General features: G+C 35.8%; 4 protein-coding genes across 23 annotated transcripts; 2 read left to right on the forward strand and 2 right to left on the reverse strand.

Moving 5' to 3' along the window:
• Positions 1-240: 240 nt before the first annotated feature.
• Positions 241-27,402, reverse strand: LOC145675010 (uncharacterized). The gene is made up of 2 exons (XM_081745375.1): positions 26,879-27,402; positions 241-3,451 (listed from the first exon to the last, which is right to left on the reverse strand). The coding sequence occupies exons 1-2, from the start codon at positions 27,211-27,213 to the stop codon at positions 1,948-1,950; spliced, it is 1,839 nt and encodes a 612-aa protein (XP_081601501.1). The 5' UTR covers positions 27,214-27,402; the 3' UTR covers positions 241-1,947.
• A 39,479-nt stretch (positions 27,403-66,881) lies between these two features.
• LOC145675006 (uncharacterized) lies at positions 66,882-103,508 on the reverse strand. 14 transcript variants are annotated; one of them, XR_014129099.1, is made up of 5 exons: positions 102,849-103,024; positions 98,185-98,730; positions 89,588-89,837; positions 75,458-75,675; positions 66,882-67,887 (listed from the first exon to the last, which is right to left on the reverse strand). XR_014129099.1 is itself a non-coding variant. In XM_081745370.1 (4 exons), the coding sequence occupies exons 2-4, from the start codon at positions 98,580-98,582 to the stop codon at positions 75,622-75,624; spliced, it is 702 nt and encodes a 233-aa protein (XP_081601496.1). In that variant the 5' UTR covers positions 98,583-98,730; positions 102,849-103,024; the 3' UTR covers positions 75,366-75,621. The 14 variants fall into 14 exon arrangements, 13 of the variants coding, with proteins under 13 accessions (XP_081601496.1, XP_081601491.1, XP_081601486.1 ...); XM_081745370.1 differs by lacking the exon at positions 66,882-67,887 and having other exon boundaries at positions 75,366-75,675; XM_081745365.1 differs by lacking the exons at positions 66,882-67,887; positions 75,458-75,675; positions 102,849-103,024 and adding an exon at positions 103,405-103,508 and having other exon boundaries at positions 87,425-89,837.
• Positions 103,090-208,883, forward strand: LOC145675004 (uncharacterized). Of its 7 annotated transcripts, none has more exons than XM_081745353.1 (3): positions 103,090-103,226; positions 146,188-146,735; positions 161,916-170,771. In XM_081745353.1, the coding sequence occupies exons 2-3, from the start codon at positions 146,344-146,346 to the stop codon at positions 162,979-162,981; spliced, it is 1,458 nt and encodes a 485-aa protein (XP_081601479.1). In that variant the 5' UTR covers positions 103,090-103,226; positions 146,188-146,343; the 3' UTR covers positions 162,982-170,771. The 7 variants fall into 7 exon arrangements, with proteins under 7 accessions (XP_081601479.1, XP_081601482.1, XP_081601477.1 ...); XM_081745356.1 differs by lacking the exons at positions 103,090-103,226; positions 161,916-170,771 and adding exons at positions 103,250-103,485; positions 208,137-208,883; XM_081745351.1 differs by lacking the exon at positions 103,090-103,226 and adding an exon at positions 103,250-103,490.
• Positions 208,884-209,065: 182 nt separating this feature from the next.
• On the forward strand, positions 209,066-209,752 carry LOC145675229 (52 kDa repressor of the inhibitor of the protein kinase-like). The gene has a single exon (XM_081745611.1). It carries the CDS (start codon positions 209,066-209,068, stop codon positions 209,750-209,752), a length of 687 nt encoding a protein of 228 aa, XP_081601737.1.
• The last annotated feature ends 30,718 nt before the right edge of the window (positions 209,753-240,470 follow it).

The following is a 240,470-nucleotide window of genomic DNA, read 5'->3' on the forward strand; positions in this document are numbered from 1 at the left end:
GGATTACATATAAACTACAGAAATGCAACTGCACATGTCTCCTGAAAATATGTTCCCTGTCCATAGTTTCTGTTGATTTCTTTTGGGTAAACGCCATGAAAAACTAAAAAATAGAAGGCATTATTCCAACGAGATATTTAATTTCAGGTTTGATATATGTCGTCCATGCGGCTGAAGTACTATTATTTCCCTAGAAGTGAGCTACATAAGAATGTATAACCACGGGATGTCGGAGCGACGACTTGGCATCTTCTTGAAAAGTTCCAATCCGAGTTATGAGCATATGAGCATTCATGATATTCCCCTCCAACACTAGCATTCTATATTTACCACTGCCATATTCGACCTAAAATGGCACAAATTGTGCATTCAAGGACAAACGTCAAAGGTGGCATCTGAAATAGAGTGCTCACGGAAATGAGGTTAAATAAAAGTCACTGTCCCAGCATATGTAAAAATGTTATTTAAAAATAATTTTCGAAGATTTTTCTTCATTTAAGAAACATATAAAACACCATCCTCTGAGCATTGCGTCGTTATGCCTGTTATTTTTACACAAGCAAAGGAAACAGTAGTCCTAATTAAAACTACGTATTTCTGAACATTTGATCGTTTCTTTTATTTATTATTGTTGCGTTTGCAATAGAAAACTTTTTGAAGTTTTGTGTTTGCTTTTCTCTTTGTCCTTTATGAAGTTACACAACTCGTAATACAGGGTGGCCCATAAGTAGGTATACACCCCTGTATGGATCTAGTACAATAGTCTAGTTTATGGGTTTACTAGCGTCGGATGTTCCGAGCTTAAGGCATAAGTAACAGGACATTAAGAACAAATAATAAAGAAACTAAGTCTACCTGATGGATTTGAATAAGAAATGATGTAAAATGCAATGAGGTGATTAGTACGGTATTGTATAACTACTTTTGGACTACCCTGTATAATAACTTGCTAAAGCCTAAGTTTTAGTTTACAATAAAAGTTGAAAGTTTCTGAGAAATAATGGCTGATAGCTGGAAAACAGTTAATGCTAGTCAGGTAGTGAATATGCAAGTTGAAATCTCGTAGAAAATAATGTCGTATATTCTGCAGCATCCAGCAGATTCTTTAAAGATATAATCAAATGATAGGAGAACCATAGGGAAAGCACTATTTTGAACAAGAAGTCTTAGCACTATCTCTTATTTTTAAAAGGCATCCCATGTATCTAGTATTTGCAGTTTTGCGTGGGAATATTAGGTCTCGCAAATTTAGAAAAAAATGTTCCCATTGACTTGCAAGAGCCAACACGATTTTTGGTATTAATTTCCGAGAGGTCTTCCCTTATTCAACGAAGATTGTTTCCCGTAGGAGTACATTAATATCTGCAATAGGGATTGTGAGTTTAACTTACTACTAGAGTTTGTTTCATAATAAAACGTGTGTCGCACGCGTAAAACAATGTAACCACTGATGTTTCATAATGAAATCTATTGAAATTAAGGTTTCAAATAGAAGAAATTGCAAACATTTTCTTATATTGGGTTTTTATTCTATACGAAGAACAATTACCAATGAAAAACCATTGTCGAATAATAGCGAGACTAATGTACTTAATGCGTTTCTTATCATGAATATCTCGTAGTTTCATGCAAAAGCACTTGCAGTACGGAGGACTTCTTGTGGTTTTTTCAGTGAATGAGTGAGTATGTGCTTTCTCAAAATACTTTTCAGAGAAAAACATTTATTGCATTCGTTGCATGTATAAGGTTTTTCTAAGGTATGTGTATACATATGACTCTTTAAAGCCGAATGCTGAGTGCAGGCCTTGCCACATTGGTTACAGACGTATGGTTTCTCCAATATATGAGTTGAAATATGGGTGCGCAAAGTAGACTTAAGGGAGAAGGCCCTCGAACAAATTTCGCAAACGAATTCCTTCTCCGGTGTATGGGTAAACATATGGTTTCTCAAACTTCCCTTTTGAGAAAAAAACTTACCACACTCCTGGCATGTATGTGGTTTTTGATATGGGTTAACGAATGAGTTTTCAAGTAAGACTTAGTAGAAAAGCTCCTCTCACATTCCTCGCAATTATATTGCTTCAACTGTTTGTGGGTAAGAACATGTGACTTTAACCCAGAATTACGAGCGAAAGCCTTGCCACACTGAGGGCAAATATGTGGTCTGTAATATGTGTGAATATCCTTAATATGAGAATTCAAACTTGAATTTTGAGAGAAAGCTTTGCCACATTTCGGACAAATATATGGATAATCCAATGTGTGGGATGACATGTGCAATCTCAACGTTGTCTTACCTAAAAAACATCTTCCACATTCATCGCAAGTATACCGTTTACGATTTGAATGAGTCAATATATGTGTTCTCAATGTCTGTTTTAGAGAAAAACTTTTACCGCAGTGGCAACTGTAAGCAACTTTTTTCTCGTGGATTAGAAGATGTCTCTTCAAATATGATGATTGTGGGAAAGCTTTAGAGCACATATCACACGTATAAGATTTCTTCGAAGTATGGATCAGTATGTGCTTTGCCACATCACCTTTGCGCGAGAACGATTTGCCACAATCGTTGCAAATGTGTGACTTTGCATATACATGTGTTAACATATGTTCCCACAAATTAGATTTACGGAAAAATGGCCTTTGACACTCAGAGCAAACACATGTGTATTCTTTGTTTGTTTTGTGTGTCTGCATATGATACATCAGAATTGATTTCGCAGCAAAACCTCTATTGCATTGCTGGCAAATATATGGCTTCTCTAAGGTATGAGTTTTCATGTGCCTTGTTAAGTTAGATTTCACCGAGAACGCTCTACAACATTCTTTACAAATATGTGGTTTCTCCAAAGTATGAGTTAACATGTGTTCCTTCAATTTTGTCCTAAATGAGAAGCATTTGCCACATTGATTGCATTTGTGCGGTTTTGCCTTAGTGTGCGTAAATTGATGAGCATTCAATCCAGTTCTGCAGGAAAATCGTCTGCTACATACTTGACAACTATATGGCTTCTCCTTGGTATGGGTCAACATGTGTCTTCGTAAATATTGTTTATGAGAGAAAGATCTATTACATTCCCCACAAGTATGCGGTTTCACCAATAGATGGGTAAGCATGTGAGTTCTCAACACTTTCTTATGAGAGAACGACTTTCCACATTCTTCACAAGTGTGTGGTCTCTCTCCCGAATGGATTACCATGTGCTTATTCATATCTGCCTTTCGAGAGAAAACCCTGCTACATTCATGGCAAGTATATGACTTGTCCACTTTATGGCTTAAGTCGTGCTTCTTCACCATTTGGGAATTCAAATAATAGTTCTGGGGAACAATGCTTCCATCTGGCTGAAAAGCGTGTCGTTTTTCATTGCTAATAATTTCAGTGTGTCTACTGATATCAAAAATTTCGCGAGTCGTTTCCCCATTTTTCTCGTAAGAGATGCTAGAAGTACTGAAATCAATAACAAGATTAAAAATATTTAAGTCAAAAAGAAAGTTCATCAAAATCCTTATTTCAAGTGAGCAAATTTTATGAAACTATATGCATAAAATGTGAACAACGAGGTGGTAAAAAGACATATAGACTAAAAGCTTTTAATATTATTAAGAGTTCTATAAAATTAAAGGAAACCTGTTAATACGCTCTATTTGGTATAGTGGATGAGACCTTCAGTGTTTCTTTAAACTGAATTCTACTTCAATTATACACAGTAGATTTTACTCTTTCTCTGAGCACAATAATCAAACTAACTTCCAGAAAATAGGAAACAGTGTCTCCTGCTCTTCATGTATGTTTCTGTGTATATATTATTAGAAGTGCGACACTGCATTTCTCAATACATGCTGTAGAATGGAACTCAAGCAGTTTTTATTTATGTGAATTTCATACGAATTTGTGTAACAAAAGATGCTGTCCCTACAATATCCAGATTGTTCGAACTGGAATAATTAACCATTCCGTTTTTTTTTTTAGTTTTCTCCTTGCCGAATAACAGCTTCTAAAGATAATAATAAAATTGTTTTTCGTGATCTGCTGTAAAACTGAAACCAAGAATAAAATGATAGAAAAAAATTATCTTTATACACGGAATCACTCTTTGGAAATCTTTGGAAATGCTTCGGTTCGGAGGTAGTGTGTGCCAATAATTTCTCCGATTACCATAAAACTGACCGTAACTGGAAAAACAATTGTCGGTAAAAATACATATTTAATTATTGACCTGAAGATTCCACTAATGTGGAAATGGATGGAAAGTAGAAAGGAAGTAGGGCACCTCAAAAGGAAATTTGCAATTGCGCGTGCCTTATACAGAATCAAGAGGAAAAAATGTAGATTGTGATAACCAATTCTTCAATAATAATAATAATAACAATATTATTATTAATAATAATAATAATAATAATAATAATGATGTTGCGTTGGATTTTGAGTTTACCTTCCTTTTAGTGGCGATGCTGTATGAGACGTAGACCTATAGCTCACCGCAGGATTCGAACTACATGAGCTCGCACTGGGAATCGAAGTCACATCTTTCATGCTAAAGGCGCATATGCTAACCGCTTAATCACGAGGATTTAAAAATGAGCTGGAAAAAGAGCGTATGATGAAAACAACTTGAGTTTAGAGACATCTTCCAGGAATGATGGAGAATGACAAAATAGATATTTTGAGATATAGAACTAGTGTCCAAAAATGGCTGTGCTGCAACAGAGCTCCGGTAATTTGCCGATTGATATAGAAATGGCCAATCGTCTAGAGACAATTGTCGAAGATCCTGTCTAAGGAAATATTTCGTTATTAAAGATATGTTTTTAAAAAAATAGGTTAGAGGAATGTGGCGTTGCAAGCATAGCTCTAAAGAAACAGAAGTATATCGTTGATTTCATCAACAAATTACAATAAAGCATAAATCGTAATTAACTGTGACGCATTGAAGAAATTTATACAATATCGCGGGCAAAGACATTAAGGCTGAAAGAAATATGGAAACGATTAAAGCAGTACAGTCCGGATATTCGGTACAGGTTAAACTAATCCTATTATTTTTACAATATCCCCATTTCCCTTTTACGTTACGTAGCAAATACATTTACGGGATACACTACTACGTCCCCAAATAGCATTTCATTACAGCAACTACGTAAAATTAGTGAACATAATTTGCAAGTCTAGAAATAGTTCAACTTTTGTGGCAATACCCTTGCACCACTCATGTCCCTAGAGTTCTTCCAGGCATTCTTTGAGGGAAGCGAAACCACTCGCAGCTTTCAACCATCTTCAATAACTAAGATAAATATATTAAATTGCGAATTAATGTTGTACTTGTTAAGATTGAGTCAATATCCATTTTCTGTAGGGATACCCTTGCGCTAGTCACGTCCCTAAGATTTTTCCAGGCATTCTTTGCGGGGTCAGAAACCACTGATGAGTTTCCATCGTATTCTAAAATGAATGTAAATTAAATTGCTATTTAGTGTTATCCTCTGCCGATCGAATCATTTAGAAAATACACTCCAAAGTGGCCTCTCACATTTTTATTCTCCTTGAAAAAATTTCTACAAGTACGTCTGTGAAAATTTCATTTATTTTATGTTAATTGACTCTAAAGGCCAAACAACGAAATACTACCGTAGTCCAGATTTTGATCCAGTACTTCGTTCTACTGTTATAGTTACTTTTATGCTATCCGACGAATTTTCGAGGCTATACCTTGAAACCAACGCATTTTCGCATAGTTGCTTCGACTATCAAAATGTTCATTTTTGACCAGTACATCGTACCAAAAGTCGTACTCAAAGTCTTGGTGTCTTCAATGTATGCATTTTTTCCAGTGTATTGCCTCCAATGTATTGCTTTCCAGTGTAATATTTCATTTATTTTTGGCGGGATCCTCTGTATGTTTCTGCTTCAAGCAACTATTATAATTATAGTGTTTATTTTTGTTGTATTTTGTTGTAAGACAGCATGAGTTGCAATTTTTTTCAGAATATCCTTGAGCCACTACAACTTTGCATTCATTGTCTCTCTAATGAATTCCACGCCTCCAACAAGGAACGGTAACTTTCGACCGATCCTCGAGTTAACTATTCTTTGTCCGGTTATTTTTGTACGATTTTAAAAAAAAAGTTCGGCGCGCTGTAGGTGAGAACAGAAGCATTTCCAAACAATTCTTCCATATCTTAACAATTAGCACGGAAATTATGTCTGAGATACGTGCATTAAATATTTTCTGCTAGCTGCATTAATTCAAATGAAACATTTATTTCTGCAAAATATTTCATTATTTAAATATTATTTATAAGTGAATGGTTCACTGCTGGCTGTACGTGAGAGTACTTATATACATTTACCAAAAATCTACAGTATCTGTTAGATACGCTTTTCTGAAAGCGACATTTATTTTGAAAGCAATTTTGTCAGCAGCATACATATTTGAAACCCATTACTGTATTATTTACACATAAATTTAGATGGGTAACTCATACAAGTGTCTAATACTTATAAATTTTTGGGATTGATAATAGATTCAAACTTAGCCTGGGTTGAACACATCAATAGTTTATAGATTAAACTAGGGACGAAAGTATACTTCTTTCGGCAACTCAGTACGATCATAAGACTGGAAGCATTAAAATTAAATACTTTGGTTTGATCGAATCACTAATTCCTTATGGAATTATTTTCTGGGGAAATACCATCCATTCGAAAAGAGGTTTACAGTGTAAGAGAAGACACTAAGAATAATGTTATCAGTATCCTTTCATTGGCCCAAAAGACCTCTCTTGCAATGGCTACAAATATTTAAATATTACCATTACTGTGTTTATACAATCTGAAGCCAACATCATATATACATACGAGTAAGCAAAATTTCAATTAAATTGCGACTTGTATCAATGCAATATGGGAATCATTAATCGTATTCATATACGATGATTAACTTAACAAAAATCCAAACTCGATTCCTCACATAAGAATATATATATATATATATATATATATATATATATATATATAATCTTAATTTCTTCAGCAAGTTCGCCATCAGAAATGCAGGTGAAATTATTGTTACATAATCACATATATCTATAACATAGACGACTGCAATCAAACAAACATTTCTGTATAAATAGGAGATTAACATTTAATTTGTAACTGGCAAAGCAAGATATGTATGATCTGTCAGGAAAGTAAATGTACACCTATTTTTCGAGTCTGGCATTCCTGCGCTTCATCCGTGGAGAGTATGAGAATTAAATCAATCAAATGTTTACTGAGGGGCAAAAAGAAAAGCTTAATCTGAATAAGACATTGCAGAGGAGCACAAGCTGTGAATACGAATAGTGCATTGTGTAAATAAAGGACGACACCGAAAGAGAAAGTCAGAAACAGCTGTTAAACTTAGAAAAAAAGAGTAAAAATTGTCGAAGTGGGAGCATAAAACACAAATACAAAAATACGCCGACAACTAAACGTTCACTATGCCGTGATCTTAGTGTAGTAGTTAAGGTGCTGGCTTATAAATGCAAAGGTCGCCGGTTCGAATCTTAAGTGAGGACATTTTTAAAAATTTTTGTTAATAATCTATGCAGCTCATGAGAGATGGTAAAAGAGGTCGTATTTAGTTTTTCGTAGCAATTATTATTGGTAATGTTTAGTACTGATAATACTTTTTGTCTTTGCGTATTGCTTCTATTCTTTTCTTCATTTCGAAAGAGAAGAATATCCGAACAAATGCCACCAAAATTCCTCATATTTTGAATGTAAACGCCATTTGCAATTAGTGAAGAATAAAAATTGAACGTTCCGATGTAGCTGCAAAAAGTAAAAAGAAAAAGATGGAAGTCGACCATACTCATGGATATTAAAAATACAATTTCTACATGCCTTACACCTCCCAACCACGTTTCTACGTTAGCAAGTAAGAGGTTTGTGTTTAGGTTAGGCTCGTCAATACGTTTTGCAAAGGGGCCCGGTTTAGCTCTGACGCACCACAGGTGCGAGAAGGGAGAAAAACACTTTTTCTCTCTCCCTCTGTGTGTCTATTTATCTATCTATTTGTATATATATATAACGCTATTTGTGAATGCCATAACCACCCTAATTTTCAGCGGATTGAGACGAAACTTGGCACAAACATTAATTGTTGAAATATCTTGATGAGTTCGTTAACCAGAATAATCAGATGAAAATGTTCAAAATGGCGGCCCTTCAAACTCTTAAAAAGTTCCAAGGGAACCAAATTTCGCCAATAAATAGGTATTCAGAAAGTTTGAATAAATTTTCCTCTTTTACTGAAATATTTGTGTGCAGGGACTTATTGAAATATTGGACCCGATTAATCGCCTAAAGAAGATTCACGCCCTTTCGCTACGGTCAGGCATTTTTTTTTTTTTTTGCAGGAGGGGGTTATTTTCCTATCGGAACAAGATGATTGTTAGTGATGATATGAAATTACACATTGAAAGTGAAGTAACTTGTGGAACGTGTTATTTGAAAGAATAATATAATAAATGTGCTTTCCTCTAACACAGAGAACTGTAAATCATGTATTTTAAGTTCGGAAGCCTGAATGGCGAGGAGTGTTATTTGATTTGCTTTTTAGTAACACATTGCATTGCAAATAAAGGTAGGCAACATTAGTGGTAAGTAAAATAATAATAATAATAATAATAATAATAATAATAATAATAATAATAATAGGTGTTGTTTGTGGCAAGGTAATATCTTAATCAATTCTTCTTCAAACGTAATGATTGTAACGCCATATCTCCCTTACAAACAAAATATTAGCAATTTATATCGAGAGAACGAGAAACTGTAGAGCGATGGGAGCAACGTTGGACAGTATGCACTCATAGTACTCAGAAAAGTAAGCGATTTCAATGCAAAAGGAACGAAGAGTCATTGTCATGGGTAATCATGGGGCCACGGCAGAGCCCTCTTTAGACAAAATGTCGATAGCTTATATCGAGAAAACAGGAGGTGATAGTGGGATGGGACCAACTTTGGACACCGTGGACCCATAAAGCGCATCGAAAAAAAATAAGGGGGGGGGGCGCCAGCCAGCCTTACTTATTTCCACATAATAATATAAAATTATATTGTCGAAACACACACACGAGTTAGCTACTAATATTTCATATTATTATTATTATTGTTATCGACAGCGTCTTTTCATTACGTGTGCGTGTTTGACATGAAGCCAAAGAGAAGATCTTCATTCGTAGAAAGAATAATAGTCAGTTACTTTAACTGTGAACGACAGCGAAAAATACGAAGAGTGGACTACCTGTAGCGTAAAGAAGAAATATTTTCTCTCAAATGGATAAAAAACCAAGCCGAGATTGATTCGAACTCGCATGGACGGCGCGAAAAGCCAGTGCTTTGTCGACTTTTTTTTTTTAACTGACTCACCGAACGTGTTTCAGTAACTTACTTATTGCTAATTTTACTTGCTTCACTCGTTTAACTTGCTTTTTCTAATAACTTATAACGACAGGGACACGAACACAGAAACATGGAGAACAGTTAAAAATGAAAGATGCTCTCCCGCCGGGAATCGAACCCGGGACTCCATACACCAAAGGCGCACGTGCTAGCGACTAGACCAGCGGGAAGGGCACCGCTCTCTCCCTGTGTCGTTAGGGATTACGACCACTGTATTGCCAGCTATCACTTCTGTGGGTTGTATACTATGATCACATGTTTCTTCTTTGCTGGAAGAGTAAAACTTACATTATATGTAAGACATGAGGTATTTAGACTTACATGCTCTTCATATAATGTAATAAAAGGGTCATGCTGTGAATAAGAAAAAGAACATTCCTTGGACAAAACGGAAACTATTGGCATCAGAAATATTTATCTACGAGGCATGCGCAGTAGTATATTTCAGAATAGTTTCTGTTTTGTTCAGTAAACGAAGAAAGGGGTATTAAAAAGCAAATATGTCGCGTCAACGAGATCGACCAGATTTGACAGGGGCGAAAGCAGATGTATAGTAATACAACAACTTCGCTCAGTTGATACGAGCCGAGCCGGTTGATATCACTACCCGAGTTGGTATTCTGCTTGGGCTCAAGAATTCGACCGTGCAGGTCTCAGCCTTGATTTTAAGAACTACAGTATATACTTATATTGGTGATTACGACATTTGAGGCTGTCTCGTAATAATAATAAAAAAAACTCTTGTCTTCTCGTTATCTAGACGAGACTAGATACACGAAAATTGTCCCACGAGATGCACTAAAATTACGAGAGGAGACGCACCCTTGCCGTGAGCAACACTAAAAGTATTCCACATTACTGCCTACATTTCTCATGGCTTTCGGTTTCCAGTCTAATCAGGCCATTATTTCAAAACGAGTTAAAACGAGCTGAACGAGCGAGAGAGCCATTATAAAACTCGACTCAACTCGAAACTCGACCTCGAAAACAGCGCCTTGGCTTGGAACTCAACTCAAGAAAGATACTTTTGACTCGACTCGGATTGAACTCGAGTCGAGTCGAATTTTGGCTCGACTCCTGCTCATCCCTATTCGTATTTGTATTTTGTTTTCACTTCAACAATTTCTACTCTTTTTTTTCTTCGTTTACCTATTGTTTCTGGATTTCTCTGTCGGTGTCATCCTTTATTAACACCATACACTATTCTTATTCCCAGCTTGTGACCCGCTTCAATGTCTTATTCAGTTTAGGCTTTTCTCTTTACATCGACTTCACATGTGATTGATTTAATTCTCACTTTCCGCGCACGACCGATGAAAATGTTTTATTATTATTATTATTATTATTATTATTATACTATTGAACTTGCACGGCGAAATTACTGTATAATACGATATCATTTCAGTAATTTTATTCCATTGTATGTTATTTAATTTATTAATGGGCACTAAATTGTCTCCAGATCAACGAATAAATTAACTACGGCATGCACTTTGGTGGAAATATCATTACATGAACATGTTTGGAACGAACCAATAATCTTATTGTAATGATATTTCCACCAAAGTGCATGCCGTAGTTAATTTATTCGTTGATCTGGAGACAATTTAGTGCCCATTAATAAACTAAATAACATACAATGGAGTAAAATTACAGAAATGATATCGTATTATACAGTAATTTCAACGTGCAAGTTCAATAGTATAATAATAATAATAATAATAATAATAATAAAAATAATAATAATAATAATAATAATAATGATAATAATAAAAATAAAAAATTTTCATCGGTCCTGCGCGGAAAGTGAGAATTAAATCAATCACATGTGTAGTCAAGGTAAGGAGAAAAGCCTAAACTGAATAAGACATTGAAGCGGGTCACAAGCTGGGAATAAGAATAGTGCACGGTGTAAATAAAGGACGACACCGAAAGAGAAATCCAGAAACAGCAGGTAAAAGGAGAAAAAAGAGTAGACATTGTTGAAGTGGAAACATAAAATACAAACACGAATAGGGATGAGCACAAGTCGAGCCAAAATTCAATTCGACTCGAGTACAATTTGAGTCGAGTCAAAGGTAATTTGCTTGAATTGAGTTCCGAGCCAAGTCGCTGTTTTCGAGGTCGAGTTTCGAGTTGAGTTGAGTTTGATAATGGCTCGCTCACTCGTTCAGCTCTTTTTAACTCGTTTTGAAATATTGGCCTGATCAGTCTGGAAAGCAAAAGCCATGAGAAATGTGAGCAGTAATGTGGAATACTTTTAGTGTTGCTCACGACAGAGGTGCGTCTCATCTCGTAATTTTAGTGCATCTCGTGGGGCAATTTTAGTATATCTCGTCTCGTCTAGATAACGAGAAGACAAGAGTTTTTTTTATTATTATTACGAGACAGCCTCAAATGTCGTAATCACCAATATAAGTATATACTGTAGTTCTTAAAATCAAGGCTGAGATCTGCACGGTCGAATTCTTGAGCCCAAGCAGAATACCAACTCGGGTAGTGATATCAACCGGCTCGGCTCGTATCAACTGAGCGAACAGCTCGAGTCGGCTCGGTTGGGATGAGCCGATGACCCGAGCCGGCTTAGTTGGAACAAGCCATCGACTCAGCTCAATTGAGCCGATGGCTCGAGCTTTCTCGGTTGGGATGGGTGACCTACTCGGCTCATGTGAACCGGTTCGAGCCAGCTAAGTTGAAACTAGTTCATCAGCACGTTTCGACTCAGCTCAACTAAGCCGATGGCTCAAATCGGCTCGGTTGGGTGAGCTGTTGGCTCGGCTCACTTCGCGATTCGGTTCGATATTGAATGAGCTGTAAGCCGAGCCGCTCGAGCCGTTGAGAAGCCCAAACCCGGTCCCAGCTGTTTTGAATATTTTTGGCTGAAGCCTATAACTTTTAACAATTTTTTGCTCGAGCCCGAATACTTGCCCCTTCGGAACTCAAATCCAGAACGTGACCGATGTCCTTGCCTCCTGAAGACTTCCAGACGACCGAGATCGACAGTCAATTAGCTTTTACTACTATTCAGATACAAACCGTATATCTTTTAAAGATTATACATGGTGTTGATATAATAATAATAATAATAATAATAATAATAATAATAAAAGTTTTAAACTAGCCCTGAAATTTGGCAAAACTTACTTAAAAGTAGAGATTTCGGGGAAAGGGTTCCGTACCTTCAAGACACACCTCTGCAACTACCAACATTTTAAACTAGAACATTTCATTGAAGTTTCATGTAGAAAGTATGTTTTGAGGAAAATAACTGTAATAAATATAACTGAATATCACGCAACAGTTGGGCATATAATAAACTAATTTTTAGAATATGCAGAGGTAAATATAAAAGCTTTGCTACAAAAATACCTACACAGAGCATAATTCAATGAGCTCTGAAATACAATGTAACGAAATAGCCTATGAGATTCAGTCTACAGAGCAATTGTTACTTAAAGAATGGACATACACCATTTCGAGAATCGAGACAAGACGGGAAATGTTTACGATATTTTTCGTCTCGTCTCGATTCTCATCTCCAAAGAGAGACGAAAATTTTGATTTAGCCCTGACCCGTCTCGAATGCAAAATGTTAATTCTCATGTTATTTTATTTGTTTTAGAAACGAGACGAAAAAATGAAATGAAATCTTTAAGTTTTACGTCCCACGGTTATGCCGGTTAGGCTAAAGGAGACGGTGATGATGAGTAATGAATGAAACGGTGGAATGAAGAAAGTGGGAGGAAACGGGAGAACCCCGAGAAAACCCACGCACACGGTGTTTGTCCACCACAAAGTTCACTTTAGAAACGAGATGAGAAACTCCTCTTCTCGTGAGCAACATTAAACCAAACCGAAATATTCTTTCCAAATGTCACGTTTCTGCTTGTAATGGTATGACCTGAGCGATAATTTAGCTTCTAGCTTTTAATCTTCTACGAGATAATAATAATTATTATTATTACTATTATTATTCCTGAAGATTTGATAGTTCAAGTATTGAAACATCCGAGTATTCAAATATCTGAATATAATAAAACGTATGTTATCGCTGATCAATCGCCATCAAAAGTTCTAAAGTAAAAAAAAAAAAAATTGCAACAGGTATTCGCAGAAGCACCTTGACCACTGAACCGCGATCGCTACGCGGTAAACGATTCGTCTTTAGTCTGGTTACGTTAGGTTTCTTTGCCTCCGCTTGCAAACTTGTATGTTATATTTTTCGATTCAAAATGTCTTTCGTATTTCTTTTATGAAGTCGGCAAAGTTTACATTAATAACTTGAGTTTTTCTTAAACCACTGGTTCACAAGTTCGTTCTTTCTCCACACGAAACTACAAATATGACAGATTGAATTCTCATACTCCCCATTTCTTTCAAAGCAGTCGCCATTACCTGGTCAAAGACTTATTTCCGCCACGATTCATATTAACCAAAATAAATTCATTTTTCGGAAGCGGAACTTTCACTTTCCGGATTTCGCAAAATTATGGAATTCAGTTAAATTCCGGAATTCAGAAGAATTTCGGAATTCGGAAAGAATCCGGAATTTAGAAAATTCCGGAATTGAGAAAAACTCCGACTTTCGAAAAAATCCGGATTTTCCGAATTCCGGAATTTGTCCGGCTTTACTTTCGAGAGTCCGAAAACTAATAATTCCGGAACGGGCTATCCCTAGTTTATACACAACCTTTCAGAACACTAAGCTAGTAGCTGTCTACAAACAAACAAGTAATGCAAAGCATGTTGTATCCTGCAATACGTCATGTATTAAAATCCGACAGCAGTTTCCGTATTAAAATCCGACAGCATGACCCTTTTATTACATTATATGAAGAGCATGTAGGTCTAAATACCTCAGGTATTACATATAATGTAGGTTCTTCCAGCAAAGAAGAAACATGTGATCATAGTACACAACCCACAGAAGTGATAGCTGGCAATACAGTGGTCGTAATCCCTAACGACACAGGGAGTGAGCTTTGCCAACCCCGCTGGTCTAGAGGCTAGCACGTGAGCCTTGGGTGTATGGAGTCCCGGGTTCGATTCTCGGCGGGAGAGCATCTATCATTTTTAACTGTTCTCAATGTTTCTGTGTTCGTGTCCCTGTCGTTATAAGTTATTAGAAAAAGCAAGTTAAACGAGTGAAGCAAGTAAAATTAGCAATCAGTAAGTTACTGAAATGCGTTCGGTGAGTCAGTTATAAAAATAGTGGACAAAGTACTGGCTTTTCGCGCCGTCCATGCGAGTTCGAATCAATCTCGGCTTGATTTTTTATCCATTTGAGAGAAAGTATTGTTTCTTTTGGCTACAGGATGGATTTTCTCTTTGGTTTCATGTCAAACATGCTCACGTAATGAAAAGACGCTGTAGATAATAATAATAATAACATAATAATAATTATTATTATTTTAATAATAATAATAATAATATGAAATATTAGTAGCTAACTCGTGTGTGTATTTCGACAATACAATTTTATATTATTATGTGGAAATAAGTAAGGCTGGCTGGCGCCCGCCTCCCTAATTTTTCCGATGCGCCTTATGGGTCCACGGTGTCCAAAGTTGGTCCCATCCCACTATCACCTCCTGTTTTCTCGATATAAGCTATCGACATTTTGTCTAAAGAGGGCTCTGCCGTGGCTCCATGACTACCCATGACAATGACTCTTCGTTCCTTTTGCATTGAAATCGCTTACTTTTCTGAGTACTATGAGTGCATACTGTCCAACGTTGGTCCCATCGCTCTACAGTTTCCCGTTCTCTCGATATAAGTTGCTAATATTTTGTTTGTAAGGGAGATATGGCGTTACAATCATTACGTTTGAAGAAGAACTGAGAAAGATATTGCCTTGCCACAAACAACACCTATTATTATTATTATTATTATTATTATTATTATTATTAATATTATTATTGTTGTTGTTGTTGTTTTACTTACCACTAATGTTGCCTACCTTTATTTGCAATGCAATGTGTTACTAAAAAGCAAATCAAATAACACTCCTCGCCATTCAGGCTCCCGAACTCGAAATACATGATTTACAGTTCTCTGTGTTAGAGGAAAGCACATTTATTATATTATTCTTTCAAATAACACGTTCCACAAGTTACTTCACTTTCAATGTGTAATTTCATATCATCACTAACAATCATCTTGTTCCGATAGGAAAATAACCCCCTCCTGCAAAAAAAAAAAAAAAAAAAAAAATGCCTGACCGTAGCGAAAGGGCGTGAATCTTCTTTAGGCGATTAATCGGGTCCAATATTTCAATAAGTCCCTGCACACAAATATTTCAGTAAAAGAGGAAAATTTATTCAAACTTTCTGAATACCTATTTATTGGCGAAATTTGGTTCCCTTGGAACTTTTTAAGAGTTTGAAGGGCCGCCATTTTGAACATTTTCATCTGATTATTCTGGTTAACGAACTCATCAAGATATTTCAACAATTAATGTTTGTGCCAAGTTTCGTCTCAATCCGCTGAAAATTAGGGTGGTTATGGCATTCACAAATAGCGTTATATATATATACAAATAGATAGATAAATAGACACACAGAGGGAGAGAGAAAAAGTGATTTTCTCCCTTCTCGCACCTGTGGTGCGTCAGAGCTAAACCGGGCCCCTTTGCAAAACGTATTGACGAGCCTAACCTAAACACAAGCCTCTTACTTGCTAACATAGAAACGTGGTCGGGAGGTGTAAGGCATGTAGAAATTGTATTTTTAGTAACCATGAGTATGGTCGACTTCCATCTTTTTCTTTTTACTTTTTGCAGCTACATCGGAACGTTCAATTTTTATTCTTCACTAATTGCAAATGGCGTTTACATTCAAAATATGAGGAATTTCGGTGGCATTTGTTCGGATATTCTTCTCTTTCGAAATGAAGGCAAGAACAAAAGCAATACCCAAAGACAAAAAGTATTATCAGTACTAAACATTACCAATAATAATTGCTACGAAAAACTAAATACGATTTGTTTTACCATCTCTCATGAGTTGTATGTATTATTAACAAAAATTTTTAAAAATGTCCTTACCGAGGATTCGAACTTGCGTCCTTTGCATTTGTAAGCCAGCACCTTAACCACTACACCAAGTTTATGGCATGGTGATCGTTTAGTTGTCGGCGTATTTGTTGTATTTGTGTTTTATGTTACCACTTCGACAATTTTTACTCCTTTTTGTAAGTTTAACAGCTGTTTCTGGCTTTCTCTTTCGGTGTCGTCCTTTATTTACACTATGCACTATTCGTATTCACAGCTTGTGCTCCTCTGCAAATATCTTATTCAGATTAAACTTTTCTTTTTGCCCCTCAGTAAATATTTGATTAATTTAATTCTCATACTCTCCACGGATGGAGCGCAGGAATGCCAGACTCGAAAAATAGGTGTACATTTACTTTCCTGACAGATCATACAATGATTAATGTTTAAAAATATACAATCTTTTATTATAATAAATTGCTGTAACGTTGGTTTTCTTTTCACTGTATGGTATCATTTAAAGTATTTATTATTACTATTCTATTTCCTGAGAAAGACATAAACTGATGATTCCTAATGCGAAAAAGTAAATAGATAACTAAAATAAAAAGAAATACAATTTCGTCTGTTGGAGTGGTGTTGAGCGATCTTCAAAAGTAAACAGGTTAAGTGATGAACTTCGGGTGTTAATGAAGTTTTCAGTTACACTAATAATGAACTGGCTACATAAGAATCCTTCAGTTACATAAGAATGAAAACTGGCTTTGAAACTCTGATGCTTCATTTTGGACATAGCATTGACATATCAAATTTGAAGTTGAGAATCCAAGAAATTTGTCAGGGAGAAAAGAGTATTCATAACCTACGTCATGCGGTAGTTAAAAATTTAAAAATCATTTCCGTTCCTAACATTTTAGCAGAATTGGAAGTAGGGTTCTGCAGGGAATTTCCACAGGGCCAGATACTGAAATCGTCACTGCCAGGAACTAATCACCATTGTGTCTTTAAAATTAAAAGGGAGTTTTTACTTCGGTCATTTCCTTCATTTTATGCGTTTCTTTGATTCAATGATTTGTTCCATTAGGTTCATTGCTGGTATTGTGTCACGTAGACCATTGTGTAATACCGCTTATGCTTTTCTGTTTGAGCGGGGAAGTAGGGATATTATATGACGTCTTGTTTTGTCGTAGAGTTCTCCAGTTTTTCATGTGGTTTGTTCACGGTTTCCTGGTCTCGTGTTGGTTTCTCCTGTGTTACAGTAGCATATGTCTAATGGAGGGATGCTTTTTTTAATGAACAGATCATAAATTTATATGCCTTATCAACATTGGTGTGTGAGAATGATCTTTGCAATACTTCCATATATTCCTCCGAATCCATCTTAGGCGATATGTCTACCTATTTTCCAACTTCTGTTGCCGATATGCAACCTCAAAAAGTAACACTACTTCTTTTACTTCTTGCCCGTTTCACAATATAGAATAGTGAATAACGAGTGTAATTGGGACGCTACAGAGACATACTTCCATCTTGAGCGGAAGAAAACACTTTCTTGTCTGTCCAAATAATGATAACCCCGGACCCTTTCGTAGCTAGCAGATACCGTAACGAAAACGATATTCTTGAGGCATGATGTTCTACAGTGAATTCTTCTTTCATGGTAGGAATTCTGCGATGGATTTCCGCTTCATGTATTTCTCCCCTTACCGTAACTGCCAATATAGACAAATACAGGTCGTGTCCAGTAGTTGAAGCAAGCTGAAAGGGACTTTTCCGTCTAGCAGAAACAAATGCCTGATTTTCCTCCGTAATAGTTTTCCATGTCTTCTTTATTTTGGGTGGCTGTGTAGCCCTTCTTCGCCCTCTTCTTGATAGCGTCGGGTCCAGATTGAACTCACGCTTTGGTTCTAGTAACCGTAATAGTAATATAGGAAGCACGACTACTATATTCCCGCATGCCAACTACACGGCCTCTTGTTACTTCTGAAGTATAAAGCATGGTATCCTATTAAGCTGTAGTTCACGTTCAATATATTAACGTAAAAATAATTTCAATACACAGACTAACAATGCCTTTACGGTAATGTCTGCATACTGAAGCAATTCATGTAATGTTACATTACTCCACGTTTTCTTATTGAATGTTTCACGATGAATAGGATGAGGTTTGCTAGCGTAATAAAAGCTCTTTTGGACAACTCATCAACAAATCTCCAACAATACGTCTCCGGTGGTCGAATTGTACCGTTTTAATTGCATACATAGAACTGTTCTCTTTTCGGGAACATCACTAGCAAAAACCAAAGTCTGTGACTACGGGGAATTCTCTCATAACTATATAGTTAGCGTACGGCACGGTAAAATCAGGACCGATTCCCGGTGGGAGCATATGTGGTTCGGACTCCACAGTAAGATGTAGGTCCACGTCTGAAATTGCCTCTGCGCTGAACAAGAGACTAAGCTCCAACCAACAAACCAATTCACGTCTGAATCAGGGGAGTCTCTCCCTGTTATAATTGGAGTATTTTGGCACAATGAGTGAGCGCTGAACTCTGCTTTCAAGCCCATAGTTTCAATTACAGGCTATGCCCTGTGAATTTGTTTTGAACAGTATCGTGTCTATTGGTTTCTAAGAATTCCATATTTCCTATTACTTCGTTCGTGGTTATATATAATGAACTGTTCCGAAGAATTAGTTCTTTACGAATCGATTCATTGAATGTAATTAATGACTAGTTGGGTATGGACTTTTGGTTTTCGGGTAGAACCATGAATTTCGAAGAAGTACTTATTAAAGCTTAACAAACAACTTAAAATATACTATGAAAGAATTGGTGGGGACCCCAGTGAAGTTTGGGATCCTAATTTCTGCAATTTTTAAATATTTTTATATATATGACTCTAAAATGATTTCAAGGACGACAGAGATATATCACAACCGAAAACCTAAATTCGGTGGGCCTCATGGTTACCGAAATATGGGGAAATAAAGAGCAAAGCCCTAGGCGTGTGGGATTTGCGTACTCGATGGCAAATTTCGAAAAATTTATAACTAAGGCTTAACAATACCTTTAAGAACACTTATAATACAAAACAAGCGGACATCTTTATGGGGTTCGTGAAACTCTTAGTTTTAAATACAACATCCCAAATCCTATTTACTAAATATGATTTAAAGTTCTGAAGACCGTTACGGATATCTGTTCACCGGAAACTGCAAGTCGGAATACGTAACGGAGAAATCATTAAATAGAACTGACAACATAAGGCTATGGGGTATGCGTACTAGACTGTACATTTTCGAAAAATTCATTACTTAATTATAATAATAACTCCCAGAACAGTTTCAGTCTAAAATAAACATTCACCTGTATAAGGTTTGAACGAATTATAGCATTCATACAACTCCTAATTTATACATATTTCCCAAATATGTCTTAACAGTTTTGAAGAATGTTAACGTGTGTCCAAAAAAAAGAAGAACTCGATATGTCTAACGGTTATCAAGATACTATTAAACAAAGACAGGCGCCATAGTTATCAAGTATGCGTTAGATGGTAAAATATCCGAAAGTGATCACTGGAGGTTAATAAGTACTCTATAAGCAATTTCTCCTAAAGTAATTACCTACTTCCATGGGGTTGCAGAATAAGATGAGATCTGCAAGAATAACATTTTAAGACCTTTCCAAAACATATATTTAACATTTTCAAGTGCTTTACAAGTACGTGTTTACTCAAAATTTCCAGTCGGTATGCCTAATAGCTAAAGAGGCACTGTGAAATGAAAACACAATAAATGTTAGAATTTCGGGAATAACTTTTTATGCCCAATAAAGAGTAAATATGATAGTACCCCTTCAGGTTATATGAGTATTTGAGTACAATTTCCAACGAAAGACTAATACACTTTTACGTTTGATTCTGGAAGTTTAAAGAATACATCAAAACGTTCAAAGTAGTGGTAATTCCATGTCATTACCCAACACAGCAAGTGAGATATCAAGAATTTTATTTTTGATTACGTCATAAAAAAGACACTTACGGATAAGAACTCCTGGATCTATGCTATAAGCAGGAGAAATTTCAGAAAACTAATTCATCTACCTTAATCGAAAGTATGGTGTAATTCTGCACTTATTATGATCGTACTTGGTGAGATCTCAGCATAGTTTATACAAAAAGACTAGTTCAGTATTGAGTATTCTTCATGACAATTCGAAGAGTACATGGACTAGGTAATACAATGAAAATTATATGACAATATCTAACAGAGTATGCAAATTATTATACTTTGGTGACGTTCCACTAGGATGTCGTCCCACTCGAAATACAGGAAAATAACACTGCTAAACTCCTGCTGCACATGATAGGATACGAAGGGGAGTATAAAACTATTGGTGGTATACACCATTACTGCTGAGAAAATATTTGAAATGAAAAAGAAAAGGAGCCGATAAATCAGGTATAAATAAGTGTTAAAATTTCCATTATTGTCACACAACTGATGCGTTGCAGTACGAAAAAGAAAAGTAAAACAATGGGCAGAAGTCATCAAACTCCCAGATAAAGTTAAATAGAGGGTTACAATGACTGGTAAGGAGTGCGATTTAAGTTAAGGTTACTGGCAAAAAACATGCATAAAACAAAAACAACTCATTCGATCTCAATGAAAGTTTCACCCTTTGCTCGTCAGAGCATCTCACGAGTGTTCGCGAAGTACATGCGCGTAAACATGAACGGGAAGCAAATGTCAGCCGAACAGGCCAAGGCTGTCCGCGAGCGGCTTATCCAATTCTACGAGAACCACTCCTCTCGTGAGTTTACGGTTGCTTTAAACCATTTACGTGTGAATATCCTTATAGTACAGTGTATAGAATATTGAAAATTATGTGGAGACTGGTGGAGCATCAAGAAAGAAGAAATCTGGTAGCCTAATTTCAAAATGTACACAAAAAGTAAAAATTGCGATTGGACGAGAACTCTTGAAGAACCCTAACTTGTCAAACCATCTTTTAGGACAGAAATATAAAATTTCTGAATTCAGTGTAAGGAAAATAAAAAAAAAAAAAAAAAAAAAAAAAACACGGATTCAAGGTTGAAACATGTAAAAGTGCATTTTATACAGACGAACAGAAGAAGCGTGCTAAGATCTACTGCCGCAAACCTTCTGATAAGGTCATGAACAAGATTGTGATCATGGATGATGAAATTTACTGTTACCAAAACTTAGCGTTCGCAAATGTTTCCAAGTATGTACACATTGATAAATGTCAGGTTAATCCTAGTAAGTTCGTAAAACATGAAGACAGGTATGAGAAAAAGTTTTTGAACTGGCTAACGGCAAAGTTTCGCGTGTTGTTGTTCGAAGTGGGACAAGCAATGGTGGCCGCTATTTAGAGTACACTGAAAGCGTTCTGAGTCCATGGACACATAAATAATTCACCGGACATACCATTGTGTTTTGGCCAGATAAGCCATCCTTGCATTATGCGAAGAAAGTGCGCGACGCGATTACTGACGCTGTTATAGAGTTTGGCGGCAAAAACGAGAACGCGCTAAAAGTTCCTCTGGCTAGACCCATTGAACATTTTTTTCGGCTCTAGTTAAACGCAAAATGGCTAAAAAGCATATTTCCATCAAGAATGTGAAAGATATGCAAATAGAAGTGGTCGGAAATATTAAAAGAAATGCCAAAAAGTAGTGGACAAGCGCTTTTTCGGAAGTTTCGGTTCTAGCTTCAAGAAATCGGCCGTAAGTGTGTCTACAGCATCAAATAGTAAACTACTTTCTTCAGATATCATTTGTTTATTATATTAATATGTGTTGTGATTTCTCAAGAAATAAAAAAGTTATTACAAAAATTCAAAGTTATCTTAACTTAAATCGCATTGCTTATATTCAGGGACGTTGTTAAAACGCCGAACATTGGCGGATAATCTGTTAGGATTGACATGGAATTGTCACTGTCTTACCCACTCCATGTATTCTTCAAAATACCATAAACAAAATTCGATACTGAAGTAGTCTTTGGCAGAAGCTATTATGAAGTACTCACTTAAACCACAGGGAACGATAATACTAAGTTCAGAATTACCACCATATTCTATATTAGTATATATATATATATATATATATATATATATATATATATATATTAGATTTCTGTAATTTATCCTCCTTATAGCATACATCCAAGTATGCAAATGCGCAAGGGTCTCTTTCTATGACGTTATCGAAAATATAATTCCTGGTATCTCACTTGCTGTATTAGAAAGGACAAGGAATTCCAACTACTATACATTGCTTGATGTATTTTTTAAACTACCGCAAGAACACGTAAAAGTGTATTAGTCTTTCTATAGAAATTGTACTGATGTAGTCATTTCATTCAAAGGGGTACTATCACATTTAATTTTTATTGGGTCAGTAATTATTACCAAAATTCTAACACTTATGGTGTTTTCATTTGAGTTTCTCTCTAGCCGTTAGGCATAGTGATGGGCAGTGGGAATATTCCCGGTGGGAAGGAAAATAAGAAATGGTAATATTCCCGGTTTTTTCCTTTGGCATATAAATGCCCGGGAAGGAATTTACTACCATTTGTTTACTTTATCTTCCAAATAATAAAAACAATATGACTAATAACTTTATTTTCATTTATTATGATTTATTTCTAGGTTTTAAATAATTTGGTGTTTAAAAAAAAAAACTTAAAATTCGTTGCTTGTAACTTTTTGTAGCTAAGAATATGATTTTTTAAGTTCCATTTCCAGTGCACTAAAAAGTAGCATAGGACTAATTCAGAAATGATGAAGAGGAGTTCCATTTCGATTGCATTAAAAAGAGCATAGTACTAATTCAGAAATGATGAAGAGGATCCAGTTTGTAAAGTAATGTAGAAATTCTGTAGAAATAAAGTACTTTTAATATACCCCGAACCACCGTTAGTAATAGACTTCGAACTGTCTCCTGTCTCTGACTCGAATTTCTGAAGAGGTAAACAGACTTCTCTTACATGTGACTTAACGCACGAAATTTCGAGAAATAGCTAGGAAGAAAGGTCGTGTGTGACAATGTTACGTGGATAAATATAAAGAGAAGTCAGTTATCTTGCAAATATTGTGAACATAAATATGTATACGCAAATGTTGATAAAATGGTGCGACATATGTTTTCTGGCAGTTAGCCAACCTAATTTGTTGAGAATATTTAACAATTTAATGTTTATAATATCAATAGCAGAGTCAAGCTTAGAAAATCCACTTACATATAAATTTAAACTGTTTAGAGGTGTAAAAGTATGTGGAATTACTATACAATTTTTGCCACATATTTACTTAGAAAGAACATATTGTAAGTAAATATACATTTATGCGTGCGCTCCAAATGTAATATAATAAGATAATGCCGCTCAGAATATACTTTTATGAGATCCTCTGTAGACAATAGTAATAATATACTACGATAAAAAAACGAATTTTACTTTGAAATCATAATATAGTATATAGAATGCATTTTTTGTGATTGTACATAAATTCACGGAAAATTCCTATTTTAGGAATCTTCCCGAATAATATCTTCTCGGGAATTTGCCCATCACTAGTTAGGCATATCAACTAGAAATTCCGATTACACACATTTGTAACACAATTTGAAATTGTAAAGATATAAATTCAAAATCTTCTAAAATAGGATCTTTGCAGACTTCACTGTATTCTATAATCCCACGGAGGTACCAATTACTTTAGGAGAAATTCCTCCTAAAGTTCTTATTAAACTTCAATGATCATTTTCCGATAGTTTATCATGTACCATGAAAACCCCATAACTCTATGTTCCCGCTCCTTATAATATTGATGGTGTTAAGGTAAAATGTCATAAGCCTCATTTCTAACTTTTTTCAGGAGAAAAAAAATGTTCATTTGCCTTAATAGCTCATACAAGCTTGCAATATTTTTCTCACCTATGCCTGACCTATGGTAAGCTGCATAAGATAAAAATCAACATTTTCAATATTTCGAGGGTCAGGATCTTTTGCCATAACACCGTCGATATGTTGAAAACCGTTATGCATATCGAGTTCTACTTTTGTTTGACACACGTTATCAACGTGCTTCAAAACATTAAGACACATTTGTGTAATATGTATAAATTAGGAGTTGTACGAACCCTTTGGTACGCCCAAATTCCATAAGGTGAAGGTCTGCTTTGAACTAAAACTCTTCTGAGTTATTATTGTAATTAAGTAATTAATTTTTCGAAATATCATCGCCTAGTACGCATACTTCATACCTTTATGCTGAAGCTTTTTTAAAATAATTTCTCTGTAACCATGAAGTATTCCGATTTGCAGCTCTCGGTAAACAGATATCCGTAACGTTGTTCAGACTATTAAATCATATTTTGTAAAAATTTAAAATGAGAGTTTCATGAACCCCATAGAACTCCTAAATATCATAGAGATGTTCGCTTATTCCAGATTATGTGTTCTTGGAGGTGTTAATTAATTTTTCGAAATTGTACCATCTGATACGTAAACCTAGTGATGGGCAGTGGGAATATTCCCAGTGGGAAGGAATTTAAAAATGGGAATATTCCCGGGTTTTTTCCCTAGCCTATAAATTCCCGGGAAGGAATTTATTTGTATTTCTTTACTTTATCTTCCAAATTATAAGAACAATATGACTAATTACTTTATTTTAATATATTATGATTTAATTCTATGTTTTAAAGAATTTGGAGGTTAAAAAATTTAAAATACTTTGACTGTATTTTATATAACTAATAATATAATTTTTTGTTCCATTTTCATTTGCACTAAAAAGTAAGGTAATTGTTTAGAATTGGGGGCCAAAACTAGCAAAAAGTAGGATGATTTGCGGAAGAAATGAGTTGATAGTGATGTTCAAGTAGTCAAGAAAGTATCGAACACATATTTTTAGGGCAGTAGGGGATTTATACAAAACGGAAAGGTAAGTGGAAGTGATTTATAAGAGAAAAGAAAGTGAATTGTGGGTAACGAAAATAGAAAACAACGTGCCATGCTGGGCTCTAACCCACCTTCACTCGCCAACGCTCGCTCTGCAACGCTGTCTGAATTTAATGTTGGTAATGTAATTTAAGGTATGAAACCATAAAACAAACGCATCGGAATAGAATATCGCAAAAAAAAGTAGGTGCAAAAGCTGGCCCTCAATGCTAAAGAACAGCCAAAATTAACAAAGTACTAATTTACAAATGATGAAAAGGAACCATTTTGTAAAGTAATTTAGAATTATGTAGAAATAGAGATGAAGGCTATTAATAAACCCTGAACCATCATTAGTAATAGACGTCGGTCTGTCTCCTCTCTCTGACTCGAATTTCTGAAGAAGAAGGCCTACTCGGACTTCTTTAAATGTGAATTAACGTATGGAATTTCGAGAAATAGGTAGAATGAAAGGTCGTGTATGGTAATTTTACGTGCTAAAATATAAAGATAAGTAAGTATCATGCAAAATTTGTGAACATAAATATGTATGCGCAAATGTTGATAAGTTGGTGAGACATGTATCTTCTAGCATTTACCCAGTCTAATTAGTTTATAACATTTATAAATTTAATGTGTTTATAATATCAGTAATAGAGTCAAGTTGAGTAAATACACTTACATATAAATTTAAACTGTCACTATATAATTTATTATATAATTTTTCACACATATTTAATTGATAGAACATATTGTAAATAAATATACATTTATGCGTACTTTCTAAATATAATAGTGTTAATAAAGTAACTTGGTACCGTTTAGAATATACATTTTAAAGGATCCTCTGTGGACAACAGTAATAATATGCTGTGATATAAAAATTAATTAATTCAAATTTGAAATCATAATATAGTAATAGAATGCAATTTTCTTTCTGATTGAACATAAATTCCCGGATAAATTCCTATTTTGGGAATCTTCCCGAAAAATATATTCCCGGGAATTTACCCATCACTAAACCCCGTACCTGTATGGTGCCGCTGTTTATTTTCGCATATTTCGGTAACCGTATGCGAACCAAGACATATCTGTATAGTTCTGTACTATATTTTAGACATATATTTAAAAAAAATTAAAAACATAGAAATTAGCTTCCCTGAACCGTATTGGAACCAATATATATACTTTTCCATATTAATATATTTTGTTTTGCTTCAATTTGGATATTGTTGGATTTGGCTTTTGCTTCAATTTGGATTTGGCTTTTGCATATTGTTGTTTAGCTTCAATACGTACTTTTTTGAAGTTCAGGTTTCTTCTACCTGGAACCCAAAAGTCTATACCTGCGCAATAAAAACTTGAAAAACTATGCATAGAAAATATGGAAGTACCTTGTAACATTCATACTAAACCACACCAACTACGGAAGTTCACATAATAATAATGAAACTGTAAAAGTTACCTTTGCACTTCAGTTGAATTTATATTAACTGTAGTTTGTTTCATATTAATTGAGTGGGACGCGCATGACTCATAATCCATTTCATATCTCGATATTACTAAATTAGCATTATTGGCAGGCTCTACTTCTTTTGCAGGCTCTGACTTCACGGAGTGAATGTTTGGTTTTGGACTTAAGGAAGAATGTATACATTCGTCTTCTGCCATATCGTCTTCCTTTGGCGAAAGTAAGACTTCTTTAATATCCGCATTTATGGAATATATATATCCCTTTCCCTCTAATGGGTCATCCTTAACTAGGATACTGTTGCTCTTTATGTCTGCTACACCAGCCATTGTGGTTTCACATCCAATACGGAAATAAATAAATCGGGTTCTACGCGTATTTAGAACTTCCCAAGCATGAAACTTGCGTATATCCTACGCTCATTCAACTTCACATGTAATAGTCGAGTGGTGTTTTTAAATGACATATACACGAGAAAATGATTGAGCACAGACCTAACGATCTAAACTAACTTTAAATGGAATCAGTGCTGCCAGGCCTAATGATTAAAAAGTAGTGACGGCGTGTTTGAAAAATAGCGTTTTGGGGCAAATTGTTGCCTAACTATAAAACTTAATTACTCTGAAACTATAAAATTTACCTCTAATAGGCACAGGTTTACTTTTGGCGCATTCTCTCTCTCTCTCTATGGCCTATGGAACCCAGAAGTTCAATGCCGCGTTCACAAAAGCTCTCCACTGACTTCTATCCTTAGCTAACTGCATCCAGTTTCTACTTTGTATTCCAATCTCTGCGAGATCCATCTTAATATTGTCCTCCCATCTGCGCCTAGGTCTTCCTAATGGTCGTTTTCCGATTGGTCTTCCAGTCAAGACTTTGAGAGCGTTTCTACTTTCTTCCATTCTAGCTACATGACCCGCCCACATAAGCCTCCTAGACTTGACGACCCTAAATATGTTGGGTAGACCATATAAATTATGTAGTTCCTCGTTGTGAAGTTTTCGCCATTCCCCATTCCCGTTCCTCTTGGGTCCGAATATTCGTCTCATTACTTTTGGCGCATTATTCGAAATAATTATTGAAAATAAAAATTCTTTCCCTTATTTCCTTCTCATAGTTTCCAAAATGATTTACACATGGTAACATTGAAACGTCTCAAATGTCTTAGATAAAATTCAAGTGAGCATTAATAAGCAATTGTTGAAAATTACACTTCTTTTACGATTTGCATATAAATAGGGCGTTTGGATGTACATAAATGCTACAGTAAAAAACACTAAACAACCTGTGCTAGGTGACCACTAAAATGCATGAATGTTATGTCAACTTCTATATGACAAGTAAATCAGTGCCTTTACTTCCTTTTAAAATTATATATTTGTGGGAGGATTTCTACGTACACTGCAAATAATACTTACTATAATTTCATTGTTAATAATGATAACGTGTAAACTGTAAGACATAATTATTAATCTAGTGTATATAACATACACTTCTATTGGTTATTACCAGTAGCGTGGCTAGAATATTTTTCAGGGGGGCCAACGAAGGGTCCAAGAAAATTTTGAGGGGGCCATCTCCAATGAATGAAAAACTTGATTCACATAAATTTTATATATATATATATATGTGTGTGTGTGTGTGTGTGTGTAACCATACGGTTCAGCTCAGTCAATTTTAAGAAGAAATTTTTAACTTTTTGAATGAACCTCGCATAAAAGCACTCTCAAGAATTTTTCTCTCAGCCAACAAACGAATGTGCATATATATGTGTGGGTTTTGACTGCGACGGAAATCGCAAAGTTCCCCTCTCCTTCCCATATTAGGAGCTAAAATCCAGCACAATGGACAAACGTCGTCTCTAAAAATTCCAATGCATGGATTGTCATAGCTATTTTTAGCTTCTGACATCACCTAACTGCGAAGCAAAGCGCACTTTTGCCTAGCAACAAGACGAGACGAAAAGAAAGAGAAGTTAGTGTTACTGAGACACCCGAAGAAGCAACCACGAATGGAGTAGCTGGTACGCATATACAGCAATAATGAAGTATTTGACACATACGTTCAGTAAACTCTTACTTAAAAACCAAAACGAACAATTAAAGTGCATGAGCAACGTTAGATAATATTTTAACATGCGTGAATAAAGTGGTTTTGGCAGTATGGAGCTGGAGAACGGCATACAATTCAATTCACCGCAAGGAAGATGAGATGAGAGCACCCGCAACCTGCAGGACATCACCCCTGAACATCCAATACAGTTCCCCTTCCAGTGTCAAAGTAAGTGAACAGTGCTAGTGAAGGTGTATAATCAGCAATGTAACGAAACATAACCAATAATTCGTGGCGACCGCGTCAACCGCGTCTTCGATAATCAACGGGCCCAAATTAAAATTAAATCAATATATATATATATATATCACAGTGATCAGTTATTCATTTGAAGTGTCATAAAGTGATGTATTATATGTTCGTAAAGTTTTAGTGTTGTGAATTAAAAGCAAAAATCCAAAAGTTGAGTATCCTTTCAAAATAACAATCATAATTTAAATTCATATATGTTAATTTTAAGGAGCAACTTAATTCATTTTTCTTTACAGCACAAGTGATTAGCGCCTATGCAACTTAATAATTCATACATTAATAAATTACATCAGCGCTAAAGAATACAATTGGAGTTAACTTTGTGCCGGTTTCCCGTAATGTTCTGACCGAACTCTGAACCTGTTGTCCAGCGGCTATATGGTCAGTTGCAATGGTCGATCAAACCCACTAGTTAATGCTAAAGAAGACATTCGAGCGGTGGAGAATCGAACCCCAGACCGTAGTAAAAGAGTAAGCCCACTTTGGGATCGTAGGACACGAACCACATACAGTAATAAAAGGGTTTATCCCGAAAGGGAGTGAGTAGAATTGAATTCAATACTCTAGTATATGGTTAATCCCTATGTGAGACGTACCAGGATCGAACCCAGTACTGTTATATATGGAAAACAGACAGGGACAGACGAGAATCGAACCCAGGACTGTAATATATGGTTTTCTCTGGCGGGAATGTACCAGGACTCGAACCCTAATACTGTAATAAATGGCTAAGCCCTCCACAGGGACCAAATTACTGTAATAAATGGCGCCCGATAGCACAGGAACGTTCGGCAAAACCGCATAAAAGCGACGTTAATTGTATTTTTTCGATTAAGGTAAATTGTAGTGCCTCATTAGTACTATTTAATTTTGTTGTTCTGGCATTAGTAAATTAATCATCATGTCCGTAAATAGAGAAATAATTCCTGTCTTGCATGAAATGCGAAAAATATGGAAAGAAACAGAGTATTTAATAGTAGAAAGTCAGTTCAGATATAGAAAAGATTCTTTTACATTGTTAGAAGTCGAAAATGCCTTAAAGGTAGAACAGGAAATTTGTAAAATTCGTAAAAGAGCTAAACAAGAAATTGCAAAATCTCTTTTGAAAAGGAACACAGAATATAGGGCCGAAATTGAAGATAAAATTGTTGCTAAAATGTGTGAATTACGTAAATCTGATTTTTACCGAAAGGTCAAAGATGAATGTGTTCTTGAGTCAGAATTTATTTCCTTGTCAGACATTGAACATAAATTGAAAGTTCACTATGAAAATTCAGACATTGTACGTACTGCAAAAGAAAGGTTAGCTGAAAGAATATATAAAAGATATTCAAAGCAACACAATGTTAGTCGTAACAAGGATTCCAGTGATAATCAGAAAATAAATTGTCAAGTTGTACCACCGAAACGGGTTAGGTTTGCTGATCCTCTTGAAACTGTAACTTTTGCGCATAATTTTGTAAAAGTTAATGAGCTAGAAAATATTCAAAATTACGAAAATTGTCAAGGAAAAACAGTACCATTAAAAACAAAAGTTGCTGAAAGTAATTTAGAATTTGTTAAACGTGAGTTTGGAAGTATTTTGTGGGACATTGCCCCCGTAGCTCAGAAAGCGTACGCACGAACAGTGAAAAATGAATGTGTTGAAAGTTGTACTGTTTTGCCATGTGTTAGGTTTCAGTCACCACCTATCGTTGTAAATCAAGCCACTGTTGAATTTCTTGACAATGAATTTGAACAGGTTAAAGAAATATCTGAGTGTGAATTAAAGGTAGAAAAACAAATCATTCCTGTTGTCAGTCACGTTAACGTTGAACTAGGCCAAGCCAAAGAGTTTGTTTTGTCTCTGTCGAATAGTATTATAGAAGGAAAAAAGAATAATAAGCTCAACCCAGCTGCTTCTTTGCAAACCCTACCAACCATCAAGTTGATCACGTCTAGCGTAGCTCCGTGTGTGAGCGAGCGGTCAGCTGTTCCAGCTGTCATTTGTTTGCTTTGTAAGGGGCAGGGTTGCCAACCATACGATAATTTATCGTGATATACGATAATTTAAGCCTTAATACGATATACGATAATGCCCTTGCGATAATAGGTGAATATACGATAATTTTAGAACGTACACTTTTTAACAGTTTTTGAATGTGCAAATAAATTTAGGTGTGCAATAAAGAATTATAAAACACATTTTTTAACAGTCATTCTCGCCAAAATAAATCAATAACGATTTGAGAATTGATAACCCTGCATCCATCACATTTACGTGGAGGTGGCAATATTATTTGTTCATGATGGCTCTATTATTCGCTCATGTGAGTGTTAGCGCCTTTGTTTGGATGTGAAAAACAAAGAAGTTAGAATCGTTCTGTGGCAAGTGAAATTACGTATCGCGTAATTACTTGGCGTAATTAGGTATGATAAGGATAGTGACGCTGATTTGGAGTTCGAAACTGAAGATTACTAGATAAGTTTATTATATATTATTGCTATTATTAGTAGTATTGTACTTGTTTATACAATTATCACGCCTATAACGAATATACGATAATCTTTTGTAATATACGATAATATTAAGGACGAAAATCGATAATTTTGTTCTCCGAGGTTGGCAACGCTGGTAAGGGGACAAAAGGCATTCAGGAATGCAATGCGTGCGTCACTACAGAAAGGTTTACTAGAGTGGTAATAAATTGCGTTGAAAAGGGGAATGAGAGTAGCCCATATACGCAGCCTTGTAGTGTATCAAGTTTGTTAGAGGAAAATTGCCTCTATGGCACCTTGCTAACCAGTAAATTAGAATGCGTTCCGTTTCACAAAACTTGTTTATTTTTTGTGTCTGTTAGGGTTGTAGAGATTTGTCAAGAGAAGAGTAGTTCTTTAAGCTGTGAGTTGAAAGTTACAAATATACAGATAGAACAAATGAATTATGTCATCTTTTGCATAGTCACTTGCACTCAAATTGTGTATTTAGAATATAGTACAAACGGCTTTATGCCAGGTAGGCCTAATGGTAATGAACGTAACTCAGTAACGTGGGAAAAGAAATTAAAAACCTGTCAAGAATATTTTAGTAAGTTACGAAATGTTGTTTGTCAAAGGGCAAGAAAATATAGTTCACAGGTTCAATGTGGCAAAAAGCACCGGCAAAATAAAAAGAAAGTACGTAAAGTCAGACGGAAACTAAAAAGAGTTAAACGTATGCTGTATTGTTTTTCAAAACTTTCCAAGTATGTTCGTAAATGTTCTTTGAGGAATAAATGTAACAGTCGCATCAATGCTCAGACAAGTGACCGAAGTTTAAAATTGAATCACACTAGTAACTTAGCGATCCATGGCGTAGTAAATAGGTCAGGTGCTAACCACTCATCACCTACAGATAAAAATCACGAACCTTTTCAGGAAGAATGTGGTAATCAGGTGAATGTATTTTTTACGTCTAAGCGATTTGAAAGGAAACGTAATAGCAAAATTAAATGTCAATCGCCAATTGTTGTCAGTGATGTGCTATCAGCTGATTATGACGTAATGACAAAGGTTAAGCATACAGGTAAATGGAAAAACCTAGTGAAAAGAAAAAAAGCAATCTAGTGTTCATTCTAAATACCGTAAAATTGGTGCACAACGAAAATTATCACGAAAGAAAAGTAATTGCAATTCAAGCAGTGCTAAGTTAGTAAATTTCTTGTGCTATGCAGCAGTCATACATGTTGAGAAATCATTCACGCTATTTGTTTATTGGCAAATGAAACCTTTGAAAATTGTTTTTGTGTTGAAAAAGCCTAGGGTAGGTGTAGGATAAACAAAAACTTCGTTAATCCGGACTGCTTGTACTGCATGAAACCGACACTTGCAATGGCTTTGATATTTTAACAAAAAAAAAAAAAAAGGGTTGGATTAGAGATACCACTTCCAAAATCTTGATATTTTTTCATCATACGTAATACGAAATTACTTGTAATAGTATATTTTTTCGTTAACGCATTCAAAACGAATTTTTTATTTTTCGAATTATGGAAAATATAGTGTTTCTTTTCGAAGTGCAAGAGTGAATTTGCGCAATGAAAATTATCAAATATAGTGAAAAGAAATAAATTTGCGTAGTGAAGATGTGGAAAATCTCTAGTGAGTATTCCATCACAGTGTTGCAATTTTTCAAAATTAAAATGTTTTGAATCACAAATTTAAATATTTTGGTTTAACCATTCGGTAATAAATCTGAGAGATCATATTTGAAACTAATTAGTGAAATTTCTCAATTTCTAAATAATAACTGTGCGTCAATTAATAGTAATCTATACTTACGATGTGTTATGTCAATTTATTTGTTTTAATCAAGCAGTATGCCTCTGAGATTAGTAATCAGCTGAGGATACTTGAATTTTGGTGTGGTAAGTTATTGTAGTAGTATTTTACACTTGTACCCACCTTTATGACGCGTTGTTAAGTTAAAAAGAATATACAATGAGATATCTTGCTATAAATAAGTACCAAGTAAGTTGTGTACATCCTAATTATCAGCAACTATTGTTGCATTCACTTTGTATTAATCTTTTCGTTGAATACGAAAACATTTCAAGTCTTAACTTGAAAACATGGAAGCAAAGGTTCCTCCAATATTTTGGGTTATTCATATTATGTAATGCCCGGAGTAGGCAATTTTCTTATTAGTCCCCTCTATATTATTTTTAAATTTTACCCAAATATCCTATCTTTTCACTTTGCTTCGGGGATGGAAATAAATGACATTTTAATGTGGGTAGGTATCTTCAAAATTTCGGAGGGCAGACACTTTGAAAAGTGTAATGGTTTGACAAACCATCCACTGCTCAGTCCATTCTTGGTTAATTTTCAACCAGAATGTAATAAATGTAAAATATTATGATAAATTAGTATTGTTGTAGATTTAAGTCATAATTTTCATACCGTAACCAATATTTTGAAAATATTTGTGTGTGCTCGTACTTGAATTTAATTTGTGTGCTATATATTTAGTTTATAGTAGCAATAATAAAAGAAATAATACTACTACTAATAATAATAACAATAAATGAAAGAGATATACAGTTATTGTGTTAGTTTTCAAGAATATTAGAAGTGGTTTTCAATGAAAGTAAATATTGAAAATGAATGTTTTCGATAACAGTAAGAAAATTAATTCATGTTACAATTAAAAGTACAAGGCACTACATTAATAAATATTTTAGGTTACAATGATTACTTAATACACTTGTAATATTTTTGTGTTCAATGGTAAACAATGCCAGTAATTATTTGTTTAATTATTAAATGTGATATTTTGAAAGAAAATAATAACAACTTTGTTTATGTTTTGTTGTGTTTAAAATTATGGCACTTAAGTGTTTTAAAACGACAAATATTGAAATAATAAAAGACACTGATAAACTTTATTTGAATTATGGCCCAACCGTAATCCGAAATTCGTTTCGTATGGCCCACGTGTTCGTTACCGTATTACCGAAAGGACTTTAAAATTTTTTCGTTACATCATCACAAGAAGACTTAAGTGATGTTAACCTTTTGAAGACCAGTGGAAGAAATTTGGTGACACTAGTGAAGTGATCAGTGTTGCAGGGTTCTATTTGTTTTTCTCTCTCCCTCAAAACAAATGTCCTGCCGGGCGCCAATGTAACCATACGGTTCAGCTCAGTCAATTTTAAGAAGAAATTTTTAACTTTTTGAATGAACCTCGCATAAAAGCACTCTCAAGAAATTTTCTCTCAGCCAACAAACGAATGTGCATATATATGTGTGGGTTTTGACTGCGACGGAAATCGCAAAGTTCCCCTCTCCTTCCCATATTAGGAGCTAAAATCCAGCACAATGGACAAACGTCGTCTCTAAAAATTCCAATGCATGGATTGTCATAGCTATTTTTAGCTTCTGACATCACCTAACTGCGAAGCAAAGCGCACTTTTGCCTAGCAACAAGACGAGACGAAAAGAAAGAGAAGTTAGTGTTACTGAGACACCCGAAGAAGCAACCACGAATGGAGTAGCTGGTACGCATATACAGCAATAATGAAGTATTTGACACATACGTTCAGTAAACTCTTACTTAAAAACCAAAACGAACAATTAAAGTGCATGAGCAACGTTAGATAATATTTTAACATGCGTGAATAAAGTGGTTTTGGCAGTATGGAGCTGGAGAACGGCATACAATTCAATTCACCGCAAGGAAGATGAGATGAGAGCACCCGCAACCTGCAGGACATCACCCCTGAATATCCAATACAGTTCCCCTTCCAGTGTCAAAGTAAGTGAACAGTGCTAGTGAAGGTGTATAATCAGCAATGTAACGAAACATAACCAATAATTCGTGGCGACCGCGTCAACCGCGTCTTCGATAATCAACGGGCCCAAATTAAAATTAAATCAATATATATATATATATATCACAGTGATCAGTTATTCATTTGAAGTGTCATAAAGTGATGTATTATATGTTCGTAAAGTTTTAGTGTTATGAATTAAAAGCAAAAATCCAAAAGTTGAGTATCCTTTCAAAATAACAATCATAATTTAAATTCATATATGTTAATTTTAAGGAGCAACTTAATTCATTTTTCTTTACAGCACAAGTGATTAGCGCCTATGCAACTTAATAATTCATACATTAATAAATTGCATCAGCGCTAAAGAATACAATTGGAGTTAACTTTGTGCCGGTTTCCCGTAATGTTCTGACCGAACTCTGAACCTGTTGTCCAGCGGCTATATGGTCAGTTGCAATGGTCGATCAAACCCACTAGTTAATGCTAAAGAAGACATTCGAGCGGTGGAGAATCGAACCCCAGACCGTAGTAAAAGAGTAAGCCCACTTTGGGATCGTAGGACACGAACCACATACAGTAATAAAAGGGTTTATCCCGAAAGGGAGTGAGTAGAATTGAATTCAATACTCTAGTATATGGTTAATCCCTATGTGAGACGTACCTGGATCGAACCCAGTACTGTTATATATGGAAAACAGACAGGGACAGACGAGAATCGAACCCAGGACTGTAATATATGGTTTTCTCTCGCGGGAATGTACCAGGACTCGAACCCTAATACTGTAATAAATGGCTAAGCCCTTCACAGGGACCAAATTACTGTAATATGTGTGTGTGTGTTTCCATCTTTGTTGTTAATAATTTTACTGTTTTCAAAACAGCGAAAATATAAGAATTTACTACCTCAAACAACTAGGGCACATTTATACAATTGATTTCCATTCTAATATAACTAGTTACTTAATCACGGCGTTTAAAATGTGTGGCTGATTGATTTAGGTGGAACGTAGAAGCAGAGAAATATATATATATATATATATATATATATATATATATATATATATATATATATATATATATATATATATATATATATATATATATACTCAAAATCAAAAAGGAACAAAGTGCCTCGTTGAAATTTGCACTTGTATCATGATGCTAGTTATTTTAGGAATTTGCTTAATATATACGAAGGCAGAGCTACCAGAACTTTAGTTGTACTTTCGAATCAAGCTGATATGTATACTGCTGTGTTAGGTTTTCACAAACAGACTAGTGGAAACCTTTAAAAGTAAACTGAACTTATTCTTCTTATTGTCATGATTTTTCTCAATCTCACAACAAAGAAAAATATTAAATATAACACTTCAAACTCTTGTATAAACTATACACTTTCGTTACCTTTTTAAAACTTTTAATAAACAAGTATTATTACGTGACAAAGCAAATTAATTTATGTTGTGTTAAACGGTAGAACGGACAGTATTATTTCAGAAAAGGTGGAAGATTATAAATTTCAAAAACAGCGCTTCGTCTATATTGTCTTGTTAAAATAGCTAATTTCACTTGTGTGCTTGACAGCTTTAACATATAGAAGCATTGATCAATACCAGTTTGTAACAGTTTACATTACAAAAAAAGTATGTAGTTTATTTAGGTAGTTAATAAAATTGCATACGAATACAAAAACAAAAGTATGATCAATCATGTGCATTTCAGCTTAGCGGTATTACAATGACTTCAGATTCGGAAGATATGTGATCGATTCCTCGTGGGCAAATATTTCGACTGAGGAGTTTACCAAGATTCTTTCTTAGTTCACAAGCGAAATGTTTATGAGTCAATTGACTCATTTCCCTCATTTCTATTCTCTGAGCCTCAGATGTTTCAAATGTAGTTAAAGTAACTTAACGCTACTATCCTGTAGTCGATGCTAAATTAATATTGTTAGTTTTGAGATTGGACACGAAGGCACAGCACTAACTACTAGGTTTAATATCCTACTAGGTTTTTTTTTAAATAGTAGGTTTATATCCTGTTCAAAATTCACATCACCACTGATTTACTGTTCTGCATAATTCCTACAATGTAATTTTCTCGGAAATGGTTAAGCATATTTTGACGAAGAATAAATAGCTATAACTCTGCGATAAAATTTGGTATTCAGTGACTGAACTCATTGATTAGACCAGTTCCATAAACTCCTGATATCTCTCTGATTACTAAATATCAGATAAGGTAAGAGGATGACACAACCAGACCACGGGAGTAACTAAAACTTTTACACATAAGAACATTACTGCCGCGACCAACTTGTATCATCTCGGTATTTTACCTGATGATTAGTAATCAGGAGATTGTAACACTGTGATAAACTTTGGAATTTCTCTATGAAGTAGCATTTTAGGGATTAAACTACAGTTGAAATTTTTAAAGAAAAATACTTCTGAACGATTTATTTACAAAGAATTACTGAATTTGATTACATTTCCCGAAATTTTAGTTAGTAGTATTGGTCCATCAAGCGCTGACTCAGTTTTCCTAGAGGCCGCTAGTATCGCTTGTTAACTTTGTACCAGAAGGATTCTACAGAATTTCTAATGGCCAAGAGCGTTAGGAAACTAGACGTACTAAAGACAAGATCAGAAGGTAATCGAGCGGGATAAAAAGTATCGGTAGCAATAGTTCTTGCTCGTAGTATTCAGCATCTAATTTTTCTCAAACGATCGGAATGCGAACAACAGGGGAAATAATTATTACACAAGTAATAAAAACTTCTGCTCTCTTCTTTTATTGTTAATTTAACAAGTCGGCTCGATATTAAGATGCTTTGAAAACAATAATAATGCCAAATTATTTAATGGGTGCTATGCATTTGTTTTATGTCGCCATAATCAATGGGAATTAACTACTTTGTGTACAAATTATAATAAGTAATGTACGAAAACTTCTTTCGTTCAAGTCAAGTGTAATGTTTTTCCTTAGTGTGTTATTTGTAAGTAAGCATCTCATATTTTAGTATGACTTTCAACATTGAAGTGAATGAGAATGCCGACTGATTTGATTTTTCTTTCTGGTTCTTTGCCCAAAACAAAGGAGATAACTAAATAAGGTAGAGAGGTTAAAAGGAATGTTCAGGTGGTGAGGTCAATACATATGCACCCCACAGATTTCAGTGAATTAGATCTTGCTGAACTACAAGCAAAAACGAGGAAAGATTTTTTATTCGGAACGCAGACTATTGCAACATACCGTATTCTGCAGTTGGTAATTCTATTGTCGAGAGACGTTTTGGTAGTAGCTTCACTTTTAGCAACGACCCACTCACCGTTTGTCGACCTATAACAATATCACTGTGTAGGGGGCCACTAGGGGGAAAAGAATTTGAGCAAGGGGGCCTGGCCCCCCTTGGCCCTCCCTTAGCTTCGCCACTGGTTATTACTTTTGTTTGTTTTCGTTTTGTATTGATATATACCGGTAAATGACATGTCCACTTCAGATCCATTGAAATACGGTGCGAAATGTTCGAAAAAGTACGGAAATTAATACAATACAATACAAAAGCTGAGGATGAGTCCGTAGGAAGCAGGCTCGTCAGCAAAGGTAGGTATACGCATGAGGATCTTGACAATGAGACAAGTTTCAATAGCACTTTGCATTGTTCCATACTAGTATCGCTCCACTTGTAAATATACAATACAACGTCTGTACACTTGTGTGCAAAAATAAGCTGCCGATGCAAAATAGTTTTTAATACAGGGGTCGTTTTCACAGTCATTTTTCATATGCACTCATTAATTTTATCTATCGTAAGGCACTTGTAATAAATTTACATTAGTAACTCTGCACTTGTAAACATAACATAAAAGTGTATCACTTTGTATATCGGGGAAACCGGGGTATTCGAGAACCCTGGGATAATGCCGAACACCCATGTTTACGCCCAAGGAAGCTTGTCAGAAAACAGACGAGTTTCCTGCATACTAGCGGAAAAACCTGGAAAGGTGTGGCATAAATTTGGTGAGTTAGTTGTGTGGATTGCCAGGAAGAAAACTTTTTTTTTTTTTTTTTTTGCCAATTTACTTATAACGTGGATTCAACAATCTGGGAAAAATAAGTGTGCTCTTATGTTATCAATATTGATACAGATAGTGTTATACATTCCCCTATATCTGAGCATTATTTCTTTGTAATCTTACTAGCCTGTATGCAATCAGCTACTAGTTTCAACTTGAATAATAAAATGGTGTCTAGTGATGTGAGGTGGAAAATTTTCCGCTATATTTTCCGGAATTTTTTTCTGTTCTAAAAAAATATCTTTAATCACGTAACAATTCCTGAGCAATCATAAAATTGGTTGAATTCATGTACAGAAATATAAAAAAGTGAAAGATCCTTTAAAGAATCTGAAAATTTTCATGGCTCAGACAATTTTCAGTAGTATGTAGGAACAAGTTAAACAATTTTTCATGAATCGAATTATTTTCTGTCTTATATGGAAAAATTGAAGAACTTTTTTTGAGTCGGAAAATTTTCATCATTTTGAAGCAAAAAGTAAAACAACTTTTTGTGAATCGGAAAGCTTTATTGCTCTGTAGAAACAAGTGAAAGCAATTTTCATAGATCGGAAAATTTTTATCACGATGTAAAAACAAGTGGAAAAAACTTTTCATAAGCCGGCCAATTTTGGATATTATGTATAGTGTTGTCAGGTGGAAAATTTTCCGCTATATTTAACTGCACATTCAGCTACAAAATTGAATTTCTGTAGAGGAAAGTTAGTCAGCAACAAATTATAATTTTCCAATTAGCTTTTGGGAACCGGAAAATTTTCTAATATATCAAGTTGGGAAGTAAACTTTTACACAGTGTTTCTCTCTCTCTCTTCATCTGCGAGCTCCTTCGTTGCTAAGCAGTTAGCATACGCGCCGTTGGCATGTAAGACCTAGCTTCGATTCCCAGCGAGAGCTCATGTAGTTCGGATTTCACGTTAATCAGTTGGTCCCGTCTTATATAGTCTCGCTGCTGAAAGAGACGTTAAACTCAAAATAAACTCAATTCAACTCCTCTCTCTCTCTCTGCGTGTGTGTGTGTGTGTGTATGCAAAGTGCAGAGAACACGAGTTCTAGAGTACAAGTATCCTATTCTATTATTTAAAATTTCAATTTATTAAAAGTCATGAATGTTTTCTGATTCATAAAAACATACTCCATTTATTCCTACATCGTTATTTAGCCGCAGAATTTATTGGTGATAAATATTGTTTTAAAAAGTTTCATGAAGTAAAAATCTAACGATTCTTCATTTCAAGAATGTTTCACTTTGTAAATTTTTACTTCCCAACTTGAAATATTAGAAAATTTTCTGGTTCCCGAAATCTAATTGGAAAATTATAATTTTTAGCTGTCTAATTTTCCTCTACAGGAATTGTATATCTCAATGTGCAGTTAAATATAATGGAAAATTTTCAACCTAACATAGTGAATATTGAAAACTGTCCGGATATGAAAAGCGTTTTCACTTGTTTCAACGTCGTGATGAAAATTTTCCGATTCACAAAAAGTTGTTTTACTCTTTGTTTCAAAATGATGAAAATTTTCCGACTCAAATAATTCTTCAATTTTTCCATAGAAAACACAAAATATTTCGATTTTTGAAACATTGTTTCACTTGTTCCTACATAGTACTGAAAATTGTCTGAGCCATGAAGATTTTACAGATTCTTTAAAGGATCTTTCACTTTTTAACATTTTTATACATGATTTCAATCAATTTTATGAATAGTGAGGAACTGTTACTTGATCACTGATATTTGTTAAGAACGGAAAATTTTCCGGAAAATATAGAAGAAAATTTTGCACATCACATCACGGCCATGCAACGATATAGGAATACGTGGAGTATGTTTTTATGAATCGGAAAATTTTCATCGCTGTATAGGATATACAATTCTTCTCTTCATGAAAATTTGTTTCACTTGTTCCTACATAGTACTAAAAATTGTCTGAGCGATAAAATTTTTCAGATTCTTTAAACGGTCTTTCACTTTTTAAAATTTCTGTACATGATTTCAATCAATTTTATGAATACTGAGGAACTCGTGCTTGATCACTGATATTTGTTAAGAACGGAAAATTTTCCGGAAAAATATAGAAAAAAATTTTTTTCACCTCGCATTACGGCTAAGCAATGATGTAGGAATAAGTGGAGTATGTTTTTATGGATCAGAAAATTTACCGTTTCAAAATTTTCCGGAAAATTTTCATCAATGTACAGGACAGACAATTCTTCGATTCATGAAAAGTTTTCACCTGTTCCTACATAGTACTGAAAATTGTCTGAGCCATGAAAATTTTCAGATTCTTTAAACGATCTTTCACTTTTTAACTTTTCTATACATGATTTCAGTCAATTTTATGAATACTGAGAAAGTGTTACTTGATCACTGATATTTGTTAAGAACGGAAATTTTTCCGGAAAAATATAGAAGAAAATTCCCCCCCCCCACATCACGGCTATACACCGATGAAGAAATAAGTGGAGTATGTTTTTATGAATCGGAAAATTTTCATCACTGCACAGGACAAACAATTCTCCGATTCATGAAGAATTGTTTCACTTTTTCCTACATAGTACTGAAAATTGTCTGAGCTATGAAAATTTTCAGATTCTTTAAACTATCTTTCAATTTTTAACATTTACATGACTTCAATCAATTTATGAATACTGAGGAATTGTTACTTGATCACTGATATTTGTTAAGAATGGAAAATTTTCCGGAAAGGTATAGAAGAAAATTTTCCACCTCACATCACGGCTATACAACGATGTAGGAGTAAGTGGAGTATGTTTTTATGAATCGGAAAATTTTCATCACTGATGGTGTCTCATGAGGAAATGCCGGAAAGAATGTTTTCCTTTACCCCAGAGTATTCGGGAGTGCCCCATGGTGTGAAATAAATTTTCCAAAAATCTTATTTTTTTATTGAAAAGTAAGTAACAAGTTAATGAAATTATTTGGGAAATAGATAATACCTTCGTAATAAGCGTTATTAATTAGAATTAATATATTTACTATTTTAGGCCATTAGTAGCATACTTAATTATTCTATTAGCAGTAACCGTATTTTAGGTACCTAATCCTTCATCATGGGTTGTATTTTTTTCTGAGTATGATTCACAGAGTGGTTTACACATTTGATTAGCGTACCAGCGTCTATTAGTAGTTAGCCAATTTTGTTTGCCTATTAACTGCATTTGATCATTCAACTAATAAAAAACACTGTCTTTGGAAGCAAAACACTAATGGATATATCTGTGATTTCCACAATTCGAAATAATGTTTTCCTTTTAATGAATATTTTACTTAAAGCACCGATATTTCTGAGTCTGTTTCATAAAAATACACTTTCTTTGGTTTATTACATATTAGCTTCCATTTGTAAAGCCCGTCTACCACGGAACTGAACTGAGGCCTCGATCCAGGTTACAACTTGATAGCTCAACTACCATGCAGTTTCTTTTATCCTGAGGTAATGTAGAGGTCTCAGACGATCCTTAAAACTTAGTAGGTCTTACCAGCAGAGTCTCTCATGGCCGCTGTATTAAACAGACGAGAAACACCACGGCGGATTCGATGTGTTCTTTTCCCTTGCTCTTAGCGGTCTTGACAATCGCAGTAGTAAGCTGAAATCGGACTGCTTCCAACTTTTACCGCATGGCGCTGTATGCCAAGGAACGACAGCTGCAATCCTGATGCTGTCTCCGTTCGCTCCGAGAGAACACCTCAATAAACATATGTAGGCCTACTTCGCTTCATTCATATCAGCTTGAAAATATTTTCTACAGTACAATGAGTACACTCAATTTCGACAACATGCATAAAAAATAACACCCTGTAATTTAATAATATATCGAAATTAGAGAAGAAGAAATAAAGATGTTACTGCATTTCACTAGCAAAACACATGCCAATATAAAATTAAAATAGTAGTACTTATTTTGCACTAATCTTGTAATTTCAAGTTCATATTCCAGCTAAAATCCACGTTTTTTAAAAAAAATTATAGTTCCAAGATTTTTCGGCTTAATGGTTTGGAGAAGAGATGTTTACCCGGAACTAGTCTTTCACTTTGGGTTGTCGCTATGTTATCCAGTAGTGGTCTAACAAATTTTTCTGCGAATAAACGGGCAAGTTTATTACGTCCTGCTTCATCACAAATCTCGCAATGCAGGAGAAGGTACTTGGAAAGCACTTCTCCTGCTCCTCTGGGTTCTCCCGTGTAACAAGATGGATTGGCCTGAATTTTTAAATCAACCCTCGTATTTCTCCAACGTCAGTTCTTAGAAATATAACGTAATCAGCTAACAGTTGGAGGAGAATAATGCTTAAGAATTTGTCACCCAAAAGGTGCCTCACTTTTCTAGACAGTCTTGCTTCCTCCCGTCAGCCCATATTTCGAGGAAAAATTTAGCTACTCTCGTTGTAAACGCCCACGCACAAGCCCTCATGACGATGACAGATTTTTACGTGACAATGTAAAAATTATTAATAATCGTCAATTCTACAACTTATTGGAACAATCAGTGTTTTAATGTGATTTCTATTAACCTATGGACCATTCATTATATATTATTAACAATATAATAAAGTCAAAGCTTAATGTTCTCTACGAACTATATTTTAGTTTGTCAGTGTATTCTTGCGCTGTGAACTGGCAACGATGTGACGCGCGAAGAAGCTGAGAGAGCGTCAACACCTACTAAGCAACATAAACGCAAAAAATATCAGCTCTCTAATATGGAAATCGTATTAACAAACATATAAAGTGAAACATTCAGTATATTTTATAAATTTTGTGATTTTAAGTTCCCTTATAAGTTTCACGGAATATTTACAATGGTACAACTACCAAAATTAGTGATTTGTAACTTTGTTGTGTAATGGATACATTTTCATCTCATATTTATAGTCGACTTTTTGAATGAACAAACACAGAGAAGAATGTCACTATGAGCCGTATCATGAAGACATCAAATAAACTTATCTTCATACAGTGATGAAGTGAAGTGCCGGTAGTAAACTGCGTAGCCATTAACCGATTCATCATCTTCGTTCGGTCAAAAATTTCGCGTATTATTTCGCTTATGTATCGGTTCGCATATCGCAGTGATTGGGCCATCTTTTTCGTCTAAGTGAAATATTGTGTCTTGTGTTGCCATACGCTTGTAAATGTTCTATATTCATTGAAGATAAAAATTAAATATAAGTGTTTCGCTAATATTTTCTTTTTTAATATGCAGTGAAAATAATATTAATAATTTCAAAGTGTGTGATCCATATTGTCTCTTTCTCAGCAAATGGAGAATATTACCTTTTAATAGTGTACATGGCTTAGAGTAGAACCAAACAGGTAAGGTACACCTAAGCAGTGGAGGGCAAAAATTACTTTCGTCTCTCACTATCCATCTGGCGTGAATCATGCATTGCTGTCCCACTTGTATTCTTTTACAGGTACCGACCAGTGTATCTTGGAGCTGACGTAACAGCGACGGTGGGTATATGGCTTATGCCTCTGATATGTATAACCCCCGAATCTTAGGACTGTGGAGGAGTGAAGATACTTATTTATTGCCAGTCTCTTACGTCAATTTACTAATTTATGCATTTGAATGATGTTGTAAAGGAGATTTTTGAGAGATCCAAGGTTCGGATCCCAATATTATTATTAGTTGGTCTTCTCGAACTGGAACAAACGAGTATCGAACCCCATTCCCCTTATATCTGGCGCTCCGAACAGGAACAGCCCTTATATCTGGCGACCGAACAGGGACAGATGTTTTAGTGTGGAGAAAGCGTATGTTTGAACTTCACTGTTTTGTATTCAATGCCATCGCAGTGATTTTTGTGTTGTGTTTTGTAGTATAATATTTTACAATGTCAACTTATAGCGAAATGGAAACACTGCTTGAAGCAGTAAAAAAGCTGTCCGCAGATTTAGCTAATACTAACCAAGTGATAAAAGATAATCATAATGAGTTAGTCAAACAAGGTAATAGTGTAAAATTATAGAGTTACGGGAAAAACATGAATTTTCAACTCAGGAACTTACGAATGGTATACAGAGAGTAGAAGCTGAGTGCAATGCCTTTAAATTAGAAATTAAAGTTGAAATTGAAAATTTGAAACATGAAGTTAGGGATTTTAAGGCAGAAGTAAATGATCGTTTCAATGAAATGAAAATTCAAACGAACAATCAGCTGATCGAGACACGGAATGAGTTGTCATTAGTTATCCAGCAGGTTGAAGCCCAAAGTTGTTGTTCACTAACTCAAATGAAGCATGATTTTCAACAGATTTCTAACACGTATGAGTGTAAAATCGTAGACCTTGAGGAGAAAATACGTAGCAATCGAAATTCATTTGTAGACATTGAAAGTAAAATTCAAGCTCACCAAGCACAGGTTGTCCAGTGCATGCGAAAGATAACTCTAAATGAAAGTAGTGTAAATATTTGCGGCATGGAAGATGATCGGGTTAATCAATCGTTACTTTTTCTCAAAAATACAGTAGATCGTTGTAACAACATTGTAGTAGAATTAACAAATGATAGGGAAAAAGAATCAAAACAGTATGTTCAAATCCAGAGTACTGTTTTGGAGGTTAAAAATGAAATTGGTAACCTCAAACAAGAATTGCAAATGTTACAAGCTCAACTAACCTTAACGCAAAAACAAATTTTGAACTTGCACGTGGAATCGAGACCTAGTAGCATTGCTAATACTCGTAGTGTAACTAATTCACTATACAGTAGTGTAGCTAACATCTCACCAACTCGAAGTTCAACTAGTCGTAATAGCAGTATCGGCACTAACACAAGTTATGAATCTAATAGTAAACCAAAATCTAAAAGCAAAAACCGTAGTCGCATTCATCACAGAAAACCAGTTCAAATTACGAATGCTAGGCCAATTAAGCGCAGTGATATTGAATCGTTTGAAAAGTTCTTAGGACACGAAAGCGAAATCACAGCTTCAAACTTTTTGGAATTGTTTGAGAAAAATGTTAAATTAATGCAAATTCCTGAAGAGCAGTATTTAGATATTTTAGATTTTTTGATGCAAGGATCTTCTAAATCTTGGTTCCTTACTCGTAAACCTGACTTTAAATCATATAGTGATTTTGTTTGTGCTTTCAAGCAACAGTTCGAATATCCGCAAGTCGTAGCTGGTAAAATGTCAGTATTGCAATCCAAAAGGTACGATCCTAAAGTCGACGGTACAGTTTACCAATTCGTAGCAGATCGCTACCATAGAATTCGAAAATTGAACGAAAACGTTAGTGAAGCTTTTATTTTGAATACAATTAAATTGTTATTGCCTAATTATTTTCAGAAACAATTGGTTTTGTTACCATCCTTGGATTTGCAAACCATGTTAAATGTTGTTCAAAATCTTGAAACATTGTCAAAAAAACAATGACAACTTTAGAACAAATAGTGGATTTCACAAGAAACAAATTCGTGTAAATCAGGTTAACGTCCAGGAAAATGAAGGTGACGAACATAATTTTAAAGAACCACAGTCTCACATTAAAAACAAAGGTAAAAAGCAATCTCATAGCAAAGGTAAAAATCAACATTTTAAGAATAAGAACAAACCTAGGAACGTTCATTCCCAGCGTAACCCTGAAAACGATAATCAGTATGGTAGCCAAGAAGCTATACATTACACTGATACTAGGCGCGCTGATAATGGTGGGCACACGCCTCAACCATTTCCAACTTTTCATCCTGGTAACCAACCACCTTTTATTTCAAATTTTAATCAACCTCGTACCTTCCCTCGTCCTACATCATCAGGTAATCAGAGTAGACAAACACCGTTAAACTAGAAACGCTCTGCCGAGAGAGTGCTTCTGGTAGAGCTTGTGAAAACTTTAGTAATAGTCATGATTTTAGTAATGAAGATGCACTCACCCCAATTTTTCCTGTGGAATATGTAACGTTGAGTAAAAACATTAATAATGTTGTTAATTGGGACTTGGATATTTCTGAAGATGAAATAGAAATTGATGAAAATGTAAGTAAGGGTAATAACACTCGCACTGCAGAAATTTTTTGTAAAGTATTAGATACTCAGTTGAAAGGATTGTGCGATACAGGTGCTTCAGCATCCCTTAACAGTTTTGAGGCATGGAAACGTGTTTCTTCCGTAATTTCACATCCGCAATTAAAACCTGCACCACATATTCTCTTGGTAGATTATTCTGGTAAACAGAAAAAGCAGGTTAAGGGTGAAGTAAATATTTGTGTGGAAATAGAACACTTGATGTTCGACATAAGAGTTCTGGTAGTAGATGAATTAAACACAGAATGCTTGTTAGGTAGCAATTTCCTCACAATCGCCCATGAGATGATAGATTTTTAGAAAAACGTAATTAGTTTTTCTGACGGAAAAGAAATTGTTGTTGTTCCTATGCTCATTGAAAAATCTCATAGCAAAGAAAACAGTTGTTGTCAACCTAAGAAGATTTTGACTTATGCTGATCGAATAAATAAACCTGTTGACACTGAGTTAGGTATTTCTGTAGAAAATAATAACTTGTCAGATGAAAGTTCAGAGTTCGAGCCCAAGCATGACTATACATCTTCAGCATGTCCTGTAATTAATAGTTTGGTTTCACAAAAAGATAAATTAGAACAAGAGTGGATCCGTGTTTTATATGAACGAGATCAGGCGTATTCACAGTTGAGAAAAGAGTCGAAAGATTTTCCAATAAAAGATCTTAACATAAATCAAGCAGTAGAAGAAAAATTTTTACTCGAATACTATGGTTTACAAATGTCAGAAATTGATAATGAGATTCAAAATGCTCATGGTAATAGCCAAAGTAAACAGGAAAGTTGTGGGGATAAGGTATCAAATGATAATGTTATTTTTGAAAATGTGTATGTTGTAGCAACAATAAACGAAATTAGGGAAAAGGTACATGAATGTGATCATTTAAGTAATGAGGAAAAACAGCAATTATTTGATTTGTTGGTAAAACATCGTGATGTATTCACAGATTATCCAGGTAGATGTAATTTATATGAATGTTCCATAGACGTTGACACTACTAACCCCATAGTAAAAGGACAATATAGTTTACCCTACCATTTTAAAGAAAGCATTGACAAGCAAATCGATGAATGGTTAAAAGTAGGTGTCATTGAACCAGCAGTGTCGATACATAGCCACCCAATTTTCTGTGTACCTAAGAAAAACCACTAAACCTAGAGTCGTAGTTGATCTGACTGAGCTCAATAAGCATATTAAATTAAAACAATTGAAAGTAAACCGAATTGTTGATTTATTGTTGAAATTTCAGGGTGCTAAATTTGTAAGTTCAATTGACCTTGTGTCATCGTATTCACAAATTCCTGTGTCTGAGGAATCTCGTGATTTCATTGCCTTCTCTTGGAACGGTCATATGTACAGATTTACTGTTATCCCATTTGGATACATCAATGGTTCTGTTGCTCTCATAGATGCATTACAAAAGGTGCTAAGTTATGCATTGTATAATAAACTTGTTTCATATATTGACGATTTAAGTATTCCAACCTTTTCTTTTGAAGAACAATTAAATTTATTAGATCAGTTATTTACTAAGCTGAGTGAAGCTAACATGACTGTTAACCTTTCAAAATCTTCATTTTGTAAAACTAGTTTTAATTTTTTGGGTTTTGTCGTAACACCTGAAGGTATTTGTAAAGATCCTTCTTACGTAGAAGTTATTCGCCAACTACCTCGTCCAACCAATATAAAACAATTGCAACGAGTTTTAGGCCTTTTCGAATGGTGTTCTAAATTTGTACACAAGTTTGCTGAATTAGCTGTTCCTTTATTTGAACTTATCCAGAAAGGGAAAAAATGGATTTGGACTCCAGAATGTGAACATACTTTTCAGTCCCTTAAAAACAGTTTGGTTCAAGATGTACTACTCACTCACCCAAAACTTGATTCCGATTTTTCATTGATCACCGACAGTTCACAGGTGGCCGTGGCTGGCATACTTTTTCAAGAAATTGATGGTAAACGTAATATTATTGGATTCTGTAGTAAAACTTTAAACAAAGCGCAGCGTGCGTATACTACAACTGAACAAGAGGCGTTAGCAATAGTGATTTCTATTCGCAAATGGGGACATTTACTGTATGGTAAACATGTTAAAGTGTATACTGACCATAACTCTTTAGTGTACTTACATAAGATTAGAAATTGGAATTCTCGTTTAGCTCGTTGGAGTCTCGAATTACAAAGTTTTGATTTGGAAATCATTCATATTCGTGGAATTGACAATAAAGCCAGTGACGCCTTGTCACGTATAGTTTTAGCTCCTAAAACTGAAACTCATACGGTGAATAACTTCGAAGTGTTACCGTCATTTTTCGGAAATATGACCATACAGGAACTAGTCGAAAAACAACATGAACATGCAGAATATGATTCAATTATAAAATTTCTTCAAAATCCTAATGACCCATACTCTAAGGTGAAAAACAGAAATCTTGAAAAATTTTATAAACTTGAAAATGGTGTACTTTTGAACAGAAATTTCCATTTCCCAAATTCTTGGAGTATTTGTATTCCACCTTCATTAGTTCGTTTTGTCGTAGAACATATGCATTGTAAACGAGGTCACTTTGGAATTGAAAAAACATTTGGTTTTGTAAATGAAATTTGTTACTGGAAATCCATGAGAAAAGATATCAGTAATTTTATCAATGACTGTATTGTATGTAAAGAAACGAAAGTAGAAACATCACCTCCGGCTAGACCAATGGAAAGTATTACTGTTAACGGTCCTCGTGTACTCATTTCAATTGATATTTTAGGACCATACGTTTCTTCTTCCTCAGGTTATAAATATGCATTGTCAATTTTAGATGTTTTCACTAGATATTACACTTTATATCCGATGCGAAATGCTACCACCAAATGTGTTTTACGTTGTTTAGAATCATTGTATTTCTTGCATTTAGGCATTCCTAGTGCTATCTTGGTTGATAATGGTAGCTGTTTCATTTCTCGAAAATTTAAAGAAAAAATGTCAGAATATGGAATCAAAATACATTACGTAACACCATATCACGCTTCTTCTAACCCGGTTGAACGAATCCATCGTGAGACTAATCGACTGTTTAAATTGTTCTGTAGTGAAGATCACACTGCTTGGGAAAAATTCATCCCTCAAATTGTAATTTTGTTAAATTATTCAATTTCAAGTAGTTTAGGTGTAAGCCCTGCCAGCTTGCATTTGAATGTAAAGCCTTCTGAATCAGTATTTAAGCATTTTGGTATTGTGGTTACTGAAAAGGATACAGATGAATATGTTTTGTGGGATAACAAATTAGTTATGGCAGATCTGAAAAGAACTGAAATACTTCGTAAAAGAAATGTTAAGCATAACATAAAACAAGAAAGTAAATATAAGGTAAAGGAAAATGATTTAGTTTTCTTGAAGCAAACAAATTTGAGTTCAGCCATAGACAAAAGAATCTCAAAATTTCTTTATCTGTACAAAGGTCCCCTGTTGTGTTCTAAAAAAGGTCTCAGAAAAGGTTTTTGAGTTAATGGATCCACTCACTGGTAAATGTTTAGGATTACATTCAGTTGACAGATTAAAAGTTTGGAAACCTACTAAAGAAACAAAGAGCATTTGGCTTAATTTAGCTACTAAACATTGTGGAACTAAAAGTGATGAAATCCTAAAAGAACAGAGTAAAAGCTCAGAGTTGAATAGTTGTATTGAAGAAGTGACTTATGATTCCATCAATGCTGTAATGGTAAATCTTTCAAACCAATGTGATTCCAAAATTAACTTGAATAGAATTGGCAAAATCCTTGATGAAATTTTAGAATTAGATTCATATTTAAAATATCTCACTGAATCATCATGGTGTAACGTACATAATTTAGAGTTTGCATTGATAAATTTTATTAACCCTCTCGTTTTGTTTAATTAGCATTCTGGTAAGATCACAGTGATCAACTTAGGATGACTGGCTCCTACTGATGTGGTGGGCTACCGCAGCCTTGTTTTCCAACTAAACACGCCAACGTGGTGAACCACTGAGTCACAAAGGGGAGAATAATAAAAAAAAATCACAGAATCAATGTTCAAATGCAAATGTGAGATTAGTAAAATGAATACTTACATGATAATTGTTATCAACTATCGTTGCATTCACTTTGTATTAATCTTTTCGTTGAATACGAAAATATTTCAAGTAGTACTTGAAGACATTGAAGCAAAGGTCCCTCCAATATTATGGGTTATTCATATTATGTAATGCCCGGAGTAGGCAATTTTCTTATTAGTCCCCTCTGTATTATTTTTGAATTTTAACCAAACGTTCTATTTTTTCACTTTGCTTCGGGGATGGAAACATATTAATTAATAAATAGGGTAGGGTCTTGCTAACTTAATGCAGGCAGTATATTTTTATATACTTTGAGCGTGACGACCTCACATGTGCCCAGTCTTTCATTCCATAGTAAATGAAATATTTTTAGTGTTATATTAAACGTGTGTTTTTAATATGTAATCTTAACAAAATGTGAACCAATCGTGTGCACTATATCATATATTTTAGTTGTGTTGAATTATTTTGAATATTTTTAGTGAATAGTTTGTGTTAATATGTCAATGAAAGTACATTTTTCAATTTTATGAGTAATATTGATGTTTCAAATATAATAAATTTTTATGCATTTAGCAGTAAGGAATATTTTATCTTCATGAAAAATAATATCATGATAAGTTGAATTATTTAGTGATATATGCTATTCTTGAGTGATATTGTGTGTTTTATTTTAGAATTAAGAAGTATTATTGCAAAATATTAAGTTAATTTTACCATTTTAAATTTATTGGTATACATTTAGTTTGTATTGTTGTATATTCTTAAATATGGCATTGAATACAATACCTCATTGAATACAATACCTTACCAAATGTTATGTTTTATTAAATATATTATTGTATTGAATATATTAATATGTTTGTGTAATTTAGTTTGAATTTTGAAAAACATTATGAAGTATAATGTTGAATAGTATTTTGAATTACAAATAACTATTGATTTATATTCAAATATTGAAATTATTTTGTGTTTACATTTCAAGGAATAATTGAAATAAATGAAAAATATAAACAAATAATAAAAATGAAAGGACTCAAAAGACATTTACGAAATGGCCCTCGCGTTATCGTAAATGGCCCTCGCGTTCGTTATTCTTCGAATTTCGCGATCATGTGCGTTCGAGTGAAGCTACAAACTGTTATTCTTCAGTGTGAACGAACTTGAAATGACATTAACCCTCTATGGACTAATGGAGTGCTGTGATTGCTGTTGTGTTGCAATGTGGTTAGGAAGATTTGGATTCCAGGGTTCTTGCCCACTTCTGTGATACCTTCAGTGGACAGTCCGTTGGCCGCCATTTGTAACAAGATGGATTGGCCTGAATTTTTAAATCAACCCTCGTATTTCTCCAACATCAGTTCTTAGAAATATAACGTAATCAGCTAACAGTTGGAGGAGAACAATGCTTAAGAATTTGTCACCGAAAAGGTGCCTGACTTTTCTAGACAGTCTTGCTGCCTCCCGTCAGCCCATATTTCGAGGAAAAATTTAGCTACTCTCGTTGTAAACGCCCACGCACAAGCCCTCATGACGATGACAGATTTTTACGTGACAATGTAAAAATTATTAATAATCGTCAATTCTACAACTTATTGGAACAATCAGTGTTTTAATGTGATTTCTATTGACCTATGGACCATTCATTATATATTATTAACAATATAATAGTCAAAGCTTAATGTTCTCTACGAACTATATTTTAGTTTGTCAGTGTATTCTTGCGCTGTGAACTGGCAACGATGTGACGCGCGAAGAAGCTGAGAGAGCGTCAACACCTACTAAGCAACATAAACGCAAAAAATATCAGCTCTCTAATATGGAAATCGTATTAACAAACATATAAAGTGAAACATTCAGTATATTTTATAAATTTTGTGATTTTAAGTTCCCTTATAAGTTTCACGGAATATTTACAATGGTACAACTACCAAAATTAGTGATTTGTAACTTTGTTGTGTAATGGATACATTTTCATCTCATATTTATAGTCGACTTTTTGAATGAACAAACACAGAGAAGAATGTCACTATGAGCCGTATCATGAAGACATCAAATAAACTTATCTTCATACAGTGATGAAGTGAAGTGCCGGTAGTAAACTGCGTAGCCATTAACCGATTCATCATCTTCGTTCGGTCGAAAATTTCGCGTATTATTTCGCTTATGTATCGGTTCGCATATCGCAGTGATTGGGCCATCTTTTTCGTCTAAGTGAAATATTGTGTCTTGTGTTGCCATACGCTTGTAAATGTTCTATATTCATTGAAGATAAAAATTAAATATAAGTGTTTCGCTAATATTTTCTTTTTTAATATGCAGTGAAAATAATATTAATAATTTCAAAGTGTGTGATCCATATTGTCTCTTTCTCAGCAAATGGAGAATATTACCTTTTAATAGGGTACATGGCTTAGAGTAGAACCAAACAGGTAAGGTACTCCTAAGCAGTGGAGGGCAAACATTACTTTCGACTCTCACTATCCATCTGGCGTGAATCATGCATTGCTGTCCCACTTGTATTCTTTTACAGGTACCGACCAGTGTATCTTGGAGCTGACGTAACAGCGACGGTGGGTATATGGCTTATTTATTTATTTCATTTTCCGCCGTAAGAACTTAGCGTTCATGGCTTCGTCAAGAGATACAGTTACTATTACAAGTTATAATAATAATAATTGCAAGAGATACGCTACAATTAGTATTACAATTATTAAAAAAAATAATATATAATAATACAATATATAAAGTAATAATATAAAATATATACGTAACAATAAAACAAACTAAGTGTACTTTTAGAGAAAATATAAATTTACCTTGTTTTATATATTTTAAAATTCAAATAAATTTTGATATTTACATTATAAAGAAAGATCACAGTGAAGATATTCATCTAAACCATAGAAAAGATGTTTGAGTAACAGTAACTTGAGGTGTCTTTTAAACTGCAAGTTTGGCATTCGTTTGACACGATCTGGTAATTTATTATAAAGTTTTATTCCTATGTGGTGTAACGAATTTTGAGTTCTTGTTAGGCGGAAATTTTGTATATGAATATGATTGGTTGTTCTTGTGTTGTATTCGTGTAGGTCCGAGTTGAGTTGAAAGTTTCTTTTATTCATATTTATAAATGATGTTGTTTCTAGAATGCCTCTGATATGTATAACGCCCGAATCTTAGGACCGTGGAGGAGTGAAGATACTTGTTTATTGCCAGTCTCTTACGTCAATTTACTAATTTATGCATTTGAATGATGTTGTAAAGGAGATTTTTGAGAGATCCAAGGTTCGGATCCCAATATTATTATTAGTTAGTCTTCTCGAACTGGAACAAACGAGTATCGAACCCCATTCCCCTTATATCAGGCGCTCCGAACAGGAACAGCCCTTATACCCGTTTCCTCCCACTTTCTTCATTCCACCTTCTCATTCATTTCTCATCATTAGCGTCTCCTTCAACCTAACCGGATAACCGTGGGACATAAAACTTAAAGATTTCATTTCATTTTTACAAGGATCAAATTATAATTCCACATTGTGTAGCACTATTGTCTTGGTCTTGCAAAAGAAAATGTGATCTTGAACTTGCATGCAGCACTAAAACCAAGACCAATAATGCTAATCACTATTCGTCCAAGAAAATTTCAGAAATTTTGTCCGTGATCAAAAAAATATTTGACCAAGTGATTCCTCTCTCTCTCTCTCTCTCTCTCTCACACACACACACACAATGTTTCTTTCAGACATATTTTTGGAGAGCACTGTCCTCCTTAGCTTTGAGTGTCCTCCGCAGGAGACCAAAATAATACGTCTGTAATATAATAACAATAAGAATAGAATAGTACAAGCAGTGCCTCCCCGAATACTAAGTGAGCCCCCCGGAATTTTTTTCTGAAGGAAACATTGCATGCACACACCTACCCGCACACACACTTATAAATAATATTTTGCAGTGTACAATGTAGATAAAGTGTATATGACAAAAATATTTTTTAATGAATGAATCTATCTATCTATTACAAAGACATTTATGCGTTCTACGATTCACTTAGCTTACCTGCTTCCTGTGACAATAATTCTTGCAAGATGTTCAAAGCTTAATCAGGGATAGAGTATTGTGTGACTATGTAATCCGATGTTTTCAGTTGTTGAACGGGACAATGTCTGATGCTGGAAGGACAATTCTCAACATTGTTGAACTTTGAGATGGATAAAATCCCCGTTTCGGTAACTTCTGTATGCTTAAATTCACTGTCCTCGCATCCAACATATCATTTGAACCTGACATATGGCGCAAAGCACTAAATAACGATCACTAGCATAACGATCACGATTCAACAGGATCACTAGCAAATGATCGCGTAAGAACATATTGATATCCATTTTCCAGCAGATACTTTATACAGAGAACAGTTGATCTAGATTGCTTCATACGCCTCGCTGGTTAGGAATTGCTTTCCAAGCACCATGCTTGCAGATTTTATAGTCTCTAAGTAAGGAAGAAAATAATTTTCCAACCAATCAAGGTGACTATCATCAAGAGAAAAACTCTTGTTTATCATGATTTCTGCTTTCTACATGGTGATGTGTGTTGCTTACGTCATGCATAGAGAACCATTTGTTGATATTGGTAATGAAAATCAATGTTGCTTCAGAATCTTTGAATTTGTATGCCTCGGGATGTGTGGTTGTGTTGTCTTTTTGTCCTCGGATAACACCAATTACTGATGGTGAGAATATTTCCTTGGCTCTTCTGACGTTCATTTTCTCGAACGAATTAGGTTCGATCTGTTTTTTCGTCAGACACCTAACAGGTTTAGTAACCTCTTCTTTTTGCAGTTTGTATAAGAGTTGTAAATACTCTCCTGAAATTACTCCAGTACCATCAGTCATTTGTCGTTCAAGAAATTGAGTCCTGACATTTTTCAAAATATGGCACTGATCGTAGCTTAGAAACAATTTCCTGTTTTCATTTAATGGATGTATAATCTCTGGTTGTAGTGAACCCCCACCGAAATGCCTCATCATTGTTGTGTTGGTTTTATGGTTGTCAGAAACAATTCTAATTATAACAAAACCGCATTCCTGTACTTCCTGAATTACATGCAATGCTAGTTGGTACAATTCACGGCCAGACAGTTGCTTCGTGAAGAAAAATGAGCATGGGATTTGTTAACTGACTGAAAGCCCTCTTGTAACAAAACAAAGAACACGATTGGCCACCACTTGCTTTTTAGGAGCTTCAATACGTTCCTGCACGTTTATTTATGGGGTATCTGTAACATTTGCTGGTGAATGGGACGTTTCTTTATAGCCGAAGAAAGCGTCAAGTTTTCGATCATAAATAAGCTTAGGGATGATTGCAGCTTCACCTACAATCAATGAACAAAAGCGTTCTATTGCCGTTATATTTTTTTGCCTCTAAAGTTAAACGTTCTCTAATCAATGGTGTTACACCGCTGGAGGAATCACTAGCAGTACGTATCTATTAAGTGTTCTCTTATACGGGAGTCTTACAATCCTCTTGAGCGTACATGAAAATAACCATTCGGAGAAATGTATTGAAAAATTACACATTCCCGGATTATGTTACTGCTCCACTTACCCTTTCCCTTATTATAGTTAAAGAGTTGCTCTATGCACACTACCCCGATCAGCGTCTTCCTTTACACGTTGAAGTTCTTTATGAAATAGAGATGCAAAAAAGCCGGCTTTTTTGAATCGATGGTTTTTTTCACATAAAAAGCCGGCTTTTTTGAAAAAAAAACGAGAATTTTGGAAATTTTGGCTTTTTTCAACTTCATGATTATTCTATCTAAATAGCTTTCTTATAGTATATTCTATAGTTAGATAAGAATTCCATGACCTGAATGTGATATTTCGCTCTGAAATTCACCATCAAGATGGATGGAGCACGTGTTTTACGAATTAAAGCTAACATGAAGAATGTAGTATTTGAGGGTAATTTTAGAGGCTATTTAACTTTATTTTAACTTTTGAGTTATCGACATCTCTTTCCTTCTCTAGTTTGTCATCCGTGTTTCATTTCTAAGAGCTTTTAGTACTCTAGCTTCTAGCGCAAAAGTTAAACTTGCCCGTTTTTCTATTTATCCGTCAGAGCGTACGTTTTTCAATATATCCGTCAAGCCGTACTTCCATATTTCTGTTATACTGTAGCTGTGAAGTGATTTAGCAATAATTTTCCGGACACAACCTTGAATACCAATTTATACAAATAATCAGTAGCGGATTTAGAAAAGTACTTTAGGAGGGTTTTTTCTGATTGTTTCGTTTCCTAAAAAGTCCTAATTTTATTTGGGAAGTGCTTGAAGTTTATGAGTACAGGCATAATATTTCGTTTCGTTTATATGTTTAGCAATAATCTTCCGGATACAACTTTAAAAATCATTTTATACTGAGAATCAGTGGCGGATTTAGAAAAGTATTTTGGGAGGGGTTTCTTACTAATGTTTAGATTTTTTTAAACATTCGTAATTTTTATTTGACGGGAGCTTAAAGTTTATGAGTAAAGGCATAAATAATAGATATTTCGTTTGTTGCAGACATTCCGTAACTTTGGGGAACGGGCTTCAGTCCGAAAGACCGCCCCCCTAACCTTCGCAAAACCGTCACTGCTGGTAATTAGTAATAATAACGATTTAGAAACAATAAAAAAGGAAGTCGCCCAACTCACAGTACACGCACTATTTCTACATTCACAGATGGAATGAAGAAAAGCTTTGTCAGAATGGTCGAATGCTGGTTGAATCCCGGACTTCCCGATAGAAGCGCAAAAGCTAATCACTCAGTCATTTTTGTTGTGGACTTGTATTTAGCTTAACTTAAATATATTCCGTAGTTTTTTTTTGGGGGGGGGGAGTTCCGTAATGATATGTTGAATCCCTCTTGTTAAAAATTCAGAAAACTTGAGGATTGGGTAAACTGTGATGGTGGTTCTATAAAACTTAACTGTAGAATTTCAAGAATATACAGAACCAAAAGCTCTAGATGTGCAGCCTTTAAGTGTATCATATAAATTTAAGTATTTCTCTTATGTTTTATTTTAATTTTATTTTGTTTCAAAAAGAGGGTATGGAATATTTTGAAGTAAAAATACTACATACTATTTTGCTAGTTATTTGTGTATTCTTTAAAAAGAAGTGTTTACTTTTAGGGTTGGCTGGTTTACACCAACATTTTTTTTAAATAACTGGTTTAAACCACAAAAATAAAAAGAATGAAAAATGCGAATCGTGTGAACTTCATGGTAACGTTTCCAGATATCAAACCACCTGCAATAGTTTTATTTCCCTTTCACCTTTTAATCAAGGTGTCCCATGTTCAATTCTCGGTCGAACCACAAACCTTCTTTCATGCGTAACCCAAGTAGCGGTTCGGATGTCAGTTTAAGCGAAAGTCTTCTCCTTGATAATCTCGGTATTTCGTAAGGATGTTAAGCCTAAATATACGAAACAAACCAAATTTTATATTTCCGCATGCCTAAATGCGTGTTGTTTTATAAAGAAGCCAATATTGCTTAAATATATTGATAGAAATTTGCAAAATTTATCGATTGCCTACGTAGCTTCCAACATTAGCTTGGATTGGACTTTCAATGATATCTACGTACCGGTACTAAATTTGTAATTTAATACCTCAGTTTTAGCGTACTGATTATGGTACGTTGACCTTTAAATTTTACATGCAAAACAATAACAGGATTTTCCCGTTATTGTCTTACATTTCAAGTAATGACGGGATTTTCCCAATGGCTGGGGCGGGAGATTCTCAATTTAAGAAATTTACTGACCGGACTTCTTTAAGCTTATGGGAGTTCTTCCGGCATAACCCAACTGTTGCATAATAACATCAAGGCGAAACAAACTTAGGCTATTTCTGTGAATATGTAATATAAATACATAAAGCAAAAAATCTAAATCAAAAAAGCCTGGTTTAAACCGAAAAAGCCTGGTTTAAACATCCCCCAAAAATCGGGTTTTTGGCATTTTCAAAAACAACCACGGTTCTTGCCAACTCTGCTTACTTTTGTATATAGGAGGTTAAAAAATTCTTATTATATAACATTGGTTAATCCTGTGGAATTCATAATGTAAATATGTTGAAGAAAAATTGTTTGAAATATTTTTTCGAAATTCATAGTTTATTTTCGATGTTTTATATTATTATCAGCATCAACCACTAATTAAATGATTTTTTGTGTTATAGAGAAGCGATACAAAGTCTGTTTTATCAATTTAAAGCAGTATTTTGAAAAAAGCCCAAAATTTCCCAAGCAAAAAAGCAAAGCAGAAAAAACCGAGTTTTTTTTCAAAAAAGCCGGTTTTTTCCGAGCCCTTGCATCTCTATTATGAAACACATCTTCTGCGATAAGCTGAAGCTTCTCTTTGGCTGTATTTAATTCTTCTTGCTTCTTCTGGAGTAAAGAGTTCAGTCGAGTAACTTTTACACGTAATCTATTAATGTCTCTTCTCAATTCGTCAGCGTTCAGTGTGTCCGTTTGAGTTGCTTCATTAATAGTTTCGTTTGGCGAAACAGAAGAACTTGGGTCTTCATGTTTAAGGGACGAACGAAGAACAGTTTCTTCCTTTTTAAGTATTTTTGAGAGAGGACGATTTGTTCTTGTTGGGATTCGTCTTGGTTCCTTAACATTCTTCACTTTATAGGAGGGATAGTTGGGAAATATTGTTGGCACTGAGTTCAATTTCAGTCGTCTTTAGGGCCTACGTGCCACTTGGTACGTAATCATCTTGTTTGAAGTGTAGCGAACAAAGAACTGAAGATGGAGAGTTACTATTTGGTACAAAATTTTCTCGCTAAATCGCCATAAGCCACTTTTCAAATCTTTCCTTGTCTGCTGGAAATTCGTGGAAAGACAAATTTCCGTTTTTCTTCTTATTTGAAGTATTAAATGGCACACAACAGTACACCATTATCAACAAACATGTAACACGGAAGAAGAGACCAAAAAACACACTAACTTGCACTCTCATTACCGCCAAAATTCAATACTATGAACACAACAATTAACCGTAACTATTACTTTATAATAGAAATTATCCTTGGAAGCCAGCGCCTCTCGCGTCACTTGCTGACACTTGTGCTATTACAGACATAACATGCAGCGAACGAAGGATTGTCAAGGCTGCTAAGAACAGCAAGGTAAGGGAACATCCAGTCGGCCTTGGAAACACTTGAAGAATGTTTTACGTACATGCTAAACAGCTATCGTAATTATAAATATTAGTTCTTGAGTTTCGAAATATGAGTTCATCTGAAGTAGATGGTATAGCGATAGTAGTGATATCTGCTCTGTTGTTAGCACAAAAATAAAGAAAAGGAGAAAAAACAGGAGTTGTTGGGCCTGGGAGTGGATTCTTCGCCGCAATAACGGACATGAAAGAACTGTATTTTCAACGGTGATTAGTGAAGTACTTTCAGAAGATCCTCGTTCATACAAAAAATTTTACAGAGTGAACTTTTCGGAATTTTATAGCTACTGGAATTAGTAACTCCGAAAATTTAGAAAAAAGATACAAACATGAGGGAGTCCGTATCACCTGAAAAAAGGTTTGTAGATCCTTGCATCAACCAGGTTAAAGAAATGTGGTCCACTTGAGGGTACAAGGATGAATCAATTTCATGCAGAATTAGTTTGCCTTAAAAAAGGCTTGGTACCGTTAAAATGTAAAGCTTCTTGGAATGTTCTAGATCAGTAGTCCGCAGATGAGTATAAGGGGTAAATCATGTTCTGATAGTTTCTATGTAAAAAAAAAAAAAAAAAAAAAAAAAAAAAACAACTTATTTTCAAATTAGAACATAACTCAAGTATTTTAGGTTAAGCTTCGGGCACAATGTTTAGCAAAAGGGGTCCAGCTGTTTTTTTCTAGGAAATCTTACAATTTCGGTAGTTTCTAGTCACAAATAGGTTAGTTTTGGTTAATATTATGTTAAGAGTAGGGTCCGGCATAATTATGGGATTAACTGCTGTATCTCCGTACCAATTTTAGAAAATTTACCAGATGAATTGGAGAATATATTTTGGTTTGTGAGAAAGCGTGAGTGAAAGTCAGGTGAAGGGAATAGTTGAAATTAAGAAAATACTTGTAGTTGGTTGTTCTTTTTGATGTAAACCACACGATATGTAAAGGCGGAAGGAATTATTTGGCGGAGAGGTACACTTATTATGATTTACAAGAAAGGCAGTGTGGAAATGGTCAACACTTTATCGTAAGTGTGGAAACGAAACTACACACACACACACACACACACAAAAAAAGAGAAACATCAAACCAAACCCAATTGAATCTAACCTAATTTAGTACATTTTGGTACTTTTTTGGATGGTATTTACTATTACCGCTAAAGCTGTTCAACACGTGTGCTATGCATTTTATGATATATAAAATGATTTCCCACTATCTTCGTTTATGTGTATACCCACCTTTGCCCATCGCTCGGGCTCCCCTGCTGCACTCCTACTCCGATTTAGTTAGATAGCATTTATGCTTTTTAGTGGTCACCTAGCACAAGTTGCTTCGCGTTTTAAGCACTGGTCTTTATGCCATACGTCCACACTGGATTTCGAACAATAATCACTACCAAGTGAGCCAGTGTAACAACTTAGTATTTTGGGAGAGAAGTTAAAACATTTCTTTTTTCTCGATTTTCATGTGATTGAGCGATACAGTAGTAATGCCTAATTTAAAAAAAAAATATGGACTGTCGCTTATTTCTCTTATTATTAGGTTATGCTAGCTCCAAATGCTTGCATCTTCCATTTCTCCTGTAAATTTTGCATTTTTTACGTACTTCTGGACCTTTTCTGCTAATTATTTATCAGCTTCGGCTCTTAGTCTAGCCTAGGAATGAGAGTAATGGGACAAAACATGCAAGATCCATAGCCCTTGGGTCGACGATGAAAATCTCTCATCTTCTTAATTAAAGAGGCGTCGGGGATAGGGGGCAAACTCCATAAAATTTGCCACCATATTTTTTCATAGAATGTAATTAGGTTATTAATCTAACCTAAAACAACGTACTATAACCTAACCACATACCTTAGGTTAGTTTATACGGTAATAAAAATAGTTTTTCTTTTAATGCAGATTTTATGAAGAAACATAATAGATTTTAGGTAGTTAGTTCTTCCCCCACCGTATATTTAAATAAAATATGTAATCATATTTTTAGTCTTTAACACAGCTGCTCCTTAAGAGGCTTTCTTGCCCCTGTACTCTTAGTCTGGGAGAAATATGCGGTGTTCGGTGACAGCTTTAATGAAGGAGCATTTATCAATCGTCCCTGTGTCTTGTACCTTTCCAAGGACTTGGAGAGTTTAATAGAAAGGCAACTAATTGAAGATGAGTGAAAGAGTACTCCGGCTCTCGAAATCACTTCCGGAAACTTGCACTTCCTTCTACGGAACTCTCGCAGTTCTTGCACAAAAATAAACACACTGCTAAGGAAGACTGAATTACACTGCTGACGATACAAATATATTAGTAACTGGAAAAACTTACGTTGAGTTATGTAATGCAGTAGATTCCACCATGTCTGCCATCAGTGACTGGATGGATAGAAATAAACTAATACTAAACACAACAAAGTCTTCGTGCATGTGCTTTCACGTAGCAAAAAACGAGATAAGAAAACGCAGTTGTGTAACAATTAACGGCAAAACATTGAATTACGTCTCGGATATCAAATTTCTTGGTCTTTGGGTGTCATATACATTAGATTGGAAAATTCACATTCAAAAATTATCTAGTAAATTGGCTCAAACCTGTTACATGTTAAAGCTTTTACGGAATAGTGTCAGTCAACATGTTCTGCTCACAACTTATTTTGGACTTTTTCATTCTAAATTGAAATATGGTATTATATTCTGGGGATCTACTGCACTGCTAAATTCCATATTCGTTTTACAAAAGAGCTTTAAGGTTTATGACCGGAAGTAAACCTCGAACTTCTTGTAAACATCTATTTAAATTTCTTGAAATCTTACCTCTTCCATGTTTATATATATATGAAATTCTAAAATTTGTAATAAAAGATATACAGATAGATACAAGCACGTTCCGGTTGAACTCAGATATTCATATGTATAATACAAGACAAGCGTCTGACCTTCATGTAGAGTCCTCACGTTTAAAATTACATAAGAATAGTACATTTCCTATGGCAGTGAATATTTATAACAAGCTTCCTTCCACTTTAAAAAACAAAACATCTGGTTTCAATAAAGCAGTCAAGTCCTACCTACTCGAGCACTGTTTCTATTCTGTAGAAGAATATCTCGCCTGTAGTAAATAATGTTTAAAATATATATATTTTGTATATTTATAATGTAAGGTTTTATTAACTGTTATGTTGTTTTATATCGATGTATGCAAATTAGAATAATGAAAAATTGTACCTTTTTTGTTTTATATAAATTCATACTATTTTAATATTGCATGTAGATTTAAATCTATACATATGTACACATTCAGTGTTCTTATGACGTGTCCAACTCATACGTTCACGTTGTGAACAATTTGTATGAAAAAGGATGAAAATAAATACAATACACATACAATACAATACAATACTATGCGTACGTCTGATGTGGGCAGTGGCGTAGCACAGTTTTGTGGGCCCCCTGCAAAGTATAGAGAAGGGGCCCTAGTTGTAAAGCCGATAGAAGTAAGGTTGAAGTTCTACTTCTTTAAATCTTTATTCATCGCAAGATTTCGGGGCCCCCTATACCTCGGGCCCCCCGCAATGCGGGGGTTGCGGGGGCAGCTGCTACGCCACTAGATGTGGGTCTTGGCTAGAAGATCGAAACGTCACGTATAAATTTGTTTTTATATTAAAAAAGTGCAGTCTTGTTCAGCAGTGTGTCTATTTTCCTGATTTGATTTGCAAGACGTATGACTATGATTGAGTGTCAGTTCTTGCACAACTATACGAGAAAGGAAACCAAACCAGTTTAAAAACAGCGCAGGCCTATTTGTGTCAAAATGCGGAGTTCCCCGTACCCTCGCTCCATACATTGGGAACCGAACACAGATCTCCCGCATCAAAGTGTGTACACTGATCGTTTAGTAACGGTACTCCCATCGAGAATGGAAGCAGGTCGTGTATTTGCCTTGTGTAACAGAAAAAATCCTTCAAGCAAACTCTTTACTAAAATCACTGTAAACAAACCAGTCTCCATTTTCATTGTTTTTCTCTTTAGTTGGTACAAAATATGGATTAGTTCTGTTCCTGTTCCCCGAAAAATGCTTCTCTTAGTTCGTTCATCTCGGAAATGCCATGTTGAATACCTTAAACAGAAACAAATCAAAAGTGCAGAGGAAAGTAAAATTAAAGGTGAAACAAGAAAACTAAGTTCTGAAGTGAAGAAATTGGAAGCAAAGAAGAAACAAATGGAATTATATTACAAACAAGAACAATATGCTTTCGTAGAACAAATTCAACAAATGAAACAAAACAAAATTCTGTTTTAAAATGTTAATGTAAGGATTGACATGTCCCAGAACTGGTAATATTAGGACTGATATTGAGCCACGGTAGCTCAGTGGTAGACCGTTCACCTGTGCTTCAAGTGGCCCTTGGTTCGATTCAAGCTTGCGCCTGGTGAACTCGTGTGCATAGATTTTCTTGGGGTTCTCTCGTTTGCTCCAACTTCCTTCATTCCACCATTTCATTCATTTCTCATCATCACCGTCTCCTTTAGCCTAATCGGCAAAAAGCGTGGAACGTAGAACTTAAAAGATTTCATTTTTGGGCTGATACTAATAGGTTTCAAGGAGAGTTGGCAATATAGTCTTGACTGCGTGTTATATTGTTTTTTATTGTTTCTACAAACAAACATCAACAACAACAAAAGAGTAATTTGCAATTTCAAGATAGGTGGTACTGTATCATTATTATTATATACTTGATAAATTTTGTGATAATTACTCGTGTAGAACATGACAAATATGCAAATGGTAATTAAAGAAGTGTGTTGGATGGGTATGAGGATGGAGAAGACCATTAAAAATGTGCATGATAGAACTTACCCCATATCTTCCCATTTATATTCGAGAATTTAGGTCAGGGAAAACAAGAATTTGTGTCACGGAAGTCAATTTTCACTTTTTGTGCGAGCCCTGAATTATCCACTCATACCGGCAAGTGTTGTCAAACAATAGGGTTAGATAATTAAGAAAATACGTTGCATGTCTATCCCGTATTAGAAGTATTTTCCTTTTGTAAGAAAGCTGTTTTTCCTTCTTTAGATTGGCCATTACACTACTTTTCTTGGCTACAGGTAAAGCATACACAAGTTTAATGTTTACCTCAAGAATCCAGACAATACTATTAGCGTCATCATCCCGGAGACGTTAGCAGCAATATATGACGTGCTGGAAAAGGATTATCTGAAGGTGTGTTCCATTATTATTGCAACTTTTCCATTGGTGTACTTAGTAGCACAGAATCAGTTTCACACATCCCTCCCCCACACAGATATACAAAGTGACGGGTGGGCCCCTTTCCCAGGTTTTAATAACTCCAAACGATGCGCTGTTCATTTGTTACAAAGTCCGTTCAAAATAAGTATTAGGACACCAAGGCATGCTGTATTTCGCCTAACCGCTGTAATAAGAACTATTTAAATTATTTCTTTTTTGAAAAAAAAATTAAGGGTTTCTCTTCGTTTTCCCCAACGTGTTTTCTGTATTGTAGTGTCATCGGGGCATTTTTCGGTATAATTACTTAGCAAGGAGGAGCTCTCAGTTCGATAAAGAAAGTGTTTATTTCTCATGGAAATTTATTTATATTAGGGTGCCTAAGACATCTCATAATTCTCTTCTAGTTTATTACGATATCTCGGAGTACAGTGTTGCAAACCATATATAATGCATGTTTAAGTGCCAAAGAATTCCTCAAAAGAAAATCCAATGGTAGTCCCTGACACTATCAACATTCTTGCGCAAAGAGAATGTAAAAATCTTGAATATAGATAAACTTTTGAAAAACAAAGAGAAAATATTTTGTGTACTTTGGCAACCATGTATTAGCAGAATAACTCAATGTAATCAGACTTACCTACCAAGATTGGTTGAAAAATAAATGAAATTACCTACAATTACCAGGGGGAGGGGGCTCCGAGGCTCATATGCATTTATTTATAATCTTGTAAAATACAAACATTAGAAATAAAGTCAATACTATGTATCATCATTGGGCACGAGCCTGATAATATATATATATTTAGAAATATTTTGGGTGGGTATATTTTAAAAACTTTAAAACAAATTTGCGGTCCTCGAGAATTCCACTCCCCCTTGGTAATGCTAGAGTTAACGCTTTTGAAACAAACTGCGCCAAAAAGGTTCTTCTAAATTTTATTTTTTTAAATTTTAATATTTCCCATAAATATGAACACACATACACACACAAAAAAGGTAGCTTAAGAAATAGTAACCGTGAGTGAGTGAATTTTATGATCATACAATCCAATATGTCAAAACCGTGCCATTTTAAAATAATGATATTGTTTATGTATTACAAGCCCGATAATTTGCGCAAATTTAACAAACTGCGTCCAGGCGTTGCACACAAATACCATGCTTGATTCTTTGGATAAGTTTTTTCGTTTAGCATTCAACCGAAGATGCCAAACTGCTCAATTATATTATAATACCAGTTGTTTTTTTTTTCCTACCACACAAGATGTGTGCTCCGTTTTGGAACCAACGCAGTTATGTATGAAATAGGTTAGAGTTTAACATTAAAATTTACATGTAAAATAATTTTATTTTGTAACTTTAATCAGCTTTACATTAAGTTCGGGTTATCCAGAATCTCGAATTCCCTAATATCGTCCAATATTTTATTTTTTAATTGATATTGGATCCTTTTGCTCCGTATATTCCGAAGAGAGGATTCAATATATTTTGCAAATGCTGAAAAGCCATCGTCAGTTTTTCTCCTTTTCTCTGCGATCACCTGCAACGCATCTGTAGAACTTTTGATCATTTCTCCTGAAGGACTTTTGGGCCTTTTCCTTGGTGCCTTTCGTGACGTCGATGCAACAGGGGAATCCAACGTCCTTCCCAATTCATCGCTTTCGTTTACAACAATGGTTGTATATGGTACTGCAAAGAAATTTCAAAATGTTGTTGGATATTCCAAATATATATTGAAAATGATCTGGATACGAAAATTTGTTACATTTAGGTATTTCTTCTTCTAGGTACCTCAAACTAGTGATGAGTGGGAAAACATTGCCAAGCAGTTTCAAGAAAAGTGGAACTTTCCACATTGTCTGGGTGCGTTAGATGGTAAGCATGTTAATTTACGTCTTCCCAGAAGCGAAGAGTCAACATTCCGTAATTACAAAGGCACAGACAGTATTGTGTTACTAGCCGCGGTTGACGCTACATATACCTTCATATACATTGATGCCGGGAAGAATAGCAGGCAAAGTGATGGGGGAGTTTTTAAAAGTAGTCCTCTGGCTCGTGCCATAAATTAGAATCTATTGGATTTCCCTCCTGATCGCGCTCTACCTGGAAGAAATAAATCGGTTCCGTATTTATTTGTAGCAGATGATGCCTTCCAGCTTCAATAGTAAGGCTCAAAAAATATTCAGCTACCGAGTGAGTCGAGCAAGAACGGTTGTCAAAAATGCCTTCGGAATTTTGGCCAATAGGTTTAGAATTTTATTGACGAAAATTAATATAGCTCCAGAGAAAGTGGAACTAATTATTCTTGCGTGCTGCGCTTTACAAAATTTTCTACTGCAGGAAAATTCAGATGCACCAGCAGCTCAACCCAATGGCGGATTACCAAATAGGCCTACTAGGTACGTGCCTAGGGCAGTAACTCTTGGGGGCGGCAAATCTTTTCTGCAGAATATAAAAAAATGTCTTACGTACACAATAACAATTTAGACCTTTGAAACCAATGTTTCAAATCAATTGTTTGCAACACTTTCGCTTTATACGAAAGAAACCTTGGTATATCGTATTTATGTGTTATCGAGAAATGTTTCGTCTGCTCCTTCGCCTCCTTCATATTCGGATTGAGGCGTCAATCAGTTTGTTTATTAAACCATTCTGTGACTTTTATCTCTTATAATAATGCAAGCCGCCGACCCAACCTTGCTGGTTTGTTTTTGCAAATAAACCGTCGATCTCTCACCACCCTTGAGAAACCAATGGCAAGACGGCAAAGAAGACTAATTGTTTGAAATTCACATTGCCTGTACAATGTCAGTCTTTAAAGAAAAATCATAAAAAAGACAGAGCGAAAGAAAATTCAGTCGGTCATTTTTCAGACTGCTGTTAAGTGAGTCAGTACATCTTTCGCCTGGGCAGCAAAAGTGGTTGTTTTTGAACCGTTACTTAATCTACTCGGAGCTACTTCTGTAATGCCCAGAAGAGTATTTGTGCTTGGCAATAAATAATTATGCAGATATCTATTTCGATGCAACTAGTTTTTGTCTTATCGTAAAACAAAACTGGGGCGGCTTATCGTAAACTTGCAAAATAAAAGGTAAAAGAAAAGGAACCTTACATAAAAAGCTTGGTACAGTGGATACATATTTTGGGCGAAAGGAACAAATGATTTCCGAAAGCAGTTCAGTAATTGAAGTGGAAGCGGTTACATCGGGTGAACTCTGTGAACTGAAAAATGTCGACAATATTATGGGTTTAGTTGAAGAAGAAAGTGCACTTAAAGTAGTATCTCCTCAGTTCGTAGGAGTTAGTGATTGTGACAGTGAGAGTGCAAATTTCGTTAGTGACGATCCTGCCGAGTGGTGTCTGAATGAGTCCACAATTGACATTCTTCCAAGACGTGAAATTAATCAGAATACTGAAAACGGTTTTTCTAAATCGCAAAGATTTATAGCAGTTAAGGCAAGATTTTTAAATAAGAGTGCATTTTTTCGTAAAGTTGTAAATGGCGAATCCATTTTAAGAAATTATCTGGTATATTCGTGTACCACTGGCGCCGTTTATTGTGCATCATGTAGGTTGTTCAAAGTCAAGACGAAAATTGCATCTCACGGCATTTCAGACTGGAAAAACATTTCAAATGTTCTAGCATCACTCGAAAATTTTGAAGAACAAAAACTGTGAGTTGGCACTCTTAACAAGGCAGAAGTCTGTTGGGACCTTGGAGAACTGTTTTCAATCACATATTTAGATAGAACATACGTACTGGGTCGGTGTCTTAAGAATATATATATTTATATATATATATATATATATATATATATATATATATATATATATATATATATTTTTTTTTTTTTTTTTTGTAAACAAGTTGACAAGTCGAGGGTTTCCCTTACGTGGTCACGAAGAAAAATTCAATTCTCTGCACAACGGTCAATAATGGTGTCTTTAGAGCTTATTGCCGAGTTCGATCCATTTCTTGCAGAACACATTGAACGGTATGGAAATCCGGGGAAAGGTCATACAAGTATTTGTCTTCTACAATTTGTGATGAAGTTATTGAACTGCTTGCTGATAGTGTGAGAAAATAAATTATTAATGACATGAGGCAAAGCAAATATTTCTCCATAATAGTTAATTCAACTCCAGATATTTCGCATACTGATCAGTTAGCTTTTGTGTTAAGATATGGGAATGAAAAGGGTACGCCTGTTGAAAGGTTTCTTTTGTTTCTGTCAAATTCAGGACACAAGTCTGAAAATCTAGCCAAAGCTGTAATAGATATTTTGACCAGACATTCTATTGACCGGACTAATTGCAGAGGTCAGTCGTACGACAATGTCAGTACTGGCTCGAATTAAAGGAATAAATTCTAAAGCGTATTATGTACCGTGCGCAGCTCATTTTTTGAACTTGGTCGGAATGCAACAAGCAGTTGTATGGAAGCATGTTCTTTTTTCACTATGCTTCAAAATATTTACAATTTTTTCCAGTTCAACAAAACGCTGGAACTTACTTGCTTCTTTCATGTATCCAGGAACGAAAATACTAAAATCTTTATCACAGACACGTTGGTCAGCACGAGAGGATGATGAAAACTGGAATAGTGTAATTCAGATCCTTACTCATGTTAGCGATGATCCTTTTGAGAAACCTCTAAAGAAATGAGGCCTTATTCCTCTTGAATCAACTAAACAGGCTGGAAACAGCTTTCATCATCACTTTTTGGAATGATCTACTGCAAAGATTCCAGAAAGTCACCGTGAAATTACAAAGTGTCAACATAGATTTAACAATAGTACATGATTTATTTGAATCACTTGTGAACTTTGTAACTTCTCTCGTGACATGTTCAACTCTTGTGAGCAAGATTCCATGGATAAAACTGATATGGATTACGAATGTAGTTATAAAAGGTTTAGAAAACGTAACATTCAAGTCGATGAAGTAAGAGACAATGAGGTAGTTCTAACAGGAAGGGAAAAATTTAAAGTTGATTTGTGTCTTCCTATTCTTCATAAATTGCACGTTGAATTAATTAAATGAAAGGAAAGCAATAAAATAATATCTGACATCTTCATGGTTTTTAGTAAGTCTCTGCAAAGTTTCATTTTTGTGTCATTTCTGAACACCAGCGAACCTTCAGGCTGCATATGAAACATCTAGAATCAACATTTCCAAATGAATGTGTGCATTTTGCGGAACTTCTGAAAACCAGAGGAATCTGTGATTCACCAGCAGAAATGTTAGCGTTTATACGGAAATAAAAGTTGCAATGTGTGTTTCCAAATGTGGAGATTGCATTAAGAATATTTTTGTGTACTGCCGTAACAAACTGTTCAGCTGAACTTTCGTGTTCGGCCCTAAAAAGACTGAAGACTTATCTCCGTTCAACCATGTGTAACAAAAAAAAAAAAAAAAAAAAAACGGGTTACCTATTCTCCACATCGAAGCAGACATCTTGACTGATGGACACATCAACTTTGAAGAACTTATACACGAGTTAGCAACAACGAAAATGAAACGAAATCGGCTTCATTTATGACTGGTGAATTTAATTTATTAATATATTACATAACTTTTGGTATAGCATATACATAAAATGAATTGTTTGTACTAAGCCTATTACTTTTATTATTGATTTTCGCTCTTTATTTCAGTATGTTCACTAATTTTATATTAGCCTTAAAATACTGCAACTATTATTTTTCTTTTGAGAAGGGCGCACATTAAGTTTGTGGCTAGGGTGCCGACGAAGCTTAATCCGCCACTCGCTCAACCTGGTGAAGATGAATTTCCTGGCGTGGTGCCGGATGGTAATTTACGAGGTATATGTCTTCAAGGTAGCAACTGCGCTTGAAACACGCATCGAGTTTCAAGACTATTTTAACAATGAGGGACAAGTTGAGTGGCAAGTAAAGGTGATTAAGAAGTACAATTACTGAAAGGTACTTTTTCCGTAAACTCTCGCTTGACACTAAGGAAGGTATATATTTAATGATCTATAGGTATGGTATATATATTCCTGTCACATACTTACATTTTATTGTGATTTGTTTGAGATTATGCATCTGTTTATGAATATAAATTTGTTTACTGTGTTTAAAACTAGAAATTTAATAACTGGATGCCAATTGGATTGTAAACAACTCAAATAAATGAATTTTGATTCGATAAAATGTTTACTTATTTATTTACTAGACCTTATTTTACGTGCCAAGACCAAATTTTTGGTTGCCTACAATATTGATAATGGAATATTGTATTGGAATTTTTCTCTAAATTATGTATATTTCTTTAAAAACTTGCCTATTGCAGAGGTCCCTCTGGTCAGAAATTGCGTAAAAGTTTTATGCAGTTTCTTCCGAATATCACCCCCTGACACAAAAACCACACCCACTTCAAATGTGTGTACATCTATATAAATATATCTCCATACGCTATATAACATGTCTTGTAAACAAGATAACTACCGCAATTCTCAACATATTGAAACCAAACTTGGCTGAAAAATTGGTTATAAAAATATTTTGAATGAGTTTGTTAGCCAGTATGATCGGATGAAAAAGATGAAAATGACGGACGTTAAAAAAATGGAGAATTTCCACAAATTGCACAAACAAGTTTTAAAATGGCGGCATTTTGGAGTGTTTTTCAAAGATATCTACTACTTTCTTGTCGCCGTATGTCCAAAAGGCGTATTTGGTTAACGCAGATAGCATGTGTGTGAAAGAGCCCTCCCAGTTACCGAAATTTGGATCATATTCAACTAACTTGGCTTCTTAAAATTTGCAACTCTTTCGAAAAATTGTTTATAACGGAGTACTGATGATGCGAAACGAGTCGCGCGATAAGAAAATTTCACAGTTTACATTATAATGCAGAGTGGTCAAAAGTACTAGAAAACCTGCCCAGAAAGCATTTTCTGACTAAAGATTGTGACATTGAACTATAACATAATTATATTGTAAGATAATAGTCAGACAATACAAATCAACTGCTGGTAATACTGTTCTGCTTACATATTCACGTCAAATGGACATCAAAGTTTACAAACAATGTGTACTAAACTAGTATGTGACTTCATGCACACAAAAACAGCCTATAATACCCTCGAAGTAGAATAATGTAAAACTATTGTCGGTGTATATAATAAATACGAATAAGTTTTATTTGTGGTCTATAATTCTTGGTATTGTGAATGGCTAATGCATATGATTGCAATAGGTTATAAAAACAAAACTTCCGTGTGATTATAAAAAATTCTCTGCGTGTTTCTTCCAAAAAATAATAATAAAACTGTCCCGTTGTATGTTGCAATTATTTTTCTAATCACACATGGCCATTATACCGGTGTTCGAAAAATCGCGCACATGCTCTACACGAACTTATTCTAGATAAAAAAAAAAAAAAGGATTTAGTGATTGTCCTTATGGACCTCATTTCATTGCTAGTGCCTCTCAAAGAATCCAAATTTGATTTTATGTTTTTGCTTTTGCTTTTGGGCGAATACGAAAAAAAAAATGGTGTAGGATATAGAAGATAAATCGAATAGCTTTTATTCGTAAGATCATAATATTTGCCTTGCAGTACGCAGATACAGGCTTGCATTTAAACTGTCCTATTAGATACTGTTTTATAAAAATAAGCAATTTAAATGCAAGCCTGCATCTGCGTACTGAATGAAGAATAGCGGGATCTTAGCTTCTGAATAGGAGTTATTCGATTTATCTCCATTACCTTACACCATTTTTTGCCCTATGCTCACCAAAAGCCACCCAAATACAAAAAAAAAAAAAAAAAAAAAATTCAATTGCCACGCTTTCATATGCTAATAATAAAGAAACATTTCAATTATCCAATAGATAGAAATTTAAAAAAATACAATTACATGGAAATTACATAAATTGTTATATGAACATACATTCTTCTGTAAATATAATGAAATGGGTAATTATGCCGTTGCAAAATTTTATACGAATTTCTTGTTGTTTTCGTATGTAGCTCAACAGTACTAAGCAACGACCATAAGGAAAGTGCAAAAAGGATCTGCATCAGAAAATCAATGGTTGCAAGTATACGCCTTTCAGAAATTGTTTAATGCTTCTATAAGGATTATTTTCATGACATGCTTTATCTTGCGCTGGCAGATTCTCCACAAAGTACTCACGTAGCCTTGGGACTTGTTCCGGGATACGTTTGCACACAGGAGACAAAGTTAACCATCGGCTCGGAACATGATGCAGAAAGAGATGGCTGTCTAAATCCAATACTAATTGGGTAACAGCATAGTCCTCTCGTCGGGTCGCAGACATTCTGAACCACTGAAATACATCCACAAAAAATCTTCAATATCGCACGACAATGATTTTACTCAATCATGGAATGCTTTAGAAACTGTGTTTAAAGTACAAGAACCAAGTTCGAGAAGCTTTATTAATCCTTCACCTTGGCATCAATCATTTAACATTCGCCGAAGAGACACGTTTACAATAAGTCCAGCATGAGGCAACTTAGATGTGTTAATCGTCTTCGCAATAGCTTGAAAAAGATCTGAAGATGTAGCGTGCCCCAAAAATATACCGTAGAGGTAATGAGTAACAACACAATTGGTTAAAGAAAAATATCGAATATGAATATCAAACTGTTTATCTGTTGGTGCGTTTGTAGTTTCATCTACAGCAAGAGTGAGGAACTCAGTTACCAGAAGTTTTTGCATCGTAGAGCAATTTTTCATGTAAATAGGGAACAAGCCCATGCGATACGGCGCATGACAACTTAGTCTTATGAAACTGAAAATCCTTATTTTCACAAGTGGAAGTAGCAATGCCAGAAAAATCTAGGAAGTTTCGTTAAAATATAAGAGTATTAGAAAGCCTGAAATGTGAATTCTTTAAGGGTCCTTAGCGTCGAAAGAAGTCCCGGCAAGAAGGAACGCCAAATAAATTTTTCTTCTTTTCACCTCTAGAATACAGTAAGTTCCTATAGAGCGTATGCGCGATTTTTCTAACACCCCATATATGTTTGACCCATTTAAAAAAAATATTTCGGTAATGGTATGCATATTTTTGGAAATCTAATATTTTTCTCTTTGCTAGGAATACAGTTTTAAATGCATAAAGTTGATACTAAACAATAGACAAAAAGAAACCCAATTTTCCGCAAACCCAATGAGCAAGTTTTATTTTTTTTTCTCATGAAGAGTGAGTACTAGACATTAATGGAGTAAGTCCTTTTGCATCATAGTATTTTCGGAACTTACCTCTTCTTCAATGTGGCTGTTATCATCATCATCTGGTATAGCTATTGTCAAATTTCTTGTGCTCTTTCTTGGCATTACGTGATCCTTCAAAAACAAGAATTTCTCGAAGCACCACAAGCTTGGAATGTAGTCACTGCCCGGAGCTCCACTGACCTGCATCCCTTTCATTTTCTGAGACTATGTACGGAGGTTACAGAATTTGTTTTTACATTCTGAAACTGAAGTAAAAAAAAAAAATATACTTTAAAAGATACTGCTGAATTAAGTACAGATCAACGACTAATCATGCTTTTAAGTATATATTATATAAAGGCAATGAAAATACTACTTTTGACACACGGCAACAAAGGAAGGTACTTAAGTATTAAAATGTTTTTTTCTAGTTACGGCCGTTGATGTGTTCCCAATAAATTGTTATCAAATCTAGCTTTGAAATGTCGGAAATCTTAATCTATTGAGCGAATCCTCGTCACGAATTACTAGAGACACGTTTTTTTGGTGACATGCGAAACCGCGAAAAGTATCAGTTTTGTATGAAAATGTGTACGTAAAATATATCCTTTTTAGTATTTATTATGCCATATAGCGCTCGCTCTTAATCGCGAAATTATATCCAATTAGCGAAATTTGCAGCAAATCTCGATATTCCACAAAATTTACGCGAAAGAGAATTTTTCGACGCTTTTACGATTTACTTATTACCATTATTTCTCCCTTCTGCATACTAAACGCTACTAGTTCGTCATTTGTCTATCAGCAACGGCAAAGTAACCGGTACAATGCAGAAAATCACAACATGTTTCGATAAAGCACAAGAATTTAAAGATCATGGTTACTACGTTTTTGATGCACGTTGTTATGTGTAAATTTTGTAATATTAGATTAGCCTGAAATCGACGCGATTCGTGTGTGAAGCAGAATGGAAGCGAAAATCATATATAAAAAAGATGTTTTGTGTTACCGAGAAAAGAATAAATTTAACACCAGAAAACATTGCAACAATGCTTACATGTTATTTGTATACATAAACTGTAAATACTTCGGTTACTTTTTTCTATTAATGTTCTCTATATGCGTGTTTTTCCCTTCTTTCTTTAAATTATGCTTTTATTCAATGAGGATGCTTAGTTATATTTTTTAAAAACTCAAATATTGTTTAATATTGTCATTATGATTGACGAGAGAAAATTAAGGTTAAATAAAAGGTAAGTAATCGCAAATGCCACAGAAAACAGTGTTCTTACATTGAAATTTTATTCACCGATTTTATTCCGCTTTACGGATATTTTTATAACGAAATTATGAATTCTTGTTTACCACAAAATCGTGCCTCTAGGAATTGCATAGGGATTATTCCATGTCTTTTGATCAAAAAGCGGTAAAATCTCCGAATAGACGTCTTCGGATTTGTTTCAAATTCTATATCTTTCATGGTCCTCGCAAAAGATACTACCAACTTGTAGCATTTTCCTTCATTTGTGAGGAAACTTGCACGTCTTGAAATCTGAGAAATTAAAAAAAAAAAAAAAAAAAAAAAACATTCCAACACATCTCGCTGTCGATTGATACTGATCGAGTTTCTGGTTGTTACTTTCATGCAGCAATCAAACTGGTATCATCGGAAAGCTAAAGAGCAGAGATTTACACTAATATATGCGTCTTTAAAAAATCAACTCAAAACACTTCCCACTTCAATTTTTAATCCACTGATATGAACTTTTACAATACGTCAAATCCCAGGGGTGTCATTTTTTTAAAAAATAAAATCCTTTTGTGTAGTAATTTCGCACACTCCTTTACTCCTTCATTGGGTCCTTCTTGGGGCTGTAATTTTATAAAATCCGTTCTTAGTATGGCTTTACATCATTAAAGAAACCCACTGCCCACAATTTCTATCCGCGTCTAATTTTGCATACTCTCCTACCCTCCCAGTGTGCCGAATTTTGTAAAATCCCGTTAATGGGTGAGTCAGTAGCATTTCGCATTGATATTTCTAGATTGCAACGAATAGAAATATGTCTGTCTGGCCTCAACATCCTTATGCAACCCTGGAGTTATGAAGAACGGGATCTACGGATGAAGAGCAGGATTCGAATTGCTACGTTTTAGACTCGAGAAAAAAAACGTCCTTCTCCTGGATTCCAACAGACCACCCTCTGATTACAAAGACAAGTCAAGCGACTAATCTACGAAGGACACCTCATAAAAATACATTGTGTGAGCTCCTTCGTGGGTAAGCGGTTAGCGTAAGTGCCTTCGACGTGGCAGACCATGATTCGATTCCCGGCGGGATTTCATATGGTTCGGATTCCACGATAATTAGCAGGTACCTTCTCATATAGCCTCGCTGTTGAAAGGGGCGTTAAACTCAATATCAACTAAAGAAATACATTGTACTGAATGTTGCATCTTTAAATCACCTCGACAAAGAAAAAAATCTGCACAAATGATTAAGATTGTTTCATCGACCTTGTGCCGGACTCGCGCATATGGATATTATATTCGGAAATTAGAAAGGTCCCGTTTCAGTATAGAGTCAGACGGTTCTGTCAATATATTTTTTAAATCCGTAATCATTCACTTAGGCCAGCGTGATTATTCATCAGCAATTTCTTTGCATGCAACGTTTATTTTAGTGTACTGTATTATAACCAGAACATTAAAAATGACGTTTATACGAATAATGAATGTATGAATTTTAAACTTCAATTTAAAAAATCCATAGTCATTAATTTATGATTTTTATACAATTTAGGTCAGGTCGGGGGGGCGCTGTGGCTCAGTGGTAGAGCGTTCACCTCTGGTGCTTGGGGTCCCGGGTTCGATCCCAGCCCCCGCAAAGTGAACTTTGTGGTGGTCAAACACCGTGCGCGTGGTTTTTCTCGGGGTTCTCCCGTTTCCCCCCACTTTCTTCATTCCACCATTTCACTCATCTTTCATAATCACCGTCTCCTTTAGCCTAACCGGCATAACAGTGGGACGTAAAACTCAAAGATTTCATTTCATTTTTTCGGTCAGGTCGGTATAGGTACGGTTAGAAATATGAGAAACAAGTTTGAAAGAGTCATAAGATACTACCTTGCATTTCTCTATTGGGATAGGGATGTTTTTAAATACTTCAGTTCTAATGCCCTGGCACGGAATTCGAACCTACGACCTGCAGAATAACAAACCCTTCAATTTGCTCTTAAATAAATAATTCCCAGTTGCTTTTTAGCCCCCCTCCCAATGATTTGTTTGTGGTATTTAGTAAGATTTTGGCCCTTGTACTTCATGATGAGTAATGAATGAAATGGTGGAATGAAGAATGTGAGAGAAAAAGGGAGAACCCCGAGGAAACCTACGCACACGGTGTTTGTCCACCACAAAATTCACTTGGCGGGGGCTGGGATCGAACCCGGGACCCCAAGCACCAGAGGTGAACGCTCTACCACTGAGGAATCGCGGTCCTTGTACCTTAAGAATATTAAGTTAGTGATAGAAAGTGCAAACTTAACGAGAGTAGAAAGTTCTGGTAGATATTATAGCTTGTGACAGGAACAATTAGAAATGCATGATTAGTGATTGTGACTTATGTCCAGGGAAAGAGGTTTTGTCTATGATGTTAGTGAAGAGATGATACAGTGCGGGACAATATGACAGTTAAATAGGGAATCTTATAAGAAAAAACAAAGCTAGTAACTGTAATCAAGCGAAGAGATGGATTTTTTGAGATGGTGAATAATAAGCTTATTGCATTAGAGAACACCATTATGATTCAAAATCTCAAAGCGGATTTCTGTAAGAAAAAGAGAAAATTTAACTGAAAAAGAAAACTATTGGCCGATTTTTCTGGAAATTGATATTTTGTCAAACAAGATGAGTAGGATGGTCTTCACTGAGCCAATCGCGAAGCAACTATTCATCTATATGTATATTGTTTTCAAGATGAAAATAAAGTGAAATGTAAATATCTTTGTATTATCAGTGCTATTTTAGAACACAAGTAGTGTTACTTTCAGCAGCATCTAGTAAACCATATCAAAGTACAGTAAACCTCTGAACTTGGCCACCTGTTTATCTTCGCCTGGTTAGTCTTGAACCTCCATTTTCAGATAAGACATACGTTACATATTATTCTGAAAGTTCGCCACCTGTCTATCTTGGAAGTTTGCCGCATTGAAGCAATGTTTATCCTATGATAATAATGATAAATCGTCCTGCCTATCTGTGCCACGCAAAGGCAGAATACCGTTGTGTTATTTTTCATAACTCTTTCGTATTGCATATGAGAGGCAGATAATCTGTATTTGTGACTGAAGACAAAGAAACATTGATTCCGCGACTTGTTCTCGGAGGTCAATGGTCAGAACACTACCCTGATAAAGTGGTAGTGAAGGAAGATGTGAATTACAAAAAGGACATACAGGAATTCATAAAATGATTGTATGTTTGTTTACCCTGTCTGTTTTGGTAATACTATTAGTTATATCGGCTCCTTTCATTAGTGGGGAGTTTTAGTAGTTCCGGAAAATTCTCAAGGTTAAAGCTAACCATCTCAATTGTGTCAACTATTGGCATCTGACGGTTTGTGGAAAGGTAATGAAGGTTTTGAGACATGGATTCCCTTAAGATTTCCTCAAACATCTTTGGCTCCGAGGGAAACACTTGTAGCTCATTAACAAGAGATAGTTAACTAGAAACTTAGAATGGGCATATGTGCCAAAAAGAATAAAAGAAATGCGTCTAGAATGAACCACCATGAATAATTTTATTAACAACTGATTCGCTATTGTTTAAAAGGTATAGAAAATATTTGTCACTATCGAAAAGAAATTATATAAACTGCATATAAATTGTTCAATTTATAATTTTGATTTCCTTGTTTTTAATCTGAATAACTCATTGTTCCAGAACATCAATTTCAATAAATTGCGTACATATGTTTCTATTTTATGGTGGTTTGCATTATTCTGTTTTCCGAGTAATTGAGTGTACCAGACTAGTTTCCAGGAACATAATGGTACGTATATTAAACATACTGTACTAATTTTCTCTAATACTGTATGTTGTTATGATTATGATTACTCTATATACATTATTTAAAAGTAGCTGTTGTGCCATTACTTATTAAAATTTTACAATTAAGTATTACTAGAAAGCTTATTCTAAAAATAAATCAATCACACTTATTTTCTGTAAGTTGGCCACTTTTCAATGGAACCGATGGTGGCGAACATAGACAGGTTTTACTGTACATCATGTGTGTATTAAAAAGGGTATTTCTTTTTCTGATGACGCCGCTAATCAGTATAAGAACAAAACAATCTTTTGTCATCACAAAGCTCATCTCCAATTAGAGGCAGAGTGGTATTTTTTTGCTTCATGTCCGGTAAGAATGCCTGTGGTGGAGTGGAAAGTACCACGAAACGAGAAAAAACTAAAGTGAGTCTACATCAACGTTATTCTAAGGAAATGTTGACACAAGCACAATATGAATTTTATTCCACTACAAAAGTTCTACAACACATAATTATCTCCTGCATTCTATTGCATGAGACACGACGATTAGTGGTGGCAAGAAGATGAATGACATCAGTGACTAAAATAACGATGTGCTTGTAACACTGTCATCCTGCAAGACCAAGGACTGCTTTTAAGTAAAATGAGAAAAAAATAGACCTCGGTGCACATGAGCAATGTTCTACGAAAAGAGAGTATCTTAGAACTTACAACTTGTACTGGAAGGACCTACAACATTACTCCAAAATTAAGGAAAGAAATATCAAAACTTCTTAATAAGTATAAATGTCATTGAAACCATAACAAAATTCACAGAGTGAAAAATATGTTATACTTAATACAACGATATTTTTTCACATTCTTGTATCTATCGTATAACCTTTGTTATAATATAGTGATTAGGTAAAACTTAGTTATTTGTAGTGGAACTTCTTTAATTAGAACCTGACAGGACTATGCAAAATACTCCAATTATATAAATGCAAAATTATTGGTTTATTTACCATTTAGTGCGTGAGCTACTTCATTTGTGAAAAAGTAAGTTGACATATAATAATAACTCTTCGTTTACATTGAATTCTAGTTATTGATACGATGACTACAATTATTGTGTGACATTTATGGCCTTATAGCTTGACTTATTGATAATTCTCAAAGATGAAATTTATAGAGCAGTATCATAGACGGTGCAGGGTTTATCTGTAAACATTTCAGAGTTTTAAACTTTGTTCCAACAATGATAAAAGGCGTCAAAGCTGGAGTTTCTTCAAAATTTACAAATTTTATAAACTGTAATTCAAAAAATGAGGAAATCTCAGGGTTAATATATATATCCGATAAAACACATTTCGGTAGCTGTAAGGGCTCAGAAAATTAAGCCTGAGATTACATTTCTTCTTCGGGTGATAAAACTTTCAAAACTGAAAATTTGCCACTTTTGATATCAAATGTTTACGAGCTTTGGATCCCTTAAGATACATATTTTATTAAATGTCCTTGCCATAACTTTTAGGATGTTTCTTTCTGAATAAAGTGGTTTTTGTTTCACCAACTGAGATATAATTAATTCTGAGGAACATAATTTAACGCAAAGCATTACAAATGCAAAAACAGCTTGCATTGTAAAAGAAAAATGACTGCCATGTGAAATCTAAAAATAATAAAACTTAAAGTTTATTTTGAACTACCAATATGTTCAGTTCGCTGCATATATTTTTTCAAAGATTTTTTTCTGCATCACTTGAAATGTATGGTCCTCTCTGGAATCTATAACCAGTGTCAGCTCCATTTCTTTATATCTGGATTACAATATCTTTTTTTTTGCATAAGCTTTTCAACCCTCGTTTATTCCCCGGAAACCTGGATAAGTTGAACAAACGTTTGACTACTATCATACTCTATGTCTGCTACAAGAGATCACATGTGGTCGCCTATTGCTAGTCAGGGAGCTAATATCTGAAAAGCCTCTGAAAAGGATCTGGCACAACCCACGCTACATCTAAGATTTGATACCACAGTTTGGTAGAATTGGTTGTATACAAACTCCCTAGGTAGTATGTCACGTCAAATTGTGGAATCACTAACTTTTTGGACAACATTTTGTTTTAATCACGTGACTTCATTCATATTCGGTAGTGGTTGACTTAAAATGTGCATAACATTGGTTAGAATGGAGCGATTTAAATAATTTCGGCATCAAATGAAATACAATAAAATGTTCTACATTTGAATCCCACATGTACCGAACGTGTCCGAAGTCACGTGATAACGAGTCAATATGGTGCCCATAAAGTTAATGATACCACAGTGTGGTATAACTCGACAAGTTTCAAACCAAGATGCGCAGATCGCTGCGGAGCACTTCGTATTCCGCCATCCTCCCCACTACTCTTTCATCCACTGGTGTGGCTTGAAAGTTCCAGTGATACTAACTCAGCAAACTTATGTTACAACAAATATCACCTGCCAAAAATCTTTAAAGTCCGAATCTTACTTTTTTTAGTAGGTAAGCAACCTCATGGTAGAGGTCTGCACGAGCTCGGGCTGGGCCCGGGCTCTAAATTTTTGAATAAGCAATCATATTTCTCGAGACCTTTTCGGGCATAACACGATATTTTCTGGAGAACATTTAATGCACACCTAAATTTGTAACTTAAGACGCCCACACTTAAAATCACTGTGCAATTGAGAGAAAAGCTGTGTAATAGAGAAAAAAAACTAAAAGTAACAGAAATAAATATGCTTAGTTTGTCTGAGTGAAAATACTGCTTTTTACACTGAATTAAAAGAACAAGAGCATTGAAAACAACGTGTCTTGTTTTTTTTTTTCTTCAAGACAATGTCAGTTTATTTTATATGAGAATTTATATGATGACTTTTTTTTGAGAGAATTCATAGTTAACTAAATGTAAAGGATAACCTTTATTTCATTCTTGTCTCTGAATCATGAAAGCTTTTAAACTGCAAAATTAAACATCTAATTGTTGCAAATAAAAAATACAATTTTGCCTTAATTGTTAAGTTTTTGTAATTCGGGCTTATTTCGGGCTCATTCGATTATTACATGGGGTCGGGCCTAAATGCTAAAACATATTTCTAACTCGGCCGGGCCCGTGCAGACTACCTCATGGATACACTGTAAGCAGTGACGCTTTCCGACGGGGCGATCCCTTCACGCCTTCTGAAAGGTAAATTTCTCTTTTTGTTATTATTTTTTCATTGGTACGAACTGGCACAGTCAATATACAGTATTTACACTCAAATGTCGTAGAAAATCCTCAGACCATTCCGCTCCCTGCAGATTGCAACACTGCAAAACATCATCGTCGCGGAGAAGGGAGTGGGAAAATGTAGGATTAGGTGCGCAACAGCTAGGCTGCAGCGTTCTGTTTACAAACTTTTTTACTTATAGAACGTGGTGTATGTGAATACCCTAGGGAGTATATCACGTCAAGTTCTGGTATCACTAATTTTATGGACGCCATTTTGTTTTGATCACGTGACTTTGGTCACTTTCGGGAGTCGTTGGCTTAAAATGTTCATATCTCTGGTTAGAATGGAGCGATTTAAATAATGTTGACACGAAATAAGAGGTAATGAAATGCTCTACAGAAAAGATTTTATTATTTTTATGATTTTGTTCACTTTTACTTTGATGTTTACACATTAAATTTCTATCACTTTCACTAGATCTACATTCCTATTGTATTACTGTAATTTCTTAAGTTTCATCCTCATCACGATTTGAGTTATTTAAACGTTTATATATGTGTATGTGTGTTTTGATATTCTTCATTTGCTACAAAACAACATGCTTCCGTACACGGAAGATTTTACACCATGCATGGAAAGTCTCTCCTCATTTGAAAAAGTGACACTGTAAGTTTAGTTAGTCCATTTGGTGCTGACCCTTTTGTCATCCACACAAGGTTTAGAACACCATCGTAGTTGCGGTAGCTGTGTTCTTCAGGTGATGGAAGATCTTGCCATGAAAGTAATGCTTTCTTCTAGATGTAAGATTGATAATTCGCACGCCCCAGGTGTTGTTGTAGACAGTTATTGGAGGCAGAAGCTCAATTTATGTCCTTTTTTCCAGAATAATAGGTATCGTACAGCATCATTTTTGAGGCCAGCCTTTTCACTTTTTATGTACACCTTGTACACGAATGATTTATATGATGAAATAATATCTTCAATGAATGTTACATTCATACACAACTTGCAAACACCTTTCTGATATCGTTCATTTTCACACATCATTTTAAAAGATCTTTCTTCCCAATTCCAGTGAACGAACTCGTGTAGTCACAGCCAGTCTGTGCATGCAAAAGTAAGTGTATCGCATAGTCTAAGACCCAAATCAAAAGCCAGCCTGTGTATCGGAATGTACCTCAGTTCATCTTTTACTCCTATACGAAGCCAGAATTCTTCAGATTCAATTTCGCTGAAGTATGCAATGCACAGTACAGCTACATCTCTGTCAGGAGATTGAATCATGAGTCTTCTGTGGCCAAAAGATGCATGTGTAGCATGTATAAGTAAGTTTTCATCTTGATCCGATGTTAGAGCCGACAATCCCTTAGAGTGTCCTCTAGTGAACTATACTGTTTCTGTTCCATTCTTAAATTCTCAATCAATAGTTCAAGACTCACCGTAGAAAACAATTTAAATACCATAAACAATAGTTGTTGTAACGTAGAGACAAAAGGCAATAAGTTGTGCCCCAAGCGTCACAAAATAAAATATTAATGCTTATAAATACATCCAAGCATATAACGAAGTGAAACTATGTATAAAAATCTAAGTAAAGCATAAAAGTATTAAAAAATAAATTTAGTAAAACATTTCCAAGGTGGGAATTACATTGTTTTGTACAGCGAGTCCTCAATTATCTGCTGTTCTACCTGAAGCTTCTCTTGTGCCATTTTGTGGCCAAGCGTTAGTCAGAAAATCACAGCGATCCACCTTGTTTTTAGGATTTGCAATATATTTCGATCACTGTTTCGGGATTGTTGTAGTTTCTGATGTAATCCTAACTTCTAGTCCTGTAGAAACTGCTCGTTCGGTCACGTTCTCCAACCATTATTGACAGCTCATCATATTGATTTAAAGCATCATCGACTAGCATGCATCTCTTGAAACCCAACGGTGTAGTGATGTGTCATAATGCTTCACTGCGAGACCACCGAAATTCACACAGCTACCACCCTTAAGCATTTGCACTGACGCCATTATATCAATCAAATCGGTTGATGTTATTCCATTAACAACTGGTGGAAGATTTGCTTGTTCGTAAACATTAGATGTAGTGCCGGTTGAGCGAAATATTTTCTTCACACATTAGCACCTTGACTACAAGTTTCGTTACAAACGATCAAATCTCCCGTCATGAGTTCCTAAAATCAATGACATACGGTACATTTATTCGCAATCACCCTCGAATTACTATTGATATGAGTGGCAACATGTACACTCTAAAGTCACGTAACAAACAATCCAAAGAAGATGCTTCGATATTCCCATTTCTCTTCAACCAGAGGAACAGTAATTGCGGTGTGAATGGAGATGTCTGTATTGGCGTAAGTCAATGGTCAAACTAATTTGTTATCAATTTTCCATTGTGTAAGTCACTTCATTTCCTCTCTAGGAGCGTTCATGAAGTGGAGCGTCAAGAAGGACAGCAAGAGCTTTTTTCTTTTACATTTAGTGTTTGTACAGTATTTATATTAACACTCCTAAAATACGGAGATCGTAGTATTTCTAAGTTACATAACCACAAAAATTAGAGTAATTAAGTAAGTGGTGAATAGGAAAAAAAAGAATTAGTATAATAGTTTCGTGCTACAACTGTACAGGGTGTCCGAGAATTATCTATACAACTTTGCGACGTTTTGTTGAAAGAATTTAATGTGATATTTACGTGCGGTTTTTTGCATTCAATACAGAAAGTCTTGAAGTTTTTTACCTGTTCAGAACACCTCTATGTGGGCACCATGTGTGATACGACACATCCAGACGAAAATCAATTTCAGCCCATGTGCGCTGCAGCAAATCATCAGTTACTGTCTGAAAAGCAGCAAGGATACGCTGCTTTAGCTGTTCAAGGTTTGCTACCTTCGTAGCGAAGACGATGTCTTAAAGGTACCCCCACAGGAAGAAGTCCAGTGGTGTTAGATCTGGCGACCGCGGAGCCCTTGATATCGGACCGTCGCGACCAATCCACCTATTGGGAAACCCCTCATCCTGGTATTCTCGAACTTCTAAAGACCAGTGTGGCGGAGCTCCATCGTGTTGAAACAGAATATTTGGTTGCAGATCCTCTAAATGAGGAATCACATAAAGCTGGAGCAAATCCAGAGAGACCTGACCTGTGATTGAATTTTCAGCGAAAAAGAAGGGTCCAATAATGCGATTATGGATTAACCTACACCAGACACTTACCTTAGGGCTATCACGCTCCATCTCACGTGTTACATGAGGGTTCTCGGATCCCCATATGCGAACATGGAATGTTGCCTCGTCACTGAAACAAATATTTTGCAGAAACTGGTTATCGTGCTCAATGCGGTTCAGCATGTAACAAGCAAAGTCAGTACGTCTGGGTTTGTCAGTTGGCAATAAGGCACGAAGGAGTAGCACCTTGTAAGCTTGCTGCTTCAGCCGTTTATGAAGAACATCATGAACCGTAGCCCTGGGCATATTCAATTCTCTCGCCGCTTTGCGAACAGATTTTGTTGGATAACGCAGAAAGGCCTGTTTTACTGTTTCCACATGTTCCTGACTGGTACTTGGTCTTTTAGCTCCTTTCTGGTGCAGAACACTTCCCGTTTCCACGAATTGTTTATACCAAGCTTTAATCGTAGCTGTGGTTGGAGGATCACGTGCATACTTATTCCTTATATTCCGCTGCACCTGAGTCTCCGACTTCGTTTCTATGTACCAGGTAACACACTGTGCTTTTTCTTGTGTTGTCCACACCTTCAATTATTGTTTGCTAACCCGTAAAAAACAAAAGAAGAACCTGTAAGACTTTCTGCATTGAATGCACAAAACGGCCTGAAAAAGAAAAAAAACTTCAAAACTTTCTGCATTGAATACAATAAACCGCATGTAAATATCACCTTAACTTTTTAAAATAAAACATCGTAAAGTTGTATAGATAATTCTCGGACTCGGTATATAATATACATTTTTCATGCCTTCGTATATCAAATACGTACTAGAAAATCTTATCTACCATATTTATTGTATTAAATTTTCAATTCTATACAAAAGAAAGAAAAAGACTTAAAACACTTAGTAAGTATACGATGTTTATAGCTTGATTTTAAGTTAAAGAAAAGAGGGAGAAGAAAGTAATTTAAGAAAACTATGAACTATCCCAATGAGAATTCCTTCGGCTATTTTTACTTGACAATAAAATACCATCATAAACCGACTTTTCAAGTACCCAGTACATTGTAAAATAAATAGAAACTATAATATTGGTAACTTTTGTTTTCTCCCAATACGAAATAACATTAGAAGTCTTTCTCTTAATGCCTTGCCATACATGTTTTCATTATGCGTAAAGGTGACAAGCGCATTTTGAAATTAGTCTCATGAGAAAATAACATTACACTTTTCTGCAGTTTTGTTGTCTTACATACAAGGAGTCATGTGGTTTCTCGAACAAAAATTTCCTAGATCCTTAGCAGCCCTCAAACTTTCTCATTTCGCTAGAGTTTAAGTTCATTTTCAAAAGAACGATGAATATTCGCAAGAGAAAACATATTTTAAGTGAAAGATATATATATAAATATATATAAAGATATATGTGAAATGAATTTTAAGACATTTTTGGTGTGTCCAATAAACGTTAAAAATTTGGGACCTGAGATATAAGCTTTGTAAAAGAACTACATGTTGCGTTAATATTGTTCTAGATTGATTAGTTTGGAAAATTATCCCACTAGATTATTGTAGTTTCACACACCGATGAGCATTAACACACACTCCCATATATCATTTTTACAAAGATTGTCCGTTTGATTTCATGGAAGCTAGCCTTGGTTTGCATATTTCTTTCTGCTTCTAGCTTGCATTTACCAGATCACGGATAAGAAAAATATTTCTTCTAAAGCACCGGTGAACAAGATTCAATGGATTTTAAGTTCATGAGTCGCCATACACGATTTAAAATTTTTTTAATAAGCGAATTCGATAACGTATGAACTAAAACTTTCTACTGACGGTTCTCTCGGAATACTTTTTAGCAAGATTGTAAACCATATATTACTTGGGTTAAACTATTTGGTCCCTAAACGAATATTTCAAGTAAAATCCTGTCGTACTTCTCAACAAAAAATCTTTATTTTGGAGAAACTGTACGAATTATAAATTTTCTATTTTACTGCAATAAGTACCTGCAACACCCTTAAAAAATTTATGCGCTATATATTATCCAACAGCAAACATTTGCAATATTAAAACCAATTTTATGTGAGAATTCTCGACACACATACAGAAATCCTACTTCTCTTCTGGATGTGTTATCATATGCCTTTTAAGAATTCCTTTCTGAGAAAATGATCTGCCACATACATGACAAATGTGCGGTCTCTCTAATGTATGGGTTAAGGTATGCGTTCGCAAATTTGAATTTTGAGAGAAAGCTTTGCCACATTCTAAGCAAATATGTGGTTTTTCCATGGTATGTGAAAGAATGTGTGTCCCCAAATCTGGTTTCCGCAGAAAAGACTTGCCACACTCATTGCACCTGTGCTTCTTCTCCGAGGAATGTATTAACATATGTCTTTTGAAGTTTGCTTTAAAAGCGAATGCTCTTCCGCACTCATGGCACATATGTGATTTCTCCATGGAATGGGTATTCATATGTGTGTTCAAATTTGATTTCTGGGAGAAACTCTTTCCACACTTCTTGCAGGTATGTGGTTTCTGCTTAGTATGAGTTAACGAGTGTTTATTTAAATTAGATTTTTGTGAGAAAATTTTACCACATTGCTGACACGTGTATGGTTTGTCGAATGTATGTACTAAAATATGCTTTTTCAAATCAGGTTTACGGAGGAAATCCCTTCCACAGTGATCACAAGTGTATGGTTTCTTTATAGATTGTGCTACACTTACAATTCTAATATTAAACTTGCTAGAATTAACTTCAACATAGTTCTCGGAATTCTGCCTTTTCCTTGCTGTATAGGTCAATATGTGTGATCTAAAATGGTGTCCTTCTGAGAAATCTGCACATTCGTGGAAACTACGGGAACTATCTTTTAAATCAATTGGTAAATAGCACTTATTTGAATTCCTCCCTGAGTCTTTACAGCAACCTTTGTGACCGTGAGTAGTTCCCCCTTCCAGGATAAATGTTTTTTGCCTAGAACATAAAAAAGATGAGTTAAAATGTGGGTACTCTCATGGAACGAACTCAAGTTTCTAAAAGAAAATATAGAGAACTGGGAAATAAAAAATAGTTCTTTTACAGGGAACAATTTTTGAGCTGCGGATAAGATTTCGTAACTGCCCAGACATTCCTTTTACAGTACAGTTCGTATATTAAAATTCCATTAGCGCAAAGGTAATTGTATTTCATTTACAAATTCATGTATGTTACAATGTAATATACTTATAGATAAAAATTATATACATTATACAGGGTGCCCTACAAAAAAACGGTATGCTTGACGCACGAGATTCAAGTAACTAACAGCAACAATGAACAGGTAATAGTAACGTTGAACAGTTACCTGTTTATACGAAATGTGGTGGCCATGGGTAACCAAGCTTCGCTGACCTCGTTCCATGACGTTACCAGCAAGACGTTCTAATTTTTTAGGCGTGATGTTAATTCATCCAACAATGTTCCGTTATGATCGTCTATTGCATCAGGGTTGTCAACATACACTTTGCCTTTCAGTGTACCCCATAATTAAAAATCACACGATGATAAGTTCGGGAACCTTGGGAGCCAAGGGCCTCTACTGACAAGTCTATCTTCTGGGAGTACGTTGCTGGTTTAAGGCATACTTTGGTCGGATTTGTGAGCTGTTTATCCAGCTTTTGAAAACTGCATATAGCTTATCTTTATCTGTTAATTGGGCATAGAAAGAGTCAAAGATCTCTAGTTATCTGGCATTGTTTAAGTTATCATTGAAAAAGATGAGGCCAATAATGCGCATGCCGGACAATGCACACCAAACACCTATCTTGTCTGAGTGATGTGCCTTGTCCTGCGGCTAGTGTCAGCAAGTCTGGAAGTTTACATAAATTGACAAGTGAAACCAACTTTCATTAGACATGAAGTAAAGCACGGGATCTAAGTAACAGTTAGTAATTGATGTTTACAGCCAGTTACAATAATGAACACATTTTCTGTGATACTTACGTTTAAACTGTTGTACCACACTCACATGATAGGCTTTTAATCTCATAACTTTAGTACAAGGTGACATGATGTGCCAGATACAACCACCCGCTTCGATAACTTCTTTACCGACTTGCGGGGGCTTCTCCTAATGTTCGTGTGAATTCTATAGTTTCAGGTGTCCTCGCAGTCAGTCGCTCATTCACCTGCAAATTTTCAACGGATCATAAAGCCTTCCATTTCTTGTACAGGCCATGATTAGTGTTAGTTGTGGGAAGTTTCCTACTAGCATACTTGGCTGTTCTAATGCAAAATACCCCATTTCTGTCAGAGATGTTCCTTCTCACCACACTTCAAGCAATGATTGAACACACAACACACTGCAACAACTCAATACGAGATTCTCACAACAACTGACCCAAGAACACACTGCTGTACTCAACTTTCCAATAAAATGTAGTGTAAACAGCTTTCGAGACAGTCATGTCATCCCAGAAGCAATTTAACTAGAGATGATTAACCGGTACGTGAGGCATACGGGTTTTATGTGGGACACCCTGTAGTATCTTGCAAATATCTATTTTCTACAATAAGCCTAAAAATGTATTTTCATATATATATATATATATGTTATCTTGAGAGAATGTACGAAAATGTTTTCTTACAAATGAATGCTCTACTATTCGCCCATTGACACATATTATGTTACTAAAATATGAAACCATAAATTTTTCTTGATATATAATACTGATATTCCACAGTCCATAATTTAGCAGATATTCATGCTAACTACTGGAGTATGTAGGCCTTGTTTATTTACTTCAGGTTAAGAATATAAATGTGACAGAATTGAAAAGCAATTCTTAAGAAGTAGTACTAATGCTTACGAAAACAATATTAATTTCGCAAAGCTAATACAAAAGAAAAAATGGTTTCCAAGAATACTGAAGTATATAACTGCATCATTTAGGAATATATTGTTTATTACAGACAAAATACATAAAGGAAACCGAAGTTTAGTGGAAAAATGAAAGACATATAATCAATACATTCAACAAATCACAGCTGAATGATGTTAGGAATATATCGCTGACTACATTTTATTCTTTGTACTTAAATTTTCAAATGTAATAAACAATCCATCATGCACTTTAACAACAGAGTACGAGATTTTATGGATGCACCAACAGCGAAGTCTTTTTCCACTGTTTCAAATACATCACTTACACATAAAAACAAAACTAAGACAAAATTAACAATGATAAAATTAGGAACAAGTTAATTAAAATACATGAAAAGAAAAGCATCCACACACAAGCTAAAATCAAATTGCATGCAAAAGATCAAGGTCTCGTAAAAACAGCAGCAGTGCAAAGATCCACTTTAAAAATAAGAAGGTAATAAAACAGTGATTAGAAACAGACAGACAACTAAAACGTCCGTGAAAACTATTAATATTAGAGCGAGTTTCTAATTGTTGAAGTATATTTTCGAGGGAAAGTAGATTTCTAACACTTTCAGAATAGTTGATATCTAAGTGACTGGAAATAGAAAAATGCGACACCTCGGTTGGTGTTTATGACATGTTGAGATTCTTTGCTGCAGAAATACATAATCATGTTTCTTACGTTGTTCTTTGTTTCTAAAAATTTTACAAGTAAAGTGCGTACAGAAATATAAAACTTTTAAAACTGAAACTGTTCAAAAAGGATACATATTTTACCTATAATGGTTCGAAATCTTAGTCATCCTATTACTCAACAACGAAGATTTCACTATTATCCACTGCTAACAGAAAACTCTTTATATGCAGAGACAATATAAATACATTTATGATAGCGCGAGGTACTTCGAATAACGATATATATATATATAAAGATTATTTTATATTATTCCATGTTATATAATAAACATAACCTCAGATAATTTCCTAGTTTGACAGCGGACTCTGTGTAAAATGCGTACCACAGTCCAGGTTATCAACATACTTTGCGCAGACACATACATGTTAACCATTCGAGTTCTTTGTTCATAGTGTACTGTATGGCTACTGATCTAACAAACTCCTAGACTTATTTCTTGGTTACGATTACTAAGACAATACTTCAGGAAATAATATAGTGGGGACCACGTTAGGAAAGTAACTGGTTCGGATTCCAAATTAAGGTGCAAGTCTACATTTCACATCTCGCTGCTAAAAGAACCAATATACTCCTTCTCAATGAGAATCATGTTTGCGAATCGTTGATTCCGTAACCCCATCCCAGAAAAAATTGATTTTTGGGCAACAAGCATACAGATAAAAAATGAAATTTATACTTTGAGTCAAAAGTCCTTTAGGTTAAGTAGATGGATGAACAACTAAAGTGAATAAAGGTGAAATAATTATTAGAAGGGAATGCTGGAGGAAACAGAAAGACAACGAGGAAGCTTACGAAAAGTCGATTTTAACCACAAATTTGCGTGGCCAGAGATCGATCCAGGGACCATTCGCACCAAATTGGATTTTCAGTTTAGCGTCACTTTCAGAAGCGAGACTATATGAGACCTGGACCTACAGCTTAACATGGAATCCGAGCGACATGAGTTTCAGCTGATCTTCGCACTAGGGATGAGCACTCTAGTACTGAAGTATTGTGCTTGAGTCCATAAAAGCATATCAGTAGATTATACTACAGACGAGGCTTCATTTGAATTTTGTAAGGTCTTTGTTGGTTCACCTTTAAATTTTACACTTCATGTTGAGAATGTTTAATTAGCTCTAAATTAACTGACTGAATCAAATTCCGTTGAATATCTATTCAAATTTATGAATGATACACAATCAACTGTAAAATTAAGTAAAATTTAAGCAATCAGAAAATAATGAAATAAGATTATTAAGGTATATCTTATCACCAGTTTTACAGACATTTTCTAAAAATAAATTAAATATACATTCCAAATTTCAGAAGACAACCGAAAGTTGAAATGGTAATTCTTACAGTTAACAAATCGAATGTATGTATAAACAAGTTAAAACGTAATTCAATAAAGAAAATAAAACTGCAAGAAACTGAAGTAAGAACCCCGGTATCAGATTTTAGAAGTCGACCAAAATTTCCATGAAGCAACTACTCAAATGTAGTAAACCAATGAATACGAGAAACAGTAAGACTACAGTTTGTTTTATATCATCCTCTCAAGACGGAAAAGTTACTCATAAAAGAGCCTACCAGTATACCATATAAAATATTGAAAAAACAACTAGTATGATTCAAGTAAAACGGTCAAGATCTTACAAGATAGAGCTGTGAAGATCTTACAAGATAGAACTTAAATAATATCCAGCTAACCAAACACCTAAGTTATGTAGGCATATAGGATGAGTTTTCAAAGGATATCGAAATTTTTGGTGGATCAATTACAAGGTTTAAGTGGAGCAATCATAGATCGAAATAGAGGCACACAAAAATACAGGTTAAATATATCATAGAATACTGATAGTGAATTCTCTAAAATTTAAATGTCATGCCCATTATGAGAGCTTAGAATAGTGCGGGAAAATGAAGCAGCCAGGTATTAAATAAAGTAGTAAATAACGGGCACTAAAAATGAGGTCATGTGTGCTAAAATGCACTATCAGAACATTCCAGCTCAAATGATAAAATGCAATTAAAAAAACTATCAAAATCAAAGCCCCACGCACCAACTTAAGGAGCAATTAAAAATTTCAATTAATGAGTAGCTAACCAAAAAGTTAGGAATATGCATTTTATCTCGTGTAGAACTGTGCGAATAGGATAAGATCAAGGGTCGTTATCTTAATTTACAATACGAAAGATGTGAATGTAAGTGTATCCAGAAATATTTCTTTAGGACACATGCAAACGAATACTCTTTGTAACGACTGAAGCAGCGCTCAGCTGCAGTTGACTTCACTCGCTCCGCATGTATAACATTATTAAGTAAAAAAGAGATTTTGTTTAACTGTGTAAAAAACGCATTAAGGACTAATTTTCCGCAATGCATGTAATTGACTTATTAAGTATACGTATGGCCCGAAAGAAGAAAGGGAAACAAAAGAAAATACACACAATTATAACATTGAAAAAAAAAATTTTTAGAACTACCACATATCAAAATCAAGATTTTTGAGAGTAAATTTGATGAATGTACAGTACTATGCATGCAATAAAGGTTTCTACTTGTTAATAACTTTGCGTAAACTATTATTTGATTATTTCCTTATTGCTAGTTCTTTGCTTAAATAATAAAAACCATCAGATTTTTTCTAAAGAGTACGTTCAGTTTTAACCCCAATTTCCTCTTCCCATGAATTTGCCCGAACGTGATTGCAATCGATAGTTTCCGATGCGTAGAACACGACTGTGAAGGAACCCGAGTGGTCAGATGCACCGTGCCTGAGATATCGCGTTCCAAAAGTGTGGGATGCCACCAGAGAGTACTAGCAAAGAGATTCAGATTGACGTGCCACTTTAGTTTATGAAACTCAATTAGAAAAATCTTCATCATCGGAAGCATTTTTAATCCAAAAAGAAACTTTGGATTATAGATGACTGGGCACAACAAACTCAGTATGTGACCGTAAGAGAAGTACCAAAGAATAGTGGCCATGTTTGAACAACATCCTACTGTACTTGCTCTAGATTTGCAAAAACGAACTTGATCAATGAGTTTAAAAGGATACGGAGTCATATCAGTGGCAACTATAAGGTGACAGCTTCACCCTTTATACAAATACGATCGAGGCGTTAAGAGGCGATCTTCCAGCTGCACCTCAATACTGGCGCTATCTCGTGGCATCCTACACTTTCAAACGCGATAACGCAGGAACGGTGAATTTGACCACTCTTGTTCCTTCAGAGTCGTGTTCTATCCATCGACACTACCGCTTGCACTCAAGTTCGAGCAAATTTATGTGGAGATGAAATTCTGGCTAAAGGCTAATGCTTTGTTGGCTGCACACTTTTCGTTCAATATTACGGAAAAAAATACTTTGAACGTATATTGTTGAACAATGCGTCATTTCTATTTTCTTAATTTAAACAATAAAATTAAATATAATTTAAGTGAAACGTGAAGAAATTTTGAAGGAAAATTCAATAGAAGGTTTTGAATTTATATATGTATTTATCAACAAATATTTAAAAAATGAAACGAAATAATTAAATTTTACGTCCTACAGTTTACCGGGTAGGCTAAAGGAGATTGAAAAAATATTTAGTTTCAACACATTGTATATTAATCTATAGCGTGTATTACTGAAACTAGATCTTTTGTTCACCTCAACTGCGTTAATAGGTAACCAAGGATGCAAGGAAAGAAACCTCGTATTTTGTATATGATAGATAATATTTTCATATTATACGAAGTAAAAAAACTACTAAAAGACTGTTCGCTTATTGCTCTACAGATGAGCGTATTGAGAAGGTATGTTCGTCCACCATTAGAAATGAAGGTAAGCAAAGGGCAGAGAGGCTTGTTCATTTTATTGTGGCTGAGGATGTTACAACACAAGAAACTCTTCGCCGCATGTCTGGTATGAATGGCGAACATTCCATACAACTGACATGTGTGAAGGAGTTGCAGAAGAGATTCCAAGAACGAGGCATATCAACGAGAACAAGGCGAGGCCTGTACTGCAAGACGATTCGCGGCAGCGCAGGCCCATCGGGCAATACTCTTGATGTGTTGCGAGGATTGATGGTAATACCGTGTAAAGCAGCGAATGACAGAGGAAGAAATTTGTATTCAGGTCGGAACATGCCATGGCTCTGTGCCTGTCATTATCAAACACATGTACTTTCGAAAAGCTCCCGGGAAGTGTTACACGCATCAATTGACGCAGAGACACAATGGCTTCATGCCTAATATATCTGCAGCGGCACCATGAGAAACAGTACGCATTCCGGTTCTGTATCGTCACAGAGGACGAAAAATGATGACACTATTTTGAACCCGAGAGCACACAGCAAAACTAATAAGGTAAGCATCCCAATTTTCCGCTACCAAAGGCATCCATTCAAGTTCGGGTAAAATCATGATGATCTTGTTCGACTGCAGGGGCCTTCTGCTTGTTGACTTTCGACGGCATAATATGCAAGGCTCTGTGAACACTTTTTACAGAAATTGACATACGCATAAAGTCAAAGTGTCCTGGAATGCTGTCCAGAAGAATCGTCCCTAAATGAAAGGAGCGTCACAACGAAAATATCATTTCACTTAGAATTATTCAATTCTTAATATGACGGATGAAGTTCATTACAAAGTCTATTGGTGTATTCTACTAACGGTATGATTACATTGCTAACAAGGTAAATTAGGTTCAACATAACGGTAACTTATCGTGTTACATCTTATTACTGTTGCAATTGTATAGAACTCGATTGTACCCACTACCTTTGCTTACAGTTCAATAAGTTCAAATAGAACTTCACTGCTAGTTCTAAATTTTAATAAATACGAACTGTTCACAGACGATTTCAGCAATCTCTCTTTTCTAACGAGACCAACCTACTCGAGTGTTAACCACTCTGTATGAAAATTAAGTTTCGAATAGTAAAAGAAGAAAGAAATAAATAACTTATTTCGTGCTATTTATTAAAGGTTTTCACTCTAACTGAACATTAAAAAAAAGCTCCTACGTTAGCTCTATAAAAATACTCTACACTTGATGGAATCGACAACTATACATTATTTGTATTTTATAGCTAGTTACATTTATTTGGTCACTCAAATCAGAGTTCATAAAGAAATACCAGGCGAGTTTTTACAAGTTTATATCCTACCTATTTCTCTTGAATAAAAACTGATTGTTTGCAACCTTAAATGAATTTCTGTATATTCGCACTGGACTAATTTATTTTTGATTTAAAGTTTTCACTAATTCATTATATTTTCCATTAAAGAATGCGAGCATCATCTTACGACATAATCTGTACAGTACATGTATTTCAATTGACATATTTTATTAAGCATTTCTGGAATCAAAAATTTAAAAAGACGACCCTAAGCGACACAAAATCAAGTACCGCACCTACTTATCATATGCGGAAACGAGTTTCCTGAAATTTCATGCAACTTTCATGAACAAATTTCAAGATAAAAATTATCATAAAACAAAGTTCCTTTATAATTTATCTCGTATTCCGTTGTTGTAGAGTATCATGGCTGTTGACTAAGGTTGCTGACAAGATAATGTTTCTCCATAAGAAATGTCTGATACGACATAGATAAGTCCTCTAAAATAGCATCTAGTTAGCCAAGCATGTTATACATTAGATCCATGTATGTATCACATACCGCTGTACTCAATGTTTGCAATGAAAAATAAAATATAAAACAATGCAATCATTACCTCTCAAAGCGGCGCCCAGTTACATCGTCACATATCTCCAATGTTGGTTTAGTTGATGGAAACTCGTTAGGTGCTTCAGAAGTATCACAATTTTCAGTTTTTAAATTATCCTCATATGCAGGTAAATATATTACAGTTGGTGTGCTTTCTGATTCTACCTTCATTATTTGAGATTCTGAAATGAGAGTACAGGAAGACACTAGGTGTTCCCAATCGGTTACAGTATCATTTGAGAATGTCGACGATAAATCCACTCTGCTTCCCATTAAGGCTGGTCGTTTTAATTTATTTCTTACAAGAGCTTCATCATAACCGTCCAAAAGTGCATCTGTTTCTACTTTCACAACTATGTCGCGCTCCACACCCGGTACTTCATTTTCTACAGAACCACCTTCCATTATGAAATTAAACTTTGTAAAGTAGGTATACAATAACTAATGCGAGAGCATTATTCGATCTCCTCTAAATAGTACGATTTGAGCTTAAATCACAGTTAGATAGCCTGTTTCTTTTAAAATAATTTCAGTCTTTTCAATAATGCAACACCTAAAACATAAAAAAGATAAATAAACATAAACATAAAAATTAAAGTGAATATAGCAAGGAAGTCAATTTTGACTTGAGAATAAAAATCAAGACAAAGACCATTGCAACACTTAGCGGTATTGAAGGGCGTTCTGAGACAAGTAACAAGTGAATTTTTTTGGCTCAAGATTCTTATGTCCTAAACGTTCACTTCATCTTCATGGTAGTAAATTTCAATCATTTGCCCTAGGCTGGATACAGTTCTTCGCTACCGATCATACTCAATATCATGACTTTGGTGTTAAGCAAATATTCTACACCAGAGCGTCCATCGAAGGAGGCTTCTATTCAAAAGAGTCTGATCCAGTTTACACATTCTTGCATACTTCCCGGAGTCACTCAAGTGCTGTGGCTCGCTGTTCTCTGATGTACCATTTTATTACCCCGAAGGACACAGCCTTACGAGTGATGCATGTGTCGATTAACTAATGGTGTGTCTACACAACATGGTAATGATACCTGACTCCCGTACCATTCGAGTTATAGAGGACATCGTTGTTTTAGCTGAATGATTGGTGGCCTTATCTGGGTGGATGTGGATTTTCGCAGTCTCTTTTCCATATACAAGGGAGTCATGTTCGCATTAGAGTGTATATAGAAAACAGCACTTATCATCAGATGAGACTACACTCTTGTATAGAAAACTTTTTGTACAGAAACCCGCCTCTGGCGTATAAATGTCGAAAAAGCTAATTTTGCACCTGCGAATCGACTGTGCGAACTAAGCTAGATCATGCTGCACAGAAAAAAAAAAATCGTTCTTCAACCGAAGCTGGATTTGCAATTATTCATCGCCAGAATTATCATATTAAATATGATCAGTGGTATAAAATAAATCTTCAGCCTAAGTAAACGAGTAAAATTCTCTATCATAAGGATGAAACGACCACTTATATTTTAATAAGTGCCCTTCTGCTTACAATTGAAACGCTTACTTATTTCATTTTCCGCTTTAAAAATTCATGGCTTCGTCACGATATACATTATTACAGAACAAGAATTAATAGTATACATATTATAATCCAAAATATATACGCAACAATAATACTAAACTAAAAGCGTATTTACAAAGATAATTGTACCTTGTTTTATGTTTCTACATTCAAGTAAATATTAATATCGTAATTACACAGAAAGACCAGACTGAAAGTATTTTCCTAAACTAGAGAAAAATGTTTATGTAACAATTTGAGGTCATTTAAATTGCAAGTTTAGCATTTGTTTGACACAATTTGGCAGTTTATTATATAGTTTTATTTCTATGTGGAGTAACTAATTTTGAGTTTTTGTTAAACAGAAATTTTGAACATGGATATGATTAACTGATATGATCTAGTGTTGTTTTGGTGTATGTCCGAACTTAGTTGGAAGTTTCTTTTATTCATATGTATGATGTTGTTGCGAGAATATATATATACGGCAATGGTAATATAGTTTCTGAAACAGTGGACTAATTGGTGTACGAAAGAGAACTGATAGCATTATTCGTAGCACTTTCTTCTCCATTGTAAATACTTTTGTCGCATGGCAGGAGTTACCCCAGAAAATGATTCCGTACGTTAAAACTGACTGGATCAAGCCGAAATAAGTTGTTTTCAATGTTTCCGTGGTTAGAATATTAATAAGTTTACATAGAAGGCAGACTCTCGCACTTAGTTTCCTCAACAAATCATTCACATTTTCATCTCATCTTATTGTTTACCTTAAAGCTACCATCCGTTCTGCTGCAAGTAAAATCTGCCCTTAACACCACTAGGTTACGAATTCAAATGACAACAAATTTAAAGAAATATTTAAATTTACATAAAGTTAAATTCAGTATCACCAGAAATATTCTCAACTAGATAAGAAAATACAATTTTACTTAGCTTTAAGACATGGTCATTTCATAGATATGTCTCCTAATGATAAGAACTATAGAAGTTATAAAGAAAAATATTTATGGACAGTGAATGCAACTGGCAAAATCTGGACACAATACATCAAATTACACGTAAGCAATCAATGGGAGATTTAGTTAGTACTAAAAAACTAGCTAAATTATCAGGACACCTTACCAGTAATTAGAAATTCAGTATATTTTATTTAGTTGGAACTTAAGCTATGTAATTTTATGTGCCATTATACACTTGTGACAAATAGCTACCATATCAGTCTATTGCTTTATTTAATTTTCTGCTGATAATTTGCTCCAATGTACGGTCGAATTTCATGTGAATAAAGTGCATCGAGATGACTGATGTGTAGTGGTTTTTTGGATCAATTTCTTTCAAAAGCACTAAAAAATATTTGATATTCTGTTTCGCTAGTTGATAATTTGTTTGCGTTTACGTTTCGTCCGTAACAGGTGTTCCTATCTAACGGGACTGACCAGCATCTACGTGGGCAGGTAGTAGGGACCCTGTTCCACACATGCGACGATAAATTGCTTCAAACATCCTCAAAGATAGTTGACGTCCGCTGGGAAACGCTTCGTGAACCTTCACGCCCATTATCATCTGCACGACTGTACATGAACAGTATGTCGGCCTGTTTCTGATTGAGCACTGGCCGTTTGTCCTATTCAACAGTCGCAGCACAATGACTGCACTCCAGTACTGCAGCATCCTAAACACAGGGGTTACCTGTTTGTGTATTAACCGAGCAATTACATATTGTACGCATTGAACACTAGTGCCATCGAGACCATCTAGACTGCCATCCCTAACCAAGGCATTACAACATAATTACTTGCCCGAACATGCCAGTTACGGAACCATTTGCTTCCGGCAAACACAAGTCTGATATGCTGCATAAAATATACACCGTATGCATACTTGTTTCGAAAATTCATAAAGCTCATATTCACTGTAGGAAATGAATTATTCGTAAACAACGAAAATATACATTGTGTAAACAGAAAGGCAACAGTAAAAAGAATAGAAAATGAGTACCGAGTAAAAGGGTATTAGAAATAGGGTAGATAGGATAAACGACTTTTCTATAATAAACGAGGTTTTAAGTATTCTACTTTAATGATTGGGCTTGAATGTCCATCTCACGATTTTCGTGCACCAAATATAGTCCCAAAGTTCTGTTATTCAATACAAACTTTAAAAGTACACGAAGCAATTGCGCAACTTTAAGTGACAATACTTTACATGGACATTGTAAAATAATGTAAGAATAAGGAGAGTAGTGTTGGATTAGGGAAGTTTTTATCTATTTTGTGAAAATTAATCGATATAATTGCTAGTTTCTGCGTAACAATACTAACTGGAGCGGGCATTGCAACGTTAATCCAACACTTCTTTAAAAGTTGAATTTAACAGTTTCAGACAATGTTTAACAGAGGGGTTCGGCTAGGCTTTGTAAAAAAATTTACAATTTCGGTAGTTTCTGTTCACATCATGTTATTTTAGGTGAAATTTAGTTAGGTTATATTAGGTCCAAGTACTTGCATCTTCCATTTCACCCTTAAATGTTGTATTTTTTACTACTTGTGGGCCTCCCTGCAAACATCTACCTTATTTTCCTTCTCTATTACAGCGGGTAACTATTTTATAACTTCTTACTCGTAATTGTTACACTCGTATTAATACACATTGTTTCTATATTTATTAATCTGAAAATAATATCACCTACACATACTAAATGTATGTATATCGAATTCACTCCAATTGCGGGAGGCCAATACAAATCATAAAGGTAAATACAACGTAATATAACCTAACCTTAAAAAATACACTAGAGTATAAAAAAAAGTGTAGCTTTACTATACAAATCCACAGATTATAAAATGTACAGAAAAATTTGGGACTTTTATTTGCCCATTTTATGTCGAGAACAGAACCCAACCAACCCATGCGGGGCTTCTAGCCCGGTTTTACTTCTTCTTCTTCTTCTACCACTACTACTACTACTACTTCTACTACTACTACTACTACTACTACTACTACCACTACTAGTACTACTACCACCACCGGTACTACTTATACTATGGATCCGTATGGTAAAACTACACGCAAAAAACGATGAATTTTTTTGAAAAAAAAAAAAGTCTGGCACCCCCGTAATTAGAGTTTATCCTGTATACCTACTAAAGTCGAAATTTTTACAGTTCACCTTTCTATATACTGTACTATTAAACGTTACGAACATAAAATTTAAAAGGTAAAATACAGACATTCAAGCTGCTGGTGACAGGAATTTCTAGATTTAGCAAAGAATTCTAAACACCCTTTTTCTATTTTAAAAATAATATTAGTTACGCCATTATTTCTTCAATATATAGCATGTTTTAAAACTACATGATAGGGCTCGTCTTATTATGCGTCCTCGCTTACCGCTACTTAAAATTTCCATATTAATGTAATTTTCTATTTCTTATCGTACCCTCAGCTTTTGGCAACAGTGAAAAATGGTGACAAATTTTGGTAGAGAAAGAAAATTGAAAACGTTAAATGAAAAAAAGTGCAGTACGTTCCTTCACTATTTTTTTCTTTTTTTCAAAAACCAAATTTCCGAAGAGAAGGAAGGAAAATACCCGAACCTGAAGAGAACAGATATTTATTTTACGTTTACTCTTTTGCATGCGTGTGGTCATACTTTCATAATATAAAACAAAATATTTATGAAGAAAAATGAGAAACTTACTCAAAATTGTGGGTAAACCACACAATACACGCTCCAGATGAGTATCGCTAAGTAAGGAATGGTTTGAAAGGGTACATTAGGGTAAGGTAGGGTAGAGTAGAGTAGCTTACGAATAAGTAGGATAGAATAGTGTAAGGTTAGCTTGAGTTAGTTAAGTTTATATCTTATTATGTTAGAATACATCGAGTTTTAGCGAACCCAAATGGAGCGAGCATTGTAAAATTTACCCCAACTTGCACACAGAATTGAAGTGGAAATGGCCCTACCAACAATATGAAGAATAATGTTGAAGGAAAAACGAGCTTATGACGTTAAATTAGTGCTGATCGATTAACTGTTGCTAAAAAAGGGCATTTATTCCGAAGTTGGACGTCCGATAGTTTTCTACCAAAATCTTAATAAAACCTATCATAATTTATAATTTTTCAAATTGTACGTTCTTAACCCATTTTAGTCTTCTTTTGTTACAATGCGAGGTCTGGGAAAGGTTAGGTTACGATCTAGAACAGAGGTACCCTTGAACGTATTACCTACCATGGTGGTAATATAAATGCTCATTTCTTTTCTAATGCAACTATTCCGTTACCTTGCGCGAGGCAGTTCCCTCCGCTCGCCGAATACTCTCATGTTTGTAACCGCTTATATATAACAAACAGATTTCTCGAGATTCTTATATATTTCAATCACACAAACGATCAAAATTTTCATATTTTCCTTGCAATTTTTATAAATTTTTCTGTCAACGGAAGTCCAACTTCGGAACTTAATCATTCCGATTTCTTTTTGGGGGTTATGTTACTTTTTTCTGCATGAATCCTGACTTACTGGTGCAAATTAAGAATATGGTATTATATTTTGGAAGGTGCAAAGGTAATATTTGTTCACGTACAAAAGTAGTATTTTACTGGTTTAACGTATTTGGTAAGATTTGCGTTCAGTTTTCTATACAAATCCATAGTATAAATAATAGTAGTAGGAGCAGTAGTAGTAGGCACGATTTTTAAAGTTCCCTTTTTATTTGTACTAGAAAGGACCAAAGTGCTAATTTACAAATGATGAAATGGAAGCCGTTTGTAAAGTGATGTAAAAATTCTGTAGAAATAGAGATCGAGTACCATCAATACATCCGAACCACCGTTAGTAAAAGACGTCGGTCTGTCCGCTGTTTCTGACTCGAATTTCTGAATATGTACTCCGACTCTTCTTACATGGAAATTAACTCATGAAATTTGGTGAAATGGGTAGGAAAAAGGTTGTGTGGCAAACTTACGTGCAAAATTCTAAAGGTAAGTCAGTGCCTTAATATTGTGGACATAAATATGTATGCGCAAATGTCTATAAAATGGTGAGACATATGTTTTCTGGCAGTTACTTGACCTAATTTGTTTATAACATGAAGAAATTGAATGTGTTTATAATATAAGCAGTAGGTTCAAGCTTAGAAAATCCATTTACATATAGACGTAACTGCTTAGCGGTGTAAAATTATGTAGATTTCCTGTACCAAATGTTTTCCCCACATATTTACTCGCCTAAAACATATTGTAAGTGAATATGCATTTATTTGCGTACTCTGTCTCTATATAATGAAATATTTATAAAGCAACATAATATCGTTTAGAATATCATTTTAAAGAATCGTCTGGAGACAAGAGTAATAAAACAATTTAATTTTGAAATCATAATATGGTGATAAAATGCAATTTTCTTTGTGTTTGTATATAAATTCCTGGAATGTTCCCATTTTGGGAAATATCTCCCCGGGAATTTGCCTATCACTAGTCGTAACTCTTCTTACTTTTGTCATTTATTTTAAAAAATAAGGTAACTGCAGTTATATACGCTAGTGCAGCTAAATATGTCAAGTGTTCAGTGCTGGAACGTTTGCAACAAAATCTGCTAAAGTACGCTCCAATATGTGTCACGTTCTTGGACAAATACGATTTTACGAATACTCCAGGAGACAGCGCTGAGACCGCGACGCCGTGCAGTGTTGTTTCTTTTGACTTTCAACGGGGTTCGGGACAGTTCCGTCAAAGAACTTTAGTATTTCGATGGAAGTATCAATCCGTTATTAGTACCGTGCTAGGTCAGAACATTGCCTATTGTTTACAGCAATGTGTCCGTTTTGGAACACTTATTTCGTGTCCGTTTTCGAACACTTTGTTTTGTAAGTGTAATTTCAGTATTTCTGATTCCATGGTTACTAAATCTATACCAAGCATGGTGCAGCGTAATACGCGAAGACTTGTACAAAACTGACTGCAGAAGACTGTTTTCATTTGTCCCAAATTTTTCATGGAATATCGGTGTAGTTTTTTAAAACCACTATACAGTGACACTTTGTTTATCTTCGTATGGACTGAAACTTTTCAGTTTGGAACTTCATGTCAACTGTGGAATTTATCGTTTTTACATTTTATTATTTTATCTTTATCTTGGATTTTGATTATTCATTTTTTTTATTTTGCTTCAGCCATGTTCTGTAGTAATATTTGAGTCCATATAACAAAGACGATGTAACCAGTTGCAAGATTTATTACAGGTTTCCAGCTGTATCCTAGACTTGGCCTAATTATCTGCACGTGTTGGTAGATACGCCACTTTGTGACACTTTTTTCTTTTTCCTTGGGTATAGAACAGAAGGGACTGGCATCATTGCAACATCTTTTTCTACACGCAGAAATGGCTAGTCTGTAACGCACATGTGTTGGTCTTTGTGCTTCATGAAAATTAAGGCCTTAAAAATCGAACACCTTTATCGTGGCGTATTTATCTACACCTAAGGGGCCACGGTGGCTCACCCCTGGTGTATTGGGTCCTGGGTTCAAACCCTGCTCCCGCCAAATGAACTTTGTGGTGGACAAACACCGTGTGCGTGGGTTTTCTCGGGGTTCTTCCACTTTTTCATTCCAGCATTTCATTCATTTCTCATAATCACCGTCTCCTTTAGCCTAACCGGCATAACCCTGGGACGTAAAACTCACAGATTTCATTCCATTTTTTATCTACACCTACCATATAATTTAAACACCACTACTTGAATATTGAAAGAAGTAATTTCAATTCGTTCACCTTAGGTATAAATCAAAATCACAAAATAGTAACACCTTCTTTCGAGAAACAACAACAACAACAAAAAAAAAAATCATGTGTTAGCTGTATCCCATGACTGAGTAAATCGTACAAACAGCATATTCTCATCGCATAAAAACATTATATCACCAACCATCACAATCCTTTAGAACCATGAACAATTCGAGAGAAGTGCAAACAACACCAGCTTACTCTCAAACAAGACAAAACACAATGGGCTCTATACAGTATTGTGTTCGGTGTCGTATTAAGAAATTCACAAACGCGTGATGCTAACTTCCATATTTAAAAAACACTAACGATTTATATCAAAAAAGATTAGCCATGGACTGTATGCAGTTGTCTAAACACTTACGGAGAACTCAAGGTAAAAAAGAATTATTCCACTAATGGCGGTCCCAGATGGCAACCACATGAAACTATTTTAAACGTTCTTTCACTAATTATTTGTTGTTGTTTTAATATATCTTACCCATAATTATTTTTATTTCATTTTCCTCTGTTATATTTGTTTATTCAAAAATATTTTTATGTATATTTATGCTTTATTTATACACTAAATACTTATACCTCTATATTATATTAATGCATTAACACTGTTGAGTTTTGCAAAGTCCATATTATGTAGGAATAACGAAACGAATGAATACTTACTTTGTCACTACGAATAATGGTATGATTTCTTTCCCGCCCAGTTTTACTTATCTTTTTATTTTTTCCAACTATGATTATAAGCAAAGCCTTCAATGACATTTTGTTGGGTTCATACATCCAGCTTTAACGAAAACTACACACTACTAAACGGAGAATTGACAACGAACTCCCAACATAAAAAGTTATCTTTTCTACACTGTGAAATACTTCGCTTACCTTTTACAACTATACCTTTTGTTACATTCGGTTATTTAGGTTTCACTTCACATTATACATGAAATACCCATTCCTCGGATGTCCAGTAAAAGCAATGTAATGTTGATGGTACATTCAGCGGATGTTCGCGGAACATATAAAATTACAAAACGCACACGAAATAACTTCTTTTCTCTACTAGTTTAGCATGTAAAAGGGTATGTACCAGAAGAGTTAGAGGTCGCAGTATCTGCATACACCGTGTGTACAAATATCGTGCGCCGAAAGAATTTCCAATTTTTAGCACGAGCCTATAGTCTGAAGGCGACGCCCAAAGCGCTGCTAATAACAAAAGTAGGCCTATCACGCATAACGCATATTCATAGTATTGTCTCGTGTGAGGCACAAAACACTGCATTCATAATGTAAATCTTAACCATATTTGGTTAGTTTATAATACCGAATTTCTACATTGTTTTACAAACGGGTTCCTTTTCTTCATCAGATCATGCGCTTTCATTCTACATTTATATATTTCTCTGTGTTATTGCAACATAGACTTTCTAGGTCAGTTTATAAGACAGTGTGTTTGAAAAACTGACACATTGTGCTCCATTGTCAGCTAACATAATATGACCTCAATATAAGTCTTCATATAGTCTACAATTAATTTTTTTTTCTTTTATTCCACATTATACAGTGTTGACATTTATTATCAATTTTGTTAGGCTGATGTTTAAATTTTCTTTAGTTCTGTTAATTTTTCCGGATTTTTTAAAAATCCGATTTGAACTACTCGGTGAGCAAAACAGTGCATTTATTGTAAAAATTATTAACGTTAACAGTTTAGCTAATAGTGTCTGATAAAGTTAAGTGGATAGTTGGCGAAACTCTTACATATTTATAATTTTTACAGTAAACGTAATAATTTCGTCAGACAAATTATAAATCACATTTAAGTCTACTAAAGCAAAGGTTGTTTAATGAAAAATATTACCGTAAATTTTGTATTTTCGAACCTACATCTACGCCATTTAACCTCAAAATAGGAGATTGAAGTGCGTAGGTAATCAGAATATGTTTGTGAGGTTTGACATCAAAAGTTATGTTCAAGAATGTAATTCAAAGGTTATCCTTTCTACGGCGTAATTGAGGTGGACGGTACCTCAGTGGCAGCACATGGAGTAGCTGGTTCTATTTCCGGTCACGTAAGTTTGTAGTTAGGAATGTATAGTTAGGAATGTACATGAGGAACGCAGTGTTTTATCACTATATTTCTTTACGCAAGCATCGCCGCGCAGGCCTACCAGCTTCCTCCTATACTAGTTCATATGCTCTTGCTTTCAATGGCCACCCAGAAGAGGTTTGTAGGTGTTCTTTGCACTGTCGATTCTATGGTATTCCCACATGCTGTGTTTGGTTATATCCGTCATGGTGAAGCCTTCCTTTGCCCAGGAATGCAATTCGTGTCATAAAACACTTATTTGCATGACACTTCGGATGATTTCGTGATGAAGCACGTAACTTATCTCCTAAGTTGGAATAAAACGACGGAAAGATTGTAAAAGTTTCTATGACAGTGTTTTCACGAAGAAATATAAATCTTCCTCTTTCATCAATTTCACCCTCTATCCTAAATCTGTGCCGTACCACTATCATTTTTTCTCTACACTGTTTCTCTGATCAATTCCTCTACACCAGGGTTGGATGGACTTCATTAGTGGTCGCCAGAGCTTTTTCCAACATGGGCATTAGCATCACAATGTCACGAAATAAGGTCCGCAATTTTGCTCTAAAACAAGTCAATGGTAACAACAACTAAAACCTTTTATTCTTTTATCAGCACATCAATCTGAATTGTTCAAACTATTAGAGAAAGTTCAAGAAATACGTATATTGTATTATGAAATTAGTAGATTTCTTAGTGTAATACATTTAAATGCTGCAAGGTCGATCAGCTTTTCATTCAAAAAATTCTCTAACAAATCGTTTTCATTAGACATCAACATAATGTTTATATATGTTCCTGAGAGATGGCATTTCTTAATCTATTTTTAATATATTTCAGTTTTGAAAAATTTCTTTGAAGTGTGACTTGGCTTACGGACAAAGTCAACATAAATTTGTATGCAAATAACAAAACTCGATAAGTAATACTGTATAAATTAAAAATTAAAAAGCAGCACGTTGGTCAATTTTTGCAACACGTTTTGAACTCGCATTTTGTGTGAAGAAATCTGTTCTTCTGTAATCCTGAATCACTTGCGCTGTCAGAATATCAGTCGCTTCTTTTCGGTTGTACTCGTCAGGAAAATTGACTTTCAATGATTCTCACTTCTTTAAAAGTCCAATAGTTCCTCTTTTATAGAATTTTTGGAAACTTCTTTACTGATTTTTTTCAGAATGTTTGTAAGTTTTCGGAAATCTGCGACTGAAAGTTCTGTTACTTGATTGAAGTTTCTAGGGTCCAAGCACGTCAAATCAACACATAAACATCCCAGCTCGTGCCAAGTGAACTTTGTAGTGGTCAAATACCATGTGCGTGGGATTCGTTGGAGTTCTCCCCTTTCCTCCCACTTTCTTCATTCCACTATTTCATCATTTTTCATCATCGCCGTCTCCTTTAGCCTAACCGGCATACCCGTAGGACGTAAAACTTAAAGATTTCATTTCATTTCATTTTGAACCCATAAAGTATTATACATCTTGAATCTTGAAGACACTCGAAATTACCGATCTAATATTGTGTTCAATGCTTTGATGTAGTTCTTGGTCATTGGATCAAAAACAGGTACATCTTCACGTTTATAGGGATACATCGTTTTCCACCTGTGAGATCGAGTTGTCGTCAGGTCAGTAGAAACAAAGGAATCCGGTTTTAATTCTTCAAATCTTGGCCTGTTCTGCAAACTTTAATGCATCATATTTTATGGATTCAAGAACGTCTTTCTGCTCCTTCGGTTGGGACAGAGTAGTGTTCATCATTCCATGTGACTGCAATACATCAACATCCTGTGTTTGGAAGTAGATTCAAAGACGGGACGTCACTTCAAATATTCTCCGGAACACGTGTGCTGTCAGAATTGTTTTGAACTTCCGCTTTGCATCTAACTTTTGATTTGATACTTTCTATAGAAGCAATCTCCTTCATTGTTGTGATCAACTCTATGTACAAAGCATTTTCTGCACAATTTCCATCAGTAAAACGCAAGGATAACAGAGCTGTTGTGGATATGTACTTTACAATGGCAACAATTCTTTTTTTAATAACATATCGTTAAAAATAGAGCACTGGTCTGAAACTGTTATATCTTACAAGTAATGTCTAATATTTGGTCTAGGAATTAATTCGTGCGGTTGGTACGCACACATTGAAGCTGTAGTACAAACACAAAATACATAAATACCTTAAGAAAAATATTGTCCATCGCTAGCCACCACTTTCGCCCATCTGTCAGGCAATGTACGGATTCCGTGGCGAAAGAAGTCCTCATCCTTGGAAGCGATCCAGTCAGAGACCCATGTTTCGATATCTTCTGAAAAAGTAAACCGCTGTCCAATCAAATCGTTGTTTATGCAATCGAACAAGTAGTAGTCCGAAGGAGCAACGTCTAATGAATACGGTGGGTGGGGTAAAACTTCCCATCCGACATTTTCTAAATAGGTTTTGACCGGTTTTGCGACATGTGGGCGAGCGTTATCATGTTGAACAATAAGTTTATCATGTCTGTTCTCCCATTCTGGTCGTGTTCTGGCCAGAGCTTGCTTCAAACGCATTAATTGTCGTCGATAACGTTCTCCATTCATAGTTTCACCCGGTTGCAGCAGCTCATAGTACACCACACCTTTCATATCCCACCATATGCACAGCATAACCTTTGCACAGTGAATATCTCGTTTTGGCTGTGATGGACCTGGTTCACCTGGTTTCACCCAGGCCTTTTTTCGTTTAGGGTTCTCGTAATGGATCCACTTCTCATCACCCGTAATAATTCGATGCAGAAACCCCTTTCTGCTCTGTCGTTGAAGCAGCAATTCGCAAATGGTTTTTCGTCTTTCAACGTCTCTGTCTTTCAATTCATGTGGAACCCAATGTGACATCTTTTGAATCATTCCCATGGCTTTCAAGAGTTTGGAGACTGTTGTTTGATCAACGCCTAATGCTGCTGCAAGTTGTTCCTGCGTTTGACAGGAATCCTGCTCGAGCAATGCTGTCAATTCTTCGTCTTGAAATTTTTTTGGCTGTCCAGCTCGCTCTTGGTCTGCCAAGCCGAAATCACCACTTCTAAACCGTGCAAACCACTTCTGACACGTTCGCTCAGCTAGAGCATGGTCACCATACACTTCCACCAAAATACGATGACTTTCAGTCGCACTTTTCTGCATGTTAAAGTAATGCAGCAGGACACCCCGCAAAAACACTTTATCAGGCACAAATTGCGCCATGTTCACTTAACTACAAACTGGTGTTGTTGACGCTTTAATCCACTGCCCTATACTACGAACGATACGCGATGACAGGGGTTTGCAACACATGTGTGGATACACGGAACTGTGGGACGCTCAGTTCGTTGCGCCATCTCTTGTCCACCCGCACGAATTAATTCCTAGACCAAATAGAATGGAAAACATCCCAGCCTGATATGTGCTTGTCTGATTGTGCTCATAGCATCCAAAACGTAATTCATCGCGGTTTTTGAAAGGAAAATTGTAACCACCAGCCTGCTTATTTCCTCCTGCAAAAATTATTTTACTCTTCTGAATGACCTTATATAAATAACTTTTAAGCGGAAGATCAAATTTGCTTAACTTGACAACAATATCAAAAAAGTTTCCATGATCTGTAACTGTGTGTTCCAATCTATAAGATGTTTCATTTTCTTTTCCTCTGTAACTGAACCCTCTTTATCAATGAGCTTCATCACTTCAACAACTCGTTGCAATACCTTGAGTTGAGTTTATTCATTCATTCATTCATTTTTTGCCTGTTTCATTAGCTTACAAAACATGAGAAATTCTCATGTAAGTATTACAGTTGTCAGAAAGAAAGAAAAAAACATACAATATTGTCAAGTACCACAGGTATACATCATGCATCTTTCTAAAATACAAAACCACATAATAGGATATATTAAGTATAAATGACATGATGTATAATAACATGACAATTTACATCTAATTAGGTAACTGTTTGTACCACCCCAGGCATGTACTCACGGGTAAGTATCTGTTACCAACTCTTCAGTTAATGAGTCATTTAAATATTCTTTATTTGTATAATAGCACTTTTCAGTGAGTAGATTATATAAAGTCTTACCAAGAATGAAAACATTGGTCATATTTTTCAAGTACAGAGGAAGTTTATTATACAATCTGACACAATTCATGTACACGGTTTTGCTTATATTAGCATATTTTTGATGCATTACAAATATGTCACTACCTTGTCTTGTATTATGGCTATGAACTTTTTTGTTAAAGATAAAAAGATGCTTGTTTTTCACAGTAAAAAAAAATAGATTTATAGATGTATAAGCTGGGGAGTGTTAAAACTTTTGCTTCTCCGAAAGCCTTTTTACATGTCGATTTTGTGGGTAAGCCAAAAATTATTCTAATCGCTTTCTTTTGCAATCGGAAAGTGCTTAAGCTATTTTCAGCAGATCCCCAGTGTATTATGCAGAAGTTAATTAATGAATTAAACTTGACGTAGTAAAAGCTAAGAAGTGCTTCTCTCAATACAGTACCTTGAAGTTTGTATAAGGCAAAACACACGCTACTTAGTTTCTTGTTTAAAGTGGAGATATGAGCAGACCATGAAAGATCATCACTTATGATTACACCTAAAAGCTTTGTTATGCAAGAATATTGGAGTAAGTGAGAAGATATTTTTATTCTAGGTGATATACGCGGTTTTCCTGGAAAATGAAAATGTAAGAGAATCGACTTATCATGATTTATAATTAACCTATTCGCTGTTAACCATTTTACTAATTTGTCCGTAAAAAGGTCAGATTTCCTCTCAACTTCTTCTATTGATTTTCCTGATATTATCATACTGATGTCATCAGCATATAGAATACATTTTGCTGGATGCATAAATTCTAACATGTCATTTATATATATCAGGAAGAGAATAGGACCCAATTTGATTTTGGGTTTAACGTCCCGTTCAGCAGCGGGGCTATATGAGACATGGACGATTAACGTGGAATCCAAACCACATGAGCTCCCGTCAGGAATCGAACCCGGGTCTACCACGTCAAAGGCGCGTATGCCTACCGCTTAGCCACGGAGGAGCTCTCGTTGCAATACCTGTACTGCTGTTGTTTTAGTTGCCCATGAAGAAATGGTTTCCTAACACAATATCCTCTTTTGTTAGATAGTTGAGCATCCATATTGGTCTGATGTATTTTAGAAGAGTTGTGTTCTCTTATTCGCTGATAAGTGTGCATAGTATCACGTGAGAATCCTTTAACAAATATGTTGGTTCGATCTGTAAAATAAGCTATGTACACTCTGAAAGAAGGCCATTTTCAGCAGGACAATATGACAGTTAAGCTCTGTTGGTAACTTCTCTCTATATAAGCAAACTCAAGATTTTAGGGTACGTTTTCTTTCGGTTCATGGGGATGGAAAAAACATTGAGGTTATCATTCTCCTGTAGACGTGTGTTGGATGACGAGGCCCTGAAAGTAACCCTCGAAGAGCACAGTAGTCTGACATGTTCTAAAAGTTCCATGTTACCATTGAAAACAATCAGATTGCACCCGCATAAAATAGAGAAGTCATAAAAGTTAAACTAGTGGGTTCCCTACGCATTTTCGGCAGCCAGTAAGAAACGAATGACTTCCTGTTTGCCCTTGCTTACTCGACACCTTAACAACCCCATCTTTGATCCCTTGCTCACTGATGACGAAACTTGGGTCCTGTATAAAACTCCCAAGCGTACCAGATATTGGTTGTAGCCTGGTAACATTTTTCCTCACACCTGAATATACCTCTAAACCCACAAAAGATTATACTCTGTATGGTAGAATTGTCGGCATGTAGTGCATTACGAGCTCTTACCAAGTGTCAGATCTTAATGTCGACCTCTACTTTCAGCAATTGTAAGGGTGCACCCTGCATTGAGCAAGACCCGGCATTGGTAAATCGCATGGTTGAGCAGTCGCTGAACGACAATGCCAAGCCACATGTGGCAAAGAGGATCCGGGATACCGATCAGCAATTTGGCTGAGAGACCTGTGTTATGCACCATATTCACTGTATCTTGCGGGAGATCCTTCCAAACCACCTTCGTGGGAGATCCTTCGCAAATGAGAAAGACCTGAGAAAACAACTTACGAACTTATTTGCTGTCACGACAGCAGAGTTTTATCACAAAGGTATTCTGCAGCTGGTGGAATTGGCAAAAGGTCTTAGATGCTAATGGAGATTACGTCGAAACGTAAAGATTCGTACCGACCGCTGCATTGTTCTTTGTTTATTACTGCTCTAGAACGGCAAATACTTTTTTGGTTACCTTGTACTGAACACATTGTAGATTCAGTAGTTTTCAAGACAGTACACACCAACCCGTAATCAGTTTAAAGCTTCGCGGTGGAGTTCTGTTTAAGGAAAGCTAAGGAATCTTTCCTCAAAATATATATCACAAGAAAGTAGAAGGAAAAGTCGGAAGAAATATCTCACAGAAAACATCACATACTACTATGAGCGAGAATGCACAGCAGGGTACAAAAAAAAATCTTTGTGAGATACATGAATGGTAAGTAACGTATGGGCCATCTTATAGCAAGGATGAAGCATTGGTTCATTGTATGTTCTCTGGTATCAAAAAATTAAGATTCCTGGAATAATTTTGAAAACAGTCTATCCCTGACTATTAATTTCCTTAATTTACTTTCACTTCTTAAAAAATACTATCTGCAAAGCCGACATGCCGAAGCAAATATAATACTACTATATAGAAATGGCTTCAAACCTGTTAATGCTTCGATTTTCACTCAGTATCAAGTTTCATGGAAATACTATTCTATTTACACTAGGCTCGCCATTCACACCACTTCTCCTTCCTTTCTCCCTTCCGAAAATACAACACGTAAAAAATCCTAAGCATGTAGAATGGAATTAATGGCTTTTCTTCCTAAAGAAATACCTTCTTCCCCTTGACTTTGGGGGCAGCATAATTACTTTTATTACTATAACCATTTCAGGTTTGTGAGTCGACTTCCATTTTTAAATAACAGTACAATCTGATTAAACCATAACAATTTACTCTGCGATGTGAAACAGTAGGCGAGTACAACACCCTAGTTTCTTTTTAACCAAAAATGTAATATTAAAGAGAAATTATTAGGTAAAACTACGGACATTCCATGTATATGTATGCGTTAAAATCAAAGAATTGAAAGGGAACTTTCAGTATTGTGAAGTAGTATTATAAGAAAACAGTTACGGTAATTTCAAACCAAAATAACATATTACAAGCTATGCTTACACAGAGATATCGGAAGTGTTTATGTTTACGGCCGGGACGGGGGTGGCTCATTAAACATTTAGTTAACCGGAAATTTAACTGGTTTTGTACGTATGCGTCTAAGATGAAACAAAATGTTTTGGTTGTTTTCGTTTCTACACGGATTTTCTGGCCCGGGTTCGATTCCCGGCGGGAGCTTATGTGGTTCGGATTCCACGTTAATCAGTAGGTCCACGTCTCACATAGCCTCGCTGCTGAAAAGGGACGTTAAACTAAAAATTAATTATTAACGGATTTTCTGGATGTGGAACTTGTTCCATTCAGCTCGGCATTTTCTTTATATACTGCGTGAAGGTGTGTACCGGGCCCAGCCTGGTGGCCCTATACGTCTCGGCTCTACACTATTTTTCTTTGCACCAATTTTCAGACAATTATTACATGGCCTTGACAGCTCTTGAAGTAAGTCACATCGTTAAAAATTTAAAATTTATCGCTAGAAGCCAAAGGAAGAAAGCTCGCTTTACGTACCAATACTTGAACGGAGGCATTAGTACATTAGACCAGATTTCTTCCCTTAGGTCGTAACGATAAATTTTAAAATTTTTACAAGCACGACTTCCCGCGAACTCCTTCCATGGGGAATTTTGTGTTGACTGGTTTAGCGCGGGCTTCGTACCTCAGTAATAAAAGATGTGCGTATCAAGCAGAGAGGGATCGTAATCTATCTGCAGCAACTATATGCTAACGAGTTTGCACATTCACGTCACTATCAAAAGACTTCAGATTTTCGTATGATTCGCGGTATATTACTTGTAAGATAGTCGATATCTTTTTACTTTTTCACTTTTGGAATGCGTGATTTTTGTTTTAGTGCAAAATTTTTTATGGTAATATCTTTCTATTGTATGACTACATGGATGAATGTACTCATATAATAGAAAGTGGATAGATACAAGTTCTCTACTTGCACTTGCCTATACAGCAATATGCTGTTTTCTAAAAGGTTATGCTCTAGAAACATTCCAAGATGACGGAGTGGCTTTAATGTTTATACATTAGGGTTGCCAACTGGCCGGTTTTTGACCGGCCTGCCCGGAAGTGTTGCTCTTATTTTGATTAAAGCCGGTGACCGAGCAGACTTTCTTACCAGCGCCTTTATGACCAGCTTTTTCAAATTTGTATCTAGTTCAAAGCAATTTCATCTAGTTCGAAGTATAGATTTAAGTAACTTTTAATCTGTAAATACGAAACTCAACTTTCGCCATCATCTGTTTAGAAAGATGATAGGGACTGTATCAGGGAAATTTGAAATTTTCTTGTAAGGAATTTTATATTTATTGAGAATGAAAAAGGACTTCTAAAAGCAATTTCCTGTAGTTTAGGTTTAAAGAATAAATTTCATTTTCCAAATCCAAAATTATCACGTAACGATTAATATACATTTCTTGATCTGCTTCGATAATTTTAAAGAAGTAACAGTTACTGGTAAATACATCAAAATGATCAATGCCGATTTCAGTTTCTCATAACAACGTATCTACTAAGTTTATTAGTGAATGTTGTAAAGATATGCAGAATACAGGTACTTATGGACTTTTGTTCACGATAGGTCAGAACAGAGATACTTCACACCTAGACCTATATCATAGGAAATTTTGAGGGGATGCCGGTTTTTTAATTTTCCTGAGTTGGCAACCCTATTATATATGCATGAAGTACGTAATTTATTGGTTATTTTTTGAGATTTTTTCCTGCTTATTGTTCCTATGTAGTGAATTTGTTGGAGTTAGAAATAAATTAACACTTTGAGTCGTCCTGTGAGTGTAGTAAGCAGACTAGTTTTTCCAGGCCCACACAAAAAGAAGAGTTAGACCTCACGAACATAGTAAGAAATTTGGTATTTTCTGATTCATTCTTCTGCTATCAAAAAATCTAAGGTGAACCATTATTTTGTAAGAATTTTTTACAATTCCATACTATTAATGTCGCAAAATGCACTTACGATCAGGGGTGGATAACTTAACGTAACTGTAACGTAACGAAAATAGTTCTCTGTAACAAAATTATTGGTTATTTAATGTAGGTAGGTACAAGGTATAACACAAATTTTTGTTACGACACCGTAACGTTATTCGAGCATGTAACGTTATTGTACCGTAACTAATTGAAGGAACAAATCTGTTTCGGGTATTCCTTTCACGCTTGGTGGGAGAAAATCAACAACTGGTACCAGCTGAATGAGATTCTTTCCTCTGCGGGTATCTAATGGAACGAAAATGTGTGGAACAGAAGCTATTTCGTTACAAAGACTATTTGCCACACATGAGTAACATAGTTGATCAGACAGGTTTGGTAAAGGTATTGTGTTCATCAGTTACAGATCTTATCAGATCTTTGGAGAGTTCCTCGGACATGGTATCTATTGTATTGTTCTTCAGAGGGTCACATTGAATTTCGTTCTTCAGGTGGTGAAGCAGAATGAATATTTCACTTTCATATGTTGTTATTGCAAATATGAAGTAGAGACAGGGAGAAAAAAAGAGATCGATTTCTGTGAATATCATAGGAGGAAGTCAGTCACATACAAGGTAAAAGGCAGGTGGAAGGGGATAGCAGGGTCAGGGGGGAAGCACAGAGTGAGACAAAAGTAGCAAAGGGGAGGGAAAATAGTCAAGCTCTTTCATTCTTCATCTTGCTTTGTTTTCATAGCGCTCTTCGCTGTCCACAACAAGAGTAGGATTAATTTATGTAAGAACTGTTCCATGAATGGTGGGCGCAAGCCTGTGAAAATCATATTATTATTATTATTATTATTATTATTATTATTAAAACAAAGCCCACAAAATAGCTAGGAAATTGTGTGATGCATGGCCACGTCATTGGCTATCAATCTGCATTATTTTTGGAATATTTCACCGTTGTTTGCTGATTCTTAATCCAGGCACATCCCCAATTTGTTCACAATATTGAATCAAACTATATTATTATTATTATTATTATTATTATTATTATTATTATTATTATTATTATTATTATGTCTAGCGAGCATAGCCTAGTGGCTAGCGTTCTTCTTTCCCAAAAGGGAGACCCTGGGTTCAAAGCTTGTGGCCTGCTACCCTGACGTTTACCCTGATGTTTAGAGCATGCCATGAAATACTTTATTTATTTATTTATTTTTGTCACACACTGACACACGCGAATATGGTAAATATATAATGGAGTTTTGATAAACCAAACTCTAGTTATTAAAAAAAAAAAAAAAAACTTACAACGAAAACTTGATTTTTGCCATCCTTAATCCGTTCTAACCACAGAAACATCGCACTGTGTGCGTTTTTGTGATAAATATTATAAAATGAAAAGAAATCTATCCTTCCAGAAAACAAAAGAAATAGGCAAATATATAAGAAACCTTTAGACTTTTTTTGGTTGTACATTTGTGAGTGGAAGAGATTAAAGCTACTGCTTCGAAGGAGAATCCATCCGTTTTAACCAACAAAAGATGTAGAAAAGCAATTGGAAAGACATTCCATACTGAGGTTTCAAAGATCATTATCTTTGTTCTACGAAGTATTTTGTTGACACGTGAATCATACCAATTTACGCCGAAAAAGCACATTCAGATAGTTGTGTCGTAAAGTTGTGGGAAATAACTGAGAAGTGGAAGTGGAAAGGGAGACTGCTCAAGGCATAAATGATTATGAAACTGGAGGGGTAGACACGGGTTTCACTTTTCAAATTGTCATAATACATCCCTCCTCAGCATTTGTTCTTCAAAGAATGTCATCCATAGTAATTCATGAGGTTTGCAAGTGGTCTTTTGACTCTTTACCTGCAGTAACTCAATACGGAAGAATGCATTACTATTAATCCAAGTAATTAGGTGCAAAATTGTGACAGTCATCTGAATTGTATTACTCTTTGGCAACAAAATACCAGTTCCTAAATGCAGCATTTTCTAAGATATTTATGAATTAAATTTTACATGTTATCTTATGAAGATTCTGAAGCCTCTGGTGATGGGAAGACATCCCCTTAAGGAGATCTTATACCTTTTGCAACTGGATTCTCAGTTCCCATAAGATAACATGTAAATTGTAATTCATGAATATCTAACGAAATATGGTACGTAACAACTTAAATTTTTTCATATGTATACAGAAAAGCAATAGAAATGAAATTGTTATTTCAATTTCACGCTTAATGACGTAGATCAAGAGTAATGAACTTTTTAAAGTAACATTGTAATGAACTATATACTGAAGGTTGTGTGTTCCAATGTGATCTCCGCGAACAGATGTCCTGCTGACAGGCAGGTATTTCCCTCCCCCTCTTAAGTCCTTTTCCAATGGGTGTGGTAGAACGCCGCGGGGTGCCACCCTCATCCCATTTCTTTCCTTCGTTTCTGCAGAGCGGATAGATTTTCTGTAAATGTCACAAAGAAAGAATATTTGCTTCCAAGACAATTTGAAATATTTGCTTCTTGCGATTTCATGCTGTATGATGTATACTGCGAAAGCAAAGATCAGGTAGAGAACGCCAATTTCTTCATTACTAGTAACTCTAGTTAGATAATTATTGCTAACCACTAATTTCATATTAGTACGTTCCAAAGAGGAGGATCAACAATTTGATGCAGATCATGGTTGAAATTTAGCTTTCCTTTGCAGCACTAAGTTTGTATGAGACGTTTGCATGGATACAAACTACAAAATTCCCTCTAGTAACTGGGATTTGAAATTCGTGACAGGTAGTTACTTCTACTTTCTGGCAACATTAGCTATTCAACACATATTTTTCTGGATGTAATAAAAAAAATCAACTTTACTTCATGCTAAATTCAACAGATTGAAACGATGGATTGAACCCGATGAACCAACTTTCCCCTGAATAAACATACATAGGTAACATTCTAAAAATACAATAGCCCTTCCCGTTCGTCTGTCTAGTGGCTAGCTCGCGCACCTTTGGATCACAGATCTCGGGTTCGATACCCGGCGGAAGAGCCTTGAAATATCAACAGATCACTAAGGACTCGGATCCACTGAAGGCTCACGTCTCTGATAACATCGGTACAGAAAGGGACACTAAACTCTAAACCCACCAAACCAACCAAGCTAATGAAGAACGGACATAGTAATGTCACTATAATTTAGACTACGTGAACGATTTTTTAAAGTTTTCATTATGGTAATAAATATAAGTGGAACTAGGGCCTCGAACATTTCTAGATCTTGTTACTCGAAAATTAGCAAATATAATATATACACATGGTGTCAGGAAATAACTTCGGGATGTGAATCCTCGGACGAAAACATGAAAAAGCCTATAGACCAACCTTGGTGCACAGTTGCGTTATTTCAGATATATTGTCCACAGAAAATTGGTCGTAACGGTACAAGAAAGCAACAACTCGAGCAATATTTTGGAGTTTTCCGAAAACGCCTTAAAGTTTTGTTGTATTTGACTGCAACATAATATGATTTAACTCAAAAATTTAAGCGAAAATCTTTTTAGTACGGTGACCCGTAACTTTCATTTTATGTTCTCGTGTAAGGATTAATTTCCTTAAGTAATTTGATGTCGTTTTCGAACACCCTGTCAACATACATAGCGAGACCTCGGGTCACGAACTTCATATCTATTCCATTCTATTCTGTAGGGATGGATACGAGTGAGTTTTCTTTGAGACTCGACTCGAAGCAGACATTTTTTAGCTCGACTCGAGTTCTTGGCTCGAAAAATTTCCTCCAACTCGACTCGAATTCAGGTCGAGTTTCGAGTCGAGTCGAGTCGTGTGTAGTTTCAATTACTATTTTTAAGTATCCAACATAGATAATAGGTCAATGATACTACTACTACTACTACTACTACTACTACTACTACTACTACTTATTATTATTATTATTATTATTATTATTATTATTATTATTATATCATGTATAACCAAGAAAGTAGGCGGGTGTACCTGTATACTAAAAATTAGTTGACTTCCGAGCTCGGTCGCCGAGAAGTCTTCAGGAGGCAAGGACATTGTTCACGAGGATCTGGGTTTGAGTTCCGGAGAAGCAAGTATTCAGGCTCGAAATTGTTAAAAGTTATAGGGCGCCGGTCAAACATGTTCAAAACTGCTCGGCTCGGGTTTAGGGTTGTCAGTGGCTCGAGCGGCTTGGTTCATAGCTCATTCACTATCGAGCCGAACCGAGAAGTGAGCCAAGCCAACAATTCACCCAACCTAGCCAACTCGAGCAATCGGCTCAGTTGAGCCGAGTCGAACCGAGGCGATGAACTCGTTTCAACGGAGCTGGCTCGAGCCGATGGATCATCTAAGCTGAGTTGGTGACTCATCTGAGCCGAGTCGGTAGCTCATCCCAACGGAGCAGGCTCGGGCCAAAAGCTCAATTGTGACAGTCGACGGCTCGTCTCAACTGAGATGGCTGAAGCCATTGGCTCAATTGAGCCGAGCCGATGGCTCATCTGAACCAAGCCGGCTCGAGTTGTTCGCTCAGTTGAACTGAGTGTTGAGCCGATTGACATCACCACTCGGGTTGGGCTTCTGCTTGAGCTCAAAAATTCGACCGTGCAGATCTCAGGTTTGATAGTAAGAGCTACAGTATATACTTATATTGGTGCTCATGACACTTGAGGCTCTCTCGTTATAAAAAAATATTGTCGTCTCGTTATCGAGACGAGACGAGATGCGAGTAGTGTTCCTTGTCCTGAGCAACACTAAAAGTATTCCACACTACTGCTTATATTTCTCATGGCTTTCGCTTTCCAGTCTAATCAGACCATGATTTCAAAACGAGTTAAAACGAGCTGAACGAGCGAGCCATTTATCAAACTCGACTCACTCGAAACTCGACGTCGAAAACAGTGACTCGGCTCGGAACTCCATTCGAGAAAATTACCTTTGACTCGACTCTAAACTTGACTCGAGTTTCGAATCGAGTCGAGTTTTAGCTCGACTGGTGCCCATCCCTGTTTCGCTGTGTGTGATCCAAAATTATTTTCCTATTGAAGTTCAAATAAATACATATAATTAGAATTTGTATGTGTATGTTAAACAAACAATTGATTGAAACCAATAAAATAATATAAATGGTTCAGAACCAGAGTGAACTCAAATGATTCATATCTTTATTCACTTCTTATATTTATATGCAAATTAAATTAGGTCGCTAAATTTTTGACTCTGTGAACTAACTTGGAGGAATAAAGTATATCTTCTGTACTTTGTACTGATTTCACTTGTGCATTTTTTTCTCCTCTTGTAAAGTGATTCTTAAAATATTCACAAGTACAGTACATGCAAGATCAGTACAATATATCTTTATCAGGTGTTCTCCGTGGATGAGTCTGTAGAATTGTCACTTTTGTAATCAAGCAGGGGTCCCAGGTTTGAGCCCAGCTAGAGGACAATTTCTCTCCGATTCAAACCGAGTAATGATTTGTAACCCACTTTAAACTGTAGGTCCCGTCCTTCATAACCCCCTGTTACATAAGAATGGGCCTAAAAAAACTTATTTCTATCCATATGTAATCTAAATAAAGTAAAAGTTTTGTAGCCATGGACCTTTCTTTTTTTTAAAAAAAAACAAAAAACAAAATGAATAACTGCAACTTGAGGGTGCTAATTCGACTGATCTCGGTCTCAACCTTAAGAAGTGACCGCAAACCGGTCTAACTCGAGGTCAAAGGTCAACTAGCTGTTTTCGCTCAGAATCAAGACTTTCATTACAAAAATGTGTTTTATACTTTCCGCTTTATCCTAATTTAGGCTCCAGCCCAATCTATCTTATTCTCTTATCAATTTCTTAACTGTAACTGTGTGAACCAAATAATCTCTCAGATGTTTAAGATTTCTTATCCCTTATTACATATCTAAAGTAGGTTTTATTCATGCAAATAATCTCATGTATTAGCTTCCCTAACTCACTCCTTTGTTCAGACACGCTACTCGGTTTGGCTTATTCAATCTTGAACAGTAATGAATGGTCAGACTAGTAAATAATTTGTGCTCTACTGATAAATCATTTGTAAAACTAGTTTACATATGACCTCGAGTTTGACTTATTTTATTATTTAAAAAATAGAGGCCACGATTATCCACAAGATAAAGAAAATGGTTCAAAAACAAGTAGCAGTGCCTCGTGTACATCACGCAAAAGAGTTTGGTGTCTGTGGTACGATATTTTCACAATTAATATTGAAACTGTAAATTGTAGTAGATTTCTACCACTTCCGGTTTTAGTAGAGAGATTAGACTAGAGACGAAATATATTCTTGGGACGCCTAATTAATTGCAGAAAACCGCTTCTTATCTATTACAGTTTTTATTCTATAGCCATCAAAGTTAAAATCGGACGTAGTTGATTTCCACATCTTTTGAAAGACCGAATATAGTAGTTATTTTTAGAAAGCTGAATAAAAACCAAAAACCCGCTTCATTCCTGTTCTATGGAGATCACTATTGAAACCGAGGTTTCAATTGAAGATAACAAGAGGAGATGAAAGGTACACCTGAGACGCTTGAGAGCTGCTCGATTGGAAGAAACCGTTTTCATCTATTTTTTTACCGTTTTTGCTATATATAGATCAATATTTATTGAAAGCAGAAATTATAGTTGATTTGAATCATTGTAGGTTTTAGTAGAGTTAATAATAGATATTAAATATGTTCTTACGAAGCAGAAAACCGGACCTCACTACATATTACCGTTTTCGATCTATGGTGATCAAAGGTCAAACCAGAAATGGTTTATTTAAATCACTTCCGGTTTGGGTAGGTGGTTTTAATGACAAATAAAATTCATTACTCTTGACTATATTTTGACCAAATTTGGTGATGATACATCAAACAGCTCTTTAGTTTTTCTTTTACTTTTTTTTTTTTTTTTTTTTTACACACGTACACACACGGGTGGTAAATATATAAAGGAGTAGATAAACCAAATTCTAGTTATTCAAAAACTAAACAAGGAAAACTTGGCTTTTGCCACCCCTGCATACAATTAATCCGTTCTAACCACAGAAACGTCGCACTGTCTGTTTTCTATGATAAATAATATAAAATGAAATGAAACCTATCCTTCCAGGAAAAAAAAAAAAAAAACATAGCTAACTAAAAATCATACTTCTCTTGGTTGTATAGTTTTGAGTGGCAGAGAGGTGAAAGCTACTGCTTGGAAGAAGAATCCTTGCGTTTCAAGAAACAAAAGATGTAGAAAAGCAATCGGAAACATTATTTTCTATACTGAGGTTTCAAAGATCTTTGTTCTACCAAGTATTTTGTTGACACTTGAGTCACTCCAGTTTCCATCGAAAAGGCAAATTCAGGTAGTTGCCGTCTGGGGCGGGGAGTGGAAAGGGAAACTGCTCAAGGCGTACATGATTATGAAAATGGAGGTGATAGACATGAGTTTCTCTGTTCAAATTGCCACAATGCATCCCTTCCCAGCATGTGTTCTTCAAAGAATGTCACCTGTAGTAATTTGTGAAGTATGAAAGTGGTTTTTTGATCCTTTACCTGCAGTAGTGATTACCTCATTACGGAAGTAATTATTACAATTAATCTAAGTCATTAAGTTTAAAATTGAGATAACCATCTCCTTTGTATTGCTCTTTGGTATTCGTATAGAAAATTGCAAGTTTCTAAGTGAAGTATTTTGTAAGATATTTACGAATTAAATTTTACATGCTACCTTATGGAGATTCTGAAGCCTCTGATGATGGGTAGACACCTCCTTAAGCTGTAGGTCATGTCTGACAGTGGCGTAGTCAGGGAGGATCACCCGGCTCAAGGCCCCCTCCCCATTAATATTGCGATGTTGAAAGTGGATTCCGCTTACATATAGTAACTTATGTTCTATTTGTGATCCTGATGTTAGGACTTTTCTTTTTAGTTCCTGGCGTAAGCTGACCGGATGTTGTACTTTTACTCCAGATGTACTGTAATTATGTGTGTGTGTGTATGTAGTACTTTATTCCTCGGTAACTATCAGTTAAATTTAAACCAAACTCGATGCGAAAATACCCAATCATCTAAGGAATAAAGATCACTACATGTGATGGCCGAGCTCGGCCGGCGATAGGCTCGGCTCGGCTTGCCTTGTATGTTCTATTTTATTTCTCCGTAACTACTGGCTGAATATAATCGAAATATGGTGCGCAGATAGCCCATTGTCCAAAGAATAAAGATCGCTATACTTTACAAAGCGACAGGGCAAAGGACAGGTTCGCCTTTACAACAACAAAAGAACTGTGAGAATGTGTTCATTTGGCCCTGTACATTGTCAGTTATTCGCTTCAAACGCCACATTTCTTACCTTTTCATGCCGGCATATGTAATGACTTCTATATATTGATTTGCTATATACACATATTACAGGCACGCCACGAAACCTCAAGTCTGAATCCAGCAACAAGATCATATAGTTTTTTTTCTTTTTCTTTTCTTTCTTTTTTTTAAAGATATAATTTATGCAAATGTCTATCGCCAAACTGAAATATTCAGTCATCATTGGCGATCTGGCGATCGAAAATTCCAACCTGGCGACCAATTTGGTACATGGTTTTGTTTTATATTACTTAGGCACCAGACAAGGGTTGGAAAAAATAGTTTTATTTTTTTAAAAAAAAGAACAAAACATGTGTTTAAAACATAAAGAAAAGATGTTCAAAACGTTTTAAACATGTTTTAAAACACAGGCGAAAAAAAAGTCTTAAACATTTTGAACATTTTAAAACACGATTTTTAACATGTTTCAAAATCATGTAATAACTTATTTCTTAGGACTTTTTGCTCTTTACTAGCAACCGACCTTTTCATTTATGTTATCCTGATTAATAACACTGTGCTGGGTACAGAATATTTCAGTATAGATTAGTAATTCTCAACTTATTTCATATTCCAACCCCTTTTTATTACACCCTCTTGCCAATGATTCTCATAAGTACTTTCTTGGTTGTAATTAGCTTTTTAGGTAGATTTTAAAATCTACCTACTGTGGAGATTTCACACAATCTATCAATATGCATGGTGAAACAAAAGTCCTCACCACCCTTGTGCGTTGAGAACGGGTTGAGGGAGAGTGATGAAACTTTTAAGTGGTCTGACACATCAGATAGTGCTATCAAGCATCATGGCTGCCATCTTTGATTGGAATTCAAAATTTCAAATACAAATGGAGTCATGTTACGTGTTTTAAGGCTAGAACTTTACCAGAAATACGCTTGTGCGGTTGCTTTAGCCTTAAAACAAGTCATTTCGGAGTTACTGCTTCTGAAAATTTCCTAATTATGCTCTTAGGGGCTAAGATCGCGTTTCATGGAGGCGGGTTTGATTTTTAGTTGCAAAAATTTGATTACTATTTCAGAACACTCATACTAATAAAATTATCTTAAAATAATAAATTTTCGAAAAGTAATGATAGTTTGAAGCACACTTCATGTTGTGCTAACTTTAGAATATTTTCTGCAAGCCTATGTAATTGGTTGTTTTTAAGTCAATAATTCATTGAAGAAAAGTAATATATGAGGCGTTCAGAGCACTATGGATCCAAGTCCATTTTCAATAAGGTTCAGGTTTACTCAGCAAATGAATTCTATTTCCAAACGTAATATTTTCGCAGTCAAGAGTCCGCAATAAGTATAACTAAAACCACGTTAAAGGCCGTGGGATAATTTCATATGACAGCCGGTAGATAGGGGCGTCAATGGGGCAGGAGGGCATCCGCCCCCACCTCACCCTGAATTTTAGAATTTGGGGGCAGTAAGGCAGTTTTAAAAACCTTTCGATAAGCAAGATCCAACAAAATAAGTTTGAGGTCCTTACACCGAATAAATAAGGAGGAAATACAGACGATCGAAACTGGAAAGTTGTTCCAAATGATGTCGTTTTTTCTTCCCGTAAAACTAATGTTAAGCGATTCCAAGTTGTACGGAGACTGACAAGGTACATTCGCGAAGTGTCCCCTCGGGATTCGTGTAACATTGATTCAAATGCAAAGTTCTCCGTGGCCCAATGTGTATTGTACTAATTTAAGCGGCCCATACCGGTAATTTCCATATTTATGGGCCATCATATATCCGGAATTCAATCATACACTACTATAACACTCGGACACAAAGTTGCTTTTAGTTTCTTTAGATTTCACTGGACATGAATATGGGCATATGCAGAACAAATTGAATCAAGTACTCCTCTGACATATGTTACCCACCTTGGCCGCCATCTTGGATTTAACTTTCGGTTTTTCAAATGGCAATAGGTTCAAATGATACATCAAATTAATGTAAACTTTTCTCGGAATTTCATTGGTGTACTGAGTTTTATCGTAGCTTGTATATACCATTAAATGTCAAGCACTTCATATTGAACCAAATAGAAAGTTGTGCAGGGCCCCGTGTGTATATGCAATCTTTTATGTGTTATCGTTGATGAAATATTCTCTGAACTTATATACATGCAGACACACAGATGTCAATACGGAAATGGTAGGTCTTCACCCAAATCTGGCCGTATCTGGATCTACATTAGGCATTTTGACAGTAATACAATACTTCCTTATTATAGTATAACATGGAAGTAATAACAATCACTCATGGAAATGTAATAAGATTATGACACCTATGTTGTAAGGAGTTTACCAGTTAGAAATTGTTTTGATTTGTCAACACCAAAAACGTAAGCGTAACTGATATTAAGCTGCAATGTCTATTCGCAAAGTGGCTGGAGGGAATGAACATGTAATACCTTCCAAATGGTACAAGCTACGGTAAAATACATTACACCAGTGAATGTAAACGTAAATGTCCGATGTAACACTTGCACCTATTTCCATTTGAAAAACCAAAAGTAAAATCTAATATGGCGGATCTAAGATGGCGGCCGGGATGGGTAACATGTGTCAGAAGCAGTACTTGATCCAATTTATTTTTTATATGCCCATATTCATGTCCAGTGAGTAACATCTAAAGAAACTAAAATGAATTATGTCCGAGCGTTATGGTAGTGTATGATAGAATTCCGGATATATGAAGGCCCATAAATATGCCAATTACCGGCATGGGCAGCTAAATTTAGTACAATACACATTAGACAGCAGAGAACTTTGTATTTAAATCAATTTTACACGAATCTCGAGGGGACCAATGTACCTGGTGAAAACAAACATGTAGGCTACTATATCAACGAATGCCTGCGATATGTTAATTTCAGAACCGCAAGAACCCTATGTTTGTTTTCTGAATACAACATGAAAAATTTGTTTCCATGATAATTCTTTTATTTACTTTTTAATATCAGTTCTACAAGTAGTACAACCTTCGACTATGACACTTTCTCGCAAGTTAACTTATAAGCATTTATACAATGCAATGAACATTAAAAATCAAAGGGAGAAAAAGAGACAAAATAAACTGTAGATTACCACATTGCCACGAGAAGTCAAAACATTCACATGAGAAGAAAATAGTCTTCTGAATGGGTAGCACTTTTTGACAATTTTCTTTCTCTGGCAGATTTTTTTTATTTTATTTTTTTTTTTACAAAAATAAGATAAAATAGAAATATGTTTAAAGGTGCAAAGGTGCACGTGCACCCCCTTCCTTGTAAATATACACTACCTAAAGTGAGAAGCTAGGAGTGAAAATAGCAACACTTTCCGAAATTTTCCTCTGTCATGTTTCGATTTGAGCTTAAATCAAAGGGAAGTTTTGCAAAATCGATAGTTTAAGTCAATTTTCTAAAAGTTCAACAAAAGGATTCACCGAGAACAGATACTTAGGATATCCAGGGAATTTCCTCATTCACAATACAGGTGCCTAAAGGCATTTTAAAAAATCCAATTCAATTCAAATGTAGGCCTACTGGTAGTTATTGGTGCACCCCTCAGAACATCGTTTCTACCAAATCTTGTGTGTTGGTCCCCTTTGATGAGTTTCTCGCTACGTCACTGATGTCTGATATGTATTTGATTTATAAACTAAATTGCTTGCAAGCAAATGAAATGTCCTTCCTGCTTCCCTGGGGGCCAGTATATGTGTAACTTTGGTGTATGTAGCTCCGGGTTCGATCCTTGTTGGGAAGTAAGCTCGAGCTTCAACCACATTGGTCAGTGCAAGACTGTTGTAAAATAAACATATATGGTGACTACCGGCAGTGAGCTCCTTCATGCCTAAGCGCTTAGCGTACGCGCCTTTCGCCTGGAAGACCAGGGTTCAATTCCCGGCGTGAGCACATGTGGTTTCGATTCCATGTTAATCAGTAGGTCCCGTCTCATAAAGCCTCGCTGTCGAAAAGGACGTTAAACTCCAAATCAACTCAACTATCGACAGTGTCATCACAAGAAGTAAAAATCTTATCAATAAGCTTACATTAAAAACTTCACTCTTTGATCGTTTCTCTTTTTCCTCTTTTTAAATACAGAACAATCAAAGTAATGCTATTCTCAAAGGACATGTGCCTGAGGGCCTAAGGTGTTTACTGAATCTTAAGTATGAGGAAAAAGAAAACAGACTGAAAAACGTGGAATTTATTTACTAGTATAATGGAGATTCTTTTAAAGCTAACCTTAGACTCCCTGTCGCCAAGGATGTTTAAACGTTACTCAAGCGTAACTCCAAGACCATCAAAATTGAAGAAGATAAAATACAGGTACAAAAGGTAACCGATAAAGAAAAGAGAAACATAGAAATGGTACTCATCATAACAAAAATATGTTTACTTACACAAAAATGTTCTGCAGAATTTCAATACGTTTCATATCGCTAAAATCAAGGAACAAAACCCTTTGGGTTCGAGAGAGAACTGGTATTCAGTGGAACCAGTTTTATCTTAACAATCTCAAGCAGGTATGACATACGTGGGTATTTCGAGTAACGCTAATCCCTTGGTGACTGTAACCACAGTACCAAAATGCAGAATGTTCCAGTGAGTAACGTTACTCAGCGTAACATAATTCAGAGCGTACCATTTCAAAAGTTACACTGACCAATAACGTTATTAACTAGGTGCAGAAATGGGTTACAAAATAGTAACCGTAACAGATAACAAATTGCAAATATTGCACATTTCGTTAAGTTATCCACCCTTGCTTACGATATCTACAGTGGCTTCATTGAAGATAATTCTTTAACGAAAGTCCGTAATAACGTCTGACATGGTGAAATTTTGTTGTAAAATTCACCTAGCGATATGAATTTCTAAATATTAAATTTTAAGCGTGGCTATCGTATTGTTAAGTAGTTTTAATATTTTATTATTAAAAATATTCTGTATGTTAATTTTCTGTTATAGAAAAATATTAAAGCTTGTTTTTGTTTTTGTCTTAATATCTTAGTTTTATAAAAACATATTTTGTAAACGTAGTTAATGTTGTAAATAAATTATCTGAAATTCAAAGAGCTAACAATAACGCTCAATCTTTAAAAGATCTTGGTTAACTAAGATTTAAGAAACATCTCATATGCATGTGTAATAACTTCATATCAGATTTTTAAAGCCGCAAGCTGCACTGCAAATATCTTTGTTGTATAAAAACTTCAGTTTATTTCGTCACAATCAGTCTTTATTGAAGTAAATTTTAAGACAACAAAAAGTCAATAATCAATAATAGTAGTACTCTGCAAATCTTAGTTGTAGTCGGTGATCAAAATTTAAAATCAAATAGTTATAAAATTATTCAGTAAATTGATTGTATATACATCAAAAATAGCTACACTCAATGAATAAACTTTCTTTTTTCATCATCAGCTACACCAAACATAATGCAGTTAACTTTTCCTCCTTTAGTCTAAAAATTATCAAACACTTTAAAGTTACATAACAAACATTCACTACACAAACATACACTTAAAACTAGGGTTGGCCAAAATTTCCCGAATTCCAGAAAATTTTGCTTTCCCGAATTCGAAAAAATCCGAATCTCGGAATTTTAACGATTTTACTTTACGGATTCCGGAAAGTAAAAATTTTGGAATTGGTCGTCCCTAGCTAGTAGCTGTTAGAAAAACCACCATAATGAAAATATACCCTTAACTTGTATTAGTTTCTGGTAGTTGGATATGTCTTATCACAGCCAGAGAATTGCTACTGCTGTTATTTACTGCTTTATTAGGAAGGTGTTATTTTCACACACAAAAAGGGCGCCAGTATGTCTGAAACTATCGCTTTCCCACCTGTAGCTGTTCCAAAGCACTGCAAAGTACTTTTTAACCAGACGAAAAGCAGTGTCAAAGGAAAGTTTCAAAGTAAACTTTACACAAGCATTCTGATAACATTCGCTTATTGTCAATATACCTACGTACAGGAAATACAAATTTATAATTTTTTGACTTTACGAAATATACAATGTAATTGCTCAATAATTAGCATAAGCAGGCATTCATTAGTTTATAATATAATAATAAAACTAATAAGCCGTGATTGATGATTCAGTGGTAGAGTTTTCATCTAGGGTATTCTAACCCAAGTCATATGGGTTTTCGATGGCTAATAGTGTGCAAATTTTCCCGTGGTTCTCTTGGTTCCCTTTCTTGTATTTCTTCCATCATCACTCATTAACGAATTTAGTTATCAAAACTCTGTAGCCCTATATTGATTTTGTCCGTTTGGTAAACAAACAGTCTCAAGAGCTATCTGATGGATTACCATCAATTTTGGCCACAATGTACAGCGTCAGTAGCTAAGAATCGAGTTCATTGATTAATCACAATACAGTAAATGTGGTAATAGATATCAAGCAGAGGTTTCCTGTAATCGACACATATAATATGTTGATACAATGGTACCGAATTTGTGCATCTGCTGAAAATAGTGAGCTTAGGTATTTAGGGAGCATTTACCGCTTTAGAAAATGTGTGCTTGGAAAAGAATGTAGAGAATTAGCTGGGTCAAATGGGAAACAAATGAGTTACAAATAGTAGGAAAGAAAAGAACAAATTTTCGTATAGTAGAAACGAGGAAGAGAAACTGGTAGGAACATTAGGTTGAAGGGAACTGCGTCATGAATACCTGCAAGTACATATGGTGGCAGGAGAAACAGAACGGCAAAAGAGGCTACAGTTGACGGATGGTATTAAAACACGAATCAAGTAGTATATGTTTGATTACTTGACCTGTTATGAGTCAAGTAGTGTAGCTTTGATCAGTCAAGTAGTGTAGCTTTGATGAGTCAAGTAGTGTATGCATTGTTTAAGCCTAACTGACTTATTATATCTATTCATATCTATGCTGAATTTTGACAACACCGAGGGGAAGGTTGACTAGTCACATAACTTTAAAGATGAATAGGAGATATCGCTTACCGTGCAATATTTAGTTTTCCTTGCCTGTGTGAAAATGTTCGAAAAATGTATCGCTTTCGTCACTCATAAGTAGCAGCAATGTAAAGCAGATGTAAATCATCGATGTTTGGATTCTTGATCAATTCATTCATCATTTCACCTTTTCTAGTTTCTCAAAATGCCGTACTGCGATCGAATGGTCAACGCGTAGTTTCTTTGCAACTTCTTGTGTTGTCGTTTTCCGCAAAACTGGTTTGGGGATCAACTTCAATTTGTAGTGTCCAACAACCGAACAACGTTAATGATCTGCCCTATCCTCCAAGAGCACAACACATTTTTTAGAGCCAACCTTCTATTGTATGTTCGCATACAATACCATAATTTATATCTCACTTTCATTAATGTTTCAATTTGTTTTGGGTCCTCTGCGACCGAATTTAAATAGCTACGCTGCACTAGAGTTTGGAAAATTGTCTAATATTTTGGCTTTCTATCGTCTCAAGCATGAAAATAAATGAACACACGTATATGTTTCCTATGACATATATTTCTACAATCTGCTAAACATAAGCTCTCAGATGATATTAACCAGGGATACAACCAGTATATTTATTAGGGATTAGATTTCTGAGCTGTCGGCATCTATGGCCATTTACCCGTCACTTATGAGAGTGACGTCCCTCAGCGAGCACACTATCTGGGGAAACGGAAGAAAGCGGTCTGGGACCTGTGTTAGGTACTATCCTGGCATTTCCCTAGTATAAATGAGGAAAACAGGAAAAGCCTCACTCAAAATGGCTGGCTTGAAGAAGCCGTTACACTTTTTCGACCGATTATCCGGACCGGGAATCGAACCCGAGACCGCTCGCACCAAAGACGAGAGTGTTAGCTACTACGCCACTGACATGTGATATTTTATTATCACTGATATGTGTCATAATAAAAGTTTCCAAATTCCTACAGTAATTTTGTGCAAACCAAGCGAATAGGATACGGGGATATCCTACAATCCATCAGAATATTGTATGCAGATATCTTCAAAGCAAATTGCTACTTCATTGTGCGCATATCGTGCTGTGTTCAGAAGCGAGCTGCCACTGGTCCTATTAATAAATTATATTTCCATAAAGACTACTGTTTGCGTTATTTTCAAAAGTCAAGTATAGTAGATTCTGCACTATCCGGTTTAGTTAAGAGACAGAGAAGAATAAATAGAGAAAACTCCGTAATAAAATGAGAAATGTTTTGTAAACGGTTTACTAAACTTGTAACGCTTTCATAATAACGCGGTTGTGCCAAGAAGAAAGTCATCGATGAAGAACATTTTCTAAAACTAGAAAAGTCCTAGTTTATTTTGATCGCTAGGCGCTAAGTGTGATCCGTACTACTTACGGCAGTACGCCAGTGCAAAAGTTTAGAACTCCTCATTACTTTTTTTTCATATTTCCTGCAACTAAATAAAACATCATTATTAAATTTATTTTAAAATATGTACACTACTTTCATTCTTTTTTACTTCCTTTTTCTGTAATACCGTTTAAACTTGTTACAATATTATCAAATATTTATAAATTACTTGTCTGTACTAATTATTCATGAAATATTAATAAGACGGAATGTGATGTAAAAAGTGTGTTGTTAATAGTATGTGTGGAGCAACAATCATAGTACTCCAATGTAACCCGCATTTTTGTTGTCCGGCTTCCACTTCTGCAACATTAGACCGGATAGTCTTTAGTCTACTGTATATACATGTACGACACACGATATGAGAAATTGTCGAAGAGAGACGAAAAATGCTTGCCTGGAATCGATTTAAGACAGAGGGAACCTTGAGAATCGAGGGGAGATTTTTACAAAAAATGAGAAGACAATAAAACTTTTTTCTCGTCTCCTCTCGTTTCGTGGGTAACACTAATATGACATTTTAACAAAGTAACTACCATCCCTTTTCTGCTACTGCCCCATCTAATCTCCAAAAATTCTTTCCTAGTGGTACCTACTGTATGTCTTGTCCAAATTTCAAGTTTCTAGCTTACGCTGTTTGGCCTGAATGTTGATCAGTCAGTCAGTCACTCATTCAGTCAGTACTTTTTTCAAATATAGAGATATATGAATACAGGCCGCTACTAAGGGAGAAGGAACGTGCCCGCGCGTGTGGTTGGAGGGCCATTTCATGTTTGTCCCGCGTGACAAACCTTCTATGAATAAGGAAAATATAATGTCCATGAAGTTGACAAGCCACTTACGTTAGACCCCAATTTCGGCTTTACACGTTGCTAGTGCTATGTTTGTTCAATAGTGACGCAAATCGTAAGTACTCCACAGATAACGTGTGCTTTTTAAATAATGAGTATGGGTCTTCTAACTGCATATCAACAGGCCTACGTCTAAGATTAATCTCAAAAATAACCTTAACCGTTAGAGCAATGTAGGTGCTCATTAGTGCCATTAATATTGACGTTAATGCCGCCATCGTACAGCTCTTGGAGTAATTATATGACTTTAACAACTTTATACATCAGGCTCACTTTATTAAAACTAGCTAAATGAACATGGTAACACCACGGTCTTTGTTAGAGACTCAATGCGTCCATATATTCTCGCGAAGATAATGCGCAATGTAGATGTGCTGCCTGACGTGCCCAAGTTAGTTACTTTTTTTGCAACCATTGTTTATCTGTTATTTACTGCTAGTCCGCAGAGTATTCCTTACATTAATATGCCGTTGTCCGTGATAGTCCTTCCGTATTTACAAGTAGTATGTGTATTACTATTGGAAGATATCAAAAAACAATAAATAAAATCTGCTACTTAACGGTTCATATATTTTCTTTTACAGTGCATTAACTAATAATAATAATAATAATAATAATAATAATAATAATAATAATAATAATCCAGCACAAAGTTATCAATTGCATCACATTGGCAAGAAGCGACGCATATTTTAACTTCATAAAAATTCGTTTCTCATGATTTTCTCGAAAACTACGCATGATAACTTATCATCTGTGTGTCATTTTGTTTATCACAGTGTGATCTATATGTCATCTCTGGACAATATCACAGTAAAACATACATTAAATATTAGGAGTACATCATACTTTTGGGCTGCATCTCATTAACCATAGAAAGATTGAGTACTGTATAGTTTAGGATGTAAGTTTCAGCTTAAATTGCATCATATATTCTTAGGATTACAAAAAGAAAGGTAATTTTCCGAAATCTGGATTTTTTCCGAATTCCGGAACTTCTGCGAAATGCGGATTTTTTCCGAATTCCGGAATTTTTGCGATTTTTCCGAATTTCGGAAAGTAAAAATTACGGAATTTTCCATCCCTACTTAAGACATAAAAATAAAACAAAATACATACATATTACTATTCGAATTGTATTTATCATTTACACTAACAATTCTCTTTTGCCGTCTCAAAACGGGCAAAATCCCCAAAATACTTCATACCACATTTTAAGTGCATTAATTTAACATTAACAATATAAATAATATAGAATATACCTTCCACTAATGCTATCAATCTAAAAGTACTTCAAATGCTCTATAACAAAGAAAAACTACATTCCGAATTCCTTTTTTTAAATAATCCAAATTAACACTATATTCAAAAAATAGAACGCTTGCTATCCAATGGTTCCTCAACTGAATGTACCAAAAATTTGTCAAGTTTCTGATAAGATATATTAATGTTGCTTTCCCTTTGTTTCAAATGTTAACGGAACGGATTCCTGAAACCCTTACGCCCAGATGGAAAGAACACTAGAATCCCTGTCTAATCTTGAAGGAATTACTTTTAAGTTCACTTTACGCTTAACTAGGAAGAGGAATGAGTTGAAAACTATTAAGAGCAACTAGCTGATGCCATTTAAAATCTTATATTTTTAATTAGGTTCGCAACACTGTGCCAGTGTTATTTTGTTTACACAGTTCGGCTCTTTCACAAAATTTTCCTTATTGATATTTTGCCTTTTAGTTATTATATCAACAAAATTCATTAATAACAACATTGTCTGTGGTAACAATACTCCAATATTTATTGTTATGGTTACAATTTTTTTGTTCTATGACAGGGGAAATATTTTCTCTTAGGGTTCTCCTTTATAAAAATTATTTTCTAAACCCATTTTATAATTTTAGAGTGAGAAGTGTGCCGGTGCTGTGTCATCAGTTATAGCTCAGAATATGAAACAAATAAATGCAATCAAATGGGGATGGAACTGATGCACAACACGGTACTTAACTGTAAAATTGTGGTTGAATTTAAATAAAATTCAAATGTTTTTAATTTAGAAAATGACTAGTTGGGGAAAAGGGTGAGAGAAAGAGAAAGGTTATGACTAAAAGATAAGGGATGAGCACTAGCCTGATTGATCCATCAAGACTGGCGTCGTCCTGGTCATCTGGCACGATGAAAGGTTTGCCGCGAAGGAACCTGGATCTTCTGGTAACAGCCAACAACTGGAATTCAATCCTGCTGGACTGCTAGGGGCGTCGAACTCTCTCCGTGATGCGTCTCTAGGATGTCCTTTTACATTCCCATTCTACTAATCATAACTAACAAATGTATCTGCGGCGATGAACCGTCAGAATGGTACTCTTTGACTTGTGGAGTCGGTGGTCCTCCAATGGTGGGATCCGCTTCTCTCCGATGATCCTGCACCTCTCTTGATCGCGTGTCGAATACCCCTTGTTGTTCTCTTCCTCCTAGTTTTGTCCAACTCAAGAATGATGACTTAATCGGGAAGTATCAGGCTGTGCTCGAAGGTATGCGGAAAGGAAAGAAGGAAGCTAGTCGAGTTTATTTAACAAATATGCATTTACAACAGGTGTCTGAGAATGTACACTTCTAGTCAAAGTTTTCTTCAATAAGTTTCCAAAAGTTCATGTTTCTTTATATCCAATACACAGTTACTTCATTTCCAATAGACAGATACTTCACACCCCCTCCTCGAAATCAAAATACACGAAAATTTTAATTTTCCGTAGTAGAAAAAGAAAAAATAAAAATATTGAAGAAAGTAGAAAAAAAAATTTGTTCGTTGAAGGTAAGAGAGTTCTTTGTGTAACATATGTATGTTTTGAATTAATCCTTGACCACTAACTGCAAAATGCTGAGTGTGCGTTTCTGAATCAGTTCATATAGTTCACTAGGTAAGCTGAAGATATGGCGACAGCGTCTCTGGGAAGATGGAAAATAAGAAAAAGAAAAATAAACATTAGTGCTTGCATAATATCATTGTGAGTGACATGTGTTAGTTTGGAGTTCCGTTAAGTGCTCAGGGAAGGGAAATGAAAGGTAGGAATAATACTAAATTTAATTATCACTTACACAGATTATCAAAACTTAGATACGTATAATAAAAAAAAATCATAATCAAATAAATAAATATTTCATAATCCAATGTAGACCTCTCTATATATATGTTCCTCTAATGCAGAAAATAACATCAATATCACACGTGACTAATACGCGAAAAGAAAAAAAAAAACGGTGTAATACTATCTAGCTAACCAAAGATAGTAAAGTTAGACTGCACAAGAAGGGTACTGATTTCAGTTTGAGAAAAATGAGCTTTAAGTTATTTAAGCTTAAAGCGTCCGTAGACTCGAAAAGAATTCCAAGATATGGTTATAGCCCCATATACTGGCTGTAATCAAACTATATGAAATCAGCACGACAGAACTATTCACCACATATAACCTACAACCCTAACTAACATATAAATTCTTCTTATCTTCATCTTCTTTCTTCTTTAATCTTGTCCTCTTCGGGCATCGAATGCTAGACATCTAAAGGATGGAGCATGGTTCTTGCAATCTTGTCTTCAATCTTCTTACATCTTCTTAATATGTCCATCGAAATATCTATCCATACGCGTGTCGTTGATTTTCTTAATTCTTCACATACTCACATTTGAAAAAAAATAAATAAATAAAAGAAAGTTCTGTAGTGATACGCTGTCCAATCAAACGAAATGGTACAATTCTTGAAGATACCAACATGTTCCAAAATTCGAAGTTTTCCAAGTTTTCGAAGTGTTCTAAGTGTTCGAAGTTTTCCACCGGTGGATTTGGATGCACAATTCAAAACCAAGATAAACTAACTTCTAAGCGTGGCCAGTGCTAAAAGAAAGTTCATCATCCGTCTACAAGGTGTTCCTATCTACAATCCAATCTTCAAGAAAAGTAATCCACATACAAGTTACGTGCGGACAGACGGACTAACACGTTCTTCATCAATGGGAAAATATATGGGGAGTAATCGCTGATAAATGTCCCAATTCTCTCTATCATAAACACAAAATACGACACGGTTTACGTCATCAAGATGTTCTTCTAAAAATATTCTTGTTGTAGCCAAGGCAATTTTGGCAGCTTCTAACTTCGGAAATTTAAATGCTCCTGTTGAAATGTTAGGTAATACAATTGTAGATAGGTCATTCTCCAACATCACTTTAAAACAATTTTTGTACGTCTCTCGTAAAATCTTCTTGTCTGAATTCCGTGGTCCACATGTCATAATTACATAATTAGCTGGTAGACGATAACCATTGGCAATTTTCGCTTCTCCTGGCTTCAATGATGATATTGTCAAACATTCTTCTAAAAATTCAGATCCAGCTGCGTCTTGAATGGCTTTATCTGCACCACCTAAAGGAGTTAAGGTTTCATTCGTTGGATTTACTAAGGCATCTGCTTTTATATCCACTATGTTACCTTTATAAATACTAATCTTCTGATTGATGGCAGTATTACAAGCAAATTTCGGTTTTTCTTCTGTAGAATTCTTCCCTATAGTTGCCCACGTTGGTAGATTTTCGGCAATCACAACATCCTTAATATGAAGAGAAGGGATGAAAATTTCTTCTTCCAAACATTGTTTCCTGGGGTTGAAAATCTCTTCAGTTGGTGGTCCTTGATGGTCTTCGCGTCTCGTCTTCTTCTTTTTCATCGTATGGTCTTCCGTGCAGACGTTGATAGGCATCTCTTCGTCAGAGTCTTCAAGGTGGTCTTCCTCTTCCGGGTTTTCCTTCTCATAAAACTTCTTCAATCTCTGAACTGCTATGCTGTCTATCTTGTAAGATCCTCGGGCGGTCTTATACTTAACAAAATACGAATTTGGATTTTCTACACGTTCAATTATGCCTGGACCAATAAACTTTCCGCTGAATGCTTTGGCGTGACCTTTCTTTCTTGTGGTGTCTAAAATCCAAACTTTTTCTCCTTCTTTAAAAGCAGGTTTCGTATGTCTCTTGTCAAAAAATTTTGTCGCCGTTTTATGACGTTTGTAAAGATTTTCTTGCGCTTTATCTCTAATCTCTTGTAATTGCTGTAAACGAATGGCATTATCCTCGTATTGACACGGGGTATTTAAAATTGCCTGATGAAGTAACCTAGGTTTGAAGCCAAAAAGACATTCAAATGGTGAAATTTGAGACGATAAGTTCTTGGTGACGTTAAGCGAAAAAACTATGGGTTGTAATAAGTCAATCCATTCTCCTAAATCTTTGTCACATAAAGCTGATTTCAATCGTTGTTCTATGTTTCTAATAGTAATTTCACAAACACCATTACTGTAATGCCCATGTACATTTACAAAACGCATGTTAGCACCAATCATAGCACATAATTCTTTAAATAGTCCACTAGTGAATGCACTACCTTTGTCTAAGACAATTTCATAAAAAATTCCAAACTTTAAAATTACTTTGTGATAAAGAAATGAAGCCAAAGTACTTGCTGTAACATCAGGAAGGGAATCTGCAATTATGTATCTAGTACAACTGTCTACTACAACTATCATATATTTGTGATTTAACATATTATTGGGGGAATAATTCCCAGCTACATCTATGTGGATGCGATAGAAGGGGGGAACGGAGGGATAAGTAAGCAATGTACCATACGGAGAACCAATTTTCGATTTCGATACTTGACAAATCGTACATTCTTTACATTTCTGATATATATATTTCTTCATGTTGGGAAAATACACTGTTTTTACTAACATGTCATAGGTTTTAGAATAGCCAGAATGAGATGATCCCAATGCAGACGTGTGACAAGCATTAAAAACTTTAAAACGCAAAGAAGTAGGAACTGCAACTAAAAATTTTATACCTTGAGAAGTTTTCTGTTTTCTATATAAAATTCCATCTTTAATAGTAAAATATAATGCTTGGCGTTCTATTTTAGGATTTCTATTTTCTTTCTGTTCCAACCAAGAAAAAATATCTTTAAAAAACGGATCTTTACGCTGTTCTGTTGCCAGATTTGACTCATTTAAAATTGAAAATGAATTTGTGGTCTGAGTAAACAAAATTTTCGGATCTTCTTGATTCTTTTTCTCGTCTTCCAAATCTCTAGGGGGGTTAGAAAAACGTGAAATGGCGTCTGCCTCTACGTTACTGGAGCCACTGATATGTGAAATAGTGAAATTGTACGATTCGATCTCACTCAACCATCTAGAAATCTTACTTACATTCTTTGTTTGCTTCAAATAAATTAAACTATGACAATCTGTCTTCAAATAAAAATGACGTCCCAAAAGAAAATATCTAAATGAGCGCAATGAGTACAATAATGCTAATAATTCAAGCTGATATGGGTGTAATTTTTTCTCGCTAGGAGACGTTGCACGACTACAATAACTAATGGGAACTAGATTTGTGTCGTCAGGTGAATTTTGAGGTTGTTTGATTAGTCCAGAAAGAGCGACTTTGCTGGCATCAAAATAGAGATACAGAGGATAATCAGGCTTGTATCTCATGAGACAAGGTGCTGAAATGATGGCTTGTTTAATATTATTGAATGCTGTCTCCTGTGCGTCCTTCCAACGAAAAGGAGCGTCTTTTTTCAACAAAGAAAGTAACGCTTCTGCTAATTGACTAAAATTAGGTAAATACGAACGAACAAAAGAAGCCAATCCTAAAAAACTTTTAACTTGTTTCTTTGTTTTGGGACGTTGATAGTTGGAGATTGAGTTAATTATCCGTTTCGAAATAGACAAACCATCTTTACTAACAGTGTGACCTAAAACATCTAATGAAAAATATCCCAATTTTGTTTTTTCTGGGGAAAGCTTTAAACCAATTTCTTTTATTCTTTGAAGCAACATACGAGTTAACTGCACGATTTCATCAAAACTATCACTAGACCAAAAATAATCGTCAACATAGGCAAATATTTTATCTTGTGGAAGACCTTCCAAGGTGAGTTTCACTAATCTGTTCATACCGCTAGTAGATGTCTTTACACCCTGAGGCAAAAAATTAAAATGGTACGATCCCACGCCCGGAATCGAAAAAGCTGTAATAGGTTTAGATTCTTCAGTGAGGGGAATATTAAAGAAAGCTCCAAAAACGTCACTAGAACATAGATATTTGCGTCCTGCCAAATTAGTCAAAATATCCTGGATAGGAGGAACCGGAAAACTGTCAGGAACCATTTTTTTGTTCAAAAATCTCGCATCCTGTATAAATCTATACTGTCCATTCTTCTTTTTAACAAGCATTACCGGAGAATTATACGGACTAATACTAGGTTCAATGATCTTACTTTTCAATAAAATATCTACTTGTTTTTTGATCTCATCCCGTAGATGAAATGGTATCGAAAATTGGGGTCGATTCACTGGGATATTGTCTACTAATTCAATTTTATGCTTATATCCTTTAGCACAACCATAGTCAAATTCATTCCAAGAAAAACTAGAATAAAATTCCTCTACTAAATCATATAATTGCTGCTGTTGATGTGGCAACAATTCAGGGTTAACATTTACTCTATATTTATTATAACCTTCAGGAAAAGATTTCGTATCTGCAGCATTAACTTGATGAACCTTATTATTAGTGCTATTTTGTTTCTTGAAGTTGGTATCACTGATAACATGTCCGGCAGAACCCAAAACAACATCTTTTTTTAAGTAAAGTTTACTTTTGGTAGGATTAATCACAGATATTACCGGATGAATTTCGTCTACAACTGATTTACGCACAAAAATTTCTGCCTGCGTATCTATTAACTCATTAGGAACTAATAAATTGCGATTTCCTGCAAGATCATTTACTTTTTTCAATGTAACTTGAACACTTGAATTTGGAGGCAAAACAACAGAGCGAGCCACTAAAAATTGAGGTTTATATAATTTTGCTATATGGTTAGAAATTTCTTCAAAAGATACGTAAGGCGGCAATTCAATTCTTGGAGGAATACCAAATTTAACAAAACTAAAAGAATTCTTATTGTGATCAACCATTGCAAGATGATTTTTCAAAAAATCTTGGCCAATTATGCTATTATACGGAAAATTATTATACACTCGAAAAGGATGCGTAAAATACTGTCCTCCTAATTTAAATTTCACTAAAGCGATTTGATCACTTCCTTGAGAATTTCCAGTGATACCACGAATAAAAGTCGTTCCTTTGAGTATTTTATGCTTATTGCTTAAACTATTACCAGAAATTAAGCTAACAGTACTGCCTGAATCCAATAGAAATAAATGCGGCTTATTATCAATATATGCTTTAACATGAGGCAAATCAGCTTCATATTGAATAGGAACATAATATCGCTTACTACTTCTAACATTATTACACATATTATTGTCTACTTTATTCCTATTGTTCGATTTAACATTCTCATTTACATTGCCGGAAGCAGGAGGCAACGAATAAAAGGATGCGTTGGATGCATGAATGGGATTTCTTCGCTCCAAACGCGAATGCTCATAAGATTGTATATACACAGATTTTCCTTTGTGTGCGTGAGAAACTTTTGCGAGCGCAGATCGTTGCACAAGATCTTGTAACTGGACTTTGATACCGTCCAACTGAGCTATCAATGTATTTTTTTCTTCAGGCTGACTTACAATTTCATTTTCGTTCTGAATATTAGCATCTAAAGTATTTTCTTTTTGCTGTATAGCGTTCTTACTAACAGGATGTATATTGTATTCGTTTGTTATTGCCAAGGACTTCAATTGCTGACTACGCATTCTAACAAGAACATTAACTCTTTCCTCGAGACCTAAGGACTTTGCTAACTCAATAACAGTCTTATACGATTTTCTTACAACTACAGAATAAAATGAAGGCAATAACCCATCGATTATCAAGTTAATTTGTTCGGTCACTGGCATCTTCGGATCGTACTTAAGTATTAATTTCCATTTATGAAAAATGTAATCTAGGACAGATTCAGAATCTAACTGTTCTCTATTTCTCATTTCTTGCTCTAAAACTTGCGAAACTATATTATCTTCATAAGCCTCTATTAATTTCTTCTTAATCTGTACATACATGAGACTATCATATTCTGCGGTCGATTGTAAAGCTAGCAGATAAGCACGAGCCCCGTTTTCTAAACAATACGGCAACAAATGACGTTTCTGTACATCACGTAGGTTATGAAGGACAGAAAAATCCTCAAAATGACTAAAAAATGATTGAACTGACTCGTTCAATTTGCCGGAAAATTTGGGGGGTTCTACTAAACGATCTATAGCAGAAGACATAACACTAGTATTCTCCATTATATCTATTTTCAAAATCACACTTGAGATAAATATCTTATACTACTATATATATATATATCCAACACCAAAATGTAAGTAACACTTCCTATATACTAACACAAAGAAAAACAAAATATAATAACTTAGCAAAATTTTCTCTTCTCACCCACTTATCATTCGATTAAAATACAACAAAACAAAAAATTACTCTAACAGAGCAAATGAATAAAGTAGCGAAGGTGGGCGGGTGGGTTAAAAATAACTCTACTTAATTTCTGTCGACAAACTAAAATTACACAGTACAAATTACTCAAAATTTGGGATCTTAAAGCATCTACCGAAAATTTAGAATCGTAATTTATCGAAATTTTAGGATCGTAACAAAGGCGTAAGCCTCACAACATCTCCACCATGTGCCGGTGCTGTGTCATCAGTTATAGCTCAGAATATGAAACAAATAAATGCAATCAAATGGGGATGGAACTGATGCACAACACGGTACTTAACTGTAAAATTGTGGTTGAATTTAAATAAAATTCAAATGTTTTTAATTTAGAAAATGACTAGTTGGGGAAAAGGGTGAGAGAAAGAGAAAGGTTATGACTAAAAGATAAGGGATGAGCACTAGCCTGATTGATCCATCAAGACTGGCGTCGTCCTGGTCATCTGGCACGATGAAAGGTTTGCCGCGAAGGAACCTGGATCTTCTGGTAACAGCCAACAACTGGAATTCAATCCTGCTGGACTGCTAGGGGCGTCGAACTCTCTCCGTGATGCGTCTCTAGGATGTCCTTTTACATTCCCATTCTACTAATCATAACTAACAAATGTATCTGCGGCGATGAACCGTCAGAATGGTACTCTTTGACTTGTGGAGTCGGTGGTCCTCCAATGGTGGGATCCGCTTCTCTCCGATGATCCTGCACCTCTCTTGATCGCGTGTCGAATACCCCTTGTTGTTCTCTTCCTCCTAGTTTTGTCCAACTCAAGAATGATGACTTAATCGGGAAGTATCAGGCTGTGCTCGAAGGTATGCGGAAAGGAAAGAAGGAAGCTAGTCGAGTTTATTTAACAAATATGCATTTACAACAGGTGTCTGAGAATGTACACTTCTAGTCAAAGTTTTCTTCAATAAGTTTCCAAAAGTTCATGTTTCTTTATATCCAATACACAGTTACTTCATTTCCAATAGACAGATACTTCACAGAAGTGAGATTGCTCTTATCTGTATGCAAATTTAACAATTTTTGATATGGGTAGTTAATTCAAACAGATATGTGAATTTCTTTCAGTACAATACCACAATATAAATTCCAAGTAAGTAAGTAAGTAAGTATTGGGTAAAGGTCAGACGCTACATGGATCAGAATAAATGCCACTTAATGGCTACTTCAAACAAAATTTGTTCAAATAAATTTAGGAAATTTTGAGCTTAGAAAAGTCAATGGTCTATTTCATGTGATCATTTTTCAATTACGTTAAATGTAATTAAATATTATTCTTGTTGTCAAAAATAACTTTATCTATTTTTAGGTGGTGCAGTAAGGAAGACATGTAGCTGAACTGAAAAGAAACAAAGTAAGTTCAGCAACGTTCATATACCCATACTGGAATCATACTACATAAGAACAAGGGCAAAGTGCACCGGTTTCTATTAAAATGCAATAGTTCCAAGAGTTTACTTTCATAATGGGAGATGATAACATAGTGAATAGTGGACGACTGGCAGTGGGACGTGAAATAGTTTGGAAAATAGAAAGAACTGAATCTTCAGATGAGGATGAAGAACCTCTGCTGAAAAACGAATTACTGCAACGAGCTGTAAAGCAAAGTAGACAAGAGTTACCTTCAGTACTCACTAGTGATCCGTTACCAACTCATGAACCTTCCTATTCTCTTCACTCAGAAACTCCCATAATAAAGGTGGAACCTGAAACAGCACCAAACGAAATATATTTACCTTTATATGAGCCAAATTTAAAAAGCGAGAATTGTAATGTAACTGAAGAACCTTACGAACCTTCATCAAGTGAGACAGTAAAGTATGAAGTAGATAGCATTACTGGATATGATTCTCAGAGGTAATTTATATTGCGTTTTTGTATTTCGTTGTATCCATTATTAAGTTATGTATTATTATTTCGTGGTAGACTACAATCGGGAACTTCATTCAAAAGGCACAAGATAAAACAAAAAATCTTATCCTTAAAACTAAATACTTATATAACTAAATACTGAAGTGTATTACTTATGAGCTATTCATTTTACATCGTATTTTGAATTATTTTTCATATTCGTGCTTATTCGTTACGCTTCATTGCTCCAAGAATTACTATGCAAATACTATTTCAAGACATTAATATAACTGAATACCATTTTAAGAAATTGATATAACTTACAATCAATTTTCTGACAAATTAACCTTTTAAAGCATGTAACTTCCATGTAGTGAATAACTGGTTCTCGGTTCTAGAAGACTGTTCTAGAAATGACTGTTGATTTTGTGAAAACTAATTTAATGGCACCGGTAGAAGTACTTATTTCCGAGAGCATTTAGTTCTTATTTCATCGTTTACGGTACAGTTATTTTCATGAGATGAGATGACTTTACTGTATCGGGTATGATAAAACTATTTACTCAGCTGACGATTTAGCGAAAACTAATTTAAAGCCAACTATAGAAAGTTCATCCGACAAGTGCAGTCTATTTTCGATGTATCTTTCTCATCCATAAAGAAGAAATGTAACTTAAATTTGAGCTCCCAAGAGGACTACGTCATATAATGAAATAGATATAAATTTTCATTTTGGGTGCAAGTTGTCGGTCAGCTAGGACTATTTTGATAAAGCTAACATACAGTTACTTTGGTAAAGCTCGTTTAAAAAGAAACCATTTTTATGAATTGCACACAAAAAAAATGATTCTCTTCTTTTGACATTTTTTCTTCATCTGATCTTTGTATAAATTGGTTCAGTGCAGCATTTTACTCCTCTTCAAATGATATAAGTGCCATCGTGAGAGGACATCATAGTTTGCATTTATTGCAGTTTCAGAGAAATAAAAAATTAATATTTTTAAAAATATCTAATTGGAAGTTTTCGTTCACTCGAAGAAAACATTATTTTTATCTAATCTTACCTGGTAGTAACTCACCTTTCTTGCTTTATTCCCTATGTGAAAATCTGTTAATCGATCTCTTAACAAACCACATTTTCTAAGTCATTCAATAAATGATCTGGAATTGCTAACCATCTATACACTTGTATCTATCTTTCGTTTTAAGTATACTTTTCCAATTAAATAAGCGCCTGTCTACTTTCAATTTTGTAGGTCCTTGGCAAAGAAGCCTCTAGTTTGCTTTTATTCTTCCTTTTGTTGTATGTTCGTTGATATCTTCGGAAAATTTTCTGATTTCCATACACCTGTACGCCAAATTTTAGTAAATTATGATCATGGGAAAATTGTTTTCATTTATCTATGCGAACAAAAGTATCCACATCCAATTTCCGCGAGGCAATCAAGAATATACTCTGAATAAATTTTGAGTGTTGTCTGTGTATTTTGATATACGACTAATCTCTAATGTTTATTTATGCAAATGACTTTCGTTTGTATAGTGCTATGAATGATGGTAGTATAATTTCCACCTATACTAGGATGACGTCAGTGTCCCAAATCTCGGAATATACGAGTGCCAGAGGGTCACGCGTAACGTCAATACATCGATCAGTTGAAACAACTATATGTAAAAGAACTCTTATAATTAAACTTGTGGTGTTGCGCCGCAAATGAGTAAACTTTCTGCAAAACTGCACTACATTTTACTATACAAATGTACTTTGATAAGGGCTGAAATGCTGCGGAGGCCCGTGAAGAAGTGTGTTGTTCATAGACAAATCACGTTCTTCAAAACACCACCCAAGAAGTAGTTGAGTCACGTTTCTTTCAGAAAGTTTTGGTGTCCAAATGCTCCTCGCAGTAGGCGACTAATCACAGAAAAAATGGATTATGTTCTGGCGAAAGTCAAGCAAGATCGACATTTAAGCAGTCTCCACATCGACAATTACCTAAATCTATGTACAGAAGTTTTCAATCATGTGGAAAGGGCTGGCTATATAAAGAAACGCAATGTTTAAGTGCTACATAATCTGACTTAGAAGCATTTACTGGATTGGATCGCTGTCTGCGAGTGTCTAGTGAAACATAACGAAATCGAGCCATTTCTGAATGAGTTGATCACGAGTAATGAAAACTAAATGTCCTACGACTGTGCCAGAAAGATTGCAGGCGAAGTGAGGAGAAGCTTCACACTCTCTAACAAAGCCGGCACAGGCGACCAGAAAGGTTTCGTTTTGGGTCTGATGCTATTCAAAAGACATGATGCATCATGAGCTGTTGCTGCTGAGCAGAGTGACAGACTGATCTATACTGTCTACAACTAGCGCTAGTAAACTTAGCAACACAAAAGAATTGACCACAAGTGCTTAACGGCAGGGCTGTCTTATACCAAGCTGACAATGACCCACCGCATGCATCTGTCAGAAATTGAGAAAACTCGCTAGAAGTTTTCAATGCATCCACCGTATAGCACGAGACAGGCACCATTAGACTATTACTAGTTTCGCTTTCTCCCAAACATCCTGAATGGTATTAACTTTCAAAAATGGTCCATCAATAGTGTCTCACAACTTTTTGAACAGAAAGCACAAAGGTTCTATAGCTGTGATGTTGCCCGAAAAATATCAGATCATTCAACAAAATAGTACATAGGTTATTTCATTATGTTTATTAAAATAACAGTAAATGTATTGTTAATTTTCACCTTCAGAGGTTCAGTACTTTTTACACAACCTAATATTAAGAATGCTAAACATTTAACTTTGTAGTCATTACAATCATTCCAATTTTTAATTTTTTTCAGTTAGCAAACATTAACCTATAAACTCGTCCGGGAGCTAGGAATGAACTTGTTCCGAAAGCCTAAACAGTATGCTAATTGTCTGTATACTAAGATCGTGATCCAAAACCAAATTGATAAGTAAAAATAATATATGGAATAGTGGTGAATTGCTGAATTCACCCGCCTCACAAGGAGACTAACAAACCTTGATTTGTATTTAGTTTTTTTTTTTTTAGGTATTGAGTTTACAAATTTTTAATATAATCAAAGATCCAATTTTTTTTTAAATAAAAGTTACACACTTTACAAATTGACTAATAAAGTTTTTATTTCGTAAAATTCATAGTCCGGTCTTCAATATCCTCAGGATCTAAATGTAGAGTTAGGATTCTAGGGGCACTTTCCAGATTTGTTTCTAAGGTTATATTAACAGTTTAACTATTGTGTGATGCTTCAGTTCAGATACACGTTAGTGAATTTAGTAGCGATATACGTGGAAAAAGGCAAGTCACGAATCTTCTCCAGGGTTTCTTAAACACATGAAAGGAAATCAATTATCAGAGAGAATTATTCATCAATCAAGATATCTGTTATCAGTTAACCACTATTAATTCTAACGGTAGTAAGTACCTAACCAGTAAAAGAACTATTTTAGTTCAAACCTAATAGATGTATGTACCAGTAACGAGGGTTAGGAAAGTAACACATGTTACTTCCAAAGAATATAGTATGGACTGTATTCTGTGACGGGGCGCGTTCTACCAACAATCATACTATAAATTGTGATTATACATATAAAATAGGGTAATATTTATTTATCTAGTAAAAGTAAACTGAACCTTTTAAAAAAGAAAACAACCCGTAAAATGCTCCATATCGGACAAATATAACCATGGGTAAAATTAGCTCCATCAAATATTATTAAATGGTGCATTATCGACGTAAAATTCTGAATGCATTTTCAGTATATAGTATATTGCAAAATTCTGGAATACATCCCTGCAGTTTAAAAAGTTTGAAAAGAATCCTTTCAAACTTTGGATAGAGATAGCGAAGGTGGAAATGCTCTTCATTTATTGTAGCACTATCCTGGCGGCCATTTTGAAGTCTTGGATTCAAACGCAAAATTTCTATTCCAAAGAGAATTATGTAATATGTTGTTTCGGTATAGCTTGCTATCATAAACATAAATCTGACATTATTTTCAAGATCTCTTTAATCGTGTAGGAGTGATTACATGTGGAAAACGAAAAGCTTTATTTTATACTTAGTTTCGAATAAACTAAGAATTTTCGGAGGTTTTATTTAAATGTTTATCTGAAACAAACTATTGAAAAACTTGAACCTTTGTGTCACTATCCACTACAAATAAGATTACGTAAAGCTGATTTTATACAAAAATGTAACATTACAAATAAAACACATAAAGTAACTTGAAATATGTCTTAGACCGTAGCTTTATGGATTTTTTTCTATATAATTTACTTTAATAGCGCCCGAGAAAATACTGGTCATTCACTATTTGCAAAAGAAACTGCTTCATTTCTTTATTTTTCTTAAGACGTTGTAGTATTCTATTAGTTTAACACCCTTTCCTGGAAGAATTTAAATATTCTCTGTCCTTAAGAATAGTCATCATTATTTCACTACGAAATGGAATCCCACTCAAGAAACCTTTTAAATCTCAAATTTTAAATCTCAAGTAAATATTGCGGCTTTTTTTTTTTCAAAATCACTGTTTTCTCTCGACGAAAATTTCTATCGTGTCACCATACATCTCAACCCTCTCCTGTTTCATTGCCTCACTTAATAGTTTGAATTTTCTCAACTATTTATCGTTTTTTCATTACGTTAACTTAATCGTCAGGAAATTCTAGAGCTACATGTTCTTCATTAACATACCAAACATAAATGAAAAAGTTAGAAAAAGCTACTTCAGATAATTCAACATTTATTATTATATGGCTGTACAGACATTTTAAAAATTACAGATCTTTCAATGGTGAATGGGATGCTTGAGCACACTTAAAATAAGCTTCCTCATAAAGTAGTCAGAAATATACGTATGTTTCTAAGTGTTATTTTTCTTCTTTCGTTAATGTAATCCTTGAGAAAAGAGAAATATTTTCAAATAGTAGATTGTTTTCCTTATCCACCTTGCTTGTTCAATTACTCCAGACAAATAAAAAGAAATGACTGAAGGCGTATGGCACCCAGGAACCCAATGGTCAGTTCTAATAGTTTCATATAATCTCTGTATTATCCCATTTCTTTAGACTTTTAAGCAAAATTTAACACTTCATACACCGGAAATATTGTTCTGATTAGCTTATACGAAGATCACCTCAAATCATATAGATTTAATCTCTACTCAATTTCAAATTAATATTCGGGAATTTGCTTAATGTCTTCAATGCAGCTTCTCATCTTCTCTTAGCTGAGAAGTGTCCACAATACAGCTCTTTATATTCCTTCCTGTAGAGAAACGGTACACGAAAATTAATTTTTCATTCGATTATTTATTACTTTAACAACTTGTAATATTACTATCGAAACGATACTTAGTAAAAAATAGTTTTTCTTCCGAGGTGGACCCGCTTGGAAAATCTTAAAATATAGAGAACTTTCTTAAGGTATATACGCAGTATATTCGTCATTTTTTTCAGTATAACTCTATATATGAAAAGGCAAAGTATACAGTGAAGTTTGAAAATTGTTGCGGAGTGCATTTCTGGCTTGGTCCTCGAGCCAGGAGTCGACTCCAGGAACACGCGCTCTCCGAATCATGTGTGCTTAAGGGTTAACTTTTCAACCCATGTAGAACTATATATTAATTTCTACTTCCGTACGTAGTGCCCTGGTCGACGAACTTCCATTATTCAGGAGGTGCATCGTGGGTAAGCGGTTAGCGTACGCGCCTTTGACGTGGGAGACCCAGGTTGGATTCCGGGCGGGAGCTCATGTGGTTCAGATTCTACGTTAATCAGTAGGTGCCGTCTCATATAATCTCGCTGCTGAAAGGGGCGTTAACCTAAAAATCAACTCAACCTATTCCATTATTCAGTGACTAGCAAAAGTACAATAGAGCCCGGACTGACCATTTCGTGTTTAACCGAAATGGTCCCTAAGAATTGCCGGAGGAGATGGCGCACGCTCCAGAGAGAGCGCGTTGTAATGCACGAGAGAAGCCGAGATGACACGACAGTATAAATTAACAAAAATATAAAACAAGTTCAAAAAAATCTAGAAGTTTCGAATACCCAAGATTAGGATCGCTGGCATCACTAGCTCTTACACTCACAGATATGGAGCCATACATGCTTTCATATTCGAAAAATCTGGTTATTCCTTCTCTAGATTTTCTCCCTTATAAACCTACACGTCTCTGCTCCACAACCATATGTACTTTATCAAATATCATGTTTGAAACTTCACAACTACTTTATAACTTTATTTTAAAAAAATGCTTCACGTGAGATTCTTTTCACCTCCCTAATTTTATTTTTTACTCTTTTCAGCTTACACTAGAATGATTGAACTTGTCATATAGTAATTAACATAGGTTTATTTAGTTATTATGCTGTACCTTACGGTTTTATTACTATACCTACAGTAATGCCCTTCATTTTGCAGAAAACGTATATTATTCGAGCCCTGATTATCGGCCATTAGTCAGACTCATTTGGCTCTAATGTGTAATAATCAACAAAATGTACATTATGTTAGTTACATTTTATAACAATTGCATACCAAGCAGTTAGTTCCGACAAGCGAATAAGCACATCCATTGAAATACAACTTTTATTCTATTGAAAATTCGATTACAGGTTTTACTTTTTCATTTCATATTTAACTACAACAGTTACTATTATATAACATTTGCGAAGGTCAAAATCTTAAAGGTAAATTCGCCTGTAACTAAACAACTAATAGCAAATATTTATCTCTAAATTTATTGCATGTCGAAATACTTATGTCCTTTGTACTCAATATATGAAGGACATGAGCCATATATTTACACAACGAATTTCTCATCCCGCACTTTGCCATTATTTCATTAGACTGTGGATAAACTATTAAAATAAATTCGAATGACTACAAAGTAATTTTCTGTTTCCTATATGTACATTGCAAATATTTCCTACACTTTTCTCTCCGTATTATATAAGTGAGTGACAATAATGGATTCTGGTGAAACTTTGTACCTACGTCAATATAGGGAATGAGCAAACAACAAAATTATAAATCTTCTCTTCCACTGGAATCAACTGACTATCTTTTAATATAGCTCCTCCATCATCGAATGCTATATTGAGTAAATTACCTTTAGTCTCTATTATAAGAAGCACATTACGAAGGTGAACAAAAGTCCAATTCCCTACAACTGATATCGTCGTTTTTGAATTTTATAATCCCGACGAGATTACGAACTTTTTGAAAATATATTTTAGTATAAACGTTGCAGCTTCCTTCACCTCCATATCTTAGGACTAAAATTGAAGTTGAAAAATATCGTTTCCATGGTTACAAATTATCAATCAAAACCATCTATAATATCATCTTTTGAAAGCAGTGCCATAGAAAGTTAAATTTTGGAATATGGTCATATCATCAGCGAAATGAAACAATCGAGAAACTGTATTTGTTATGTGCAACCTTGCATCACTCGCATTTTGTACGTTTATAAAAATATTCTATTTTATTATTCAATAATTCTGCACCAAAACTTCCATTGGACGAGACTCTTGCTTGTACAATCTGTGGCGCCTAGTATACAGGAGAACCACGAATATCGAAAAGTGCTCCTTTAATAATTTTATTACAGATATAAAATAATCATCCCCCAGACCGACAATAACTTGTGCATATGTGAGCAATTTTAAATACAGTGAATTGATCGGCACTAAGTCCAAGCTGAAATGCTCGTGTAGTAGAATAAAAAAAAACTCAATATTATTAACACTAAAATGCATTTTGATGCCAATTGGCATCATAGTAAATCAATAACAATAACTATATTCTTAAAATGTGTATATTAGCGAATTGCGCACACCGATGCCAGTTAGCACCGATAGAGTTGAGCTTTCTACCGCACTTTTTGTCTAGTGGCATAGGTCGGACAGAGAGTGTTAGAAAGCACAAAACGTGCACGTTTGTTACTTGTGAATTTTTTCACAAAACATTTTTTTGTTCTCTTAACATTAAAATATCGTTGTTTCACAATCTTACATATCACAAGGTTTCTGCTAATATTCACACTAAACTGTTTACACTAGTGTAATACAACCATAACATCTATCCTGTAAGTTGATACCCCAGAAGTAAAAACAAAAAAATCATATTATTGGATATTATTTACATTTATCTACGTATTGCATAAATATAGAAAGAAGAAAAAAATTTCAACACGACCAAAATTAATTCTTGCAATAAAGGGTAAATAAACTTTTTAAGGTTACGTAATTTTTCCTTCTGGTAGAAGAAAGTAATTCTTTTTCGGATTTTCTCCAGTAACATTAAAATTGATGTCTTGTTTAAATTGAATGTTTTCCTGAAATCTTCATTACTATATTTCAAAATATCTTTCCTGTAATCTTCATCACTCTTTCAAAATATCTGCAGCAATCTTTAATTACTCGCTCTGAAAGAATCCAGTTTTCCAAAGACAGCCTCTTCAAAAGTATAAAGATCACTGTCCGTCAATGTATAGAAAATTCACCGCTACTCTAGACTGAACAGAATAAAGAAAGCTAACATCGAAAATCGCCGCTCAATGCTAAACGTTTCCTTCCGCCATTGATGAAGACTTTTTGCAATGTACATTTTCAATTAATTCTAATCCTGGTTCAATAAATGAATGATTTTCGTGCGTTTGGCCATAAATATCAAACGGCAAATGCAGATGAAACATGTAATTTTTGAATATTTAGAATGTAAATTTTATAAAGTGCCCTTTCAGTTAGTCCAGGTTTATTCAAATGGGTTTGCGATGTCGCCGATTATCTTTGGTCAGTTGAACTAACAATTTATTCGTCCAAAACATTTACTCATACATCGTTTATTATTTTTTTGATTACCGTTCTTTCAGTTTTTTTTTTCCAACAGCATATTATTGATTCAAAACTCTATCATAAACAGTTTATCACTTCAGAAGTACTCTATTCTGCTAATTCATTATTCAAATTGGCTTCAAGAGAAGTAGTTTTCTTAACCAACAAGTTTAATTTGTTTGTAAGTTTTGGTTTCATGATTCATTTAATCAAACATTTTATTACTAGTAGAATACCGTCATAATTTCCTTTAATCTATAATAACTTTTAGAATACCAAATTCATTTGCATGTTTGTTTTCTAATTCTAATTCATATTTAGAAAAGTTGTTGAAAGTGAGAAGCTCACAAACCATAAGAACCAATTATGCTATGTTTGGAAATGGAAAGAGAGTCAGGCAATTTCGATTACCATTCATCAAATGTTGCATATGTTTGCCTTAATTTTATAATTCTTGGCGTGTGATTATCTTTTCTTTCATTGTAAGATTTCGTATTATACATATCGTAAATCTTGTTGTTCTTCAAACATATGCATAATGGGAGAGGTAAGATAAAATCTTAAAGTTACATATTCTAGCGCTTTCAAACGTACTTTTTTGTTCAAAAATAAAGTAAAAGCAAAGGGCTATTATAATTTCGAATTCTAACCTCCCAAAAATTGTGTATTTCAAATTAGCAACATTAATGCGAGAGAACTATTTGCTAACTTCCAAATATCTCCCGGCACTTAAAATCTGCAATCTAGCAGAGTAGAAAGATAAGCCTTCGATGTGGACTGCGTTTTTTGGATGGCAACCTTGCTATTGCCTGCTTCTGTTAAATGGATTTGTGGATTTATGACGCATGGATCCGGAGCCAAAGGACGGACAAGTGAAGTGCTTGCGCGCCCAGCAGGACTGGATGGAATGGTGATCTAACGGCCGGTTGCACAATGTCCGCTTAAGAGCTTAAGCTCAGCTTGCGGTAAATTTTACGTTGCACAATGTTCGCTTTATGCAAAGCGGAGCTAAACAAAACCGATTAAATCTAGGTGACAGATGAACTACCGCTCAACTTCTTAAGCGGGTTTTTCTTGCACATTCGATCGTTGTTTAGAAAATTCTGCTCGCATGCTGGGTAGGATTAGCGATGCCGCTTACTTATACTGTTAATGGTTTTGAAAGGAAGAAAGATACGATTAGTAAATTTATTGAAAATGAGGAACAAAAGTAGCCACGCGGGGCTTCTAACCCGTTCCTACTACTACTACTTATCTGCAAAAAAGTAAGTAAATCACTCTTTTGAATATTATTTTCATGTTATTTAATTGAGGAAAAAAAAGTGTTCAGAAAATTAAAGACTCCCTCGGCCGGGTTTGAACTCACGCCAAAATTGATTTTCATTACTAGCAAGTAGCGCTAGCCCACTCGGCCACGGGGACCGACAGCAGCAATCGTTTGATTTCTGCTAGATGAATGCTACGTGGCAAGAAACGGATAACGCCAACCAATCAGAACCGTTTATTTCGTTCCTATTTCTGGGAGCATTACTCTACCGAATTAGTTCTTTATCCGAGATCTCTTGCAAATAATTCACTTCCAGCGCATACGAACACCATCCAGAGACCATTTCCCGAACCAATCATAGGAAACAAACGCTGAAAAGAGAAAATCAAAATGTTAAAGTTTCGTTAAAATATTGCGAGGTCCATAGAAACTCCTGCTTAACAAAGCCACACTTGAAAACTGATTGCGCAACAGACTACCGCTTAAACCTGTCGCTCCGAATAAGTTTGGCATCGCTCAACCAGGAGTGAAGCGAACATTGTGCAACCGGCCGTAAATGATTGCTAGGAATCTTGGATTGGAAGGTCCGTGGACGTCTTCCTTCATCTGGGCTGGATGGGCATGGATCCCGACACATGTTTTGTTCATCTAGTGTTTGTTATTCGATTTCAAAAACTTTGGAAATATAAAAAAAAAAAAAACAATAAAAGCACAAAAAGATAAACAAAAAATTGCACATTTTCTTTCTTTGCTATCTGGGGAGCTGGTTGACCAACATGTTGTTAATGTAACAAGCGTCAAAAGTAAGAAGTCGGATGAGCTGATTGCTACTCAGTCACTAATTCTAACTTTCAGTTTGCCTACACTACCGAATTGCGAGAAGACTGGATATGATCGACTTAAGTCCGTCCTTATTATCCTGAATCCCCTGCGCTGTTCTAAATGTCAACACTTTGGGTATACCAGCACGTTGGGTAATGAGAACGGTAATCGCTGTGCGAATTATGACCAGGGTAGTCGTGGTATGGAACCTTATAAAGTGACCAACTCTTTCAGTGTCAACTGCAAAGCAAGCATTCTTGCTCTCGGGACTGTCCAGCGTTTCAACGTGAGAAACGTATCCGAGAGCTTATGATGATTGAGATCATCTCTGCTACTGCGTTTAAAAGAAATCATTCCCTCCTCGCATTCTTCTTGCTAGTGTTGCAGCTACCTGTAGTAAATCTGTGTCAACCCGGACGTCCGATGTTTCCACCCAAACAGATCCCATTCCCGACAAAATCCACAAATTCTGACTCTAGTCGTATGAACTACCGAAGTCTCCAAAAACCCCTATGTTTCTGCTAGTGTTGGTCTTCATCGAACCCCACCTCTTTGCCTCTCACTTTATATGTCCGGTCTAAATGTTAGGCAGCATGTACGGAAACATAATAATACGGTCGTTATCCCCGAAAATAATCCTGAAATCTGACGTGGTGGAAGACGACTTGAAGGATGCTGAGTGGAAGGTACTTTGACTACGTCCAAAAGTTTGCCTGAAATGTCGATTTCTGATGTTTTATCCTGTAGTATTTTTATTTTTACATATTTTTTATTGTTCGTATTATTAGTACTAATTGTTATCGTTATATATTTGATATTCTCATATATTTATTTCTTTTCTTTTAGATTTGTACTTTTCTTTTGTGGCAGTATTTTTCTTATATTTTAACATGTTGTATTTTAAATTTTATTTAAATGAATCGTGTAGATCATGACGGGAGAAATACCCTCGATGCTGACTTTCCCATTAAATTTTAATAAATCTGTCAAATATTGTTTTATTACATAGTACTGAGACAAAAATTTTTAATGGAAAGAAAACCAAGTGCCAAAAAATCCTGAGGTTCTATCTTCATGTTTTGAGACGGTAAAATTTAATCCATAATGATAATCGGTGAGTAATGAGTTTCAATTTAAAAAGTATTATACATTTTTGTGTGCTATTTGTGTGAAACCGTTTTGTTTTTATAAAAGTCCTGCAACAATCTGCATATTATGTCACTATGTCTCTTTCTCTTCCTAACGCGACACCGCAATAGCTATTACTAATAAAAAATATAATTGGCGATAATTGAAAATAAACTGAAGAATTAACACTTTCACAATTCAAAAAAATCAAAATAGAAAAAAATTGCTGAACTAAACAGTAACATATAATTGTGTACTGATTAGGTTGATCTTTATTCACAGGAAATTATATATGTCCACTTTAAAAAGAAAAGAAGGAAATTGCAATAAACAATTTGTGAGAGTTCATCTGGATTAACTTACAATTTCCTTCATAGTTATCACTGTAATCCATTTCCAATACTTAAGTAATTTTAAAATTTGCAATAAAAAAAAATTCACATTTTCTTACAAAATTGTGCATAGGTGTTTACACGAATAGTTCCTGAAATACTAAATCTTTGTTTTCTGTGCATGCTATGTGAAGACATATATCAAAATTATAATAGCCTCACAGGCTTTCTAGAAATATTAAAACTCCATGACCTTACCATAACATTGGCCCATACATAAATAGAAATCACATATTATTCGTATTTTGTAATTCACATTTCATTACCTACATTTAAACGGAAACATTATCAAAAGATAATTAACCTGGTTAACTGTAGCCTTGTGTACAAGAACAAAATAGAAAGGTAGTCAGATCTAAATATCTATGGGAGTTAATTTTGTAAATACAAGCAAATAATTGCTTTTAAATGAAAATATCCCTTACACTGTACTTACTCCATTCATATTGATTTTCTATAAGTATATCTGCAATAATAAGACATTCTACAAGGGTCATTCAAGGTTGATCCGAATTTTCGTATATAAATAACCGATGAATAGCCGGATCATGATGAAAATTGCGGGTGACGTAATGCGTTTCTTCTCGAGTAACTAGGGCCCGGAATAACGTATTTGGCGCATGCGCACCAGTTGTAGCGAACATGGCGGCTTTAGAGCAGCGGTGTGTAAAGGAATTTGTGAAAGAGAAAGTTAAATCAGCAGAGATTTTTAGAAGACTGCAAGCACAGTATGGTGAACTAACGATGTCACGGGCAAGAGTGTAGGAATGGTGTGAACAGTTTCGCGAAGGACGGGATGTGGTGACAAATGAAGCGCATGGACACTCGCCCGACTGCAGTTACACCAGTGAATATCGCACGTGTTGAACACAATAGACGCCCAGTAATATTCCACATTTTTGAGTGATGCTGTACGAATGTCCATTCGCAAGAAAAGACCTGGGATGTTGTCTGGAAATATCATTCTCCATGACAATGCTCGGCCTGAAACGGCCAATGTGACGACAACAACAGCTGTGACAGAAATGCGCTGGGAGGTTCTGCCCCATGCCTCCTCCATTCCAGATTTAGCCCCCAGTGAGTATCACGGAGGAAAGAAATTCACGACAAATAAAGCATTGTAAAACAATGTCCTCCGCTGGCTACAACAGCAGCCAGGTTCTTTCTACGCCAAAGGAATCAGAGATCTGTCACAACGATGGCGACGGTGTCTCGACGCGTACGGAGAATGCCTTAAAAAGCTGGCATAGTTTGGTGCTTCTTGTGCTATGTGTTTCCTCTGAAGAAATAGAAATCCCGCTCAACCTTGAACGACCCTTCTACCTAACAAAATTAGTTTGAAAAATTTCATCACTCTTATAATTTTCAAGCAGTTGAATTCGAAAAACATTTTATTCGCCAAGGAATACTTTTAAAATATTCAAAATTTAAATGCATATAAAAAATGTGAAGTGCTTGTAAATACAGTCACTTAACTCTATGGAATGGTCCCGGTTCGATTCCCGGGGTGGGGACTCGATCGAAAAATCGTAAACCGATTTTTCAGGCCAGTCACTCAGAATTAGGATTTCCGGGTGTTCCTCATTCACACCAGGCAAATGTCAGGGTGCTACCTAACATATAGGTCCCAGGCCGCTTCCTCCCTTTTTCCTTCCCTTTCATCGAATAGTGTGCTCGCCGACGGACGTCATCCACCAAACATGACGGCCTAAATGGCCTTAGATGCAGAAAGCCCAGAAATCTAAATCTTAAATCCTAATCTATGGAAGACGGAAATAAAACTAACCGTACTTAGTTGCCTTTTCCATGCTTTCAAAACTTTATATTCGTCTGCATTAAAAGGAATTTGAACGGCAATATTGAAGTAGCCAAAATGCCATATTTAGTTTTAGTTTAATTTTAACTCGTAAACGAAAATATGGGTTTGACTTACGTTAATGCTCAAGATTTACTTATCAGCAAGCAGACTAAACATTGTGAATCACTCACCAAATTAAGTTAATTCTTCATATTGGTTTGTCGAATAGATTTTTTCAGCAAATTTAGTTCAATACTTCTGTTTCAGCCTTATTAGTTACACTTCAATTGTTGAAAATACCTTCGAATGAAATTAGCAAAACTGCTAAACATCTTCCATTATTGACATTAAACACGACTAACTAATATTTCCAATCACCATCAATACAGTAATATCTATCTCAAAAGTTCCCCAAATCAGGATTTACGTTCTTATTTGCATTGCAACATTCGCAATATAACGCATAGGAAAATATACATATATATGATTTTGGATATAATCCGCTTACTTTTTTATAATCGTCGGCAACTTTGTAAATGTACATTCCAGTTAAAGAAATTGAATATCCTGAACACAGGAGTAATAAAATGAATTAATCTGCGTAATTTAGATTAATTTTCCTAAACTAAATAATGTAAATGTAATAGTGGAAGATTGAGTAAATGTTATTAATACACGAAATTTCCAATAAATTATAATACAATTATAAAAATATAGCACTTTAGGATACTTTTAAGGAATTGTATTCTTACAAATATATTCAGAACAAGTTGGTTAAAGAAACCATTTTATAAACAAAATCTTATTTTGAGTGAATATGTTTCCATTAATCTGGTGTAGGGAATATACAAAAATCATTGTCGATTTCGGAACTCTCAACCTTTTTTTATTATTATTTTTTAGTGGTTCACCTGGGACATCTAATGAAGTTCCATCAGGTAGCGTCTACTCTGTAGCAGCAAGTGCAAACAGTAATGAAGAAAATACTTACTGTCAGGAGTTCTTCTTGGGTACACACACCGTAAGCAATACGTTGGAAGAACCACATACTGCTGAGAAACGTGAAAGTGCTTCGATAACTCACACGGTGAGCCACGGATTACAGAAACCGTATAGTTGCAAGCAATGTGGCAGGTCTTTCTCACGAAAACCAGATTTGAAAAATCATATGATAACACATTCATCTGAAAGGCCTCATACATGCAGCAAATGTGCCAAAGCTTTCTCCTGGAAAGCCAGTTTAAAAGTGCACATGTTAACCCATACACGGGAGAAACCTCACACATGTGAGATATGTGGTAGGGCTTTCTCGTCCAGAAGTAATCTGAGAACTCATATGTTTACCCATACTCAGGAGAAACCACACACCTGTGAGGAATGCGAAAAGGCTTTCTCTCGCAAGAACGATTTAATTAAACATATATTAACACACACACTGGAGAAACCATACACCTGTCAGGAATGCAATAAAAGTTTCGCTCAGAAAAGTACTTTGACCAATCATATGCTAACCCATGGTTTGCAGAAATCACATATCTGCCTCGAGTGTGGAAAATCATTTTCGCGTAAATCAGATTTCAAAATTCATATTATAACCCACGCACCAGAGAAGTCACATATTTGTCAGGACTGTGGGAAGGGTTTCTCGCAACATTCGTATTTAAGAAAGCACATGTTCTCACACAAACACCTCAAACCGCACCTTTGTCATGAATGTGGCAAGTGTTTCTCTTACAAATCGAATTTGAAAAAGCACATGCTAATCCATAAATCACTAAAACCACACACTTGTCAGGAATGTGATAAATCTTTCTCTGACATTGGAAATTTGAAAAGACATAAGTTAACACATATGTCTCCGAACCCATACATTTGTCTGAAGTGTGGTAAGTCTTATTCACAAAGAACAATAAAAAAACATATGTTAACCCATACAACGGATAACAATGGATTTCAAGACAAAAGCTAGAATTTTAATAAATAACATTACAAGTTATTTTACCGCCACTTTTTGACTGCTAAAGTTACATACTATATAACGTTACTCACCGGTTCAATTGATGTTACTTATTTTAATCGTAGTATATACATATTAGAATTTCTTACCATTTTAATTTAAATAACTAGAAACTATTATGATCACTTAGCAGTATGCTATAATTCCAAATAATTGATAATTGCTTCCTAGTAATTCAATACATTTTTAACGTCATGGTGTCTTTCTGCATTATATATTAAACTTATTTATAAACAAAACCAATTGTTAATTCACTCAATGAATGTATTGTTTAGTTTACCAAGGTGGATATGTGGTTGTTGTCATTGAGTTATGCTGTGACGTACCTTCTCGCCAATCACGAAGTATCCAATTTTCTTTCATTCCCAATGCGAGTCGTAATGATGGGGCACGAACATGAAATATTATTTCCACTCTGTGTGCAAATCAACATCTGTGTTCATAGCAGATGACTCCTTGTGTTCTCCTCGTGTTCGGCATGCTGTAAGGCGAATTGGTTACATCGTCTGCTCGTACATAAGTGAAGGTGAGGTACGTGAAGTTGGCTTCCTCACCTCCCGGTGAAGGCTTACGAATACTAACAAGAATTAATGCTTAATTTGTGCTAATATCTAACGTAACATTTAGAATTTGTGCGCCATTCACAACAAAGGAATTCAACATTAATGGTAGGGGAGGGCTAACTTCATACTAGCCCTCCAGTACCTTACATTGGATTCAAACTTACGACAATATTTAGTGCTCAATCTGTAGATTTGTGCCGCATGTTTTAAAATTTGTGCTATACGGAGAAGAAAGAAATTGAGTAACGCTGATTTGAAGAGGTGTGTGTGAAGTTAACCGCTCAACTACAAACTCGGATACCATTCAAATCCAAATCTATGTCCATATTAATGTAATTTGTGCTGATTTGTGCCGCATGGTTTAGAATTTGTGTTTAACCGAATAGGAAAAGTCAACAAAATGGTTCTGAGAGTGAAGTTAACCACCAACTAACTAGAATTCAGTTAGAACCTATTCCAATAATTAGTGCACAATTTGTTGTAATTTGTTCCGTAGAAGTTGTAATATGTGTTCGAATCGTTAATTGTTCTATGTCGTAAGCGTCAATGCACCACAAATGGGACACTAGCGACAACTCGCCAAATATTGGCGGCCCGCAGTGACGATCTGCGGTGCTTCCACGTCTATTTTGAAAATTAAAGCACCAGTGGTCACCAGTGGCAGAGAAGGGACAAAACGCAAATAAAACACAAAATTACTCCCCCAAAATATGTTAAATGGCCTATATACGTGATTTGTTTTTTAAAGGAGAGACTAAAAAACACTAGAAAAAACTATCGTCGGGTGGGCGCGAACCACCAATCTTATTATTAGTAGGGCTCCCTCGTCGCTAAGCGGTTAGCGTACGCGCCTTTGGCGTGGGAGACCCGGGTTCGATTCCCAGCAGGAGCTCATGTGGTTCGGATTCCACGTTAATCAGTAGGTCCACGTCTCATATAGCCTCGCTGCTGAAAGGGGCGCTAAACTAAAATCAACTCAACTCTTATTATTACTAGGCGCGTGTTCTACGTCCTCGTTACGAAAACGATGAAGAAAATCACGTTTGTAGAGGTATAAGTCGTTAAGGTCTTTTTAATTTGGCCAACCAGAGTGCTCCTTTAACCGTGTATATTCTACGATATCGTTTAGGATCAGACAAAATGCGTTCATATAACATAGCAAAATGACCTGCGTCTATTCACTTTATTTCATAGTTTTCCCATACTCACTTTCTAATGATCGGCGCCACTTGCCATCTAAATCCATACAATTATAGCACTCTTTTCAAGATTTTTCACTTCATGATGTAGAGGCAGGGGTTACTCTTGACCCCCGGACTTTACTCTAGGAACAATTCCTAAGGAAAAAATAATATAATAATAACTGCATGTAAGTTACATGACTGGTGATAGTTTGTGTTGGTCCCTTCGCGATTTTCCCCGACAAATCGAAGGAGCGCGGACCAGAATTAAGCGATGATTAGTTCAACACGCCGACTCCTGATATCTGTTTCAGCTCGATGAAATCCTGCCGCCAGTAGCACGCTAACAGGAATCTTTGGCGCGTCGCTATATCGACGATCGATATTTACCGGCAATTGGGCCACTAGGTATTGGCGACGGTTACGGGATGGGATAGTTATATAGCGTTAATTACAAGAGAAGATGTAAGAATTAAACATTAGTCCTCAAACTTTATGGACTGAAGATAGCATAAATTAGGAGTTGTGCTTAAGCTGTTGTGAGAAACACTCATTCCAGTTGATTTACTTCGCAAACTTGTATATGTGCTGGAAAATCAGAAATTGTGTTCAAATCGTTAATTACTTACAAGGCATTAATTAAAAGTATACGAAGGAATGATGAAACTTCAACTCCAACAAACCTTGTGTACTTAAGATTACAAAACGAGTCCTTGCGTGGATTTTCAATCGGGTACTTGTGTTTGTGCAGTAAAAGTCACAAATTCTTACTCTTACCAGTGTATGCTCACTAGTATCCCTCTTCCCCTTCCGTTTTAATTAAAACTCTATTATTAACGATTTGATCACAAATTCTGAGTTTTAATCAGTCTTGAGAAGTAATGCGTTACTCTTTAAGTAACATTTCCTAGTAATGCGTTACATTTTTTCAATGTAATTGTAACAGTAACGTATTACAAATTTTTAAGTAACGTACCTGGTTTGCGTTACATTTCGGATGAGTAACTACAATATGGTCATTTGAGGCAATACCGACACTCTAAGAACTTTAGCACTACTACATGTTTGTTATGCATTATTAAAGAAATGACTTATAGTCCACGATCACTATTTTAACTAGTTGATAGATACAATACACGTTACACCAAAGCAATGTGTGGCTGTGAAGCCGTAATTAAAACGAACCATGAAGAAATATCGTCAGTGCCATGCTGTAGGGAGACGAGCTGGGTGGTGGCCCCAAGCGCCGAAGTAAGGAGTGCAAAATTCGAGAGAAAAAAAGAATAGTAGCAAAGAAAAAAGAGAGAAGAAAATTTACTTGAAATATTACTAGCATGTACTTAAATAATTTTCCTGCTTTAGGAAGTGGCAGACCCGTATCCAGGGTAGTATAGAGGGACCGGGCACCCTAAAATTTTCACGGTAGGCTTGCAAATGAACTATAATATGGTTGGATCGGGCCCTCCTAACTTCAGCCGGGCCCCCTCGATTTCTTCGTCTGGCTATCGGTCTGGGAAGTGGTCTTATAATGTTATTTATGTTAGGAAAATGCATGTGCACATATGTAAAATAGAATGAAAAAGTAATAAAATGTGTTCAAAATCATGGAAGAAAAGGTTTATTTTAAAATTTTCTTAAACTTCGCGCCGAGCACGAGGCCGCTTCATTGCTGGTCTGTCAAACCTCACCCATACATACGGGGGCGCCGTTGTATACTCTTGTCCCAGGCGCTTATTTTCCACGGCACGGAACTGAATGTCCGTGAGTCTATGAGGAAGACCGACAGGTTGTTGGGCCAACTTCAACATTAAAGCTTTACGCACTATGATATTGTCACTGGGTCCGTAAAATAGTTCATGTGCTTTAAACAAACACGGAAATCTATAGGCCTTATGCAGATTCGTTCTGAAGAGTGATTAGTGCCATACTAAAGAGTTTGACTAACCATATGTATCCTGCAGTAGTCAGGCCTTTAGTATGTCGCTAATCATAGGTCAAAACGATTTTGCATAAAGCTCTATCCGGCTTATTTGAGTCGTTTTGATGTATGATTGGCGTCATACTAAAGGCCTGACTACTGCAAGAAACATGTTAGTCGAACTCTTTAGTATGGCTCTGATCACGCATCAAAACTACTCTGCATAAGGAACAATATGTTAAATGTATTATATTCCCAAAATCATTAAACGATGAAAAATTTTAAGGGATTTTATGTCACCGGTTCTCATGAACAGTTGACCATTGTACTTTATTAAAAGCGAGATTATTATTATATATTAACATGATCATAATAATAAAAAATAAATAAATAAATAAAAAAAAACATAAGGGTCTCGTCTCTTACAATTTTTTTCTCTCTTTTCTACCATCCTATCTTCCTCTTTTTCATACCAATAATGTCACACACCACGGAATCTCCGCATCTCCCTCAGATTGATCAGGTGCCTTCTTCATTTCAGTTCGCCATTATACATATTTTTACGTAATTCCTTTTGTTCCTTGTACGTTCCTTTTGCAATAGCATTACTCTTCTTCTTAATTTTCTCTTCTCCCTTTTTTCTTTCTTTTAGTCCTTTTTTTAAAAAAAAACAGTTTTCACAATGGTCTTTAACAGGTAATTCAGTGCCTCCTGTCATGTAATTTCTTTTCCGCATCCGGCCTATTTTCACAAACGCACATGGGCTACCCATCATCTCGCTACCCGTTTCCATGGATGATGCCTACCAAGTCGCAGTTTCATTTTCTGGATGATGGACCTCTCGACTTCCAGACCACAAGATGCTGTCCATTTTGGCTCAAGGATCACGCCTTGCAGATAGCAGACTTCCAGGAGATAGCCCTTGACTCTCGACGTGCTGCACCACCACGATCAGAATTTCCCGGGTTCCAGCCTTCCCGGATACACCATTGGATCACGCTCGACATCTACACGGACCCAGCAGTTTTAGTGATTTTTTTCTCGTGTGTGTGTTTACTAGTGCCTCCTTCCTCTAGTGTTTTTTTTCTTTCTTTTGTGCACCAGCCCCATGGTTATAAAGATCTTAAAACGATGAAACATTTTAAGGGATTTTATGTCACTGGTTCTCATGAACAGTTGACCATTGTACTTTATTAAAAGCGGGATTATTATATTCCCAAAATCATTAAACGATGAAAAGTTTAAAATTATTAAACACTCATATACTTCGTGATTTCTCCTTGTAAAAATTCTATTAAAGATCAAGATTAACAATACGATACAACCACGAAAAACAACACGTCCTACGCAAACGGATTTTTCAGTGGCATCAAAATATAAAAACCTTCAAAGTGATAATATCAAGCTTATTCAAGGTGATGGTGTGAAAACATATAAGTTAAAATCTTTCAAGGTGTCTATTTTAAATTGAAAATAACATATTTTCCAGCATAAACAGTGCCTTGCTAAAACTAAAACAGTTTTTGTGATACTATAAAACCAGGCATTTTTAAAAATTATCATCATTCGACCTACACCTGCTAAGAGTGTGGTATGGTATATTCATTCTGCATCCAGAGGAACCACCCAGGACTGACAGCGGTGATGGAAGGCCTGAGTTTGTGAGTATATGCTTTGCGCTGATGAACTTTTGCATGACATAAATGTCGTGAAAGGAGGACTACGTGACATTAAAAACACGCGAGAGTATCAGGGATTTCTCCTTGATAGACCCAGTGGCCCCGCGTAGCGTAGTCGCTAACGCTCTCGCCTTCGGTGCGAGCGGTCCCGGGTTCGATTCCCGGTGGGGTCACTCGGTCGAAAAAGTGTAACAGCTTTTTCAGGCCAGCCACCCTGAATGAGGTTTTCCTGGGTTTTCCTCATTCACACCAGGCAAATGCCGGGGTGGTACCTAACTTATAGGTCCCAGGCCGCTTCCTTCCGTTCCCAATCCTTTCTTCCTTCCCTTTCCCCGGATTGTGTGCTCGCCGAGGGACGTCATCCCTCAAATCGTGAAGGGCTAAATGGCCTTAGATGCCGACAGCCCACAAATTTAAATCCTAAATCCTAAATCCTTGATAGACCCCTACCATTGTACTACTTATATTTCATATCATGATTTTGTAAATATTGTTTGTATCTATATCGTTAGCATTCATGGTGTCGGTTTTAATAAATACCCCAAATGTATGACACTTGTCCTTTTATTAGCATTCTTATTACTTAACGTGACAAATGATTGTTGCTATATTCAGTAACATAATTAGTATCTTATTATGGCTCCCCCAGAGGAATCTCTCTCGTGTGGTTCTTAGTGTCTGTGTTCCTCTTTTCACACATATAAGGCACTTTTGCTTTGTTAACTCCATTGTGGTCATTTCATTTCTCACATTCTCTTGTCATGCCCACGACTCGCAGTCAGGCTTCTTTCATTCCCTTAAACACACCTCAAGTTCAAAATTCAAACAATATGGCAGGCATTTCTTCCATCATTCCCGATATATACAGTGCGTCCAAGGAACAAAGCGCGGATTTATTTTTACAAAATTTCTTGAAGATCGCACTGGTCAATAACTGGAATGACTCAAAATGCATAAAGGTTTTCGAAAAGTCCCTTTCTGGAGCCGCTCAACATTGGTTCTCCACCCAAAATCTCTCTACCCTTCCCTGGTCAACCGTCCAACAAAAATTCCTAAAACAATTTGGCGACGAGCAGGTTCCGCGATCTCGCATTCATCAGTATAGGGCTCGAGTTCAACTCCCTAATGAACCACTTTCTCATTACGTTTTCGCAAAGAAATTTCTGGCAGATCAGGCATACACGCAATTAGATTTTCAGGAGTTTCTTTTAGAATGCGTGTCGAGTATGACACTGGTTTGGCACTCGCACCATATCTGACTATCCCACATTTATTGATGAGGTTACAACCTTAGAAGCGCATTGAGAAGGTCAAAAATCCAACACAGTTCTTCCCTGACAGTTTAGTTATGGTCTTAGATACCTCAACAAAACCTAACACTTGTAAGCCATTATCCCGTCTTTATAAGGGACCCTACAAAGTGATTTCGAATGTCTCAGCTGATGAGTATCTTTTAGATATTGATGGAAAGCCAACGGTCATTGCTAAGACCCGTTTGAAACTGTACATCCCACCTACAAACCCAGACCCCGAATTTGAGTATAAGTACAAGCGCTTTCTCAGTACCTCTAAATAAGATCTGACCAAACATTACTTCAAAACCCAACTACCAATTATATTTCACGTTATGTTTTGATTATCTAATTTAACGTTCCTAGTGGAACATGATCCCTTTGTGTAGTACCACACTGGCAAAACTTCCGACTTTGTCTCTCGTTATACCATAATTACAGATACAGGTAGGCAACACACATTACAGGCAATATTTCTCCCGTGCGGCGTTTTTTTCTTCCGGCAGTTCATTATTATTGCATATGCTTCGTCTTCTGTTTTAGGCAACCCGCTGTACACACACCATTTCTCCCGTGCAACGACTCCTAGTTACGCTCATAACAAACTCTACGCTTTTCCTTCTCCTCATAAGCGATATACCGGCATCATTCATTATTCACGTCATTTTCTTTCCTAGACGCGTAAGGAAAGACTCTCCATCTCATTTCCTTCTTGCGTCCTTTTTTGGGAACGGCTGGTCCGACCCCACTTGATATCACTAAGGTCGCTAGGACGAAATGCTTTCTCTCATCCATACACAATTTTTTTGGGTACTTACCTCGTACTCTGTCCTCCGCCATTTTCATTCCTCGTTCCACATATCTTAACAAACCCTCTCATTATGATGATAATAAAACACAAAAACCATCACCACACATTCGCGGACGGTACACATTAATTGCCATTGCTACTCGCGTCTCCATTTTTTTCTCACCACTCGTATACAAGCTCCTTTTGCTTGCGACTGGCAACCTCACGCAGTTTCTCCCGAATCATTTGTCTTCCAGGTCAACTTACGGTACCTTGGCCAGGAATAAACTACGTCTCACTAATATATATATATATATATATATATATATATATATATATATATATATATATATATATATATATATATATATTCTGTCCTATTTAATGGCAAATTCACTCTTCATTTCTATACTTCTTCTACCATAACGGAATCTTTCGCTATCCACGACCATACTTCCGTCCACACCACATACAGTAATAGTAAACATGATCATAATAATAAATAAAAAATAAATAAATAAATAAATAAAACATAAGGGTCTCGTCTCTTACAATTTTTTTCTCTCTTTTCTACCATCCTATCTTCCTCTTTTTCATACCAATAATGTCACACACCACGGAATCTCCGCATCTCCGTCAGATTGATCAGGTGCCTTATTCATTTCAGTTCGCCATTATACATATTTTTACGTAATTCCTTTTGTTCCTTGTACGTTCCTTTTGCAATAACATTACTCTTCTTCTTAATTTTCTCTTCTCCCTTTTTCTTTCTTTTAGTCCGTTTTTTTAAAAAAAAAGCGTTTTCATAATGGTCTTTAACAAGTAATTCAGTGCCTCCTGTCATGTAATTTCTTTTCCGCATCCGGCCTATTTTCACAAACGCACCTGGGCTACCCATCATCTCGCTACCCGTTTCCATGGATGATGCCTACCAAGTCGCAGTTTCCTTTTCTGGATGATGGACCTCTCGACTTCCAGACCACAAGATGCTGTCCATTTTGGATCAAGGATCACGCCTTGCAGATAGCAGACTTCCAGGAGATAGCCTTTGACTCTCGACGTGCTGCACCACCACGATCAGGATTTCCCGGGTTCCAGCCTCCCCGGATACACCATTGGATCACGCTCGACATCTACACGGACCCAGCAGTTTTAGTGATTTTTTTCTCGTGTGTGTGTTTACTAGTGCCTGCTTCCTGTAGTGTTTTTTTTTCTTTCTTTTGTGCACCAGCCCCATGGTTATAAAGATCTTAAAACGATGAAACATTTTAAGGGATTTTATGTCACTGGTTCTCATGAACAGTTGACCATTGTACTTTATTAAAAGGGGGATTATTATATTCCCAAAATCATTAAACGATGAAAAGTTTAAAATTATTAAACACTCATATACTTCGTGATTTCTCCTTGTAAAAATTCTATTAAAGATCAAGATTAACAATACGATACAACCACGAAAAACAACACGTCCTACGCAAACGGATTTTTCAGTGGCATCAAAATATAAAAACCTTCAAAGTGATAATATCAAGCTTATTCAAGGTGATGGTGTCAAAACATATAAGTTAAAATCTTTCAAGGTGTCTATTTTAAATTGAAAAAACATATTTTCCAGCATAAACAGTGCCTTGCTAAAACTAAAACAGTTTTTGTGATACTATAAAACCAGGCATTTTTAAAAATTGTCATCATTCGACCTACACCTGCTAAGAGTGTGGTATGGTATATTCATTCTGCATCCAGAGGAACCACCCAGGACTGACAGCGGTGATGGAAGGCCTGAGTTTGTGAGTATATGCTTTGCGCTGATGAACTTTTGCATGACATAAATGTCGTGAAAGGAGGACTACGTGACATTAAAAACACGCGAGAGTATCAGGGATTTCTCCTTGATAGACCCAGTGGCCCCGCGTAGCGTAGTCGCTAACGCTCTCGCCTTCGGTGCGAGCTGTCCCGGGTTCGATTCCCGGTGGGGTCACTCGGTCGAAAAAGTGTAACAGCTTTTTCAGGCCAGCCACCCTGAATGAGGTTTTCCTGCGTTTTCCTCATTCACACCAGGCAAATGCCGGGGTGGTACCTAACTTATAGGTCCCAGGCCGCTTCCTTCCGTTCCCAATCCTTTCTTCCTTCCCTTTCCCCGGATTGTGTGCTCGCCGAGGGACGTCATCCCTCAAATCGTGAAGGGCTAAATGGCCTTAGATGCCGACAGCCCACAAATTTAAATCCTAAATCCTAAATCCTTGATAGACCCCTACCATTGTACTACTTATATTTCATATCATGATTTTGTAAATATTGTTTGTATCTATATCGTTAGCATTCATGGTGTCGGTTTTAATAAATACCCCAAATGTATGACACTTGTCCTTTTATTAGCATTCTTATTACTTAACGTGACAAATGATTGTTGCTATATTCAGTAACATAATTAGTATCTTATTATGGCTCCCCCAGAGGAATCTCTCTCGTGTGGTTCTTAGTGTCTGTGTTTCTCTTTTCACACATATAAGGCACTTTTGCTTTGTTAACTCCATTGTGGTCATTTCATTTCTCACATTCTCTTGTCATGCCCACGACTCGCAGTCAGGCTTCTTTCATTCCCTTAAACACACCTCAAGTTCAAAATTCAAACAATATGGCAGGCATTTCTTCCATCATTCCCGATATATACAGTGCGTCCAAGGAACAAAGCGCGGATTTATTTTTACAAAATTTCTTGAAGATCGCACTGGTCAATAACTGGGATGACTCAAAATGCATAAAGGTTTTCGAAAAGTCCCTTTCTGGAGCCGCTCAACATTGGTTCTCCACCCAAAATCTCTCTACCCTTCCCTGGTCAACCGTCCAACAAAAATTCCTAAAACAATTTGGCGACGAGCAGGTTCCGCGATCTCGCATTCATCAGTATAGGGCTCGAGTTCAACTCCCTAATGAACCACTTTCTCATTACGTTTTCGCAAAGAAATTTCTGGCAGATCAGGCATACACGCAATTAGATTTTCAGGAGTTTCTTTTAGAATGCGTGTCGAGTATGACACTGGTTTGGCACTCGCACCATATCTGACTATCCCACATTTATTGATGAGGTTACAACCTTAGAAGCGCATTGAGAAGGTCAAAAATCCAACACAGTTCTTCCCTGACAGTTTAGTTATGGTCTTAGATACCTCAACAAAACCTAACACTTGTAAGCCATTATCCCGTCTTTATAAGGGACCCTACAAAGTGATTTCGAATGTCTCAGCTGATGAGTATCTTTTAGATATTGATGGAAAGCCAACGGTCATTGCTAAGACCCGTTTGAAACTGTACATCCCACCTACAAACCCAGACCCCGAATTTGAGTATAAGTACAAGCGCTTTCTCAGTACCTCTAAATAAGATCTGACCAAACATTACTTCAAAACCCAACTACCAATTACATTTCACGTTATGTTTTGATTATCTAATTTAACGTTCCTAGTGGAACATGATCCCTTTGTGTAGTACCACACTGGCAAAACTTCCGACTTTGTCTCTCGTTATACCATAATTACAGATACAGGTAGGCAACACACATTACAGGCAATATTTCTCCCGTGCGGCGTTTTTTTCTTCCGGCAGTTCATTATTATTGCATATGCTTCGTCTCCTGTTTTAGGCAACCCGCTGTACACACACCATTTCTCCCGTGCAACGACTCCTAGTTACGCTCATAACAAACTCTACGCTTTTCCTTCTCCTCATAAGCGATATACTGGCATCATTCATTATTCACGTCATTTTCTTTCCTAGACGCGTAAGGAAAGACTCTCCATCTCATTTCCTTCTTGCGTCCTTTTTTGGGAACGGCTGGTCCGACCCCACTTGATATCACTAAGGTCGCTAGGACGAAATGCTTTCTCTCATCCATCAAGGCCTAAAATTGAGTGGAGTACTCCACACTTTGTGGAACTGTAGGAAAGGAGTGTGGAACTACAATTCTCAAAGTGTGGAGTGGTATTAATGTGAGTACCTTACTTTTCTCGGATTATGCATTTAAAAGCGTTTAGTGTGTCAAACTAAGTCTTACTGATTCAATACATCCATTATGCAATGGGGAGTTACTCAATTCCATATAACTGCCAGTATATGACATTAAGCCAGAGTTAATACGTATAGGTGTCTCCTAGATGGCAGGGAAAACCATTGCCAATTTTGAGGTGAAGGAACTTTTTAACTATATTTAGTTTTCAAACGTTTTCGGTTGCATTCATATAGTTTTAAAATATGCAACTAACTGCACGTTTATCTGTTGTTTCAATAGGACATTACACTTTTCCGATATAATGAAATGTGTTGTTTTGTAGATAAAAATTACACGATCCTTTGAACCCGTTATAGAAATATGTACTACCAGAGATAACATACATCAATAACCGCCAAATATTTAGCCGAAGCACAGGGTTACGAAAATCAGTAGAAAGAGTAATGTTTCCCAGAGTGACTTCAATAGTTACTGATAGTGAAAACATGAATACAGGAGAACACAAAGGAATGTGGAAATTGTTAACTGATGAAAGAGTTGCTTCAGGTGAAACGTTGCCTCTGTTGAAAATTTGGTGTGCTGCCCATCGCATTAATTTAGCATGGAAAGATGTCACCAAGAATGTCGAAGAATTTTCATCTCTCATATAAGCGGCATCTGGACTGTGTGCTTTCTATCACTCTTCACAGCAGCGAACGAAAGTTTAACGATGGTAGCTTCAGAAAATAACTTAGAAGTTTTGCACTACCCAAAATATTTTGACGTCAGGTGCACAAAATTTTCATTCAGTATGCTCACTACTCTCCTTTAAAGAAAAATGGTATCCAAGCTGCCTTTACTTGTAAACGGAAAGCCACGTATGTAATGAAGCCAAAGGTCATCTGCGTAAATGTATAGAAGTAGATTGATTTCATCTTCTGTGTCTTGTGACAGACGCTCTATATGTTTTCAAGAACTGCCAGTAGAAGTTTGAGAGTGATGAAATGTTTCTTTTGGACATAATAACAAATAAAAATAGAACTATAGCACAATTGGAGAGTATGAAAGAGAAACCTCTGTTATGCGGGTGGGAAAAAACGTTTTTAAACGAATGTGTTCAAGAGAACGTCAACGGAGAAATACAGTACTCGTTACATGGTATTCAACCTCATCGTAACACACGTCGCAATAAATCCCATAACAAATATGTCTGTGAGAAAAGATATTTTACTGTAGTACGCTACGAAGTTCTGGATTCCATAATTAACTTTGTTAGTCAGCGTTTGCTCTATGAAGACAGTATTGTTGCTTTGGAGCCTTTGCGTATTTTGCAAGAGGATGTAACTGATGATGCTCTAAGAACATGCCACAAAGTTATTTGTCTTGATACAGATCTTTTGTAGTTCGCAATGCAATATAGAGAGGCATCATCGTGCAGTATGTTGAAAGGTCTGGACGCTAAAAGCCTTCTCATGAAAATCTGTGGAAATCAGTCATTTCATGCTGTCATCAAGTCTAGCCCGAGTTGTTGCTTCGAAACCATCTTCTTCCGATGTTGAAAGACTTATATTATAAGTGACTACAACATATTGAAAACAGATAACAGATTGTCTTTAGCTCCCACTACTGTGAAAAATTACCTTCACGTTAATATAAATATGGGTCCGTTGGAAGATTTTAGCCCAACCCCTGCTGTTATGAAATGGCTGGACAGAAAGGAAAGGCGTTTTGAAGTTGGTAGGAAGTCAAAGGAACAGCCCTGGTATAACGGTGTATTTGCCTCGGCAGAAAACAGACTGAGACAGCGTAATGATCACGGAAAAATGACAGTGAAATTCTTATGTAAGAAAAAGTGACTTTTTTCTTCCAGTGTGACTATTTTTCTTACCGGTTTGTTTCCTGTATTTTATGGTTTAATACAACACAATTAAATATGTATCCTAGTGTGCCTTTAATTTTGTTTGGTCTGGATGCCAAATTTTCCTAAATAATAATAATAATAATAATAATAATAATTTTTTGGTCGCAGGTAAACATGATGTACTGGACAGAACACTGATTATATGTCTAAACAAATGCTGACTAAACTTGTTTTTTCTATACTATATAAAATTTTGAACAGTGTGGAGCTGTGATTTCGTTGAATTTTAGGCCCTGTCATCCATACACAATTTTTTTGGGTACTTACCTCGTACTCTGTCCTCCGCCATTTTCATTCCTCGTTCCACATATCTTAACAAACCCTCTCATTATGATGATAATAAAACACAAAAACCATCACCACACATTCGCGGACGGTACGCATTAATTGCCATTGCTACTCGCGTCTCCATTTTTTTTCTCACCACTCGTATACAAGCTCCTTTTGCTTGCGACTGGCAACCTCACGCAGTTTCTCCTGAATCATTTCTCTTCCAGGTCAACTTACGGTACCTTGGCCAGGAATAAACTACGTCTCACTAATATATATATATATATATATATTCAGTCCTATTTAATGGCAAATTCACTCTTCATTTCTATACTTCTTCTACCATAACGGAATCTTTCCCTATCCACGACCATACTTCCGTCCACACCACATACAGTAATAGTAAACATGATCATAATAATAATAAATAAATAAATAAAAAAAACATATGGGTCTCGTCTCTTACAATTTTTTTCTCTCTTTTCTACCATCCTATCTTCCTCTTTTTCATACCAATAATGTCACACACCACGGAATCTCCGCATCTCCCTCAGATTGATCAGGTGCCTTCTTCATTTCAGTTCGCCATTATACATATTTTTACGTAATTCCTTTTGTTCCTTGTACGTTCCTTTTGCAATAGCATTACTCTTCTTAATTTTCTCTTCTCCCTTTTTTCTTTCTTTTAGTCCTTTTTTTTAAAAAAAAAGTTTTCACAATGGTCTTTAACAGGTAATTCAGTGCCTCCTGTCATGTAATTTCTTTTCCGCATCCGGCCTATTTTCACAAACGCACATGGGCTACCCATCATCTCGCTACCCGTTTCCATGGATGATGCCTACCAAGTCGCAGTTTCCTTTTCTGGATGATGGACCTCTCGACTTCCAGACCACAAGATGCTGTCCATTTTGGCTCAAGGATCACGCCTTGCAGATAGCAGACTTCCAGGAGATAGCCCTTGACTCTCGACGTGCTGCACCACCACGATCAGAATTTCCCGGGTTCCAGCCTTCCCGGATACACCATTGGATCACGCTCGACATCTACACGGACCCAGCAGTTTTAGTGATTTTTTTCTCGTGTGTGTGTTTACTAGTGCCTCCTTCCTCTAGTGTTTTTTTTCTTTTGTGCACCAGCCCCATGGTTATAAAGATCTTAAAACGATGAAACATTTTAAGGGATTTTATGTCACTGGTTCTCATGAACAGTTGACCATTGTACTTTATTAAAAGGGGGATTATTATATTCCCAAAATCATTAAACGATGAAAAGTTTAAAATTATTAAACACTCATATACTTCGTGATTTCTCCTTGTAAAAATTCTATTAAAGATCAAGATTAACAATACGATACAACCACGAAAAACAACACGTCCTACGCAAACGGATTTTTCAGTGGCATCAAAATATAAAAACCTTCAAAGTGATAATATCAAGCTTATTCAAGGTGATGGTGTCAAAACATATAAGTTAAAATCTTTCAAGGTGTCTATTTTAAATTGAAAATAACATATTTTCCAGCATAAACAGTGCCTTGCTAAAACTAAAACAGTTTTTGTGATACTATAAAACCAGGCATTTTTAAAAATTATCATCATTCGACCTACACCTGCTAAGAGTGTGGTATGGTATATTCATTCTGCATCCAGAGGAACCACCCAGGACTGACAGCGGTGATGGAAGGCCTGAGTTTGTGAGTATATGCTTTGCGCTGATGAACTTTTGCATGACATAAATGTCGTGAAAGGAGGACTACGTGACATTAAAAACACGCGAGAGTATCAGGGATTTCTCCTTGATAGACCCAGTGGCCACGCGTAGCGTAGTCGCTAACGCTCTCGCCTTCGGTGCGAGCGGTCCCGGGTTCGATTCCCGGTGGGGTCACTCGGTCGAAAAAGTGTAACAGCTTTTTCAGGCCAGCCACCCTGAATGAGGTTTTCCTGCGTTTTCCTCATTCACACCAGGCAAATGCCGGGGTGGTACCTAACTTATAGGTCCCAGGCCGCTTCCTTCCGTTCCCAATCCTTTCTTCCTTCCCTTTCCCCGGATTGTGTGCTCGCCGAGGGACGTCATTCCTCAAATCGTGAAGGGCTAAATGGCCTTAGATGCCGACAGCCCACAAATTTAAATCCTAAATCCTAAATCCTTGATAGACCCCTACCATTGTACTACTTATATTTCATATCATGATTTTGTAAATATTGTTTGTATCTATATCGTTAGCATTCATGGTGTCGGTTTTAATAAATACCCCAAATGTATGACACTTGTCCTTTTATTAGCATTCTTATTACTTAACGTGACAAATGATTGTTGCTATATTCAGTAACATAATTAGTATCTTATTATGGCTCCCCCAGAGGAATCTCTCTCGTGTGGTTCTTAGTGTCTGTGTTCCTCTTTTCACACATATAAGGCACTTTTGCTTTGTTAACTCCATTGTGGTCATTTCATTTCTCACATTCTCTTGTCATGCCCACGACTCGCAGTCAGGCTTCTTTCATTCCCTTAAACACACCTCAAGTTCAAAATTCAAACAATATGGCAGGCATTTCTTCCATCATTCCCGATATATACAGTGCGTCCAAGGAACAAAGCGCGGATTTATTTTTACAAAATTTCTTGAAGATCGCACTGGTCAATAACTGGGATGACTCAAAATGCATAAAGATTTTCGAAAAGTCCCTTTCTGGACCCGCTCAACATTGGTTCTCCACCCAAAATCTCTCTACCCTTCCCTGGTCAACCGTCCAACAAAAATTCCTAAAACAATTTGGCGACGAGCAGGTTCCGCGATCTCGCATTCATCAGTATAGGGCTCGAGTTCAACTCCCTAATGAACCACTTTCTCATTACGTTTTCGCAAAGAAATTTCTGGCAGATCAGGCATACACGCAATTAGATTTTCAGGAGTTTCTTTTAGAATGCGTGTCGAGTATGACACTGGTTTGGCACTCGCACCATATCTGACTATCCCACATTTATTGATGAGGTTACAACCTTAGAAGCGCATTGAGAAGGTCAAAAATCCAACACAGTTCTTCCCTGACAGTTTAGTTATGGTCTTAGATACCTCAACAAAACCTAACACTTGTAAGCCATTATCCCGTCTTTATAAGGGACCCTACAAAGTGATTTCGAATGTCTCAGCTGATGAGTATCTTTTAGATATTGATGGAAAGCCAACGGTCATTGCTAAGACCCGTTTGAAACTGTACATCCCACCTACAAACCCAGACCCCGAATTTGAGTATAAGTACAAGCGCTTTCTCAGTACCTCTAAATAAGATCTGACCAAACATTACTTCAAAAACCCAACTACCAATTACATTTCACGTTATGTTTTAATTATCTAATTTAACGTTCCTAGTGGAACATGATCCCTTTGTGTAGTACCACACTGGCAAAACTTCCGACTTTGTCTCTCGTTATACCATAATTACAGATACAGGTAGGCAACACACATTACAGGCAATATTTCTCCCGTGCGGCGTTTTTTTCTTCCGGCAGTTCATTATTATTGCATATGCTTCGTCTCCTGTTTTAGGCAACCCGCTGTACACACACCATTTCTCCCGTGCAACGACTCCTAGTTACGCTCATAACAAACTCTACGCTTTTCCTTCTCCTCATAAGCGATATACTGGCATCATTCATTATTCACGTCATTTTCTTTCCTAGACGCGTAAGGAAAGACTCTCCATCTCATTTCCTTCTTGCGTCCTTTTTTGGGAACGGCTGGTCCGACCCCACTTGATATCACTAAGGTCGCTAGGACGAAATGCTTTCTCTCATCCATACACAATTTTTTTGGGTACTTACCTCGTACTCTGTCCTCCGCCATTTTCATTCCTCGTTCCACATATCTTAACAAACCCTCTCATTATGATGATAATAAAACACAAAAACCATCACCACACATTCGCGGACGGTACACATTAATTGCCATTGCTACTCGCGTCTCCATTTTTTTCTCACCACTCGTATACAAGCTCCTTTTGCTTGCGACTGGCAACCTCACGCAGTTTCTCCCGAATCATTTGTCTTCCAGGTCAACTTACGGTACCTTGGCCAGGAATAAACTACGTCTCACTAATATATATATATATATATATATATATATATATATTCTGTCCTATTTAATGGCAAATTCACTCTTCATTTCTATACTTCTTCTACCATAACGGAATCTTTCGCTATCCACGACCATACTTCCGTCCACACCACATACAGTAATAGTAAACATGATCATAATAATAAATAAAAAATAAATAAATAAATAAAAAAACATAAGGGTCTCGTCTCTTACAATTTTTTTCTCTCTTTTCTACCATCCTATCTTCCTCTTTTTCATACCAATAATGTCACACACCACGGAATCTCCGCATCTCCCTTAGATTGATCAGGTGCCTTCTTCATTTCAGTTCGCCATTATACATATTTTTACGTAATTCCTTTTGTTCCTTGTACGTTCCTTTTGCAATAACATTACTCTTCTTCTTAATTTTCTCTTCTCCCTTTTTCTTTCTTTTAGTCCTTTTTTTTTTAAAAAAAAGCGTTTTCATAATGGTCTTTAACAAGTAATTCAGTGCCTCCTGTCATGTAATTTCTTTTCCGCATCCGGCCTATTTTCACAAACGCACCTGGGCTACCCATCATCTCGCTACCCGTTTCCATGGATGATGCCTACCAAGTCGCAGTTTCCTTTTCTGGATGATGGACCTCTCGACTTCCAGACCACAAGATGCTGTCCATTTTGGATCAAGGATCACGCCTTGCAGATAGCAGACTTCCAGGAGATAGCCTTTGACTCTCGACGTGCTGCACCACCACGATCAGGATTTCCCGGGTTCCAGCCTCCCCGGATACACCATTGGATCACGCTCGACATCTACACGGACCCAGCAGTTTTAGTGATTTTTTTCTCGTGTGTGTGTTTACTAGTGCCTCCTTCCTCTAGTGTTTTTTTTCTTTCTTTTGTGCACCAGCCCCATGGTTATAAAGATCTTAAAACCATGAAACATTTTAAGGGATTTTATGTCACTGGTTCTCATGAACAGTTGACCATTGTACTTTATTAAAAGGGGGATTATTATATTCCCAAAATCATTAAACGATGAAAAGTTTAAAATTATTAAACACTCATATACTTCGTGATTTCTCCTTGTAAAAATTCTATTAAAGATCAAGATTAACAATACGATACAACCACGAAAAACAACACGTCCTACGCAAACGGATTTTTCAGTGGCATCAAAATATAAAAACCTTCAAAGTGATAATATCAAGCTTATTCAAGGTGATGGTGTCAAAACATATAAGTTAAAATCTTTCAAGGTGTCTATTTTAAATTGAAAAAACATATTTTCCAGCATAAACAGTGCCTTGCTAAAACTAAAACAGTTTTTGTGATACTATAAAACCAGGCATTTTTAAAAATTATCATCATTCGACCTACACCTGCTAAGAGTGTGGTATGGTATATTCATTCTGCATCCAGAGGAACCACCCAGGACTGACAGCGGTGATGGAAGGCCTGAGTTTGTGAGTATATGCTTTGCGCTGATGAACTTTTGCATGACATAAATGTCGTGAAAGGAGGACTACGTGACATTAAAAACACGCGAGAGTATCAGGGATTTCTCCTTGATAGACCCAGTGGCCCCGCGTAGCGTAGTCGCTAACGCTCTCGCCTTCGGTGCGAGCGGTCCCGGGTTCGATTCCCGGTGGGGTCACTCGGTCGAAAAAGTGTAACAGCTTTTTCAGGCCAGCCACCCTGAATGAGGTTTTCCTGGGTTTTCCTCATTCACACCAGGCAAATGCCGGGGTGGTACCTAACTTATAGGTCCCAGGCCGCTTCCTTCCGTTCCCAATCCTTTCTTCCTTCCCTTTCCCCGGATTGTGTGCTCGCCGAGGGACGTCATCCCTCAAATCGTGAAGGGCTAAATGGCCTTAGATGCCGACAGCCCACAAATTTAAATCCTAAATCCTAAATCCTTGATAGACCCCTACCATTGTACTACTTATATTTCATATCATGATTTTGTAAATATTGTTTGTATCTATATCGTTAGCATTCATGGTGTCGGTTTTAATAAATACCCCAAATGTATGACACTTGTCCTTTTATTAGCATTCTTATTACTTAACGTGACAAATGATTGTTGCTATATTCAGTAACATAATTAGTATCTTATTATTATAACAAAATACTTTGGTTTGAGTAATATTTACCTGTAGCTTGGGCAGAAAGTACTCATACATGTGCACTATACTTAGTAGAATGTTAATTTCATATTAACAAAAGAAGAATGTTTTTAATATATGTAAATTATTATTATGGGATAGTTGTTGATATGGACATGTTTTATGGTTACCTAGTCAGTGAGTTTGTGTACTTAACAGTTTAAAGAAAAGGATATTTAAGTTATATCAAAATAATAAACCAGTTTAACACCATTTATAGACGTTGTCATATTTATTAAAAAGGTGAGATTAATGGTATTTACATATCGAAGCTAATTTTTACATGAGGAAGAAATACTACCACTTCGAATTTTTACCTCAGCAAACGAACCAGGTTTACGACTATCTTTTTGATAAGTCGTTGTAAAAATTTGGTTTACCTCACCCGGGACTTTGTAAATTCAGTTCCCGAAGAAGAAGAGTAAGGTTGAATTTACATTTATGAATACGAACTTAACCATATTGCGAAGTGGTAAAGTAATCATAAGAAAAATGGTCAACGAAACAATACAGCAGGAATCAAATACTAATGACAAAGGTGAAACTAGTGTAACACCAGGTTTGACATGGGAGGATCGACTCTTGTTAGCTATACAGCGACAAATAATGCAGATGACTACCGAGATAAAGAAGCAACATGAAGAATTAAAGCAGACCATAGAGCAGAAGTTTGACGAAGCTATGAAGCAAAAGGAAGAATTAAGTTGACGAATGGAACAGAAGTTCGACGAAGCTAACAAGACCATGGAGCAGAGGTTCAACAAATCTAACAAGACCATGGAACAAAAGTTCAACGAACCTAACCAGACCATGGAACAGAAGTCCAACGAATCTAACAAGACCATGGAACAGAAGATAGAATTGAGGTATGACGAAGCTAACAAGCAATATGAAGAAAGTTGTCCGAAGAGTATTGATGAGCGAAACATAGATGGTGTGACGACACAGCATGTCATGGATAGGAACTATCACTCAACAAGAACAAGGAATGAGAAAAAGAAGGTAAAGTCTAGTGTTAAGATGAGTGAAATTCGAGCTATGAGCAAATTCAGTGGTAAGTGTAATGAGAATGCTACTTCTTTCTTAGAGAAATTCCAAGACGAATGCAATATAATGTGTAATGATCGATCACAGTATATGAAATTAATACCCCATGTATTACTCCCACCTTGTTCCTTATGGTTTAAAGCAATACGTGATCACATTAGTACATATGAGGAATTCAAAGCGGCATTGATCGCAAATTATGAAAATGACTTTTTGCTGGCAAATAGAGATGCCACCCTTAGAAATCAACACTTCAATCCTCGATTGCACAAATCTCTTGTAGAATTTGTTGTAAATGTCTACAACGAATTAAAGGTCGTTAATCCTTTGCAATCGGAATAGAGAATAATAGCATCGATTCGAAATTTGCTTCCATTTAAATTGCAACAGATCTTATTTTCCACACAGTGTATGAGTTTCAGCCATTTATTGATGCTTGTCCAATGCTACGAAACTCAATACCATGCCATGAATCCACAATCAGGAATGGGTAAAAATAAGAATAATTCAGATCATTTGGTGCCTGTTCGGAATTTAAATATCCGAAGTGTGAATAATACGGAACATAACCTAAGCCGAGTATACTCTAGCAATCAAAATGAGCAAAATAGACAAGGTTATGTAGGGAATTCGCCTAACCTAATTAATCGTAGCAATTCATATGTTAGACCATATAGTCAAAATAGGTTTAAAAATAGACGTAATGTATGGCGAAATTCCAGAAATACAGCGAACTACGTGGATAGACGTAATGGAAGGACAAGAGATGGCACTTCGCATCAAGATCCAGGCATTGAAGTAATTTCTGTACAGAACAATAATACGGGACATAATCATGATTGTGCTGTACAGTGTACCTTATTGGAACCATACACGAGTATGAATTTAAACTAATCGCGGCTGATGTGGTAGGGGTTAAACCCATGTCAGCTGTAGATTCTCATGAACATTTATCTAAAAATTTAAGCGATAATTTGTATGAACATTTATCTTCCAATTTACATGTACATGCTAATTATGAAAATGATCTTTCACATGACGTCACTGTAAATAATTATTCTGAAATAGCAATTAATAGGTGTCAGTACCAATTTATACCGATTGTAAATCGTTGTTGGTTTGAAGATGATACTGTCAATGATGGTTTTAATATTGAAGAAAATTTTGTATTTTTAAAGTCATATAGTACAGCTAAAATACCTATTAAAGTCAATGGTTTAAGTACCGAAGCTTTACTCGATACGGGAGCAAATGCCTCTCTGTTATCGTATTCATTGTGGAAAGCAATTACTAGCAATTATTCGAATCCTAAGCTACAAAAGGCTGAGAACCTTATTATAGTTGATTTTACCGGTAAACATAAAAAGAGGGTAGCAGGAATTACTCGTGTGACAATATCTATTCAAGATTTTGAAATATCAATTCCTATTCTGGTAATAAAGGATCTTAACGAGAAATTAATTATGGGCTTAGATTTATTATCCCAATTACGTGTCATGCTTGATTTTAAAAACCAAACGTTGACGATACCGGGTATACCTCAGGAAATCGTTCAGAAATTGCTTCCAAAATTAGATAACCTTGCTTGTCAATATAATGACATTTCTCCTGTAGTGAATAATGTTTCTATTAGTGCAGGAAGTGATAAATTAAATGATCCACGATTGGAAGACAAACAAAATTTGGTGAATATAAAGGACGATGTATTATTTTCTGAACATGTTAAATCACTCGAAAGCAGCCTTGATTTTGCTGATAATACAGTAATAGCCGACTTTAAGAACATCTTATATAAACATAGAAATGTCTTTTCAGAACGTCCTGGACGTTGCAAGGATTTTGTTTATTCTTTTAAAGTTAAAACAGACAAACCCATAGTAACCAAGCCCTATATAATTCCATATAGATACAGGGAGAATGTACGTCAGCAAATCGCAGATATGTTAAGAGATGGGATCATTAGGCCTTCAAGGAGCGTCCACCTTAATCCATTACATGTTGTTCCAAAGAAAAATGGTTCTCTACGTGTGGTATTAGATTTGAGACGCACTAACAGTCACATTGATCTGGAACAAGTGAGGTATCCTCCCGTAGAAGAAATACTAGCTTCTTTACAAGGGAACACTGTATTCGGAAATCTAGATCTAGTGATGGCGTATAATCAGGTCGAGTTACATGAAGATTCCAAACCATACACAGCATTTAGTTTTGAAGGTCACTTGTACGAATACAATCGTGTAGTCTTTGGGCTTATCAATGGTAGTGCAGCTTTAGCCTCCTGCTTGAACAAAGTTCTAGGTCAAGACTTACGTAGCAACGTGATAACTTATGCTGATGACATCTTAATCATGGGGGAAAATCCACATGAATACCTGAAGTACTTAGATATAGTTTTAGACAGATTGGAAAGTTCGGGCCTTACTATCAATCTACAGAAATCCAAATTTCTGCAGAATTCTATAGAATTTCTTGGGTACCAAATTGATGCCTCTGGTTTACAATTCAGTCAATCTAAAGTTCAAGCCATAGAAGATCTGCCTGCGCCAGTAAATGTGAAACAGACACGACAAATATTAGGACTCTTCAATTGGTTTCGCAAAGCCATCCCGCGATTCGCTGAGATAGCCCAGCCTTTATTTATGATCATAAAGAAAGGGGTACCATGGCAATGGGGTCCTATTCAAGAACACAGTTTTAATAAGTTGAAGGAGTGCGTAAAACGAAACATCCATTTGAACCACCCCAGATACGACGTTCCTTTCTATGTACAGTGTGACGGTTCTCAACTTGGAATCTCTGCAGTACTCTGGCAACCTAACCCAACTATTCAGGAACCAGCTGTTATACATTGCGCTAGCCGTACTCTAAAGAAAGCTGAAAAGGGATACACCACGACAGAAATTGAACTTTTGGCTATACGTTTTGCAATACAAAAATTCGCTCCATATCTTAGCGGATGTCATTTCATAGTACTTACCGACCATAATTCATTGCGATATCTTAATAGCGTACAAGGATATAATAACAGATTACTTCGCTGGTCGTTAGATCTTCAAGCTTATGATTTCGAAGTACAACACATTAAAGGGGTAGATAATGGACCTGTAGATACCTTATCACGTCTGTTTCCTGGAGAAGAGCAACATATTTTGTCCATTAACGAATTTAAGATCTTACAGGATGAAATAGCTACCATTTCAATAGAAGATTTAAGAGAACATCAAATGAAGTATCATGAATACAAACAAATCATGGAACATTTATCTTCATGTGGCGAGGGATGTAGTTGTCCCAAACACTGGAATTCCAGATTTAAATTAAACAACGGGATTTTACTTATTAAAGATTTCAAATTCAAATCTAGGAACAAAATTTGCATTCCACCTACATTAACAGCACGCATATTAAAGGCCTACCATGACGATTTCGGACATTTTGGGTATGTGAAGGTATGTGCCTTGGTTAATAAATCTTTTTATTGGAAGGGAATGAGAGCTCAAGTCAAAAATTATATTAATGACTGCATTGAGTGCATGCAAATTAAGCATAATTACCAGGCTATACAAAAACCAATGCTCTCAATAACGCCTGAGAGACCACATTCATTTCTGTCGATCGATTTATATGGACCGTTACCAAGAGCTGCTACTGGAGAAGTTTATTTGTTAACAACTATGGATATCTTTTCACGATATGTGGTAGCCTATCCCTTGCGTAAAGCAACCTCCGCTGCTATCGTGAATAAAATTCTGAATGTATATATTCCACATTGTGGCCCTATCGAACATATATTATGCGATAACGGTTCACAATTCAAAAGTGATGTGTTTCTCAAAGCCATGAACAAGGCCAACATTAAAATTCATTTTGTGACTCCGTACCATCCAAGTAGCTCCGTGGTAGAAAATGTACATCGCAATTTTGGTATGTTGTTTCGGCACTTTTGTAAGGATAAACATGCTGAATGGATTAAGCATGTCAACCAAATTACGTACCTTTTGAACCATTCTATATCAGACACTTTAGGTGTGTCTCCTGCTAATGTGCATAATGGCTCTGATTTGATTTTCCCTGTGGAACAACATTTTGATGTCAAATTAGAAGATTCGACAATTATAGATTCATCCAGTTTAGTGAATATGGTGAAGATCCGAAGACATAACAAGTTTTTGAAACGTAATTCGCAAGTAGAGTCTTTGCAAGAAGGAAAATATCGTATCAAGGTCAATGACTTAGTTTTTGTTAAACAACATCCGCAAAGTAATATGTTGTTAAAGAAGATTTATAAATTTTGTGACATTTTCTCAGGTCCTTATTTATGTTTTAAGGAAATAAATCCTAAAGTTTTCGAATTGTTGAACGCTAAAACGGGGATGTCAATTGGACTTCGCAATATAGATGAGTTAAAGGTTTGGAAACCTACTCCGTATACAAAGGAAAAATGGATGCATCTAGTGAAAGAGTTAGTAGCACCTGACATTCTTGCTCAAATAAATAGGAATGAAAAATAATAATAATAATAATAAAAATGTATTTATATAATAACAAAAGGGTGTCTTTTGTTTCTGTAAAAATAGATTTATTTACTTACATGTGCTTATTCAAACGTAGATTGTGTTTAATTTTTGATTTTTGTTCAATTATATTTTCTTTGATTTTCAATCACCAACGATAATTTTTCAATGACTTGAATTCTTTCTTATTAACGTGAAGGATTGTAATTTAATTCATGAGTAATCAAGCACAAAAATTGTTTTCATTATATTAATTTGTGTTAAAACTTTATTGTTAAAAATAAGTATTGGTGAAGTGTAAGATTTGTTTAATGTATATGTGAAATGTAATGAATAGATATACAAGGTGCGATCAAAATATGATGGACATATATAATGTGAGAACACTAATGTAAACGGACCAGTGGTTCTTGAAGATAAAAGCCAAGCCTACTCATGACTTTTATATTCAGTCCCTTTGTCGAGCGACATTTTTATATAACAAAATACTTTGGTTTGAGTAATATTTACCTGTACCTTGGGCAGAAAGTACTCATACATGTGCACTATACTTAGTAGAATGTTAATTTCATATTAACAAAAGAAGAATGTTTTTAATATATGTAAATTATTATTATGGGATAGTTGTTGATATGGACATGTTTTATGGTTACCTAGTCAGTGAGTTTGTGTATTTAACAGTTTAAAGAAAAGGATATTTAAGTTATATCAAAATAATAAACCAGTTTAACACCATTTATAGACGTTGTCATATTTATTAAAAAGGTGAGATTAATGGTATTTACATATCGAAGCTAATTTTTACATGAGGAAGAAATACTACCACTTCGAATTTTTACCTCAGCAAACGAACCAGGTTTACGACTATCTTTTTGATAAGTCGTTGTATTATGGCTCCCCCAGAGGAATCTCTCTCGTGTGGTTCTTAGTGTCTGTGTTTCTCTTTTCACACATATAAGGCACTTTTGCTTTGTTAACTCCATTGTGGTCATTTCATTTCTCACATTCTCTTGTCGTGCCCACGACTCGCAGTCAGGCTTCTTTCATTCCCTTAAACACACCTCAAGTTCAAAATTCAAACAATATGGCAGGCATTTCTTCCATCATTCCCGATATATACAGTGCGTCCAAGGAACAAAGCGCGGATTTATTTTTACAAAATTTCTTGAAGATCGCACTGGTCAATAACTGGGATGACTCAAAATGCATAAAGGTTTTCGAAAAGTCCCTTTCTGGACCCGCTCAACATTGGTTCTCCACCCAAAATCTCTCTACCCTTCCCTGGTCAACCGTCCAACAAAAATTCCTAAAACAATTTGGCGACGAGCAGGTTCCGCGATCTCGCATTCATCAGTATAGGGCTCGAGTTCAACTCCCTAATGAACCACTTTCTCATTACGTTTTCGCAAAGAAATTTCTGGCAGATCAGGCATACACGCAATTAGATTTTCAGGAGTTTCTTTTAGAATGCGTGTCGAGTATGACACTGGTTTGGCACTCGCACCATATCTGACTATCCCACATTTATTGATGAGGTTACAACCTTAGAAGCGCATTGAGAAGGTCAAAAATCCAACACAGTTCTTCCCTGACAGTTTAGTTATGGTCTTAGATACCTCAACAAAACCTAACACTTGTAAGCCATTATCCCGTCTTTATAAGGGACCCTACAAAGTGATTTCGAATGTCTCAGCTGATGAGTATCTTTTAGATATTGATGGAAAGCCAACGGTCATTGCTAAGACCCGTTTGAAACTGTACATCCCACCTACAAACCCAGACCCCGAATTTGAGTATAAGTACAAGCGCTTTCTCAGTACCTCTAAATAAGATCTGACCAAACATTACTTCAAAACCCAACTACCAATTACATTTCACGTTATGTTTTGATTATCTAATTTAACGTTCCTAGTGGAACATGATCCCTTTGTGTAGTACCACACTGGCAAAACTTCCGACTTTGTCTCTCGTTATACCATAATTACAGATACAGGTAGGCAACACACATTACAGGCAATATTTCTCCCGTGCGGCGTTTTTTTCTTCCGGCAGTTCATTATTATTGCATATGCTTCGTCTCCTGTTTTAGGCAACCCGCTGTACACACACCATTTCTCCCGTGCAACGACTCCTAGTTACGCTCATAACAAACTCTACGCTTTTCCTTCTCCTCATAAGCGATATACCGGCATCATTCATTATTCACGTCATTTTCTTTCCTAGACGCGTAAGAAAAGACTCTCCATCTCATTTCCTTCTTGCGTCCTTTTTTGGGAACGGCTGGTCCGACCCCACTTGATATCACTAAGGTCGCTAGGACGAAATGCTTTCTCTCATCCATACACAATTTTTTTGGGTACTTACCTCGTACTCTGTCCTCCGCCATTTTCATTCCTCGTTCCACATATCTTAACAAACCCTCTCATTATGATGATAATAAAACACAAAAACCATCACCACACATTCGCGGACGGTACACATTAATTGCCATTGCTACTCGCGTCTCCATTTTTTTTCTCACCACTCGTATACAAGCTCCTTTTGCTTGCGACTGGCAACCTCACGCAGTTTCTCCCGAATCATTTGTCTTCCAGGTCAACTTACGGTACCTTGGCCAGGAATAAACTACGTCTCACTAATATATATATATATATATATATATATATATATATATATATATATATATATATATATATATATATATATATATATATATATATATATATTCTGTCCTATTTAATGGCAAATTCACTCTTCATTTCTATACTTCTTCTACCATAACGGAATCTTTCGCTATCCACGACCATACTTCCGTCCACACCACATACAGTAATAGTAAACATGATCATAATAATAATAAATAAATAAATAAAAAAAACATATGGGTCTCGTCTCTTACAATTTTTTTCTCTCTTTTCTACCATCCTATCTTCCTCTTTTTCATACCAATAATGTCACACACCACGGAATCTCCGCATCTCCCTCAGATTGATCAGGTGCCTTCTTCATTTCAGTTCGCCATTATACATATTTTTACGTAATTCCTTTTGTTCCTTATACGTTCCTTTTGCAATAGCATTACTCTTCTTCTTAATTTTCTCTTCTCCCTTTTTTCTTTCTTTTAGTCCTTTTTTTTAAAAAAAACGTTTTCACAATGGTCTTTAACAAGTAATTCAGTGCCTCCTGTCATGTAATTTCTTTTCCGCACTCGGCCTATTTTCACAAACGCACCTGGGCTACCCATCATCTCGCTACCCGTTTCCATGGATGATGCCTACCAAGTCGCAGTTTCCTTTTCTGGATGATGGACCTCTCGACTTCCAGACCACAAGATGCTGTCCATTTTGGATCAAGGATCACGCCTTGCAGATAGCAGACTTCCAGGAGATAGCCCTTGACTCTCGACGTGCTGCATTACCACGATCAGGATTTCCCGGGTTCCAGCCTTACCGGATACACCATTGGATCACGCTCGACATCTACACGGACCCAGCAGTTCTAGTGATTTTTTTCTCGTGTGTGTGTTTACTAGTGCCTCCTTCCTCTAGTGTTTTTTTTTCTTTCTTTTGTGCACCAGCCCCATGGTTATAAAGATCTTAAAACGATGAAACATTTTAAGGGATTTTATGTCACTGGTTCTCATGAACAGTTGACCATTGTACTTTATTAAAAGGGGGATTATTATATTCCCAAAATCATTAAACGATGAAAAGTTTAAAATTATTAAACACTCATATACTTCGTGATTTCTCCTTGTAAAAATTCTATTAAAGATCAAGATTAACAATACGATACAACCACGAAAAACAACACGTCCTACGCAAACGGATTTTTCAGTGGCATCAAAATATAAAAACCTTCAAACTGATAATATCAAGCTTATTCAAGGTGATGGTGTCAAAACATATAAGTTAAAATCTTTCAAGGTGTCTATTTTAAATTGAAAAAACATATTTTCCAGCATAAACAGTGCCTTGCTAAAACTAAAACAGTTTTTGTGATACTATAAAACCAGGCATTTTTAAAAATTATCATCATTCGACCTACACCTGCTAAGAGTGTGGTATGGTATATTCATTCTGCATCCAGAGGAACCACCCAGGACTGACAGCGGTGATGGAAGGCCTGAGTTTGTGAGTATATGCTTTGCGCTGATGAACTTTTGCATGACATAAATGTCGTGAAAGGAGGACTACGTGACATTAAAAACACACGAGAGTATCAGGGATTTCTCCTTGATAGACCCCTACCATTGTACTACTTATATTTCATATCATGATTTTGTAAATATTGTTTGTATCTATATCGTTATCATTCATGGTGTCGGTTTTAATAAATACCCCTAATGTATGACACTTGTCCTTTTATTAGCATTCTTATTACTTAACGTGACAAATGATTGTTGCTATATTCAGTAACATAATTAGTATCTTATTAAATGTGAGCTAGTGCAGAGCACTAAAATTCCGTACATCATAAAAAAATTGTTAATTTTTGTTAATATCATATATTATCAAAAGTATTGTGATAGATTAAAATATTAGTGTTAGCTGCATACAAAATAGCGCAAACATTATGCTCATATTTGTCTGAGATTTCACATTGTTAACGCACAAAGGAGAGATCGTCTGGATGAAGAACACAGTCCTCGTGAAACCACTGAAAATATTTTGTGCATTGCACCTAATCAGCGGAATTATTCTCGCCGTGAAGTCAACCTTGGAAGATATCACAATAATTTTCTTTTTCAGTTTTTTTCATTTTTGTTACTGTATTTTGCAACACTTTTATCTATCTGTTCATTCTTCTGTGTGTTACTACCTTTGAATTTTCTATTTTACTATTTTTCTGTGCAGATGTTAAAAGTTGGCACCATTGTCCTTCGCTTTACACAACCACATCTTATTTTATTGGTTGAACCCCAACACGTCTAATAGAATTAACTTTTCTTCTAGTGCGTGTTCGTCTTCTTCAGCAAATGTTCTACGTTTACCGAAATGTTTCTTGTAGTTAACTTCGAATAAACTGTCACGTAATGTATCCGAGGGACTTGGAAAGCTCTTGAAGCAGTAGCAAGTAGCATTTAATTCTTTACGGCCACTATGGCTTCTGACATTTTGTTCAAATTTCAGGAGCATCTCATGCTTTTCCGTGGGTAATTTCGAGCCATGATGCAATGGAAAAAGGATGCAGACATTCTGCTATCCATATGTTGATACTAATGTAGTGTTTTTGATATACAAATTATTAAAAATCACAACGAAAAATGCATCTGTTGAACGTGTCCCAAATGTGAGTGTCGAAAGTATCCCGAATGTATATGTTGCACTTAAATATATTTTCTGCAAGTTAGAAACACTGCACACTGATGAACCAACTACGTGTGATTACAGAACTTTAAGCTGCATACTGTCCACCATGTGTACTGAACAATACAACTGTTGCTTCCAAACACGAGCTTAACATAACATACTAAAAGTTCACAATAACCCTTGACTTCTCACGTATCTCTCACACCTTACCTTATGAATTTAGACCCTTCTCGTCAAATTATTCTACTTATTTGTAAACTTCTACAGATATACGAGGGTCATTTAACTCGAAGTGGCAACATAGTTGTGAAATGGAATGTAGTTCATCACTCACCTCAAGAAGCTTACATTTCCTCGATGTAGTCTCCGTCAGCCTGTTGAACCCTTCGCCAGATGTCTGGTAACCTTTGAATACCTGTCAAAGCCCCACTTTGCGAGAGGGTGTTGACTGTGCTCCTTAAGGCATGAACAATGCTGTGAATGTCTCTGAAATGTTTGTCCCTGAGAGGTTCTTTCATTTTTGGGAAAATATCAAAATCACTGGGGTTTATATCCGGGGAGTATGGGGGTGCTCCAGTATATCCCAGCCCCATCGTCGTACTGGATTGGCTGTATGGTATATGGCATTGTCGTGTAGGAGAATTGGTGCAGATTCCAGGAGGTGTGCACGTTTGCGCCGCAATGATGGTCGCAAATGGTGACTGAGATATGAAGCATAGTATGCTGCATTGACAGTATCGCCCGGTGTAACTTGATGTGACAGGATAATGCTTTCGTGGTGTATGACATTATCATCATCACCTTCACGTTTGCTGGCTCTTGCCTAAGCTTTTTCGGTCGTGGAGATTCTGGGTGGCGCTATTTACTCGACTGACGTTTCAATTCAGGCTCGTATGATCTTCCCCACGTTTCGTCACTTGCAATAATGCGGTGAAAGAAGTCATCACCTTCCTCATTGTAACGTTGAAGGTGTAGGTGCGCACATTCCCAACTATGCCACTTTTGAACCTCGGACAGAGCATGGGGTACCCATCTGCCTGCAATTTTCCGCATGCAAAGATCTTGTGTTAGCATGCGGAACACTGATCCGGAAGAAATGTTCAGCTCCTGTGCCAATTCACTACAAGTCCAGCGCCGATCACCGTCAAGCAGTGTCCGTAGACTTGTAAGATGAATTTCGTCCGTCGTCGTTCGCATATGCCTCCACCGTGCATTTTATCTCTTGACTGTCGTCGCGCCTGAAATGCTGCAACCCATCTCGCCACTGAGCTCCTTCGAGGCTAAGCGGTTAGCGTACGAGCCTTTGGCGTGGGAAACCCGGGTTCGATTCCCGGCGGGAGCTCATGTGGTTCGGATTCCACGTTAATCAATAGGTATACGTCTCATATAGCCTCGCTGCTGAACGGGACGATAAACTCAAAATCAACTCAACCCATCTCGCCACTGTCCGATACGGTAGAGCAGCTTCACCAAAGGCCTCTACTAATCCTCTTTGAATCGTCCTAGCATTTCGCCCTCGTGCCACCTGGAATTTGATAAACATATGCCGTTCTGCACGCGTGAACATTGCGTTAGGGTGGTATTTTACACAACAATCATTTTTAAAATATCTAGTCGCCACACACACCGTAATATGGGACCGCAGCAGTGTTGAACTGACTCGTATACATCTGCGAAACACACTACGTTCGTCACTTGTCTCCTGCCCACACGACACTCTAATCGTAGCAGTGTTGCCACTTCGAGTTAAGTGGCACTCGCACATTTCATACACCCCATAGTTTCACGTAGTACTGATTTCGTCAACACTTTCATTTCCAGGTAGAATTGACAGCGTTGTAAGCTTAGAAGTGTCGGAATTCCCCAACTATCGGTCTTCCCGTGAATGACCATGTATGGATATTTTTTCGGGAACAAATGTTTCTTTCCTTTCCTTTGAGTTAATTTTCAGAATGGATCAATGAAGCATTAACTATGTCAGTGACCGACAGTCAATCACTGGTACACAGAGAAACAGGTATGGTCTTAGTGCCACTTACTGTTTTTGGAAGATGAACACAGCCTCAGTGAAATCACGTGTACTGATTGCAAGCACATGAAGATTTTATCATACATTTTAACAGTTCCAAATCAATACATTCAGTGAGCGAACTGAGAGTGCAATGGTAGTCTAGTTTACTTTGTTTGGTGTTATTTTTATAAAGATGGAGAACGAAAATATTTTTATCGTCCGATCATTTAAAAAAATACTTTTTCTTAAAAACTGAAGATGGTGGACAGAATTTAAAAGTAAAGTGTCTGAAGTGCCCCGGCGCGAAATATTTATCAACAGCTAGAAATTCATCCTCAAACTTCAGGAAGCATATAAACGTGTTTTTTGGTAGTTATATTTCCAATGTAGACGAAAACAGCACACACACGAATATTTGGGCTCAAGCTATTGTCCAAATATTAACGCGTGCGCTTAATATTATATTAATGCTTTCTGTCCGAATGAAATTATATAGTAGCGCTATTAATATCAACCCACGATTCTAAGCATTTACGATGATTGAGGAAAATCAAAATGTACAATAATAATAATAATGATAATAATAATAGTATTACGTAAAATTAAAATAGTGTTTTTATATATATTCAAAGTTTCGGAGCAAGTAACGTGTTATATTTTAAGGAATAGTAAAGTAATTTGTAACGCGTTACATTTTTACAAGTAACTTACTCAGCACTGGTTTTACACAAATACAAATATCCAAGGACAGACATATTGTCATGAATGGTTTTGTGATTTATGATACAGAAAGAGCTCTGGTAAAATTTCATCGTTCTCTCTACCACTTCTGATTAATACCTTAGAACTAAAGAAAGACAAAATATGAAATTTCAACTTTTAAACAATGTCTTGTGTGACAATCGGAACAAACATCTAATTGTTTGATGGTACCATAATAGATTTTCGAAGACGCTCAAACACGTATTGCATTATCTTCATGCAAGAGTTTAAATATCGAAATTTTACCTTCAACTTAAGCAAATCCTCACATGCTCTATTGTCTACGTAAATAGTGGTAAATTTAAATATTGTAAATCCTGCTCCATTCCTTCTTCAAACGTGAAATTTTCAAAAACTCTGAAACATGTGTTCAGTTATTTTTAATAGGAAAGTTTTTTTTAATGAGCCTCCTTTTCCTCCCCTGGGATACATGTGTCAGAAAACCTCTCTTATCGTTGTTTTCTTATCAAAATCTCTGTCCAGACTGCATGATTTTACTTATAGTAGTGTGATGTGGGTAACCATAAGTGATTCACTTCTATCTTTTATGTAATAGTATAACAGATAATGGTGTAAACCTATGCCCGATAAGTTATATAAACGTTTATTTATTCACTTTATTCATATATTAGCGACATCTACGGCCTTAATCACATCACGTATGAGGAATGACCTTCGGTAACCGGCGAGCACACTATCCGGGAAAAACGGGAAGGAAGGAAGCGGGCTGGGACCTGTATGTTAGGTACCATCCGGGCATTTTCCTGGTGTCAATAAGGAAACCCTCACTCTGGTTGGTTTAAAAAACCTATTAGACCTTTTCGAACGAACGACCTCATCAGGAATTAGGAAAGTTAATGAATATGCGACATAAATGTCAGGTGATGTATACATATAAAATCATATTTAGAAAGTACATTAGCAAAACTTTATATTTCACATTTTGCACTTTTGATTTTCATATTTTCTTATCTTTTCTTCATACTTGCCTCTCTCTATTTATAACTAATTAACTATTGAGCACAAACTCTGATTTTTACTGGACAAATACAATCATCCAAACAGGAAAGTATGCAGAAACTTATTTTGAGCAGGTCAGTAGATATTTTCCATTATGCCAGATTTTGACCTTTGACCCTTAGGCCCGACGTAAACCAGTGTGTTGCTAACTGGTAAGACTCGTACATGCTCTTAGAGACGCCTGTAATTGTCCAACACCGGAAGTTCCCATGGGAACTGGACACTGGCGTGATTGTAGTCTTCAATTCCACTTGAAAGATGTTATTTGGTAAATATATATTGAAGAACTTACTGACAAGGTACATTCGCGAAGTGTCCCCTCGGGATTCGTCTAAAATTTATTTAAATGCAAAGTTCACCGCGGCCCAAAGTGTATTGTACTAATTTTAGCGGCCCATATGGTAATTTGCATATTTAAGAGCCTTCATATATCCGGAATTCATACACTACTATAACGCTTGGTCACAAAATTGCTTTTAGTTTCTTTAGATGTAACTGAATATGAATGTGGGCATATGCAAAACAAATTTGATCAAGTACTGCTTCTCTGACATGTATTATCCACACCAGTCGCCATCTTGGATCCGCCATATTGGATTCAACTTTCGGTTTTTCAAATGGGAATAGGTACATGTGATACATCAAATTCATATAACATTTTCTCGGAAATTCATTGGTGTAGTGAGTTTTGCGGTAGCTTGTACTATTTGCAAGATGTTGCGTGTTAAATGTGAGGCACTTCACATATTCAACCATTAAAAAGTTGTGCAGAGCCCCGTATGTATATTTGATCTTTTACGTGATTTGTTGTTGACGAAATTTTTTCTGAACGTACATACACACAGACGTAAATAGGATATAGGATATGGTAGATCTTCACCAAAATCTGGTCGTACCTAGATTTACATTAGGTATTTTGTTCGTAATACAATAATTCCTTGTTCGTAGTATAACATGGAAGTAATAACAATCACTCACAGAAATGTTGTAAGATTATGACACCAATGTTATAGAGAGTTTGTTTATACCTACAATACTTTTCCAGTTAGAAATTGTTTTGATTTGTCAACATCAAAAACGTAAGCGTAACTCATATTACTTTGCATTGTCTATTCTCAAAGTGCCTAGTGGTATTTAATATGTAATATCTCGCAAATGGTACAAGCTACAATAAAACTCACTACACCAATGAATTTATGAGAAAATTTTATATGAATCTGATGTATCACATGCACCTATTCCCATTTGAAAAACCGAAAGTTGAATTCAATATGGCGACCGGTGTGGATAATACGTGTCAGAGAAGCAGTACTTGATCCAATTTGTTTTCCATATGCCCGAATTCATGTTCAGTTACATCTAAAGAAAATAAAAGCAATTTTGCGACCGATCGTTATAGTAGTGTATGATTGCATTCCGGGTAAATGAAGGCCCATAAATATGCAAATTACCTATATGGGCCGCTAAAATTAGTACAATACACATTAAGCCATGGAGAACTTTGCATTTAACTCAGTTTTACGTGAATCCCGAGGGGACACTTCGCGAATGTACCTTGTAAGTGTTAGGGCCCGTACATACCCTCTTAGACCCTGTCTGGATATGTATAAACAAGATGAAACATGGTTTATTGGTCGTTGCTATGTGCAATGGTCATTTGCCATGTCTTGAGTAAATAGTTCGTGTATTAGGTAGTTATTTTTGACTCAGCTCATCGTTGGCTATGAACTGAGGCTGAAATATGCTGAGATATTCAATGATGGAAGCTTCCCATAGAAAATTGGATATTGGGTTCCACATGAAAGTTATGATTGAAGAACTGATGATGGTGCTCAGAGTCATCGATTTTGGTCTTAGTTGCTAAGGAGAATATATAATTTCATTCAAAATCGCTTTTACAGGAAGCACCGGATCAGATTATGTTATGTTTATTGAAGACATAGAATGAGGATTCGTATACTGCAGTCGAATATTTTGTAGACGTAATTGGAGTATGGCCTTGAGTTGACACGTGAAATTGGTTGTGGATAAGGTATGATGACGATACGGAACCTTGAATATTTTAAGACGTGGTTGAAAATTGAATGTTGTTTTAACTAATGTTTCGAAGTCACTTTTTTACCTGAAGTACCTGGGAAAGTACTTAGTTCTTAGATTTCATAGAATAAAGCCCCGATTCTTGTTATGACATGTTTTTATGAAAGACACGTTTTATTTCGGAGGTAATCAGTGGTTGTGTATGTGTGTGTGTGATGAAAGCTTGTATAGAACTGGAAAAGATTAATTGTGATTGGTATTTGTAACAGTGTGTGTGTTCGGTGTTTCGTCCTCCGCTGGATTCACTAGCTCTGAATAGGTATGATCACTTGTTGTTTTTATTAAAATAGGTAAGTAAATAAAAGAACCTAGAAATATTAATAGTAAATAAATAATAATATTACTTAAAAATTTACGTCCCATGATTATGCCCGAAGCATTAAAACTGTGTGTTATCTCTTCGTTTAGCTACAAAGGAGCTCGAGAGACAACAAGGAATAAAGTGTATTACTCATGGTCTTCTAGTACTTGGTAATGACAATGAATTCGAACGGTAAAAAAGGACACACACACAAACATACAAGCAAATACAAGGTTAGCATCTGACTGAGCTGTGAATGTTTCGTATATAAAAAAGCTCCTTGTCTTCGTTGTACATTGAATTGAACGTAAAAGAAAGACATACTGTACTTTACAGGCAGATAAAACGCTGTATACTTCCAAGAACAAAAGATAAGATTACAGAGTATCTAGTTTAGTTTGTTGATGTTTCATATTTCAATCCGTTCTTAGCTGGCATGGGAAACGTCTGGAGACATGTATGAGAGCAGATGCTGAACGCTAAACGAAAAGACGCCTCACTTGTTGTATATTAAAATAATAATATGAATGAAGATGTGTGTGTTTTAGCTTTGATAATATGAAATGATAGGTCTTATTAAACTGAAAGATTTAGGCCAAAAAAAAAACCTGCACACATGCAGTGTTTGTTTCTGGCACTTCACGTATCAAACATGAATGCTCTGACATTGAACAACCGTGCCCCTGTACTTACGTAATATAAATAAAAATACAGTCTGTTTGCCTGTCCGTCTGTCTCTATGCGGCCTGGGAACTAGAAGAGTGAACCGAAAGTTATCAAAATTTGGTCATGGTCTCAGACCAAGACGAGGCGTGTTTGTAATATTTGGGTAAACTCGAGTTCAGATTACTTTCAAATTTATCCCCATGAGTTAACAAACACCCTTAACAGAAGGTGGGTTATCGAAACATGTAAAAATAATAATCCAAAACTGTCGATATTAGTGTCGAATCCATAGCTTTCGTGGTCCCTGAGATTAATGGTGAAACTCCAATCGCATTCAGTGCATTTGATTGTGGATCAGGATGGTACCCACCGGGGTGATGGTATCAAGGCGTAAAAAATAATAGTTCAAAAATGATCGATATTAGTGTCAAATCCATATTTTGGAGATCGCTGAGCTCAATTGTAAATCCAAGTTCGCGTTATATAAATAGAATGATCGAACGAGTGTCCGTAAACACCACTATCATTGAGACACCGTGCCCCGCAATAGAGAGAGAGAGATGAAATCTTTCCATTTAACGTCCTACAAGTATGTCCCCTTACGCTAAGGGGAACACATGATTAAGGCAAGTGAATGATGATGGAATACAATGTGGAAAGAGAAAGTACCCCGAGACATACAGTAGCGGCTTTCGGGGAAAGTCAATAATGTTATAAAAAGTTGATGTAACAATTCTAAGTTGAATATCTACATGCTAATCGCATCATTTCGTTGAGTTTTAGAAAAGAAAGCAGGGAACAGATTAGGTCAAGTTTATTTCTTAGCTGAAGGGCATGGTGGCTTAGTGATAGACCAGAGCGCTTACATCTATTGCATAATGTCCTTAGTTCGATCTCTCGCAAGTAAATTTGTGCTGATGTAACGTTCTATGATTATGTCATTTCGCTAAAGGAGACAATGATTAAAACAATTGAATGATGCTAGAAGAAACTAAGAGGAAATGGGAGTACTCCGTGATACAGTGTAGAAAATGACTGATATTACTGTTGAATTCATAGTTTTCGTGGTCGCTGAGATGAATGGAGAAACTCCATTCGCATTCATCCCATTCGACTACCGTAGTTACTCGGGATAGCGAGATATGTAAAAATTAATCCAAAACAGTCGATATTAGCGTCAAATCCATAGTTTACGTGGTCGCTGAGATTAATGTCGAAACTCCGGAAGAATAAGTAGAAAAAACCACGCACAGGGTATTTTTCCATCAGAAAACACACATGAAGCAAAGTGATAACATACACGTGTTTCTCTCACGTGGTTTATTTTATGAATACGAAAGAAAAGTTCATAATCGCAGAAGTAAAAAAAAAAAAATTTTTAGTACACGTGTGATACTGGAATGGTCCCGAGTAAGTAATTTAGTTAGTTTTAGGGTATACTTTCGTTTCCTCGACATCATAAAGTTCTGTCTTACCTTTTTCTTATGTATATACAGTGTTTTATAACTATTTTGAAATCTATGTATATACAGTGTTTTATAATTATTTGGAATAGGTAACAAGATGATTTTTTTTATTTTAGGTTGAATAGAAACAAACAAAGGCAAGGGTATACTTCTTTTTCCTTTTCATTATCGTTATTCCTTTTTAAATACTTACATAAATATATGGAAATATCCTTTTTTAAATACTTATATATCCTTTTTCAAATACTTATATACATATAGGGGAATATTCGTTTCATATACTTATATGCATATAAGGTAATAAAATGGAAAACAAGTAGAGTATGCAAGAACTATTAAAAGATATTACAGAGTTTATTAACGACGGAGAAGAAGGATTTAGGATTTAGATTTCAGGGCTTTCTCCATCTAATTCCATTTAGCCTGTCACGATTTGAGTAATGACGTCCCACGGCGAGCACACAATCCGGGGAAAGTGAAGGAAGGAAGAGGCCTGGGACCTATAAGTTAGGCACCACCCCGGCATTTGCCTGATGTGTATGAGGAAAACATTCAGGGTGGCTGGCCTGAAAAAGCGTGTTACACTTTTTTGACCGAGTGATCCCACCAGGAATCGAACCTGGGACCCCTCGCACCGAACGCGAGAGCGTTAGCGACTACGCTACGCGGGGCCGCAAGAAGAAGAAGAGTACACACGAAATAAAGGGACGCAAGTTCTTCCAATGGAAATAGATGATGTAATCGGGGTAGAAGAAGATGATGCTAATGATGATGAGAGGAAGGAAGGCGTACATAAGGAAGAAGATGATAATAGGAAGAAGAAAGGAACACACAAGGAAGTAGTGAAAAATAATAAAATGAAGTAAGATTGCCAACAGATGTAATTGCGAAGAAGAAGAAGAAAAAGATGCAAATAATGAAATTAAAAAGGGGAAGAAGAAGAAAAAGAACAGATTATGTACGAAGCTGTAGAAGAAGAAGATAAATATAAAGAATTATGAGAAATATTAGAAAATGAAAGTAGTAGAATGATAGCATAAGAAGAAGAAGTATCCGCCTGTATCAAAAGTGGTTACAAGAAGAAGAAAAAAATAAATAACATCCGATGAAGAGTTAAGAAATTTAACATTCTCACAAATAATAAAAGAAGGTTATAATGGAAAAGAAAAGAATGCAGAAGAATTTTACCTAAAAGAAATACAGATTCGGCTTGACGAATTATTTCCACATCCTGAAGAAGATAAAGAAAAAGAAGAGAAATAAGAAATATTACTAGAAATAATAGGAAATGAAAATAGAATGTTAACAGAAGATGATGAAAAAAAGGAAGACAGTAACGCCGTCAGCATTTTCGCCGATCCCAAGAGGTTCGTCCAGTACATGGCTGAAGTGGCATTCTTATTGGCCACGTGCTTATGACGTCAGAAAGATTCAAGTTCAACCTGCTACTATGCCTGTTGCTTTCGTTTCTCTGTTTTGTGTGTGTGTGTGTGTATTTAAAAACAGAGAGAGGAGATTGTCAATATTATTACTTGTGAAATACATTGCCTTGATTTATGTTCACTTCTTACGCGGTACAAATAAATTATCCTTAAATAAGTCTTCGTCCAAATAAAAGTGTTATAAAACGCACTTCACATGAATGTTATTATTGACTGCAATTTTAACGTTTTTATTAAATCACAGAGGCAATATTAACTGATGGTGCTCACAATGAATACACTGGTTTTAGCACAAATCGTGCACTTTGTTATGCAACACCTTCTTTTGATTTCAAATTTATATACAGAACTTGGGTTCCACTCAATTGATGATTTAAAATTGAAAACGTCTTGGCCTTGTTACTGTTACCATGTACAAAAATGTTTCTTTACATTACACGCTCCAGTTCGTCTTTATTTGCATTCAAAAGTAGGTCTGGTTTAGAAGTATTTTGCGGCAAATAGTGTTGTAGTGTTGTTATTGATAAGCCATGCTCGGTTCAATTGCACGAGAAATACCCACCAAACTGAACTAGGTGGCCATTATTAGCTAGTATTCTTTATGAACCATATAAGGATACCAACTGGAACATACAATATGAATTGCATTATATTTCGTTGGAGTTTAGCATCCCTTTCAACACCAAGGTTATAATGAGACATGGACTTACTGCTTCACGCGGAATCTGAACAACATGAGATTACGCCGGGAATCGAATCCGGATCTCCTGGGCTAAAGACGCGTACGTTAATGATATAGTCACCATGTAGTTCTAGACAATGTAAAGTTAACCCTGTTTTTCTTTAGAATGAATATACCATGGTCAACTTTACTTCGCCTTAAACTTTAAACCAGTGGTTCCCAAGGGCCAGCCTTCTGAAGAGGACTTGAAGAAAAAGCGAGGAATCACAAGCTGACTACAGAAAAAAACTATAAAATTGTCCCCCTCAAAAAACTTAACGTGTTTGATAGTTCGTCTTTCTTATACTCCCATTCGAGACTTGTAAGTAATTTAACATTTAATAAATATAAACAGATGAAAACAAGGCGAGTGTTTTGTGATTTGGAGTCCCGTTCAGCAACAAAGCTATATGAGACGTTAAACTACAGCTTAACGTAAAATCCTAACTACATAAGTTCTTGCCGAAAATCATATTATTATTATTATTATTATTATTATTATTATTATTATTATTATTATTATTATTATTATTATTATTATTATTATGATCTAGTTGAAAGGTAGTTATTCTGAAGCAATGAAATTAATGGAATAACTACTGTATCTTATTCTTTCTTGACTACGGAAACTTGTGTTTTTACTGTGCAAGTAAAATGTTTATTCCATTAAAAAAAAACTGAGAGGCGAGAATTGTTTTGTGTTTATCAAAGGAAAATAAACAGCTGCATACGATAACGATAGAGTAGCTTTAAATATTCTTCTCATTCTAGATGGTGACTTCGAAAAAGAGGACAGTGCCCGAAGGGCTGTTCGGCACACGAGGTGTATCATTGATAATGGTCTTGAATTGCGGAATTTGGTTACGGGAAATTCATCCCCCTTGCTCCTTCCATTGAAGAAGACGACATTGTCTCCCCGTTTCGCGCGAATGATCGTAAGCTATAATTATCTCTTCATATGATGAAAGCTCGCCTTCTCATTGGTCAAGTCTTCTTTTGTTGCAATCTTGGGCTTATCTGCTTCTATTATCTAGAACTTCCAGAAGTGAGTACGAGAGGGAAACGTCAGGGAGAGTTTTAAAATCTTTGTTTAAATAGTGTTTCGTGATTGAAGAATTCTCGCGGAGGATCAGCCTAAGAAAAATCATCTTTGTAAAAGAAACCAGAAAGGAAAGAGAGTTACAGGTAAGTTCAATAAAAGTGTAGTTACATTCAATTATGAATGATGATGGGCGTCCGCAGAATATTTTCTCTGCAGTAGGCTGTGTAAATTGCCATGTTGTGTTTACGAAACATTTACATCTCCTATATGTTTACCTGTATTGTTAGGTGGTCCATGTTTTCCTTCCCGGTTTTGACAGCTCACCAACGATGGAAATATACAAGCTGGCTTCATCCAGCAAATATGGATAGAATTTAAGAAAGCGCTTTATTCAATCCAACTAATTTATCATCCAACTTTTTTATTCGAGTATCTTTTCTGAATCTGAATTACGGGTACACAATCAGTTACATGTTAATGACAGGGACGGAGCCAAGGAAGGCCCAGGGGGTCTGTACCCCCTCCGAAATTTATGGAAGTTGTTAAAAATAAGGCCTAAAGTCGCATTTTCCTTCCAAATTTTTCCGGGGGAGGACCTCCTTGAAATGAACTTCTAGCCAACGGACCCTTCCGAAACCAAATCCTGGCTACGTCCCTGGTTAAAGATCATAATAGGTTCTGCAAATATTTAAGAATGTACTAAAAATCAGTGAAGTTGTTATTATTCATTGTTTTTTCATGGAACCCATCTTCTGGAGGAAATTCGGCTCAGTGCTTCGAACACAGCTGCTTGCAAGAGTAGTTATATTTGCACGAACACTGTAGGGTGGTCCCGCGAGGCGTAGTCGCTAACGCTCTCGCCTTTAGTGCGAGCGGTCCCGGGTTCGATTCCCAGTGTGATCACTCGGTCGAAAAGGTGTAACAGCTTTTTTAGGCCAGCCATCCTGAGTTCTCCTGCGTTTTCCTCACTCCTCCCAGGCAAATGCCGGGATGGTACCTCACATATAGGTCCCAGGCCGCTTCCTTCCCCACCCATTTCTTTCTTCCTTCCCCCTTCCTCGGATTGTGTGATTGCCGAGGGACGTCATCCCTCAATCATTACGGGCTTAAGGCCGTAGATACCGGAGTGCCCATAAATTGCATCAATTGAATCAACGAACACTATACGGGCCACACAAACGTGGTTCAAAAAAGCTTTCGAAATTTTCATAAACCAGTTGGGGTTTCGATAATCCTGAAGAACAGTTCCCTCAACCAAGGTCGCGTCTAGCACTTTTGTAGACAAGCTTTAAAAAGTGATTTGTTCAGGTCATTTTTGTTCTTAATAATTAGAATAGTTCGAAAAACACAAATTCACTTTATGAAGATCTCATGCATAGAATACAAGGGGGGGGGGAGTTGGTATGGGGAACTGTTCTTAAGGATTTCTGGAGTTTCTAGTCAAGCAAGTACAGAAGTGAACCCAATAAAAAAAATTACCTTGTACATGTATTTTTCTAGCTTCAAGTACAACAATGATACATTATTTACAGTCTTATTAATTCCTTATACATGTATTTTCCTACCGTGTGATTATATGTCATTACAGTACATCTGTATATTTTATTTTTAAACAACATTTAACTTTATACCTATATAAACTTGAACGACCTCTTTCGCGTATCCAACTAGCATTTCACTACTCCTTGGTTGGGTAAATAAATGAAAGGGTGTTGCAAAAAAGTAAATTGATTATTAATTTTGTAGACAACGTTATTTTCAGTTTTAAGGTGTTGTTTAGAGAGAGCATTAGTCTCCTTTCCTTTTCAAGACTTTCAAAAAGATTCTCCTGCCTCCTCTTAGCGTAGTGGCTGGCACGCGCATCTTTGGTGCACGTTGTCCAGGGTTTCATTCCCAGTGGGGCACTCTTGGAACGCAGTGGTTTGGAGCCCAACTTTAAATTGTAGGTGCCGTACTATATAGCCCCGTTGTTGACATTGGACGTTAATTCAATCAAACAGAAAGATTCTGTTCGAGATAGTGATAGTTAACTGTGTCCACTATACAATTAGGTTTTAGCTTTTAACTCTATTCATTATGACTGGAAATTATCAGAAAACTTAAATTAAAAACTTCTGACCAGAGTAATACACTTTTATTACAAAATCTAAAATAATGTGTTACAGTTTCGACAACGTATCTATAACATTATTTTAGTTTTTGTAATAAAAGTGTATTACTCTGGTCAGAAGTCTTTTATTTAAGTTTTAGCTTTTAATTGTTCGTTGAAAGATTTACCTCCTGTGTCAGCAGCTGGGCTATTAAGAACGGGAGCTATAGTATAAAGCGGACTCCAAACTATTGCACTCAAAGTACCCTCATCGGGAATCAAACCCAGGACCACGCGCACCAAAAATGAGCGCGCTAGCCATCGATTAAGTGGGGGTTTAGCTTTTGAAGCATAAAAAGGATATTGAAAATGCCGTATACTGTGTGCAGAATAATTTTGTTTTTATGTCAATTTTTAATGCGTAGGTAAGCGAACTAGTGACATTATTTCGTGTGCGTAGTCCTAGTTATATCCCTATTTAGTTATTCTAACAGTTATGTTAAGTGTTAATGGTTTTACATAGTCGATGTGAAGCAGTTTTAAAACCCTGAAAAAATACTTAGTGAAATACTATTTCAGTTGTTAACGAATTAGTATATTTTGTAAGAAATAGAAAATGGCCCGTTTAGATTGCCTTGCCCTTATATGGCGGCGTCAATGGATTTTTCCAACCGATAAGTATGTTATAGGTACGTTATTAGAATCAAATTTTATTTTTGATATCAGTGTCTCGAGATGCTTCTTCATGTGTCTATCTTATATTTTTTTTCAGATGAAGAGAACAATCCTGGCTTATTTTACTCCCCGCAAGAAGGGAAATACTGGAGACGAAGCTGGCACTTCTTCAAGATCAGACTTCGCTGTAGAGGAAGCTGGCCCTTCTTCAAGATCAGACTTTGCTGCAGATGAAGCTGGCCCTTCTTCAAGATCAGATTTCGCTGGAGATGAAGCTGGCACTTCTTCAAGATCAGACTTCGCTGGGGATTAAGCTGGCACTTCTTCAAGATCAGACTTTGCGTGTGATGAACTTGTCACTTCTACAGGTTCGGACTTCGCTGCTGCTGATTCTGGCACTTTCACAATAAACTTTACTCACGATGAATGTAGCTTCTCCGCAAGATCAGAAGCTATTAGGGTTGGTGATACACCCATTTATGACGGGCCTTGTTCAATTTCTATCGTAATCAGAGAACACGTTCATTCTTCAGTAAACGGTATCAAATTTCATTAACGTTGAACTCAACAATATGGAAAAATTGGACAAATTGAAGCATCTTTGAACACCACCTTTGAGCTACCAGTTTCCGACTGAAGATTCTAGGGGTTTCAAGCGTCATTTTCAAAGAAAATGGCTGGACGAGTATAAGTGGCTTGCCTACTCGAAGATAAAAAGTGGATTGTATTGTAAAAGTTGTGTATTTTTTTAGATAAAGGAAACGTTGGTAAGGGGTTCTCATCAAAACGTTGGCCTCTTCATATCCAAGCCCTTTTCCAATTTAAAAAAAAGCTTTAGAATCATTTAGAAATCACCAATCTCTCCAGTACCATAAAGATGCAGTTCTCACCGAAAGGCCTTTTTTAGACTTCGCAAAAAAGAAGAAAGTACCAATCGACCAAGTACTAGATGTAAAAAGGAAGAAAGTTATTGATGATAATCGGCTGAGGTTGAATGGGATAGTGGAGACAGTGAGACTATGTGGCATGCAAAACATTCCTCTACGAGGACATTCCGATGCAGGACGTATATCCCTCATCACACCTGTCAATAACGATGGAAATTTCCGCAGCCTTTTAAGATATCGGGTTAACGGAGGTGACCTACTACTCAGAGAACAACTCGAGAACAGTGCAAGAAACTCAATGTACACAAGTCCAAGAATACAAAATGCATTGATTGAGTCTTTTGGGAGCCTTATTCAAAAGAAGATTATAGAAGGAGTGTGTCAGAGCCCTTTTTACACAGTGTTAGCTGACGAAACAACAGACATTTCTCAAATTCAACAATTTTCATTGTGCCTAAGATATATTACTGAATCCAAACCCTTTGCTATAAAAGAGGACTTTCTTTCTTTTGTGCCTGTTTACGATATCACGGGTCAAAGTTTAGCAAGAACATTGCAAGAAAAACTCATAGAACACGGGCTTGATTTAACCTATATGAGAGGTCAAGGCTATGATGAAGCATCTACCATGAGAGGCGAATTCAGAGGTGTCCAAGCTATTTTAAAGAAATCCTTTCCAAAAGCAATATACAGGCATTGTGTGAGTCATTGCTTAAATTTGTGTATATCTGATACGTTTAAAGTTCAGGCTGTTCGAAACGCTATGGGCGTAATATCAAAGACGTGTTCATTTTTTCGAGCCAGTGCAAAGCGTACCTCCATTTAAAAAAAAATAAAGAATTGAAACCAGACTGTGATAATACAAGAATGAAATCACTTTGTGAAACGATATGGTGTGATAGGCATGATGCTGTATTACTTTTTAAAGAAATGCTTATACCAATTGTTTCAGCCCTTGAGTGCGTTAACCAACTATCTGGTGAACATTCGAAGAAAGCATTATTAATTTTAAATAGCATTGGAACACCGTCCTTCATTCTAGCTCTGATTGTCACATCAAAATTGTTGGGACTGATCTACAATCTTTCAAAATACCTTCAAACGAAAGGCATCGATTTATGTAGTGCATTAGAAAAAGTAAAAATGGCAAGAGAAGTTATACATGATTTGGCACAAAATCACGTATAACTGAGTTTCACAAACTGTTCAAAGATTCTCTGGAACTTGCAGCTCGTTGGAATAACAATTCCAAGAACAGTTAGTCTCCAAAAGAATCGAGCCAATCCACCTTGTAAAGACCCGAAACATATTATAGAGTGACACTTTTTATATCATGCTTAGACGACATGATTTCTTCTCTAGATGAAAGGCTCACCAGGATACTGTGTCATCTCTTCTGTATCTCATACCAGCTAACTGTGATGTGCCGTTTGATAAAGTTCGACTGACTCTTACGAGGAAGTACTTTTGGGAGCGTGGGATTTATGGAGACAAAAGTGGAAATCAGAAGAAAAACTTGGAAGTGTTCTTGCCGCATTAGACGAATGCGATGAAAATATTTTCCCAAATATAAGCATACTATTAAAAATACTTCTTATACTTCCTGTTTCTACAGCTTCAGTTGAATGAAGCTTTTCGAAACTAAAATTAATTAAAACGTATTTGAGGAGCACAACAAGTGAAAATAGATTGAATGGAATTGCGTTACTCTCTATTCATAGAGACTTGGCTTTAGAAATCACAAATGATCATGTCATCGACCATTTTGCTGGATCTGGAACGCAAGACGTTTGCAACTCGCTTTATAAAACCTGTGTATAAATTACGAGTATTTTATATAAAACATTATTGCTTTCTACAGTCCTCTTCCTACAAGAGCTTACATTATCTATTACGATACTTTGACCAATTGCCTTCGTTATATACACTACTATAGATATAGAAATAAATTATACTAATGGAAAGAGGATTTTGTTTAAATAAAAAAGCTTTTGTTTTAGATTAAGCTCGGTATTGTAGTAAAATAATTTAACTTGTAAGTGCACAGTTGTTTTTGGTAGATATATGTTAAATGGAATTATCGCTTTACAAAGTTACTTTTTTGTGAGACACCGATGTTCTCGTTCTGAATGGATGTAGCAAATATGCCGAATATACTAAATATTTTGTTGTTACGGCTACTTGGTTTCTTTCCTAAATTAAAAAAAAAGTTGCACATCAACAGGAAAAAATATTTTCAGGGGGATTCATCGAAGCTGCGACTAAAGTAGGAAATGTACATAATTACTAATTGCCCCTAAAATTATGCTAATTTTGTAAAAAAAGAGAGAGAGAGAGAGAGAGAGAGAGAGCGAAAACATTTCTGTGTGTCCCTGCGCACCAGGAATGTGTGTCATCTATCCAGCGATTTATTCCAACCTACTGTGTCATGTTATTTGACAAATGTTCATTTAGCTACTGTATGTACTATATTCTTCACAACTGATTTCAGCCCCCCCCCTCCCGAAAATAAATCCTGCGTACGCTACTGGTTTTATTGTAATTCATTTCTATATATTTGGGAAACAAATAGTTCTAATCCACTACTTTTGGAGCATAGACACGTTACTTCTTAATCTTCGTATCTGGCAACATTGATTCCATAATTTAAATCAATACAATGTGGGGGCAAGACATTTAAAAATAATAATTCAAAATTATCGATAGTAGTGTTAAATCCATAGTTTTCGGGGTCGCTGAGCTCAATGGTAATAAAGCCTCGGTGCTGAAGTGCTATGAGAAGACGTTCTTCATCGTCCCACAATTCATAGGGATGCGCACGAGACAAGATTTGAGGCTGTCTCGTCTCGAAAATGTGCTGTGAAAGTGATATCTCGACTGAAAAAATGTATTCTTCTCTATTGGAAGAGCTTTGTCTCGACTCGAATTCTGTCAGGAAAATTCTGTCTCGACTCGTCTCGTGCGCATCCCTAGCAATTCAGCGGTTGTACATATTGAATAACAGAAAAATGCAGCTAAAACTATATTAACTCTCTCCCCGATGGGTATTGTGGCTAAATTGAACGTTGACATTGTGGACCTGTTTTGAATGAATACAACGAAAAAATGAAGCATGATAAAGGAAACGAAATATTATAAAAGCAGTGCTCGTCTTTGCTTTAAAGATTTGTAAGTGTATTCTCATCTTATTTTATTCGAAGATTCGTTATCAAGAGAAAAGAAGTTTGTCGTCTCGTTTGAATTGTGAAAAGTTAGCTTAGTTAGATTATAGTGTAAAGAGATATGCTTGTTTCCTTGTAGTGTAAAGAGAGACTTCCTTATCTCTAAGTTTATAAAACAAATTATCTTCGTTAGTTTGAATTCACAAAGCATGTATGCCTAAGGGACACGTTAGATCATTAGTAGAGTGCTCACTTTTGTTCCTCCTCTTTTTAAGTACATAAAAACAACTGTCTTCCTTATTTCCAGTTCATAATGTATATTTGAAAACAAGTTTAAAGATTTGAAGGCATGTTAATTCAGTGGTAGAGTGCTCAACTTATCAGTATAAAATTATAATTCTCCTCTCTTTTCTTTCTATTCCCGGATTCCAATTCAAGAAAATCAGGAAGAATCTCATATCTAATTAAAACTAGGTTAAGTGCCCCAGGTTAAAGCTAAAAGTAGATATTCTCCATTATGGCAGATTTTGACCTTTGACCCTTAGGCCCGACGTAAACCAGTGTGTTGCTAACTTGTACAACCCGTACGTACTCTTAGAGACTCCTGTAATTGTCTAACACCGGAAGTTCCCATGGGAACTGCACCTGGGCGTGGTCCTCGGGTTCCACGTGAAAGATGTTATTTGATAGATATATATTGAAGAACTGGCTAAGTGTTAGACCCCTCCATACCCCCTTAGATGCCTGTCTGGATAAGTATAAACAAGACGAGACATCACTTATTGGTCGTTGCTATGTGCAATAGTCATTTGCCATGTCTTGAGTAAATAGTTCGTGTATTGGATAGTTATTTTGGACCCAGCCCATCGTTGGCTACGAACTGAAGCTGAGATATTCAATGATCGAAGCTTCCCATAGAAAATTGGAAATTGGGTTCCATGTGAAAGTTATTATTCAAGAATTGATGATGGTGCTCACATTCATCGATTTTAGTCTCAGTTATGCTAAGGGAAATATACCATTTCATTCAAAATCGCTTTTACAGGAAGAACCGGATCAGATTGTTATGTTTATTGAAGACATAGAATGAGAATTCGTATACTCGAGTCGAATATTTTATAGACTTAATTGGAATATGGCCTTGAGTTCAGACGTGAAATTGATAGTGGATAATGTATGACGAACGATACGGTACCTTTAATATCTTAAGACGTGGTTGAAAATTGAATGCTGTTTTAACTAATGGTTCAAAGTCACTTTTTTACCTGAAGTACTTAGCACCTGGGAAAGTACTTAGTTCTTAAATCCTATAGAATAAAATCCCGATTCTTGTTGCGACATGTTTTTGTGAAAGACACTTTTTTGTCGGAGGTAATCACGTGATTGTGTGTGTGTGTAATGAAATCTTGTATAGGACTGGAAAGATTAATTGTGATTGATATTTGTAACAGTGTGTTTGTGTTCGGTGTTTCGTCCTCCGCTGGATTCACTAGCTGTGAATAGGTATGATCACTTGCTGTTTTTATTAAAATATGTAAGCAAAAAAGAACCTGGAAATATTAATAGTAAATAAATAATGATATTACTTAAAATTTTACATCCCTTGATTATGCCCGAAGCATTAAAACTGTGTGTTATTTCTTCGTTTAGCTACAAAGGAATTTTTATTTTATTTATATAATGTGAACTTTAATTGACAATTGAGCTCAGCTACCCAGAAACTATGGTTTTGACACTAATATCGATCATTTTGAATTATTATTTTTACATGTTTCGATAATCCACCCTCTATTAGGGGTGTTCCTTAACTTTTGGAGGATAAATTTGAAAGTAACGGGAACTCGTGTTCAGCCAAATATTGAAAAAACGCTTCGTCTTGGTCTGAGACCATGACCAAATTTTGATAACTTTCGATTCACACGTCAGGTTCCCAGGCCGCATACAGACAAACAGACAGATAGACTCTTTATTTTATGTATATTACATAAGTATAGGAGACGGTTGTTCAATGCTAGAGCATTCAAATTTGGTACGTGAGGTGCCAGGCGCTTAATAAGATCTTTCATTTTACATTATCAAAGCTAAAACACACTCACACACATCTTCATTCATATTATTTCAACCTGCAACAAGTGATGTGTCTTTTCGTTTAGCGTTCAGCATCTGGTCTCAGACATTTTCTCCAGATGCTTCGCACATCAGCTGAGAAGGGAATGAAATATGAAACATCAACAAACTCAAATAGAGACTCCGTAATCATATTATATTGTTGTACATACATTGTTTGTATATACCTGTAAACGTACAGTATGTCTTTCCTTCAACACTGAATTCAATGTACCACGAAGAGAAGGAGCTTTTTTAAACATTCACAGCTCAGTCAGATGCTAACGTTGCATTCGTTTGTATGTATGTATGTGTGTCTTTTTTTTTACCGTTAGAATTCATTGTCATTACCAAGTACAAGAAGACCATGAGTAATAGACTTTATTCCTTGTTGTCTCTCGAGCTCCTTTGTAGCTAAACGAAGACATAACACACAGTTTTAATGCTTCGGGCATAATCGTGGGACGTAAATTTTTAAGTAATATTATTATTTATTTACTATTAATATTTCTAGGTTCTTTTATTTACTTACCTATTTTAATAAAAACAGCAAGTGCTCACACCTATTCACAGCTAGTGAATCCAACGGAGGACGAAACACCGAACACACACTGTTACAAATACCAATCACAATTAATCTTTTCCAGTCGTATACAAGCTTTCATCACACATACACACACTCACACGCAACCACGTGATTACCTCCGACATAAAACGTGTCTTTCATAACAAGAATCGGGGCTTTATTCTATGGAATCTAAGAACTAAGTACTTTCCCAGGTACTTCAGGCAAAAAAGTGACTGAAAGATTTGTCAAAGCAACATACAATTTCCAATCACGTCTACAAATATTCAAGGCCTTATCATCATCATACATTATCCACAACCAATTTCAATTGTGACCTCAAGGCCATACTTCAATTACGTCAAAAAAATATTCGACTTGAGTATACGAATTCTCATTCTATGTCTTCAATAAACATGACATAACCTGATCCGGTGCTTCCTGTAAAAGCGACATTGAATGAAATGCTATATCTCCCTTAGGAACTAAGATCAAAATCGATGAATCTGAGCACCATCATCAGTTCTTCAATAATAACTTTCACGTGGTACCCAATTTCCAATTTTCTATGGGAAGCTTCGATCATTGAATATCTGAGCCTCAGTTCATAGTTAACTATGGGCCGAGTCCAAAATAACTACCCAATACACGACCTCTTCTCTCAAGACCTGGAAAATGACCATTGCACATAGCAACGACCAATTTTCACGAGAAGAATAGGAGAAGGCATGTTTCATCTTGTTTATACATATTCAGACAGGGGTCTAAGAGGGTTTGGACGGGTCCTAACACTTAGCCAGTTCAATATTTATCTATAAAATAACATCCTTCACGTGGAACCCGAGAACCAAATTCACTCCAAGGTCCAGTTCCCATAGGAACTTCCGGTCTTAGACAGTTACAGGCGTCTCTAAGAGTGTGTACGGGTTCTACCACTTAGCAACACACTGGTTTAGGTCAGCAGAAGGGTCAAAGGCCAAAATCTGCCAAAAAGGGGGTATATCCAGTGCTTAAAGTGAGGCGGTATGTGCCGGTTATGCATCCGAAAATTCAAAAAGCGGCCGGTATGGCATACCGGTAAAAATAACTTATTTAAATTGTAATTTGCATGCAGACGACAACACAGTTTACACAGAAATAAATACGATGTTAGCATTGAGTCAACAAATATGTTTGTACTATCAAATATTTCGTTGCTGCTGCTTCGATAGTAAATAACAATTCCCTATCACGCTATTCAATTATAGAATTTGTGCTCTTATTTTTTTTCAACATTTCGATGAGCAATTCCACCTACTTAAAAAAATTCTAACTACCTTACCACTCACCTAAGATGTTTAACCAGGATCCGCGTCTGTCATTGACAGGAGTTTTTTTTTTTTTTTTAAATCAAAATTATTCTTTTCACATTGTCTGGACTTCTGTGCTCACAGTTGTAAGAAAACTAGTCTTGATCAGGAGATGAAACGAGACCAGAAGAAGCTTTTAAAAATGGAAATAACATTGGAAAGAATTATTAAATACTAGTGGAATATAATGTAATACAACGGAAAACACTATTCATTGAATACTAGGCTGATGATACTGGGGTGTAAAACATTGACATATTAGTCCTCTCTCTCTCTCTCTTTCTCTCTCGCTCTCTCTCTCTCTCTCCCTCTCTTCCAATAGATTTTCACGTCAAAAATGATGCAAAAATATCAGGAGTAGAGATGCTTTTTAGGGTTACTCTAAATGGTCACTACTCTAAATTACTACTCTAAATGGTCATATTTGTTCCATACCTTCATCTCATCCGATGTCACTTTAAGCACTGGGTATATCTATCTATCTATCTATCTATCTATATCTATATATCTATATATCTATATCTATATATATCTATATATATATATATATATATATATATATATATATATATATATATACTAGGTTCAAAGCTTAATAAGAGTCCACATTAACTATGAGGATAAATTATGTTAAAATTCGTAAAATTACTTTAAATTTACAGAAATATCGGAATCTCTGGGAGCCCCGACCTGCAGCAGCCATCCCCTGAGTCGATGCATCCATCGCAATGTGCTGTCTTCTTATTTTTCAATCCAGAAAATATGATGATTAAAATTGTATCTCTTCCTCTTACACTTTTAATTAATGCTTTATAACTAATGAGTGTTTGAGCACAAATTCTTACTTTTATTACATAAATACAGTTGTACGAAGACAAATCCATTGCGTTGAGTGTTTTTTAGACCACGTGGTTAAAATTTTATCCATTCCCTCTGCACTTTTTTAAAAGTACCTTGTAACCAATTAACAATGAAAATAAATTCTTATTATGGTGCATGAAATAAATATCAAACGGAAAATACATGACAACGAGTGGCTTTGTTAATTCCAGTCTAAAAAGGGTGAGGACTAACATTTCCTTCTTTCTGCCTCTCTTTTATTTAACTCTATATAATAATTAACTGTTTGAGCACAATTTCTAATTTGTACGCCACAAATTAAAACTTGCGGCACAAATCGAGCACTGAATAATAACATAGTTTTGAACATAGTTTCTAGTTGCTGGGGTGGGGATATCTTGAGATCCCTTTAGCAATTATTGTTGCTCATTTTGCTTCTTCTCGGTATAGCACAAATTCTAAAACATGGGACACAAATCAGCACAAGTTGAGCACTAAATATTAGTATTGGTTTTATTTGAATCTAAGTTAGTGGGAAGACAGCCCTCATAATTGCCACTGAATTCCTGTGTTCAGACCCGGGCTGGGATACTAACGAGGGCGGTGGCCAAGTCTATAAAAAGGGAGCCCATACAAACGCAAATACGTATCACTTGTTATATTTTTTGTCAAAAAAAAGAAACAAAATATGGCAAGAAATCAATGTTTTAGAAATAGGCCTACAATAGGCACTGTATTTATAAGAATATTAAGAAGAAATATTAAGAAAAATCTTCAAACATAAATCAATCAATACTTCAATATAACAAGGAAAAAATAGTTGACAATAAATTGATGCGCGAAGTTTTTGCTGACCAACTTCAATTGGTATATAGTTCTGAACCACCTAATATTAAATTATCTAATATTTTTCAGAGTGATATCTCTTCGATTGTAGATACAATGTTACTGGATAGGATCACTGAAACAGAAGTAATCGAAGCTATTGACAAAATGAAGGGTAAAAGGTCAATTAGTTATGATGGTATATCATTTTGTATTTTTATTTAACCAGTTGGGACTGGTTGTTTATTGGTTGACTAATATTATACAAACATGTATAGATTTATATACCGTATGTAGCCCTTAGTATGACTTCTAATACTTGTTTAATAAAAGTTTTGTTTCTAGCCCCTGAATAAGTCTCGCTGACTTGACACACTTCGGATACGGAAATTTGTCATGAAACTAATTTTATACGGTTACTTGTTTGTCTTGAAGTGTGTTTTTTTTTAAACATTTTTTTAAACATTTCGAAACGAAAAGTCTCAGTCTCATTACTACCTTACTTTTGGTAAATTACATCATCTATATAAAAAAATAACTTGTTACTTTCTAGATTATGACTAACTTTTTTGAATAATACATTCAATACATTTTTAATCATTTATTAAACTTTTCTTTGATACATTTGGTTTCCTTTTGAAACTGCTTTGAGATTCAATTTAGTGGAATAAGAACATGATATTGCAGTTTTGGAAACCAACTCCACTTTACACAGACACACACAACACACAATTTTAACAGAGCTACTGTTTTATTTCTCTTTTTTCCTTTCTTCTTTTTCGTTTATTTCCGTGCCACCAGATGGAGGAAAGAAAGAGAAAGACAAAACACTATCATGAAGCTAACGGCGCCGACTTTCCAAAATTTATGTGGGTGCATATCGATGGCGGGACGTGTTCGTCTATACGTTTTCAGCGAAGTCTCGATATTTGATTAATTTATTTTTAGTTAATATCTTTTATGAACACTGTCATAACGCGCTGTGCTGTGATAGAGTAAAATATACCAGTACTATGAGGATAAGTTGGGACTGCCCTAGCTCAGTCGGTAATACGTATGACTTAAATACGAGAGCAACGGGCTCGAACCCCGGTCCAAACTAAAAATGTTGTGCGTGCGCCGTACCCACAAGATTATCTGTGTGTGTGCCGGAACCCTGGAACACTCATGTAGTCGGCGCACATGCATAAAGCAACTTGTTCAAAGACTGACAAAATACAATGGAGTTCACTAAATTTTCACTTTCATAAACCAAGGAAATTTGGATGAGAGTGAAACCAGTTACAGGGTTTATTCTTTTCTCGGCATTCGTCGCCCACGCACTCTTCTCTTAAATCGAATTCTTCCTTACGTTCAATTCTTCGCGGACTTTCTTTCTCTCTTTCCATTACTGAAAAACTGACTAGAAATAATCACATTTTTCCCGTTGCCCTTAAGACGATCCTTCAAGTTCTGGAAACACGTCCGACACATTTCATTCCCCAAGAATTGTATAGCTGTTTACATGTATTGAAATCATCGTACCTTTCCTTTCATTATTCAGTTCTTCATTCTATCCACCCATTCAATACTCTAATGTATTTTTGCAGTTGTGCTCTCAAGGTTTATACACTTCCAAAACGTTGTACCTACTTTCACTTTGATATCTTTTTCTACAGGAAACTTGGCTTATAACTCCTCCACGCCATCTCCTTTCTAGATATAATTGGATTCACGAAGTCCGTGCTGATGGCTGCGGTGGTAATTCCATCGCAATCCATAAATCCCTTATGTATATCCTCTTCCTCTCCCATCCAACGCTCCGTGTGCGTGGGTTTCCTCAGGGTTCTTCCGTTTCCTCCCACTTTCTTCATTCCACCATTTCATTCATTTCTCATAATCACAGTCCCCTTTAGCTTAGTCGGCATAACCGTGGGACGTAAAACTCAAAGATTTCATTTGATTTTTTCCCTTCCAACGCTTATCCCACTACTCTAAGTTATCGCTATGCAGTAAGGGAGAAAAAGCTTGGCGTGAAATATCTTCAACAAATTCCACATATTTACGATTTCAATGAACAAACTCCATGGCTCTGGATAAGTAGAGTAACAAATAAAACACAGTTCTGACCAGAGCAGAATGAAATATATTAAAAACTATACTTACAATGTGTTACAGTTTCAAGGACCTAGAGTGTTTGTGTCTGATGAAGAGAACGTTAGGTCCTTGAAATTGTAACACATTGTAAGTATAGTTTTTAATATATTTCATTCTGCTCTGGTCAGAACTGTGTTTTATTTGTTACGATTTCAATGTTGTAAAACTCTTGTTTCGATCATAATAAAATAGAAAGTGTTATGTAGAAACAATAGCCAAGAGAATTCGAATCTACATTGTCAGAGCAAATTGTTGAAAGTGGGTAATAGATGAGTAGTAGTATTATCGGATGTTGTTACAGCATTTAGATATGAGGAAGGTTAACGCCCTGCTTGAGCATCGAGGCTAAGTATTACGTGAAACTACAGTTGCAATATATCTTTCGGAAATGAAATGAAAGGAAATCTTTGTTTTACGTCTCACAGTTATGCCGGCTAGGCTAAAGGAGACTGTTATATATATATATATATATATATATATATATATATATATATATATATATATATATATATATATATATATATATGGTATTTCTTTATAATTATATTCTTTCACGAGCCATTAATGTACAGGGCGATTTTCTTAAAACTCACGGATTTCATTTAGGTCTAGAATTTTTAACTGAAGTCCGATTTTCATGCGGTTTGTGGCAAATGATCAGGGAAGGATGGCAGATTTATGGAACTATGTTTACTTGCTTAAATTCATTCCACATAATATCGGTCACGCCTGAAGAAAAACAGCAAATATTCGCCAATGTACCTTACAATTGAAATGAGGTGTGGTGCAGTGTGGAGATTTGAGTTTTCTTAGTTAGATAGCAACTAGCCATGTCAATAAGAAACAGGAAACTGCGCTTTTCTATTGTGCTGTACAGTTCTGTGCTAATGTGTGAATATGATCAGGACACAGTGAGAATAATGTACTCTTTGAAGCAACATTAATTTATCGTTAAAAGTTTTTGAAGAACGGAATCAGTTGTCGCTACGCAAAGGGCATTTGGAAACAAATTTGCCTCACGTTATTTCCGAGACAGGAACATATGATCGCTAGTGAATAAATTGAAAAAAAAAGCAGGATTGCTTCTGAGTGAGATAGCGAAGCATCGGACCCCGCACGCGGATGTTGTGGAAGATGTCAGTTATTGACTCCTTAAGTCGCCCATCTCTCCGTTGTTTGTCGCAAAAACTGGCTATAGATATTTAATATGTAATTTATGAATGTTACCATTAACATTTAATTTGTATTCTTACTAGCACTTAATTCGTATTCTGCAGTTTCGCATCAAAAATCCAAAATCTCATTCTAATTGTAAGGTACACTGGCGAATATTTGCTGTTTTTCTTGAGGCGTGGTCGATATTACTCCGGATAAATTTAAACCAGTAAACATAGTCCCATAAATCTCCCATTCTTCCTTGATCATTTGCCACAAACCGCACGAAAATCGGACTTCAGTTAGAAATTCTAGACCCAAATGAAATCCGTGAGTTTTAAAAAATCGCCCTGTACATTACAGATTGTCGAGCTCAACATTTTATCCAGTCTACTCGATATTGGGGGGGAAATCTCTAACCGTCGGATCGCGAAGATGTGATGTGTGACCCACACACTCTAACGTACTTTTTATACATACTTCCTCTTTGTTATGTCATTTTGTATTGACGTTTTCCTTTTGTGAAATGTATAAAAGGAAAACTTTTAATGTAAACCACCTGAAACTCAAGCTACCCCATGGCGAAAGCGTCGGTGGGCCAGCGATGGGCAACTAAGCGACCTCTCGGCAAAAATTGGATGCCCCACAGCGACGATCCTTTGTGGTCGGTTTTGAAAATTATGGCACCAGCGGCAGAGGCGCGACGAAACACTAATGAATCACAAAAGTACTCACTCAAAATATGTTAAATTGCCTATATGTGTGATTTGTTTACGTTAAAGTGAGACTTTAAAATATTTTTATAAAAAAGTACCCTGGAGTGGGCGCGAACCACTAACCTTATGATCATAATACGGGTGTTCTTCCGATTCCACCACGGCGGCGATCAAGGAGACGTCGCATGTAGAGGGATAAATCATTGAGATCTTTTTAATTTGATCAGCCGGATTGCTCCTTAATGTAAACAACCTGAAACTCGAGCTATTGGCTTTTACAATCCAAGGAAAGCTAAAATAGTTTTGAAGTAAATAACATTTGTACTAATGATGGCCATTATGGAAAAAATGTTAAAAGAAGTATATTTTCAAATTTGCCAGTTTTCCATATAAATTCCAACAGACTAAAGTTTTAAATTCATATTACAACTTTTAAAATTGAGACGACTACTAAATCTCAGATATTGGTATTACTTTTACAAAAACGTTCACACATTTCCAGGGCCTAAAATTCAACGAAATCACAGCTCCACACTGGTAAAAAAAAAAATTATATAGTATAGAAAAACTAGTTTAGTCAGCATGTTTTCACATATAATCAGTGTTCTGTCCAGTACATCCTGTTTATCTGCGACCAAAAAATTATTTATTATTATTATTATTATTATTATTATTATTATTATTATTATTATTATTATTATTATTATTATTATTATTATTATTATGTAGGAAAATTTTGGCATCCAGAGCAAAAACCCAGCTTTACTGAGTGTTAATGTCGCAAAATTATCGATCTTATTTTTGGGACGAACTCAATGAAATAAACAGAATTTAAACGATTTATTTCCAGAGGAGTTTTGGACCTGGAATGACTGCTATTATGAACCTTTATATTCTTCTTCACATATAGCAAAATGAATAATCTTCGCATCTTTATTCTGAACTAAGATAACTAATAATTTTAAATTGAGACTGATATAGAGGTCTAGTTAAGGTTGAACTGTTGTATAGAATATCAGTGCTAGGCGTACTCCAGACTGTCGTACATATGCCGTACAGGTTCGTCAGTGTCGAATCTGAACATGAATTTAACAACTGGTACCACTATCACTATCGGATTTAGCACCTTTCATTATTTATCTATAAATTACATTAATCACTTAGCCATCTTGGTTTCCACTCCCCCTTCTACCAGTATAATAACCTTTTGTGATGGTACTTTCAAATTCTCAGGATCACCGTCACAACGCAAAAATGCATAGCGAAAATGGTATGGCAATTTTCAAAGGCAATTAGTAACAACTGTCTGGTATTTCAAACATAAATTATTCCTAATTATATTTTTCTAAAGACAAAACTCATGTACTAAAGAAGCCAGACCAAAACCCTGTGGAGACTGTTCCCAATTCAAATGCTTAGCTTTATGACTTAAGTACCATGGAAATTAAAAATATTTTTTATGTGTATTGAACATCACTGATTAAATCTTAAACTCTGGGTAAAATAAACTAGACGTAGCTGACGTTTGGCGCAACCAGGTATAAGTATTTCACTATAAACATGGTAAATTCCGCATAATACTATCATCGATATGGGGTTGGGAACTGACAAATACTGTTCAACCTGATGAACCTATTGTGATTTACCAATTACCATGTTATGGTCACCGTATTAAAGAGGTAAAATTGATTCGAAAGTTAAGCCCTGCCAATGCCGGCAAAGCCCTTACACAGCTCCCGTGAAGTGCACATAGTCAAAAAGTATTTATTTCTTGCCTTTTTAAAGGGGGAAATGTGATTTTCTGTTTGAAGACTTATTAATGGATTTTCAGATTTGACAGATATTATACTGTTTGTGATTTATGTTATACAAAGTCAAAAATTCAGATCTTTAACTGTTATTATATAGATTTTAGTAATTTCGCACTTATTGTGTTTTTGCACTCACATTGACATATGTCGTATTCAGCCTGTAAAAACACAGTAAGTGGCATTTCTCAAGTAAAAACATTAAAAAACACGTAACAATATTTAACAACACTTGTAAACTCAACATAGGCCTATAATTTTGAAAAGAATGATATATATATATATGGGGGACTAGTCTACAGCATTCTACTTACTCCCGATTATCACTGCAGTATACACAAAACGATGGAAAATAATGACGAAAAAACAGAAACAGATGTTACGTTTCTTATATTAGTAAGTGTTTCTTATATTATTTTCAGGGACTGGCAGTTATATGGAATTGAGTAACCCATTGTATAATGAATGTATTGAATCAGTAAGACTTAGTTTAACACACTAAACGCGTTTAAATGCATAATCCGAGAAAAGTAAGGTACTCACATTAATACCACTCCACACTGTAAGAATTATAGTTCCACACTCCTTTCCTACAGTTCCACAAACTGTGGAGTATTCCACTCAATTTTAGGCCCTGCACATTTCTGAAAAAGTGATATTTGGAAGGACACTGCTTTCATTTTTAATTGTAGCCCGCAACATGACGGCCAACGGGGCAAGTAGACCAATGGATTTAAAAAAACGTTGACCTAGAGAGAGAGAGAGAGAGAGAACATATTCATTACATTTTTGAGTTTTATACACACACACAAACACACACATACACACACACACACACACACACATATATATATATATATATATATATATATATATATATATATATATATATATATATATACAGAGGCGGAGTTAGGAACTGCCCACTGGGGGAAGACCTTCTTTTGCCAATAAACAACTAATGTGAATGTATAAACTACTATGTGGTTTTCACCAATTCTGATTACTTTAGAAAACAGTAGCTCAAAACACAAAATTGGTTTCTCAATATTTATGATCGCTGCATTACACAAGAAATTGGGAAACTTATTACTGCTTGAGTTGCAATTACTTTTCATTCGTGATGTTTTTCTATGTCTATCAATTTCACTATTTATATTGAACACTAGACTGCCTTTTTCGTTTCACTTGGTTTTTCCGTTTACCTGTGTGGTTGACCTTTGTTACTGCATCACGATCAGCTGATGGCATATCACTGATAGTAGTTGGTGATTGACATTTAATCTTGCTATTACATTAACTTTTTTGCTTACTACTGAAAAACATATGAAATGCATATGTTCGAATAGTTAGCGGAAGCAGCATATTATTACTATTATTTACATACGTGATACTACCTTATATTCTTAAATTTCCTCTGAACCTAGTTGATGCTGTCATTGTGAAAATACCTAGACAATGTGTACTCATTTTCTCAATGTTTTGTAGCAAGGTGCAATTTGCTCATATGTTTGATACACTGAAGGTAATAAATACAATCTCATACAATAGAATATAAAAGAAAGCCATTTTCTTTCGATAGAACATTTTTATCACCATACCCTTCACCAATTTTAAACCCAACCACCAGGAGGGATAGTTTACGCAGTGAACATACGCCCTGATTGAATGGGGAAAAAAGAACGAGTCCGTAAAGCACTATCTTAAAACTGGGGTGTGATGTCAACCGATAATAATTGACATCATTAGGAGATCTGAAAGAAAGCACAGGATTTCATGAAAATTGGCTATTTTTAAACTAAAATTATATATAACATGCTTTCGCAAGATTAGAGAATTTCCTTTGCTTAATTTCAATCCAAAACAAATGAAATGAAATTTATAGTTTAAAGTTCCACGGTTACACACCGAGGCTAAGGGAGACGGTGATGATGAGAAATGAATGCTGTATCACTAAGTCATCGCGGCCCCAATCCAAAACAAGAGTATCATAAAACGATAGGAGTAAATTTCATGTTTCAAAGCAATCACAGAATTTAAAAGAAATTTTAGCGGATTTTAATTCGATGGAAGCTAAATCCACTTCATCATTATTTATCATCTGAAAACGCAGTGAAGGTGATTAAAAAGTCACAGGAAAAATATACACCATATTCAAAGTCAGAGTCTCAAAGAAATTAACGACACATTGCATCAAAATGGAGAACTTTTGATGAAAACTATGGGGACAATTGTTCTATTATGTTATTCAAAATATGGAAACTTCGATTTCAATGTATCCCTGGTGCAGACAAAACAAAAGTGGAGCATTTCAGCAATAACGTTCTTTTTGAGCGAAAAAACTATGAAAATATTTTGTTGTGGAGGGTACTCAAAATGTTATTTTTATATTCCGTTTGGCCTAACATTTACCACATACTATGTGGTCACTCAAGTACTTTGTGTTATTTCTTAATTCTAGAAGTTTTAAATTTGCAACAGGAACGGAGTATACGAAATGGTAACGGAGGTATACAAATTGATTAATAATGATTAGCAGATGTATATTGTGGTTTGTTTATTCAATATATAAGCTTACATTTCTCAACTCTAGTTTTAGGAATAGTTTGAGAGTAGAGGTACTTCAATTTTAACGATATAGCTGTAAATTTTTCGCAAAATAAGAAAATGAACGCTCTCTCAAAATTAAAAGTATTCAAGAACTTTTTTTCTAAATGAAATCCAGTTTTGAAAAATGTTAATAATTCTGTTGTTAGGAACGACAACCAAGAATTATTACATAAACATTACATTCCTCTCAAAACGTTTCAAGATTAGCTTTAAGATTTATAAATGCTTTGGATCTTAAATAACTAGTTGGCATAAAACAATGGCGGAATTTAATATGAATCATGTTGCACGTACAGACGTCTATCGTTCACCATTACAGCTACGATCCAAAATGATCTTGACATGCAAAATAATGTACCGGTATATGAAATTTTTAAGTTGGGGTATTGCTTCTTAAACTTTGCATATAAATGTTTCATCATATCGTTCAACAATCTCTGTCTTTTAACTTTATGTATGCTTTTTCTCATGAGCCATTTTGCTGTTCTCATCATTCTCCAAGAATTCCTGGATAACTTTTTCTTCCACAGAGGTAAACCTTCTTCTATCATATGTTTAATTTCTTGAGTCTTGAGTAGACATTCGTGTAGCTCTGTTCGACATAAGTGATTTCAGGTAATAGAGACATTTATATTGTTCAAAATTTTCCCTGCTAAACTTCTCTTTCGGCAAAGCTCTTCTGCAAAACTCTCTCTTATCTGCTTCTCCATGACAATTCATTCAAACAATTTCTTCTTAATCGTCGGAGACACTTTTTGTGACGTCAGCAAACATTTTACATTTGTCCTTGGGCTGCCTTTATTATTTGTGCCTTTCCCTTCAAACCTATAATAGCGTTTCCGATATTTTTCAACATCTTTAGACATCCGTTTCAATTTTCGATCTTTTTTTGAGTGTGTTCCTATATTATATTCTTTTTTTACGAACTAATTCTATTTTCGCATTCCTTGCCTTACGTACTGCAATATTCTCATGGCTGTCTTGAGAACACCCCGGTTCATCCTGCAAATTTGGACTCGAAGGAGGATTAGGCCTACTTAAAGCCAAATTGCCCAGGAATATCTTCTTTTTTTTTCAAGTTTTACCTGTATCTTCTTGTTCTTTCTCTCCACTGTTTTCTTAAAGCTCTTCTTTCACAATCACTCATTTTCGTGTTTGCTCTTTTGATTTTCTTTTGTTCCACTCTCCTTTTATATCCTTCCCTCTCCTTTCTTTTCACTTCTCCATACCTATCTTCATCTTTATTTTTCTTCGATATTTTCACATTTTTTTCTTTGCCACTTTGCTTCTTAACGTTTCCCATTTCTCTGGAAAGAAACACACATGCAAAGAGTTGTGCCAATAAGTACGTAATGAAAATAGTCGTAAACTAATATATAGGAAGGTAAATCGTCGCTTTCAAGCCATGAGGGAGTATGTTGCCGTTTTTCCAGAAATATATTTTTTATATTTGATTGTCGGTCTTGATGGTCTACACCTGGTGGCAAATCGTGATAGCTGTATTGAATTCATCTAGCTTTGAGAACCACAAATCATGGGCATTTTTAAGGGATTAAATGGGCTCTTTGGAAGCAACTTTTATTTGGTTTTGAAAAATTTATGCATTGTACATTATGACCTTCTGCCTTGAACGGAACGAAATGTGTCAACAAAAGAAATTTTACAGGAAATGCAAACAAGTGAATACGTCTTATCAATTCATGTTTGAGAATCAGTAATCAAACCCTCCTGCTCAAAAGAAATTCCATCACATGCATCCTTCCTGAACAGGTTATCAGGTTATACCTCAAATAGTTATATATATAATCCGAAATCAGTTAATTCAATAATGTTTCTTTGCCCTTATTGCCCAAATGAAATTTGAAAACATGCGACTCGACTGGTGATCTTTTGCTTTTCGTGACACGGAAATCCGAAAATTCCGGTTTGATCCCCGGTCGAATCACAATTTTTCCAACTTACACTTGCATATTTTTCATGTCTCTGAAGTGACTTGTTTCGCTTGCAATTTTGACCCCGACTTGAAGGAAATTCCTCATCGTTTATATATACTTCTGTTTTCTTCGACTGACTAATATTTTGTGTTATATGTAAAATAATAACCAGTTTTGGTTTAACACTAGAAAACGAAACAAGCTTACCTTAGTTTAGTAGCAAAAATAAATTAAACGAAAATTAAGCGTGAGCACACACTCACACATCAGTCCTTTATGCTCCGTTACGGCAGTGTATCTTCCGTTACGCCAGTAGTAGTAACGGAAAATACGTATACGGAGGATACAAATTGTTAACTTTTTCAAAAATTAAGTTAACTTTTTCAAAATATGAAGTCATATTTGATGGGCAAAAAACAATATGTGGTTTATAAATCCTGTAGATCATTTGAATATATTCAATTTTCTGGAGTCCCACAAGGATCTAATTTAGGGCCGTTACTTTATATAATATTCATTAATGACCTTCCTAATTGTATTAAAACATCACATAAACTACTCTATGCAGATGATCTAAAATTATATAGGAGAATTACAACAGCACAGGACTGTGTCAGTTTGCAGGAGGATCTAGACAGAGTAAATAAATGGTGCAAGAGCAACTTGTTATACATAAATTCAGATAAATGCAAAACCGTGTCCTTCACTAAGAAACGGAATGTTGTTAAATTCTAATATAAGATAGATGGTAAAGAATTAAAGGGGGAACAAGCTGTCAAAGATTTGGGTATAATATATGATAACAAACTACCGTTTGAACATCATATAAATCAAATTGTAAATGACGCAAACAAAAATCTTGGATTCATTTTGGGAATGGGAAGGGAATTTAATAAGTCGAATGTTTTACTGAAATTATATTTTTCATTTGTTAGATCAAAATTAGAATATGCGTCTATTATATGGAACCCCCACACGAAGAAAGACTCTATGAGAATAGAAAGAGTTCAAAATAAATTTCAGCGGTTTCTGGTGTACGAGAGAACAGGCATCTTCCCCACATATGAAAATAGTACTTCTCTTAATGAAAATTTTAACACAATGTCTCTCAATTACAGAAGAGTGTTAAATGACATGATATTCTTGTACAAAATATTAAATAACAAATTAAATAGTAAGGATTTGGTCTTTGCCTTTCATCTCAGGGTACCTAATGGAAACATACGTGTGAGCAATGCCCAAATGTACTAGGAGAATGGAAATTTCTTTTATTGTAAGAAATCTCGAACAAATGCAACATAACAGTCACCAATGTGGAGGATGGGTGCAGTCTACAACAAACTGAGTAAATGTAAAAAAGTTTTGGATATACACAGTATGAGTCAGAATAGATTTCGCAAATATATTATAGATATCCTATGTAACTCTGGTATGAACACTGTAATTGGGTAGAATAACCTGTTGTGTTCTTCTTCTTAACCCTTTCCAGCCCAAATTAAATTTATGTCCTAGAAAAAATATTTTTATCTCAATTCTGTTCAAAATGAGGCTGTTGGTTACAAAAATACCCATTTCAAATTTTTTTCAGACTTTACTATCAAAATACGTTGTGAGTACATATGGCATCATTGGGCACAACTCATGTTACGCTTACAATCTACGTGATGATAACATATGGCATCATTGGGCTGATCTAGATCTTTTTGAATAGTGATACTTTTTTATTTTTAGATTCGAAATGTAAAAGATGTTAATTACTTTACTACATATGATATTAGTAAACGATCATACTGTTATTAAAATTAGATATCATGAACAATAACACAAAGTTGAAAGTATTGACTTTGCAGAAACAAAATCAGAAATCATAAATGAACTACAGAAAACACAGCAGACTATATTATTGTATGTGGAATAAGAAAATATAAGAGACTACATTATTGCATGTAACATGGTACATCAAATCATTTTAGAAGCCATAACATATTTGAACATTTAACTGACAAAGCTATCCCTAAGTATGACTATTGTGAGCGTGTTACTGCTTTTGACAAAAGCATCCTAGATTATTTTACATGGTAGTTATAAAAGCAGTTTTTGTGTTTTGTGAGACAGAATGCTTTGTCACACTTCATGCACTTTATCCTGGAATATGCTTTTGTACAAAGCTTACATCGCTGCTTTTTCTCTATGTGAACTGGCCAGTGACTCACTTCATCATATCTGACACAATCCGTGGGCGTTCGCGACGTGATCCCTCTCCTTCTTGGAACTGACTCTGGGCTGTCCTCTAATGGTCGACCTCTTTTACGCAGCACTGACTTACCTGCTTGAAGGAGACCATGTGCAATTTCTGAACGAAATTTTAGGAGTGGCATATTATACTTTGTAATTTTCTGCTGATTACAGTGTCGACGATAGAGTAGCCAAGCGTTTACTACGCACATATCAATGAGATGAAACACTATTTGCAAATAGAATCGCTTCACACCTATATTACTTCGATAAAGCGCAACCAACATATCATGTAAGTCTACTCCTCCCATGAAACAGTTGTATTCTCTTACAATAGCTGGCCTGGAAACTTGAATGTGTTGGTTTTGTGCTACTGACCATCGTTTCACCGTATCTGATGGATTTCTTCCCACGTAAGAAGACGCTAGATGGACAGATTTGTTGTCGTACCATTTAAGCGCAATTAATTTCTTTCAATTTTAGTTCTATAGTCATCTGACCCACGGCCCATTCTTTTCAACTCCGCATCTGTTTTCAGCACGCATCCTGGAAGCTTGGAAACTCGTACAGTTCCCACAGCTAATATTCCCATACACTTTAGAGTGGAAATCAACTCATATGACGTAAACCAATTGTCAGTAAATATTTTATAGTTTTGGTCAGTAAATAATTTCGAAGTTTGTCAAAATTATTTCGCGACATAACATTAGCAATAGGAGGAAATCTTGTGCCACCTGCCCAATACATACGGTAACTTAGCATCTTCACAATACCCGCCATTATGTGAATACCTAAATACTGCTCCATTTCGGCAGTGTTTGTGTTAAATGAGCTTCCAGTTTTTTGAGTAGAGTATAAATTTGACTGTTCTACAAAATTTTCTACGGTATCGTCACTTAACATCATCTTGAAATATTCGAACGGCGTTAAATTTTCAGGAGGATCCGAAAAAGTTACATTACAATGTGAGTCGGCCTCATCAATTTCTTTCACTCGCCACCGAACGTATCTTCTGGTATCATTTGGTATGTCTGGAGTGTGCACGTCAATATGAGAAATTTCTGACGAACTACTGTTGCCTTCCGATCTCAATCTTGTTGCTAAGGGAATGTCATCAACGTCATCCTCTTCAATGTTTGGTATCTCTATACTTCTATTCCTGGTATGACTAAAGAGGAACTTGAATCAGGTTGTCCTACTTCTTTCTCTACGGTGGTCTCTTCATCAGATGAGTCTTCAAGTTCTGCATCAGATACATCATTTTCCAACAGAACTATTATCTGATTATCTCCCAGTAACTGGTGCCCGCGAATCATCTGCAATGAAAAGTAAACCGAACGTCATAAATATATGGCAAATATGTTTCAGAAAACTGAACACATAAATGTATGCAAAGCAGTAACAAGTTTTACATCAATATCTTGGCCAACTTGCATGAAGAAAGTGACAGAAACCAGGGACAAACGAGAGCTTCTAAAAACTTGACAATTGTTCTATTTCAAGAATATCATTATTTCAAATAACTATTTCTATTAAAAAGTTGAATTTTAAAGCCTTTAGCAACTTTGGCTTAGGCCCACGGGATTTCGCGAAAGGACATCCAAGCTGCGTTTGAGTATGAATTATATCTTAAGTACCTACAATTAAATATAAACATTAAACTTATTTGCATAACGCTAAATTTATGAAGTGACCGGACCACCAGAGTCATCTACTAAATACGCCCCTGTTACTCACAACCCAATTACAAGGTGAAAATGGAAATTGGAAAACCTAAAATATCTATATATTACTTCATAGGGCTCTGCATGAAGTATCTGCAGGCTAAATTACACAGATTCTCGGCGGGTGCTCATGTGGTTCGGATTCCACGTTAATCAGTAGGTCCACGTCTCATATAGCCTTGCTGCTGAACGGGACGCTAAACTAAAATCAACTCAACTAAATTTCACAGTTCAATTAGAACAAAATGGTATACTTTACGAAACGTACTCAAAGAAGTTTCAAAATACCTTTCTTTATATGCTACCGTTATGTATACAGAAGACCAAATTGACTTTTTTTTTTTTTTTAGATCTTTCGTGAGAGAAATTTAATAGAACTACACAGCCCGGTAGCCAGCCCCAAAATTTAGGGGGGGCGGTAGAAGTTAGGGGGGCCGATCCAACCATATTATAGTTCATTTGCTAGCCTACTGCGAACATTTTAAGAGGGGACCAGCAAAAATTTAGGGGGCCCGGTCCACCTAGACCCCCCGTGGATACGGGCCTGGAACTACACTGAACAGTGAAATTAACACCTCGTTTCTAAGCAAACATTTCTTACGGAATTCTTCTCCTAAATATTGGCAGAAAAAATACGTATCATTTTTGTTTGATTACAGATTTTTTAATCCCTATAATATGAACAAAAACACCAGAGGTGCAAAAAGTGCAGCCAAGTTCGTCAGCCTCAAAAAGTGTTGAGATGAGGATGGATGAGCCAAGTTCCTTGGCCACTGCATCTGTAACGAACACTGGAACTTGGCGCGAAGTGTCTAACATATTCGAATACATTAAGATGTCTGTTCCTAGTTTCACGGCCGGGACATTTCAGCCCTAAGGCTAGTGGTGACCCCCAAATCCACCACGCTTACAAACACCATCCCTAAGGCTCGTTAATATCATTTACTTTGACACTTCGTCGAGGAATATAAGTTTTCCTTGTCTGGGTTTCGAACCACCAATCTTACTGCGGTATACTGTATATGTGCCTTAGCGCATTAGCAAAGTTGATATTCCTAAGATTGATGGTGGTCCCAAACCCACCACGCCCACCACCACTATCCCTAAGGTTCCTTAACATCATTTTCCTTGACACCTCGCGCCAAGTTCCAGTGTTCCTTTCAGATGCAGTGGCCAAGGAACTTGGCTCATCCATCCTCATCTCAACACTTTTTGAGGCTGACGAACTTGGCTGCACTTTTTGCACCTCTGGTGTTTTTGTTCATATTTCACTTCTTTTTGTAGTCCACCATGTCAATATCGTATATTGGAATTCTCAATTGTGGCATATTGCTGCATTTAAATTTAAAATTGTACATTCTTAAAGGAGTCATAGTGTGTCACATACAACATTAGTTTCCAAGGGCTCTCCCACCGGGAATCGAACCCAAGACCTGTACAAGAAAAGCGCACATGCTAGCCACTAGAACAGCGGGGAGGAGTTATTCTATTAAATATCTGTTAGAGTGTTATGTCCAAACGAGATTCCAATTCATTTACACGAACTACAAAATCACGATCGCTAACATCTCATTTTTCATTACCTAAATACGAAGAGTATCAACAGGGCCCAAAACCCTTGATGCTGAATCCTCGCTGCTACATCACTAGACATAGCTGGTGTTTCAATATACCTAGTTGTTCTCTACCTTTTCACATTGCGAAATTACGGAGTTCATTACATGACGCACATGTTGCGCAGTTTCATACTGCCGCGGGTTTTCCTTCCAATGATATACACCTTTCAAATAGCTTGTAAACTTAATAATATTTGCCACCAACATATTCTAACTGTATATAAAGCTACATGAACTGGCATAAATTAAAGGGATGCTTCCGGTTGACGTGGAAAGTTGAAATGATGAAGGGGATGAAGAATTTTCCCATGTTATTTAAATGGGTCTTTTTTTTTTTGACATATAATCTCATGTTTAGGAACTTGGAATTGGAATAAAAAAATTGAAATTCGGTATGCTTGTACGTTTTCATTAGTATTACCTAAGTAAATCAGTAAAAATAAACAATTCCAACTTTAGAGTGGTTTTATGGGGAACTGAAAAATCTTTCCCATGGTACGTATTTATATGGGACACCTTTTACACACCAAAATTATACGGCACTTCCTGTAGGGCTACAATGATTAAATTTGACGTGATTGTAGTTTCTCGGAACTAACCGACAGAAAAATTGCCAAAAGTGAATATTTTTAATTTTTAGGGAGTCTAAAGGGGAGATGAAGAAATCCCCCATGCTATTTAAATAGGCCTTTTCTTGGACTTATAATCTCATGTTTTAGGTACTTGAAATTAGAATACAACGTGAAATTCGGTATACTTCAACGTTTTCGTTAGTATTACCTAACGAAGTCAGTAAAAATAAAAATATATAAATTTAGAGTGGTTTTATGGGGAACAGAAAAACTTTTCCATGTTATTTATATTGGACGTCTTCTACACCCCAAAATGTTTAGGCACTTCAGGCAGGGTTAGAATGATGAAATTTGGCACGATTGTAGCCTCCCGGGACTAACCAACAGGAAAAATTGAAATTCCTATTGAATAATAAATTGCTAAAATTGAATATTTTTAATTTTTAAGGAGTCTAAAGGGAGATGAAGAAATCACCATATTATTTAAATAGGCGTTTTCCTGGGATACAAAATCTTATCTTTTAGATAGTTGAAATAGGAAAAGAAACTTGAAATTCGGGAATTGTAAGCTTAAGAGGTGTGAGGAAGTAGAACGAGCAAAGGCGAGGGTGTGGGGGCGAACCCCCGAAGGGCAAATTCAGGAAATATGAAGAGCAAAGGCACGAAATTCACTGTTGATGAAAAGGCTGATACGTAAGAGATTCTCACACTGTTCACAGATGGAGACACGAAGTATCAAGAACATTTTTACATAACGACTGTGGTAACTATAATATAACTCTGGCACTAGTATATTTGCGAAATCGGTTACATTTTGTTGCTAGTCTCACATAAAATCGAACAATTGGATTTCTCATTTCTTCGAAAACTACATTAATTTTAAACATCCTCACCTCAACATTATCTTACTTATCAAATTAATTTCAATATCTATTTAATACCAATGACTGCAATGAAGGAAAAATATTCACCGAAAAAAGACAAAATATTGGCTCTCCTTGTCTGGGTTTCCAACCACAAAATTTACGGCAGTATGTACGTGTCTTAGTCCACGGTTTTAAAAGTTAACTGATTCACAGAACGTGCCTCATTAACTTGCTTAACTACTTATTACTAGCTCTCACTTATTTTACTCACACACTCAGAAAAACTGTATGTGGCGTACGTAAAAACGATTGTTACATGTGTAAATCCTGTAGCTGTTGGACTTAACGTACACTAAACGTATAACTGAAAAAGTATATTTGAACGTACTTTCCGTATAAGTGTTCCGAATAAACGTACTTTCTACACGAACGAAAATACTTTATGTAGGCGGTCAGGATCTCACATACAGATGGCCGTATGTAACTTATAGCTGACGTACGCAATGTACGGAAGACTGTTAGATGTCAGACATCCTGCAACGACATTGTGTAACATCTAAGCGGGAAAGAGGGCAGTACGTATGTAGCATATGGATAACATATGTTAAGCATTGATTTCTGTAGTAAACATAAGGATCCCGTATATTTGTACACTATACCGCTATCCGGATAACGGATTTTTCTCAGTGACAGCTCATTTTTCTATTAACCTAGAACGACAAGGACACGAACACAGAAACATCGAGGAGAGTTAAGATTCCAAAGGCTCTTCCACCGGGAATCGAACCCAGGACCCCATACACCAAAGGCGCACGTGATAGCCAATAGACCAGCGAGAAGGGCACCAACTCGACACTCAGACGATTGACAATATTATCACTATGCAGATGATGTGTTCAATAACGGAATCGTTCCCGATTTCAGATTGTAACGACAGTTTTTTTGCTAATGAAAAAAAATCCGTAGCAAATCTCTCAAATTTCATTTTCAAGCCGTTATAGTGTACCTTTATGGAGAGTTTCGCATCTTTATCTCATTAAGAAGTAAATAATGGCTATGGACAGTTTTTCGCCCATATGAAGTCCCCATTACATTCCTTAAATTTGGAACCTTTACTTACACAGGTCATTACATAAGGTAGGTACCATTATGCAGAGTTTCAATTCTCTATCTCATTTGGAAGCACCTAATCAATGATGAGTGAGTAAATGAACCGATCTCTGTTTGAGTAAGGACAGTTTTTCGCCTATAAATAACTCCCATACCACATTCCTCACATTTCGGACTTTTTCCATATTCAAGTCATTATAATGTACCTTTATGCAGAGTTTCACGTCTCTATCCCATTGGGAAGTACCTAATTAACTTAATAAGTGAGTGAATGAAACGATTTCTTGCTTGGCTAAGGACAGTTTTTTTTTTCCATAAAAACTTTCCCGTAGAACATTTTTCAAATTTCGAATTTTTTTCCATACTCAAGTCATTATAAGGTATCTTTGTGCAGAATTTCACGTCTCTGTCTCATTACAAAGTACCTAATCAATTTGATGAGTGAGTGAGTGAAACGATTTTATTCTGGCTAAGGACAGTTTATTGCCCATAAAAAATTTCCCATAGTACATTCCTCAGATTTCAAACTTTTTCCATACTCAGGTCGTTATAGGGTACCTTTATGCAAAGTTTTAGGTTTCTATCTCATTGGGAAGTACCTACTCTATTTGTTAAGTGAGTGAGCGAATCGATTTCTTGCTTGGCTAAGTTTTTTGCCCATAAAAGACTTCCCATAGCACATTCCTCAGATTTCGGACTTTTTCCATACTCAGGTTGTTATAGGGTACCTTTATGTAAAGTTTCAGGTTTCCATCTCATTGGGAAGTACCTAATCAATTTGATGAGTGAGTGAGTGAAACGATTTTTTTCCTGGCTAATTACAATTTTTTGCCCATAAAAAATTTCCCATAGCACATTCCTCAGATTTCGGACTTTTTCCATACTCATGTTATTGTAGGGTACCTTTATGCAAAGTTTCAAGTTTCTATCTCATTGGGAAGTACCTAATCAATTTGATGAGTGAGTGAGTGAAACGATTTTTTTCCTGGCTAAGGACAGTTTTTTGCCCATAAAAATTTCCCATAGCACATTCCTCAGATTTTGGACTTTGTCCATACTCCAATTGTTATAGGGTACCTTTATACAAAGTTTCACGTTTCTATCTCATTGGGAAGTACCTAATCAATTTGATGAGTGAGTGAGTGAAACGATTTTTTTCCTGACTAAGGACAGTTTTTTGTCCATAAAAAATTTCCCATAGTACATTCCTCTAAGTTCGGACTTTTTCCATACTCAGGTCGTTATAGGGTACCTTTATGTAAAGTTTCAGGTTTCCATCTCATTGGGAAGTATCTAATCAATTTGATGAGTGAGTGAGTGAATCGATTTTTTTCCTGACTAACTACAGTTTTTTGCCCATAAAAAATTTCCCATAGCACATTCCTCAGATTTCGGACTTTTTCCATACTCATGTTATTGTAGGGTACCTTTATGTAAAGTTTCAGGTTTCCATCTCATTGGGAAGTACCTAATCAATTTGATGAGTGAGTGAGTGAAACGATTTTTTTCCTGTCTAAGGACAGTTTTTTGCCCATAAAAGATTTCCCATAGCACATACCACAGATTTCGGACTTTTTCCATACTCAGGTCGTTATTGAGTACCCTTATGCAAAGTTTCAGGTCTCCATCTCATTGGGAAGTACCTAATCAATTTGATGAGTGAGTGAGTGAAACGATTTTTTTCCTGGCTAAGGACAGTTTTTTGTCCATAAAAAATTTCCCATAGTACATTCCTCAGAGTTCGGACTTTTTCCATACTCAGGTCGTTATAGGGTACCTTTATGCAAAGCTTCACGTTTCTATCTCATTGGGAAGTACCTAATTAATTTGATGAGTGAGTGAGTGAAACGATTTTTTTTCCTGGCTAAGAGCAGTTTTTTGCCCATAAAAGATTTCCCGTAGCACATTCCTCAGATTTTGGACTTTTTCCATACTCAGGTCGTTATAGGGTACCTTTATGTAAAGTTTCAGGTTTCCATCTCATTGGGAAGTACCTAATCAATTTGATGAGTGAGTGAGTGAAACGATTTTTTTCCTGGCTAAGGACAGTTTTTTGCCCATAAAAAATTTCCCATAGCACATTCCTCAGATTTCGGACTTTTCCCATACTCATGTTGTTGTAGGGTACCTTTATGCAAAGTTTCAGGTTTCTATCTCATTGGGAAGTACCTAATCATTTTGATGAGTGAGTGAGTGAAACGATTTTTTTCCTGGCTAAGGACAGTTTTTTGCCCATAAAAAATTTCCCGTAGCACATTCCTCAGATTTTGGACTTTTTTCATACTCCAATTGTTATAGGGTACCTTTATACAAAGTTTCACGTTTCTATCTCATTGGGAAGTACCTAATCAATTTGATGAGTGAGTGAGTGAAACGATTTTTTTCCTGGCTAAGGACAGTTTTTTGCCCATAAAAAATTTCCCATAGCACATTCCTCAGATTTTGGACTTTTCCCATACTCCAATTGTTATAGGGTACCTTTATGCAAAGTTTCACGTTTCTATCTCATTGGGAAGTACCTAATCAATTTGATGAGTGAGTCAGTGAGTCAGTGAGCCTGAAAACTGCATATTTTGGGGGTCGAGTACTCAAATATGGTTGAAGGTAGGAATGTGAGATTTGGCATATGAGTACATCTGTGGGACATCTCCTTACATTCTAAATTTCATGTTTCTACCCTTAACAGAATCGTTTTCACAAAGCCTCGAAATCGGCGATTTTACCCAAAACTCTTGTTCGTGTATAATATGCTTACGGCCAGGGACGTACGGAAGGGGGGGGACACGGGGGTCCGGACCCCCCCGAAATTTCGACTTTTTAAAAATTTAGCCTAATTTTAGGGGCAATTTTAGCAATTTTAATATAAAATAGCTTCATATTTAGTTTGAACCCCCCCGAAATAAATTCCTGGGTACGCTACTGCTTACGGCAGTGCAGGCCAGTTTTCATTTTCTTCGCGGAACTTGGCTGCCATGCACTGCCGTGCATGTTGATATAACCGATGATGCCAAATCGAATCATCAATATTTACACTCATATTGTATATTATAAATGAGTTTTTAATCATTCATTTCTAACATTAAAATAACAAACGTTAGCTTAAAATAAATATCACTGTACAAAACCACAAATATAAGCTAACACTTGCCTTCAAGAACAATAACAAAACTCCCGTGCATGAGGGCACGTGTGTACGATGCAGTCTTCCATAAACTAATCAGATAACGCTGCCCGATATTATTTTGTTTGCTCCAACCAATGTTGCCAACACACAATTGAAAGCTTAAAGAAACATTACTGATCCCAAGCGTTTGCATTGGGCGTTCAGTATGTACAGAGAAAATTGTAATAAATTATGATGTCATTTGGAATCATTAGCCCGGAGAGGGTTAAATAAATAATAATAAATAATAATTTCTAAATTGTCTCATGATGCAGGATGCGAAGTCAACATCGCAAATTTTCTGCTTTGATCATGAATCGAACCCAGGCTCACGGCTAAGGGATCCATGAAAATAATAAAATAATAATAATAATATTAATAATAATAATAATAATAATAATAATAATAATAATAATAATAATAAAATAAACCGCGCTTATTATTATTAAAACGTAATGAAAGAATGATGGAATTCAACTATGTTAAAAACACTTTTATTAATGTTATATTTACATTTTAATTGTTCATATAACTCACCTCTTTATGTGGAACGACAGATACACATTTATCAAGACGTCCTCGGAAACTTGACACATTATATCAGGATATCTTCTCTGCACAGCACAAGCTCACTCGAACTCTTACTTCATTCTGACCAAGTGTTTACTGCGTGCAATTTATCTTTGTTTGGTGGCGCAGGGCTGGCAACTGTTGACGTATTAGATCATGTTCTCCCCTGCCAAGGAGGATACAGATAAATCGTGGGATACCTCTCAATATACTATTACTTCATACGGTTTTCATGTTTCTGTGACGGAAAGTACTCCAAAGACAGCAAGAACATTCCGCCTCCACTTCAAACATAAAATTAAATTAATGTGTTATTTCATATTTAAGAGGAGAAAGCTGGAAGTTTGTCAATAATGACCGTGGGACATGTAACGGAGGTATGGTAACGGTAAGAAATGCCACTTCTAAAAGCAATAAGACGCTTAAAATGATAATTTAAAAAATAATGTTAATTGGGCAATGAAGTAAAAATACAATTACTGT

The sequence above is a fragment of the Thermobia domestica genome, chromosome 18 (genome assembly GCF_964235325.1).
Source record: "Thermobia domestica chromosome 18, izTheDome1.hap1.1, whole genome shotgun sequence".
NCBI classification, from domain to species: Eukaryota; Metazoa; Arthropoda; class Insecta; order Zygentoma; family Lepismatidae; genus Thermobia; species Thermobia domestica.

Excerpts from the sequence above, each read along its gene's own strand:
- LOC145675004 (XM_081745353.1), top strand. The coding sequence starts at position 146,344 with ATGGGAGATGATAACATAGTGAATAGTGGACGACTGGCAGTGGGACGT. Across the intron at positions 146,736-161,915 it reads ACTGGATATGATTCTCAGAG|TGGTTCACCTGGGACATCTA; the intron begins GTAATTTATATT and ends ATTATTTTTTAG.
- LOC145675010 (XM_081745375.1), bottom strand. The coding sequence starts at position 27,213 with ATGGCTGGTGTAGCAGACATAAAGAGCAACAGTATCCTAGTTAAGGAT. Across the intron at positions 3,452-26,878 it reads AATTCAACTGAAGTGCAAAG|TACTTCTAGCATCTCTTACG; the intron begins GTAACTTTTACA and ends TATTGATTTCAG.
- LOC145675229 (XM_081745611.1), top strand. The coding sequence starts at position 209,066 with ATGCAAAACATTCCTCTACGAGGACATTCCGATGCAGGACGTATATCC.
- LOC145675006 (XM_081745365.1), bottom strand. The coding sequence starts at position 98,582 with ATGGAAGGTGGTTCTGTAGAAAATGAAGTACCGGGTGTGGAGCGCGAC. Across the intron at positions 89,838-98,184 it reads ACTGGGCGCCGCTTTGAGAG|GCAAAAAACATTTATCCTGG; the intron begins GTAATGATTGCA and ends TTTATGTTCTAG.